At 42.0% G+C, this 244,956-nt stretch overlaps 3 protein-coding genes and 1 long non-coding RNA gene across 8 annotated transcripts; 2 read left to right on the forward strand and 2 right to left on the reverse strand.

Moving 5' to 3' along the window:
* Positions 1–106,765: 106,765 nt before the first annotated feature.
* Positions 106,766–184,073, forward strand: LOC137449223 (solute carrier family 35 member F3). Of its 3 annotated transcripts, none has more exons than XM_068154541.1 (7): positions 106,766–106,934; positions 120,821–121,145; positions 171,494–171,713; positions 177,138–177,263; positions 179,729–179,921; positions 181,386–181,475; positions 182,617–184,073. In XM_068154541.1, exons 1-7 carry the CDS (start codon positions 106,859–106,861, stop codon positions 182,859–182,861), a joined length of 1,275 nt encoding a protein of 424 aa, XP_068010642.1. In that variant the 5' UTR covers positions 106,766–106,858; the 3' UTR covers positions 182,862–184,073. The 3 variants fall into 3 exon arrangements, with proteins under 3 accessions (XP_068010642.1, XP_068010659.1, XP_068010651.1); XM_068154558.1 differs by lacking the exon at positions 106,766–106,934 and adding an exon at positions 107,028–107,059; XM_068154550.1 differs by lacking the exon at positions 106,766–106,934 and adding an exon at positions 118,665–118,720.
* A 3,048-nt stretch (positions 184,074–187,121) lies between these two features.
* Positions 187,122–196,190, reverse strand: LOC137449259 (uncharacterized). 3 transcript variants are annotated; one of them, XR_010989339.1, is made up of 4 exons: positions 196,004–196,190; positions 192,103–192,163; positions 189,715–189,806; positions 187,122–189,585 (listed from the first exon to the last, which is right to left on the reverse strand). It is a non-coding gene; the product is annotated as an uncharacterized lncRNA (long non-coding RNA). The 3 variants fall into 3 exon arrangements; XR_010989336.1 differs by having other exon boundaries at positions 189,681–189,806; XR_010989337.1 differs by having other exon boundaries at positions 187,122–189,599; positions 189,681–189,806.
* A 38-nt stretch (positions 196,191–196,228) lies between these two features.
* COA6 (cytochrome c oxidase assembly factor 6) lies at positions 196,229–199,832 on the forward strand. Its single transcript, XM_068154591.1, has 3 exons — positions 196,229–196,331; positions 196,442–196,598; positions 197,645–199,832. The coding sequence occupies exons 2-3, from the start codon at positions 196,455–196,457 to the stop codon at positions 197,738–197,740; spliced, it is 240 nt and encodes a 79-aa protein (XP_068010692.1). The 5' UTR covers positions 196,229–196,331; positions 196,442–196,454; the 3' UTR covers positions 197,741–199,832.
* TARBP1 (TAR (HIV-1) RNA binding protein 1) lies at positions 198,935–242,966 on the reverse strand. The gene is made up of 30 exons (XM_068154530.1): positions 242,141–242,966; positions 241,961–242,058; positions 241,314–241,383; positions 240,796–240,944; positions 239,710–239,762; positions 236,656–236,753; positions 235,231–235,366; positions 233,871–233,967; positions 233,011–233,100; positions 228,012–228,150; positions 226,289–226,385; positions 225,819–225,994; positions 222,376–222,473; positions 220,513–220,674; positions 218,816–219,009; positions 217,902–218,157; positions 217,634–217,822; positions 214,562–214,761; positions 214,346–214,417; positions 213,112–213,232; positions 211,638–211,748; positions 210,739–210,888; positions 208,409–208,495; positions 206,950–207,146; positions 206,363–206,444; positions 205,576–205,747; positions 203,911–204,102; positions 202,850–202,974; positions 200,188–200,324; positions 198,935–199,100 (listed from the first exon to the last, which is right to left on the reverse strand). The coding sequence occupies exons 1-30, from the start codon at positions 242,964–242,966 to the stop codon at positions 198,935–198,937; spliced, it is 4,740 nt and encodes a 1,579-aa protein (XP_068010631.1).
* Between the last annotated feature and the right edge of the window lie 1,990 nt (positions 242,967–244,956).

Raw genomic sequence — 244,956 nt, forward strand, 5'->3', positions numbered from 1 at the left:
CAACCCCTTCCTGGCTACAACCACCTTTCAGGTAGTTGTAGAGGGCAATGAGGTCACCCCTGAGCCTCCTCTTCTCCAAGCCTCTCAGTTTTGAAGAGGCTTTTGGACAATGCCCTCAATTATATGGTTCAACTTTTGATCAGCCCTGAAGTGGTCAGTCAATTGACTGATGATCATTATAGGTCTTTTGCAGCTATTTTATTTTATTATACTTTTCATCTCTCTCATAATTTTAATAATATTTTCTTGGAGCTACTGAGTTCCCAGGAAATGTCTCTGCAACTATTTGATACACAATTTTCGATCCTGTAAAATTGGAGATGAATAATTTAAGCTGTGCAACAACTGTGGAACTAAATTTAGTTGCTTGCAAATACTTGCCCTTAGGATGTTAATTACTTGTATTGCCACAAATACCTGGTTTCTCCTGGCTGAATGTAAAATTTTCCTGAAGATACTAATTTTATCTGCTACACAAAATACTGTTTTTTGTCTGTGCTGATTATCATAGTATCATAGTATCAGTCAGGGTTGGAAGGGACCACAAGGATCATCTAGTTCCAACCCCCCTGCCATGGGCAGGGACACCCCACACTACATCAGGCTGGCCAGAGCCTCATCCAGCCTGGTCTTAAACACCTCCAGGGATGGGGCCTCAACCACCTCCCTGGACAACCCATTCCAGGGCTTCACCACTCTCATGGGGAAGAACCTCCTCCTCACATCCAGCCTGAATCTCCCCACCTCCAGCTTCATTCCATTCCCCCTAGTCCTATCACTACCTGAGATCCTGAGAAGTCCCTCCCCAGCTTTCTTGTAGGCCCCCTTCAGATACTGGAAGGCCACAGTTAGGTCACCTTGGAGCCTTCTCTTCTCCAGACTGAACAGACCCAACTCTTTCAGTCTGTCCTCATAAGAGAGGTACTCCAATAATGATCTGGAAGATTTTGTCAATGCTATTCCATATACATTGTAAGTCAGTTTGTGTGTGAATAAAGCAAATAATTTTTCTGTGCAAGGAGAAATAATTCCACTCAGAGTCAAAATGCTTCAAGTCTCTTAGTAATGTTGTCCTTTCTAACATAATCCTTGATCTGTGTTTTTATTTTTTTCATCAATCTGATCTTGACAATTTTCAAGAATTTAATATAAACTGAAGTAATTAATGTGTGTTGAGCAATTAACTTTGACACAATGGCCTGTCTATAAAGAGAAAAATCCTTGTCACAAGGGTTTCCTTGCATTTTATTTAATGGAAATTTAAAACTGTTTTGATGGTTGTTCATTTGAGAAAAATATATTTCTCCTGGTAAGATTTCTGAGTGGGCAATTAAACTTTATAGCACAATGTTATGAAATTAAGCCTCTAGTGTCTTTGAAGTGCATTTTCAAATCTCAAATAAATAAATAAAAAATCAGATGTCTTGGATCCCAGATATGGCATGTGAAAGAAACTGTAGCTATCAAATGTTTGGTGATCAGATTTAACTCTGGATCAAGTCTTTGGAAAAAACCTTTTAGAGACTTGTAGGCTCCTACAACAGTCTCTTTTATAAAGCACAAATCTTCATGTTCACCTTCACCTAAGGGACTGTCATGTTTAACCACACTTTATTTGCAAGTGATTGTCTGTGATTTGAACAACTGGAATGGGAGAGAGAAATTCATCTTTGCTACAAGAAATTGAGTCATATGGGAAGCTGTACTATTGCTTTCTGTTTCAAATCACTGTCGTTTTTGCTGGGCTGCTAGATAAGGATGGGAGGGTTCTGTGATTAAAATTATGTAAAAGTTTGGGTACCCATCTAATGGCCTTCTCTGTGTAGACTTTGGCAAGAGGAGCAAATTGGCAAAGGCAAGAAAAGGAATGAGTGTTTAGGAGTGTTTCATATAAGTACCAGCCATCAGCATCAATTACATAGACTAATTTTCAAGTTCTGCATGGTTGGGCAAAAAGACTGTAATCTCCAAAAGTTTTGGTAAATCTAAATTCAATTAACTTCAGATTTGTACTGAAATACAAAGGTCTGCACATAAGGTTCAGCCTTGGTCTTAATTTTCTTGTAGTAGAGTTTCTCTAATGTATAGCCTGGGATCTGTCTGTTACTAACCATGTTATTCTCTGAGAGGGACTGTGTTGCCTGATTTGTCACCATGCTTGATCCCTACTTTGTAGGTCATTCTTCAACCCCCAGACCCTCAAATTCTCCTTCATCTCTCTTGTCTCTACCCCGTTAACCACTTCACCTGTCTTCTGTCTCAAGTACTGATACATTTTTTTCCATATCTGTTTAGGTTTTTCATGTCACATGCCTTTTTCTTTCTTTAAACAGCCAGCCAGCCAACTACAGCTAACTGTAGTACTAGCCATAGACAGATAAAGATCAGACCTAAAAGATAAAGAGACTTGGAAAGAGTAACAACACCCTGAGCACTGATAGGCTAAAAAGAAAAAATGCAAACATTCTAAATTTCCTATAGGAAACCCAGTGGGACAGGGTGGTTGGTGCCAGAAAAGCAGATCTCAAAGCAGTTTGGGGAAAATGGCAAAAGAGGAGGCTGGGAGATCAGTTGTACCAATTAATGTTAATATTTAAAATGAGGTTTGTAAATGACAAAAGAGGCTTTCAAGTTGGTATCAAGCTGAAAGTCAGATTTGTTTTTATGCTTATGACAGGATCTATACAACTCTTGGGCACTAATATAAATATTATGAGTATCTGTCTTGTTGAGAAATATATTTCCCAACCTGATTGTATGCAGTCAAACATTTCTAAGACTGACATATTAGTAAAGTATATTGAAACCCTCTGCCTCCTTTAAACCAGTCTTTTCTGGAGAGCCCAGGCATGCTGTTTGCCCTTCCCTCAGAGGACCTGCAGGTGAAATGAGAAATGTTAGTTCACAAAGCAAATGTCTGGTTCTGGTTTTGAGAGTTGTGATGTGCTGGAGTATCCAAATACATATATGACAGAACAATTAATGGAAAAGATTTTGGCAGTGACATAAAAACAGGGATAAATTATGGAAATACAAGGAAAACATTCTGAATCAATTTAGTAAATAAAAAGTACAAAGTAAAATAAAACACAAAGTAGAAAAGATTGTTATGGAAACATAAGTGTATGTGGGTGAGAATGCCATATGGAGTATTGGATTGCAGGCAGCCAAATTTGCATCTTATGTGAGCTCTGCGAAAACTTGTTAAGGAAATAAATAGTATAAGAGAGACACTGAAGAACAGCAAAGGCATGGGAGAGGTCATGAAACTTTCAAACAGGTCTGAAGAGCTGGAGCAAAAAAACTCGACTTCTGTCAAAGATCTAAGAAGTGTCAGCGTGTATGGTATCTTTATAGATTTCTCATGCTCTTATTTAAATAGATTATGAGCTCAAACATTAACACATGAACATGCTTTGCAAAGAGGTGAGTGCTAGCAGGGCTTACCTTGCAACTGTTGTATTGTTCTGTTTTGTACATAGGTAGAGAGGAGAAAGCAACTTTATCTGAAATAACCAACCACCCAAAAAAACCAGCTCAGTATCAGTCACAAGTTATCTTTGCCTTTAGCCATAAAAATGAAAAAAAAAAAATCAGGAAGATTCATTCAAATTAAACATTTCCTTCTGTCTGTGACATATGCTGAGCATCTGTTGTAAAGAAAAATATTGGCAAGATTTTGGCTGTGCATTTTGGTCACTTGATAATAATGGGCTTTGAATGGGGGCTTTTTGAGTATTCCCCTGACTTGCAGATTTTTTGGCCAGCAATTTGGGCCTTAAGGGTCAGAGAAGAGACAGCTCTTGCACAGAAAGTGGATTATGAGAACATGACAATTGGAAGATTTCTGTACAAGCAGCAAGTCTACATGTTATTTTCTATTGATGTTGTTTAGACTTGCCCAGTCCTGTATCCGGGATGAGAGGATGGAGTAATATACTAATGTGATCTATGCCACCTCCAGATGTGCTATGTACTGAGAATCTATCTGAGAAAAGTATCCTTTTTTAACCTTCTTTCTTTTCCAGATCAGCTGTTCTTGACAAGGTAATACTGGATTACACAATCCTTTCTCCTCCCGTTGCTTGGGGGCTGAGTGTATATGTGTGCAAAATCACGCATATCCAAATTGTGATTGTAATCCTGATGTTGCCATGCCCTCTACTTTTTCATTGTTTTAAATATAAACATAATTTAAACATATACAAATCAAATGCATGTGTGTGCAGTGTCAGTAAATGTTGTTGGAATTTCAATGTTACCTTGGTGAAAACTGTCCCTGAACAGAAACAGTCAAGTTTTCTCATAGCAAGTACCCTCAGAGAACATTATGTAATGATCTGCGCTGACATGTTTGGATGGTTTCTTTACACTGACTGATTGTTCTCACAGTTCATTTTCTCCCTCCTTTTCTAATAATTTAATTCATTCTCTTGTCTATAGCCCATTAGTTTTGCACCAATTGTATCATCTGTATCACTGCTGTGAATTTGTTCATCTAAAGCATTTTACAGAAGTCTCAATTTAGCCTTTTGTACAGTTGCAGCAATGACTATTGCAGTTTGACAACCGGTTATTTCAAACTGCATACAGCACTCCTTGAGTGGTGTTCATAGAGAAGTGGAAAAGTAAGTAAGAGAGTTTGATAGAAAAGTCAATGTACTATGCTTTTTTACTTGGTTAGAAGAACAAGGTACAACTGTCTAGGCAAAGATAGAAAGAAGGCATCATAAAAGAAATTAGTGCTGTTTTCCTATGACTAAACCTTATTCTGTTTTAGCTGCTGTGGTAAGGAGATTATAAGTATCCACAATGTAGTAGGGTCACTGACTTGGTGTAGTGGATGAGTATTTTAAATCACTTGTCATGGACTCCAGGTTTAGGATCCTGCCAGCTATGCCAATTCGTCATGGAAGAGAGATTTAGGGCTCTTAAAGAATCACCATCAGAGACATTAGCAAAAGTGACTTTTAATATGAATTTGTAAAAGCGTGTCTTAAGTGTTTGATGGCAGGGTTCACTGTTTCTTACCACAATGGAAGAAACATACAAAGGGAAATGAGTTAGAAAAGGGTTGGGATGATTTTACACAGAGGCTGGGGATGAAAAGGGTAAGGGAAGCCCTTCCATTGAGTCATAAAATTCAGAGTGGACCCTCTTGCTTTATAAACTCCTCAGACAGGAGTCTAGGTGCAGCTAGATCCAAACTTATTCCCATATAGACTGATGAAAGGTAGGAAGATGAAGAAAGTAATTTTTAATTTTCAAAATTATTAACAGAAGATAGATTTGGTTTGTTCTTGATCTGTGTCTCAAATTCTGTTACTTTTTCTGAAACCTAGAGGCCTGTACAAATGTATATAGTCCATCTGCATGGGTATTCATCCACATTAAGTAAAAACCAAAATGGTCACATACTTAAACTCTTGAAAAATGCAGATAGATCTTTGAATGAAAAATTAAGTAAAAATTTACTTACTCTCTTTCACAAAATCATCCTCTTACAAATCTGACTTGATCTTTAATGGAATTCAGATTTTCAATCACCTGTAAGTGTGCTTGAAATCCATTGTCTTGCAGGCTTGTTCCTAACCAGCGACACAGGATGTTGTAGGGTTTTGAAGAAGAGGAATGTGACACTGTTTCAAACTGCTTCAAAACCTAAGTTTCCACATCTGATGATGATATAAAAAAATGAGTTGTCTCACTTTAGCCTCACTGTTGTTTGCAGTGTAAGGAACTGAATAAATTGTTTAGATGGATTTAACAAGTTTAATAGACTTACAGTGTGCTTCAAGACTGTAGTAACTGAACAAAGGAAATAAATAAGAGCTAATTTCTGACAGACTGTTAGTTGTGATGATACTTGGTGGAATAAAAGTAGTAATGGAAAATGACATCTAAAAAGCAAGTGATTAATAAAGCAAGAAGATTTTTATTTAGAATGCCTGTAATATTAGTTCAAAATATTTTGAGGTATTTAATTCCAATAAAATTGGAATGCCTTTTTTAAGGTGAGGTCAAAACCAAGTAAGAATGAAGTATGAAGAAAATAGAATTACTACGGTTAACTGGAAACACTTTCCCCTATTAGAGCACCAGCAGGGTCCACTTGACAGTGTACTGTTTTGAATGACCCAGGATATGCTAATCTGCATCTTTCTGAAGAGTAACCACCCAACAGTAAGCAGTAAGGTGGGTTTTGGCTTATCCTGAGACTCATTCCTAGCCATGCCTTCCTGTCCCAGGATTTAGCACTGTGCAATGGCAAGAATTCCTTTGTCTTGGGAAAAAAATTGCTTTGGGATAGTGCAAGGAAATTTAAAATGCAATAATATATCTAGACAGGTAGATACTTTTTCATTGTATGTTAATATTAGTAATTTTATTGATATAAATTTAATCCATGAAAAATAGGTAATAACCACTGAATGTGTCATAGTAAAATCAACAACAACAACAAAATCTTTCAACCTTACTGATTCTCATATATTGGGATTTGATGCCTATTGAAGACAAAGGTTAAGTTGAGCATAAACTGCAATAAATTTTACCAGGTCAGTCATGTATTGGGAATGTGTTGTGAACATTTCTTAAAGCTGATTAAATAAAGGAGTCTAAATAAAAGCCTTTGCCCCAGTAAATTTCCTACTACAGGAAGAACTGAAGAGTTGTGTGATGAAAGGACAAAAAGGGTCTAATTATGCTAGCATCTACAGAGTTCTCTAGGTTTGATTAAGGCAACCTAGAGCTGCATTGGTTTTAAATGTATTTGTCCATTTGTGAATTTTCTTTTCAAATGGAAGTGTATCGTGTAAACTATACACTATAACCTAGTAATAGAAATGAGTTTTGAATATTACTCTCAGCTAGGCCATGAATTTGGTGTATTCTGTGACTTTTTTGCCATTGCATTTCCTGTTCCATCTGTTAGACTCTCCTTATGTCCTGTTTTGCTTGTATGTTGGCAGGGGAAAGTCATCTGAATAATAATGCTTTTACTATACGTAATACTGGTGATCCCATTTGAGCTGGGTTCTGAATGTTACCACACTAGAAATGTTAGTAAGTTATGCCCACTGTGCTGCCAAAGGTCAGTGTGGCTCTCTGACACCTGCAAAGTAGTCGAATGACATACATTGAGATAGGGCTGGGAAAGGTACTGTGTGTGAGGTCTGTGGTGACAGGTTGGACTTGATAATCTTTGAGGTCTCTTCCAACCTTGGTGATTCTGTGATTTAGTATTTAATGGGTGCTAGCTCACAGAGTCAGACAAAGCATTTTGGTTCTGATTTTGCTGGAAAAGAAACATCTGTAGTAGTTGCACAAATGTTTCTCTTTAACATAAAAAGGTAATTGAGAGAGCTTTCCTGTTTATAACATCTATAAATATGAGAGGAGGTGTTTGGATTTGCTGTAGAAGCTTGTTAGATAATGACTAGCAGAAGAATGCTGTTCACTTTTCAGCTGTGTCCTGCAGTGTAGTTTTGGGCCTTTACATGCCATCTTGGGGGAGATGTGATGATCACATTGTGATATGAGTTATCTTAACCTAGGGTGCAGCCTGTCTCCTTCACCTGCATGCTGCTCTGCAGCTTGGATCTTTTACAGATTTTTTCAAGTTTTTTTGATTCTGAGGTGTCTAGTGCATTGAGAGATTTAACACGATATAATCTACCAAGAAGTGTTTGACAAGCTGTGTTCTTTCCCAGGGTGGAAGTGTGAAGTGCATGAACATAAATCAATAATGTCAAGCCTTGTGAAGCACAGAATCTGAGATAAGAAGTGACTAGTCACAGGATAGACTAGAGTCATATTTTTTTAATAAACAAACAAAAATAGTCTCTGCATTCTCTATGAATGTAAGTTCAAGAGGAAGGTAACTGCATTCAATGATGTTCTTGGCAGAGTTTTTCATAACACCTGGTCTATGAACAGCTATGTGCAGGAAACAATGGCAGGTCAGTGAGGGAAGTAAACACCTTGAGTGATGGCCTCTTCCATCTCTGGTCATTGCTAATGATATCTTCCTCCTGTATGAATTTTCCCATGATTTAATTCTTTTATGCATTGCACAGGGAAGGGAGCACACTGTGCCAGGAATGAACTATTGGGAAGTGCTTCTGTTTGTGCTTCTGTAATATGATGGCATCTGCAAGGAAGGCATCTTTTTTTCTGTGTCAGGCTTAAATATCCAGAGTATGATGTAGTTGGGACAGGTTCCAGGATTTTGGTCTTCTTCAGGTACTGTTATGGTTGCTGAGGCAATTGATAAAGATCTCTGCAGTGATGAAGTTGTGCTTCAATTCAGAAGTGTTCTCATGAAACAGCTGAGGGTGGAAGATTCTGGAGGCCTGGACAAAGTGAACAGACTTCTTTGATTAGCAACATTACGTTGGATTTTCTTCCTTTTGCAGTAACATGAGATCTGCAAAACCTTGAGCAATCCTGGCATTTCCCATCATTTCTGTAGAGGGCTGAGTTACACATCTGGCTTCTGCCTTCGAAAGTTTATTGAATCAGTTCACTTTCTTAAACACAATTGAATCATTGCTCAACTTCCACACACTGTGTTCTTGGTTAAATATTAGGATTATTAGTGGTGGACATAGTAGGCTAAAGTAGATTTCCTTAGATAAATACATAAATAACTCGTGCAGCCATCCAATGGGATCTGGACAGGCTGGAGAGCTGGGTGCAGGCAAACCTCATGAAGTTCAATATGGACAAGTGCAGGGTCCTGCATCTGGAGAGGAATAACAACATGAAGCAGTACAGTTTAGGGGCTGCCCTGCTAGAATGCAGCTCTGTGGAGAAAGACCTTGGAGTCCTAGTGGACAGCAAGTTCTGCATGGGACAACAATGTGCCCTTGTGGCAAAGAGAGCCAATGGTATCCTGGGGTGCATCAAGAAAAGTATGTCCAGCCGGTCTAGGGAAATTCTCCCCCTCTACTCTGCCCTGGCAAGACCACACCTGGAATACACTGTGTCCATTTTGGGCTCCCTAGTTCAAGAGAGACAGGGACCTGCTGGAGAGAATCCAACAGAGAGCCACAAGGATGATTAGAACTTGAGCATCTCCCCTATGATGAGAGACTGAGAGACCTGGAGTTGTTTAGTCTTGAGAAGACTGAGAGGGGATGTCACCAATGTGTATAAATATCTGAGGGGTGGGTGTCAAGCCAATATCTTTTCAGAGGTGCACACTAATAAGAGAAGAAACAACGGCTTCAAGCTTGAACATAGAAGATTTCACCTCAACATGAGTAGAAATTTCTTTACAGTGAGGGTGACAGAGCACTGCAACAGGCTGCCCAGAGAGTTTGTGGGGTCTCCTTCTCTGGAGACTTTCAAGACCCACCTGGATGCATTCCTGTGCAGACTACCCTAAGTGATCCTGCTCTGACAGGGTGGTCAGACTCAATGATCTCTTGAGGTCCCTTCCAACATCTAATCCCTCTAATGCACTGTGATACTGTGAAGCAAATTGCTATGAAAAAAAATCTCACAAGTCTCATTAGGAAAATATATGGGGCATTAATTATGCCTAATTAAATGCATTGTAATCTATTCAGATAATTACAAATTAATTTTTAAAACCTATCAGTGTAGCAGCTCTGTTTGCTGCTGAAGTTTTAAGAAACATTAATCAAGAAAGAGGTGGAGATCCCTGGCTATTTAACCTGGACTGCATTTGTTTGAAACGCTGAGCCTACTTTTGATATTTCTTGTCTTTTCTATGGGAATGGAAAGAATTTTCTTGTTTTAATTTAAAATAATTTAAGAAAATATGTGTATGATCAGAACTGTGGTGCACTTTCATCTGAAGAATCACCAATTGGTTTGAGTTAATACAACATGAGAAAAATGGACCAATGTTAGAAGCCTATAAAGAAGCTATTCAATTTTATTATAGAAAAACAATTATTCATTAGGTGCTCAGTGAAATGATCAGGCAGCAATTCTTAAGCAGCCATTAAAAGATTGACTGGGCTTTTGAGTTTCTTTTCTCCACTCTTTTCTTAGATTATGGACCTCAATGACACAGAACATATGGAAGGCAAAAGGAACAGGGCATACTGGAGAAGGAACAGACATTTATGGAGGACAGCTATGTTTCTGGTGTCAGTTTAGATGCAGCCTCTAACTTATCAAGCCCATAGATGTCTGCTGTCTGAAACATGTGAGGAGAGTAGGCACACTGTGCTTGCTGATGCTGTTTCCTATACTTTTCAACAGACATCTGTTGGGAGGTAGTGATCATACTGGGTTTCCCCATTGGGATAGATGCCAGCTGTGCCTTGGCAAACAAATTACCTTTCTCTCCCTCTTTGTGTTTGATTAGCAAAAGCAAAAAGAGGAAGCTTGAAGATTAATTTCAGAGTGTAAGAAGAGGGAGCTGGGGAAGTAGGGGAAAGGACATTTGGACAGAGTACCACCAGAGCTCCCAGGAGGAATCAGAGGATCTGGCTGAACATTCCCTTGTAACACTCTCCCATGGACATGGCAAAAACATAGAATTATAGAATCATAGAATTGGTTAGGTTGGAAAAGACCTTTTAGAGTGAGTCCAACTGTAAACCTAGCACAGCCAAGTCCATCACTAAACTATGTCTCTGAGTGCCATATTTACCCATCTTTTAAACACCTCCAAGGATGGTGATTCCATCACTTCCTTGGTCATCCTGTTCAATGCTTGACAATCCCCTCAGCTGAGAATTTGTTGCTTGGGAGAAGAGACCAACACCCACCTTGCTACAATCTCCTTTCAGGTGACTATAAAGAGCAATAAAGTCTTCCCTGAGCCTCCTTTTCTCCAGGCTAAACAGTCTCAGTTCCTTCACCTGCTTTTCATAAGACTTTTACTCTGGACTCTTTGCTAACTTTGTTGCTCTTCTTTGTAGATGCTCCAGCATCTTCCTCCTTCAGCAGTTCTGGATAGTCCACAGTGTGATGGGGTGGGGATTTATAAAGGTATAAAGGGAAAAGTGCAGCCAGTGTGTTGAACAACTGTGGAGGAGCTGATAGAGAGGGGGCAGCCTGGTGCATTTGAAGTGGTGCACTGAATGCGTCCCAGAGCTTCCATCACCTGTGCTGTGAATATGTCAGGGCAACTGCCCCACTAAGGGACTCTTCAGTTCCCGTCCTCCATAGCTGTGGAGATAATTCGAAGTATGTGCTGGTCCACTCTACTGCCACGTGGTCTGCCTCCCATCATCAAGACATCAGTTTGTGTCAAGGTGGGACACAAGAAAAAGGAAATAGTGTGAGCTGAGCACAACCACAACGAGGTGTTTCCAAAGAGCTTTTTGGAGGGAGCTGTCTGGAGTTCATGCAGGCCATGAAGGAAGAGTGTGAGTGACATTTAGGCAGAGGTAGATGTTGCTACTAAGTTTAGATGTGGTGGTGACTGAGGGGACTTTGCCTGTCTTGAGATGTAGTAAATGGTTTCCAGTTCCAGAGCACCACTTGCCCTCTGGAACCATCAGTGGGAACATTGCAGGTGGTTTGCCTTGTCAACATCTGGACTAGGCCCCCTTTGACAGCCTTGATAATTTAAACCATAGTATTCTGTTCCCTGGTTAAACTAGATGTGGTTTAAAACTACCTTAAACTACCACACTAGAGTACAGCATCTCTGATTAAATGGGCAGAAGAATCACTGGAGCAAGTAATAACTGCTGGTACAGTTACACATTTAACACTAATTCTACAGAACATCAGCAGAGATAGTGAAGTAATATAACAGGACCAAAAAACATTTAGAAAAATGTGCAAAAAAAGAAGAAGGAAAAGCTCTAGGCTACATCCCTACTTGTGACAGTTTTGCTTGATGCAGGTTCATAAAAATTATTTTCAGCACCAATATTTGGTAGAGAAAGGAAAAACCTGAGACAGCCACACTGAGTGTGGTCTGAAAGTTGGAAAAATTCTGTAGACATGAATTTACAACTGGATATACTGATGGGACAAATTGTGGCGATTCATGCATGACCAGCCAATCCTGGGAAAAAAGGACAATACAATGATGGAATTGGACTGAATGTATGCTCAATTTTGTTCTTGACACTTTTTATTTGATCTATTACCAAACTTGAGTGATCCCAAAGGAAAAATCGTATTTGTGTTAGGTGGTCAGAAGGGACCAGCTTATAGGTGAAGACTAGCAAAAAATGAATATTTGATTAAACATTGTTTTGCTTAAGAAATAACGGAAGACAGGACAGAATTACAACACTGAAGATGTCTTAGTTTAGCATTCATGTATCTGGAAGTAGTAAAGTGACTGTGATTCTGCTATTATCCACATAGATTACCAGAATCAGTGTTGCCTGAGAGAAACATGTTCAGGAGCACAAATTTAAAGTGCTTTTCTGTTTTTGAAGCATCATACCTATTGGAAGGAAACGCTTCAGAAGATGTTGATGCCATTGAGTTGTACATCTTTGGTCTGCATGCAGACACCACATAATTTACCATGCAGTTACTGAGTCCTGAATTGTTCAGGAAACTACACTGAGGAGGAGCTGATGTATACTACCAATGGCATCTTAAAAGAAAATAGATCCTGTGCTGTTTGCAGACATATAAATAAGCTGTGTCCTTCTGCAGGGTCTTTTAAGTTATTAAGAGGCAGAGTAAGGAGTAGAAGCTAGAAGAGATTTATAGCCAGGTGCCATGGGCTGACACAGACAGATCAAGGACAATGAAAGCCTCCCTAGACATTTGCTGCAAATAGCTAAGCTTGCTTTGTTTTCCAGGCCATTTAATTCAATGAGTAATTACTTTTTACCCATAATCATGACTGATGTCATAACTCTTTCTTTGTCCTGATGTTGAGACTAGAAGAAGTTATTCTTACTGCAACCTTTGTTTCTTGTTACTTTAGTTCATTTCCTAACTAATAGTGAAGTCATTTTTGCAGTAAATGAGACCTGTAAATACTGCAGTATAATATGATAGAGCCTCTGCTGTGCAATGATCCAGCTTCAATGTCATGGAAAATGTAAAAGAAACTGTGATAGACCTAGAGACAGCATAGCTGACTTTTGTGTTTCATCTCAATGACCCTTCTTTGAAGGATCAGGGAAGAAGACTGGCATGATTTCTGCCATGTGGGACAGGACCTGGATAATTGACCTTATGAAAACCAGAAAACCTCCCTTCTGCCATTTCTGTCTAAGAGTTGGGCACCGCACACCAAAAGGCTTTTTCCTACCTAGCATGGTGAGAACTTGGAGAAGCATAGTGTTGTTGTAAGGAACTGAAAAATACAATCCAATTCCAGGATTAGGAGCTCTTCTTTTTGTTGCTTTCACCTCTTTTTGCAGCTGGAGACATGAAAGACAAAAGCTCCAGAGAGTCAGATTTTGTCTGATATTGCTTGTGTTTTACATCTGTCTCTATGCCATATATAAAATGTGTGGTAATCTTAGGCTGTGCCTAGAAAATTTTCCACCAAATCTTGAGTAGGAAAGCGGTAGAATGTAAATAAATCACCATTGGATGCAAAAGGAAAATGATAAGGCCTAGATAATCCCATTGCTCTGATATTGGTGGTGGAGTCACCATCATTGGAGGTGTTTAGGAGGAGACTTGATAGGATGCTAGTTTACATTGATTGGTGGTGGAGTCACCATCATTGGAGGTGTTTAGGAGGAGACTTGACAGGGTGCTTGGTTGCATGGTTTAGTTGATTAGGTGGTGTTGGATGACCGGTTGGATGCGATGATCTTGAAAGTCTCTTCCAACCTGGTCTGGTCTACTCCTATTCTATTCTATTCTATTCTATTCTATTCTATTCTATTCTATTCTATTCTATTCTATTCTATTCTATTCTATTCTATTCTATTCTATTCTATTCTATTCTATTCTATGAGTAGTGTCCTCTAACTCTCTTTTCAGTTTCCTTGCACTGGCAGATACTAGCTGGTGCTTCTGCTGGCTTGCTGACCTTTGATTGCGTTACTTTGTTGTGGTTCAGCACTAACAGCTGCTCTCTTCTTTCTTTTACCTTGTACAGGGAGAAGGGAGCAGAGAGGGGGAAGCTGTTGGTAACCCCTGGGTTTGCCCAGGGGTGTTCTTGAGTAGTTTATAAATTGTAAATACATGTAAATACTGTATATTTTGTACAAATTCATTGCATTCCATATTTCTAGATCATGGTTTTGCTTGTAAATGTAGTTTCATTTGCTTTCAACTGAGCTGGTCTGGCAATTTTATGTTGGGGTGTAATTTCAACCCACCACAAAATTATACAAAGGATTCCTGGGGTAAACAGGAGGAGAGTGTACTGGATACACTGAAATTATTTCAGAAGACAGCTCTGGGACATTTTTGTCTTTTCACTGGGCTTCACCTCAAACTGCCCTGACTAGCTTCCTAGTACATAAGACTCTAGTAGCAATGGTTGTCCCTGTTCCCAGCGTCCCCTAGAAGGATTGATACCTACCAGTAGCCTCATCTGTAAAGACTGTCCTCTGCTGCACTGTCACCAACCAATATATACATGTACAGGTAAATTAGACTAGTAACTTGTAAGATTTCATCTGCATTTAGCTTGACTTTGTTGCTTTTATTTTAGACTTAAAGAGCTATCAACATGGGTTTCTTATATCACCATTCTATATTACTTTGGAAACTGGTAAAGAAAAGGACAAAGAGAAGTATATAGTTATATTTACTAGGCAGCCCTGATACTGTAAGATATTAAAGTTTGCAATGGAAAAGGTCATAGTACCTGAGCTTGTGAGTTTCATCAGAAATCACTAGTTAGAAAAATCTATGTTGTATTTTTTTGCTGATGTGTTTGGTTTGGTTGGTTGTTGGTTGGTTTGGGTTGTTTGGGGTTTTTTTAAGGCAATCTGCTTCTAGGAGACTTTCCCCTTTCTCAATAATATTTCACATGCTCAGGTTTTATTTAAAATGTATTTTTAATCAATGGCTTTAGTTTCAATATAATTTCAAAGCTGTACTTGCAGTTATGTTTTTCAAATATCAGCTTTATTTTAAATAAGAATCCATTCTGGGTGGTTGTTATTAGAGTAAAATGCAATAGTGAAATGTTCTTAGATCAGCTGAGATAAAATTCCCACTTTTTAGTACAATCATTGCACGTGCCTATTTTTTATCTTCCTATTTGTTGGAGAAGTGCTGTTTTCTATTTTAAAAATCTATTTGGAAACAATTTTATGGAATGTTTTGCTTGAATCTTTCTCTGTTTGCCAGTAGCATAAATGTTACTTTGGTAAGGTTTTGGTGTACTAATATGTCATATAGGTTAATGAGATCAAAACCTGAAATCATATCTTTTTCCTTATCTAAGATGTTTTGAAATGTTTGCATTTTTGTGATATTTCTGTGGATCATCTGAATCTGACTTAATTGCGCATTAAAGTGGACTTGTATGAAGAAGGCCTGACATACAATACACAGGAAAATTTTAAAGGAGCTTTGGTGTCCTGCATCATCTTTAAAGACTTAAAAGGGAAAAATATTATTTCCTACAGCTTCTTGCCTTGACCTAGTTTTGCTCCCATAAATGTCAATGCTAGAATTCCCATAATTTGCAGAGCAGCCAACACCAAGAACTATGATTGTGCAAAAAGGGTTTTTCAAAAGCTCTAAATAAACACAAATTGATCATCTAAGTGCCCAGTTCCCCTGAGGAAAGTGGTGATGGCTTAAAGGTTTGGGTTTTTTAAACAACCAACCAACCCAGTACTTCCCTGTCTTCCATTCACCTTTTCAAACCACTGACTGTAGTAAGTTTCCTGAGCAGTCATGAGACATTTAGGGTATATCTTGGACACACTTTGTATAGAAGCTTTAGATTGTCACCCATACCCTTCTACCCTCCGTCAGACTTGGCAAGAGTTGTTAGTATGTACAGTACAGTCCTGTTTACGGTGTGCTGTCTTTGCTCAAAGTCAGCATTGCTGGCATTTTCAGCTCAGATGCTTAAAACCAAAGCTTTTCATGGGAGCAAGTGAGCCCTAAGTGTGAATTCTCTTCTACTTCTTGTGGTATGGCAGGCAGCACTGTAGAAAAAAGAACTAGAAAGAGTTAAATCTGTTACCACTGCCGCATGATTGCTACAAAACATCTGCCAGTACATTTAGGATGAGCTGTAGAAGAGCTGGATTATTTACTGTATTGTAGGTAAGAGTACTGATAGTGCATAGCACTGCCATTGGTCATATAATTGGTGGCCTTGTTGTAGTAGAAGTACACATCTACATGGTTGTTCATTTTAGACTTCTCTATGGTTTTCTTTGGGAGATGAAGGATGAGGAAAAGGCTGAATTACTCAATGCCTTCTTTGCCTCAGTCTTTAGTAGCAAGAGTAGTTATTCTGTATATACTCAGACCACTGAGATAGTAGACAGGGAAGGGGAAGGAAATTAGGCCCCCAAGCTCCAAGAAGAAATTATTTGCAACCTACTACAGCATGTAGACCTACAGCATGAGCACCTCCAGGGACGGCGACTCCACCACCTCCCTGGGCAGCACATTCCAATGGCAAATCACTCCTTCTGTGAAGAACTTTCTCCTCACCTTGAGCCTAAACTTCCCCTGGTGCAGCTTGAGACTGTGTCCTCTTGTTCTGGTACTGGTTGCCTGGGAGAAGAGCCCTTCCTGGCTGCAACCACCTTTCAGGTAGTTGTAGAGAGCAATGAGGTCACCCCTGAGCCTCCTCTTTTCCAGGCTAAACAATCCCAGCTCCCTCAGCCTCTCCTCATAGGGCTTGTGTTCAAGGCCTCTCACCAGCCTCGTTGCCCTTCTCTGGACACGTTCAAGTGTCTCAATGTCCTTCTTAAACTGAAGGGCCCAGAACTGGACACAGTACTCAAGGTGTAGCCTAACCAATGCAGAGTACAGGGTCACAATGACTTCCCTACTCCTGCTGGCCACACTATTCCTAATGCAGTCTCTTCTTACACGCAACAAATTGCCAGACAAGAGGAAACAGGTTCAAGTTGTGTCAAGGGAGGTTCAGGTTGGATATTAGGAAAAATTTATTCACAGAAAGGGTTACTGATCATTGGAACAGACTGCGCAGGGAGGTGGTGGAGACACCATCCCTGCAGGTATTTAAAATCCTGTGGATGTGGTACTTAAGGACATAGTTTAGTGGTACTATTTTAGAAGCAGTTGTGGGATTGTGAACTCTAGGTGAGTGGTTGGACATGATCTCAAAGGTCTCTTCCAACCTCAATAGTTCTATGATTCTACAACTCTTACACTGAGAGATGGTAAACAGAATTGAAATTATGCATAACCTGTACTGCCGATACATTTAGTTATGACTGTTACATCAGCCATGTAGCTTTCATGTTTCTTCATCTCATATACATGTTTTTCAGATAGAATTAGAATAGCTTAAGCATGCCAAAAAAAATAATGTGTATCTCTAAAGAATCCCATTCTGTGAAGTGCCAGGCATTGGGGTACAGGCCAGGTCCAGATGAGTGTGAAGAATGAGTAATGTGTCAGTCCTCTTTCAAATGATGCTCAACCTACTGTTACTTCATCTACTGTAATTTCAACCTACCAGCAACTCCAGGGCCTTATACTACAGTGCAAAGCTTAATTATACCATCTGAAGAAAACTGATGATGAATCAGCTCTTCAGCAGGCTGAATATTAAAATGGCTCAAAATAAAGTATTTGCTGCATTTACAGATGTAAAAGATTCTGTGGTTGCCTAGCAACCAAGGAAGAAAAAGCAAACAACGAATGCTGCTCTTCACTAGTGGTGAGGAGCACGGGTGGTAGTCTGAAATGGAAGATAATCTCTATTAATCTAGGTTTCTGCTCAGATGGGTATGTCCACCTCCTTCAGGACTTGTTGATCTTTGCAGAAGGCAGGCATCATTAGCTGAAAAGGTCAACTGGCTGGAGACACACATGCACAAATTGCTAGTTGTGTAGCCAGCCTTTCTAAGGAGAATGCATGGAAGGAATTGCCTCTAGAAAGTTTGTTGGACTTTAAGGACTGTTAGTGCCTCCAAACATTTAAATAAATCAAAATGAAACTTTCACTATCTAGGGAAATTCAGTAGTGAAAATATGAGTGTTTGCCTGTTTAATGCTCAGTGCATCTGCTGTAATTGTGTCAGGGTGAACCTTAGGTTTGTAATGAGTGCAGAAATGCTTTGGTTGACTAACGTACTTGCCATTAACCCTTCCTTCTTTACTTTTAAGGATCTATTAAGCTTATCTTTACCTTCTTATGCTAGAATTAGGCACCCAAAAAATACCACTGTGGTTTGGTTGGGGTTTTATGTTTGTTTGTTTTCTCAGGAGAGTTATTTTGCTGGTAAGAAGGAGAGATATACAGGGACAGTATAACTTCTATAATATCCTGGCTGATACTTAACAACCAGCTTCTCAATTGGGTACTTGTTGCTAGTCCCCCAGTACAGTCATTCTCATGAGTTTTTGCTTCATAATTGGCCTTTATATTTTCCCAGTGAATTCCTTCTACACACTTTCAAAGCATGGATAAAACTGCTTTGGGAAAAAAAAAAAAAGAGAGAGAATCTTGTAGGCTCATTATCTTCTGTGTTTTATAGACTGAAATGTATAATATCTCTCTGTTAACTTTACTAATTGTGAAAAACTCACATTGTATAGAGCTGTGTAAAGCTCTAGATCATGTCGAAGGGCTTCATTATAGTCCACATTAAAAGACAAATACAGAAAAAGCTGACAAGTGAATGGTGTGAACAGTATTTGTAGCTGCTATTGTGATGCAGTGTCATAGAATCACAGAATTGTCAGGACTGGAAGGGACCTCAAAGATCATACAGTTCCACCCCCACCTGCATTGGGCAGGAACATCTCACACTAGATCAGGTTGCTCAGAGCCCCATCCAGTATGGCCTTAAAAACTTCCAAGGATGGGGCTTTTACCACCTCCCTGGAAAATCTGTTCCAGTGTCTCACCACCCTCATGGTGAAGAACTTTTTCCTAACATCCAATATGAATCTACCCATTTCTAGTTTTGCTCCATTCCCCCTAGTCCTATCATTACCTGACACTCTAAAAAGTCCCTCACCAGCTTTCTTGTAGGCCCTCTTGAGATACTGGATGGCCACAATAAGGTTTCCTTGGAGCCTTCTCCTCTCCAGACTGATTAACCCCAACTCTTTCAGTCTGTCCTCATAGGAGAGGTGCTCCAGCCCTCTGATCATCCTTGTGGCCCTTCTCTGGACATGTTCCAGCATGTCCATATCTTTCTTGTAATAGAGTCTCCAGAACTGGATGCAGTATTCAAGGTGGGGTCTTGAGGCATGTCAGCAGGATTTGCAGCTCTCCAGCAGATCTGCCAGTGAGAGCTTTGGGTCTTGTGCTTCCATGTCACTCAAGTACTTTTGTAAATTTTCATTGATGTGTGTGAATTTTCATAGAAGTTTATGAATTCAGGAGCCTCTCAAAGGCCCTTAAACATAACTATTCTGTCTATATTTTGGAAGTTCATTATAACGCTACTAAAAGGCTGAAAAATCAAGATTACTTTACTTTCTTGAGGCCATGTTGGTTTGTTGTGATAGAACTAAATCTTCCAAAATTAAAAAACTTAGCTCTTGATGCTGCAGTAATTATACACATGCATATTTTAAAGTACAGGAACAGTTTGTGGAAGGCTTTGAGAATAACTATGTGAGGAACACTTCAGTATTGTCTATTTTGCCCAAAGAGTTGGGTTTTTTTGTGAGTTGAGGTTACATTATTCGTTACTAGCAACATTTAATAAACACAAACTTTTCAATTTCCTTCATTAGAGAAGTGTATCTGGAATTGGAGCAGTGCAATAGCTCATCAATTTAAGGCTTTGGAAAAATAATCAGATAAATTATTTTTTTAAAAGTGAAGTAATTTCAACAAAAGGGAGCTGGCTAGATACAATCACTACTCTGGCTTTTTTCAGTCATTTCCCTCCTCTGCCGCCTTTGCTTTATTTGCTGTTCGATTCCCTGATTGCTGTATTTTTCTTTGTCCACCCATTCCTTGTTTTCTGTATGCTTTCTTATCTTCATTTTACTGTCCTGTTGTGGACTGATGCAATATTGTCAGCTCCTTTGATTTAATTTAAAAAACTGCACTGCAAAAGCAGTATTGGGGGTTTGATTTGAAAGTATGGCACCTGTCAGAAGCCTCATTGTCCTTCAGCATTGAGGACAGGTAAATATTTTAAGGACATGCTGCTCAGCAGCCGTTACATGGTGTATCTGTTATGACTGGTCAGCAGGATTTTCCCTCTACACTTCAATCTGTAGGCTCATAAACTCTTTTATGAAGTGTGTAGCATCTGTTGTCAGGAAGGTGATTCAGGGATAAGCAAAACTGTATTGGTTAATGTGATTATTCATAGGTGGTTTTTAATAGGTGATCTTGTATATTAAATAGCAGATGTAATTAACTGTACTTTTCCCAACAGTGAAACTATTACAGCATCAGAGATAATAAATGCACATCCACAGTAGAACGGACATACCTGGGGTGCTGCTGCTAATTTTCAGTCCATAACATTGCCAGGAAGCTCATGGGAAGTTCATGGTGAACAAGCAGACCTGAAAAGAGCAGAAACTGCACCATCTTCCAGAGCAGCCCCTTTGCTTTGGCTCTGAGAGAAAGCAGGTCATATAGATCAGAGTAATCCATCACATGTCAGAGACTGGATGTTGCCTGGGACCTGTCTCTGCCCTTCAGGCCAGAGTGGTTCTGTGGATGTGTGACAAAGAGGAAAGCTGAGCAAAGCCATGCAGCCGAGGAGCATGTCTGCAAAGGATGTAAAGAGCCATGCAAGGTTCTCCTCTCCTCTGTTAGTCATGGTGTGCTGTCTGCTGTCTTTACACCAAGAGGTTTGAAGGTCTCCCAGGGAGGTGAGCCAGCAGGAGGGGCTGCGTAATGGAGTGAAAACATTTTTCTAGCATCCTGAATATAGATATTTATTCTGGTTAGCTCCCTCTTGCTGTGCCCTTTGCTTTCAGATTTAGTATTAATAATGACAGTAATATTGAAGCTGTCTACAATAGGGGATGCACTCATTCTTGGTGGCTTAAAGCATTTTGATTTAACAAAATTGTTTAGGCATTGGCAAAGTAATCCAAGTAGAATTGCCCTCTGATTTGTCAGTAGTCTGTGTAGCTCAATGATTCCTGCAGACCCGATTTTTGCTGCCAGAAATACCAAGCAATGGACGTTTGTCCAAAGGAGATTAGGGCTGTTTTGCAGAGGTAGCCACCTTGCAAGAACTAGTACAAGGAGGTTTTAGCAATTCTTTGGTTGGTACAGAAAAGCTGTACTGATTTATATATCTGAATACAAAGGTAATTGTGGACTAGCCCCGAGCACATAAAAGCAGCAGTCAGACAAAAATGCAAAATGCAGCTTGAGGCGGAAGCAACAAATCAGAAGAGAACTGGTGGGGATTTTATGGTCCAAAAAGCCAATTAAAGCTTTACAGAGCTTATAGAAAAGATTTACGCTTAAAGCTCCCATGAAAGCTTGCAGAACATATGCTGAAGTGGAAAACTAGCAACAGTTTGCAATAGCTAATTCTTTTATCCAAAGTGAGCTCTATCATTTTAAATGGTTACTGCTTATAATCTGACTTGGCTACACTCATTGGGAAAGGTAAAGCTGAAGTGAGGTAGATAAAGGGGAAACGTATAGGAAACGGCATGTTACCAAACAAAAATCCCAAAGTAATCCTGATCTATAGGTAGTGGCATAATGCCAAATACAAGGATGATACTGAATAATTTTACTTAAAACCACTTACTGTGTTGTGATTTGCCTGCTATGCTCACAAAGGCCTATAAGTCTAAGTCTTGTTAACAGTGCTTGTTTAGAAAGTTTCTGATAATGGGGTGGGGAGAGGAGGAAGAGTAGAGAGAGAGGTGAATTTGTGATCTGAGAATTAATAATCCTTCTTTTTTCCTCCTTTTTTTTTTTTTTTTTTTTCCCCCAAGGAGAAAATATTTGGAACCACAAAACATTTTGTAGCTTAAAAAAACCGATTGGTATGTGGTAAATAGGCTGTGCGTCTGTCAAATGCATTGTTGTGCTGCTACTGAATGTATAGAACTGGAAAAGCAATACAATTAGATGCTTCAGTGGAACCAGCTGTTCAATAGATGATCCTTCATCTTCTAAGTAAGTGATGGGAGCAGTTGCTAATGCAAACAAGCAAAAGTGTTTTCATCATTATCAAATGCTGGAGGCATCACCTACAGGCAGAGACGCTACTTCTAATCACTGTGTACAGAGCGCCTAACACAATGTTTTATTCCTCTTCAGACACAACAAAAGTATGATTAACAGCAATAACAATATCTGGCTAATAGTCTAGTGGGGGGGAAAAGTGTCTCAGAAATATTGTATCTCTGTGATATGTTGAAACTTTTCTAAAGGAAAATTCTTATCAACACAATTGAAATAACCCAAGAACAACTGTCCCTATGGATTCTGACAAAAAAAAGAACCCCAAACCAACAAAACCACAAACAGATTTATATTTATCTGGGTCAAATTAATGTCCTGGTCTTTCTTATGACTGCTGCTAGATTTGCTAAGATGGATCACTGATACAGGCTCTATGTTCATCCTCAGAGTGACTGGCATGATCTACATCAGTTTTGGGAAAAAAATAATCTGATATATTTTGTATTTATTCTTAACACTTTTTTTTTTTTGTCTACAGTTTTTACAGAAACTCCAAGGATTACCCCAGAATTATTACCTCAGTACTGTGTTATTTCATTTTCTCTGATTATTTCAGTAACCTCTATCTTTTTTGCTGTTAAAAATTCTTGGTTGTTCTCAGGAACTAAATGCTTAAAATTGGATGTGCTGTTAAACATTTGCTTCTATTTACCAGCTGATTTTTTTCTTTTAAATAATCTGTAAGGAAAAAAATATCCTGGATTCATACAAATTTTGTTGCTTTTGATGGGTGATGACAGACTCTGGAAACTTAATTTTCTAATAATTTCACTGATTTTTAGGACAAAAAGGAAATTCAGAAAATTAACTAGGAGAACTGTGACTGAGATAGCACAGTGAGGTGAGGAATGAGTCTGGGATATGGAGAGAATTATGAATGGCCCAGACTATGGAAAGTCAGACATGAAGGCAGTCCTTGTTAAAAACAGCAAAAAAGTCTGGTTCTGATAAAAGATTCCTTCTTTTAGAGCTGGAAATGTGTTCCAGGATTTATGAATCTCAGCATTACTCAGAGTTAGCAAATCACTACGAAATCCTGTGTGTGCCTCATGCCAATTAGCCTGTGCTAATTGTGTACCTGTTGTCAGTTCTTCCACTATTTCAAGTAACAGAAAGAGTGCATCCAGAAAATTTTCACTTGGCTTGGATGAGTAGCATTCATTTTTTCACTTCAGCAGTACCAAAATACAAAACGCTGCTCATGTAAATTGCAATCACTAAGATAGAAAAGTGGAGTAATTTGCAAATGCCAGAATTCAAGTTACTTGTACAACCTAGATGTGACCCAGTATGTGCAGGTGAATTCATCAGGATCCCTGAAAATCAAGGCCACTTACAGTCTAGATAGCTAGCCAGTCAGTATCTAGTTAGGTGCACCTTGCGTCTTCTCCATGTGCTTTTACTCATCACTGTCCGTAAAGTACTTTTGATCTTGTAGTTACCCTCCAATAAACTTTAAACCTATTGAAAAGGTCTAAAACATCTAAAAATGTTCAAGGAGAGCACAATACAAGAGGTGGAGGACTCTGTTCATGTTTTAGGTCCTGCGGTTGCTGAAAATGTGTTAAATTTCACCTAGACAGTACTACAGAGAAGGGTGAAACCAGTCTTGATATTCTGGACCCAGTGAGTAGCATATGAGAAGATGCATCAGCAAGACACATCAGAGACTCAAATGTTGCTGGGAACACCAATGTTATACTCAATTATATTTTTTTTCTTCCTTTTTTTTTTCCTGTCTGTAACCAATTTCAGAGAAAGTGGGAAAGAACCATATTAGACTTGACAAGAGAAGAAATCTGTCAATTAAGTAGGAGAAACTCAGAGAACTGATGAAGGCAACATGAATGTGATGTGAACAAATGTCAGCAATCTACAAAAGTGTTGCAGTTATCCACAGCAATCTAATCAGAGCTCTGTCTGCATCTATCATGCAACTGTTTACTACATTTGTCCGTTGTTCCAAGACAGGAATAAGCTGCAGCCACCATTGCATATGCTCCAGGAAGCAAGTACAACACCATTATACATACTGAAGAGGTGCTAGAGGTGCTAGATTTTCTCACCATCCTGCAGGATAGGAAGCTGAGCAACTCTCTAGAGCCTGTGTACCTATATTCAGAAGAACATAGCTCAGGGCATTTATACAGCATTGGATGCAGATTCATACCTCTGTCCAAGATGCTACTGCAACAGTGAGCTCTGGGAACTGATTACCACAGACATCCAGTAGCACCTTTCTACCTTCTAGTTCATATACTTCTGTTCACGCAGCACACAGATAGAAATGTTGCTGCAGGGTCATAGTAGCAAAATGTGGTCTTGGGCATGTAAATCAAAATCCTAATGCTGTATTTTTTTTGTATGTATGGAAAAAATTGGTGCACTTACCATATGCTGAATAATTACTTTTTTAGGGATATAGAATAAATGAGAACAAAACAAACTTCAAAAAATGTCTCCCTCTTTTGCAACTTACTCATTTCTCTTTGCAGACAAGTTTCTTAGCTATTCTTCTCAGAGAAGAAATGTTAAACAAAGATAATAAATAAATTGAAGAGATTTCTTAAGAGATAGAACTTCAATATCTGCTGAATAAGAAGAGAGTAAATACCTTGTCCATGGATCTTGTAGGTGATAGAGGAGAGGGAAGTGGATTGGAGTGGAGGAGTGGCAAAACAAAATCCTCTTTGAAGAATGAAGGCTGATACAGTGAGGAATTTGATAATGAATGAATGAGATGGAAGCTCTAGTTTACCAGGAGAGCTAAAGACATGTATTCTCATGAGGGCATCTGTAAATATGTTACATCACTCAGAATATGCCTGAAGCTTTTGCAACCTTTTTAGACACAGAAAATATTAAAACATATTTTTCTAGATTACAGGGATTTTGATGTTTTCTGATTAAATTATTATCACCATTTTTTTAAAACGTGTGAGTGATGAGTATAAAGAGTGGCTTACTGTAAATAGCAGAACTTGTGCTCCAGATTCTCTTTTTGTGGCCTAGGAATCAATCTGGAGTAAAGAGAATTTGGTGTGCTCATACTAGAATTCTCCAGGTCTCTTTTCATACTGCAAAGCCAGTACAGTCTACAACACATTTATGCTCTGTTTGCAGCCATCCTCTGGAAGGCACCCAGAACAGAACCAGAATTTATATCCACATTTTGACTATCACAGACAGCACTGTGAAGGTGCTGGGGTTTATGGCTCCAGTGTGTAACCTCTGTTTATGCAGTACCCCACCCACACTGGGTCTAACTCTTCCCTTGCATCTGCTTTCATAAACATCCCTCTTTACAAGATTCACCAACAAAATATTTTTTAAAAGATATGTATATTGTGCATGTCATCTCACCCTCCACTGAAACTTCCATTTAATACAAACATCAAGCAAGTATGACAGCCTTCTTCCTGTGAAGAGGGTGATGAATTCTGACTTCGGGGGGAACACAGCTCAAATACAGCAGATGGCAAAACTCCAACTAACTTGAGCGGAACTTGGATTTGGCCCTTCGTATTCATCTCATCTCATCTTTAGCTAGCTAAGGACAGAATAAAGCCTGGAAATCCATGTGTTTATACTTTGCATTCGTTAGGTAACTTTCTGTCAGGTCTTTTAAGCCATCTGTGTTTGGTTTTTTGGGGGGAGGAGGGCTGGTGGTTTTCTGGGGGCTCAGGAACTTGAATTGCTGCCACATTCGTGCTTGAAAAAAACCCAAGGCTTTCAGTGTAGTCCTACAATGAAAAATGAGTATGTGGCTCAAATAGGTGCAGCCAATTTTGTTACTCCTGCTTGTCTTGCAGAGTTTACATACAGCAGAGCAGGTATGCATTCTGTCCATCATCTTTTCATTTTCTTTTCTAAAACTTCCCCCTGAACTGTAGTTGTTATCTCAAAAACCCCTTTAAACTGCAAGAGGTAATGGCAAGGAAATTGTACAATGTCAGTGTGGTTGTACAATGCCAGTGTGGTTCAGACTTTGCCAGCAAAACAGAGCCTTGGAAGAGGGCCAGAGGCACAGTTTTCTCCTTGGCACCACTGCCTTCTATTCCAGCTCCCAGAGTGTGCCCATCTGAGCTAGGACAAGAGGAGGTTGTGTACACACCTTGGGGTTCTTGTTTCCCTCAGTGTACATCCATGACTCAGACAAAAACATGCCATGCATCTTGTCAGGCTAGGAAAATAGTTTCCAAGGAAATTTCAGTTTTGTTACAGGAATTCAGAAACTATGCCACTTAAACATGCCTCAAAGATTTAGAGGCCATTTTCTTTTGGTCTAGGTAGAGCTTTGGAGGCTAGCATCCTGAAGTTGCTTTGCATTAGCAAACCAAGTAGCCTTCATGCTATCTGTATAGACAGTGACTTGTCAGCTTTAACTTTTAAAACATATCCTAAATATTTTGGAAATGTTTGATAAATTATTTTCATAAACTCTTTGAATGGGAGCCTATGCTGGAATGCCATTAGAGATGGTTGCAAGGAATCCATTTTAATCTGAGTAAGAAGAAATTAAGGGGTTATTGGTTTTTTTTCTTCAAAAGATGTATTTTGTCACAAGATCAGCAAGTAAAATGCTTTGTGCAAACCATCTTTAAATTAAGAACTTCCCATTTAATCGTGCTTGGCTTCAGTTCTGTAGCTCTTGACTTGCAGTCTGAGTGAGCTATGGATGATGTTTCACTTTTTCTTTGGGTTGTTTTTTTTTTCTACCCTCAAGTTAGCAACCACAATCTGGCAGTATACATAAAAAAACCCCAAACCCAAACAAAACCAAAACGACCACCACACAAAACCCCACCAAAACAAACAAAACCACCAACAAACAAGGAAACAAACCACAAAAAAAATCCAAACAAAAAAAATCCAAACCCAAACAAAACCAAAACTACCACCACCAAAAACCCCACGAAAACACAAAACAAACAAAACCACCAACAAACAAGCAAACCAACCACAAAAAACCTCACCAACCAACAACAAAAACCAAGCACAAGGCCTCAGAACCTTTTCCTATCTGGGCATTGTCCATTTGCCTTCAGTTGTATAAAGTGTTTATAACCTGTTTTTTCTGATAATCAGAGCATCTGTGGTAGCATCATTTAAATTGTTGTACACATCATTGTGACCTCTGCTGAAAAGAGAGTAAACATGAGCTAGGGAAGGAAGAATATGGAAAGGAAAATTATTGTTTTGGATGTTGAAATGTTGCATATAAAAGAAATAATTCTTTTACATAAACTGACTCTGGAAAAGGGTTTTTGGAGAAGCTTGAGAGGAAGTGACCTTAATGAGACCTTGCCTTACATTGTCCTTGCCTGAAACACTTTCTGCCTTCAGTGCTCTATTTCCAAATCTTCCTGTTTCCTACTCCTTGATATTAATCCCCTAAACTACCAGCCACTCTTACTGTCAGAATACTGAAGAAAAAAAGGGCATCCTCCTGTATGGTGGATTTCTATGTCTCTTTGCTGTGCTTGTAACAGGGTGATAGAAGGAATTGAATGAAAGCATAACCAGGGCATTTTAGTGAGAAGTGCAACTGGGGCAAGTATGTATGAATGGGAACTTGTGTTTAGAAGTGAAAGGAGAATGGGAGGAGAATTGGATGGATGCGTAGCAGTGCAGCATAAAAACTTCTGAGTTAAAAATATAATAAATAATTCTATTTTACTTAAATTTCAGTTCAATAGGAGAGGGGCTGGGAATGGAGATGTCTTTTTTTTTTCAGGTATTCTTTCTATCCCCATATTCAGATTCATAGAATCAGTGCAGGTATTAAGAGGAAAGTCAGGAAAGAAAAGGATGCACAAGAAATTATTTGACTGCAGGCCATTACCTTAATCTAGCCTATCTTTAGTCTTGGATGATAATTTGGAATTCCTGAGGAAACGGCAGGAACATGGTTTGGTCTTCAAAGTAATACTCTGATTTAGTACCAGAAATCCAGAAGCTTTGTGAATTGTTAACCTGAAGATGGTAGACTTACAGATTAAGGGCTGAATTGAGGGAAGTTCACAGGTGAAGCAGACATATCGAAGTTTATTTGTAGAATCATAGAATTGTTTCAGTTGAAAAAGGCCTTTAAGGTCATTGAGTCCAACCATTATCTAACTCTATCAAGTCTGGTGCTAAACCATGTCCCTTAGCAGCACATCTATGCATCTTCTGGGATGGTGATTCAACCACCTCGCTGGGGAGCCAGTTTCGCTGTTTGATGACCCTTTCAGTGAAGTTTCTTCCAAAATCTAATCTAAACCTCCCCTGGTGCAACTTAAGCCATTTCATCTCATCCTCTCACTTGCTTCTTGGGAGAAGAAACAGACCCCCACCTGGCTACAAACTCAGGTAGAGAAAGTCTCCTCTCTGCCTTCTCTTCTTCAGTTAAAACAACCCCAGTGAAGGCCTCCAAACTAAGCATAATACTCAAGATGTGGCCTCACCAGTGCTAAATACAGAGGGATGATCGCTTACCTGTTCCTTGTATCTGGTGTATGAAGAGCATCTTTTTATCCATTCAAAAAATGGTGCTGCAATGGAGTAAAGTTTTTCCCTTGTAAAGACTTTTTACTTAAGAAACAGCAGCGAAATAATACCAGTGTTGTTGGAATATGACTAGATCAGTGATTTTAACCATTATAGTTGGATCAGCTTTCATTGGCAAACATCATTGGGCTAGTAGTCTTATTTTTGGTGTGTACTCCATCATGAATATCAGTGGGACAGGTGAATACCAGTAGGATAGGTTTACTGTCTTTAGCCATCCATCCATATATCCCTCACTGTATAGAGAAGCTAACTGGATTGCATAAGCAGGCAGTATAGATGAGTCAGCAGTGGGATGATGCACATGTTGTGGTGTAGCAGGTGTTACCACTCCAGAGTGATGTGAATACAGGACAGACATCCCTGAAAGTCTCTTTCTGTGCCTCAGAGCCTACCAGCAGCACAAGGCCTAGAAGTCTTGTCTTAGATGAAGAACGTGGTGTAAACACAGCATGTGCACTGGAGTTGCTGTATTGGAGTTTGGAACAGCAGCAGTGGCATACCACACGGCCAAGCCATCCCCAGTAATGAGCATCACACTGTAGTACTCAAGAACATGCAATCACCTTGTGATGGAAGACACAGACAGTGGCAGGGAAACAAAGTCTGAGTCCAGCTTGATTAGCCCCAAGGGTCTTAGTAAGATCTGGATTCTTTGATAGATAGGGTCAAATGTTTCAGACATTAATTCAGATTAGACCTTTGACAGAATTATTTTGAACGTGATTTATTAATCCGGGCAAACAATGTTTTATCTCTTGGATTGAAGTTTACATTATCTTTAATCTCAATACCTCTCTGAATGTTTCTTTCTCCACTGTCTCCATGAAGTTCAATAACTATTTCTCAGTGAGTAATTTGTCTGTGAAGCTAAGTAACATGTTTCTGTCAGGATTCTTAAGTGGTAGTCACCACTGTGCTTAATGAGATGTCTGTTCTGCCAGCTTGTCTCACATTTTAGAAATAAATCCTCTGTGCAAAGGGTAAGGATGAAAAAACACAAACTCTCTGTTAAAATTAAATTAAAGAAAATGTTCTTTACTTTGGGCATATTTCTGTATTTGTGATGAATACATAAGAAAAAAAACAACAACATTTTGTGATATTTGAATGAAATTCTGGGGGAAAATCTCAAGGTTTTGCTATTATATTTATGGTTGTAATGAGACTGACTTGAGATAACTACTATAATATGATTGAAATTAATTCACTGGTATTCAGAGAGACCTTACAATGTACTGTAAGATGACTTAAAGAAGGTTAAAAGGGCCAGAAATATCTGGATTTGTTTTAATATGTTTTTAGTGAATTCTTGTATGAGGAAAAACAACATGCTCTGTGAAGATAAAGTCTACTTCTCTGTTTTGATTAACAAGGGGAAAAAGTGTTTATGGATTATAGGGTTTTGATTTTTATTTTCATTCTAATATGATAGTTGATGTTAACATTTCACTGAAATCTTAAGGTGTTGGAATGGAAAATACAATTTGTTTGAGCAACTGAAGAAGTGTGGCATGGCAGCATGGATGGCTTCAGTCCTTTTGCATGCTACTGTATAAAATTGCTCAATTTCTGGTAAGGCTAAGTAAATGAGTTTCTTTCAAGACCTGATGGTGATAGATAGGTGTAAATCTGAGTATGGAGGAATGATAACAACAAACAGTGTTTTTCAATAGAGCTCTATCTTCTTCCTGATGAAGGTTTTTGGTTTTCCTCAGCCTTTGTAATCATCTTGATTATGTGATGTCTTTTGAGTGCTTTCATTTGAAAACTAACCCATCAAGATGCTCTGGCAATCTTTGTTCAGCCATTAGCTGCAACTCTGAAATTATGTCTCTAGAGCAATACAAAGGGGAATATTGTAGTCTGTCAAATCTATCAAATTTTTTCTGATCCAGTGTATGAACATTATAGGAAATTTTAGATCACAGATTCATCTAACCAAGTGTGTTGTTTCTTGAAGTGGCCATTATCAGGTATTTTGAGACCAAGGGGAGAACAGGGATTTCCTGGCATGGAATGATTTCCCTTATCATGCAATGAATTTTCTTATGGTCTTGGGATTTTGCAGTGAATAGTACAGCAGTATCCCAATGTCACAGCAGCCTAAGTGTGTGAAAAAGGAGAAATGGTAGTGGACAGCAGGTATTTGGTAACACATTATGAGAGCAGAACCCTTTTGAGTATAGGTCAGCCCCACAGACTGTTGAGTATTGTGGCTCTTCCCTGCTCACTTCCTGTGCTTGAGGTGTTTCAAGGATGAGGTTCAGCAGCTGTGCTAGTAAATGTAATCATAGGGCCAAGACAACCTGAGCACAAATTAACAGGGATTCCATTGCTAGCCATGCAAAATACGCTCTTTGGGCCCCTTTTGAAGCCAGGAAAAGCACTACCCCTGTGCCAACCTTGCCAGTTTGTGGACAGAGCTGCTGAGACAGCAAGAGTGGAACCAGCACCACCCACTGCTGATCAGCCTTCAGATTATAAGAAACCTGAGGCGGGCAAGTGGCAAGTGCTGCTCATAGAGCACCGGGTGAGCAGCCAGAGCTTGTGTGTGCCCAGGTGGTGCTGCAGCTGTCTGCAGCTTGTAGGTTACCTGGAACCGGTGAAGCCTGAGGAGAGGGCTCCCAGAAGAGGACCTGACATGGTTATAACCTGGCCAAAAGCCACTGCCAGGAGGAATGTGGCAACTCAGACTGAGCTCCTGTGCAGAAACACAGCAGTGCAGGTGTCCGGCTGCAGGGAGTGCCTTCCCCTGGTGCTTTTTCCAATGGGAGGCAGTGACATTGCCTGTTTGAGGTGTGAACGGGTCAGTGATTTGCTCAGCCAGGTGGTGGAGCTGAAGGAGGAGGTGGTAAGTGATGAAGGGGAAAGTAAATGTATGTTTTAAGGGAAAAGTTTAAGGGAAAAGTAAATGTATGTTTTAAGTCTAAGCACACAAGAATCCTATCCTTAGGTGATAAGATTCTCCCTACCCTCTGGGCCTCACAAGGCCAGGCAGGAATAATGACTGATAAAGACCAACAGTAAATGTTAGGCAAGCAGAACCACTGACCAGAAGGGATGGGATGAGATTGGGGGATTCCTATTCCCTGAAGGTGTGGTTCTGGTTTGTGAATTCCTGGCCAGGTTTGATTACATTCAAAGAATGGGAGGACACCTATGTTAATGAGGCTTTTAACATAAATAATGGCTTGTGCCCGCGGGTGTTATGTGAGATAGGTGGAGTGATCCCCCTCGCATCTGGCGCCATAATAAACATACCTCCTCATAACCCCTTGCGATTTGTGGGGTTCTTTTCCGTAGGTCAAGGTTGAGAAGAATCAGAGAATGCCAAAAGGAAATAGATTGGTAGAATCATACCATGCAAGGGCAGCAGATGGAGGCTCTTCTCAGAGAATCCTCTCCCCTCCTGTCACGAGGCAAACTCTTTCCCTGCCTCTCTCACCTTCCCAGTTACCCTTACATAACATGGGGCACTGGAAGTTGAGAGACAGGATCAAGAGGCCACTGTGTCTTACACCTGTCAGGTGGAAGGCAGAAGCTTAAATAAGGAGGCTCAGTGGTGTCATGTTCATGGCTGTGGCAGGAGTTGAGTGCACAGAGCATCTCTTCCACGAGGAAGAAAAGTTCTGGTTGTTGGAGACTCACTCCTGGCAGGAGCAGAGGGCCCAATATGCAGGGTTGACCCTCATCATAGGGAAGTCTGCAGTCTTCCTGGAGCCCAAACCAGGGATATCACTAGAGAGCTCCCCAACATGATGCAGTCACCAGACTATTATCCATTACTGATATTCCAGACAGGTGGGGAGGAAGTAGTCCTGTAGTCTGAGGGGAATGAAGGGAGATTTCAAGGCCTTGGGATGGTTGGTAAAAGAGTCTGGGCCACAAGTTATTTTTCTCTTCCCTGCTTCCAATACCCAGCCATGATATGGAAGGGAGTAGAAGAATCCAGTCCATAAATACCTGGCTCCAGGACTGGTGCTACAGAAACCCCAAAGTAGCGTGCTACCCCACTACCACCCGTATTCTGTCCCTGTACTCAGCACGGGTTAGGCCACACCTTGAGTACTGTGTCCAGTTCTGGGCCCCTCAGTTCAGAAAAGATGTTGAGTTGCTGGAATGTGTCCAGAGAGGGGCAACAAAGCTGAGGAGGGGTTTGGAGCACAAGCCCTATGAGGAGAGGCTGAGGAAGCTGGGGTTGCTTAGTCTGGAGAAGAGAAGGCTCAGCGGAGACCTTATTGCTGTCTTCAACTACCTGAAAGAGGTTGTAGCCAGGTGGGGGTTGGTCTCTTCTCCCAGGCAACCACCAACAGAACAAGAGGACATGTCTCAAGCTGCACCAGGGGAAGTTTAGGCTGTATGTTAGGAAGTTGTTCTTCACAGAAGGAGTGATTTGCCATTGGAATGGGCTGCCCAGGGAGGTGGTGGAGTCACCATCACTGGAAGTGTTTAAGAAGAGACTGGATGCCATGCCACTTGGTGCCATGGTTTAGTTGATTAGATGGTGTTGGGTCATAGGTTGGATTTGATGATCTTGAAGGTCTTTTCCAACCTGGTTAATTCTATTCTATTCTATTCTATTCTATTCTATTCTATTCTATTCTATTCTATTCTATTCTATTCTATTCTATTCTCCACCATCTCTGTGGAAAAAATACCCAACAAAACAACATCCCAAAACCTGGAACCCAGAAGCAGCAACCTGAACAGCAGTCCTCTCATGTTGCAATCCGAACTTCAAGCCCCATAACACTTCACCCCAGCCAGCACTTTCATTTTGAAGACAGTGTGTGGCAGGATGGTATGACTATCAGCTGATTAAACCTAACCCATGACAGTACTAAATGTAAATGATACTGTATATTCAATTTATACAAAGGGATAAACCAAAGTAACCCCAAAATTAGCTTCAGGTAAAAGCATTTGCTATTTCAGTGTATAAGATATGTCTGAATGTACAGTACTCAATAAAAGACTTGCTTCTTTAAATGTTGTACTTTCTCACCATTTTCCCCCCCCTAATGTTCAGTGGTCATGTTTCTGTACAGATCTGAAGGCGTTAAAGTGTATGTATGCAATGTGAAGTGCAATCCTCCTTGAGTATGTATTTTGTATGGAGGAAGAGCTCTACTAGGTCATATCCAAGGTTTACATCCTTCAATATCCTTCTCTATCAATGACTAAGCTGTTTCCTAAGGAGGAGTTCCTACAATCAGGATGAGACAACTCTGGTACTTCTTTCTAATGCGTTGTTAGCATCCAGTATCTGCATCTCAGCAGCTTCTGGGGCAAGATATTGTATATTATGCATAATAGCCTTCAATGGAAGCTTTACTGTGAGTTTGCCCAGTTTCTTCTCATATTCTCTTAAGTTTTGCACACCCCACAACATCATTTAGCAAGGATTTTCACAAACTATTATGTAGTATGTGAGAAACCTCTTCCTTTTTTGTTTGTTGGGTGCCTGGTTCCTGCTAGTTTTGTTTGATTCCTGTTAGTTCTTGCACAGGAAGAGGCTGTGGACACCAATCCCTGTTCAGTCTTTTCATGACTCTTACGATTTGGGTGCACCCTTTTCACATTCCTCACAGTCATTTCTATTCCTGGTTGAAGAGCTACAGCTTAGGCATTTATTCTTTCTATGGAAGCCATTCCATAGTTTTGATACCCCTTTTGCCCTTCTCTGATTTTTTTCCAGCTCTAACATTTCCTTTCTCAGATGGAGGAATGAAAATTATAAGCAGCATTTAAGATGCAGCAACCACAAATTTGCATAGTGGCATAGTGATGTGTTCATCTATTCCCTTGCTAATAATTCCAAATATTGAATTGCCTTTTTTGTCTGTTGCTGAGCACTGAGCTGTTTTCATGATTTACCATAATCTCAGGATCTCATTTCTGGGTGATAATGATCAGCACAGAGCCTTTCATTTTATGTGTGAGTCTAGGATTGTTTTTTGACATATGCATCACTTATGTGCATGAATACACATGAGCTGATAAAAGCAGAATCTCCTCTAGGTATCCTGTGGATTTGTCCAGACTACTGAAATAGGTCAAGATGAATTTGGAATTGACTAATATATTTAATCTTTTTTTATCCATCACTTTAGGATAGTTAAAAATGTATACTTTTAATGAAGTAGTGAGGATTCAGTGCAGAATCTTGCAAATCTGTGTCCCAGTGGGATAGGAGAAAGGTACTAATCTCTGTCTGCATGAGGAAGAAGATCAGGTGTGGTGGGGGCTAGATGTCTACCAAAGCAGCTCTATCACTCCCCTTCTTAGGTGGACGGGGAGAGGGAAAATATAACAAGAGGCCCATGGGTCAAGATAGAAGTAATTTAATAAGGTAAAATTGAAAGCAAAGGCTTCGTGCAGAAGCAAGAGCAAACAAAGGTGTTATTGTCTACTTCCCATCAGCAGACAATGTTCAGTCACTCCCTGGGAAGCAGGATTTCGATACATGTAGTGGTTGCTCTGGAGGACAGGCACCATCAACAAATCCCCTCACACATCCTTTTTTCCCTTAGCTTTTATATTTGAGCTGACATCATAGAATCAATAACGTTGGAAAAGACATCAGAGATCATAGTCCAACCTATTACCTAATACATAAACTAAATAATGGCTTCAAGCGCCACGTCCAGTCCTTTTTTTGAACATCTCCAGAGACGGTGACTCCACTACCTCCCTGGGCAGGACATTCTAATGGCAAATTACTCTCTCTGTGAAGAACTTTCTCCTTATTTTGAACCTGAACTTCCCCTGGTGCAGCTTGAGACTGTCCCCTCTTGTTCTGGTGCTGGTTGCCTGGGAGAAGAGACCAACCCCCACCTGTCTACAACCTCCTTTCAGGTAGTTGTAGACAGCAATAAGGTCTCCCCTGAGCCTCCTCTTCTCCAGGCTAAACAACCCCAGCTGCCTCAGCCTCTCCTCATAGGGCTTGTGCTCGAAGCCTCTCACCAGCCTTGTTGCCCTTCTCTGGACACATTCAAGAGTCTCAATGTCCTTCTTAAACTGAGGGGCCCAGAACTGGACACAGTACTCAAGGTGTGGCATAACCAGTGCTGAGTACAGGGGCACAATGACTTCCCTGCTCCTGCTGGCCACACTGTTCTTGATGCAGGCCAGGATGCCACTGGCCTTCTTGGCCACCGGGGCACACTGCTGGCTCATGTTCAGCCAGCTGTCAACCACTACCCCAGGTCCCTTTCTTTCTGGCTGCTCTCCAGCCACTCTGTCACCAGCCTGTAGTGCTGCATGGGGTTGTTGTGGCCAAAGTGCAGCACCCAGCACTTGGGTTAATGCCATCATGTTGGACTCCGCCCATCTGTCCAGTATGGTATGGAACACCTCTTTGGTCAGTTTGGGTCAGCTGGCACAGTCATGTCCCCTCCCAAGATCTTGCCCACTCCTCAGCCTACTGTTGTGTGAGGCGGGCAAATGTTGGAAAAGCACTGCCTTGGTGCTGTGTGAGCATTGCTCAGGGGTAGCCAGAACACTGGTTTGTTTATCAACACCCTTCGAGCTGCCTCTACAAAACACAGTGCTACGAAAGATTCTATAGGGAGAACTAACTCCATCTCAGCTAAACCTATATACATCAGGTAATTACTAGCAGGGAAAACAAGTTACCTAGCACTGACTTCTTCTGAGCCATTTGTCTGCATCTGGAGAGATCTACTGTCTGAGTATCTTCTGTAAGTCTCCACTGGTTGCTGTGGAATACCATGGATTAAGTATTTTGTTAATAATTTCAGATTCATTTGGGAAAAAGAACTGCTTCTTGTTTTTTTCTTTTAAATAAATATTTGACCTTAATTCTCATTTATTCAAAATACATGCTGCATCACTCAAACATTGTAATGAAGGTTTAAAATAAGCATAAATGTAATTTGAAGCCCATTTGCTTGCCATTGTTGTTTAAAATACAATTGATATGGGTGATAATTAAGAGTCCTTATTTTAAACATCAAAATAAGGAATATTATTTTATCCATGGCTGAGAAACAAAGAGCAAAAAGTATAATTGTGTTTTTAAGCACAATCTGCAGCCATTTGTAAATTGTGTGCATTACCATAAAAGAAAAAAAGTACTGCTATTCATTTGTCTAGTGGATACTCTTTTGTTAGATATCTCATTAGAAATGAAACACTCTGTGCATAAAAATCTTCTTCCTCTTTGAATGTATTTTAGCACAGCCTGTTTCACTTTCCCACTTTTTTTTTTTTTTGATGTATCTTCAGCAACATGTGTCCATTAGAGTGACGTACCTGGCCACATCTGCAAGTAATTTTCAAGCTTTTGAACTCTCCTAGATCTTTTTATTTATTGGATGCATTCAGATTTGCCATACTGGTTTTATTATATTGGTGCAGAATGTCCATTCAAATGAACAGCTGGGTTGTTGTGGGGGTTTTTTAAAACAAAAACAAAAAATGAATGAAGGAAAGCTATTAGCCTGTCCTGTTGAAGAGAAACAAACAACACACCATGGAGAATTACTTGTATGCCCAGGCATCTAGGCACATAAGTATGCCTTTTCATCTCAATTACTTCCTTAGGACTAATCATCAAAGTAGTTGCTTACCTCTGCTTCCAGGAAGCTTTGGTTGGAATCTTTGATATGTTTGGAAAGAAGAACAAAAACGTGGCTCTGAATACTCTCTGGAACCCATCTATCTGTCCTCCTATATGAATGCATTGCCTTCCCTAGCCTATGCTCATTTTTCTGTCTCTCAAAGAAATATGACTCTGTTTTCATAGAATCATAGAATGGTCCAGGCTGGAAGGGACCTCAAACGTCCTCTCGTCCAACCTCCCCACAGTCAGCTGGGATGTCCCCAACTAGACTAGGCTGCCACAGGGTCTTGTCAAACCTTACCTTGAATACCCCTCCAGGGAAGGGGCCTCAACCACCTCCCTGGGCAACCTGTTCCAGTGATCCACCACCCTCATAGTGAAGTACTTCTTAGAATGTCTTAGGTTGGAAAAGACCTTCAAGATCATTGAGTCCAACCATTCTTTATCAAGGCTGGTGCTAAACTATGTCCCTCAGTACTACATCTCTGCCTCTCTGAAACATCCCCAGGGATGGGGAATCAACAACCTCCCTGGGCAGCCTGTTCCAGTGTTTGATAAGGGAAAAGACAAAGGAGAAAGAAAAGAGAAATCACTTTCTCCAGAAAAACTATCTTTTTCATACATGCTCAGAATAGAGCCCTTTGTTTCTCTCTAGTCTGCCCTTCTCTAGTTTGAAACCATTGCCCCTCATCCTGTCACTGCAGGCCCTTGTAAACAGTCTCTCTCCATCCTTTCTGTAGGACCCCTTCAGGTACTGGAAGGCTGCTATAAGGTTTCCCTAGAGGTTCCTCTTTTCCAGGCTGAACAGCCCCAGCTCCCTCAGCCTGTCCTCATAGCAGAGGTGCTCCAACTTCCTGATCACTTTTGTGGCCCTCGTCTAAAACCTCTCCATCAGGTCCATGTTCTTCCTATACTGAGGGCTCCAGACCTGTCCACAGTACTCCAGGTGAGGTCTCCTCAAAGCAAAGTAGCAGAATCACCTCTCTGGATCCACTGACAACACATCTTTTGATGCAGCCAAGGATGTGATTTGCCTTCTGGGCTGCAAGCACACACTGCCTGCTCATGCCCAGCTTCTCATCCATCAGCACCCCCAAATCCTTCTCCACAGGGCTGCTTTCTGACAGCTCATCCCCCAGTCTGTACTGATAATGAGGACTATTCCAGCCCGGATGGATGCAGAACCTTGCACAGCATCGTAACATTTTATAAGTAGGAATGGAAAATCCTCACCTCAGTTCTAGTAGTCTGTAAGCCAAGGTCAGGGCAATCTTCTGGGTTGTGCACTGGGAAGCCATCTCTCTCTCTGCCTATGTGAAGTGCAATAAGGACTGAGCCACTGGGAGCCAACACCAGTTCTTACTGTGTTCCCTCCCCCCTTTCAGTTGCCTACCTACCTTATTTCAGGACCAGTGTTAAACTGCTTACCTTATTCTGTCACTCCTCCCCTCTCTATGGGTGTGGGCTGGATCCTACAATTCTACTCTAAAAAATCCAACATCATCATCTAGCATCCTTTTGAGAATCTGACTACATTTTAAACTCAGACAGCATATCAATGCAACTTAAAGGCATTTTCAAGCCTGCTTGCAATGTCAGACTTATGTGGTTATGATTAAGCAAGAGTATTTGTGGCAATATATGGTGTCTCATTGTACACCCATCCTGGGGTTGTGAGAGCCCTGCTTCCCCCAGGGGTCAAAAGAAATCTGATCCAGGTGGACTTGGCTTCCACCTCCCAGGAGGAGGGGTCCCCTGGGTCTAAGTTGGTTTGTTCCACTCCCCCTTCCTATCCAGCAAGACTATAAAGGGGAAGGTGTGGCAGCCATCTTGCTCTTTGCTCCTGCCTCGCCTATTCAAAAGGACCGATACTTGCTTGCTAGCCTCCTGGCTCTGCCACGTGGTCAGGCCTGGTTTTCTCCCTGCCATATCCAGGCCTCCCTGAAGGACTGAAATCCACATGCATCAAGGGAGATACAAGGCCAGCCAAATTTGGTTTTGTATATTTTCCTATTCAGCCTTATTCCTTACCATTGTAAACCCTTCCTGTTACTGATACATATATATATATATATATTTTGTTTAAAAACATTTACTTCTACTTCCAAACCAACTCCAGATTTATTTTTTTTTTTGGTAGATTTACCTCCAGTCTCTTCAAGGGGCAGGGGGAGGATTTCTCGGGGTTTTTGCTACCATCTGAGCTCTTAAACACCAGTTAAGGCTCAAACCACTACACTCATGAATCATTAAAATAGCTAATAATGCACAATTTGTATTCTGTAGACTGATCACAGGTGTTGTTTTTTTTGGTGTAATTCTTAGGGATGAAGGATGAACTCCACTGGTACAGAATATGTCTCAGCCTTCTAGATAATAAAGGAGCTAAAAAAGTTTCAGCCAACTCATTAAATCAAATTTCCAGGAATCTAAAATAAGATGAAGCCTTTTCTTTATGCATGAGGAAAACTCAGTAAGCATCCATTTCTTGTCCACATGACTGTCTTTTCTGTTATACTGTTTTTCTTGAGGGAGTGCTGCTACTCAAGGGTTGAAGTGGATGTGTTTATCATTTGAAACAATATACAATGTGGACCTCCAAATCATGAGCACTGTGGCAGCTATGCAGGCAGCAATGTGGAGAAATATTTGTTTGCCTCAAGGTATTTCCAGATGGGCTGAGAATAAAGTGTGGTCTTTGAAGACAGTGAACTAATGGCTGGGTAATAGTATTGCATATGGATGTGAGCTGGATTTGTCATCTCTACTATGCTTGTGTCTGGTAGGAGGAATGTAATGGAGGCTTTTGAAGACATCTTCCTCAGGGCAGAGGGCAACATGGTGCCCTGTTGAGATTTCTGAGCCATATTGCAGAGATTCTGGTGATGAAATTCTGACTCAGGTTCTAGACTTCCACTCCTATCCATTCTTCGTGGTGCCTCAACAGCACTGAAAAGGCCCCTAAGTGGTCTTAAGCCACTGTCATGGGTTGAGTTGAAATCTGCTGCTGTTATTCAAAACCATCCTGCCTCATGCCAGCATCAAAACAAAAATGCTGCCTGGAGGAAAGTATTATGGGGCTTGAAGTCCAGACTAGCATGAGTGGCTTCCCATTCTGGTTGCTGCTTTCAAGCTCCAGGTTTGGGCATTGGTTCTTTCATGTGGGGATGGTGACAGGACAGGTGGGAGTTGGTTAGCTTGCTGGTTTCTGCTTTATGCTGCTGCTTTCTACATTCTGCTGCGCTTGTTCTGCAAATAGGCTAAGGTAATTATGCATTGTATTATCTCATTTTCTCAGTAAAACTTTTTATCTCAACTCTTTTTCTCAACCTGGAGTGGTTTTTTGTGTTACTTTTCCCTCACTTCTATGTTGGGAGGGAAACAGGTGGGCAGTGTTACAGCCACTTAGTCCCCAATTTCTGGGCTGCATGCCATCCTGTGTCTCTGGAAGCATAGCACCAAAGGGTACCATTTAGGTAAGAGGTGTGCTCAGTATCACATTTAGTGTTTCAATACCAGTGAAAACAATGAAAATTAAGGTAAGATTATAACTAAGTAACTTTACATATCCTAGGCAGCATAATTAAAAAAAAGAAAAAAGTTTAAAAAAAAATCAATCTGAACAGTTTGCATTTGCTTAGAGACTTAAGTCAAAACTATGTGTGCAGTTACACACATGATTTAGTGCCTATCCCAGACATAGAATTCCCTCCCAAGGAACTAGAGGCCCTGGGAGATGCTGATTCAGTTTCAGTACAAATTCTCCTAGTGTCAGTTCCACACAAAATATTAAGTTACATCAGACTAATAACAGCAAGAACCTGTTCCACATATAACTTTATATATCATATAACTGCACTTCCTCCTAGCTGATACTGTGAAGTTCTTACTAAGCCTGGGTTCATTGCCTCCTTCATTTATGTCTACAGAACAGTTTCCCTGGGCAATCATCCTTAATGAAAGAAGACACATGATTTGCTTCTGACAGTGCCATAAAGCTGAATCAATTGTTTTATACTCACAGATGCATAATTTACAAGTGAGTGCCATCCATGTTAGAAAATTCCTTATGAGGTGCTTCTGAGTACCCTGAAAATTTTAATAGCTGAAGATTGTAGTGCAAAACTTAAGTACAAATTTGAGGTGTGAAAAAATAATGACCCTGTCTTCCCTGCATCTTTTCCCTCCATACATCTCTGACAATGTATAGTACCTGAGGGTCTATTGCATTAAGCTGTGTGTAAAACAGCCTCCAAAAGCCTTATTTCATAACATGCTGCAGTAGCAAAGAGCCATCTCTCAATTTATAATGTTATTTAACAGATATTAATTTTAAGGTTATAATAAAATTAATTTGTTAGTGAAATTAGTGTTCTGAAATGTGAGTCCAGGAGGTGCAACCTTCAAGTGAGCTAGTTTAACACCCAACAGAATAATTTTTTTAAGACATTATGGATAGTTAACTTTCAGCACCCAAACCAAAGTATTTAGTTAGCCACTTTGAGCCTGTTGGAACTAGATGTGTACATAAGTCATATGTCTTAGAATAAGCAATTGTGTAACTGGAGTTTTAATTTGTGTTAGAAAAATCAAATGCCAGCAGCTGCAGGAAATGCTCAACATTTTAATAATTTGAATTGTTCTTGGGCCAACAGAAAAGTTACTTTGCCAGAAAATGTAGTATCAGAGCTGCTCAAAGCTATAAGAAAACACAAAATAATTAATCATATTTTAAAACTTATCTTAAAATTTAGAATTTAGAATAAATCAGGTTGGAAGAGACCTTCAAGATCATTGTGTCCAACCCATCAACTAATCCAACCCACCTAAACAACTAAACCATGGCACCAAGCACCCCATCAAGTCTCCTCCTGAAAACCTCCAATGATGGCGACTCCACCACCTCCCCAGGCAGCCCATTCCAATGGGCAATCACTCTCTCTGTATAGAACTTCTTCCTAACATCCAACCTAAACCTCCCCTGGTGCAGCCTGAGACTGTGTCCTCTTGTTCTGGTACTGGCTGCCTGGGAGAAGAGACCATCATCCGCCTGTCTACAACCTCCCTTCAGGTAGTTGTAGAGAGTGATAAGGTCACCCCTGAGTCTCCTCTTCTCCAGGCTGAGCAACCCCAGCTCCCTCAGCCTCTCCTCATAGGGCTTGTGTTCCAAGCCCCTCACCAACTTCGTTGCCCTTCTCTGGACTCGTTCCAGCAAGTCAACATCCTTCCTAAACTGAGGGGCCCAGAACTGGACACAGGACTCGAGGTGTGGCCTAACCAGTGCAGTGTACAGGGGCAGAATGACCTCCCTGCTCCTGCTGGCCACACTGTTCCTGATGCAGGCCAGGATGCCATTGGCCCTCTTGGCTGCCTGGGCACACTGCAGGCTCATGTTCAGCCTACCATCAACCAGTACCCCCAGGTCCCTCTCTACCTGTCTGCTCTCCAGCCCCTCTGACCCCAGCTTGTATCTCTGCATGGGGTTGTTGTGGCCATTGTGCAGAACCCGGCACTTTTTCTTTGGACACACATACTTTGTTGCTTGTTGATAGATAATATTTGGAAATCAGCTTGACATACTGAAACATTTTTCTGGAGATTATTGAATGGTTAATGATAGTTACTGGTATGTTGATTGGTAATTTCAATCAGCCTTTACTTGAGTTTGCACTGCAAGATCACTTGGTGTTGGTGAAAGTTAATTTTTCACCTTGCTGTATTTTAGACACTACTTCCTGATGTTTAGAAAACAAACCATTAGCATATCTGGAGGACATAATGCAAGGTTTTCTACTGAAGTGCAAAATTTAAGTTAATGTATTTCAAGTGAGAGTGAATTTAAAAAAATTAACAATTCAAGTTAATCTTTTAAAGAATTTGCATACTTTAGAGGCCTTTCCATAAAAATTTACCTGTTCTAGATGAAATTAAAAACAACCAAAAAACCCCAAGATCTCTCATGATTAATTTTCATTTCCTCTGACCCAACAGTGGAAAAGTTACGTTAGCTTAATAACTGTATTTCTAACTAAAATATATTCCTGTATGTAGTGATTTCTTAAACTGAATGAGACCTAGAAGTAGAAATACACCTCAGCAGTCCCAGTTTGTCATGGTTTTATTAATTTGCTAATGTTACAAGTTACAACTAACAATGGGGTCACATAACCAAAGGTAGTGAAAGAGAAAATAAATGTACCTTTTATTCAAAATATGCTCACTTTGCATATAGGATTTATAAGGAGGTTACTCTGTGCATTCAATTATTTTCTGTTCTGGTTTATGGGAGATTTTTATGAAAGAAGTGAGGAAGAGAGAGAAAATGAGAAAATAAGTAGCACAAGGGCAGATACTGCCTTGAGGAATTTGATTTATTTTTTTATAAATATTAGCAAGATTTAAAATTCACCTTCCATTTAAAATTAGTCTGTATTTCAATATTTTTCTCTGTTCTACCAAAATCATCTGTCTTGTATATTGTACCAATTTTTAATTCATAAACTGGCCAGAATATGTTCATATATTTTGTGATCTTAGTAGTCTAGGAGTCTAATCAAACTAGACAGGTGTTTCTAGGTGTGTTCCAACCTTTGTCCAGTTGTTAGTTATGAAAATGAGGAATATGTCTTTCTAATGCATACAATAACTAGATCTGGCTTAAACTTGCTGTTTGGGTATTTTTTCACCTGGAGTTAGGTGAGGAGGAACTGGCTATCTCCTAACCTGGATGGTACTGATGATAATTCTAGTCTGTGGGTAACAAACAAAACCAATTGAAGTGACACTGTACCTGTTGAATGAAAAACTGAAGTAACTGATTTTTTCATCAAGTTGATGCTTTTCTAGTTTTCTTAATCTCAGTGAGCTCAAAAATCTGGTTTCTTTACTCGCCATGTGGCAACAGAAACATCTGGCCTTTGCAGTGGCCGGAATAGTGGTTTGTGGCGTATGAGTCTATACCTGTTCCAGGCTCAGCACTATACTTCCTTGCTTCAAGAGTAGGATTTATGTATGTGCTATTTTGAAGCTAGAAGAACAAAAGGGAGGGCTGAGTTAATCTTGATCAGCCATGTTGTGGATGGAGTGTTACTGACTTTACCAAGGCAGTGTCACTATACAGTCTCCTGTGGAACTTTCTGAAATGTTCATTGTTTAGGACTAATTTCCAAAACCCTATTTCTGCCTTTTTCTACCTGTGTTTGTTTTTTAACTTGATATCCACTGCAACAAATTCTGGTCTCTTTTCAAAAGATTGGCAGTGCTGAAACCAACTATAGCTGGGAAGAGGAATATTGCTTTGGTTTAAAACATCTTTTGAGAAGTCTGTTTTGAAATAAGGGTCCTAGAACATCCATACTACAACAGTCCTTGTCAAATTGAATTAGTAATCATGGAACCTCTGAAGCTGTCACAGGGCATTTGATTACAAGAATGGTCATTCCAGTTCAGAACAGAGGTCTCTCCAACCCAGTATCTTATCTCGAGCACTGCCAGTGGCAGACTGTGAGGGCAGAATCACAGGCAGGACAGGCATGCATCTGGACCTGCTAGAGTATTCTCCCCAGCTTCCAGGGTTTGTGACTGAAAGACCTTCTGAAATGTAGTGTGTCCTTGTGTTTGGCTGCCTTTGATAGGCATTGTAAATGTGTCACAAAGTCCTGTCTGTCTATTAAGACACAGCTGGTAAATGAACCCAGCCTGCCCTACAAGGAAACATGCATATGTATATAGGTTAGGAGACAGCAGGTCACTGAACCTAGTCAGTCACCGTGAAGCACTGTCTGTGTTTGTAGGCACTGGTGGGAAGATTCATGCTCATGTTGTATTTTCCAAGATTTTAAGAAAAAGATTCTTAAAAAAAAATAATAATTGTGTACATAGAAGTCACACCTTTGCTTCTAGAATTTGAATCCTGGACCATACATCCTTTCTTGGATTCTGGTCACTTGAACTTCAAATGTGTCCAATCAGCTTGCCCTTTAGTTTACAACATAAGACCCAGCAGTGGGACAGAGCATCGCAGGATACTTATCCCTATAACTGGCTGCAAACCTAGTGAAAAGGAAAGGTCTGTGGAAGCTGAGAATCCTACCAAGGTGAGATCCAGCTGGGTGGTTGGAAATAGCTGCAGCTTATTCTCTTATTAACATAAGTTATTGCGTCTGCATTGACTGCAAAGATGACCCACCTGGGCAGATAAGTTCCTATCTGGCTTTCTGCTTCCTTACCAGGGAGGATGTGAGAAGCTTTGCTTGTCTTTTCAACATAAATAGCAACATTTTATTGACTCTGTGAGACACTTTTAAGATACTAACCTTGCATTCCTTTTTCAACTAATTTCATACTCCCTGAATTGGTGGGAGAATGTATTTTGAGTCTTTTAGGGAATGTGGATAGAAAGATCCTACCCTAGTTTTCTTCTCTTCCTAACTTCTCTCTTAAACACAGAGGGATTCTACCGTGGAGGAAGTGGGAAGCCTTCTGGTCTTCACTAATATTGGAACACTGCCCCACTGGTGCAAACCCAGGAACCGTATCATCTCCCTTTGATTCTAGTTTAAAGCTCTATGAATGAGCTCTGCTAGTTCTTGTCCTAGAATCCTTTTCCCTGTGTGAGAGCACCTCAGTACAAGAGAGATGTGAGATGCTGGAGCCAGGGCAGAGGAGGGCAAGGAAGCTGTGAAGGGCCTGGAGAATAAATCTGATAAAGAGCAACTGAAGGAGCTGGGGAAAAGAGGAGGCTGAGGGGAGACCTCGTTGCTGTCTACAACTACCTGAAAGGAGGCTGTGGAGAGGTTGGTGCTGTTCTCTGCTCACAGGTAATTAGTGATAGAACAAGAGGGAATGGCCTCAAGCTGCTAATGGGGAGGTTTAGACTGGACATTAGGAAAACTTTCTTCCCAGCAAGAGTGGTCAGGCATTGGAATGTGCTGCCCAGGGAGGTGGTGGAGTCACCAAGCCTGGATATGTTCAGATGTGGTGCTTGGGGATATGGTTTAGGGGTGGCCCTTGTAGAGTAGAGCTCTGGGTTGGACTTAGTGATCCTGAGGGTCTTTTCCAACCTGAATGTTTCTGTGATTCTGCTTTCTGTGATAAGTCTTCCCCACATACTACCATCCACTAGGTCCTGGTGTCCTATAAAACCAGCCATTATCCAAGAACCCAAAGCCCTGCCTGTAGCACTAGTCCTGGAGCCAGGTATTTACGGACTGAGTTCTTCTACTCCCTTCCACATCATGGCTAGGTACTGGAAGTAGGGAAGAGAAAAATAACTTGTGGCCCAGACTCTTTCACCAACCATCCCAAAGCCTTGAAATCTCCCTTCATTCCCCTCAGACTACAGGATGCAGGTTCCTCCCCACCTGTCTGGAATATCAGTAATGGATAATAGTCTGGTGACTGCATCATGTTGGGGAGCTCTCTAGTGATATCCCTGGTTTGGGCTCCAGGATGACTGCAGCTTATGATATTGGGCCTGCATACTGGGCCCTCTGCTCCTGCCAAGAGTGAGCCTCCAACAACCAGAACTCTTTTCTTCCTCGTGGAAGAGATTGCTATATGCACTTGACCTCTGCCACAGCCATGAACCTGACACCACTCAGCCTCTTTATTTAAGCTTCTGTCTTGCACCTGACAGGTGTAGGACACAGTGGTCTCTCGATCCTGGCTCTCAACTTCTGTTGCTCCATATCTGTTGTGTAAGGGTAACTGAGAAGGTGAGGGAGGCAGGGAAGGGATTAACCTGCTTCCCCAAGCAGGAACCTGTATTCATTCACCCCCCTTTTCTTAGGCCACTTCAGCCTGGTGACGGGAGGGGAGTGGATTCTCTGCTTCTCAAAGAGCCTCTACCTACTGCACTTGCATGGTATGATTCCACCAATCTAGTTCATTCTCGTATTCTTTGATTCTTCTCAACTGTACCACCTCCTCCTTCAGTTCCACCACCTGGCTGAGCAAATCACTGATCTATTCACACCTCAGACAGGCACTGTCACTGCCTCCCAGCAGAAGAAGCGCCAGGGGAAGGCACTCCCTGCAGCCAGACACCTGCACTGCTGTGATTTTTTGCACAGGAGCTCAGTCTGAGTTGCCATATTTTTCCTGGCCGTAGCTTTTGGCCAGGTTATAACCATGTCAGGTCCTCTTCTGGGAGTTCTCTCCTCAGGCTTCACTGCTTCCAGGGAACTTACCAGCTGTAAACAGCTGTGTCACCACCCAGGCGCACACACAAGCCCTAGCTGCTCACTCTGTGCTGTGTGAGCAGCAACTTGTTGCTGGTCTGGCTGACCAGCAGTGGGTGGTGCTGGTTCCACCCTTGCTGTCTCAGAAGCCCCACCCACAAACTGGCAAGGTCGGCACGGGGATAGCGCTTTTCCTGGCTTCAAAAGTCCCCCCCCAAAGAGCTTTTCCTGGGCTGTTTTATCTTCAGATCCTTTCTCCAGTGCAGCCTTTCTTGCCCTGAAGCTCTTCTCTCCGGCAATGATTGAAAGAACTTATTGCTCAACCATATCATACCTCTAAAGTACATTATTTTATGGATTTTTTTAAAAAAATATTATTATTTCCCCACACACACCCCCCATTTTGGTGCTTATCACTGCAGCATCTGAAGCACAGCAACTTAATATATTGACAGGAAGCATTTAAGGCAGCATTTCAATACAGGGTCGTTCTGGCAGCAATTTTAAAAGAAAAAACCCAGCTCCAGTTGTGTAATAAAGGGCAATCAGGAGGATGTACAGAAAGGAGGAAGAGGAGGGAAGGGCACAGGAAAGGAGTCATTACTCACATGGACAAACAAAACAAAACAAACAGACAAAACCCACCACCAACAAGTAATTATTTACAAAGCTATGAGACTTTTCATACAGAGAATACTTGAATCAGGGAAGACTTAGGTGTGAAGTGGGAATGGTAAGTGAATTTTAAAGAACGGTGTCCAAAGTCATACATTCAAAAATACTAAGTTTGGAGGGTTCCTTAGTTTGATGCCTTTTGTTGTTGTTGTTGTTGTTTGTTTAAGACATAACGATAGCTCCGCCCCTCCCGCCCCCCCCCCCAGCATTTCCTTGATTTGTGCATTTATTTTATCTATTTTCATAGCTATATTTTATTTATCTCATTCTTTTAATCTGTCTAATAAAATGAATATTTTATATTTAATATTTCTGGCAGTGGTATTGCCAGACACTGCCATAACTTATTTACAAAGTATATTTGCAGGTTCTGTTAATCTGTTGTGGGCATTACATTCCACGTATGAAGACAGTTAAACAATTTAAGCACAAAACTGAGAATTTCCAATACAGCAGTTTAAATTGGAAATAAAGGTGCTGCAATCTGCAGTTTCCCACAGGGGGGATTCTGTAGCAAATTAGCCAGGTACTCATGGCTTGCTCCTTTGTCCGGTATCTTCCCAGACGCTGTAACTGTAATTGAAGTGGCTCTTGGCTTGGACGGGGCTAAGGGGCTTCTCTCCCCTCGTGCCCAGTTCAGAGGTTGTACCTTTCCTTGGCTTGGAGGGGGCTAAGGGGCCTCCCTCCTCTCGTGTGCAGTTCACGGGCTGTAGCAGTGCATCTCCTCTGGGATTCAGTTCTCTTGGGGCTTTTCCCCTTTCTGCTTCCAGCGCAGGGTGCTCGGAGTGTTGGTTGTCATGGTCCAGCTGCAAGGCCCGGGTGCAGTTTGCCTGCTAGGACAAGTTCTTTAGCTACAACTCTGGCAGCATGTGTTTCTTGTTGCTTCCTTGGTGAGAACATGGCAAATTGCCTACCATCTCGGTTGGACAATTAATGCCCGCTGGTAACAGAGAAACCTGATAGCTGAGCCCATAGAATGGGGCATAGCCAAACATGGCCGGGGCACACACAGTTCACAGGTGCATTACAAGGTTAATTACATGTGCTACACATTTACCTGCACCATCTGGACCCCAGGAAATGGCCAGGTTTGCACATTCACAGGTGCATAACCCATTGTCTGGGTTGGGGCATGTTTTGGGGTTTGTCCTTTCAGGACAATCTGTGGACAATTGTCTGAAATAATGAGGATAAATGTCCCATAATGTACATTACTTTTTGTGACATACATATATAATCTTGGATGTGAGCAAGAAACAAACTCATTGGTGGTACAAAATGCCCTGCATTCAGCAGTTCCACAGCTAAATCACAATTACAGGTTGCATACAAGGAGGAGGCCAGACAACAGACATGGCCACAAACCCGAGGAGGTGGTCTACAGCACCTTCATGCAAGTGTTTTCTATGATATGCATTGGGCTTTTCCATCATGTATTTTGCTAAAACTGTTTGCTAGATAAAAAGATCTTGGGCACTTCTGACAACGCATGCTAAAAGCGTTTTCAGCTAACCAAGAGGTTTAGCACATTTTCGATCTTTTGTGAAGGTACTGAAACCCATTTAGGGCCAGGGAAGCACCACTGGGATTTGAAAGTGTTTAAGCAAAGGCAGCCACCTCTCTCTCAAGTCCTTTTGTAAATTGCTCTGTGTTTTTATCCCATTCTTCATGCATCAGCTCCTTCTATATATCTCATCTTCTGCTCTCCTCAAAAGGCCATGAATCTGCAAATCACAGTCCTTTTTCAAGCTCTCCTGCACTCTGAGAGCTTGAATCTACTGTGGCAGTAATAAAAACAATGCATGTCATCCCTTGCAGACCCCTATTTGGAAAGTTGCATTGTTATACACTGTGAAGAATGATCAGTCTTCATCTGGAACCTCCAATGTTAATAACTCAGAAAACAAAAGTATTATTTTGTTATTTGAGCCTCAGAGAGATCAAGCAATTAAAAATGCCATCACACTAGTCCAGTAGAAGTCAAATATCTGCCTGTTTTCAATGCAGCAGGTATAAACTTCAAGGCTGCATTATACACGTATTTACTTTTTAACACAGTAACTTGAATTGCAAAGAGGAAACTAATTGTCTTGATTTTAGCAGGATTCCACTGAGAAAACATGCCTCTGTAGACTTGAAAATAAGCTGGTTTGACTTACTTTAATTTGTCTTTTCAGATTACATGGAGATGCTTTTGAGACCCAAGGAGTCTTGATAAGACAAAAACAACAAAAAAAAACCCAACACTAAGAATTGCATTAAATGCTTCAGGCCAGTCAATGGGAAATTCTTGCCCTCAGAATTTATTTACTAGTCTGCACTTTTCACGCAACTTCCAGATAAGCTAGTGATGGAGAAAATGATTAGGTTTATGCAAATTCTTGATGCCCAACTTTCTGAAAGATGGAGGTTAGGTTCTAAAAAATTTGAAAGGACAATCCCCGGCGAATCTGATAATAGAAATTGTCTATTTGGAAAATAAATTTATCTTTTCAATTCATGGTCAGTTTGGCCGTAATAGATGCAAGTTTATCAGACAGACTTCAGAAGAGCTTCCCTGGAGGTGAAATCACAGATATTTTTCTAGAAACTGCACTTCAGATTATCTTATTTGGTAAAGAAAAACCTACATCAGCACTTAGAAACCCCATTGCTGACCCTGTGATGTTGAAACTTACCCAAGAAGTCTTTAAAAGATTCATTATCTCTTAGCTTAGCAGATTTCAAGGGTCTCAGCAAGGTCAAGGGCCTCTCTAGACGGAAGAGTTCTCCAGAGTGAGTACATCCCATGACTGAAGGGCTCAATTGTAATGTTTGAGGTCAAATTTTGCACTGAAACTCAACTACTTCATGTATTGGATTTGGCTTCTTTTAAGAAAATTAATTGCCATAGCTGCCTTCCTTAAAATATTACTCTTTCAGATGCCAGTTTCCTTAAAGAAAATAGAAAAAAAAACACCAAACCAAACAAACAACTGAATTGGTTAAACCTCTCAGAGTTCCTGCAAAAACACAGAGCAGCCCAGTTCCTGGCCTGGGCTTGTGGGAGATTTGCGCAGCACATGAACACAGAAAGGATTTATTTATTAACTCAGCATAGCTTTTTTATGGTGAAATTAAAACCCCCAGAGTGTTAGTGGGTACAAGTAAAAATCCAAAAATCCAGCTGTATTTAATGTAATATCTATAGTCAAAACAGTGGTGGGGACTCTCTTGTTGATGGAGCATATGTATAAGGCTATTTGTTAAGAAAGAATGGTGGTAGTGAAGAAATAGACTTCCAAGTGCATCTCTATATTGGGTGTCTGTTTCTGTCCCCAGTCAGCTGCAGACATCAGCCATCTACCCACTGCTTTCATCTTTCAGACGAGCACATTGTTCTTTCCGTGCTTGAGAAGTACAAACTGTCTCATTATTACAATTCTCATCATCTTTCATGCACTCTTTTTTTTTTTTTTTTTTTTTTTGGTCATGTTTGCAAAAATAATTGGTGGCTAGTTTGTGTAGCTACTGCTCATCTTGCTGATCAGCTGTAGGTTACAGCGTGAACACTGCTGGCTTTGTCATGACCTTCTGTTACTTCTTGCCTCATAGCTAGATCTTAGTCCAGATTGACCGCAGCAAAGCTTTGGTTATTCTCAGGGACTCAAGGTAGCTGTTGACAGGATGTATTACTAATAAAAGGAGATTCAGGTAAATGTTTGGGTTTTGTGAACTTTTATTGGGCTGACTTCAGGAGAGATATCCAGCAATGTTGTTTGTGGTTCATGTGTCAAGCAGAGGGTACATTTTTTAGTATGAGTCATCATTTTTCTGTATTTCTTTAAAAACCTCTAACAAAAATTGTCTCTGGGTTGCAGCAGGAATATGTATGAATAAGCCTTGCAACCACTACCAGCCTTGAGACAAAGAGCTTGTGTCCAATGTGTGGATCAACAACCTGTGACAAAAATAAATACATAACATGATATGTCCTGCAGTTATGTTGCCTTTGAGGTACTTTGGCTTCTCTTAAGAATATCGTGAGTCTGCATCTTTTGGGAAAAGCTATAAATTGTTCCACTGAGAACAGTTTTTACATGTTTTGAATGTAACATGGTCTTCAAGTCTTGTCTGTATACTAAATGGTGTAGAACTGGATTCTGTAGCAGTGACAGCTCACAAGCAGAACTGTCTGCTTCCACAAGAAAAGCAGCAACGCTGTTAGAAAATGTGTAAGTCTTTTCAAGTGGCACCTCCATCCTGTGATGGTGATACATACTGTGACTAGCCTGTTGTTAAGAAGACAGATTCTGCATGGTTTGGAGATCAAATGAGAACTTACTTATCTGTACCCCTAAGCTCCTTTAGGAGTTTTCTATGAACTTCTCCATTCATGACATGAACAGGTAAAAATACATTTCTCTGTCTACAGAAATACTCTAAACACTCCTCTATATCCAGTGGACGTAAACACCTCTGCTGGGACCTTTTAACATCTGGTCGGAAACAACATCAGGAAAAATACTTCCTAGCAGAGCCTAGCAAAGCCTTAGGGTTTTTAATCTTTGCAGCCCCTTGCATGGGATGGCAAGAAGCTTTTTGTAGTAGTGTATGCCCTGAATTCTCCAATTGTATCCAAGCTGTTGGGGAGGGCTTCTTAAAAATTTTATTGAAAATAATCCCAACATACATTGAAAAAAACCCACTATATAAACTTGTGGCTTTGAGCAAACAGATGAATTTTAATCATCAAGGTCTTCAACATCCAACTTCTTTTCATTTCTACAGAATACCTGTCATTGAGGAAATGCTGTGTTCTGTACTGCATAAATATTCATCCTTGGAAAGATTTTTATACAAGGCTCTGAGTCTCCTTTGGGAGCCAAATTCACAGAAATCTATCAAGGAGTTCTAAATGGTTTCAAATTGCCACAAATGTCACCACTGTTAGAGGCTTCTTCTGGCAAGCTTGAATTATTTGCTTTATCAATTGCAAGTGAAAAGGGATTTTCCATCTTCTCAACCAATTTTGCTAACAAGTGTGGCTTGACAGCTCCATTCAAGATGCTGATATATTCCAGGCTTCAGAATGCAGTGCCCCAGGGAACATTCTGTGAACTACACCAATTACAACTTTTAGCTGTGCTTTCTTTGCCCCTTAGCTTTAAGCAGAGGGATTGAGGAGGGTCTTATTCTGTATCCTGGTTTCACCGTGACAAAATCCTAGGCCAGCCATATGCTGCAGGCCATCAACAGTTTCAAGTCAGCCAGGGCAGCTGACCTGCACTAGCTCACAGGTGTATCCTCTGAGGCCAGCAAGGAAACTCCCATTAAGTACCTCAGGGGAACCAAGGGAGCTTTGCTAAGAAAGTGGTGCAGCCAACTCCCCAGCTGATGTGCCTCTACATGAACACATGCATCATGGGCAACAAATAGGAGGAGCTGGAAGCTGCTATGCAGCTGGAAAACTATGACCTTTATTAGAATAAACCTTTATTAGAATAAACCAAACCAGGTTGGAAGAGACCTTCAAGATCATCGTGTCCAAACCATCAACCAATCCAACCCACCCAAACAGCTAACCCATGGCAGCAAGCACCCTGTCAAGTCTCCTTCTGAACACCTTCAATGACGGCGACTCCACCACCTCCTTGGGCAGCACATTCCAATGGGCAATCACTCTTTCTGTATAGAACTTCTTCCTAACATCCAACCTGAACCTCCCCTGGCGCAGCCTGAGACTGTGTCCTCTTGTTCTGGTACTGGGTGCCTGGGAGAAGAGACCATCATCCGCCTGTCTACACCCTCCCTTCAGGTAGTTGTAGAGAGTGATAAGGTCACCCCTGAGTCTCCTCTTCTCCAGGCTGAGCAACCCCAGCTCCCTCAGCCTCTCCTCATAGGGCTTGTGTTACAAACCCCTCACCAACTTTGTTGCTCTTCTCTGGACTCGTTCCAGCAAGTCAACCTCCTTCCTAAACTGAGGGGCCCAGAACTGGACACAGTACTCGAGGTGTGGCCTAACCAGTGCAGTATACAGGGGCAGAATGACCTCCCTGCTCCTGCTGGCCACACTGTTCCTGATGCAGGCCAGGATGCCATTGGCCCTCTTGGCTGCCTGGGCACAATGCAGGCTCATGTTTAGCCTACCATCGACCAGTACCCCCAGGTCCCTCTCTGCCTGGCTGCTCTCCAGCCACTCTGACCCCAGCCTGTAGCACTGCATGGGGTTGTTGTGGCCAATGTGCAGAACCCGGCACTTGGATGTGTTAAATCTCATGCCGTTGGACTCTGCCCATCTGTCCAGCCTGTCGAGGTCCCTCTGCAGAGCCTCTCTACCCTCCAGCAGATCAACTCTTGCCCCCAGCTTGGTGTCGTCAGCAAATTTACTGATGATAGACTCAATGCCCTCATCCAGATCATCAATAAAGATGTTAAAGAGCACAGGGCCCAGCACTGATCCTTGGGGCACACCACTAGTGACTGGCTGCCAGCTGGATGTGGCACCATTCACCACCACTCTCTGGGCTCGGCCCTCCAGCCAGTTCCTAACCCATCGCAGTGTGCTCCCGTCCAAGCCATGGGCTGACAGCTTGGCCAGCAGTTTGCTATGGGGGACGGTGTCAAAGGCCTTGCTGAGGTCCAGGTAGACTACATCAACAGGCCTCCCCACATCCACCAGGCAGGTCACCTGATCATAGAAGGAGATCAGGTTGGTCAGGCAGGACCTGCCCTTCCTAAATCCATGCTGGCTAGGCCTGATCCCTTGGCCATCCTGTAAGTGCTGTGTGATTGCACTCAGGATGACCTGTTCCGTGATCTTGCCTGGCACTGAGGTCAGGCTGACAGGCCTGTAATTCCCTGGCTCATCCAACCGGCCCTTCTTATGGATGGGCACCACGTTGGCCAGCTTCCAGTCCTCTGGGACCTCGCCAGTGAGCCAGGACTGCTGGAAAATTATGGAGAGTGGCTTGGCCAGCTCATCTGCCAGCTCTCTCAGCACTCTAGGATGAATCCCATCTGGTCCCATGGACTTGTGGGGATCCAAGCTGCTAAGGAGAGTTCCAACCACCGCCTCATGGAACATAGGGAAACTGTGCAGCTCCCTGGCTCCTTCTGCCAGCTCTGCAGGCCAGCTGTCAGGAAGACGTTCTGCCCTTCTAGTAAAACTTGAGGCAAAGAAGGTGTTAAGTATCTCTGCCTTTTCCTCATCCTTTGTTACAATGTTCCCCTCCGTGTCCACCAAGGAGTGGAGGTTGTCCTTCCCCTTCCTCTTACTATTAATGTATTTATAGAAGGACTTTTTGTTGTCCTTCACAGTAGAGGCCAGTTTAAGCTCCAAGTGTGCTTTTGCCTCCCTAATTCTCTTCCTACAAGACCTAGCAACATCCTTAAACATTCTGTGGGTTGCCTCCCCTCTCTTCCAAAGGTGATACACCCTCTTTTTTTCCCTCAGTTCCATTAAAAGTTCATGAACCATCCAGGCTGGCCGTCTGCCCCAGCAGCTCATCTTCTGGCACATTGGCACAGCCTGTCCCTGAGCCTTCAACAATTCTTCATTGAAGTAGGTACAGCTCTCCTGGACCCCTTTGTTTTTAAGGGTTTTATCCCAAGGAACCCTCTGAATTAGTTCCTGATAGCCATCACTTAGACATGGGATGAATCCTGTGACTGGACTGTGGCTGTTGATGGCTATAGACTGTTCAGAAGGGACAGGTGAGGAAGGAGGGATGGAGGCACTACCCTCTATGTTGGGAAATGGATAGAGTGTGAAGAACTATCCCTGAAGAACTGCCATGAATGGGTTGAAAACTTATGGATAAGAATTAGAGACAAATGCAGCAAAGGGAACATTTTGATTGGCATCTACTACAGTTGCCCTGATCAAATGAAACCTGCTGATAGAGCCTTGCTACTCCAGCTAGAGGAGGCTTTGTGCTCACAAGCTTTTGTCTTGCTGGGGGACTTCAGTTACCCTGACAACTGTGGGAAAAATAGCACAACAAGCAGTAGGCAGTTGAGGAGACTCCTGCAGTGCCTTGATGATAACTTTTTAAACCAAATAACAGACACCCCTACCCAAGAGAATGCAATATTGGACCTGATGGTTGCAAATGCAAGCAAACTCATCCGTGGGGGCAGCCTGGGCTGCAGTGATCTTGCACTGGTGAAATTTGCTGTCCTAACGGATATGGGATAGGCAAGAAGCAGAGTCAGGACTCTGGATTTTAGGAAGGCAAACTTTGAGCTCCTTAGGGAGTTAGTCAGGAGGACCCCATGGCAAAAGATCCTCAAGGACAGGAGAGCAGAGCAGAGCTGGCTGATCTTTAAGGACATTATCAGGCAAGGAAGGGAAGAGACTGGCATGGCTGAATAGAAACCTGCTGGTGAAAATAAACAAGAAGGAATTGCATAGACAATGGACGTAGGGACAGGTAACCTGTGAGGAACACAGGAATGCTGCGCAGTTGTGTAGAGCTGAAATAAGGAAGGCCAAGGCATAGCTGGACCTGAATCTGGCAAGGGACACAAAGAATGATAAAAATGCCTTCTATGGGTACATCAACTAGCAAAGAAAGGTTAAAGAATGTGTCCCCCCTCTGATGAGTGAGAATGGAGAGCTGGTGTCAACAGATGAGGAGATGGCTGAAGTACTCAATAAGATTTTTGCCTCATTTTTCACTGGCAGTCTTGCTCCATTCCCGTCCTGAGTCGATGCAGTGTGTGGACCAGTGGGGTAAAGTCCTGCACACTGTAAGGGAAGATCAAGTTCAGGACCACCTGAGGAACCTCAACATACATAAATCTATGGCACCTGATAAGATGCATCCCAGAGTTCTGAAGAAATTGGGTGATGTACTTGCAAGACCACTTTCCATGGTATTTGAAAAGTCCTGGCAGTCAGGTGAAGTCCATGGAGACTGGAGGAAGGGAAACATTGCACCTGTTTTGAAAGAGGGTAAAAAGAAGGACTGTAGAAATGACTGACCTGTCAACCTCACCTCTGTGACTAGGAAGATTGTGGAACAGATCCTCCTGGAAGCTATACTGGAACACACAGAGGACAGGGAGGTGCTTTGAGATAGCCAGAATAACTATCTTGCCAGCAAGTCCCGCCTGCCTGACCTAAGCTTTCAATGATTGTGTAACTATACATCAGTGGACAACAGGAGACCAACAAATGTCCTCTGTATGGACTTCTGTAAAGCCTTTGACACAGTCTTCCACAAAAATGTGTCTCTCTAAGCTGGAGAAACATGGATTTCAGCAGTGGACTGTCCAGTGAATTGATTGGATGATGTCAAGGGGTAGGAGTAAATGGCTCAGTGTCCAGATGGAAATAGGTGACAAGTGGTATCACTCAGGGGTCTGTACTAGGACCAGTGCTGTTTAATATCTTCATCGATGATATAGACAGCAAGATTGAGTGCACCCTTAGCAAGTTTGCAGATGATACCAAGCTAAGTAGTGCAGTTGATAAGACTGAAGGGCAAGATGCCATCCAGAGGAACCTGGACAGGCTGGAGAGGTGGACTGAGGAGAATCTCATGAGGCTCAATAAGGCAAAGTGTAAGGTCCTGCACCTAAATTACGGTAGCCCTTGATATCAATACAGACTTAAACAATGAAGTTAAAAGCAGTCCTGCAGAAAAGGACTTTAGGTTACTGGTGGATGAGGAGCTGGACATAAGCCAACAATGCACACTTTGCATCGTGGGCTGCATAAAAAGATGTGTTGCCAGCAGGTCATGAGAGGTGATTCTGCCCCTCTACTCTGCTCTGGTGAAAGTTCATCTGTAGTACTGTGTCCAGCTCTGGGGGAGACATGGACCTGCTGGAGTGGGCACAGAGGAGGGCCACTAAGATGATCAGAGGTTTGGAGCACCTATCCTGTGAAGATGGGCTGAAATAACTGGGGATATTCAGCCTGGAGAAGAGAAGGTTATGAAAAGACCTTATAGCTACATTTCAGTATCTGAAAGGGGCCTACAGGAAGGATGGGGAAGAACTGTTTAGAAGACCATATAACAATAAGACAAAGGGCAATGGTTTTAAACTGGACCAGCTTTCAGCTATAAAGCCCTTGGAAATAAACCCTGGGCAACATGGGCAATCCCTGAAAAAACAGACCTCCTAGCTCCTCCCCCATTGTCTGGTTCAGGGCATATTTGAGGCTTTTGTCCCTTCAGGATAGCACTGGCACACACATTGGATTTCATGGTGTCTGTGAATCAGATTGTATCTATTTGGCTATTAAAAAAATGGGCTCAGTGTAGTGTAGGCACTATCAGCCCTACAGCTATTTTTTTCAGGGTGCTCTATTTAGGCTCATTTACCCTGCCTCTCAGACTTTTTGTCTTAGGTGCCGTATTAAAGAGCCCATAACATGCTCAGGACTCAGTTTAGCTAATTAAGAATTAGTTCTTATGTTTACACTAAACTTCATCATGTGGAATACAAATTCTTTCAACTCCTGTATAGGTTTTGTGAGACAAAATTTAGTATTAAAATGATCCTGGGATTTTTCTTCTTATTGTTTCATATGAGCATACATCTGCAAGCCAATGAGTATGTCTGAGTTGAAAGTTTTCCACTGTGATGAGATATTGCATGAGTTGCTAAGTAACATGCTTTGTTCATATTTTTTACTTTGAGAGCATTAGAAGGTTTTGACTTCTGTGTTTCTTCCTGACGGCAAATGGATTTAGTAATAGCACTTGCATGGGAAGGAAGTTGTTCAGATTTGTTATTAGCTGCTGCTCTGAGGTTGGCAGGTTACATGTTCAGTTTAATTACCATTGCCCCTGTCTGGCTGGAGATTTTAATTGCTGATACAGACTAGGAGGGCCAAAGATTATGAATTATATGCTCACTGTGGAGTCCTGCATTTTACTTTTAAGCATACGTTCCTAGCCACAATGTAGAGTAGACAATCCTTTCAATGGACCTGAAAATAAATCACATTCTAGCACGAGGATGGCACTTTTATTTTTTTATCTGGAGATGAATATGCTGTACTTTCTGAGGACTCCTGAGAAATGTTGTCACACCCCAAATGAATAGCAGAGACTTTCCTACTAAGTGCAGCTGTTTCACAAGTGAAAATTATTGCATTTTCCTCTAGCAGCAGTTCTATTAAAGGCAAATACTCTGTGATTTTCATACTATGTGAAATCTCTCAAGCCTGCCTTTTGATGTCAGACAATAGTAATATTTTTTCCCCCACGATCCAATTCTGAATTGGGTAGTCTTGGTCTTCGGAAGTTCCTGTCATTGTTACAGAGTTACCAACCCACATGGGTATTACCAAAACAGTGCAAACCACTCTGTAGAGATATACCCACAGAGAGATTTCCAGTTGGTCATTTGCCATCCATGCAGCAAAGCAGTGCATAATGGGTAGTCTAATCCTTGTGATGTCCCACATTCATTAAGTTCACTGAAGACCTTCCTTTGAGTTCCCATGCAGTATTTGCAAGGAAGTAGCACACAATCTGCTAATAGGTAACTTGGAAGATGGGCAAAGAGCAAATGACAAGAGCACAAGTTTATAACAGTTGGAAAACTGCTGAAGTGATGGGATTTATATCTTTGATCTTGAATTTCCCTTTTACTATGTATTCTCACTGTATTATTCTCAAAATAAGTGATGTTACTGGTATGTGATGATGGTTTGGAAGATAAGAATTCACAGCAAAATTTATGATGTCCTATCAAAAGGCACTTAGAACATATTTTAGGCAACCTGTTTTTTTCATTTGCATTTAAATATTTTTCTGTAATTCTAGCAATATGAAGAAACATGAGAAAATATTTTTACATGTAATTTATACAGAAAGAAATACAGAGGGGCAAAGAGAGTTTCTGTGAATGTAATTATGACTGTTTTTAAACAGACAAATGATTCAGGCTCTTGTGAGCAGAGGGCTTCACAGACCAATGTAGAGCACTAGTACCAACATACTAGATTATCCCATCCTAAAGATATATTGAAGGCTCAAGCTGTGGGCCTGTTATGGGATGCTGCAAACCCCCCTTTCCCCATCTCCATCAGTGGAGGTTTGAATGGGTGAAGACAGAGGTGTGAAGTTGCCTTCCCTTCTTCCCTGGAGGCTTGGGGGAAAAGGTAAAATAGGCACCCATTCTTCCCGCCGGGAGCTGAAGCCCTCACACATACTCACCCGTGGGGGGAAGCCCGCACTGGGATTTGGAACTGCGATTGCCTGGGTTCTTCACGCCCAGTATATATTGGCACTGGGCACATTGTCTAGGGAAATATTAAATAGATTGACCAGAAAGTGGTCTGGGCTCTCATTTTGGCTGTCATTTTGGCACTCGTTGATTTGCTCTGCTCTCGCTCTGGATTCATGGCAAAATTGGAGAGATCAGCACCCGGACCTGGCTTGTCCCCAGACCTGCCTACGCTGGGGTCTTGCTCCCTGCCCTGTGCTGGAGTGAGCCTGCCTGCCGTAAAAAAGCTGTGGCTGTTCACTGGAACAAACCAGCAGTGCGGTTTTCCTTGCACTGCTCAGGCAGTGCTGCTCTACGAATTTTGCCTCGTGAGATCTGTGTCTAAGGACACTTTAGCTTTGGTGATCCTTTTGCCTTTGGATTTCTGCTGTATGATCTACAAAACTGGATTATAAGATTGCAGTTCTGAAGCCTGCCATGGAAGAGAGACCTAGGGACTATCTTCAAATTCCAAATCACACTCGTGAATAAAACCATCACTTTTGGATTTCCCTAAGGTCCTGGCATGCCTCCGATTTTATAAGTGGGGTAAAGCTATTTTGTGGTTTAGCCTTTTCCATTTTCTGAATTATCTAAATTATACTAAAGTTACCCATAAGCATCCTTGTAGAATTTGCAACCAATTTGGGACAGGGTTTTTTGGAAATAAAGATAACCATATTTTTTATAATTCCCACCTCATTAATTTAATCCCAATTGAAACAAGGCCCCAAAGAGGTGACAGTGAGGCAGCATGGAAGAAAAACCTACTTCTGTTTTCAAGCCTTCTACTTCTATGTTTCCTGTAAGGATTTTGGAAGCTGGTAAGGCAGCTGCAGGGGCTGTGAGGAGGCCACTGCTGCAAAACAGTGTGCAAAACTGCTGTGCTGAAGCTGTGAGAGGGAGAGATGGTGGCAGGAAGGACAAAGAATCAGCAGTAAGGAGGGTATAAGAGAGAAGCCAATAACAAGAGGCTTGATGATGTGCTTAAGAAGAACTAAAATGTTTAGTGTGTTTCTGTTACTCTATGTATTGAATTTCTTGCTTTATCATTGAAAGGTGGATAAACTCAACAGTCCCAGGATACAGACCATTGAGATTTATGCTAAGATGACTTTACAGCACCCTGCCAGTTTTTGATGGAAACATTGTTCTTGTTCATTGTTACGCTTTTTCACTGTACCAGTGCATTTGAAAATGCACTCAGTGTGATGTGATCAAGGATGTTTCTCTGTACTGGCTGACAGGCACATGGGTCATGCATATCTTGACACTGTGTAGGGTCCTGTTTCTATTCCTGGACACAGCTGGGGGAAAAGACATTTCTTCTGAAGACTGCAGCATTGAATACTGGTACAATGCAGCATTCGAGCAAAATATGCCCTTCAAAACCCCAAATCCTTTCTTTCATTCTCAGAAAACTGATAGTTAGTGCTGCTCTGAAACAGCGTGCTTACTGAGTCCTCAACACACCTTGCTATGGGATTGTTGCATGATTTCTTGTAATAATCACCTTCCCAGTCAAAGGTAGTGAAGAGGTGGACTAGTACTTATGTTGTGAGACTTACACACTTGGTTCAGGATTTGCAGCTGTTTTCCAGCTAACTTCTAGCTTTAAGACAGAATGAGCTGGTTGGGATGAAGGATGAGAAAATTAATGAAGGAGTGTGGAGGAATGGGATTCATTAGCACTGTCTTGAAGACTAAGACTTGGTTAGAAACTTTGCTATCCTGTTGTTCCATTTCCTGATACTGATTCTGATTCAGATTGGATGCTGGGAATGCCACTAATATGGCCCGTGTGATGCTTGGAGAATGTCTTTTCTTCCATTTCTGGCTGATTCACTCAGGAACTTGCCACCTTCTTTGCTTTGGTCTTACGATGAAAGAAGAGATGTAGATATTTTTTTTTCCCCCTTTACGCTTCCTCTCAGTTGGAGGGCAGAAGCCTCCCTGGCCAGCTGTTTCTCAAGGCCTAGATTTTTGGAAATATATATATCCAGACTTCCACTTCGCTTTGTACTGCCTTGTAAATCTGGTATCTGCATGTGCATTCCAATGGGCAGTGATTGCCCATTGGAATGGGGCCCAGGGAGGTGGTAGGGTCAATGCCCCTGGAGCTGTTTAAGAAGAGACTGGATGAGGCACTTAGTGCCATGGTCTAGTTGATTAGTTAGGGTTGGGTGATCAGTTGGACTTGATGATCTTTTCAAGTCCATGGGACCCGACGGGATACACCCACGGGTGCTGAGAGAACTGGCAGATGAGGTTGCTAAACCCCTCTCTATTATATTTCAAAAGTCATGGCAATCTAGTGAAGTCCCCACAGACTGGAAAAGGGGAAACATTGCCCCCATCTTCAAAAAGGGTAAGAAGGAGGAACCAGGGAACTACAGGCCAGTGAGTCTCACCTCTGTGCCTGGAAAGATCATGGAGCAGATCCTCCTGGAGTCACTACTCGCTCAGAAGAATAGTGAAGAGGTGATTGGGAACAGTCAGCATGGCTTTGCCAAGGGCAAATCCTGCCTGACCAACCTGGTGGCCTTCTATGAGCAGGTGACAAAATTAATAGATGAGGGGCGAGCAACTGATGTCATTTACCTGGACCTGAGCAAAGCCTTCGACACTGTCCCACACCACATCCTGGTCTCCAAACTGGTGACACATGGGTTTGATGGGTGGACCACTAGATGGATAAGGAACTGGCTTGATGGCCGCACCCAAAGAGTGGCTGTCAATGGCTCCATGTCCCAGTGGAGGCCAGTGACAAGCAGAGTCCCTCAGGGATCAGTCCTGGGACCTGTCTTATTCAACATCTTTGTGGGGGACATGGACAGTGGCATTGAGTGCACCCTCAGCAAGTTTGCTGGTGACACCAAGCTGTGTGGTGCAGCAGACACGCTGGAGGGAAGGGAGGCCATCCAGAGGGACCTTGACAGGCTGGAGAGGTGGGCACAAGCCAACCTCATGAAGTTCAACAAGAGCAAGTGCAGGGTCCTGCATCTGGGTCAAGGCAATCCCAGGCACAAATACAGGCTGGGCAGTGACTGGCTGGAAAGTAGCCCTGAAGAGAGAGACTTGGAGGTGCTGGTGGACAAAAAGCTCAACATGAGCTCTCAGTTTGCACTTGCAGCCCGCAAAGCCAATCAGATCCTGGGCTGCATCAGGAGAAGTGTGGCTAGCAGGTCGAGGGAGGTGATCCTCCCCCTCTACTCAGCCCTGGTGAGACCCCACCTGGAGTACTGTGTCCAGTTCTGGAGACCCTATTACAAGAGGGATGTGGAGGTGCTGGAACGTGTCCAGAGAAGGGCCACGAGGATGATCAGAGGGCTGGAGCACCTCTCCTATGAGGACAGACTGAAGGAGTTGGGGCTGTTCAGTCTGCAGAAGAGAAGGCTCCGAGGTGACCTAATTGTGGCCTTCCAGTATCTGAAGGGGGCCTACAGGAAGGCTGGGGAAGGATTTCTCAGGATCTCAGGTAGTGATAGGACTAGGGGGAATGGAATGAAGCTGGAGGTGGGGAGATTCAGGCTAGATGTGAGGAGGAAGTTCTTCCCCATGAGAGTGGTGAAACCCTGGAATGTGTTGTCCAGGGAGGTGGTCGAGGCCCCGTCCCTGGGGGTGTTTAAGAGCAGGCTGGATGAGGCTCTGGCCAGCCTGATCTAGTGTGGGGTGTCCCTGCCCATGGCAGGGGGGTTGGAACTAGATGATCCTTGTGGTCCCTTCCAACCCTGAATGAAACTATGAAACTATCTTGGATGTCTCTTCCAACCTCATTATGTGATTCTGTGAAAATAAAATAACATTTTATTGCTTTTTATTTTGCCTATTCATTTTTTTTTCATGTTGCAGCTGAATCCCAGTGCATGAAGTTTGCAACCATTTCCCCTCTAAATGACAACAGTAGGAATTTTTTTAAAGGTATTTCAAATTCTCAGAGTGGCAAATCTGCAATTCTGGTGGAAGCAGAATAGCAGGTGTCTTGAGAATCACCATGAAATTGGGAGCAGTTACAATGTTATAGATATCCCTCAATGTCTGAGCATAATGAAACTAATATGCTTCTTCACACAAAGATTTCATTGTATTTCTCACTGCACTGGGATTGTATTTGTTTATTCAGCCAAAACCATGTGCTTTTATAGTACTGGTTTACAGTACTCATAGATGCATTGATACTTCCTTCTCTTTTGTAAACCAGCCAGTGGGTAGTTCTTATGGTTAATTTTGCTTTAAGATTTCCAAACGAACATCTCAGAGGCCCTCAGGTATTGTAGACAAGAGCATCCCCATAAGACATTCTTGCTACAATACACTCTGCTTGTCTACTTTCAACCGAACAAGACAGTTTAATGCCTTACAATTGAGAAAATAGGGATTTGGGGGTGTGACAATAGAGAGGTAATCAAGCCTTCCAGATTACAGCAGCCCACAGCTATTCAAACAGCCTATGTAGCTGCTTTGCCTGGGCTGGGAGCCTAGCTAATGGAAGGTGATTTAATTTGTAAACTGTAACTTTGTCAGAGCTAAACTGAGCCCTGGGAAAGGATACATATGAATGCATGCATACCTATGTGTGTAGTTTACAGTGTCAAGTACTCCAGGATTTCTTTTGTTCAAGGACTGAAAGTCGTCATTTCAGGTTTGGGGGTTTTGTGTATGTGTTTCTTAAATGACCATAAATCCTGCCTGATTTTGATCTCTTTTTATTCATATTTCATGCATTGTGTGAGGAGTGTTCTGAGATTCAAAACAGCTTCCATAAATTATTTGGAACCGAACATGTAGTGTTAAAAATAATAATAATAATAAATTGACAGCATCTCTGAGGAGGTAGCCCTGAGAATGAGAGCAGAGGGGTTTGTGCTCCCTCTTCCGGCCATGGCCAGGCGATGCCGTTTGAAACATTATCCTGAACCTCACGGCAGATCCTGAATCTCACGGCGGCAAAATCTTTTGTGTGACTGAATGTTGAGATAGTCCACGTGTCAGGAGACTCTTCATACCGTAGGAAGAAAGCTTTTTTTTTTTTTTTTTAGCCACGATCCCCAGTTACAGAGAGAGAAGAGTTTGCAAAGAGTTTGCTGCCATTTGGATTGATCTGCCAAAGGAGTAGTCAAGTTATATGAATATTTAGTTCAACATGTCCCGGAAGGCGGCAAATATTAATGGAATTGCACCAGTTTCACCAGAAGCTCCAAGTAGCTGAAGCCTCTCAATCTTTTCTCTTGCATCTGGTATTCTTCTCATCTTGCTTTTTGAACTACATTTTTAAATCTCACAGTCCTTTGAAATAGCTGTGATGTTTGGTGAAGGAAGAGCTCATGCATTCATACTTGAAATCCTCTTAAAACTTAAACTAAGTTGCACTTACTACCAATTGTTGTGTGTTATCTCAACTGCTAGGGTTGGGAATGCAGACTTTGATTGCTTCAGGGTTCTGCTGGCCAAAGTACTGTGGAATGAAGCCCTAGAAAGAACAGGGGCTCAGGACAGCTGGTCCACATTAAAGGATCACCTTGTCTGTGTCCAGGAGCAAATTATACCAACAAAGATGAAGGCAGGAAAGAATGCTAGGAGACCTGTCTGGATGAGCAAGGAGCTCCTGGACACACTGTCACACAAAAAGAAACTCTACAGGGAGTGGAAGAAAGGACAGCTAGAATGGGAGGCATATAAGGAAGCTGCCCAAGCAGCAAGAGACCTGGTTAGAAAAGCTAAAGCTCAGTTACAATTAAATCTAGCCAGGGAGATCAAGGGAAACAGCAAAAATTTCTATAGGTATATTAATGGTAAAAAGAAGACTAGGGAAGGTGTGGGCGCCCTCAGAAAGGAAACAGGTGAACTGCTGATGAGTGGCATAGAGAAGGCTGAGGTTCTCAATGGCCTCTTTCCCTCAGTCTTCACTGTCAAGGGCTCCAGCCACATTGAAGATCACAGAAGATAATGGCAAGAGCTGGAAGAAAGAACTGCCCATGGTGAGTGAAGATCAGGTTTGTGACCATTTGATGAACCTGAAAGTGTTCAAGTCCATGGGACCCGTTGGGATACACCCACAGCAAAAATATGACTATGTTGTTCATGAGCCTGCTACCAGCTCCTAGGATAGCAACTCATGATGACTGCTGTCTCAAGCTTGACCTCCTGCTTGCTCTCCTGTCCTTCCTTATCCTCTCTAAACTGCGTCATGTCACAGTGAGATTGACAACGTCAGTGAGGAGGCTAACAGGCCATGGCAGTTGTTCCTGCATGTGCAATTTTGGAAGATCAGTGGCCAGAGAGGTGCTCATGAGTTGGACAAACTGCAGATTTTGGAAATCTCTGCCTCATATTACATGAGTTGCTCCCCAGACTTTGGCACCCTGGAAGGGATACTATTGTTAGGTCCTTTCTCTAGAGCTGTCTCACAAATCACTGAAGGAATGAGCACTGACTACTGATACTGCTTAGGAAGGGTATAGCAAAGACGTTAATTAACCATTTAAGATTCTCTAATCTTAGGTTAATGCTAAGTGGTGCTGCATGTTTGATATTCATACTACAAGGAGTGAAACAGAGCCCCCTGTCCAACTAAACTCCTGTGTTCACCCTCAACTTCCCAAAGCTACGTAGATTCTTGTAGTTCCGTAGTTCCGAGCTTCTCCTGTCCAAAAGCTCCAGTTTAGATGCACTGTTGATGTCTGCACTGCATGTGCAGTCAGGAGGTCCCTGAGCTGTGGTGATTAAATTTCTGTAAGTGTGTATCTAAATGTAAATAATGAATTTCTAAATAAAGAAATCTGCTACTTTCTGAATCTGAGAAGAGCATCTAGTTCCTTGTGATATTGATAAAATGACCATAACATGCTCAGATTTGGTGGAATTCTCTCCCTTGTGCCCCTAGTTCTTGGAAAATTTTAATAATTTCCTACACTTTCCCTACTGAGCTGCCCTGGAATTCTGCAAGTTTTCTGTTTGAGAGTGAAAGTGGCCTGTTTTAGTGTAGTACTACATAGATTGGCTGCTTGCCTTTTTCTCACTAGAGTTTTTGCAGGTAAAAAGTTACTTATGAATTCTAACACTCCTCTATGTCGAGAGAGGTAAAATCTGAATCTATACTTGTATATAAATGTTTGTGACCTCTTGTAATCAGATAAATGTAATTTGCTTAAATATTTTTTTCAATGTCCTTTTCTCAAAATTTCCAAAGTCCAGCAGCTTCATCCATTCTTCAGGGACTTTTCCCTTTTCCCAGTTTGTCATGGAGGGTCCTGACTGCCATGTACTGCTACAGTTTGAGGCATTTCCCACCTCTAGAAGACTCTTGGCTGTGAAATGAGGTCTATGGGACTCCAGGAGGTTTCAGGAAGAAGAGTAATGCTAAAACATGTGAGCAGCAGCTTCTTTATGTCTGAGGAGATGCCCAGTTGTTACACTAATCTTGAAGTGAATCTGTTTTTAGTGCTGGAAGTTGTCATTGGCACAAATAAAGAATGGCTGTGGGATTGTTTGGTTTAGGAGTTGTATCTGAACACAAGGTGGCACTGCAGGAGTTAATTTTATGCTGTTTGATTTTCTGAGTTAATGGTCTATGCCGTGCTCTTAATAGGCACACAGGGCATTTTGCTTTCACATCTATGTTTTCAGAAATTAGTTTGGACATAGTTAGTGTAAAACTAATAGAAATCAACCACAGCAGCATGGCTTATCTAATCACAAGCACTACAATTTTTGCTCTGAAAAAAACTCAACAAACACAATTCTTCCCCTCCTGTCCCTCAAGAACTCACTGTCTTTTGAAACTGAAGAGCAGCAGAGGGTGTTGACTAATTTACTGACTTATCATAGTATCAGTCAGGGTTGGAAGGGACCACAAGGATCATCTAGTTCCAACCCCTCTGCCATGGGCAGGGACACTCCACACACCCATTTGTGTTTCCTCTCTGGTTTGCTTTGCCCTCCACATAAAGTGTAAGGTGGTCAAGTGGTATTTTTTTTCACTGTACTTTTTATAATGCTTCACAAGGCTATCCAGTATGTGATAGGACTTTGAACATCCATTAAAACAGTCATCAGCTGCTAGTGGAAAATCCATGCTATTAGCCAGTTTCAAGTTTATCTCCAGGACGATATATGCAAGTCTATAATATCCAGTTACAGATTTGTAACTTGAGGATAAATTTACTTTATTACTGACTTGGGTGTAACAATCTCAGATTTTGTTAGAAATGTGTGTAACAAGATCTTCTATTGCCTTTGCAGTTGATTTTTCTGAAGAGCTTCTCATTCTTTTACTGCTGCATCATATGATGCTTATAAAAACACATCAAACACATCTGGTCACTGTTTGCCATGTTGGATGGCATAAAACGTGCCATGCACATGCAGCATTTGGGGTGAGGCAGGTGTCCACCATGGTTTTTTTCTCAAGGTTTACATGAAAACTACATTGATAGAGCTTGGAATCCTGTCACCAGCCACAAGCACTCAGAATCTGTTGATTGCCCTTTGCAGTCAATATATTATCTCATAAACATGACATGCTTATTTCTTCTTGCAGTCCTCAGCCTAAATGTTGTGACTATATTTTGAGCCTGGTTCCTAAGGACATAAAATTATACTTAGATTGTATTTTCAAGCATTTGATGGTGTTTGTTTGCTTTGGTTTGTTTTTTTCCTTAGTGTTATGATCTATTAACATTTTTGTCACAAAACCATGAAATCTCTTACTTTTAGTGACTGGACTGGTAGGGAGGTGCAGTATCTCCATGAGCACAACTGTGTGACCAAATGACCCTCTCACTTAGGTAATGCCCAAATCTGGAGCATTTCTAGTTATCAGTGACAGCAATATGTAATAAAGAAAATCAAAAGTGCATGAAGTTTGCTGATTATTCAGCTTTTCTTTCATACAGGTACAGAAGAATAGCATGAATTCATTTCACAGGAATGAAGACTTTTAAAAATAGTTACCTCTAAAAAGCCTTGTGAAAGCTTACATTGAGTAGCTGAGGGAGAAGGATTTTACTTGTTCATTATAGAGAACATACTTTGGATCAGGGGGTTTTGATTGTTTTGTTGGTGGTGGTTGGGTTGGGTTTGGTTTGGGTTTTTTTGTTTTGTTGGGTGTTTTTTTTTGGTAGATTGAATAAAGTCCACTAGTCTCTCTGTTGCTTTACACAAGAAGATGCTGTTAGCTCTTCTCTGAAATGCTCAGTGATATAAACGTTTCTTCATGTTAGTTTGTCAGTGAATGGGAGATGATCAAATATAAGCAAAATCTCATTCTTTTACTAGATTTCCTTTGCTTAGATATTTGAAAGCAGGAAGGTTTGAGCTGATTTGGAAGAAGTAGATCTCCAGCCTATAAACAGTAATTTCAATTGTTATGTACTATTTATCTGCTCATGTTATGTTACTTGTAATCATAGAATGGTTTGGTTTGTAAGGGATCTTCACAGCTCATTTAGTCCAACCCTCTTACAACAAGCAGCAATAGTTCAGGTTGCTCAGAGCCCCATCCAAAATGACCTCTAATGTTTCCAGGGATGGGGCACCTACCCTCTCTCTGAGCTACCTGCTCCAGTGTTTTACCACCCTCATCTCACTGGTGTGCAGGAAAAAATCGTAAGAAAGTGTTGCAATATCAGAGAACTAAATTCCAATTGGGGTATCTAGTGGTACCAAGAGAAGGACAGGAAAGGGAAAAAAAAAAAAAAAGAGGGGAAAAAAAAGAGAGAATGAACACATATAAAAGGAAACTTTGGTGAAAGAACAGGAAGCCCTTTCTTAAAGAAGAGTCTTAGATCAAGAGTCCACTACAGAGTGTGTTAATCCATCAACTGGAAATTATAAGACTGGTAAAACACACAACTTTTATATGTAGTGTAAGATGGCTGTAAAGCAAATAAACATCTGTGTTCTTATAGACAGAGAATCTGACCTTTTTTCCTATGACATGTTCACTGAGGCCTGAAGTTAGTTGTGTGCACTGAGCCTTCTCAATTTGACATGGCAGATTGGCACAGACTCCAATGTGGTGAATGAAGATGTTTTATTAACGCATCTGTGGGCCTTATATATCCCCAAAATGGCTGATGTAACATACGGGCAAAAATACAAAACCAGAGCTGTGCAATTAAATGATTTTAACCAACACACATTCTTTCACTTATCTACAAGGTCAGGGCAGCAACAGGACAGCTGCCTCCTTTAGACAGATGCCAGAAAGCTTTTATCACACAGTTTTGAACTTACAAGCATAACACTTCTTTGTTACCCGCCTGATCTCTTAAAGAGGACTTAGACCCTGCTAGTTCTATTTCCCACATCAGCTCTACCCAAATCCTGGCCCCTGCCTCTGGACCTCAAGGGGGAAAAAAAAAAGAAAGCTAAAAGAAAAAAAAAATTTATAAAAGTTCACACATATATGTTCTTATGAAGCCAGGAGATCAGTTATTATCTGTTGCACTGGAAAAAAAAAATCACCTGGAGACTCCTTTTGAGGTGGTTGGTTTGTTTTTCACAAGTTGCGCAAACGGCAAAGCATTCACAGAATCACAGAATCACCAAGGTTGAAAGAGACCTTAAAGATCATCAAGTCCAACCTGTCACCACAGACCTCATGACTAGACCATGGCACCAAGTGCCACATTCAATCCCCTCTTGAACACCTCCAGGGATGGTGACTCCACCACCTCCCTGGGCAGCCCATTCCAATGGATAATGACTCTCTCAGTGAAGAACTTTCTCCTCACTTCAAGCCTAAACTTCCCCTGGCTCAGCTTGAGACTGTGTCCTTTTGTTCTGGTGCTGGTTGCCTGGGAGAAGAGACCAACCCCCTCCTGTCTACAACCTCCCTTCAGGTAGTTGTAGACAGCAATAAGGTCTCCCCTGAGCCTCCTCTTCTCTAGGCTAAACAACCCCAACTCCCTCAGCCTCCTCACAGGGCTTGTGCTTGAGGCCTCTCGCCAGCCGTTGTTGATATCCATGTTATTCATCAGCTTCCTAATGTTATGGCACATTCATATTTTGTTTGAAGTGGAAAGCCTTTAAATTTAATTTAAAATAAAACCATTAAATTCTCACTTTAAATAGTTGAATTATTGCAAAATTTATTCAATTTTATTTCAATTACGATAAACTCCCCCAATCATTGCTCAGTAATAGCACTGTGGTTGTAATTTCTAATTGACTCCATGCCTGTGATGAGTAGTATACAGTGATGCTATTTCACTCTTTTAATGTGAGATGAGAGGTCTTAGTACTTATATTTTTCTTTATTAAGAAATATATTTTTTATATATATATTGAAAGAATTGTTTTCACTGGAATGACAAAAAGGATAACAACTTATTAATGGATTCCCATCACTTATTGAACTTATTAGTGAAGTCTCTGGCCATTTACAGTCTTACAGTAAAGAAATTGAGTATTTAAGATATTTCTAAAAAGTCTCACAGGAGAATACCTTACAGGAAGCTAATACAGGGCCATTTTGCAAGCAATTTGACAGGAGCAGGCACTGACAGAAGTCCCAGTTATGAAAAGTGATTGACATTAAGAGATTTTCTAATTATCATCCCTGGCACTGTTGAATTCCATCAGTGTTTGTGTAATTTGTGCCCCTTTCAAACTAAAGAGAACACAAATGTATGTAGGAGAGAGAGAGAGACTAAATGGCTTTAAACTTTTCACCTCATGTTTTTGCAGCCTGTTCCAGTTTCTCACCACCTTCACTGTAAAGAATTTCTTCCAAATATCCAGTATAAATCTACCCTCCTCAAGCTTAAAGCAATTCCCTTTCATCCTATCACTACAAGCCCTTGTAAAAGTCCCTTCCTGGCTTTCTTGTAGGTCCCTTTCTGATAATAGAAGTATGCTTCAAACCACATCATCCATCTACATTCAGTTGTCAAATGTCCCCCAATGGCTAATACATCTAAAACAGCGCACAAATACACTCAAGACAACCTGGGAAGAAAGCAAATGCAAAGTCAGCTTTCCTACCCACAGCCAAGTAAATCTCCTTTTAGGCAAATGATGGAGGAGGTGGTTCTGAGGATGTGAGTTCAGACTTCAGGTAAATTGCTGTCAGACTTTGCAAGTTTTGAATTAATAAGATACACATGTGTTTTTTAACAGTGCCAATTTCAAAGCATAAGGCTAGCTCCAAAGCAACAGAATTTGCAGCTGCTGTACCACCTCTTCCATGTATTGAAACAAATGGCCAATCTTGCTGACTACAGCTGTCATACAAGAGCTATCTCAGCTCCTTACCAACTTTTTCACTCTAAAATTCAGGAAAAGAGTGACAGAATTCCAACCAAGAGCTTGTTAGAGCCAGCACTGCTGAAAATGAGGCCACTTATTAGGGAGGGACAGGGGAGCAGTGACTCTACCTTGCCTTATCTGAGGCTCAGCATCCAAGTCTCGCAGTGCCTGTCGGTGTGGCTTTTTTGTTCTGCAGCACAGTGAAGCACAGCAGCTGCTGGATGAAATGGGGGTTCTTGAATGAATTTGTCAAATGCTTATTGGTCTTTAAGACAGGAACAGAGCAGAATGCATAAGCCAGAGCTGCACTGTTATCCCTGGGAGATGAGATCAAGATAAATTAGCTGGAGGAATCTCATGATATAAGCAGGAACTACCTAGCAAAACAAGCCAATACTCAGACCAAACTTCTAGAGCAATAGCCATTAGCTCATCTTTGCTGAGATGTCTACTAAATCTGTAGTTCTTGAATCTAAAATCAATTTGGGGAGGCTTTAGAGCATAGAAAGTAGTTAGAGGTGCTGCATTTGGGTAGTCTGTAGGCCTTTACAGCAATTTCTTATCATCCATACAGATAACAGTATAGAAACTGCTTGCATCTGAAGACTTCTAATGATGCTTCAGCTGGTTTGGTTTTGAACCAATTAGTCTTCAGGCTCTGAAAAGTGAGGAAAATCATCTTCCTATTTCTTTTACATAGTCATGCACCTCTCAGGTGCTTCTAAAAGTCTTAGAAACTTAGTTTTCTATTTTTTTGGTAGTAAGTAGCCTTTGACTTCGCTCTGAAAGTGTCACCATTTGTCATTGTTTGTTCAACAACTTTCCCAACAGCTGGAAGATCACACAGGATACAGAAGGTGATAGAGTTAGAAGCCAACTTCAGTAGCACCAGTCACATTGGGCATATCTTACTGGCAACAATAGAAATACGGATTTATGCAAACTGACTTTACAAAGGTAAAATCTTTGCCTTATTAGGAAAGTGGCAGATAAAATGCGTATGTCAGGCAGGTATCTAATGTGTCTACCTGGTAAAACCTACAAATTGCAACATCCAGTCACAGGAGTATCAGCCACAAATAGGTGTGGTGAATGAGCAAGGCAAAATTCTCCTAGAAACATCTATTTTTATTTACAGTATCACAGTATCACAGTATCACTTAGGTTGGAAAGGACCTCGAGGATCATCGAGTCCAACCTATCAACACAGACCTCATGACTAGACCATGGCACCAAGTGCCACGTCCAATCTCCTCTTGAACACCTCCAGGGATGGTGACTCCACCACCTCCCTGGGCAACCCATTCCAATGACGAATGACTCGCTCGGTGAAGAACTTCCTCCTCACCTCGAGTCTAAACCTCCACTGGCACAGCTTGAGACTGTGTCCCCTTGTTCTGGTGCTGGTTGCCTGGGAGAAGAGGCCAACCCCTTCCTGGCTACAACCACCATTTGGGTAGTTGTAGAGGGCAATGAGGTCACCCCTGAGCCTCCTCTTCTCCAGGCTAAACAATCCCAGCTCCCTCAGCCTCTCCTCATAGGGCTTGTAATTTAGTAACTTGTAATTTAGGAACTGGAGATCTCTTCATGAAGGTCTGACAGCTTCATGCTGGCAACGTTGTGTTTTTATAGTTACCCAGAGATATCTCTGTGGATGCAGTTAGAAACTTTTTCATTTTCTTGATTCTGGTAACCTCAGTGCAGCAGCTTTCATGCAAGAATCTTTCATTATTAAGGAGTTTGCATTTGCAGACTCAAGAGCGTTTTGGCATCCCTGCGTTATAAGATTATATTGTAATCATCCAACATATTTGCTTCCAAGAACTTGACATTCCTACTTTATTTTCACTTAAGGTATAAATGTTTTTTTCACCATTCATGGTGGTAGAAATACACAAATTGATACGTTTGTTTACCGGCTGTCTAGGCCAAATTGAATTGTAATGAATGATAATGTGCACAGATCTGATCCTTCCATCTTCAGTTGGCAGGGAGGAGTGGTTCTTAAAATGTGCTGGTCACTCAGGTTTTTGCAAAATACACAGAGAGCAATGCTATGATGTCTTTGCTGTTACTGATATGGAGCTGAAGATTGGGTATGAGGAACTGGCCCATAATAGGCAACTGAGAGAATAAAATAGGAGAGAAAAGAGAGAAAGGAAAAAATATTATGAGTGCCCAAAATCTGTGCAGCTTCAGCAGCTAGAGTGCAATGTTTGGAGTCTGGTTGATAATTTTAAAGAACAGTTGATCCATTATATTTGCTTTAATCTTCAAAGCACTGAGTTGAGAGGAGGTGTGGCAGAGTAAAAGAATGTGTATTAGAAACTCTTAAGAAGTCCATTAAAGAGGTTTACAAGATATATTTGAATTTCCCTGCCCTAGAATTCTCTTTTTGAGCTTCTTGTATTTGTTTTCTTTACTTTCACAATCTTCCTTAGAAGTGGTTTTGTAAATTAGGTAGAATGTTAACCTTTTTAGTGCTGTACTACTCTTGTACTTAAGAGTCATGACCCTTTCTAGAACACCTAATTTGCAGTGTTTAAATATTTTTGTCAATATTGATTCCCCCAAATACACAGATATTCCCTTTCCCACATCACATCAAATTTAGAAGGGGTGTCTAAGATCAAATTTTGCCCATTCTTTTACTTGTGTCTCCTGTGGAGCTGCCTTTCACAGCTCTTAAAAGCTTATTCTCTGGGCTTCAGGATCTCTGAAGGATAAGTCACTTGGATGTATTCATAAAGTATACTCAGTTAGGTGACTGTTATGGTAGCCAAACATTTCCCACCTGGGAGTGAGCATCTTGTACACATGCTCTTTCTTGCCCTCATCCAGGTGTGTTGGTTTATTTGCATGTGCAAAGACAGGTTTCATGCTCTGTTGCATACTTAGCAATGGATTTGTGTTGTTGACAGCCTAAGTGTTGTGACTCCTTGGGGTTTTGCTGATGGGGCCTGTGAGAGACTAATAAGTTTGTCTCTCTTGGTGTACTCAACAAAGATAAAATCACTTGCTGTTTGCCCAGACAATATGTATTGGGCAGAGCCACTAAGGACTCTTGGAAGGTGCAAAGGTAACATTGCTCACTGGGCCACAGCTGGCCTACAACAATGACCCAGCCATTCACGCCTTCAGGGCAAGACAATCTCCACCCATCAAGTACCCTGGGCAGGGTGATGTGTAAGGAATGAGGGGGGATTGTCTGAGTGGAGACGGGGGAGATGGAGATTCCCCGCCCCCCCCCCCTCCAAAATCTTGCCCAAACACACAGCAATACACAGAACCTAAGGATTATTTCCTGCCCCTGGAATTCCTGAGGGACAATATTTGAATACATACCTAAGGACTAAAAACTGTATAAAAGACTGGAGCAACTACTGGTTTGTAGTGAGAGAAACAGAGGAGAAAAACTGAGAGAAACAGAGGAGAAAAATGGGGAGAAAAATGGAGATGAAGGAAAACACAGGAGACGGGCCATGCCGCTGAGAAGGGAAGCTGGGACAATGCTGCTCTGGAGAAAAGAAGCTGCCCGGAGGACCACAGCTCCTGTCAAAGCCTCAGCACCCTTTCTCTACAGACTCAGGCTGCCCAGAGGAGCCTCAGCACCATTCCTGTACCAACCCAACTTCTCCCCAGAGGACCACAGCTCTTCTCCAGCAAAAGCCTCAGCACCGTTTCTCTACAGACCCAACATCTCCTGCAGCACCTTTCCTCCACAGACTCAAACTGTCTTGGGGGGGATGAGGGGTGTGGTAATATAATTCCTTTCCTCTTCTCTCCCTCTTCTCTATAATTCCTCTTCTCTCTCTCTTCTCTCTCTCCCTCTCTCTTTTCTCCCTCTCCCCTTCTTATGTCCACTTTATTTATGTAATAAATAGTCTAGCTGTTGATACTTTGGCCTCGTTTGTGCCTCTAATTTCACAACACGGGAATACTTAAAAGAACTGTGTCTCCGGACCGAGACATTTAATGTCTCCGGACCTTGACAGGGCCTCAGTTTTGTCAAAGCACTAGGAGAAGTGGAGGACCTTTGAAGCATCTCAAAAAACAAGGCAATGTCTGTGCTCTTCTGCAGTTTCCACTGCAAGTGTGTGAAGGGTTGCAAGATGCACAGAGCAAGTGCTGTCTTTGGACACCACAGCTCGGTGGGGAGCTTCTCTCAAAGCAAAAAAGGGAAATTACATAAAAATAAAATTACATGTGAATGTAGAATAACTCTTTGAAATGTAGATAGATTGATTACTTCCACAAAGCTAATTGCTTTCTAGAAAGTTCTTCCCATGTAGTTTAAGTTTCAAAATTTTACTGACAGTATTTTTTTTCCCCTGTGGTACAGTTTATGCCATATCTAAATGTTTAGCCTGTTTTTATGAGAGATAACCAGTAAATACTTTGTGTTTGAATATTGTGCCTTGGGAAAGTTGCTTTCAAAATGAGTAAGTGTAATAATATATGTTTCAGAAAAGACAGCAGGAATTAATTTAATTCCCAGAATATGCATTAATTTATGGTGAGTAATGCTTCATACTCAGAGTGATTAGTCATATTTTTACATCTCCCACAATTTGTCATCATTGAACTCACCACCAAGTGCCAAGCATACTCGGATGTATTCACAGCATAGCAGCTTTTTCTTGACAAAACTCTCTGCAAAGCACTATACACATTGACTCTAATCAATTGTTGTAAATAAGACTTTCAAGTACTTCTTTCCATTGCTTTGGAAGATGTTTCAGCAATCTACTACTTCATTTTGTTTGAAATCTTAAAGGCTTTTTTAACAGTATGAAACTATTTAATTGTCCTTTATAAGGATGCATAGCCCTTCTTTCTGTGACTCCATGAGCATAACCTCAGCATAAGTGCTCGGCATAGCATCTAAGAGAAATGGGGAAATGTGTGAAGTGAAGCCTCTTGTGATTTGAGGGGTGTGTTAGAACAATGCTGAGGAGCCTTAGTAGAACAAAGGCTAGCTGGGGTATATCAGGGCTCTGGAGAGTGGTCCAGTCATCTGCTACCATCTTAATAGCAACTGAAAACCTCTGATACAATAATTTCTTCTTGCAAATCCAAAACTTTTTATGCAACATGCAGACTGTATGTACTTTTATATTCAGGGAAAAAAAACCAAACAACCAAGATTGTTTTACTAACAATGAAACATTTCCTTTGATTTTGCTATTTTAGCTTTTAAGTTTAGTGTATTTTTTTACTCCAGCCATGTTATTTTATGTTTGAGTGATGTAACTGTTTCATCCAAAGTTTGTATCATTGAATTGCTTTCCAGTTTCAGCTTAAAATTAATGTTGTGCAATTGTTTCATTCTCCTTCTGAGCATTCATTCACTTGGACATTGATACTTCTTCACCTCCTTTTACTGGCTGTAGCTCCAGGATGAAATGGCCTCATTTCTTTGCTTGTACTGATCCAAATATAGCCCTGAATTCCAGACTCCAAAACTATTTTTTATCAAGCTCTTTTTCAAGTTGACAGCAACGCACAGTAATTTCCCTTACCTACTTGACATTTTAATGTTTAATAAATCATATAGAAATGCTAAAAATAGTTCAGGATTTTAATAGCCATATTTGAAGTCAGAAAGACAACTGGGAGAGAAATTTCACTTTATGGCCATTCTAGTTTCATAAAATGTTAATCACATCAGATAAAATCCAGCCTGCCTACTGAGTTTTCATCTAGGTATTGCAACTGCCTCTGACTGTCTAGCTTTAATCTAAATATTGAATATCTAGTGAAGAAAACCTCCTAAATGAACACCTGCATAAAGTGTTCCAGATTCTGTCTGATTGAATTCAAAGTCTAAGTATTTATTCTTCAGTAGCTGAATTAAAAAGATATATTTTACTTTCATAATTCAATATGTAATCTCTAATCAGGTGCAAAAAGGAAATGAGCAAATACAGATCTGCTTATACAACTGTCACACCATTGGTATGTATAGAAGAGAAGGTAGGGCTTGATCTGTCCATAATTCCACCTAGGAACATTCCTATTGACATTTTATTCTATGCCATTAATAGCATAGATCTTTCAAAAATGGTTATTTGTGAAAACTTGCTTTACCTGGAAGCTAGATAAACCAAGACAATGCATTGTCAGAAGACATATTTGTCTTACTTTAAAGGTATCTTTAAGTATTATTTATTATAAATTAATTATGATTTTCATGCTAGTTCAGCGCAATACCCATGCATGTGACCTTTACCTTAGTGTGGAGGGGGCTTTGTAGTCATCTGAAGGAAATACTGTCAACAATCGGAACTCCATCTGTACAACTTTCCAATCAACAGAAAAAGACTTTTGAGAGGAGAAGAGGGGAAAAAACAGGCTTGCTGAAGACGATTCTGGGACAATTGTGAGGTAGGGAACCAGTGCCACTGCTATGCCAGGGGCTTTAGGGTATGGTGGATTATGTATGGTAACAGATGCTCCTCTGCTATGTCTCTGAAGTGTCTGTATACCAAGACAAGAAGCGTGGGAAACAAGCAATATGAACTAGAGGTCTGGGTGCAGTCACAGGCCTATGATCTCATTGTGATTACAGAGCCATGGTGGGACAGCTCCCATGACTGGAATCTGGTCACGGACATCTGTGTGCTTTTCAGGAAGGACGGACTGACAAGGCGAGGTGGTGGAGTTGCTCTTTATGTGAATAAGCAGCTAGAATGCATTGAGCTTTACCCAGGGAGAGATGATGAAAGCATTGAAAGCTTATGGGTAGAGTGAAGGAACATACAAACATGGATGATATGGTTGTGGGTGTTTACTACAGACCACCAAACCAGGAAGAAGCTGTTGATGAGGCCTTCTACAGGCAACTGGAAGTAGCCTCAAGATAAGTACCCTGCTTATGGGTGACTTCAACCACTCTGATATTATTTGGAGAGATCACACAGCCAGGCATAAACAGTTCAAAAGGTTCCTGAAGTGCATTGATGACAACTTTCTTCTGCAGGTAGTTGAAGAAACAAGGAGGAGGGCAATACTGGACCTAGTATTGACAAAGCAGAACTGGTTGTAGATGTTAAGGTTGGAGGTAATCTTGGCTGCAGTGACCACGACATGTTAGAGTTTAACAAAAAAACCCAAAGAAGCAGGGTGATAAGTAAAATTTCAACCCTGGACATTAAGAGAGCAAACTTTGTCCTCTTCAACACTCTTCTTAGAAGTATCCAGTAGGTTAGGACTCTAGAAGGAAGGGGGGGCTGGTTAATACTCAAACATTGCCTCCTCCAAGCTTAATAAATATGTATTTCTCTTGGGAAAAAAAGAAAAATAAGTGAAGTCAAGTCAAGTAAGGATGGCAGAAGACCTGCATGGATAAATAAGGAGCTCTTAGAAAAACTGAAAAAGAAAAAGGTTTACAATATGTGGACAAAAGATCTGGTCAGTTGGGAGGATTATAGGAATACTGCCAGAGAATGTAGAGATGTGACAAGGAAGGCCAAGGCCCTCTTGGAACTGACTCCTGCCAAGTGGGTGAAAGAGAACAAGAAGAGTTTTTTCAAACACATCAGTGATAAAAGAAATATCAGGGCTTACTACTGAATGATATGGGAGATATGGTAGCAGAGGGTGCAGAGATAGCAGAGTTGCTGAATGCCTTCTTTGCCTCAGTCATTACTCCTAAGACCAGCCCTCAGGAACCTCAATCTCTGAAAGCAAGGAAGCAGAACTGGAGGTAGGAGGACACTCCACTAGTCAGTCAGGATTTGGGTTAGAGATCTCTTATGCTAATAGAAGACACACAAATCCATGGGTGCCAGTGGGGTGCATCAATGAGTGCTGAGAGAGCTGGCTGATGCTGTTGCTGAGCCTCTCTTCATCATTTTTGAAAAGTCCTAGAGAACAGGAGAGGTGCCTGATGACTGGAAGAAAGCCAATGTCACTTCAGTCTTCAAAAAAGGCAAGGAGGACCCAGGCAACTGCAGACCAGTCAAGCCTCACCTCCATCCCTGGAAAGATGATGGAACAGCTCATCCTGGAGGTCATCGCCAACCACATGGAAGACATGAGGGTGATCAGGCGTAGCCAGCATGGATTTACCAAGGGAAGCTCTTGCTTGACTAATCTGATAGCCTTCTATGAAATCATGACCAAATGGGTAAATGAGGGAAGAGCAGTGGATGTCATATATCTTGACTTCAGCAAGGCTTTTGATACTGTCTCCCATAACATCTTTGTAGAAAAGCTCAGGAAATGTGGCATAGAGGACTGGTCAGTGAGGTCGATTGAAAACTGGCTTGACAACAGAGTTCAGAAGGTTGTGATTGGTGGCACAGAGTCAGCTTGGAGGCCTTTAGCCATTGGTGTTCCCCAGGGATCAGTATCGGGTCCAGTTTTGTTCGGTATCTTTATCAATGACCTGGATGAGGGAATTGAGAGTACCCTCATCAAGTTCACTCATGATACAAAACTGGGGGTGGAGGGGTGACCAACACCCCATCAGACTGTGCTGCTATCCAACGAGATCTGGACAGGCTGGAGAGCCTGTCTGAGGCAGGCTGGGTGAAGGCAAACCTCATTAAGTTCAATAAGGACAAGTGCCGAGTCCTGCATCTGGGGAGGAATAACAGTAGGCACCAGTACAGGTTAGGGGCTGCCCCGCTGGAGAGCAGCTCCACAGAGAAAGACCTTGGAGTCCTAGTGGACAACAAGTTCTCAATAGGATAACAATGTGCCCTTGTGTCCAGGTCTCTCTGAAGTGTCTTCCTACCTTCCAGCAGGTCCACACTCCCCCCCCAACTTGGTGCCATCTGTGAATTTACTAACGGTAGACTTGACCCCCTCATCCAAGTCATCAATAAAGATGTTGAATAGAACTGGGCCCAGTACTGATCCCTGTGGGACACAACTGGTTACCGGAAACCAACTGGATGTGGCACCACTCACAACCACTCTCTGTGCCTGGTCATCCACCCAGTTTTAAACCCAGTGAAGGGTCTGAGAAGTAAAATAACATTTTTATGCTTTCTACTGTAAAACTGAATTTCATTTAGTGACTCATTTCTGTTGAATTATCCCCAAAACTCTGTCCCTCCTATAGGTTTGGAAGCTTAGTCTAATAATGGCTTGGTTAGACCTTCCATCTATAGGCTGCTTTCTTCCATTTCTCTCGTGGGCTTTAGTCATTTTCTATTACAAACTTAACAGCAAGCCCCTTTCAGCAGTTTGTTAGTCCAGCAGACAAATCAACCCTGACTCCAAATAAAGAGAAGGAACAGAAGGAAAGAAAATAAATTTCAATTATTCCTTTCACACAATTCTGTGAGATCAGAAAGAAAAGAAAAGAAAAGAAAAGAAAAGAAAAGAAAAGAAAAGAAAAGAAAAGAAAAGAAAAGAAAAGAAAAGAAAAGAAAAGAAAAGAAAAGAAAAGAAAAGAAAAGAAAAGAGAAAAAGAAAAGAAGCTATTTTAAATAATAGATTTCAAGCTTCAGAATAGTATTCTCATGACAGCTAAGAGATATGTCTACAAAATTGGACTGAATGAAAAGTAAGTAAAGGAAAGAAGAATGATTCCCTTTGGCAGACTGCCAGGAGTACCCCATTTAAAAAACAACACAAAACAAAACCCCCAGACCATACAACAACAACAAAACAACCAACCAACAAACAAAAAAAACCCCAACAAAACCCCAACCAACCAAAAACCAACCAAACACACCCCCTGCCAAGCCCCATAACAAAACCCCAAACAAAACAAACAAAAAAACACAAGCAAACAAATTTTGGCTGTCAGCTCTTAAGATGCAAACCAAAAGTAATCCAGTAAATAGGATTATTTCAACTCAGAAGTTACAGTAATGATCCTAACCCAACCTATTTGTGGCAATAAAATTATCTTGAAGCATCTGTGAGTCTTGAAACATGGTAACACTGAAAGTCATTGTATATGTTTAAAGATGTTGAGGATACATTGCACCTCAGGTGTTTGTCATTGATCATTGTCTAAAAGAGAGACCTGATAAGGCATCAGAGACATTTGCAAAAGTCAAAAACAGTAGATATGTCACCACCATGCTGCATTTGAAGTATCCTGGTATGGATTGTTGTCAGAAACTTCAGAAAGTAACATAACCAGTAGGTTCAGGTTGTGCAACTTCTCAGCACATTTGCTGAGTGAAGGATCTCTGTCATGGTTTAAGTACAGGCACAGGAGCCAGAAGGTCTGGATCTATTCATGGCCTTGTGCTGTGATCTTGAACAAGTCAGGTTAACATCTCTGGGCTGCTGCAGTATTATGCCTATGCTTAGATAAAAGTACTGTAAAGTATTACTATTGTAGTAATATACCATATTGTATGTTCTCTCTCTTGACTGTGGACACTAGAGGGCAATGCAGTAATATAGACTCCTATATCTCAATGGTCGTGCTTGCAGCTTGAAGATTGTAATAAGGATTGACATTTCTGGGTGCTTACCTGAATTATTAGCAATCCATCCACTGCTAGTCATACAAAACTGTGATATTAGCTATAAAGAACTCTCAGTCCTGGTTCTATCTTATGAAATGCATGACTAAGTTACATTATTTTGTCTGGACAAGGCCAAAAGAAGTGATCACACAATCATTTGTTCTTTTCATGATTCATCTTATTCTGGCCCCGTCCTTTTCCATACTGTGCTTTCAGATCAGTAGTGGAGAATAATTTGCACAGAGGTGGCTGCACCTTTCTCTTCTGGCTGCAGAGCAGGTGGAATCTCTTACTTTGCTTTGTTTCTAGCCATGCACTTTGATAGTATTAGTTATGTAGAAGATAAGAACCAAACCAAGCCAAAACCAACCAACCAGCCAAAAAACCCAAACCCAAACAACAACAACAATGAAGCCCCAAGGCAGGAAAACTGGATCACTGAAGCCACTGGAAGATGACAGTATTCGTTATGCAGCTTTGGAAGTGGCTTTTCTGCAGGAGTCAGTGGGTGGTTTTGATTTTCTTCTACTCCGTGACAATGGGAAAATAATAGTTGGAACATGAAAATTAAGAACTATATTCTTTACTGTCTGAGACAGGCAGCTGTGAAATTCTGTCAATATTAATATCAGAAAGGGTAGAGCATTGTTTTTATTAGGCTGTTCTGCTACAGGTTTTCTTTCCTGGAGCAGCTCTGGCAGAACAGCAGCAAGAGGGAGAAAAAAAAAAAAAGAATCAACCTGATTTTTTTACTGCAGGGTTTTCATCACAGTACAAGAGTGGAAGTGTGGAGCACACTGACATCAGGTAGAAAATTAATAATGTTGAAAACTGCATAAATCTCAAGCATTTGATGTCGCATGTTGTGTAATGGGGGTTTAGGTTTCCCTGGCACCAATAATTTTCAAAGAACATCTGAGAACAGACCTTAATGGCTGGAATGAACTCCGTTTTTTCAGCATGAAGCAAGTCTTGGAACTCCTTTATGAGTGCAAATTTGAGTGCATTTAGTTTGTGTTTGCATGAAATCCCTGGAATATTGAGATAAAAACATTTCACCTCAGAAAGCTTTCTTTTCTGGTTGTCTTGCCACCAGCCTCAATATATTTGCCCCCACCTCATTGTCATGTCAGACTGATCGTGGCTGGAGCCTTCAGTTGTTACAGTAATCCAAAGACTAAATCCTGTTCCCTGTAGCCATGCCTGCTACTGTTTCTGCTTTAGGAGGTTCAAATTCTGTGATCAGTGGGTTGAATAGACTTCTTGGAATTTAAAAATGGATCTCAATCCTTTTTCCTTTTGCAAGCACTGACAAACTCAGCCTTTGTTTCTGTTAAAGAAGGTTTTGTGGATGTGGCTGCACTGGCAGATTGCAACCCCCCTAAATTTGCTGTTTATCAGGAGGGATATTTTGCCTGCACAGCTTAACCTAGGAGCAAAGTAAAGTAGATCAGAAAAAGGGTTTGCTGCCAGTATGACAGCTATACTGGGCAGTTTTCAGGTGAAGTTTCATGCTTTATGGACAAGACATTTTTTCTCAGTCCTGACTGGTCCAACTGTTCCAGTGAAGCCTCTGGCCTGTAGGTGAGGTCTGATTAATGCCGGCGTAATACTGAGTTGTACCAACCTCTCCACTTCATTGGTCCCTGGAGATGAAAGGCAGGCAGTGGCTCCTGTTCCTTTTGGAAGGCAAATGTAGCAAGCTCCATATTTTTCTGATACTACAGTCTCTGCTGGAAGAAATAGGGGTCATATTGATTCACAAAAAGAAGGTGTAATATTAGCTTGGTTTTGTCAGCTTGCTTCATCTAGTTGTGAGGAGACAGATTCTAGTGCATAGTAGTGACCAACTTATGTAGCAGGTTCCCCGTAGGTTCCTGCTCCTCTCCCTAGCTCATCAGAAGTACCCACTGCTGCAGTCTGTTCCCTGCCATGGCTACCCAGTCTAGTGCAGCTGACCTGTCCCCAGAACCAGCTGAGCCTGCCCTTGCTTTGGGGTGCCGGCATGCCTTCAGGACCCTGCCCATTCTGCTCCACTACGATTTGTAAGTTCTGAGTCTTGCTTTAAAGATTTGAGAGCTCATACTGTCCCCCTGGATAGCTGGCTTTTTTTACCTTGCTTCACCTTGCTTTTCACTGTATCCAGGCACAGCTGCTCTACTTTACTTTTCTGTTCCTCACACACTGGGTGAAGTGGTGATAAGCTCCTTTGCACTTGCCTTGTCATCAAACTCTGCTAGTTATTTACCTACCCCTCAAATTAAGTGTTAAGCTTCAAACTGAAGCTTTTCCTTAGATGGCTTTGCAAATGTTATTTCAGTTACACACTGGTGTATTAGTGGCACTTCCAGTGGGGCAAAGTCACTTTCCAGAGGGTGGGAAAAAAGAAAAAAACTATTTACAATAAAGAGATGTTGGGGTATGTGGCTTCGTAATGTCGAATCTGCATGACTGCCAATAAAAGAGAAGATAAGCAGCAACAAAGGTTTCTTCCTACTTTGAATCTCCCACTAATTGCCAGGGGGGATCAGATAGCCTGTCTCGCAAATACTAAAATGATCACCTTCTATATTGCACAGAAGCAAGGGAATAAGGCTTTCAGCTGATGCATGCACTTGATGCTTATGTTTCAGCTGCTTGAGTACACGTTGGAAAAAGCCACAGTAACAGAAATTAGTTATGGATGAAACGCCATGGAGTGCATTTCCTGAAATTTTTTCTCAAGGTATTTTCCTTGAACTGTCCAAATAACTTCAATCCCACTTCTCTGTGGTGCTTTCATGAGATCATGACTGCGGTGTGGTTTCACTGCCACACATTATTTATTACTGATTTAGTTCCCAACACAAAAGAGGTACCAGGTCATTTCCAAAGATGCACAGGTACTTGTCTGAACTTGGACAAGAAAATTGAGGTAAAACCCCCAAATAAAGTAATATAGTTGTTAGCACATTTATAAATAAACTCTGATATGGTAAATTTTCTCCAGGCAAGCACAATATTGAGAACTTCAAATGCATAAAGTTTATTCCAGTCACTATCTCAAATTAATTTTACTCTAAAGAACTTCAGTTGCAAATAGGATGTATCTACACTAATACTGAGAGAGTGTGCCCCTCAGTGGATCATTCTTGTGCAACTTTCCAGTTTTTGGTCTTTATGCTGAACTAAAACAGAGTAGTAGTGGGCCATATGGAAACAGTTGTGATTTTAGGAACAACTGATAGGATACAAATGTCTTTTTTTGTCTCTTTCTCCAGTAAACACTTACAGAAAGAGTCCAGGTTCAAATCATGCACTTGCCTTGTGTTAGCAATAAACAGCCATTTGTTAACAATGGTCTGTTTTGAGAAAGCTGTTCTTTGACATTTCAGGGTTTCTTTCCTTGAAAATGTTCCTCTGTGCTGCCCAAACAGCAGTTAACTCTTCTCATGTCATTTACAAAACAGCTAGATGCTCACCTCTTCAAATTTTTTTGTGCCACTTCACATACAGAATATTAAATAATCTCAGTTTTAGCATCTGCTACCCTGGGGTACTTGCCAGCACATTCATCAGTGCCTTTTTATGGTTCAGGTATAAAGAAATGTGTCTTTTCAACCCTTTGTAACCTGGGAAGGATTGGAGGAAGAGAGGGTCAAGCTTGCAGTATCATTGACCTGAAAATAGGGGACAGAAATGTAATAGAAGAATGGGACAGAAATGTAATAGAAGAATGAGACAGGAATGCAGAATCATGTTTATCATAGGCTGAGGCAGAAAAGGATCCCCTAGCAGATACATAACACAGACCAGCTATGGGACCAGTATGTGGAAAAAGGGACTGACCTCTTGGGAAGATTACAAGAATTCTCTCAGAGTATGCAGGGATGAAACAAAGAAAGCCAAGGCCTCCTTGGAACTGAACCTGGCTGGGGACATTAAAGTCAACATGAAAACTTTCTTCAAATATGTAGGAAGCAAAGGAAAACTAGGGAAAATGCAGACCCACTGTTGAAGTAAGGCAGGTGTGATGATGATGGAGGATGCAGAGAATGCAGTCACTGATTGCTGCCTTTGCTTCAGTCCTTATTGCTCAGGTCAGCCCTAAGGAGTCCCTGACTTTGAAGATAACAGGAAAAAGCCTGGAGGAAGGAATACTTTCCCTTAGGTGAGGAAGATCAAGTTAGAGATCAATTAAATAAATGGATTTTCACAAGTCCATGAGTCCTGATAGGATGCATCCATGTGTGCTGAGGGAGCTGGCAGAAGTTATTGCTGGGAGATTCAGGCTAGATGTGAGGAGGAGGTTCTTCACCATGAGAGTGGTGAAACCCTGGAATGTGTTGTCCAGGGAGGTGGTCGAGGCCCCGTCCCTGGGGGTGTTCAAGAGCAGGCTGGATGAGGCTCTGTCCAGCCTGATCTAGTGTGGGGTGTCCCTGCCCGTGGCAGGGGGGTTGGAACTAGATGATCCTTGTGGTCCCTTCCAACCCTGAATGAAACTATGAAACTATGAAACATTTCAAAGATGATGAATCAGATGAGATGCCTGAGAGCTATAGGAAAGCCAATGTCACTCCAGCCTTCAAAAAGTAACTTTGTGAAGTTCAACTAGGGCAAGTGTAGGGTACTGCACCTAGGAAGGAATAACCTCATATATCAGTACAAATTGAGGGCTGACCTGCTGGAAAGCTGCTCTGTGAAAAAAGACCTGGGGGTCCTGGTGGACAACAGGATGACTGTGAGCCAGCAATCCAGTATTTTGGCCAGGAAGACCAATCTGGTATTTTGGCCAGGAAGACCACTGGTATCCCAGGATGCTCCAAGAAGGTTGAGGGAGATTCTCCTACCCATCTGTGAGACCTTATCTGGACTACTGTTTCCAGTTCTGGGCTCTCCAGTTCAAAGACAGGGAACTGCTTGAAATAGAACATCGGTCTTCTGAAGAAGGACTGGAAGACTTGGGGCTTTTTAGCCTGGAGAAGAGAAGACTGAAGGGGGATCTTGCCAATGCTTATAAATACTTTAAGGGTGAGTGTCAGGAGGATGGAGACAGTGTTTTTTCAGGGGTGTCCAGCAACAGGACTCAAGGCAGCAGCTGATTGTAGAAGATTGTTCACGATTTTACAGTCTCCAGTTTTAAGTACTTGCCTAGTAGTATTATAGAGAAAATCCAGAGATTCATTGGGGAACCTTTTGATACCTTTCTCACACTTACAAGGTGACTGAAAATGGCAGGGTCATCCAAGGACTCTGTGTTTTCAGGCTAAAGATGACACCACCAACTTTTAACAGTGCTTTGCACTTCTATGAACACTCACCTCATTCACAGTTTCATGAAACAGTTAAGGAATAAGGGGATTTATGTTTATTTCTAGTTGAAGGGTGAAATCATGAACAGAACAACATTTACTTCCTCTGTTTAAATTTCAGTTGCTTTGTTTGAAACAAGCCCAAGCCAGAAGGCTTTGAAGCTTACCTTTGGTTGGTTATTTTAAGCATTTGTGGGCTGCAGCAGAGTAGGAGGGTATCACTGGCAAATAAGCTTTATACTTTTAACAAGGAATCTTGTGACATTTTAGTGAGTTGGATCCTTATGCAGCAGAAAGATTGATAAGTGTAGCAGCATTTCTCATGTGTGAGTTTCTGCTTCTGAAAAAGAAACTCATTTGGTAGTAAAGCACTTTGTGCATCATTCCTGCAGAATGAGAGACACTTGCTAGTTCAGATCGTGTACATGCTAACATCATGTAGTATGTCCAAGAAACATCCCACTGATTCTGCCTGAGAATTCATTTGCAATCATAATAATTCAAGTCAGTGTAGGTCAATTGTTTAAAGACATTTTAAAATAAAAGCAGGACTGACACTGCTGGGCAGAAGGAGAATGGAAGTGCATTACTGCTGTCTGAAGCACTCACTGGGTGTAACCCTTTCACTGGATGTTCATTAGATGAAAACCTTTCCTAAATAATTCCATCACTTCAGCACAGACACAAATTTCACCTGAGAGTTTCTTTCCACTGATTCTAGTTACATACATCATATTCACTGCATAAAAAGATTGTCTTGGGAGATGGTTGAGAGGTAAGTTCCTCTGCTAACAGCTCTTCAGAACAGCTAAAACTCAAATCCCACTATACAGTATTTTCAGTATGATCTTTTCATCTGGTTTTAATCCTGTAAAAGATGGAAGATGTAAGACATGGAAGAGAGAAATCATGAGGCCTAGGGGACTTCAGCTCCACACTGGTTAGAAGTCACAGAATCACAGAATCAACCAGGTTGGAAGAGACCTCCAAGGTCATCAGGCCCAACCGATCGCCCAACCCTAACTAATCAACAAGACCATGGCACTAAGTGCCACATCCAGTCTCTTCTGACTGTCAGCAATGGATGTGTTTCTACCCTTTGCTGCCATGTAGCCTACTTGCAAACTAATTGATGTACCCTGTAAAAACTCAAAATAACAAAATTCTGTCTACTCTTGTAAAGAGAGATTGCTCATTTGTCTTCAGCCTTAACAAATGTTGTCTCCTTTTCTAGGTTTCTGGAATACAAGTATCTTTCCATGCAGAGAGAATTTTTTGATCTGAGGGTCACCCAAGATGGTCAATGATCTCTTCCTTGTGTACTGTGAGGCAGTAGATAATACTTGGCAGGACTGATTTCTCCCTAACACTTGGCAATAAGCACTGCAAGTGCCTGTGGGTCCCTTCTTAGATACTAGGCTGCAGACACAGGCAGCTTTTGTCTTGGTTTGGATTTCTGACTATCCAGGAACTAGGAAAACCAAGGGACATTAGGATGTCTCACATCAGTCTCAAACATAGCCTAAAATAAAAACAAAACAAAAAAAACCCTCTAGCTCCATGGCAGCCATGGCTTTGAGTGTTGACTTGGCTGTGACCGCCAAGATGTCCTTTAGGCAATAATTCCCTGCCCATGGAATGGGTCTCCAAATCTACCTAGCAGAATAGGCAGCTTATTTGGCTACTGATTTGCTTTAGGAGTTCTCCTGCAGTTTACAGTCTACTTTAGGTGAGGGATTAACTCCCATCAGAGCATCATAGCTGTTTCTTTGTCAATTCTCTGCTCATGTGGCTCTGCACAAACAACAGCCACACTTGACCACAGCAAACAACAAATGCACCTAGTAATGCTGCAAGCAGAACGTCTTGTCTCGGCTCTGAAAATCCTCATGGAGACAGCCAAATTAGAACAATCTCAATGTGATTGTAACAACCAGCTAAAATGGCTGAGTGAGGAGGACGAGCCCTTTCATGCTTTGTGGGGAAAATCTAATGCATTTTGGTGACTTAAGAGTCCATTTCCATTGCTTTGACAAAGAAATTTTATAAAAGGCAGAGCAGTAGTTTCTTGCCTTTAAGGTAAGGATCAAGGTGAATAGAAGTATATGAGATAGGCCAGGTCTTAAATGCAAAATAAGTCACTGTTCAGTATGTCACTAGTCCTAATAATGATTTTTCTATATTTGTTCATTATAGTGTATCAGGACATCATGAAGAGGCAAAGAAATCTGGAAGTTATATCAGTAGAATTACTTCAGTAAATTTTTCAGGATTTTTTCTCTCTTATCTTCTAGTTGAGCAAAATGACAGTGAGTTTTCACATAAAATCATCTATAAATAATGTGTCTTTATTTTACAATGCATTTTAAGATGTCCTATGTACAGGTTACAAGTATGATGCTCTGAATACCTAGACATTTTTCATATAGCTCACTTGTAATTATTTTATCTGAAGATCAGGTGTCAGATAGTTGTTCACAGATGAAGCAAGACTGAGCTCTTTAGTCCCTTTCTCTCATTCTCTCAGCCTCCACTGAAAACCTTCTGCACTTTCCAGCACTCACAGCATTCCAATTCACTGCTGAAAAAATAGTGGCCTTATCAAACACTTCCTGCTCTAAGACATTTTTTTCTTTTGCTACAATTCTACAGACTTCAGTAGGAATAGACCAACTGAGCATTTGGTGAGTTACCCAAAGTCACTTTGGCCAAGAGTGATATTTGCACAGGTATCAGCAGTAGCCTCTCTGTTGGCTGCTGTGGAATTTAGATACCACTCTTAAGACCAGATTGCAGATGCTGTAATCCTGAGTGTCAACATACATAGTCCACACAGTAGGCTTGTGCAGGCATGCTCAGGAAAGTCAAGATATCTCCTCATGCAAGTAACAAATTGATCTTCCAAAAGGGAAGAATGGAGCCCTTCAGCTCCACTGAAATTCTTTGATTTTGTTCACAGAAGCAGCAGAGAGAGAAGTACTTGCTCACAAATTCTGCTTGAAGTCACTGTTGTAGGAGTCTTGAGGTCTTCATTTAGGAGGGCTGAACAAGGGCTTGCGTTTACAAGAGTTCTCAGGTGCCTGAGCATGCACATGTCACTCCCCTAATAGGCATTAGAGGGCTTGCAGCTATGCCAGGTACCTGTGCATGGCCTGGAGAGCTGAGGGACACCTGTGCTCTGTCACAAAGGAGCTTTCTAAAGATGGTATAAGTTGTCTTTGCACATTATTTGTAGCTTTTCCCCACATGTAACAGTTCATCCACAGCAGTGCTCATTCTCCTCGCCTGCTGCTCGGATAGTCCAAGCCATATCTTAGTTTGCAGCTATCCAGAGTCTGACTGTATTTGAACCTCTTCCTTCTGAGGAAGAAATGCATCTCTCTCATGAGGTTTAAAGGATGGACAGGCATACAGTGAATGAAAACAAATGTTGCCTAGCAAATTAATAGGCTTCGTTTCTGATCATAAACCTGAAAACATAATTATAAATAAGAACTTTTACAAAGGAAGATGAGATAAAGCCAAAGATACATGTGCAATGTTCTCACCATCTTCTAAACATTTTCTGAGACATCTCTTAGCTGTTGTAACTGAGGGCTAATCAACATACCCAGGGTGCTGCATTGAAGATTATAATAAATAGTGGGCTCTCTGTACACAGTCTCAGTGTTGGAGTTGAATAATTAAGAGTTGTCAGGATGGCAATATGTATAAATTACATGTCAGAGCAATTCTAGGACTTTCTTAATAATCCATTTAGGGATGAAAAAAAGTCCATTATTTTATCTGCAGCCTGGGCTGGCTGCAAATGTGCTTGAGACATTGTAATGGACATAATGAATGTGCTTGTAATATTGTTTGAGTCTGTCTAGCTTGGACTGTGCAAAGCCTCTCTTCATAGGAGAGGTGACTTTTTGCAATAGCAGTATCCTCCTGCTAATTATATTGCAGTCTCTTTCTGTCTCAAACAGAATGACTTGTAATGTGAATATTTTCTCCTTTTTGTAGGCAAATGGGATTTACATATTATGAAAGGCAATACCTGTATATCATTTTGGTCTTACAAATGTACTTAGAATAAGGACACAAAGCCATCTCTCTCTATTGCCTGCAACATAAAAACCATTAAAATACAACTTAGTATTTTGAGTTTCTACTTTCTCTGACTTTTGTCACAGTTACTGGCAGCGCTAATCACATTAAGTTAGACCACTAAATTTAAAGGGTCTCCTAACAGTCTTTCTGTATTCTAAACTGAAGTGGCACATATCTCCCAAACTATACTTTCATAATTTATTTCATTAAATTTAGCTATTGTGGCTGGTTTGGGACAACCTGTTATGGACTACTTTCAGCAGCTTCAGCAGGGAAAAGACCAGAGTTATAGAGAAGCTCCAGAATGAAGAGAGTATGGAAAGGCAAAGTTGTTTCACTTGGAGAAGTGTTAAATAGGAGAAAGGAAGGTGAGTGCAAATGAAATTAAAAAATAGTTTAGAGACCATGTCTCAGACTTTTCCAATTTGAATTTTCTCAGGAAAAAAAAATCATGATTATTTACTCAGTAAAACAGATGGGCAGCAGCTATGAAACTGAGAATTGTATTTTTCACACGGGGCAAATTAATCTGAGGGACTCCTGCAGTGAAAAATATACTGAGATAGTAATTAATGTAGGACTTAGGAGATGATGAGACTTTGTGGGTGGAGTTACACTGCTGCTCCCAACAATGTCAGCTGACAGAATGGAAAACGTGCTCTAGGGTTATATGAAATAAATAATGGGGGAGGGAGGCTAATCAGTATGAGTAAAGTACTGATGTATATACTTAGCTTTAAATATCTACTTAAACCCACTCAGCAAATCACTTTGTAAGCAGATACAGAGCTCTGAAAATGTCAAGTCAGTTGAAATTGAAGCTTTGTTAGTTGGCATTTTGATTATGTGCTGGACACTTTTCGACAGCATGAGGCCTGGAATTGAAACATGCTGAGAACTAGTGTCAGCAGCAAGCGTACTATCCATGAAATTATAAGCCATACAACACAGCAGAAAAAAAACCCACATATAAGACACATATATATAAAGAGATGTAGGATTTTAAAGCAGTCTGCCCATTGCCATTTCCCTACCTTCACCTAATGAAACATCCAGCTTACTAACATGTCCAGCTGTTGTCAGGAATCAGGACATGTTACTGACATGGGAAATAAAAGTGGATCACTTACAGTATGCTCATTTGTGTAATTATAATAGAAATTCTTCTGTGCTATGCTTACTTTCCTTTATTCCCGTGAATCTGAGGCACAGTTTAAGTCATTCTTGGGAAACATGGCAAACCTCTAAGGTTCCTTCATATTGAAATACATACTGAAAAAAAGAATGAAAACACAATAAAATAGGCCCTTGTTTGAAATTAATAATAAACCATTCTGATGCATTGTTACACCTTATGTATTTTCCAGTTACTTCTCATTTAACATCCAGGTGTATTTTGACAAGTCCTTATTCAGCTTGTCTTAGGCTTTGAGTTCTCATAATCCTCCTTAGTGCTGAACAGCAAAAAAATTTCCTGCAAGCCCAGAGGATCTCTGTTCCCTTTCATCATCTGTATTATCTACAGCAGAAGTAGCAGTGATTCTAATTATAGAATTCCTGTGGTCATTAACATTTTATAAATAATCTGCTTCTCCTATGAGATGGTCCTGTTACAGCAGCAAATAGTCTCACATTCTCCTCTATTAGTAACAAATTTTGAAGAATTTGTCATTCTGTACCCAGTGGACTTGCAAAGAACCTCCCTTTCCCCATTTGGTACCTTCTGGTAACACAGAATCCTGATAACTGGACCTATAGGATAGGGCATATTCAAACATGGCCAGGGACACACACAGTTCACAGCTGTTAATCACACGTGGTACATGGACCCCCGGAACTGTCTGGGTTAAGCACATTTGCAGGTGCTTAGCCCATTGTCTGGGCTAGGGCATGTTTGGAAGTTTGACCCTTCAGGACACCCTGATTAGCCTGACAAAGTACCATTTGATAAGATAGAGGGGAGATAAGGATGCAGTGATATATAAAGAAATAGTTTGTCTTAATGCTAACATACTTGAGATGATCAGATTGAATGTCATTATCAAGACAATGTCATTGTCTTCACTGAGAAATAATACCTGTTGGAGCAGCTGTATGATCCTCTGCAAGATAAAGAAGACTGCTTTTTAAACAACAGTACTTAAACCAATCCTGATGCTTAGAGATTTAGACTTTTAGCAGTAAGACATTAACTTGCAGTTAAACTGAGTGAAGGTTAATGTAGGTGGTATAGATTGAAGTGCAGCTTATCTTTTTATCTTTATGTATATTATACACTCCCAGAGGATGGGGAGCAGGATTAGAACTCTTTAAAATACATAGCATTAACTTACCTAAAGTGCTAAGTAGTAGTATTATTCCTGGTTTACATAAACTGAAACATAGAAATTAAGGGCCATGTTAGAGCTGTTTTGTGGGGGATTTCTTTGTAGTACTTCTGCAGGTAATGGATAGATGTTGGCCCGAGGGATACTCACATGGATCCTGTCCAGAAAGCAAAAAACCATTCTTATTTTCAAAAGAAATTTCCATGTCAATCTTTGCACTCCTAAAATAATGAAATGGGTGCAGGGTATCTGTGACTGTCAGTTTGGATGCTCTTTTGGTCTATTGCATTTACTTCAGTAAAGCCAACCTGCACATCCGACATTTGCCTTGTTAGTATTTTGTGTACTCCATTTCTGTGGCCTTAATTGTGTCAATAAGCTCTGTATGCTTCTGCCTGTCTTCTGACCTCAGATTATCTTCAGCTGATACTTTGTTTGCTTTGTCAGACAGAAAAATATTCAAAAAATGTCTTTCACAGATACGCCTTCTATGACCTTATTTTACACAGTGATTATATGAGTAGTTGTTAAATGCTGGGATGTTGAATCTATTCTGGGCTCCTGGTTAAGAAAACCAAGTGTCTCCTCCTGCTTGATTGGCAAGAACTTATCTCCAGCTTAGTCACACAGTGGTTTTAGCTCTTTGTAGATTTAAAGCTGCGTTTTGATTCTTTCATCTGTCACAGGCAAGCCCTCTGGGCATGGTTCTGCACCTCTGCTTCCAACCTTCCTTGTTCATCCGAACGATCTGGAAAAGAGCACAAGATAAACTTTTGTATGGGAAAAATGAAACCAAGGAAAAAACTTGTCAATTCTCATATATAGTCTTGTGCCTGAGGAGTATATATAGTTTTTCAATTAGGATTTCTAAAGTTCCTTTAAAAGCACTAGCTATGTTGTATATAGTGATTAAAGGCATCAGCAAATAGGACCTTAGAGGCCCTAGAACCATCCAGCCTCCTGTAAATGCATTTGCTTAGTGATTTGCTCTTCTTATGTGTTTTTGTTGTCTTAATCCTCTCTAGAAAGTCAGTCCTGGAGAAGTGCTATTAATGGGGGAACGACTGAGCAAAAGTTTATGTTTACTTCTGATGAAGTGCTGACATATTCCTAGAGGTATCTGAAAGAGCTAAAGACCTTTGAGTCAGTCTAAAGCTTTGGGTTTTAGGTCTCAGTGAGCAATACTCAGTTTGACATTTTGCACTGGAAATGCTAATCTCCAAACCAGGCTTAAACTGACAATGAAGCATTCTTTCTTTCCAGTTTTTAACTACATGATACAGCTATTAGTTATTTACAAGATATTTTATATATAGCTAATCAGAAAACTATTGCTGGTGTTCATGCTATTTATTTCCCTTTGGTGTTTATGGAGCCTACACTTATGTTTGAGGGACTGTGTATTGCATTGCTGAAGGATTTAGACAGTTCTATGAAAGAAAAGCAGTTGATGAAATATATGCTGCTGCCTGAATTATTACACATATCTGAATAACAAGGTCACAACAATATTTGCCTCCTGCCTGTAACTGCAGTAAAATGTACTTGTAATTTTAATTACTTATAGTGATTTGTTGACATCAACAGAACTCTAGGAAAGAATTATATCAGTGTTTTAAATACTCTTGGAGGAACACTGGAGGAAATGATATGCAGAATATGAATCTGCTTTCCCACTGCTTGACAATTCAGTGGAAATTTAACCTGATAGTATAACCTACATCTGCTGGGAGTGGGAGAAGGAGGAGGACCTCAAACAGCCACCCCAGGGGGAAAGTTTAATTGTTCCAGATCTTGGGATCATGATTCTGCCATCATTGCGGCAGGTGGAGCCAGCCTAATGATATTCAGGGCAGCTGAGAGGGAGCTGGATAGGACTTGCTCTGAGGTCCCTTATCATCCAGGCATCTGTCCAGTTCCTAGAAAAGATCAGAACATGCCTCATCCTATTGTGAGTGACACGAGAAGCTGATGCTAAGACCATAGGGTACCAACTAGGGGAGCCTCAGATAAAGTGCCCACTATTCCTACTTCAAAGCCGTGCACCATCCAGTGAATACTCCTGTGGCTGTATCTGACAGGTTTGCTTGACATGACAGGAGAAATATAAATCAACTGGATTCTCCAAAGATTTTCTTCTGGTGGCCATGGTGATAAGAGTCAAACTGCAGCTAAAGAACAAGTTGGAATTCTCTTTGTACAATGATACATGTTAAGCCCAAACAACACGTTATAGGACAAGGAGCCTCACTGTAGTATGCTCTTGGTAGCCTGATTTTGCTGAAAGCAGGATCTGCTGAATTCCCACCCTCCATCTAAAGCACACAGGGACTTTCCTCATATTAGATGGGTGCTTCAGTTTTTCTGACTTAACCCAATATTCTTATTTCTTAATCCAAGTATGCTTTGTATTTGTGTTCTGATATTTGCTGAGCTATCATCCATCTGTCTTTGGCTCTTCCTGTCTGGTAATCCTTGCTTTCCTTCCCTATCTTGGATATTTCTGCCCAAAGCTTTACCTTCTTCTAGCTTTCCTATGGATTCACAGCTTAACACAACCCTCCCTCCTTCTACTCTATATGTTAATATTTTTAATTTCTCTATTTTTAAACTTTACTCTCGTTTTTAATTGTCTTGTTGTTACTGTTTTATCAGCAATCACAACTCCAGTGTGTAGTGTATTGGGTGCAATGGCAAAGTTCCCATTAGTTCAAAATAAAATCGACTGAGTCATAAGAATGTAAAACTTTGTGCATAATCTTATTACAGATGCCCCTGGTACAGTTAATTAATGATCCAGATTCATTTCCCAAAAGCATTAACCAAATCCTGCCTAGAAGTTGAGGGATTAGTGATAAGCAGCAGAAAGTCTTTATAAGGAGCTGTCTTGTTATTGTGTAAAATGCAGGGCTTATAATGTAGAATGACACATCATCAGTGCTCACAGCCATTGTCACATAAGCATGAAACTTAAGTTCCAGCTCCAGCATTTAAAAAAGGTTGTCAAGCCTATATTAAAAAAATCTGCACAGATTTACCAATTACTGACTAGCAAGAGATGGCAAGACACTGTTATACATACTTTCTTCTTGCACTGCAAGAGAGAACCAGACAAAATCCACCAAGGAAATCTCTGCTTTTTGCAATATGTAAATTGCAAACTCCTGAAAACTCCTGAAAATTGGCAAAAGATCAAAGTTGTGTATCATACAGAACCTCCACAAACAGCACATAGACCTTGTGCCTGAGTGGGTGGGTGGGAGGGAAAAGAAGGTATCTGTAGTAAATTTGTGTGCCATCATATAGTCCAAATGAAAATGGGGAGAAGCATGAGAGTGACTAAGAGAAACCATAATTTTCTCCTTGGTCCTTTCCTGACCTCCTTCAGTACTGAAATTATAGTATCATAGTATCAGTCAGGGTTGGAAGAGACCACAAGGATCATCTAGTTCCAACCCCCCTGCCATGGGCAGGGACACCCCACACTACATCAGGCTGGCCAGAGCCTCATCCAGCCTGCTCTTAAACACCTCCAGGGACGGCACCCCGACCACCTCCCTGGACAACCCGTTCCAGGGCTTCACCACTCTCATGGTGAAGAACTTCCTCCTCACATCCAGCCTGAATCTCCCCACCTCCAGCTTCATTCCATTCCCCCTAGTCCTGTCACTACCTGAGATCCTGAGAAGTCTCTCCCCAGCCTTCTTGTAGGCCCCCTTCAGATACTGGAAGGCCACAATTAGGTCACCTCGGAGCCTTCTCTTCTGCAGACTGAACAGCCCCAACTCCTTCAGTCTGTCCTCATAGGAGAGGTGCTCCAGCCCTCTGATCATCCTCATGGCCCTTCTCTGGACCCGCTCCAGCACGTCCACATCCCTCATGTAAGAGGGGCTCCAGAACTGGATGCAGAATTATTCTAGTTTTACACTGATAACAAATTTATTCACTACATCCATGGTCCATCATATTAAGCACCTCATTTCCAAAGGAGCAGAACAGCCCTCCTAACTTTTCAGCCACAACCTCAAACTCATTTCCGATATTTAACTCTGCTCTCTAAGCAAAACTCCCATGGCCTTGATGCAGCCCAAAAATCTTAAACTTTCTCTGTGGTGTTTGCCATGAATATGTATTCATCTTGACATTATATTGTTCTGGGGTGCACATGTGAAGTTAAAATCATTCATTCTATAAAGATATAAAAGATTACTAATCAATTTCTGAACACCTAGAATAATAAGAGATGTCCTTCTCGGTCTACAAAAATGATGTTTCACTGTAATTTCAAATACTTTGATTTAGGGCATGAGCCAAAGATTTTAATTCTTCACTAGTGACAAACAGCAGTAGCAATACATTCATCCTCTGTGCTAGTAATAAATTCATCCTCTTTATTAAGAAAGAGTGATAAATAGTAAACCTGCTATGTATACACAGTGTTTCATAATGATGCTTGACTGTTCTCAGGACTTTTCTGCACAAAATATCAAAAGCACATAAATTAAGTAGATAAGTTAGGTCCCAAGGTACTCATGAGTAACTTGTGACAGAAACTTAACTCCCTCCCTGCGTCACGGTAATGTCAGTGCCTGAAATGGAGTGTAAGTACTTCTGCTTGTAGCACACACCAGTAGGTACTTTTAGCTTTTATAACAGGCATTCCCACCCCATTCTCTTTTTGTTTTCCCAATATCTGAAGGCAGATACTCCTCCAGTTAGCAGTCTTATATTGCTGTCTCATATTATAATAAAATTGTTGGGCCACAATGTTATTAATATCTCTCTTAAGAGCAGCAGAAAGAAGCAAGAGCAGAGGCCTCTGAATAAGAGAGAAGTAGCCAGTGGGTTCAAGAAAATGCAATTAGCTTCTCCAAGAGTGGGATACTGGAATGATTAGGATTGTAGGGTAGGGAGGATATAATTAGAAAGCACTTGGTGCTAGTAGGTTCATCCGACATAATGCCTTTTAAATAACATCTGAGCTGGAAGGAGGATCTCAGTGTGCCAAGCAGAATGGTCTCTCTGAGGGCAATCAGCACAGCTACTCAATTTAAACGTTTCAGTGAGAGGTCCCAGCAGAATTAACCTGATGCTTCCAGCCTGCTGTGCTGGACTTCACTTGAAGCTCCTGTAAAGAAGTAGGACACTCTTGGAAAATCTGGGGAGAGGCTGGGCACAAGGCATTATTTTTCATCCTCATCTTGAATTCTGGACATTGCACCAAGAGTATGCATATACAGAAACTTAAATTGCAGAGCAAGGAGCTTGAGAGGTTCACAGCTTCTGAAGACCTACAGCAATTCTACTTTGAAGCTATAAATTATGAGGTTTAAGACAATAAAACTTAAATTTGACAGACGTGATTTTCATCCCAGAGCACTGTCCACAAAAAAAGGTGACTTGAAATACAGAGTATATTTCTTAGAAGTGTCTTTACTGTTATTTTCTGAAAGATCCTTGGATGTCCCTTTTTCATCTCATTTTCATTCTTTTCCTGCCTGATACTATTTGGGAGGGACGTGTAGAATTCTGCAAATATTCAGGTGAGAAGGAGGAAAAATGTTGATTCTCTCTTCAGTTCTCTTGGTCTCTGCTGGTGTGTTGGAGGCCCAGAGCATATGCTTATTTTCTCAGTCAATTCTGAAAGAACCTTTTCTTTAAGAACAAAAGCTTGCCTTTATGGTAGTTTTAGGCTATGCCCTTAAAATTTTTCACAGATCTTGAACAGAAAGTAGTAAAATGTAAATAAATCACTACTGGATGTGAAAAAGAAAGTAATGATAGTTCTAAACAATCCCATTGGAGAGTTATCTACCGTAAGAATTAGTTTGGTAAATAATTTCTCTCTCTTTTCGCTCCTTTGCTCTGGGAGAGATTAACTTGCTTCTGCTTGACCTTGGCGGCATTGTTTTGGCTAAGTTCTAATGTCTCTGCTTCTTTCACTTGTCCCTTTGTGTACAGTGGGGTAAGGAGGAGGCAAGGAGAGAGAAACTATTAGCAGTTCCCCTGATCTTTGACCAGGGGGGTCCTTGTGCTGTTCATTAATTGTAAATACCTGTAAATATTGTAAATACTGTATATTTTGTACATATTCATTGCATTCCATTGTAGACTGTAGTTTTGCTTGTAAATACAGCTTTGATTTGCTTCCAACTGAGGTAGTCTGGCAAATTTAATGTTGGGGGTGAATTGTCAACCCACTACAGCCTCACAGGTCAAACTGACTTCTTTTCTTTCTGAGCTAGAGTCCAAACAGCAGGGTGTTTATATCATGGTTTTAGATTTCTTAAATTATGTTTTCATAGGTTCCAACATAGTTTATTCCTGTTCAGTTTCTCCAGTGTTCCCACCACTAATACCACCAGGAAAAAAAAAAAAAAAAAGCAGCTATATATTAAGGTAGTCTGATAGCTGTATTTCATTATAGGTCACAGATCCTAAAGGCAACCTTGCAGGTGGCCTCACTGTACAATCACAGCCACCACATGATGGGTTGTTCTTGAGCCACCTGATCCAAAAGTGGTTGGTTCTCTTAAACCACGCCTGTATAGAGGCAAAGGTGTAGAGCCAGTCCACCAGATGAACTGCATGGGCATCCTGTAGTTGTGACAAGTCATGTGAATTTGTATTGTATTCATGGGCCACTCACCTCTTCTCAACCCTCAGAAAAATGAATAATATCTGTCGTATTTCTCCTGTGTGCCCATTTTTGAGAAACTATTGCCCTGAATTTGTACCAGTGCTCAGTTCCCTTGTGCTGCTGAAGACAGTAAGACTGAGACTGAGGCCCTTTAGCCCTGGCAGTATCAGACAGATTTGAAACAACTTGGCACACATCTGATTCCCTTGTAAATACAAGACTTCATTCATAAAACTCCACAATCCCATATCTGCATATGGGCACTGGATTAAATTTTCTTTAAAATGTAACAAAAACCTGACACAATGTTTCCCTTCACAAACATGGTTAAGACTTGAATGTTTTCTGTCAAAATCAGAAAGTACAAGGCTGAAAATTAAAGTTATGTAGTTAGATGTTGAAACTCTGAGACTTAAATTAGCTTTTTTTTCCTTTTTTCTTATATTTTGTGGAATTCACTAGTAGTATTTGAAATGCAGCTGTTCTGTATACTCAAACCCAGGAGCTTCCTAGAAAATATTTGAAACCGTTAATATTTTATGAGATTTGCAGCTAAAATTTGTCAGTATTGTCTCCTCCAGTAATGCTTACAGCTGTTATAAACAGCAGGTTAAAAGTAAGTATTCTCACCAGGACTCTGTATTCATGTCTAGGAACTGCTGACTATATGGTCATATACATAATTAGCAGCCTTTACAGACACCTCAGATTTTACTGTTTTCTGTAGCACTGTCCATCTGATCAAATTTGAAGCATGAGTATCAAATACAGCAGTAATTCTATAACAGGCTGTGTTAAGTGCAGTCTGGCAAATACCTCTAGCCTGACAGGTTTTAATCCTTCCCTCTTGCCTTCACTGCCTCGTTCTGTGAATTCAAGGCATGATACTGAAAGTAACTCTATGTTTTTTGAATGGGGATGATTGGAACGATGTCTTCCTTACAGCTAGGCTAATATCACAGAGAAAGACTTTATGTAAATTTGACAATAATGTGAATTTGTTCTAAGTGAAGGTTCTGAAAGTAGGAGGCGTGCAAACAGAATAGTGGTGGATGGTCACAAGACAGCACATCTAAATGTAGACTTCAGAATGATTACAGGACAGCAAATACCATTTTCAAAATAGCTATTATTTGTGTTGGAAACATGCTTTTGACATCTGTGTTTTTTTCATCTGGGAAATGAAAACAAATAAGAAAGCCATTAGATGGTAGCTAAATGAAACTATCACAGAATTCAAGTAGAACAAGCTCCTCACAAACAGACTAATAGTTATTTGTGGAGAATTTTCACCACATAACTTCAAACAAAAACAAACTAAAGGAAAGGATGATATGTTCCTGACAGATTGTAGGCAGTGTAGGTTTCATGCATATATTTGACTCCTGGCAGATGAATTAATTCTGGCATGAGATGGAGACTGTTAGGAAATTGACTGCCCAAGTTGAAGTCCACACTGCATTCCCTTTCGGGTTGCTAAGCACAACAATTATTGCCCTCAGTTGTACAGCAAGCATTTAAATTAATAAATGTCCTATTAATGAGTACACTAAACACAAAAATATCTGAACTGGTAAAATACCAACTATGCAGATTAGCAGCTGGGCGCATTTCACATTTGCTAAACAAACTACCTAATACAAGGTCATAGCACATGTAATTATGAGAATTTATTTTTCTCTGTCAATAAGAAATGTTTCAGAAAAGTGGTGATGATGCATTAGCTTAAAAGCAGTATGATGCTGGGAGTTACTGTAACAAAACTCATTCCATCAAACTGCAGGTTCTACAAGTACTTCAGGCTGGACAAATTCTAACATCTCATCATGGATCTTGAATCTAATCTTGCCTTTTTCACATGAAGCATCCTTGCTCTTGATTGGAAGTGAAAGTCTGCTTTCTCCAGTTCTCAAGCTTCAAGAATTTCCTCTTCACATTTGTAAGCTATCTTACAAGTGTATGCCCAGGCATCCACTAGCTTCTCCTCTGTTGCCTCATGAATACAGGAGTAGTGTTCTAAAGTGAAAAAGTAATAAATTTTACTTGAAATTTTACCCTGAGTGTGTCAGTTTGGTATTGCTTATACTGTAAAATGCTTACTGTAAAAGAAATGCAATCCAGCAGCAAATATGTCAGGGATTAGGGAGGTGAGGAAACTGCAGTATGATACAACTTTAAGTAATGAGGCTGCTGTCAACTCTAGCACTCAGTGTAGTACCCTTGGAATACAGTCCTCAGGCACCCTAATCTTCATTAAATAAACACAACTTTTTGTTATTATGATATGTGGCTGATACTTTTATGCACAGCGTAAAACAGGGGCATGGCATGGATCTCTGGTGTAAGTGTACGTGCCTGTAAGGGCAGCAAGAGAAAACAAAGGCTGACTAAATTCAAGCACTTTGGGGTCCGGCTTGAGCAGAGCTGTATCAGACTACATCAATTAGCTATCCTGCACACATGCACTGAGCAAAAAGGTTTCCAAAAACCCACTAGTAGTAGGATGTTTTATCCCCAATATGACACCGGTCTTAATTGAATACTAATTGTCCTTGGTGCCTTTGAAAGCTTCTCTAGGGTGACTAAACTGAACACATGAGGAAAAGGAAGCTTGAGTGCTGTGGGCATACAAGACAGAGGAGGAAGAAGGACAGGAGATTTGAAGGCTTAGATGACTCCTAGCTCTCTCCATAGCACCAGCTGGCATAGGTACACCAGTCGCTGCTAAGCAGGGCCCTTGGACACCACCTCATTAGGCAAGCAGTTGCAGGAGATAGTTACTGACATACAGTGCTTTGACATGTGGAGTTCCAGGCTTAAATAAAACATTTCAAATCTGACATGTGTTAACAACTCTGCAAATCCTACAATATTAAATATGTACAGAGTTAAAATAACATGCCATTTAAAAAAAAAAAAGGTCTTATTTTCAATGGGATTCTCTAAGGGAGCAACACCATCCTTCAAGTAAAATAATGTATATACTGTATGTTTCCTTTAAAAAAATAAAAGAGCATAAACCTTGCAGAAGAGGAGGAGTATAAGTGCCCAGCAACACAGACTTTTAAATAAAGATCCTTTTAATTCTCGTGAATGTCCCATTGATTACAAGATACAGCCAATAGAGAGTTCTGATTACCCTGCTGCACACAATCATTTACCTCTAGGAAAAGTATATGAAATCTGGATATGAAATGCTGATTTAGTAGTTTCCTGCTTACAAAGCAGAGGCTCAGATGATCCTGGAATGTAAGCTCAGAGCAGAATTATTCAGGTTCTATTCCTCACTGAGGTTATTTGGTCATCTGAATCTGAGGAAGTTACTTAAATTCTGTGGCTGCATTTTACCTACCAGTAAGCCTGAAGTTTCTTGACAGTGGCAATGTAAAATGAATTAATATTTTATAGCATGCTTTGAAATCTTCACATAAAAGGCACTGCAACAGTGCAAAATGTTTCATGGATAGAACCATCTGAGGTGAGATCTGCCTCTTTTTATGTAACTTCTTTCAAAGATCAGAAATTAACTGGACTCTGAGACTGAAACATGAAGGACCCACTGTTCCAAACATACGATCTGTAACATCACAGCTAAACAGATCAGAGAATTCTACTGAGAAGGTCTGGAAATAACCATGAAAGCCAGAGTTTTTTTCATTTGACCACACCAAGCTTTCATAGTCTTAGCACTGAGTGAGTACATGAATATACTCTCCAGGATGATCACTTTGAATGGAGCCTAGTGATTTTTATTTTATTTTATTTTTTATAAACCCCATCCCAAATGCTGACATGGAAGAGGCATAGGAAATGCAATATAACTCCTGAGCTTCATCAGACTGCAGATCACCAGATGAGACCTGTGCAAACTAACAGTCCAGGCCTGCCCCACCAGAAGACATTTGCCTCTTGAAGAGCTGTATGGCCAGCACGAGGAAGGTGGTGTTTTCCCACAGTTGGCTAAACAGTGTTGGGGCTGCTTTTCAATAGCCAGCATTTATATGATTAGCAAATACTTCGGAATGTTTGTGGAGTATTGATGGCTGCCTATTCTTGTTCACAAAGTACACTCATTTTAATTTGACCAAATCTTAAGAAACGTTAAGTATTTACGTCTGCTGACACATCTCATATCTGAATCTGGCAAATGGTATTTTCACATCCAGAGAAGAAATCATTGGGAGTTAAGGGTGCTGAGCTCACTGTTCTCAGCATCTTATGAAACCTGGTTCTTTACTCACAGTGATATAACTAATCTTTTTCACATTTCATGTTAATTCAGGAGGATGTCCTCTCTCCTGAATCAACTTGCATTAAGTCTTGTTAATTCATACCATTTAGACTTCTGCATATTGACAGAAGGGTAAATCTACAACTTGCTGTTGGTATTTCGTGACTGAAAATTATTGCTGGGAAAAAAACCACAAACAAATAAACAATGTTGCTTCATGTGAGCAACAGCCAATTGTGTAGTCCATTTTATTTCACTTGTGGCTAAGAATGGAGGTTTTTGTGTCATGCCTCATACAGGAGTTGGTAAGATGTGTTAAGATAGCTGTAGAGTATGCTACTGCAAGTATTGTAGTATTATTGATAAATTGCTGGTGTATCCTCATCCTGAATGCTGTGTGTAATTTTGTTCTCCCTCTTAAAAGACCACAGCAGGAATAGAAAAGCTGTGGAAAGGATAGTAGAAATCACTAAAGGCATGCGTGAAAATCGGCAGAGAACAGTGACTGGATTTGAGGGAGAATGAAGGAAAGATGCAATACAGGCAAATAATAACAATAAAAAATTCGTTCGAAAAGTGTATATTACTCTTTACTGTAAGAAAATAAGAACGGAACGAAGCAGACCATGAAAAGACAAGAGTCCTTTTCGTGCAGTGCAGTAGCCCAGCGCCAGCAGAAATCACCGGGGCCGGGAGCCTGGCCCGCTCCGGGAAACCCTGGCATAGCAGCGAGCGCCGGAGCGGTGTCCGCAGCCGCATTACGGTCCGGGCTCCCTGCCTGCTCTGCCGGAGCGGTGCCCGGGAAGGTGCTCCCGGCCCCGGAGCCGGCACCTAGGGGCTCCGCAACGCCCCACGCCGCGGGGTCCGGGCGCCACCCCGCAACCCGCGACCCGGGGGCGGCCCCGAGAGCCCGGGGGGCGGGCGGGGGGGTGGGGGGGCCGTGCCAGTGACGTCGGGTTTGCAGCAGCCCCGAGCGGCAGCGGGCGGGCGAGCCCCAGCCCCCGCCGCCGCCCGGTGCTGCGGCAGAGGGCGGCGGGCGGGAGCCGTACCGGAGCAGCGCCGCCGAGGAGGGCTCCGGCGACGCCAGGATGTAGGCGCGAGGCGGCGGGGAGCTGCCGCCGGCGACGGGCTCGCCATGAAGAAGCACTCGGCCAGGGTGGCCCCCCTCAGCGCCTGCAACAGCCCCGTCCTCACCCTCACCAAAGTGGAAGGTAAACGACGACGGCGCTGGGAACGGGACGGGAGTACAGGGTTATCCTTGGGGAGACCGCGTACGGCAGCCAGGAATGCGCCGGGGCCACTGGGTACCCGTGACGGGGGCTGTTCCAGAACCTAGGTACCGCGCCTGAGGATGCTCTGGGGCGACAGGGTGCGATGCCGGGCGATGCTTGGTGCCCACCCCTGTCTCCTGCTTTACTCTGCTCTGTCTCTTTCCTTTCCCACGTTCCAGAGGCAGAGCTCCATTACTGGAGTGTTCCTCGGGCCGACAGCTTCCCTCGAGCCTCTGGGCAAGTAAGTTTCTGCCAGGCAGGATCCCTGACAGGAGGATTTGACACGCCATGGGAGGAACACAGCCTTGTGTCCCAACCATCTGTCCTCACCTTTGTTTGCCAATCCAGCTTCATGGTAGCAGTAGGTTTGGGGCTCTGACCAAGTGGGTTGGCAGACCTTCAGGGACCAGAGGAACCTTTGGAGACTTTGAGGGATCATGGTTGAGGAACTTGAAAAGGGTAGTGATTTGATCAGGAGGGTTTTCCAGAGAACTCTGAAAGTCTAGGGATAGCTGGTGTGGAGGTCTAGGTTGAGGAGCTGTGATCTTGGGTAGAAACCCATAGGCCATGTCCTAGAGTGGCAGAGCGGGAAAGATGGAAGGAGTGGTGTGCAGGCAGGAGGAGCAGAGCAGAGGGCACAGGTCAGGAAGAGGAGCCCCATCTGAGGGATGAATGCAGAGCTCAATTCTTGAAGGGAGGGCAAAGAGTTGGTTTTGAGGATCCACTGAAGGATGTGGTAATTGGTTGGGAGAATGGTATGTCTGAAAGGAAGAAGGTTGGTTGAAAGGAATGGAAGGAGGAGAGGCAGAAAGGAATGAGCAAGATGAGGCAAAGAGGAGGAACAACTCAAAAAAGGGAATGATTGAACAGCAAAACATAAAATATGAATGCGAGACTGTAGAAAGCTTGTGAAAAAAGAATAAAGTATTACTGAAAGGCTGAGGAACAAAGACAGGCAAAGAAAAAAATGATAGAATTGACTCTGTGGAGGAGAAAGTGAACAAAGCCAAAATTATTGGAGATGGGGAAAGGAACTACACTCAGTGGAAAATCAGGAGTACCTGAAGGTGTTTATTTCAGTTCAGGGAGAACACAGCTGTTGCTTTCCTCTAACATAAAAACCACCTGCTGTACAGATAGGAAAAGGGATCTCAGTTTTCTGACCAAAAGAAGAACAGGCCTTGTCTTCAGTACACTATAATTGGAATTTTCAAAAGCCCTTGGAGTTAGCTCCATGCTCAGTAGGGCGTTTCTTCCCAGGTTTGCATTAGTCTACTCTGGGCAGGGAAACACATCTCCCTTTATTTTGGTGCACTGCACATGCTTTATGAATCATAAGTAATAATAACCCACCAGGTTCCAGCTTTGAAATATGGGTCATCTCACTCCTCTTCTACCAGTTCAAATACAGTTTATTACTTACCTTATATAGCAACAGAAGCAGTGCAATCCTTCCCTGTGCTATCAAATTGAATCCTTTCAAGCGCTTCCATGTCTGCTCTGCATACCAGCTCTCGGATACCCTACTGCCTCTCACCAGGGCCTTTGTTGACCTAGTTAGACTTTTCCTTTCTTACTTCAGATTAATTTTTATCACCAGTGGCAAAAATCTAAATTACCTTGATGGTGTAGGATAGGTTCCAGAGGCTGTACAGAGACAGGTAAGAGTTTCCTTTTAATGAAACAGACTGACTATGTTTGACAGCTTCTCTTTCTAAATCAATTGACAACATTTCCTTTCAGACTAACATTGACTGATTTTGCCAGCTGGTGTTTAGGGCCATAAGAAAAAGCTAAAATGTAGTTTGAGGGAAAAATAAAGTGAGGCAGTGGGCATACTGTGAACTGCTTGCTTCCATACTGCTGGCAAAGATTTGCCTTCCTAAATTTCTCTGGTAGCCCAAGTCCCTTGTGACAGTGTAGCCAATACTGCAAAAGCAAGACTGCAAATCTTTCTCTGCTTCATAGTTATGATTATTTTCTCCTGTATTGACTACTATCAAAGCATTTCAAGGATCTTTGGCAGAACCACTAGTAACAGGTTTTACTCTAGAAGAGTTATTCAAGAGGAGCCATTAATTGATATGCATTGCTGTAATGCCTTCCAGCATTCCCTCTGTTTTCCTGTTGGTGCAGTACTTTCTTTGCTTCAAAAGGGAGACAAGGACTTTGTGCGCCTTCGGAAGCGTGACTGCCATTTCGAATTATTTCAGAGATTGAATCATCAGTATGCTCTGAGCCTGCAGTACCAGCACTTTCCAAGACAAGTGATCTATGTGCATCACTCAGGCAGGCCATTACCATACCAGGTGTTTTCTGTGCTTGGTACCATTGCACACACTTTGTATTTTGAGAAATATAGGCTCAGTGCCTGGTTTGTGCTTGTTCCTCTTTCTGCTACTGTTTTTCTCACCAATTTGCATCCATACCAGAGTGGTCATTCCGCTCAGTACAACCAATTGGCTGTTTTCACCCCATTTGTACATGGAAGCATGGTGTACTTTGAGGACTGACTTTTCTCCCTTAGGAAGATAAAGATTTATATCCCTACTCTGCATCTTGGGATCTTCCAGGGATAAGTAGCATCAGCTTTCATGAGGAGCTGCAGACAATGACGTTGCCAGAGAAAAACTTATCCTTCATTTAATCAGTCCCTACTTAGGAGCTACTTATTCCCAGGCTTCTAGCACCAAGGAAACGGTATTGCAGCCTCCCCATATAGCACGTTTCCTTTACAGTGTTCTTTTGGCAATAGTGACTGGTGATATTCAGAGTCTCTTATAAAGCACATGATCCATCTCTGCTTTGAATTACTACATATAAATGTCTAAACTCAGTTGTTGTGGAACCAGATACTGCTACATGCTCAGCTGGAGTGACTTCAGGTTCCAACTAAAACTTCCTTTTTGGGAAATAAGCTTAAATATTGTATTAATATATATGTGGATAAATAAATGCAACTGTTTACGGTGTGCAGGTTTTGGCTGTCAGGCAATTCTTGTTTGTACTTTGAGCACTAGGGCAGACCTAGTAAAAATCTTACGCAGGAGTTAGCATCTGTAGAAGCAAGAATTGTGTTCACTATTCTGCTTAGTGCAAGAGGTGTACATAGTAGAAATATGCAGGGTTTGTGCATTGTAGAAAACAAGCATCTGGAGAGCAGGAGAGACTGGTGGTTCAGCTTAGCCGGGGCTGTGGGTCTGAGTGTGCTTCCCCACTGAAGCAGCCTTCACTAAGAATGCATGCTGGCTTCTGTGTGGAGTAAATAATTAACATGTACAATGTTCAGTTCACTTTTGTTCAAGCTGTCTTCCTGCACAGAAGACAGTCCTCAATGTGAACATTCATGATCAAAGCAGAGACCATCAAATCTGTGGATGGGGCAGTAGCTGTGACTCCTGACTGGAGCTGGGATGGAGTGAATGATCTAGGGATGAAGGCAATAGTTTATGTGCAGCTACAGGAATGATTTGGTATGTAAATTTGCCATGTATTTGCTTCTCCATGGTACCTTTGCGTGATAAAGTAGATGTGACTTACTCCCCCGATGGAAAAGTGGTACCCTCTTCCATGTTTACTGTGGGTTAAGTGCACATATGCAGTAATTCACTCTGGTTTTGCAACAGGACTAATTTTGTCCAATATTCCTGTTTCTTGGAGCATTTTTAGTTAACACAGCAGTATATTTAAGCAAGTATCCAAGATCCTGTTCCAAAGGTGTGGGGAGTTTCTTGTTGCATAACACCTGGCTCCCTTCCCAAGTGGCAGCATGCTTTTGTAGGCTTTAAACAGATGCAAAATGAGCCACTCTTAGCTGTGCTAGGCTTACTCACTGAGGATTCCTGCCAGCTCATCTTTGATCGTGTCCCACTTGTTATTTTATATACTGTCTTGCCTGTGCAAATGCATATAGGTCTGGAGGTGACTCATTACTTTTGCACTGTTCGTCCCCTCCCCAGATTACACTGGAATAAAATGAGACTGTTTTGGTGTTACTAAACTAATGCCAGAGCAGGAGTTTTAATGCATCATGAAGCAGGACGATAGGTTATTAAAGATTTATCCAAGCTTCCTTCCTTTAGTGACTGAAACAAGCCAATATGCACACACTCTGGACAAACAATGGTTTCATTTACAGTGACAGAACCTAAGAATAACAGTAATCATTGGATGTCTCCTCATACAACATGTATGCAACATGAAGCAAGATTCATTTTCTAGTCCTCTTGAACCAATTCAGGCATTTGCTCTTAAAAAAAAAAAAAATAAGCAGATTACTAATCCATTTAATTATAGATATATCCCATGAGAAGTTGGAACCAGAATCAGTAAGAAATAAATATTAAATCACTAGAACATGTCATTTGTTATCTCCTATTTTCATTTTATAATTCTTGTAAAAGAAGTTCTGTCCTTCTTTCCCAATTGATGATAATTGTAAGCAGTGGAATTTGTAGCATAGAAACAGTTCAGTATAAAAATCAAAGAATCATTTCAGTTGGAAAAGACCCTTAAGGTCATTGAGTCCAACCATTATCTAGCTCTACTCAGTCTAGTGTTAAACCATGTCCCTTAGCACCACACCTACATGTCTTTTAAACTCCTCCAGGGATGGCAATTCAACCACCTTCATGGGGAGCCTTTTCCAGTGTTTGATAACCCCTTCAGTGAATAAGTTTCTTCTAATATCCAATCTAAACCACACCTCATGCAATTTGAAGCCATATCCTCTCATTCTCTCGCTTGCTGCTTGGAAGAAGAGACCAACACCCACCCAACCTCCTTTTAGGCAGTTGTGGAGCATGAGAAGGTTTCTCCTCAGCCTTCTTTTCTCCAGTCTAAGCAAGTCCAGTTCCCTCAGCCTCTTGTCATAAGACTTGTTCTTCATACCCTTAACCAGCTTTGTTTCCCTTCCCTGAGCCTGCTCCAGGATCTCATTGTCTTTGTTGTACTGAAGGTCCACAAAGGAAACACAGCACTCAAAATGTGGCCTTGCCAGTGCTGAGTACAGAGGGACTCCTGGTGGCAGAGCCAGAGCTCAGAAAAGACCTGTAGTTGAATGTAAAATTCTGTGATAGCTCAACATACATTCTTCAGCAATTTCCTAGTTACAAGCCTCACACATAGCATTATCTATGTTGTAGCTTTCTCAGCCCGCTACACTCAGCATAGTACATTCACTTATATACTAAGTGTCTCCCTCCACTAGGCTGGAGTATCATTGCCAACCTTTAGTCCACAGCCCAATTCGTTAATTAGAAACTGTGACACACCACTGCAGACCTGGATAGCACACTGCAGAAGCAGGAGTTTAGCCAATGAAAGCATAGATTTACTTTGTAATCTTCACTGAGTTTTGCTGACAGCCACTGCAGTGTAAGCTGAAAGGCAAGAGGAAATGGTGGTTTTAGCAGTGCAGCGCTGTCTTACTTTTGGACAAAGCTGCGTACTGACTGTGCAGAGACCATGTATTGGAGAAGCAAGGTGTCACCTCAGTGTTAACTACCCAGTTCCAGGAACTTGGATCCACTCTACCTAGTCATAATTCAAAGGTGCCTAGCCTTGAAATGTTGTGAGTCCTACTTAAGGCATGAATTTTGCCATGGGATCCAGTACTTGTTGGTCATACAAAAGTTCTATGTTGACTCCTTTTTTAATAGCTATCAAGTTTTGCTCATTGTCACTATTTCTAGTTGAAACTTTCATCAAATAATAATGTTTAAAAAAAAAAAAAAGGTGAACCTTCTAATCCTTGCAATTCAATCATGGAAAAACAGAAGTGAGGAAGCACAATCTAGAAATGCCTTTTCAATGGTCATCTGCATTCCCTAAGTGCAAGTCTCAGCAAGGATAGTATATTTAAGAAAATAGAATTTTTGCAGGTAGTGTGTTTTTGCTTGGAGTTGTACTGAATGTGGTGGTGCCAACAATGGACCTAGGCAAACCTAGCTTTGTTATCAAAGGAGACCAAACATTTGCTGAGCTTGTTGATGAGAGGTGAGGAGCCATCTTCTTCTGGTCCATCTTTGAGCAGCAAATCATGTGGGGACTTCTCTAGATGTGTGTATATATATACATGTATATATATATATACATGTTACTCCAGTCACTGAAGCATGCTCAAGTCCATGTCAGGTCCATGCTACTCTCTGCCTATTGGTTGACAAAGAACAGATGCTCCAGCTATCATCTTGGTCTGAACGTAGCACCTAAAAAAACAGCATTGTATTTGAGGTTCAATAGCAGGTTAACCCTTTAGCTTCTGAGAGAACAATCAATTTGAGTTAGTGTATTTGTTTAAGCCAGTGATTTACATCAATACAGTTAGAATTTAGTATCAAAAAAACAAAGGCATTATAGTATAATATTCTATTTAAAACTGTACTTACTTGAAAGCCAGGCAGTTCTGGAAAGCCCAATAAGGGAGAAAGAACATAGTCTTGCTATAGATAAAATGCAGCTGACACAACCTCCACAGTTAGCATGAATTCACTTAACTCTTACAAAGTACTTGTATATATGTATTGATATAAATGTGTTATTTATGTTAGTACAACAAGTTGAATTCTCTTGGAGATAAAGCTATTACTCAAATGCCTGACTGATTAATACAGGAGTTTCCTGCAGAGAATCCAGACTTCTTTTTTTCACCAGAACAATCGCCTCTTAAACCCTTTTTTCAGGGTTAAATTTCCACAGACTCTGATCAAAATTTTTCCAAAATACAGTTTTGGTCATAGCTTATTTTTGTTGCAGTGGAAATTCTGCTTTCACATTGCTACTGTTCTCAAAGTAAATGGCAAAACTCCCAGTCATCTTGCTAGGTAACTCACTGTAAGATTAATTCCAATTTTTATTCAAGAAAGTAATACAGAATCATTTTTAAAATTTATTGGTTTTTTTTCATGCTATCAAGAATATATATCTTATGATCACAATTATTCTTTACATGTTTTTATGGTTGTTATATTCCAGTACCACAATGTTTATATTGTGGAAAGCACTCAATGTCTTCCATTTTGACTCTGGACTCCAGTCACGCATTCTGATTGGGAAATAAAAAGGACACTATTTAGGGAAAGTCCCTGCCCCACAAAACTCACAGCAGAATATTGTATTTTAATGAGGCCCATTTTTATAGCACTTTCATTAGAATTTCTGAGCAGTTGTCTCTGAAGATAAATTAAATTATGAAAGACCAAATTGCTGCAGTATGGAGTTGATAATTTTTCATCTCTCCCTGTATCACTAACAGGAATTAGAGTATATATTTTGCAGTAAGTCTTGCTGGAGTATTCGACAGAGGAAAAAAGGCACACGTATGATAAGGAGGAGAATTTAGCTTCTCTTCATCAAATACGTGCAGATTATTCAATTCTGATTATTAGTAAATCTAAGTGCAATATTCAGCACAAGCTAAAGAAGGAATTAATATGTGATAACTATTAGTGATAGAAAACTTTGTATCTGTGAGAATACTTTAGGAGTACCTAAGAGTACCTGTTACAAGAAACTTACACCTGTTCGGTAACTTATATGAATGATTTGTTGGTCTCAGTAATATGGGAGATTTCCACAAACAAGCAGGAAGGAGAATCATCTTTATTGCCAGTGAGCCAATAGATGTATTTCCTACCCTGATGACATTGGGTCAGATGATCAGATAAATTTGCATATTCCATATAGATTATCATAACACTTTACTTTGTATTATTAATTTACTTTGCATAAGTATTTAATTTCTATTATGAATTCCAATAGCAAAAGAGAGTCTGAACTTAGAATGCCTTTGCCTAGCTTTAAATCTGTGTTCATACATTTTCTCCCATTTCCAGATACCTACCATCTTTTATTCTGTAACGCCAAGCAAATTCAAACCCTCTGACCTAATAGGTTAATACCCCAGTTTTGCTCTTTGAAATAACCTCTACTGTGGATTTTAAAACTCTATTGATTTGTTCTTGCTTTAGTCATGCCATTCCATGATGAAATAAAGTGAAATTATTTGTATATGTTAGTGTAATAGCACAGTATTTAAAGACAGTGCTTTAACATTTCGGTTTTCCAAATAGCATTTAAAAATCCATATGTGCAATGTCATTTTGGCCAAATATTCTCCTTTTAAATGATTTCATAAAGGTTTGTGGGGTTCTGTAATTTTTCCATTGCAGTACATTAATTGGTATTCATTAAAAATATCGTACTGCTTTGTTAGGCCTTCAGCACCAGTTGGGGAAATGTGTGCAAACCTCAAGTTATTGCACACTAAGTGTTGCATTCCCACCTGCCAGCTACCCTGTGGAGACTCACAGCTTCCCTCTAGAAACTCCAGAGCAATTTCCTCAAAAATCTCATGAACAGCTGTCATATGGGATTTGACCAAAGGTCCATCTGTTCCTGTCTCCAGCTCCATGGAATTGATCAGGAAGGTGTATTTTCTGTCTTGAGGTGCCTCTCCTATAGTGTGGGTGTGCTGACAACTGCAGTTTACTCATGTGTAGGAAGCAACTATTTTCTGTCTTTTCTGCTTTTTTCCTAGTAATTTTTGGCAGTTATTTTGCCTTTTTTATTTTTTGGTTGCTTTTGAATACTGATGCCCTTTTTGAGGAGCAGTCTGTAAGGGGCAGTGGCATTGCCCTGGTGGCAATGACCAGAGCCCCATCTCTGAGTGTGCAGCATGTGGGTTGTTTACTCCCACCTGTATTTCTTTAATGGCACATTTCATCATCTGCTGATTTGTGACCCAATTACATAGCCTGTCATTCTTCACAGATGTCCCTGCCTAACTTTATGTCATTGGAAAACTTTGTCATTAGGAATCCCACCACTCTCCCCTTTGTTTACATTATCTGTGGTTACAGTAGAGAGTACAGGTTCCACAGCAGACCTCTGCAGAGCTTCAACTACTTCCCCCATTACTGTATTTACTTCTCACTGCTTGTTTTCTGTAAAGGCCTTCGAAGTGGGGTTTTGTCAGAAGCCTCTTAAAAAATGTAGAAAGAGAAACTGCATCACCTTTATCAATGTGTCTGTTGACCCCTGCCAAAGGACAGCAGTGAGTTTGCAGGATGAATCATCTAAGTTTCCCAGCAGGTAATGCCAAGCAGAGTCCTGTGCTTGGACTCAGGATGCCCATTGCTCTCTCTCTAGCATTTATCAGTGTTTTTCAGAATTGAGAGGGCAGCTAAGTGGATGAACAATTTACTTCAAAAAGTGGAGGTGGAGGGTGTCCTCCTCTTCAATAGCCCAGTGCATAGGGCAGCCTTCCACCCTGTGTCCTAGGAGCAGGGTTCCTGTCTGCCCAAGAGGGTGCCCTAATCCACAGACTGTCCAAAGCCAGGGAAACCCAGGCATCATCAAAGCTGGTCTGCTTAGAATAGAAAACATTCTTATATACTGGGAAGGCATGAAGTAAGGAGCCCATTTGCCCAGAGGAGAAAACTTGAGACTCTAGGACTTGTTATAAGCATATAATATTTTTGCAAGTTTTACAGACTTGATCTATGCAACAACCAAGCAGCTGCAAAGCATTTGGGAAGCTGGCAAAATGAGGATGCTCATTTGTAATTGTCACAGAGACCTGTAAGGATTTTTGCTTTTGTTAGATTTTTTTTCCAGAAGCCTGATTTAAAGAACTGTTTAAGAATATGCTTATATGGAAGCACACTCATAGCCTGGGGAGTTGTGCATTATCATTAGGAACATGTTTCAGTCCCTAATAGGCCAGACCTTAGTCTGTGAGGGTCATTTTCTCACTCTGAAGGGTTGGCAAAGGCATCCAGCACTTTTGTAACAGTTCTTTTGCTCATTTGCTTGATGAGATGGCAAGAGCTAAAGCAGTTCATTGATGACAGCTAAATATGTTTGTGTGGTGGGGCCCAGTGCTGTCTGCAGTGACTTTACTCTCTGTTCCTGACAGCAGCAGTGGAGAGGTGGGACTCATCTCACCCAGCCTTAGACACCTACACTAGAGACACCTACTTCTGAGCTTGTCGCCTCAGACTGTTTAGGGCTGGTGGAGAGAAACAAGCACTTGGAGGGTGATTCATCTGGCTTGTTCTAATTGTCTACTTTAGGAGATAAATTGTTCTAGGGAAATGTGTTGGGTTTTTTGGTTTTTTTTTTGGTCTAGTAACTATGCAGAAAGTGTAAATGTGACTGTCTCAGATACACAAACCTGCACAGCAGACGTCTCAAACTGAGGAGATACATGCCACCCTTGATTTTTCAACACATTTTTAACATATACAGTGAGTTACAGTGTGGTCCTGTGGTAAGCCTTTAGCTGGCTTGCTGTGCACTGAGTCTTAAGCCTTAAAGCACTTTTGAGATGGTCTGGACAGGATATTTCAAGATGTTCTCTCTGCTACCTACACAGTGCAAGCATCTGTACGTCATATAGTGCTTTCCAGTGCCTGTTTTTCTCCATGGCTTTGACAGGGAATGTGGAGTGAGTACCTCAGGTTTAAATGTCCCTGCCCCAAGTATGTGAAGTCAGCTGAGAGAAGACTTCGCCATCATGGAGGAAATACAAGGATGGCTGTTTGCTGGGGCTGGTGATCTCTGTAGGTGATGACATAGGCAGTAGCACTGGAGGTGATGTCCTTCTATTGCTTCTGAATGCCATGTGAGAGAGGTTGGCTGAAAAAGAGAGAAGAGAGGGGAAAAGAGTTGGGATTTATGAAACAGGAAAATGAATATAAGGGAAAATGAAAAGCCAAAATTAGTAAAAGGAAGCATTTTTCTTCTATCTCAGCATCTTCATTTTCTCTGATAGGGGTCACAGTATCACACAGAGCAGTCTCCTACAAGGGGTAAAGGAAGAATCCCATTAAAAGTCTGGAGAAGGATGTCCAGAAATAAAATTCTGTAGTGGCCTGCCTCATTGATTCGGAAAAGCCATTTTGCTATCTTTAGATTCGTGTGCATTCTGTTGCCAGCTGGCCCTTGAGCAATGTTAGAAAGAGAGTGATGAGCTTCTCATCCATATGCAGGCTTGATATCACCCGTTCAGTGCACCTGCAATTTGGGTGGCAAAAATTGTCCTTGTGGGGACATGGGGGCTGGGCAGGGAAAAGTACAGGTTGGGCTATTTTGAATGCCAGCTGACAGGCAAGTCCACAACATGGCAAATGGGAGGTTGGGACCACATGGGTGTATATCATCTGTAGCATCAACCATTTACAAACACAATCTAGTTTGGAGCATATTATGTCCTGTGTATCCTCAAGGACAGTATTGCATCCACTGGAAAAGGCTTTGTCCATTTGGCATCTATTCCTCTGGAAGTACAGGAAATTGTGAGGACATGATGTAGTTTCGCTGATCAATAGTTAAAGGAAGTTCCAGCTTGTAATGCAAATCACCAGGTCAGTGATCTTTTTACCCCAAGATGTAAGGCCCATCATAGAACCTAGTTAGAACATCTCCCTGCCATGGACACCTTCCACTAGACCAGGTTGCTCAAAGCCCCATCCAACCTGGCCTTGAAGACTTTCAGGGAGGGAGCAGCCACAGTTTCTCTGGGAAACCTGTTCCATTGTATTACCACCCTCACAGTAAAGAATTTCTTCCTTACATATCTAATCTAAATCTACTCTTTTTCAGTATAAAGCCTTGTCTTATCAATACATGCCCTTGTTCATCTTGAAACCCATCATGCTTAGGAAAGGTTTTTACTCCATCCACCATGTAAATGCATCCAAAGAATGAGCACCCCTACAAAGGTAAGCCTTGAGGTGCAAGATCGCTTTAAAAGTGGTACACGCAGTGTTGTCATTTGCTGAGAGTGAGAATTTCTGTGGTCTGTGGAAATGATGCTGGAATTCAGTAGGGTGTGTGAAGTTTTTGGTGTACAGTACCCCCAGCAGAAAAGCTTGAAAGGAAATGAAATATTCTGTAATCATTGCAGGACTTGTGTAGTGGACAGCAAAGAGAGTGGGGGCAGCTGCCCATTGTATGGTGAAGTTAAAAGAAATGAAGGTACTGTTGATAAACTGAACCTTGACTGGTCTGTGCCACAACTGAGGCAAGAAACATTAGTTGTAAGCAATGTATTACAAAGACAAGGTACTGAAATGATTTTGAATGAACCCAGAATTCACAGATGGCTTTTTAAAAATTCTAGCTTCTCGTAACATGTAACAGGTAGCTTGTAATCTTTCCACTAGGTGATTAATACAAAGCCGTGTTAACTCTGGATAATTCATTGGCCTGCTGGTGCATCTTCTGTAATGTGAGAGGCTGCCCACACAGTCTTCTGTTGAAAACTGACATAAGTAGAAATATCTGCAACACCCCCATCTCTCTTAAAGCCACTCAAAAAGACTACATGTTTATGTCACTGCTGCTGTACTAGCCTTTTAGATTTCAAATATCAAACAGAGGCCACAGACTTTTTTCTGTTATAAAATACAGCTTAGGTAGGCAAACTAGTGGTGCTGTTAGCTCAGATCACACATTTCTTACCGGTAAAAATGTAATTAAATAGTTCTTTCCATTGGAATATACCTTTTCTTTACTAATCTATTAGTCCATGTAAATGCAAATTTATCTAAACTTGAGAGGCTTGAAGAGATTCTCCATTCTGAATACTGATTCTCACCAGGATATGAAAGGAGTTTTTGTATGCACACATCTTGGTCTGTCTCAAATATACGGAAATGTTTGGCAACAGTACAGTCATGACTTCTCCTGATTGTACTTGTATCTCTCTTTTCACCTTTCAATATATGCAGTGACCTCTGGACACTTGAAGCTGTAGGTTCCTGTCTTTCAACATGAGTTGCTATTTCCTTCTTCAAGTGAATGGATCAACTAAACTGGTCAGCCTTTAACAGAAATCACTGATGAGTGTTGCATGTGGTTAACTGACAGCTTTAGCAGGTGTTAATTGGGGTGAATTTGAGGAAGACTTTAACTTAAGGCTTTTTACCTTAAGGTGAGAGCCCTAAAACCAGGGGCCTGACAGTGAGGTCTGCCAGCACTTTTTTATCTCCATAGGATCTGAAGCTCCTAACCTCACTTTGCTGGTGCATTGACAAGCTGGGTATAGTATCTGCCAGTAATGGCATGATAACAGAGATATAACAACTCATGTTTAAGGATGTAAAGAGGAAGATTTTTTAGGAGAAATTTCCAGCAGCATGCTAGGCTCAGTTATACCAGGGCAGAGTTCCAGCCCAGTCTCATTAGATGCAGGCCTCAAGCTAAACAAAATTAGGGCTGCCAAGTCTGTGGGGCAGCTTGTGGGTTGGTCTAGTTTTTGCCAGCTGAGGACAGCTGTTTTCCTAGGGATCACTGAAATGACTGTTGATCCAAGTTAATTTTTCTACATATATTGCAGTAATAGTGCTTAACTGCAAGGTTAAGTACATTGTCCCCCCTCTCCTTTTGAAAAAACGTATTTCATAAGCTGCCCATTTCTGCATTAGCCAAGAAAATAACAATTCAAAGTGTTGTTGTCATCCACTTTTGCTGCTTCATTAAACTCAATGCCGTATTTTTCATTCATTTGCACAGTCTAACAGCATCAGTTTAAGTGGCGTGTTAAGCCTTTCTGCGTACATCAGAGCAACATGTCATTTTCAATTCCTTTTTACCCAGTGGCTTCTAAATCTAGAGGTGATAATTACTATTTGCATTGTAATTAAGCCTCAGTTGAACCAGAGGCTCTGCAATGATCTAAAAATGAAGGGCATTTTGTGGCAGGATCTGATGGATTCTTTTGCTGGTAAAGCTCTACATGACTGCAGAAGGGCCTAGGATTTGAAAACTAAAATGCAGTCTGGCTTTCCTTAGTAAGCCTTGTGTTTTCTTCTCCCCAGGGGATGAACGCTCCCGAGAGTCTCCAGCCCCAGCAGAAGCACAGATGCAAGCTGGGGCTCAAGGTGGTGGAAGAGTGAACCGCTGTTGCTGGAAATGCTCTGTGACGCAACTCAAGAAGATTTTCTGGGGTGTGGCCATGGTCCTGGGTGTCTGCTCCTCTTGGTCAGGTTCAACACAGCTAGCAAAACTGACCTTTAAGAAATTTGATGCACCCTTCACTCTAACATGGTTTGCAACAAACTGGAACTTTTTGTTCTTTCCTTTGTACTATCTTGGACATGTTTTTAAGTCAGCTGAAAAGCAGTCTCCAAAGCAAAGATACAGGTATGGGAGCTTTTGTTTTTCATCTTGTGGCTCTTGCATGGTGCTGTACATCTAGTGGACATTTTTTCCCAACCAGTCAATTAAATCAAGCTTGTGATTGCTTTTCTCTTTGGGTTTGTTAAAGGACATTCTGAATTCATAGTGTGTCCTGTGCTAGGTGCTATGTTACTATTCTTAATGCAGTTTCCCCTCACCAATAGGAAATTCAAGTGTATTTCCAATACATAGAAGCATGTAATGAAAGTCCACATTTTCTGCAACTCCTTCTCAAGAGTTTTCCATACAAACCTCTCTGAACCTAATTTTTAAATTAATATCTTCTTCTTCTTCTATCCACAAGTGACTTTTATGGCAATCTCTGCATAACCTAAGTAAGCTTTTATTTTCCAAACTCAGGACAAGTGCAGTGCCTTGAACAGCCAAGTAAAAAGTATTGCAGTATTTTCCTGGCATTATGCCCCTGACATCAAGGGCCAAGCTCTGATCTCAGTAAACTTGAGCTGTTGTGTTTATTTCCGGGAGGAAGTGCAGTCATAACCAAAGGCAGCACTTTTTCTTCAGCACACTGTGTCTCGCAACAAGCCAAACCCACAAAGCCTGAAAACTTATGGAAAACCTTGAGTGCCTATCCTCTGTGGGGGGCTAAGGATGCTCTGGCTGCTTGAAGAAGAGTCTGACTCTTAGTGAGCAATCCTTCAGCTCATCTCATTTTGGCCTGAGAGGTGTCTGGGACAGATGGGATGACTCAGCCATCAAGATGTCCCATGTCAGGGAGCTTCCCTGATACATGGAAGGATGTGAACAACATTTTGCCCTTCTGTTACACAGTGGGGCTCACAGCCTTCTAATGAAGTAGCTCAGAAAGTAAACAGTAAGAAGTACACATTTCTCAGCTTCCAGCTGTGCAGCATTGAGGTGGAAACTTACTACAGAAAAAAAATCTAAAATAACAGTGGGCTGCAGATGAAGGAATTGTCACTGTTCACTGCAGATCCTAGAGCAGCATGCAGAAGTTTTAAATACATTTCCATAAGATGCCATTTTTCCTGGATTTCAGTCTTGTCAGTTTGTATTTGTTTACTCCAGAGCAAACACGATTCTTTCAGATGAGAGAAGTATGGAGGTTAGAGAAAGCAACAGTGTAATCTAAAACCAATTATGAATGCTAGCCCAAAGCAACTATCTTTTGGGGATGATTTTTTTTTTGTTGGTTTTTTGGTTTTTGGTTTTTTTTTTTTGTTTTTTAAGTATTTTATTTTCTAGCTGCCCTCAGATAATGTTTTAAATACAGCTGAATTCTGGAGTGAGCAGTTGTGGCTCATATCCATGGGCTTAAAACCAGAGCTTTATACTCTTTTTTGCTGCAGTTAATTTATATGGTTGGATGTTTTATGTCTTCCATTTCATTACATGATGACTCAGCCCTGAAGCCTGTTTGGGATGCAGAGGGACATCATTGCAAGCAAGCTTGTAGCAGACTTAGTAAAGAACACACATTTGTGTGTCTGACTGGCAGACTGAATAGGGTTAATCGACAAGAGTTTTTTCTTGGTGTCAGGGTAGACTTGGGCATTTGGGGATATAGCTTTGGTTGCTAGCTTTGCTGCAGATTTTGCTTGTGGTTTTGAGCAAGTCACTACAGACCTCTGATTTCCTTGTACTCTCTATTCATTTATATGAGACAGGGGAGAGGGAGGACTGTCCCTTACCATATGTTTAGTTACTGTCTGCCTCAGCACATCCACTATCTAAGCTGAGACCTTTCAGTGGTGCTGCACTGTTACTGTGAAAATAATTCCTGTTCTTCTGCTTGGTCCATTACATCTGAGATGTCACATGCATGTACATCAGAATACCCAAGCATTGCATTCCAGTGTCCCCTCTTAATTATTCTCCCTTTTTGCGTATTTTATATACATATATGCACAGAGAGAGAGAAGGATGTATATAGAGACTTTGCAGCTATATATATAAGACATTACCATCTTCAAGAAACTTGCACTCCAAGCAGAGTTGGACATGTTAGGGAGACATTTCATGGACTTATAGATAGTTAAATAAAACAATTCTGACCTGGAACTAACAAGAAACTTGCATTATTACTTTCTGGTTCTTTTATTCTTCATTTTTGCTGTATTTTGTACACTATCTGATCTCTCGGGCAGAAATTTGAAATTAAATAAATGAAAAGGTGGTAGTGGGAGAAGGTGGAAATATGACATCTAAGTCACCTTAGCAGATAGACAGTAAAGTATGGATTCTCAGACCTTGGCTACACAGATTGCTGCAATCCACAGGCACCTAGTGTTTTTTGGCAGCAAGGCACTCCAAGGACACTAGAACAGCTGCCTCCTCCTCAGCAGGGCTGGGCAGCTCAGCTTCCCCTCAGTGCATAGGCACAGACAGTCCCTTCACACCGCCCCTGCCTCAGTGGGCAGATTTGCAGGGCCTGAGCCAGCAGGTGTGCTTTGGGGTACCTCACTGTACAGCTAAAGAGCTTGTAAAGAACAGCAACCATTACTGTCCTGTAAATACTTGAAGTTGTATGTCCTGTATTCTCACAGAAGAGCGTATCTGTCATGGACACAAACCCCTTTAAAGCTGCAGGGATTATTGTGCCATTTTATAGCACATGCAATTGTAATAAACTTGTAGCTAACATTTTGTAGTAGCACATTAAATTTAAGCACAGCTTTAGTCAGTTTCTTTATAAGATTTTGTGTATTAGGCCATAATGTCAAGTATTAAGAATTTCCAATTGAGCCATGTTGCATGATAAGGAACTTCCTGTTTGAGCCGACATAGGCTATTGGTCTTGTCCACAGCATGGGGAGAGAGTCACTTTTCAAAGGAACCCAAAACTTCATGTCCAGATATCTCTAGCCTCCCCTTTCAGCTCCATCAGATGCAATAGTTGTGCCCAGATGTAGACTACTCAGGGAGAATTTTTCCCATGCTTGCTACCAAAGGTGCTACACACCTTTGGCACAGGACTGTGTGCTTGAGGAGTGATGCAGAGAGCTCTGGCAGGCCACAGAGGAGCATTCCATGGTCAGCATTGCTCTCATACTTCTTGTGCAAGTGCTCACTAGCTTAAAATAAAATTACAGTAACTGAATTATTGTTTATTTGAGCCATTGTCCAGTCCAGAAATGACACATGTAATGATTTATGTGCCTAATGGATCATTTAAGTGTACTTAATTTTTGGCTTCATATTTTTTGCTTCCAAAATGCTTTATATAGTGGCACATTTAATCTGATAAGCTACTCTCCATCATACCTACATTATTAATTTATGAGGTAACATAAATTAAAAGCACTAGAGCTTAAAGCTCCCTAGCTACATGAAAGATTAAATTAAAATGTCTGTAAGATATTGCCTAGCTTTGAGTATCTCTAGGCAGGACGAAACACACCTTTTATAAAGATTTGCTCTGTGTGTGCCAGCTGGGGAAATAATGGAGAGTTGTGCTCACATTTTAGGAGGACAGTATCTCAGAAAGCTTGTTTATTTGGATGATATGGTCTTACCTGATGATTTCTTGAGGGGGCATGATTGTTTATTTATTTGTACATTATTCAGATCTTGATTTTTATTTATTTTTATTTATTTATTTTTATAAAGCATTATAAAGCTGAAGAAAATGTCAGAAGCTGAAAACTCAGTCACTTCTACAATCTTCACTGCACCTGATGTGTTAGGTGAATGAAAGAATAATTGCACATACCCACACTGATCTGCAGCCACATTTGAACATGTGCTAACATGTTCTTTCTCACTGAATCAATTTTTCTCTATACTGTCTCCAAGTCACTTGCCACTAATCTTTCAGAATTTGAAGATTTTTCTTTGAAAATAAAGGAAAAAATTGCAGGTGATGCCAAAATATAGTTATTTCTTTGAAACTGAATGAAAATACTAAGGGCAACAATGGTTGAGGACTAATGCGTTAGATTTAACTCCGATTTACCAATATATTACTTTCACAAGAGCCACTTTTGATTTATATGCATATGGGCTCGGAATCTAGACCAAGATCTTCGGTGGCAAGACACTGTCAGTGCCATAGCTGCACAAGATGTTTGGGAGAGTGTGGACCCCAGTTTCTAAATGTGTTTCACGTGTATTTCTGCTAGTGTAGAGGAGATGGAACACTACCCCTGCATCCCCAGGAATTCTGGGAGTTGGGTCCTTCAGTATGATGCTGACTCAGGAAAGTGCTACTCACTGCACCATGGGCACTGCCCTCCTCTTCTCCAGCAGGCAGAGAACCTGGCCACATAGGACTGGTAACCAACCACCTGACCATGATAAAACTCTAAGTGGGAAGAAGGTCAGAGGCTTATTTGCCATGGCTGGATGCTTTTTTACTATCGATTTTCAGCATTCTGTATTCATGAATCTCTCTTACCCTGCAGCATTAAAATGTTGCAGTGTGGTTGACTTTTGGCATCCTATTGATTTATATTACTACTTATGTGGGAACTTCACCACCAAAGCATTAACAGAGTCATAAATATGCTAGGAAGGCCTAAGACATGATGAACACAAGTGTTTTTAGGTAATGTCAGACAATGAAGCATCTTTTCTTTCAAAAAATTTCAGTTCATAAGCTCTATTTGTCTAATTCAGTACATTAGCCTTAAAATAATTCCTATTTCTTTGTGCTCCTCCAAATAAAATCGCTTTACAGTTCCTATTAGCTTGTTAGGGGGAAAAAAACCAAACCAACCAACCAACCAAAACCCAAAACAAAACACCACAATCCCCTCCAAAAAACCACAACTAACAACCAAAGAACAAAAATAAACAGAAGAACCCTTGGAATTAGAAGATATAACATCTGATACTTACCAGAGTTAGATAAAAGCCAGGAGTAACTTCAAATTGGATCAGTTTGATCTCTGCCACAGTCTGTCAGGACTTGCCTTTGTGCTTGGTATTAAACCAATTAGTTTAAATTTTCTTGTACTCATAGTGATCTATAACTCTCCTGCAGATATCTGAAGTGTTGTGGGGATGTGTTATTGTTGGACCACTGTATCACTTCGCAGACTGTTTTCACTGAATCTGGATTTTTCTTCTGGTGGTTCTAGCTGAAGAGAAGGCCAAATTGTACTATGAGCAGGTAGCAGCAGCAGTGAGGCCTTCTGCTGGAACAGTGTGGTATTTGTGGTATGGGCAGTGCTGGTGGACATCTGTCTGACATTGTTTGCTGTGTATTTGGCATCAGGCTTGATCATGGATTGGGGTTTATCTCAGCTGAACCCCAAGCCACAGCACGCAGGGTGATGCTGCTGCTAACTTCTGTTTCTCAAAGTTAAATACTTAGCTTTTCCTGATGAAACCTGTGATAGCTGCTGTCTCTTTCGTTTCGAAAAGAAATTGTGTCCTCATGAGATGTCGGATAGGGGTGCATCATCCCCCAGGAGTTCTGGAAATATCTTCTCACTGTTGCCTTAACATAATACATCAGTGCTGCATTATTGCCAGATGATCATGTAAGTTGTCATTTCAGCTACTTCCTTGAGGAGGCTTGTTTTCTTAGGTGATTAAAGGCTAATGTCATCAGTTTTTGCTCTTTGTGGTTCCAGAAAACAAAAATTTCTCAGCCATCTGTCAAAAACATTCTGTACAGGCTGCCTATTCTTGAGAAAATAGATAGTCCTCCAGAGTAGCTTCCTGTTCACATTAAATCTTTTCTACATGCTGAAGGTAGTACTAGTACTTAAATTAGAAAGGAAGCTGGCCACAGATAGTTCCACGGTGCCACACTGCATAGTCCAGCACTGCCAGCTTGAAGCTGAATGTCCAGATCACTCACAAAATGCGTGGGGAGAGCAAATGTCTACAGAGGAGACATAGATGTGGGGCATGTAAACATCAAGAAAGGCTAAGGAGAAAGTCTGCTAGCCAAACTAGCTGTAAGTGAGAGCTCTCACCCTCCTAGAGTTAGTTGCATAGCAAGAGTTGAGGTGACACTGCTCTTAATGTTTTCAATTTAAAAGCTTGAAAAACTTCTCCTGAATCCCTGTTCAAGGTGGTAGTTTTTGTGTTCCTTAAATGCATGGTTGTGGGAGCTTGATACCTACATTGTACTCATGAGTGGCTGGAAGAACACCCTACCTCTCTGGAGGTAGCTCTCACAATGCAAAACCTGCACGGTAGTCTCAGGAACATGGATGGGGTCTTGAGGACATTCATCTATTTACCTCGCTTTCTAAACTTACCCCAGCTTTTTTACATCTCCTGGAAACACCTTTAAAATTCTTTTTGTCTTGTTTGCTAATTTATTCTATTCGGATAGCTAATACTGCCTTTGAAATCTTGTGTCTTAGCTTCTGTGAGAAAATGGTCATGGATCCTTCCTTAGAAAACCATTCCTTTCTAATTTAGCCTCCCAGTTTATATTAGAGATTGTGTTTGTATTTCAGACCATATTGTTCTGGAAAGAGCCTAACACCGATTTCCTGTAAAAAACTTTTCCTTAATCTGAAAGTCCTTCACCTGTTGAGAATCACCTCTTCTGGGCTTTTGGACATTTGTGGCATGCTAATCAAGAATAAAAAATAGGTACTGTATGATGAGGAGAAACATATATTCTTTAATCTTGAGCCTGGTTTGCAGAATCATTCCAAGGATGATTGAATTAAGTGGTGTCCTGTAATTTTGTGGTGTTGTTCCATTACTTTTGTCTTCTCTGCTGTGGTTTAAACAGATGCTCTAGAATAATTACATTATGTGACTCCTATGAGGTAATGGTGCTTGAGGCAAGGACTAGGAAGAGAAGTAATTCTTCATGTTACCTGCAGCCAGGACATGTGCTATGAAACAATGTGTTTATGTAATGGCTATTACTTGGAGAAAAAAAATACTGTGTCTTGCAGCACTGAATGATCTGTGGACAGTAGTTAAACTGCATTTCATTAACTGGCTCTTCTTTTGGGTAGTAAAGCTAGCTGTCAAGCTTGAATGCTGCTAGGGCTTTTCTCAGGACGCCTCAAGAGCAAATCCACTAATACCAATTTTACCCATACTGATCTCTCTGCACTGACTAAGACTGTGGAACCAAAGTAAGCCAGGCTGAAGTGACCCCAGGCGTCATCTCCTCCCTTTCCTGCACCCAGGCGTGACCTGAACACAAAACCAGAAAAGTAACTGCATTTTGTGTCTGGCAAAGGAAAAGTGGGACTGGTAAAGAAAAGAGTGTGTTATCATGTTTACTATGTGGAAAAGGAAGCAGAAAGTTGAGGTGGAAGACGACAGAATTCATAGGTGGTCTTTCTGCAGAAAGCATTTTAACTTTATCATCGTATCAAGTATCTTGACACCCAATGCACAAACTGATTGAATGGGGACTATCCTAGATAGGTTCTCCCATATTGTTTACAATAGCAACAAAACAGCAACAAAGCTCGGGAAGGAATAAGGAATTCTGTGGGTTTTTTCCAACCCAGATCTGTCAAAATATCTTGAAGGCAGCAACCTTTAAAGCTGATTTAAAAAAGGAAAGTGCCTGTATGGTAACAGACTTCGTAGCTATAATTAACAGCTCTCAATAAAGACGGATGATACATTGAGAAGTGTTGGAGGCTGGCAGTGCTACAGAAGTGGAAAAAACCTTTCTGTCCAGCTGCCTAGTGGTTATGGACTATGTCCAGATTTCCCAGGATTGTTTGTGTTTGCATGAAAAGGCAACTTCACATAAATGCACAATATGTGGCTGAAGATCCTGTGCAGTCCAGGTCTCTGGGACCTGGCTTCCCTCCTTGTTAGTCAAAGATATAGCTGGTGGAAAAAGATAAATAACCAAAGGTGAAGGTTGGCAGCAACATAGGTTTATGAGCAGGACATTGTAAATTGAAAAACCCTGTCAAGCAGCTACATAATACTGTCTATGAATACCCATAGGGTTTGTTGGAAGGAAACAATGGTAAGATATGAGCTGAGGGGCAGGCAGGTTCATATATGTCTTGCACACCCATATACAACCGTTTCTGTGTTTTTCAGTGCACAGACACTTTTCCAAATGGTAGCTTTCCACTAGAAAATATGATTCAAAATGGAGATGACAAATAAAATTGTTTTTATTACCTTGTTCATCTGCTTTGGGTGGGAGTTAGTGAATATCCCTTCTCTTCAGCTTAGCTGTGGAGAAGAAACAACCATCCCATTGGTCTGTTTGTCAGTTCTTGAGCTCAGGGCTAAAACTCAGAGAGCTTAAAGAAAATAGTCTCATTTACTTTATAGCCTTGAAGTCTCTGACATGTCATTTGGGTCTCTTGTCTTTAGCTAACCAAGTCCACTGTTTTTACCTTATCTGCTCCCTGTCTCTCGTATCTCTGACTGGCCATTTCCCCATGTGAAGCTGGTGTCTGTTGCTTTTGGTTTGTTAATTTATAAATTGTGTGTTCCTCCTCTTTGGAGATGAGAGGTTGTTTACTCATTTACTGAAGCTGCTTATTTCACAACCGCATGGAGACTGCTGCCATGTTTCATTTGTATCTCTGAAAACTTTCCACTGTCTCAGTGAAACATTCAATGTCCCACAGGTCTCTGGGACCCTTACATGAAGGATGGCATCTTCCATCTCTTTCAGCAGCTGCAAATGTTAAACCCCAGGACTCTCAAGTCATTGTGAATGTCCCTGCTGAGACACAGCGATATTAACCTTCAGGTAGCCTTACTAACACAAGATGTCCTTGGATAGTATTAAATCCAGGTCCGTTAGGTACAAGGGGACTCTGTACCTTTGTGTCATCTGTCTTTTGCTTTTGCACTGCACCTAAGAAATATTTTGCTTCACCAAAATACTTAAAAAAAACCAAACACAATTCTCTTTATTGTATCTATTTTAGAGGCCAGCTAGGCCAACTGAAAGTTGTATCCTGCTCTTTCTACGCTGAAACTACAGCTTTCTTCACTAGTCTTGCTTGTTATGCTTACAGCTGGAATACATACAGGTTTCCAAGTACAGAAAGGTATTTCTCAGCTATGAAAAGCTCTCCTATCAAACATTATACTAGAAAATGGTAAGAATTGAACCTCTACTTTCAGTATCTCATAATAGTACTTAGAATGAGGATTATGCTGCAGCTCTGTAATGCTGTCTGATAGTTTCACCGTTTAACGAATAGGGCTGTTGTCAGACCATCTCACCATGATATCCCAGATATCATGTCATAGAAACATGAATCACAGAGTCATAGAATGGCTTACGTTGGAAGGGACCTTAGACATTATCTACTCCAACTCCCCTGACATGGCCAGGGATGTCTCTCAATTAGACCCAGCTGCTCAAGGCCTCATATGCCCTGGCCTTGAACACCCCCAGAGGGGAGGCATCAACAACCTCCCTGAGCAGCCTCCTCCAGAGTTTCACCACCCTTGTACTGAAGAATTTGTTCCTAAGATCTAGTCTAAACCTATTCTCCCTCAGCTTAAAACCATTCTCCCTCAGCTTAAAACCATTCCCCCTTGTATTGTCATTAGACATCCTTATGGAAAGTCCCTCTTCAGCCTTCTTGTAGGATTCCTTCAGGTATCTGAAGTTATCTATAAGGTCCTTCCAGAGTCTTCTCTTCTCTAGGCTAAACAACCCCAGCTCCCTGAGACTATGCTTCTAGCAGAGGTGTTTCAGCCCTTGGATCATCTTTGTGGCCCTCCTCTGGACTCACTCCAACAATGTTATGTCCTTCTTATGATGGGGACACCAGAACTGGATGCAGTATCCAAATACATGAGATACATGGAATAATTTTGGCTGCAGGAGATCTGGAGAGGGACATCTGTTGTCCAACCTGCTCATCACAGAACTCCATAATATCTACTTTTTTAATTTGCTGTCAGCCCATGGCTTGGACGGGAGCACACTGCGATGGGTTAGGAACTGGCTGGAGGGCCGAGCCCAGAGAGTGGTGGTGAATGGTGCCACATCCAGCTGGCAGCCAGTCACTAGTAGTGTGCCCCAGGGATCAGTGCTGGGCCTCGTGCTCTTTAACATCTTTATTGATGATCTGGATGAGGGCATTGAGTCCATCATCAGTAAATTTGCTGACAACACCAAGCTGGGGGCAGGAGTTGATCTGCTGGAGGGTAGAGAGGCTCTGCAGAGGGACCTTGACAGGCTGGACAGATGGGCAGAATCCAATGGCATGAGATTTAACACATCCAAGTGCCGGGTTCTGCACATTGGCCACAGCATCCCCATGCAGTGCTACAGGCTGGGATCAGAGTGGCTGGAGAGAAGCCAGGTAGAGAGGGACCTGGGGGTACTGGTCCATGGTAGGCTGAACATGAGCCTGCAGCATGCCCAGGTGGCCAGGAGGGCCAATGGCATCCTGGCCTGCATCAGGAACAGTGTGGCCAGCAGGAGCAGGGAGGTCATTCTGCCCCTGTACACTGCACTGGTTAGGCCACACCTTGAGTACTGTGTCCAGTTCTGGGCCCCTCAGTTTAGGAAGGATGTTGACTTGCTGGAGCGTGTCCAGAGAAGGGCAACAAAGTTGGTGAGGGGTTTGGAACACAAGCCCTATGAGGAGAGGCTGAGGGAGCTGGGGTTGCTTAGCCTGGAGAAGAGGAGATTCAGGGGTGACCTTATTGCTCTCCATAACTACCTTAAGGGGAGTTGTAGACAGGCAGATGTTGGTCTCTTCTCCCAGGTACCCAGTACCAGAACAAGAGGACACAGTCTCAGGCTGCACCAGGGGAGGTTTAGGCTGGAGGTCATGAGGAAGTTCTATACAGAGAGAGTGATTGCCCATTGGAATGGGCTGCCCAAGGAGGTGGTGGAGTCACCATCACTGGAGGTGTTCAGGAGGAGACTTGATATTTGAATTTAATATCCTCAGGGCAATCAGGAGGAAGTATTCCAAGCTCACGACCCTAGACTTTAGGCGTGCAGATTTTGATCGCTTCAGGGATCTGCTAGCCAAAGTGTCGTGGGACAAAGCCCTGGAGGGAAGAGGGACCCAGGACAGCTGGTCAGTATTCAAGGACCACCTCCTCTGTGTCCAGGAGCTCTGTACACCAACAAAGAGAAAAGCAGGGAAGAATGCTAGGAGGCCTGCCTGGATGAGCAAGGAGCTACTGGACACACTATTACTTAAAAGGAAACTCTACAGGAAGTGGAGAGAAGGACAGGTAGAACAGGGGGAATATAAGGAAGCTGCCCGAGCAGCAAGAGTCCTGGTTAGGAAAGCCAAAGCAGAGTTTGAGTTGAATCTAGCCAGGGAGATTAAAGGGAACACTAAGAACTTTTACAGGTATATTAATGGGAAGAAGAAGACTAGGGAAGGTGTGGGCCCCCTCAGAAAGGAAACTGGTGACATGGTCACAAGTGATGAGGAAAAGGCTGAGGTACTTGATAACTTCTTTACCTCAGTCTTCACTGCAAGGGCCTCTAGCCACACTCCTGATGTTATGGAAGTCAAAGCCAGGGACGGGGAGGAAGAACTGCCCATTGTAAGTGCAGATCAGGTTCGTGATCACCCGAAGAACCTGAAAGTGTTCAAGTCCATGGGACCCGACGGGATACACCCATGGGTGCTGAGAGAACTGGCAGATGAGGTTGCTAAACCCCTCTCTATTATATTTCAAAAGTCATGGCAATCTGGTGAAGTCCCCACAGACTGGAAAAGAGGAAACATTGCCCCCATCTTCAAAAAGGGTAAGAAGGAGGAACCAGGGAACTACAGGCCAGTCAGTCTCACCTCTGTGCCTGGAAAGATCATGGAGCAGATCCTCCTGGAGTCACTACTCGCTCAGAAGAATAGTGAAGAGGTGATTGGGAACAGTCAGCATGGCTTTGCCAAGGGCAAATCCTTCCTGACCAACCTGGTGGCCTTCTATGAGCAGGTGACAAAATTAATAGATGAGGGGTGAGCAACTGATGTCATTTACCTGGATCTGAGCAAAGCCTTTGACACTGTCCCGCACCACATCCTGGTCTCCAAACTGGTGACACATGGGTTTGATGGGTGGGACCACCAGATGGATAAGGAACTGGCTTGATGGCCGCACCCAAAGAGTGGCTGTCAATGGCTCCATGTCCCAGTGGAGGCCAGTGACAAGCGGAGTCCCTCAGGGATCAGTCCTGGGACCTGTCTTATTCAACATCTTTGTGGGGGACATGGACAGTGGCATTGAGTGCACCCTCAGCAAGTTTGCTGATGACACCAAGCTGTGTGGTGCAGCAGACACGCTGGAGGGAAGGGAGGCCATCCAGAGGGACCTTGACAGGCTGGAGAGGTGGGCACAGGCCAACCTCATGAGGTTCAATAAGAGCAAGTGCAGGGTCCTGCATCTGGGTTGAGGCAATCCCAGGCACAAATACAGGCTGGGCAGTAACTGGCTGGAAAGTAGCCCTGAGGAGAGAGACTTGGGGGTGCTGGTGGACAAAAAGCTCAACAGGAGCTCTCAGTGTGCACTTGCAGCCTGCAAAGCCAATCAGCTCCTGGGCTGCATCAGGAGAAGTGTGGCTAGCAGGTCAAGGGAGGTGATCCTCCCCCTCTATTCAGCTCTGGTGAGACCCCACCTGGAGTACTGTGTCCAGTTCTGGAGCCCCTATTACAAGAGGGATGTGGAGGTGCTGGAACGTGTCCAGAGAAGGGCCACGAGGATGATCAGAGGGCTGGAGCACCTCTCCTATGAGGACAGACTGAAGGAGTTGGGGCTGTTCAGTCTGCAGAAGAGAAGGCTCTGAGGTGACCTAATTGTGGCCTTCCAGTATCTGAAGGGGGCCTACAGGAAGGCTGGGGAGGGACTTCTCAGCGTCTCAGGTAGTGATAGGACTAGGGGGAATGGAATGAAGCTGGAGGTGGGGAGATTCAGGCTGGATGTGAGGAGGAGGTTCTTCCCCATGAGAGTGGTGAAGCCCTGGAATGGGTTGTCCAGGGAGGTGGTCGGGGTGCCGTCCCTGGAGGTGTTTAAGAGCAGGCTGGATGAGGCTCTGGCCAGCCTGATCTAGTGTGAGGTGTCCCTGCCCATGGCAGGGGGGTTGGAACTAGATGATCCTTGTGGTCCCTTCCAACCCTGACTGATACTATGATACTATGATACTATGATAAGGTTGGTTTCATGGTTTAGTTGATTAGGTGGTGTTGGATGATATGTTGGACACGATGATCTTGAAGGTCTCTTCCAACCTGGTCTATTCTATTCTATTCTATTCTATTCTATTCTATTCTATTCTATTCTATTCTATTCTATTCTATTCATGAGGCATAGCTTTTATTATTCACATGTATGTACTTTATTACATCTTTTAATGTGTTTTCTCCAGCTACCCCAAATTTATGTGTAGCAGAATGGTTTGGCATAAATGGTACCCATCCTGCTGCTGCTTGCCCTTTTTTCCCAGAGCCACCTTAAATATTTGTCCTCAGGCAAGAGTATGTGTGTTCAAACCGTGAGGATTTTATTTGGTTTTTGTTAACCTTGAAGTTTAAAAACCAAAAGGCTATTAGCCCACAATCAAGTGTTTCTGCTTAACTTATTTTCAATAATCAAATTTTCAACCATCATTTTCAATATTTCATGTAGTTCTCTATATTAAATGTGATGAGTCCAATCAGCACTTGACCCTAAATAGAACAGCTTCACTGAGTCCCATGACAGAGTGCTGGTTTCTATCAGAAAAGACTCTGGCTTGGTGAATATTAAAAATATAAAGTTAATAACTATTTAGATGTCTTTCCTTCTTTCAGAGGAGAACTCAGTCTCTGAACTGACTGAAATTCACCCCAGTCATCAGTGTTGGGACCAATTCTATTCAATATCTTTATTGATGATCTGGACAGGGGGATTGAGTCCACCATTACTAAATTTGCAGACAACACCAAGTTTGGAGCAGGTGTTTATCTGTTAGAAGGTAGGAGGGCTCTGCAGAGGGACCTTGACTGGCTGGACAGATGGGCAGAGTCCAACACGATGACATTCAACAAGTCCAAGTGCTGGGTGCTGCACTTTGGCCACAACAACCCCATGCAGCACTACAGGCTGGGGTGGGAATGGCTGGAGAGCAGTCAGGCAGAAAGGGACCTGGGAGTAGTGGATGACAGCTGGCTGAACAAGAGCCAGCAGTGTGCCCAGGTGGCCAAGAAGGCAAATGGCATCCTGGCCTGCATCAGAAATAGTGTGGCCAGCAAGATCAGGGAAGTCATTCTGCCCCTGTACTCAGCACTGGTTAGGCCACACCTTGAGTACTGTGTCCAGTTCTGGGCTCCTCAATTTAAGAAGGACATTGAGACTTGTGTCCAGAGAAGGGCAACAAGGCTGGTGAGAGGCCTTGAGCACAAGCCCTATGAGGAGAGGCTGAGGGAGCTGGGGTTGTTTAGCCTGGAGAAGAGGAGGCTCCAGGGGGACCTTATTGCTCTGCACAACTACCTGAAAGGAGGTTATAGACAGGTGGGAGTTGGTCTCTTCTCCCAGGCAACCAGCACCAGAACAAGAGGACACAGTCTCAAGCTGTGCCAGGGTAAATTTAGGCTTGAGGTGAGGAGAAAGTTCTTCCCAGAAAGAGTAATTGGGCTTTGCTTCCAGGGAGGTGGTGGTGGAGTCACCGTCTGTGGAGGTGTTAAAAAAATGATTGGACGTGGCCCTTGAAGCCATGGTTTAATTAATCATGAGGTGTTGGGTGATAGGTTGGACTTGATGATCTCTCTTTTCCAACCTTATTGATTCTACTGTTCTATTATTCTATTCCCCCACATTTTTTTTTTTTTTTTTTTTTTTTTTTTACAGTGTCTTTTGATTCTGAAGAACTAAGGTAGAAAAACTTAATATAGAAAAATAGTATACCAGAGGCAGATCCAGTGACATACAGCCAAATGATCAGCTGTATTCCATTAATGTAGCTTCAGACCTGCACTTGCTCATGAATTTTTAGCAATTAAGGCCAACCCTCTGAAAGTCTCATAGCATTTAACACAGATCTCTTGATTTCATAGATTTTTCAAGCAGCTTAAACAACTGTGCTCTTCTGTAGTTCCAGGTAATTCCCAAAATGGCATTACTTTTCTGTCTTACTAAGTTCCACTTGGCTTTTCTGTAGACTTGGATTCTTGGTCATGTAAAAGGGATAACCATAGGGAGCTATGATAAAGGTCAGCTAAATCCTACATGGATTGCAGAAAGTGAGGACAGAGCTTGATAACATCAAACAGAATGAGTGAGGTGTTTGAAGCAGGGGAGGTGGTTTCTGTCAGTTTGCGACTGAGCTATCAGGCGTCTAAAACAAATGAAGAGCCCAGAGGAGCAGCTGGTGCATGCTTGGGAATCATGCACTAGATGGTGGGCCAAATATGTCCTGTTGTGGGAGCGGGTTTCATGAGGTCTGCTGAAGTGGAACACTCAGATGAGTGATAGTTACTGTAACTCTTGTACTAGCTAAGCTAAATCAGTAAATTCTACATGATTTCAATGGACAGCATACTTACTGTAGTATTGCTCATGTGCTGAGTCCTACGCCTGGTTTCAGGTTCTTAGCTCTGGCATATTCCAGTGCTTGTTTGGGCTTAGAAGCCATCCAAGTTACAGGAGACCAAACAAGTAATTCAGAAATCTCTAGGGAAGATTTAATCATACCAGCAAATTATTTCATAGAATCATAGAACTGTTTTGGTTGGAAAAGACCTCTAAGATCATCAAGTCCAACCATTGACCTAGCACCACCGTGGCTATTAAACTATGTCCCCAAGTGTCATGCCCACACATTTCTTGAACACTTCCAGTGTGTGACTCCACCACCTCCCTGGGCAACCTGTTCCAATGCCTGACCACTCTATGTAAAGAAATTTTTCCTAATATGCAATCTAACCACCACACCCCCAGCACAATTTCAGTTCATTTCCTTTCATCCTATCACCTGGTACTAAAGAGAAAAGACTGCCACCTCACTGCAACCTCTTTTCACGCAGCTGTAGAGAGCAATGAGATCTCCATTCAGCCTCCTCTTATCCAGATTAAACAATCGCAGTTCTCTCCACCATTCCTTGTGAGATTTGTTCTCTAGACCCTTCACCAGCTTTGTTGCTCTTCTCTAGGCATGCTCCAGCAACTTCATGTCTTTCTCATACTGAGGGGCCCAAAACTTAACAACAGCATTTAAGGTAGAGCCTCACCAGTGCTGAGTACAGGGGCACAATCACTTCCCTACTCATGCTGGTCACACTGTTCCTGATACAGGCCAGGATGCTGATGGCCTTCTTGGCCACCTGAGCACACTGCTGGCTCATGCTCAGAGGACTGTTAACCAACACTCCCAGGTGCTTTTCCACCAGGTAACTTTCCAGCCACTCTGCTCCAAGCCTGTAGTGTTGCATGGGTTGGTGTGACCCAAGTGCAGGACCTGGCACATAGCTTTTTTAAACCTCATATGGCTGACCTTGGCCCGTTGATCTAGCCTGTCCAGATCTCTTTGTAGAGCCTTCCTACCCTCAAGCAGATCAACACGCCCACCAAATTTAGTGTCATCTGCAAACTTACTGAGGGTGAGTGTGTTAACAGATACATATGTTAACAGACTTGGTTCTTTGAAGAATGAAGAATGAAGAATGAATGTACCAATAAAATTTACCAAACTGATATTTTCTTGGGATCTTTTAAAAAATGAACAATGAATTGACTTTATTTTTAGGTAGAGAGGAGTCATAATGAGGACATTCCTCTTGAAAATCATACCAGTTGTATGTGTAGTTAATTGCAAATCTTACTTTTGGCTGGCAAGTTGCAAACTGTTGTCCGCTGCTTTGTTTTTCTTGAACTTTGCTTTGTTTCAAGGATTAAAGAAAGGCCCAAACCAAACATCTGGATTCCTGGATATGGCTTCTTCAAGAAACCAGAAACATACCATTTCAAGAAACTGCAGACAAGTGTATTTGCTCCATAGCAATTATGTTAAAACCAAACTGTTTTCTTTTTCAGTTTGGCTTCAGATATTTTCCACTGTAGCGCTGCTCATATCTGGAGACTCATTACCCAAAAAGCCTTTTTCTATCACAGAACTGTAAATAATCACAGGTTTCAGGAACATGGAGAAACATCTCCTTAGGGAAATTTGGAATAGAGATGAAAAATAATGTCTTGATATCGGTCTAATGTCATTCTCTGAATGAGCAAAGGCAAGTCACGCTTCCTCACGTAACCTGGCTACCAAAGGCTACAGATGGGCTTGGCTTTTTCATGCCTTTGGGCTAACACCTATGACCATGCAACGCCTCCACATGAAGCATGTTGATGGTACCTACAAGATTTTGTACAGCTGACAGGAAAAAGCTGCAGTAGTTCATTTGTTTTGCCATTCTGTTTAATTCAGATGTTTTTAAAAGGAATGACACTGAAAGCTTTGTAGTACTGAAGGTGCATAATAATTGCATCAAAATTGCCCATCTGCAGCTAAAGTGAGATAATTGCCTAGGCGTATCCGCATTTGCAGAAGAGAGTTTGAATAATAAATGTTTATAAAGCCCTTCTGTCATCATGTTATCCAGTCCTTTCCCTGTGAGCCAAACTCTCAATTCATTTACATGCTTTTCAAACCAAAAATATCTCATGTCAGCGCAGCCCTGGTGATGAGAATTTGAACTAGTATATGCCACCTGAAATTGGTTTCCAGCTCCCCAGCAACATTTATGAAACCAAATTGAAAGACAGTAATCAGCAAACCCCACTCAATCCTTGCTAGTGTTATTTTCTGTCATTAATAGCTACTTTGACTAAATTACTGGAGTTTAGGGGCATTGGTACTGATTTTCAGTGATGCCCAATGGCACTCCTTCCTGAGGAGTGAGACTTGTCACAGGATTAGATCCACAAAAAGGCTGAGACACATGCCCATTCTGCTAACAGGCATGGACACCTTCATGTGGTTCCCAGCAGATGTTTCTTCCTCCTCTGGAGCCTCTCCTCTCTCTTAGAGGTACAGCCTGAGTGGATCCATCTTCACAAATAGACACGCTGAGGATATCGTGGGACTTGGCAGCAGGAGGTGAGATACAAGCCTGTCTTAACTAGGTTTATCATGGCTGATCTAGCTGCTCCTCCAGCTGAAGCTCATTAGCATGGACTCAGCTCACCCAAAGCTTTGAACACAATCCCTTCAAGCTTGACAAAATGCAGACAGCTGAAAGACATGTCCTGGTTTAAGTGCATGCTTACCTGGTCAATCCTTGCTCTGCAGGGACTCAGTTTAAAACTGCTCCCATGTTCTGGTGTGGTCTCTTTGTCTGGCAATAAAGAAAAAACTAGCTGACCAGACAAGATTTGGTGATGCAACATTGTTATGTTATGCTGCTCTGAGAATGAATTAATTGATTTTTCCATTAAACTTTATAAACATCATGCTGATGTCCTCAGTATGTCTGATTCCTAATAGCTGCCTGACACTGCAACCTATCACATGCCTCTCCCATGCTCTTGCACAGTGACTGGAGCTACTCATTCTAGCCCACCACTGCTAAATGGACAAGCATGGACTGTTTACAAAGGGATAGAAAACTTTTGTACTTAGACGACAGGAACACCTGCTTTCTGCCACTGTGTGGCACTGGTCTTTCTCCATGAAGGGAGGAGCTGCTTTTCCTGCTGTAGGATTCCTTCAGCCACCTGCCTTCCTCACAGCCAGCTCACCCTACAGATCTTCATAAATCCTTGGTGCTGTAGTGCAGGCTGTATGTCTTGGATAGCCCCAACATGGATGTGGCAAAAGTGACTGGCTCTCAAGCACTGGGACAGTAGATGGCAACCCTAGGAGATAACTAAGCTGACATTCTCAGCCACCCAGAATGTTGTACACTTCAGAGGTGCTTTGCACACCTGCATTGTTGAGGATATGGATCACAAACCCTGTGAGGAGTGGCTGAGGGTGCTGGGGTTGTTTAGCCTGGAGAAGAGGCGGCTCAGGGAAGACCTTATTGCTGTCTACAATTACCTGAAGAGTGGTTGCAGCCAGTCGGGGGGTCAGTCTCTTTGTCCAGGCAACCAGCACCAGAACAAGAGGACACAGTCTCAAGAGCCAGGGGAGGTTAGACTGGATGTTAGGAAGACATTCTTCACAGAAAGGGTGATTTGCCATTGGAATGGGCTTCCCAAGGAGATGATGGAGTCACCATGACTGGATGTGTTTCAAAAGAGACTAGATGAAGCACTTAGTGCCATAGTTTAATTGATTAGATGGTGTCGGGTGATAGGTTGGACTCGATGATCTCAAAAGTCTTTTCCAACCTGGTTAATTCTGTATTCTTCAGATCCCTTTACTATGCTAACATTGGTCTGCCAGAGGAGCAACATTCTTACTGCTAGGGATTCAGAAGAAAGTAGAGTAGCCAAATAGGCATTCTTTGCCAGATTTCTGGACAAAGAGTTTCACCTCAGAGGCTGCTCTTGTCACTCTTCCTGGGAAACAATCTAAAAAGAAATTCAGATGCAACACTAAAATTAGTAACAATATGAACTACCATTCAGTACAATTTTCTGTCTCTCAAGGGCTTAAGCTTACTGAGTAACCTCTCTCTCTTCCTCTCTCTCCTAGTCTCATCACAGAGCATTAAGTTATGAGAAAGGGCTGACCCCAGGCACTGAAGGTCTTTATTCTGGTTGTGTAGATATGACACTGACAGAGCCAAATTTCACACAGTTTCCCCAGTGCACAGGTACAGTAAAGGGGGCCAGATTTTGCCTTGTATTCATTTGGAGGGGCTGGACAGTGTAGCAAATGAAGATGCCCGAACCCTGCTGCTATTTGACTGAACTCCAGAATTGCAGAATTACAGAGTAGAATTGCATTAATTACAGAATTGCCAGAATCTCTCTATTGCTCAAAGTAGCTGATTATATATACTATATCTTATCTTGCACATTAACCCACTTAACCAATAGAATTCAGCCCTGTACACAAACTAAAAATAGCTCCCTATAAAGGCAGGTCCCAGCACATCTGAAGGTGCAGCTTTTGCAGAGTGGTTTTTTTTGTCATGCACACAATGCTTTGTTTTGTTCTTCATAAACAAGTTTGCAGCATGTAGTTCTTCAGTTAGCAATCTTGTGCCTTCTTCATTATCTTAGAAGTTTTTGTTGTTTGCAGAACAGCAGCTGCCACAGGACAGGGATATTACAGGATTCTGAATGATTTATCACTGAGACTCAGTGAGCTGTCAGGATAAACTAGATAACATTTTTCAAGGTCCTGCTACTGGATTCTCTTACTTAAGACTGTGATGAAACTGTAATGACTCAGTTGGAAGGAGTGGTGAACCAGTAACAAAAGCTGTTGGAAATGTCATGTACATACATATGTATTTGTACATGTACATATCTATGCTGAGCCCCTTTATCCTGCTCTTGCAGGAATGTGCCAGAAGAGTAACAGTCTGGTTTAATTTTGATGGTCTTTATACAGTGTCCTGTAGATCAGGAGCTCTTCTGTAAAATACACACTGTTGAAAAAGAAAGGAAAATAAAATCAGAAATTTTATGCTTTCCATCTCTAGGGTTAATATGGGGTTGACTGTAGTGGGAAAATCCTGTTGCACAGTGTGTATCTTTCCCTGTGGGTCTCAGTGAAAAAGCACAGTCTCTAGGATCAGGCTCCAGCTTGTTTGTTGTGGGACCTGACAGCCTTCTTGAAGTAGGAAGGCTGCTTATTCTCAAGCTTCTGTCTGCAAGGGCTGCCTAGTGCTGCCCCATCCTACCCCAAAAATCTCTTACCCCAAACAGAGCTGAAGCCCCATGAGAGGCTGAGGCACCTCTAGCACTTGCCTACCTGCAAACATGGTGGTGCCTGCAGCACAAGGTGCCCCAGCTGGCTTGTCACTGGCCCCCACTGCCATTCCTTGCTCGAAGCAGAGCCTCAGCTCTGTGGGACCATCAGACTTCAGAACGAGCTCTGGCCTCCATTTACACCACTTTCATTCCACTTGTGTTCAGTATAAAACAAATGCCCTCAACAACCCTCTTCATCCTCCATACACCTGAAAATTTTTTACAAACTCTGCTTTTGGATTCCTCAGCTCCTACCTCCACAGACATACGCAGATACTGTCCCCACTTCCAAAAGGCAAAACTCCCCCTGAATATGGTTTTTCAACTCTTTTGTGGGCTGGAATGACTCCATGGCTGATGCTGTGTGTGAGACAACATGCTTAACCTTCCTATTTTAAAATCCAGATTTGGTCACCCATAATTCCTTTTGAAATCAGTGGGTGGTGACAGTCTTCAGCCCACCAGAAAAGTCGGTGCATTATGTACCTGAGTATGAATTTATTTTTCTATGGTAAGATCCTCCTAGGATTTCTGTAGGAAAGTAGATAAATCCAGTAATTCCTTGCACCATGCTCATTTGTACTGTCTATGGACTATTTGTCAAATTCTTTTCATATTAACTTCATGAGAAATGTAATGAATCTCATCAACACCAAATCATTTGCCTCTGTTGGTTTACTTTCTAGAATGATTTATGTATACATTATATGTGATTGTGGATCATTTCCTAACAGATGTAAAACTCAATTTTCAAAGATCTTTGGGGATACTCTTTAAGTTTTATTAATAACTTCACATAAAACACAATTATTCCATTCTGGCAGTGAACATGAGTAAGCAGGGATATGTGCTATTAGTAAACTAATAGTTTCTTATTTTACAAATTACCTTTTATAATTAGGGAAAACTTTTAAGAATGTGTTGACCCTGTACCCTAAACTTGGTGTATTCATCCTTGTTGTTACATTAATATTATATTAATATTGTATTACATTATATATTACATTAATATTATATTAATCCTGAAGAAAAAAAGATGAAATACATTTTTATTGAACAAGCAAACCAAATTGCCAGGATTATTAGGTAGATATTTTTTCCAACTATCCTTAAGGTATTACTCCATGTTTTCATGCTGGGCAGCTGACATTGTTTTCTCCCTACTCCCATATGATCTTGAAGCTCAGCCTCTCCCACACGCTGGGAATATTTTGGTTTATGGCTCAGCCCACCTACCAACTATTTCAGCTACTGATATGCAATGAGCTAATTAATTCATCCATCATTTTATACATTCTTCAGATGCCATGGGCAATAAGGGAACTTAGCCTTCATCTTGTTTGTCTTACTCTTTCTCCCAGAGTTGGCAGTGGCTTAACTCAATACACATTTTCCTTGATGACCTGTTCATTCATGTACTTTTGTTTTCTATTTCTTGATTTCTAATTCCCTTCCTAGCACATGCTAGATTAAATCTCCATTATCTAAGACTGTGTCTGCATTATCCTAGCTTACACAGCCATGTAAGTGTCATTATTGCATATTATTAGTATGAAATTAACATCTGGCATATACTGATCCATACCAGCAGCTTGTGCTAGGTGCTTTTCCAACAGGAAAATTAATTGTGTGCCTGTTCCACAGAATCTGCAATCAAGGCTAAGGCACATACCTGCTTAAATCTGCTATTTTTCATTTAACTGGTGATTGGTGACTTCTGCAGCTGCTGTTTGGTACCATGTGGAGAAGGGCTGTGGTCCCACAGTACCTGCCACATGAAGGTCAGACAAAAGGATAAAGACACTGGGGGGCATGCTTTTCTCACCTCTTCATGGAGCTCACGATGAACCCAAGTAACACAGCATGTGAAGCAGTAGCATAACTTGGCGGAACAGGAAGGGAAATAATTGCCATAACACAAATGAGGACAAACCCAGGGTTTTCAAAAGGCCTGAATCCTCTTCTGCCTAAGGTCTGCTTTCTGCCAATGTAACACCTTCATGTGTCAGAGCATGATGTAAGATGTCCAGATCCTATTAATGATAATGGAAGAGGAAGCCTTATGTGAGAAGCAGGCAAATGCCAAGTCTGACTGTGAAGCTCCCCTAGGAAGCTTGCAATGCTGCACCCAGCATGGTTGGACTGACCTAATCAAAAGACTTTTATGAAAACCAAAGTCAAAGGAAATCTGAGAGTCTAAGGAAGATGTAAACTTTCTTTTCCAGATAATGCCAGAGTTATCTGAATTAGTTAATCTATGTCTGAACTTAAACTGAGATAAGTGCTTACAGAATATGTAGGCTGTGATACATCCCCAGCAGTAATTCTGTTAACTTTTTCAACACCCTCTGCTATGCATGTGTAAGGATTTGCAAGCACACCGAAACAGGCCAACTAAAGATGCTCCTCTTCTCAGCTTTTAACCACTCTCAGAACAGCACTGTGCTTCCTCCTCACCTGCTTTCTGCTATGAACCAAAACATTTTCATTTCCCAGGCAATAGGTTGTACATGGCTGCAATTCCTCTGACCACAACTCCAACCCAGTCTGAATTATGTAGCTCATTCTGATACTGGCCTCTGGAGCCACAGATCTGGGAGAGGGCCAGAAAAGACATTTTGTGATGATAATCTAAGTCACAGACTTTATAAGTCTGTTATTAAAACAAAGCAAGCATGCCCATAAGGCACGCATTACTCATGAATAAAGTCCACTTCTCTACAAGGTGGGAAGTTGCAAGATTTCATCAGGAATTGACTCCGGCTGCAAAGACACCCTGTGTTTTTTGCCCTAACAGCACACTTTTGCTCTGTAATCATAGAATCAATGAAGTTGGAAAAGACCTCAGAGATCATCAAGTCCAAACTATCACCCAACACCTCATGATTAATTAAACTATGGCTGCAAGTGCCACGTCCAATCCTTTTTTGAACACCTCGAGGGACAGTGACTCCATCACCTCCCTGGGCAGCAAATTCCAATGGCAAATCACTCTTTCGGTGAAGAACTTTCTCCTCACCTCGAGCCTAAACTTCCCCTGGTGCAGCTTGAGACTGTGTCCTCTTGTTCTGGTGCTGGTTGCCTGCGTTATCTCCTTTCAGGTAGTTGTAGAGAGCAATAAGGTCTCTGCTGAGCCCCCTCTTCTCCAGGCTAAACAATCCCAGCTCCCTCATCCTCTCCTCATAGGGCTTGTGCTTGAGACCTCTCTCCAGCCTTGTTGCCCTTCTCTGGACATGTTCAAGTGTCTCAATGTTCTTCTTAAATTGAGGAGCCCAGAACTGGACATAGTACTCAAGGTGTGCTGAGTACAGGGGCAGAATGACTTCCCTGCTCCTGCTGGCCACACTATTTCTGATGCAGTTAGCAGGGAGCAGGTCATTCACTGTTGTCTGTGCAGCTGCTCCAGAAGCAAAGTGTGATCCTGGAAATAAGGATCACAAGGTCATTTTCCAAAATGAAGGAAAGAATAAGCATGTCACAGGAATAAAAGGTGGAAGACAAATTAACTCAGTAATTCCCTGTCTGACAAATACTTGGATCTTCTTGCTGCAGCTCAGCTTTCAGAACCATCAAGCAGAAGGCAGGCTCACTGCACAGCCTTTACTGTTTCACTCAGAAAATCAGAGTCCCACCCTCTTGTAACTCCCTCTACTCATTAAATCCAGGACAATGCCATGAACTGCAGTTGTATGTCACAGGGCTATTTCATTTTAGCCAAAAGTGAGTGCTATACAAAAGGAATGTTCTACAGGCTTTGCTGATGTGAATTAGAAGGGCTTGATTCCTATAGTCAGAAATATTCAAAGAACGGAAATTACTTTTGTGACTTTAAATCAGGTTATTGTACAGGATGGTCTTTCCTGATATTCTTGTTTTCTTTTTAGAAGTCCTGTATCATAAACACATGTTCATCTGTGCTACAGTAAATTGCATGGTATCTGAAAGAAAACTCCTTAGCAGGCTCTATTCCAGCTACTTCATTAAAGCCATTACCAGAGGCACATCAAAATGGAATAAACACAGAACCAGACAATGGTCAGAACACTTCCATCATGAAATGCACAACCTACTCTGATTAAGTGAAATCTGGGTTTAAAGCTGCCATTTTCATTTGACAATTTTAAATGTCACATTCACTGTTCTGAGACAAATTCAGAGATCATGTTACCAAGGCACCTCAAGTTTACTGTCAGCCGTCAATCAGTCAGTCTCTGCCACTTAAACATCAAAGGGCTCTTTTCTTCTCACAAGTCTTCCAGGTGCTCTCACTAGGTAGTGTATACCCTGGATAATCCTGACATCTTACCTGCTACACTAATTCCTGGAATGCAGTGGTACTGCCTTCTCTCCAGTGATGTAGTTTTAGTGAATCCCAACCACCCCTTGGAGCAGCACTCACAGCACCTAGTATGGTTTCTTGTCATAGGAAGAAGTCCTAAATTTGGCAGACTAAGCACATGCAGTGTGTTGGGCTGGCAAGCTCCAAGCTGAGATAAGCAGATGATCATGAGCTTATCACAGTGGTTCATATCATTCCCTCAAAGACAATAGAACTGTACTTTAATTAAACAGTAATTAATTCTTACTTTTCCTGAACTGCAAGCAGCTACACTTGTCTTACAGGCTGAGTGACGGTATGTGGCTAATGCATCCAAGGTAGATGAAGTAGGAGAGCAGGAAGAGAAAGAAAAAAAGTGGCAGGTTGTCCTGGGGGGTGGGATTTCTCCACGTATGCCATGCCCCAGTGCTTCCATTTCCGGCAGCTGTCAGAGACAAGAAAAGCCTGGCTGGACCCAAGCTGGTAATTTCTGTGTGGTCCACGTCCATCCCTTCACAGGCATCTCTGAGTGAATCCCTCACTGATGCAGATCAGGCAGAGGGGAAGATTTGCACTGTATTAGTATTCCTATAATTTTTATGCTGAAAACACAAGTACAGCATCTGCACCAGCAGATGGGTTTTCCAAATCATTAACTCAGGAGTTCTGCATTGTGTTCTGCAAAGTTCCTGTGTTATTACTGTTGCAGATAAGAACTATTGTAGATAAGAACTTCATTCTGGTTTTCAGTCTTTCACAAAGTAAACCAGTACCTTCATTGATGACAGAGTTGAAATCCTGATTTGTGGATTCACAGCCGAAATCAGGATTGTGCATTAATTCCTGGCGAGGCACCAGCTCACTCCTCATCAGGGCAGTTTTCAAAATGCTTTTCTGAACAGAATTGTTTTCTTTACACTGAAGATCACACAAAGCAGAGCCAAATGAAACCATTTAGTAGGCAATAAAAATATAAAATAAATGAACAAGTGCATTAAAAATGTCACTAGGAAGGAGAGCAGTGTGTGCTGTAACAGCCTGATCCAAACCACACTGACATTCCGCCCACACATGGGCAGTAAAGACAAGACCCTACTGCTTTGTTTTCTCCTACTTCTGTGTCATTGGACTCTATCCAGAGACTTTTAATTCTCTACCATCTATTATCATGTAAGATTATTTATATTCCATATAAATAATATAGCATTTATAAAGCATGCAGATCAGGACTCTGAAGCATAGTACCCATGGAAGGCTTCAGTTATCTGAAGAAGGCTGCAGATTCAAAGCAAATTTCTTTCTGGCCTCTGAAGAACAGCTGTGTATTGCATCCAAACACATAAATGATAATGGCTAGCATCCCACTCAGAGAGGTGCTCACAGCTTTCAGCAGTTTTTAGTTGCAAGCACCATTTTGCTTCACCATCTCAACTTTGAGCCCATTTTTCTAAATTTGGCAAACCTGAAACCTCCTTAAGTTCTATTTCTGTCAAATTTCTGAGTATCCCTCACCACTGGTCTCATTTCTGGTCTTTGCAGGGACTTCGAATAGACTTCATTTTCTTATAACCTCTAAGCAGTGTAACCAGTGCCCTAATCTCTGTTTACTTGTAGAATGAATCCATTCCTATTTGATTTCTTTCTCTCCCCTTATATTTCTTCTGAATTCTTTTTAACATCATGCTTGCTTTATATTATTCTGAATGAAGCAATGACATTAGGTATTTACATTACAATTTTGTCTTTGAAAAGACCAGAGCAGGACATTGACAGCAGCTGGAAGAAAAGTCAACACCAAATGTGGCTGCTTTAAGAGCCAAGAGTGGAGGCACAAGGGCGACTCTCCAGACTTTCAGTAGAAACTAGGGAGGTAATAAAGCTGCACCATTCTGAAACTCTGGTGAGTGTAAGGCTCAATAGCCTTGGCAGCTGACACCTGGTTTAAAGACCTGATCCACACAGTACAATATGCATAACAGGGTCACTGTAGCTCTTTGAATCTGAAGTATTAGTTCACTACTTCTTCTGCTCCTGGACCCCAAGCTCATAACAGCATCATCAGGCAAGGCTCTGCTGGAGTTTGTCATTCCTCCATAGGTGGGGTTGTCTATATCTGTTGCTGTCTAATGGACTGCTTCATAGATCTCCACTGTCAGTGACCAGATCCCAGAGAAGATGCATATGAACAAATGGCTGCTAATGACAGATCTCTGGAGATATATTTCCCCCTTCTGTGCATACCCAGTCTATAGGCAGCCCTTTCTCCCAGACAAGTGATGCAGCTCTCAAAGACAGAATGGGCTGTAGCTCCTTTGGAAACAAGCTGCTGGCTTCAGCACAGGACAAGAGGCAAGTGCTACTGCATTCCAGAATTTTGAAACATCAGGGCAGTTGCAAGGAGCTAATGGAAGGAGCTTGAAATGTTCTGAGCTGCAAGAGCAGAGACAAATGTTCCTAGCACTGCTCTATGATAATTCACTTCCTTTCTGGAGGAAGGACCAACCATGAGATTCAGTAGTCCTCCTGGCTTCTTTGGAAGGAATAAAGGAGGAATCTCACGATGGAGCATGAGATTTGGCTTCATGTAAGAGCGAGTAGGCCATCAATCCACAGGCATAGAAAGAGCTTGAAATAACTACAAGGACTTAAACCCCTCAGGGTACAAGAAGACCGAAGGACAAATGTGGTTTGCATCCATCCTTTTGATCTGCCTCTGGTGCTCAGGAAGAAAATTAGGTTGATTCTCTGTCTTGAGAAGAGTCTTAAGAGAAAGTTTTTCTTTTACATAGGATCTTCATTTAATACTGCTTGTAATTTTAAAGACTCCTTTGTAACACTGAATAATAGGGAGGACAGAATTCCCTAGAAACAAAGCTCCTGACCTGGCACTAGCACAATCAGGTTTATGGTTTCTTTAAAATTTCCTTCTGTGAGTCCTATTTGTGGTAACTATAAACTATATTGTAAGGCTGTGGAAGGAAAACTCCCCTACTTCAACTTCTTTCTTGGCAATGAATTGGGTCAGCAGTGCCTTTTATGCAGTCACATTAAAAACTTTTTAAGGGATAATAGAAAGGATCATTGTTAGACTTTCTTTTTCCATTTTGAGTTTTCAAAAGAAACATTATTCCAGATGGATGAAAGGAAAAATCCAAGAGCACACTTAGATGGTAAATGGAAAGAAAATTGGCTTTCAACTACAACATGTCCCTGCCTATTCTTTTACAATATTTTCTGCAGATTTTGATCACTTCCATTGTTTTCCACTATAGATCTAATTAATATTATTTTTTTATTAAAAAGGCAGATTTTGCCTAAAATATCCAAATGGAACAATTTCTAAACCTCTTCTAGTACTTTTGTAAGTTGTTGTTTGTTTGTTTTTAACCTGTAGCCTTCAGAAACTTCTGTTTCAGTCAACGAGCATTTGCTTTTACTGAAAATTGAATTAATATTAAAATTTACAACTTTTCAAGCAACATTTGTAAAACATAGAATCATAGAATCAGTCAGGGTTGGAAGGGACCACAAGGATCATCTAGTTCCAACCCCCCTGCCATGGGCAGGGACACCCCACACTACATCAGGCTGGCCAGAGCCTCATCCAGCCTGGGCTTAAACACCTCCAGAGATGGGGCCTCAACCACCTCCCTGGACAACCCATTCCAGGGCTTCACCACCCTCATGGGGAAGAACCTCCTCCTCACATCCAGCCTGAATCTCCCCACCTCCAGCTTCATTCCATTCCCCCTAGTCCTATCACTACCTGAGATCCTGAGAAGTCCCTCCCCAGCCCTCCTGTAGGCCCCCTTCAGATACTGGAAGGCCACAATAAGGTCACCTCAGAGCCTTCTTTTCTCCCAACTGAACAGCCCCAACTCTTTCAGTCTGTCCTCATAGGAGAGGTGCTCCAGCCCTCTGATCATCCTTGTGGCCCTTCTCTGGACACGCTCCAGCACGTCCGTATCCCTCTTGTAATAGGGCTCCAGAACTGGATGCAGTATTTCTTTTGGTGCAATATGAATTTGCTTTCTCTGGCTTTTGATTTTTGTAATGGAGGAGAATTTAAACACAAAGCAGCACTTAGGGCCCAGTTTCTCTGTTTCTTACACCGTTAGATGTGTCACCTGAATTTAGGGAAGCTGTCACGGGGCCAGACTTTATATGTGAAATATATTTCCTCTTGGTGAAACAGAACATAAGGGAAACCTTTATGAATGTTTATCCTCCCTTTTGGGCTGGATACTCTATCTAGAAGACAGATTGGTGTTTGTATTCTAGGCTAGTAATGCCCACATTCATTAGGCCAATGAAATGCTCTCAGCCTTCAGCTGAAGGCACTGTAATTGTGAAGCAGTATCCTGGCCTGCTGCTCAAGTCTGGCTGCCTTCCTGTCCCTTTTTCCAGAGGGATCTGCAGTATATATTCTTAGCAAGGTATAGTAGAACCAATGATGTGTTTTCCAGTTTTGAAAGCTTCATGGGCTAACAAATCTGAGGTGAACCTTCTAGTAATCTAATCTGATGGCAGTGTGGACCCCATTGGCCCTTGCACAGAAAGGCAACTACAGAATATAAAAAAAAATGTTCCCTTTGGAGGTGGAAAACTAGTAGAAATAAAACACTTTGACAGGGATTCTAAGTCCCCCTGTTCTCTCCTGAGCGTTTAAACTTTCTTTGATTTCAAACATCCCTTCAGAGAAACAGACATCTCTTCTACGGATGTTTCATAACCCAACCCATTGATTACTGTGGAAGACCCACAGTGTTCCCAGGTGGCCAAGAAGGCCGATGGCATCCTGGCCTGCATCAAGAGCAGTGTGGCCAGCAGGAGCAGGGAAGTCATTCTGCCCCGGTACTCAGCACTGGTTAGGCCACACCTTGAGTACTCTGTCCAGTTCTGGGGCCCTCAATTTAAGAAGGACATTGAGACTCTTGAATGTGTCCAGAGAAGGGCAACGAGGCTGGGGAGAGGCCTTGAGCACAGCCCTACAAGGAGAGGCTGAGGGAGCTGGGGTTGTTTAGCCTGGAGAAGAGGAGGCTCAGGGGATACCTTATTGCTGTCTACAACTACCTGAAGGGTAGTTCTCCCAGGCAACCAGCACGAGAACAAGAGGACACAATCTCAAGCTGCACCAGGGGAAGTTTAGGCTTGAGGTGAGGAGAAAGTTCTTCACGGAGAGAGTAAGTGGCCATTGGAATGTGCTGCCCAGAGAGGTGGTGGAGTCACCATCCCTGGAGGTGTTCAAGAGGGGATTGGACGTGGCACTGGGTGCCATGGTTTAGTAGTCATGAGGTCTGTGGTAACAGGTTGGACTTGATGATCTTTGAGGTCTTTTCCAACCTTATTGATTCTATTCTATAAAACAGTACTCCAGGTGGGGTCTCACCAGAGCTGAGTAGAGGGGGAGGATCACCTCCATTACACTGCTGGCCACACTTCTCTTGATACAGCCCAGGATCTGATTGGCTTTGCGGGCTGCAAGTGCACATTGAGAGCTCATGTTGAGCTTCTCATCCACCAGCACCCCCAAGTCTCTCTCCTCTGGGCTGCTTTCCAGCCAGCCACTGCCCAGCCTGTATTTGTGCCTGGGATTGCCTCGACCCAGATGTTCTCAAAGATCCAAACCACATGAGTTCCCATGGCTCTTCACTGGAGCTACAACTACCTAGCTCTGCACAAGCACAGGCTCATGGAGTTTCAGCTGCTATGTCTACATTTCTCTGCTATCTTGTCAGTATTTTTTATTTTACCTGTGCTGTTCAAGCAAGAAAGTGCTAATATAGGGAGACAAAAACTGTGTATTTCTCTTGGAAAACAGCTAATTAATTTCCAAGCCTTTCTCAATTGTTGTACGCCACTTGAGAGACCTGAACATTCTAATAATGCAGAGAGAAGCCATTCAATTTATGTTACCTGTCACTCCGTTTTAACCATTTATACTAAGGTCTTGCACAAAATTGGGAGAAAGGACAGAGCTAGAAAAGTTGTTTAGAGATATGAGTCTCAGAAATGCTGTACATCATATTTTCTAACACCACTGTTTTGGCACCAAACTCATCAGAGGTACCAACCAGCACCAGAACAAGAGGACACAGTCTCAAGCTGCACCAGGGGAGGTTTAGGCTGGCTGTTAGGAAGAAGTTCTACACAGAGTGATTGCCCATTGGAATGGGCTGCCTGGAGAGGTGGTGGAGTCACCGTCATTGGAGTTGTTCAGGAGGAGACTTGATGGGGTGCTTGGTTGCATGGTTTAGTTGATTAGGTGGTGTTGGATGATAGGTTGGACACGATGATCTTGAAGGTCTCTCCCAACCTGGTCTATTCTATTCTATTCTATTCTATTTACTTCTTTCTGTAAGGTATGACTGCCAAGTTTCTCAATGTCTCACAGACTGCTCCTCAAAGCTCTCCATGCTCCAAAGGGTGCTGTTAAATCAGGCTCTGGGATGAGGGTAGTTGCTGTCACAGTCTCTTGGGACCTCCTCACATCGTTTCCATGGGTCGTTCAGGACTTGCTCCTCTCCCTGCTGTGCTGCAGTGTGTGCTGCAGGTTGGGAAAGCACTGTTGAAGGACAGAGAGTGAGGGAGTATGAGACAAAGAGTGCTCTGGGTTTGTGTTAGATGAACACCAGCAATGCAGTTAAAAAGGCAAACACTTCAAACAGGAAACAGTCACCTGTTCTTGATACAAGGTACTCTAAAAATGACCACAAATACAAGTATTTAGAAAAGTTTATTTCCTTTCTATATCCCAGTTTACTTAATGCATTAAGAGCAAGTTTTGTGTCGTAAATGTCGTCATCTCTGTTATGTCAGCTAGCTCTCAGCTTTCTATTTTGTATAATTTTTTTCTTTTCATTGACTAACTGCCAAGTTGATGGTGTCTGTTTTGGTATCTTGTGACTCAAATACCTTGCTGTTCCCAGCTGTCCCAGTATCCTGTCATGGTGCCTTCAATTATTATTTAAGCTATGAAATTGATTTATTTCCCTCATTTTCTGTATTACAGCGTGATGCTGCTATGGAATGAGGCTTTACAGACCCAATAGTTTATGCTTTGGCCCAAGGCTGGTATCACCAGTAAGAAAGGCCACATCCTGGCAGGGTTTTGTCTAGCTGGAACCACATCTCCATGCAGAGTCTTTCTGACAATCCACAGGCATAAAGCTCCAAAGTAAACATGCAAGTGTATGTATGTATGTGTGTATGTATGCATGTGTGTGTGTATTCTAGATACATGTTCCAACATGTGTGTGTGTGTGCTTCAGTAACAGCTATCTTAGGGTGATTGCATGGTCAGTGTTATCACCAAGACATTTCTGTCCTCCTTGTATTGCCTCCTGTCTTGTTCCTTCCCTGCCCCAAAACATGACATCACTGTTCCCCCTCCTGTCAACAATGTGCATCTGATTCATCAGAGCCAAGCCCCACCACTTCCAGAAGCCAGAACAGCAGCCATTAGAAAAGAATTTTATTCTTGCATACTTTTTTGTCTCCCTATACCAATCACTATGAATATTCAATTCACAGAAGACCAGCTGGCTGGCTTCTCCTAGAAGTTTCATTTGACTATTCCAAAAAGGTAGCAAGTGGTTCAGGTCGTAGCTGAAGAGTACAAGCTGGATATAAATCACATCAGGCCAAACTTGAGATATCCGCAAGCAATAGCTGCCCAGTTTCAGACTCTGCAGGCCCCTCACACCCAGGACATCCACTGACGTCAATGGAAATTTTGGATGATGACGGAGAGCAGTGACGATGTTGACTCCGGCAGTGAGAGCCTTGAGAGCCTAATGTTTAGGTTTTCTCTGTCTTAGTTTGTATATGCTGTCCCTCACCACACAGCGAGTGCCACACTAATGCTTCCCTGCATTTACCTCAACACAGCCCTGGGAAATAACATCAATCCTGTACCCTCACACCCCACTGCTGAGACCAGATGGGACAGGCTGGCTGGGTGAGCCAGCCATGGTCACACAAGGACTTTGGAACAGAACATCACCATGGACCTCAAATTCAGACTCCCAGTGCCTTTTCCAATGCTTTCCCTGGGAGAAGTACCATGTTTCCAGTAACTGAAGTGTTGTAAAATTGCTTGAGGTACCTCTCCAAACTGCAGGGAGTTGTCTAATCCACTACAGTAATATTGAAAGAGGTATGTGTGTGTGTGTGAGGGTGTTTTGTGGTTGTTTTTTGTTTTGTTTTGTTTTGTTTTGTTTTAATTCAGTTAACTTGTGTGACAGTCTGGGCCACTCAGGACATAAGTTACGTGTGATTTCAGTTCTGGCACATCTTGGCTGCCAAAGGTGAAGCACCCTGCTCCTCAGTGCAGTGCCTAGCCACACTGGGTGAGGAAAGGAGCCCTGAAGCAACTCCTCTAACTGCTGTGGTATCCTTCACAAAAGCTGGGGTGTGTCCCCTGGGCAACGCCAGGACGCTGTGGAGGCTGGGGTAGTGCTGCATTGCACTTCTCCCTGCCCAGGTTAAGGCTGTGCCCACAGAGATGAATGGATTTCTCTACAGACTAGCAGTGCTGCTAGCACCTGGCAGCAGCATCATAGAGCAGCTGTGGTGCTGAGCCCGGTGGACTGTTTTAATTTCAGCTATACATGATTAAAGTGAGGAGCAAGAGTCTCCAAGGAAGTGCTCACTCTGGAGACCCAGGAGCCCAGGGCCAATTCTACCTCACTGGTGCAAAGAGAGATCCTCAGAAATGTCTGAATTCATCAGCAGTCAGTTGCTCTGAGCTGTCAGTCCCCTTTTTGTGAAGACAGCAGTCATTAGGTGTGTGGTATAAGCAAGAGTGGTCCTGCTGGAGTGAGGCTTTAAGGGCACCTGCTCATCATCCAGTCTTCTGGGCTGAAAATACTTGCAGGCAGTAGAAACACTGCAGCTGCATCAGCATGCTTGTTGAATTGGACCTTCTTTGTCCTCATCACTCTGTGGTGAACCCTGGAGGAGGAAGCTCAATCTTTAACCAGTAAAGGTCACTTTCAAAATGGATGGCCAGCCACCATCACAACCCCCATTAAATTTAAAGAATCAATGTGATTCTTGCTTTGGGCAGTAAGGCAGTTTTAAGGGCAAAGTTAGGGCCGGGCTTTATTGAACTCTGGTGTAAATAGTCTGGCAACTGGTTGCTGCTCATTTTGTCAGTTTGCTGCATAATTCCCTAAGGATCATCATTAGCTTCAATACAGCTAGTGAGCTGCTCTTCACACTCTGCTTTGGCCTGATTGCCCATGGCTTTACGTGGTGCTATCTGAGCTGTCAGTCCTTTCTCTTTACTCCATTTGGGCATGATGTCAGGTCCCTATGTAACCTTCCTCCCGCACACCCCACTGTGAAACTGGTCAGTTCCCTCTCTCTTATCCTCCAGCCTTACCCCAAACACAGCAGGAACCATCTCTCTGTGTGTACCATGGACATGCCAGTATTCTCCAGGCACCTGTGAAGCTTTCATTCTCCTCACAGGCCCCACTAGCTTCAGCCATTGCTGCTTTGGACGGTAAATATCTGGTCTGAGTACATCCTGGCCACTGCTTTGGTAGGTTCTAAGACTTAAGACTGATCCTGTGTACTACACCAGATCAAGTTGAGGGTTGCATCTCCTTATGGGCTCAGTAACCAGCTGCTCCACAGAGCAGTCCTTAAGCATAGCTAAAAACTTACCTCTGTGTACAAGTGTGATGTCTGTCTGATCTGTGGGTGTTTGGAGCTTGCATATAGCAACTGTATTACATGCTACTGGTATAACACCAAATATTTAGAAGACTATAAAGCAATGCAGGCTCTGGGTATCTCTAAGGTGTAAAGGCAGAAAATATTTAATGTTGAAGTTATCACTATGTGATTACTTCATTTGCCAAAATATCACATCCCCTCTGGCCTGACGGATGACCCACAGGTGCCAGTCTGCCACATGCAGCAAGCTGAAGGGGAACTTTGGAGAGACCATCTGTCACTGTGATAACACACACTGGGGTTTGCTCAGCTCACTCTGGTGCTCATGAGCAGATGTGACTCTGTGAGGAATCTGTCACAATGTCTGCTTACACTGCTGCAGTCAGTGCTCTGCTTCTGCGCAGTGATGCTGCTGCTTGACTTTACTCTCTCCTTATGTCCCATCAGGGTGGCTCCCAGAAAACTTAGAAGCAAAATTCTGCAGTATGTTTAAGAGAAAAATTAAATGAAATATTTATCCTAATGCAGTCCACTTCCTGCAGCCTTTGCTGCAGTTATGTATTTAAAAGCTGTGTAGTGTATCCTAGAACTATTGCTCTTCACTTTAAATGTGCTCCAGATGCAGCAAACTGTGAGATGGAGGACAACCCACAGGGGAAGCTGCAGACTTTGCCCTGTGCTTCTGCAGCCCAAGACTCCCACCCTGGTGTTTTGCTAAGGCAGTGTGCAGTATGTGAATCTTCCCTGAGGTTTACTCTTGTTCTTTTAAACTCCTTTTTTTTTTTTTCTTATGTTAGTTTAAACAGTTTCTCATTAAGGCTTCTGAATGTGTGCAAAAACTTCTTCTGTAAATGTGTATTCAGGTGGTTTGTAAGATTTGTATTATTTGCCTCTTTTGGAGCCATTCTGGTGTGTATTATGTAAATCCATAGCTAAGCATTTCCTGGGACCATTTATTGTGCAAATGCTTCATTTGGCATGTGTACAGCGCTGAGCAAAACCGATTGCTTCTGTCTCTCTCTTCAGAGAAGAAAGATCAGCCTGGAGATCTTTTGTTTCATTTAAGAGAAGACAATTTTCTAGTTTCAGTTCTTATCAGAATGCACTTTCTGCAAATGAACTGGAAACTCCCAGAACAGATAAAAGTTTAAAGGCAGAACACTGGTGACAAATTTCACGTAGAAACAAGTATCAGTAAACATCAGACACAGACATTTACAAGTGGCAGCTGGACACTGGACTATATAATTTCTTGCATTTCATAACACATTCACAGAAGAACATCTGCATGGGACAGTGGGCATTAACAAGCCATTAGACTATTTTTGATAATGTCCACTTCTGAGAAACTGCTTAATTCCTGAAACAGTTATTTTTCAGTTCATGCAATCAGCTAGGTTTGGTGAGAAGCCCCAGATGTACCTGTTGCTTTAAGCTTCAGTTTGGACTTTTTTCTGCATACTGACTCTGCACAAATTCATCCCCAGAGCTGAGGAAGGCAGGCACCTGGCACCAGGCATTTTTCAATCCTATCATAGTTTCAAGGCCTGGCATTCCCCACCCAGGTCCTTACTTCTTTTCCCCCTTGTAAGCTTGGGAATGGGCTATGGGTTGCAGTTTGGCTCTGTTCTATATGGGGCTCTCTAGGGACACAGGTAATGAGTGTGATTTTCATGGCCCCCCTCAGCTCAAGCTTCCAGAGTCTCTCCCCGAGTTGCTGCCAGCCTGGAAGGTCAGAAAAGGCACACATCTCCTTGCAGGCACCATGAGCTGCAGCTCACAGGTCTTAGCAGGGTTGGGATGAGCTGTTGAGCCCAGGTCATGGCAGGACCTGTCACTCTGCAATCCCACTGAAGGAAGCCCCCAGTTGCTTGGAGATGACAGTGGGTAGTGCTGCCCCATCTCCCACCTCTCTCCTCCATGGTTCAGTGTCCTTGGGTCTTGTGTTACCTTAGGCAGCAAAGTCCTGGGACACATCACTATCACTTGAGTTTACATGAATGTGGGAAGAATGATTTTGAGTTAGACATTGTGGTGGAGCGTCATGTCCTACCACCGGACAGCACTAAAGGAAGGGAATGTAGATGTGGTACTTCAGGATACAGCTTAGTAGTCATGGTAGTTGGGCTACAGTTGAACTTGATCTTATTTCCAACCTTTATGATTCTATGCCTCAGTAGGCAGAATAGGCAGTGGAACAGGCAAGGGGCACCAGCACACCCAGGGCAGGTCTTGGAAGCTGAGGAAGCAATAGTAAAGCTGGAGGCAGAGATACATGGGTTTTGTTGTAGGATCCTCAGACCAGCAGGAAAATAAAAGCCACAGCAGGAATCTTGAGCACCTCTTTTCAAAGTGCTGAGGCTAGCAGATTTATTTGCAGCATTGCATGATCTGGGACACACCACAGGAGCCTCTGTGCAACTGTTCTGCTGGCATGTGAACCTGTGGTGAGTCAGGGAAAAGGTGCTCAGGGGCTGTCTTGGTAAGTAACAGGAGTTGGCTCTGAAATAAACATGCAGGAAAAGCAAATCCCCAGCTTCCTGAAGGTGTAACCAGCCCTACAAGCAGCCCCCATCATGTCTCTTTCATGCACCCAGCACCTCTCTGTGCACTAGCTTGCACATCTGTAAAATGGGTTTCATGAGCTCACCCTTCACTTGCACTGCTTTTGAAATCTAGCCACTTGAGAGGTTGATTTTGTCATGACTGCCTTTCAGGTCAGTGCTGGCTCAAGGGGGAAGGAAGAGGAGCTGTAAGTATGATCCTGTTTTCTGGGAAACATGTCATGTACATTTCTGGAGACCATTTTTGGAGAATATTTTGGCTTAGCTTGCATCTTTTATCTGTGCAGCAGCCTTCTACCTACCTCCACTTCTGAGCATAATGCATGATGTCTGCTGTGGCCCTAAAGGGCCAAACTATGAAACAAAGACCTAGGATTTTATTTTTATTTTTTCATTGGGAGAAATTAAGCTTGGTTTGTTTCCTTCCATCCTGTTAACAGCCAGGACACCTCATCTGTCTTCTTTGGTTTTGCTTACAGCAACTGGCTTGTGAGTGCCCCTAGGAGACACAGCGTGGCATTTTAGTTCATGTCTCCTTTTTCATGCATTGAATGGAAAATGTGTGACTGTTAACAGCACATCTGCCCATTATTTATCCATGCAGGCCTAATCTGTGCAGGGATTAGCAAAACATGCTTTGCCTGCCAATCTCTAATCAAAAGGGCAGATTCACTGGTGTGGAGGTGGCTTTGCTGCGCTCCAGGGAGGCAACGCTCTCTCTACTGAAAATCAGGACCAATTTATCCAAATTTAATTTTCAGGTACATACCTTGCAAGGTCAAAGTAAGACCTGCAGTCTACAAAGGAAAAGTATCACCCACCAGGAACAAAAGCAGATCCAAACCTGCTGTGAAGGAGAAGGCTCTATTATGCACACCAAGGCAATGAGAATATTGTAATAAAACTTAACAGTCTTTAAAGGAGAAATTACTAGCTTGTGCAAAGTATTCCCTTAGGACATATATTTCTTCCAGATATTTTCTACTTTTCCTCATCTTCCCTAAAGATGCAATGGCTGCTTCAATGGTTTACTAACATTTCTGGTATAGGTTTGTACTGCAGTGAGTATCAAGAGACCAAACTTCTGCCCTAAGGGAACATGTTGTGTGTGCTTTTTCTGGTCCTTGTCTACTTTTCCTCTTCATAAATGGGATTTTTTTTTGCAAAACGGGGGCAAAAAATATTCCTTACATCCTTGGCAGATTTTTATACATTCAGTTTCATTCAGTTTCATGAAGTTCAAAGCAGTGGGGAATCATCCCAACTACCTAGCAATGGTTAAAGATAAAATAAACCTTTATTAGAATAAACCAAACCAGGTTGGAAGAGACCTTCAAGATCATCGTGTCCAACCCATCAACCAATCCAACCCACCCAAACAGCTAACCCATGGCACCAAGCACCCCATCAAGTCTCCTCCTGAACACCTTCAATGACGGCGACTCCACCACCTCCTTGGGCAGCCTATTCCATAGCGCAATCACTCTTTCTGTATAGAACTTCTTCCTAACATCCAACCTGAACCTCCCCTGGTGCAGCCTGAGACTGTGTCCTCTTGTTCTGGTACTGGGTACCTGGGAGAAGAGACCATCATCCGCCTGTCTACAACCTCCCTTCAGGTAGTTGTAGAGAGTGATAAGGTCACCCCTGAGTCTCCTCTTCTCCAGGCTGAGCAACCCCAGCTCCCTCAGTCTTTCCTCATAGGGCTTGTGTTCCAAACCCCTCACCAACTTTGTTGCTCTTCTCTGGACTCGTTCCAGCAAGTCAACCTCCTTCCTAAACTGAGGGGCCCAGAACTGGACACAGTACTCGAGGTGTGGCCTAACCAGTGCAGTATACAGGGGCAGAATGACCTCCCTGCTCCTGCTGGCCACACTGTTCCTGATGCAGGCCAGGATGCCATTGGCCCTCTTGGCTGCCTGGGCACACTGCAGGCTCATGTTCAGCCTACCATCGACCAGTACCCCCAGGTCCCTCTCTGCCTGGCTGCTCTCCAGCCACTCTGACCCCAGCCTGTAGCACTGCCAATGTGCAGAACCTGGCACTTGGATGTGTTAAATCTCATGCCGTTGGACTCTGACCATCTGTCCAGCCGGTCAAGGTCCCTCTGCAGAGCCTCTCTACCCTCCAGCAGATCAACTCCTGCCCCAAGCTTGGTGTTGTCAGCAAATTTACTGATGATGGACTCAATGCCCTCATCCAGATCATCAATAAAGATGTTAAAGAGGATGGGGCCCAGCACTGATCCTTGGGGGACACCACTAGTGACTGGCTTCCAGCTGGATGTGGCACCATGCACCACCACTCTCTGGGCTCGGCCATCCAGCCAGTTCCTAACCGATTGCAGTGTGCTCCCGTCCAAGCCATGGGCTGACAGCTTGGCCAGCAGTTTGCTATGGGGGGACGGTGTCAAAGGCCTTTCTGAGGTCCAGGTAGACTACATCAACAGGCCTCCCCACATCCGCCAGGTGGGTCACCTGATCATAGAAGGAGATCAGGTTGGTCAGGCAGGACCTGCCCTTCCTAAATCCATGCTGGCTGGGCCTGATCAGTGAGTCAGGACTGCTGGAAAATTATGGAGAGTGGCTTGGCCAGCTCGTCTGTCAGCTCTCTCAGCACCCTAGGATGAATCCCATCTGGTCCCATGGACTTGTGGGGATCCAAGCTGCTAAGGAGAGTTCCAACCACCGCCTCATGGAACATAGGGAAACTGTGCAGCTCCCTGGCTCCTTCTGCCAGCTCTGCAGGCCAGCTGTCAGGAAGACGTTCTGTCCTTCTAGTAAAAATTGAGGCAAAGAAGGTGTTAAGTATCTCTGCCTTTTCCTCATCCTTTGTTACAATGTTCCCCTCCGTGTCCACCAAGGAGTGGAGGTTGTCCTTTCCCTTCCTCCGTGTATTTATAGAAGGACTTTTTGTTGTCCTTCACAGTAGAGGCCAGTTTAAGCTCCAAGTGTGCTTTTGCCTCCCTAATTCTCTTCCTACAAGACCTAGCAACATCCTTAAACATTCTGTGGGTTGCCTCCCCTCTCTTCCAAAGGTGATACACCCTCTTTTTTTCCCTCAGTTCCATTAAAAGCTCATGAACCATCCAGGCTGGCCGTCTGCCCTGGCGGCTCATCTTCTGGCACATTGGCACAGCCTGTCCCTGAGCCTTCAACAATTCTTCATTGAAGTAGGCCCAGCTTTCCTGGACCCCTTTGTTTTTAAGGGCTTTATCCCAAGGAACCCTCTGAATTAGTTCCTTGAGTAACCCGAAGTCTGCCCTCCGGAAGTCCAGAGTGGAGGTCTTCTTGCTGCCCCTCTTGGCTTGACCAAAAACCGAGAATTCAATTATCTCGTGGTCACTGGACCCCAAACACCCTCCGACCACCACATCACCCACCAGTCCTTCCCTGTTGGTGAAGAGGAGGTCAAGCATAGCCTTACCCCTGGTAGGCTTGCTCAGCACCTGGGATAAGAAGCTGTCCTCCATGCATTCTAAGAACCTCCTAGACTGTCTCCTCTCTGCTGTGTTGAGTTCCCAGCAGATGTCAGGCAGGTTGAAGTCGCCCATGAGAACAAGGTCCGGAGATCTTGAGACAGCCCTAAGCTGCCTATAGAATGCTTCATCAACATCTTCCTCCTGGTTGGGTGGTCTATAACAGACTCCAACCAGGGTGTCTGCCCTGCTGGTCTTCCCTCTAATTCTTATCCACAAGCATTCAACCCGATTGTCCCTAGTCTCCGTCTCAATGGCACCTAGTGCCTTCCTGATGTACAGGGCCACCCCTCCACCCCTTCTTCCTCGCCTGTCTCTCCTGAAGAGCTTGTAACCGTCAATTGCAGCGCTCCAGTCATGTGAGTCATCCCACCACGTCTCTGTGATGGCAACTACATCATCATTTTCCTGCTGCATCAAGGCTTCCAGCTCCTCCTGTTTGTTACCCATGCTTTGTGCATTAGTGTACATGCACTTCAGCTGGGCTGCTGGTTTCACCTCCGACTCTAGCTTGTTGCCCCCAGACTCTTGTCTGAGAGGACTATTTTCAGCCCCTTCCCCCTTTGAAACTAGTTTAAAGCCCTGTCGATGAGACCTGCCAATTCCCTTCCCAGGATCTTTTTACCTTTGGGGGACAGTCCGTTCTCATATACAGTGATCTTTCCCCTTCTCTGGGACAGATGTACTCTATCTGTTGCCAGCTGGCCTGGTGCAGTAGAAAGTTTCCCAATATCAAAAAACCCAAAATTCTTTTGACTGCACCAGCCTCTAAGCCACTTGTTAACTATAGCTGCTGACCTGTTCCTTACTGTATTCCCTCCTGCAGTTAAGGGTATTGATGAAAAAATTATTTGTGCCCCTGACCCCTCAACCAGGTCTCCCAGGGCCCTGAAGTCATCTTTGATAGCCCTGGGAGTTCTGGTTGCAACATCATCATTCCCTAACTGCATAACTAGTAAAGGGTAGTAGTCAGAGGGCTGCACCAGTCTAGGCAGCCTACTGGTAACATCATTAACTTGGGCTCCTGGCAGACAACAGAGTTCCCTATGAGATGGGTCAGGCCGACATATAGGGCCCTCCATTCCCCTCAGAAGGGAATCACCAATAACAATTACCCTCCTCTTTTTTTTGAGGGAACAGGTCCTGATGCCAGCGGAAGGCTGTTTAACCTTAGGCTGCTTTGCCTTAGGCTGTTTAACCTTAGGCTGCTTAGCCTTAGGGAGAACTCCAGATGGTGTGTCCTCCGGTATCAGTGGAAGGTGGATAGTGTTCAACATATAGTTCTGGGCTTAGTGAGGGGGAAATGGTGCTTTACTGTCATATTTTATTTGTAAGTTTTCTTTGACTGCAACACCTGCTTTCAATATCATTAATTCTTACTTAGCATGCAATCTTGGCACTGAAGACTTCTGATTAATGGAGATGCTTGGTTCCAGTGTTAGAGACCTCTGGGGCAGAGCTAATTTGCTATTTACTTGTTTAATAAAGATACACATTTAAAAGATCATGAGAATAAACAAGAACTAGTACATGAAAGATTAAGAAATTGACAAACAATTTCAAGTAAAAATACAGGCAGTAACATCTTCTTTGTTAACAGAAATTGGGACACCCATCTGATAGTACCCAGGGTCAGAGTGCCCCTGTATCCTGCCCCCATCAGACTAGAGGCAGTGACCCAGGCAAGAGGCATCATGCTCACAGGCTCTTGTCCTGCTGGGGGGACTTCAACCACCCTAACATCTGCTCAAAAAGTAGTGCAGCAAGCAGTAGGCAATCCAGGAGGCTTCTGGAGAGCCTTGATGATAACTTCCTGAGACAGAAAATAGACAACCCTACCCGAGGGGATGTGGGATGTGTTATTGTACCTGATGGTCACTAATGCAAGTGAACTTATTGGGGATGTCAAAGCTGAAGGCAGGCTGGGCTGCAGTGATCATGTGATAGTGCAGTTCTCTGTCCTAAAGGGACTCCTATCAGAAGCATAGTCAGTACTCTAAATTTTAGGAAAGCAAAATTCCAGCTCTTCAAGGAGTTAGTAAATAGGACCCTGTGGGAAATGGCCCTCAGGGACAAGAGAGCAGAACAAAACTGGCAGATCTGTACAGGCAGTGGAAGCAGGAACCTGGAGGTATTCAAAGTGTGGCTCGACAGGGCTATGAGCAACCTGGTGTAGTTGACGATGTCCCTGCTTACTGCAGAGTGGGGGTTGGACTAGATGACCTTTGGAGGTCCCTTCCAACCCAGTCCATTCTATGATTCTGTGATTTTGCCACTCTGGTCTGGTAAGACTGCACCTGGAGTACTGCATCCATCTCTGTTGCCCTCAACACAGGAAGGACATGGACCTGACTGAGAAGGTCCAGAGGAGTGCCACAAAAATGATCAGGGGGCTGGAGCATCTCTGATCTGAGGACAGGCTGAGGGAGCTGGGGTTGTTCAGCCCGGAGAAGAGGAGGCTCTGGGGAGACCTAATTGCCACCTTCTGGTGCCTGAAGTGGGAGTAAGGCTGGAGAGGGACTGTTTATGAAGGTCTGCAGTGATAGGACAAGGGTCAATGGTTTGCAATTAAAGAGCAGATTTATACTGGATATTAGGAAAAAGGAGGGTGGCTGAGCACTGAAACAGGTTGCCCAGAAAGGTGGTTGAGGCCCCATCTCTGGAGATATTCAAAGTAAGGCTTGACAGAGATCTGGGTGACCTGATCTAGTTGAAAATGCCCCTGCTCACTGCAGGGGGGTTGGACTAGATGACCTTTAGAGGTCCTTTCCAACCCAGGTGATTCTATGATTCTAATATCTCTATGCCTTAATTTTTTCTGTATTATCTTTTATCCCAGCAGTTCCTGTAGTACTGTAGTGGCTATAGGCTGTTCCCAGCTAGCATTACTTATTTCCATCAGGCCACACTAAGTTGTCAGGGCATCCTGTGACAATCAGTAGAGGACCAGAAGCCCCATTTGGGAAAGAGGACCACCAGTACATGCAACCCAGCCTGTGCTGGTCAGGACTTGCTAAGCTCTACTTGGGGACTGTTACTACAAGGAGATTGTGCTATAGTGGCGGCAAGATGGTTTCAGTTGTGTCATGTGGTGGCTACTGCTTCATTTTGTACCTATAAGCAGGTTTCTCTGTCCCCATCACTGTCTTTCCATGCAGAGGATGCCAGGCAGCCACTTCTGTTCCCAGATGGGCTTTCTGGTCTTTACACCCCCCATTCCAGTTGGCATCCTGAGGAAAAGGAAAGCAACCAGGTCAAGCATGTGCCCCTCTTTCTCAGGTTTGTCATCCCATTATCTCAACACACACCAGAGATGCCGTTGCAGCAGCCCTCTCAGCAATATCCCTCTGCAGTATATCCACGGTGTAACATCTCTCTCGAAACATTTCCCAAAGGCCATGGGTAACCAGGATGCAGTTCTCTCGGTTTTCATGTAGACTCCCTCCCAGCAGTGTAATCTCGCCTTTTACTTCAGTCATGAGCCTTCTGATTGTCTCTGAACATGGATACGACACTTCTGCGTGGGAGTAAGCCTTTTTTATTACTGCTGCAGCAATTAAGCCAGTACCTTTGCCTTCCAGTACCCTTGCTTTGACAGTTCCAGTCCAGTCTTACACAGGCCTTTGCTGCTGGCTTGGCTAAAGTCTTGCATTTATTTTTCAGACCACCTGTTGTGATTACAATGGATCTGTAGCTCCTGATGGCAGAACCCAGGGAAATGATGCATGAAACGAGTTTATCTCCAAAATGCAGCATTACACTTTGCAGCACCAAAGCTCCTTGCTGTCTGCAGCCACCTTACCTGGAAGCAGCCCAACAGTTGTAGGAATTTAGCCCTCACACAGCTGCTTACACAGAGTTGAGGAGATCATCCCAGCATTTTGGTTCTACAGAGTGCCTGCAAGAGTGGCTTCCCTGTTCATTGTGGCCTGGGGATGAACAAGGCTAAGACACCACTGAGCTTTGCATCAGCATTTACCTATGGCTTCTCTGGCCGTTGTCCATGTGCAAAGTCCCACTTCTACCTGGGCAAAAGACCATCAAATAAACTGTATCAGCAAGTGAGCACTAAGGATGCTCCTGGGCTGAGGTGACAGGTGAGACCAGCAGGTTCAGGATTTCTGGTAACATAAGCAGAAGTAGGTTTGGTCAATCTCTGATAACAACTTCTCTTGTAATACAGGGGCTAGTATTTTCTTCTAGAGGTGCATTGGAGGTGCGCTTGTCTGTGCTTCTTGCCCTGGGGTCCCTTTTGGAGCTGAAGGAGAGAAACAAATGTAGCATCTTCCTGAGCTCAGCACCTCCCAAGGTGCAGCTCAGGGACATCTTTGTCACTGCCCATATCCAGCACCTATGAAAAGAGCCTGGAGTCCTGGTTCAAGTACAAAAGTTTCTTGTACATACCAGTGGGCAGAAGCTCCCCACTACCACTCTGCATCCCTGGGACTCAGAGCTCTGACAGGTTATTAGAGTCACATGCACACACATTAGTCTCACCGCAAACTACCAGAGCATTTTCAGGGTCTCCTCCAGCTGGGTGTCTTGGAGGTGCATACTATAAGCAAATCAGGTTTCTTGCTGTTGATGGTGCCTTTATTTAAGATAAGCCAGGGGCTCTCACTCAGTAGGTGTACAGCCCGGGAGATCTTTGAAAGCTTTCCAGTGAATCTAAGGGATGATGAGCAGCAGTGCACATTCTGCCTGAGCAGGGAGAGGGAACTTGCAGAGGACTGTGACAAACACAGGCTGTGTGCAGATCATGACAACCCTGCTCACCTCCACTTCCAGGAAAACCCACTCCAGTGTCATGGTACCTAGGCAGAGGGCTGACCATCAGCCATTGTAGGCATTTGTAGTGATGCTGCACTGAGCAAATGCTGTATGCCTATACCAGCTATTTGCAAACACTGCCTACTGCTAAAAATCACTGCTCCTCTTGGACGTGGCCTCTCCTCACAGCTGGGGTACCACTCTGCTAGCACACAGCCCACACCTGCCACATGCCAGCAGCACCATGCTGCCCAGCACTTAGGGCAAGGATAAGCACCAGGAGCACAGAGGAGTACCTGATTACAGGATCTCTGCTTGCTTTCTTTGCAAAGCACACTTCTGACACTTTAGCAAACAGCAGGGCTTTAGTCCCAGAGTTTAAACCAACAAAATCTGGAACTTCCAGGTGTTTGGTAACCCTTCCTCTTCACCTCAGGTGAGACAGAGCTAGCTGTGTAGCAAGACTGGCTCACCAGAGCCTGTATAAATTGAAGCAGAAAATGTATTTTATCCTGTAAATTATATGGCCCCAGCAGTCAAAGCCAGAGGAGGCTAGCAGTCTCCTTGTCAGAATGGAGCACTTCCCTAGCAGCTCTTCCACCACCACTGCACACCTCTCCCAAGAGGAGATAGCTACACTATTTCCCCACTTGCCCACAGGCAGCTTGCTGTGGTGCTAGTAGAAGATGCCATCTGTGTCCTGCCCTATGCATGTAGATCTGCAAGACTCTATCCTGGAAAACATCAAGGAACTGACCCCAACTACCCATCTGTCCTGCGGTATTGGGAGACTTGGGGTCAGACCTTACTTGAGAGTCCTCAGTGCTGAGCTGGGCTCCAAAGAATGTTAAATACTTACACACTGCCCTCTAGGTAGGGTGGTGGTTATCTTTCTTTAAAGTAACACTTTATTAGCAGATTAATTTGATAAAATATTGATAGGCAGGCTCTCCTGGTGCAGTCATGCCTGGAACACCACAAGCTCTGTTTTTGCTAAGGAGCATCCATAAAATATCAGGATATTCACTGGATACAATGTTCCCTTGTGGGCAAAACTGAAATTACTGGACAGCAGAAGCAACTGTGTCCAAAATGTTCTTCCAAAATTTTTAACATTGAATGTTGATTTTTCTGGAGTGACTTCATCCCCCAACTGTTTTGGGATTACAATGTAGTCCTGTCTTGCTTCCCATAGCTATTTATTTACTGTTACTTACTGACAACTCTCTTCTGCAAATGCTTCCTCATACAGCTTCACAAGCTCTGTTATGGCACCAAGGAAAAAAACAACTCATCCAGGTGCATGAAACATACCACATTTCCCCTAATGTTCCTCAGACTTCACTGAAGTTACCAGGTCCAAGAAAGTCATCTAACTCATCTGCTACCCCCGCCAAGAGCCTGCAGTTCAGCATTTTGGACAATGGGGCTTCCTGTGCATGTGGGTGCATGTTTGGTAGCACCCTCCACATCACTGGGTGTCCTCTGGGACAATCTTCTTTACAACCTCTTGCTGAATGGGAAAACCTCTGCCATGAGCAGGTCTCCTGGTCTAGTTGAGGATACCCCTGCTGACTGCAGGGGGAGTTGTACTCGATGACCTTTGGAGGTCCCTTCTAATTCAAACCATTCTATGATTCCTCTGGAAATGGAAGCCAGCCTACAGGAAGCAATTCATGCTTGCTGAAACCAGCTGAAACAATAAAAGAAAGCTTTATTGTATTGGTCAGTGAGAGGAGTCTCCAAAGAGGGAGATGAGGATCAGGCTCCTGATGTGTGCTAGGGCAAGGCTGTCCTTTGGGACATTATGACACTACACTGGGTGATTCAGAGGTGGGGGTGAATGGCAGGCTCTGCTACTGTATGGGTCCAGTGATATCTGCTGAGCAAGAATCAGGCCTGCAGTACTGTAAAAGCATATTTCTTCTGTATATAAAATAGTGATACCACATCCGATACATGGGGAACAGATTTTTGGCAGGAGGAACTTTTCCCCCCAAAACGAACCCCAAGATAAGTTCCATTTTAGTCCTTTCATTTGCCTATGGCCTTCCTCTCTCTCTCATACTAATAATGTTTAATGAAATTTAGGAAGGATGTTGACTTGCTGGAACAAGTCCAGAGAAAGGCAACGAAGTTGGTGAGGGGTTTGGAACACAAGCCCTATGAGGAGAGACTGAGGGATCTGGGGCTGCTTAGCCTGGGGAAGAGGAGACTCAGGGGAGACCTTATTGCTCTCTACCTGAAGGGAGGTTGTAGACAGGCAGATGTTGGTCTCTTCTCCCAGGCAGCCAGCACCAGAACAAGAGGACACAGTCTCAGGCTGCACCAGGGGAGGTTTAGATTGGAGGTTAGGAAGAAGTTCTATACAGAGAGAGTGATTGCCCATTGGAATGGGCTGCCTGGGGAGGTGGTGGAGTCACCATCATTGGAGGTGTTCAGGAGGAGACTTGATGGCAGGTTGGATCGGCTTAGTTGATTAGGTGGGTTGGATTGGTTGATGGGTTGAACGTGATAATCTTGAAGGTCTCTTCCAACCTGGTTTATTCTATATATTCTATGTATTCTAAATTTAATGTAAACCATCTGTGTTTTTTATCTTCAGAGCGTTAGACCACTTGCCTATGACACCCTAATAGTCAAACCCTCCCTGGTGCATTGGGAAGCAGATTCTGCATCTCCTGTAGCAAGTGGCTGGTACAGGATGGTGCTTCACAGGGCTGAAAGCCAGGTGACAAGTGGGTATAGTGTTGTGGAAGCAGGGAATGGATACAGGCCATGTGCTGAGCACAGGCAGCATCTGTTGAAGCTGCGTTCATCCCTGAATGGCCCTGGTGGCACGGGCAAGTGGAAAGTCAGGCTGTGGTTTCTGGTGCAGAGGGCTAGCTCATTTACTGACACAAAGAGGCAGTTTAGAGGTTTGGCAGATAGGCTGCTGGAAGCAAGTAATTTTGTAGAAGACAAAGGATACTGATGTGCTTGCCCACGTTAGTGGGCAAGAGAAAAGCCATGTGTGTCATCTGTCAGGACTTCTGTAAAGCTTTTGACATGGTCCCCTACAATATCTTTCCCTCTAAATTGAGAGAGATGTATTTGATGGATGGACTATTCTGTGGATAACAGATTAGTTGAATGGTCATAACCAGAAGGTAGTGGTCAACAGCTCAATGTCCAAATGGAAATCAGTGAAGAGTTGTGTCTCTCAGGGATCTGTACTGGGACCAGGATTGTTTAATATCTTCATCAGTGGCATAGACAGTGGGATCAAGTGCACTCTCAGCAGGTTTGCAGATGACACCAAGCTGAGTGGTGCAGTTGACACACCAGAGGGACTGGATGTCATCCAGAGGGACCTAGATAAGCTTGAAAAGTGTACCTGTGTGACCCTCTTGAGGTTCAACAAGACCAAGTGCAAGGTCCTACACCTGGGTCAGGACAATCCCCATTATCAATACAGGCTGGGGGATGATGGGATTGAGTAAAGCCCTGCAGAGAAAGACTTGGAGGTACTAGTGGATAACATGAGCCAACTTTGTGCACTCACAGCCCAGAAAGCAACTAATATCCTAGGCTGCATCAAAAGAAGCACAACCAGGAAGTTGTGGGAGATGGTTCTGATGCTCTACTCTCCTCTGGTGAGACCTTACCTGGAGTACTGTGTCCAGCTCAGGAGCCCTCAGCGCAAGCAGGACAAGGCGCAAATCCAGAGGAGGGCTACAAAAATGATTCAAGGGCTGGAACACCTCTCCTACTAGGACAGGCTGAGACAGTTGGCATTGTTCAGTCTGGAGAAGAGGAGAAGGCTCGGAGTGGACCTTATTGCAGGCTTCACCCTCCATCTCAGAGTGTGCATTGTTGAAGTTCTGTTCAGACACCTCAACCTGCAGTTCCCAGCAGAAACAGGTTGCATGCAGGCTTCCCTTGCAGCACCTCCACAGAGGTGACACATGCATCCCCATCCCAGCCTTTGCCTGCTGCCTCCCCAGAGCCCTGGCAGCAGGGCCAGACTGCACCCATCATCTCCTATGCATTTTGGCCTGCCAAACCCCTTTGGGACACAAATGAACTGCCAGCATTTCATTTTCCTATCTCAGAACTGTACCTGCTCTGGCTGCCTCCCGCTTGGGAATTCACATCATTCACAGCCTTCACTGTACATGTGAACTCCGAACTCCACACTGTTGCTCTAATTGACCCAGCATGTCCCCGGATGCCACCATGTCATGTGTCTGTGCATGTCCTTACCCCTGGAGTGAGCAGCTGCACTGCCAGCCACCTCCTCCTGCTCCTGCTCTTACCACTTCCTGTGGGCTTGGGTGGAGAAGCCCCAGACTGGGCTCCTGCAAGCTTCATTCCAGGCCCTGCATAGCAGATCACAGATGGGCAGTAGGGTCCTGTGGGTGCCATGAGGAGCAAGGGGCTTTGCTGCCAGCCCTGGTCCCTCAGCATCTCAATGCCCCCAGGAGTGAAAGGAGGAGGATGAGCTCACATTTTTTTTCAAGATGCCTACTGTGAAGATGCTCCTGGCTTCACTTCTCCCCTCACTCTTTCCTTGCTGCCCTGCACCTTTGCAAACCCTGCATGTTTGTACTCTTTGCAGGTGATGGCTGTTGCAGCAGATGAAGAAACTTGGGTTTCTTCTCCTCTAAGATGTATGCCCCTCTTTCCCCAAAGGAAGAGAAGAGGAGCCAAGAAAGAAAAGAAACCTGTGTATTTACTGCAGATGGTGGCTGGCTTGTATAATAATGGTGCCTTTCTCTCCTTGTTTCAGGGAGTGCTGCCGATTTTTTGGAGACAATGGCTTGACTTTGAAGGTGTTTTTTACCAAGGCAGCACCTTTTGGTGTTCTTTGGACTCTCACAAACTACCTTTACTTACATGCAATAAAGAAAATAAACACTACGGATGTCTCCGTGTTGTTCTGCTGCAACAAAGCTTTTGTGTTCTTGCTTTCATGGATCGTTCTGAGGGACAGGTTCATGGGAGTGAGGGTAAGTGACTCATCTCTGTCTCCCTTCTCCCCTTCACCCTTCTGCCTTTTCTTTCCCCCTTCCCTCCCTCTGGCCAAGTTGAGCAGCACCCCACACAGACAGCTGAGCAGGTGCAGAAATCCTTGTGGAGCAGGGACACTCTGATACCAAACCTAGCTGGTGCTGAGCACACATCCCTCCAAGTGTCTCTGGTCCCAGTCTGTAATGGGGCCCTTGGCTCTCGTACCTATGACTGCATGCTTTCATGGTGGCTTAGCTATCCTTTGCACCCATGCCAGGAGCTGGAGTGGGAGCACAGGAGAGGTTTGGAGAGGAGAAATTTGGAGAGATTCAGAGAGGAGAATTTCAGAGAGGTTAGGAGAGGAGAGGTTCAGAGAGAAGAGAGGAGAGGAGAGATTCAGAGAGGTTAGGAGAGGAGAGGTTCAGAGAGAAGAGAGGAGAGGAGAGGAGAGATTCAGAGAGGAGAGGTTTGGAAAGGTTCAGATCACTGTAAACCCTGGTGCATGAGGATTTGTATAATGCAGGTGCATGGGGATGTGCATCTGGCCAGCAGCTTATAAGCACCAGGGAAGCCAGTGGGGCAGTACTCCTACTTGCCCAGGGCTCTCCCAGTGGCATTCCAAATGTTTGCTTATGTCCTTAGTCCTACACACTGCATGGACACTTTTGCTGCAACACCAACAGAGCTGTGTGTGGAAGATTTATTGGAAACCCAAATGGCTCCCTGCTGACTCTGCTGCCATTTTGGCAGCCATCAGCACACAGTGGCCTCTGGCAGATGAACCAGCTGGATAGGTGCCTGGCATCCATTCCAGTGACCTGCAACCCTGGAGTTAAGGGAGGGGGCTATGCCAAGGCTGTGAGCCACTGCAAGGAAAAAGCACCCTCACTCATTGCACCAGCAGTCATTTACTAATATTAACAGCAATAATGGTAACAATACCTGTTTTACACCCACTATTTGAGGAGCTCTCTGCTCACCTACTCAGGCAGTGCTTTCAGTGCTCAGAAGAGGTTGTTAGCCCTTGCTTCCTGGAGCAACCGAGAGTTAATTTTTCAGGGAGCACTCCTCTCCAGCAGGAGACCTTGGCCAGCCTTGTGGCGGTGGCAGGCAGGAGGCTGCTCTGGGAATCATTGCAGAATGTACCTGCCAAAAGCCTGCCGACCTTGTGTCTGCATTTGGCCACCCTCCTTGCCCAGGTAGCCATACCTGAATACAGATTAACTGGGGGTTTGAGTACAGAACCAAGAATATCCTGAAAGGATCCTGGAACCAGGGAAATGTCACTGTTATCCTGGATGGATGTGCTGGCCATTTTGATAAAAATGGAGAAGAAAATAATAAAATGCACATTTTGGGGGCCTTCAGCTGCCTTGTGGCACTGTCATGGTGGTGGTATGTGCGTAGAGGGTGTGGGGGAGAGCTTCCTGAGAAGCCACCTCCATGCCCAAGGAGAAGCATGGCCATATCCCACCCTGATGATAGGCCAGCAAGGGGCCTGGGCACAGAGGGAAGGATCTTGCAGGACAACTGAGCTCTGTGCTACTGGGTGGATGTGGCATCCTGATGAGTGGCAAAATGTGAGAGAGTAGGTGCTTGTCCCTAGGGACTGTCAGAGCATGGGGCAGCACAGCAGTCCTGCCGCCCAGCTTCCCATGGCACAGTGGGAGTGCTGGAGGCAATCCTGTCTGCAGAAGGTTATAGTGTGAAGTGTTTTGGTGAGATGCATTTTATTCCCTTTCCTCCTTTTTCTGTACAGTCCATGTGAAAATCAACTGGCAGTGAGGGTGGCACTACCTCGCATGCTGGGGGTTGCCTTGCAATGAACCCCAAAACAAAACCTTCTTCCTGGGAATGGCAACCAGAAGGAGGGACAGCTGCTGGGGTTTCTCTGGGAACAACCTAAGGACTGCAAACCAGCACACAGCACAGACCCAAAGCTCATGGTCCTCCAGGGCCATGCTGTGTGAGAGCTGCTCAGCCCTTTAGAAACACCCTTTGAGATGGTATTTGGCAGATGAGGCTGAAATGGGGACAGTGCCTCTCTCTGCAATGAGCAGAAGCTCTCCCATGCTCCCTCTCTATCCCCATGGCAGTGCAGCAGGATGCACACTGCCACAGCAAAGCTCTTCCTGTCTGTTTTGGATATCTCTGTTAATATTCACTGGAGAAGAGGCTAGGTGAGAAAGACAGCAGCTCAGTGGGGTTCAAACACATACAAGTATCCTGCTTGACCTTCAGAAGTGCAACTTCTAGCTCTACAAGCAATTCAATCCCAATTTGGCTGGAATATAAATGTAAGAGCAAGCTACAAAATCCCATCCTCCCCACTCAGGCACCTGTAAGTGTCTACATCTCCTGTAATGAAGTTGCGCTTCTCCTCTCCTTTCACCCTGCCCAGGGCACAGTGTGTCCAACTGAGCTGTGAGCCGTCATATTGCTTTCAGAGAAGACACACATGAAATGAAGCTGTGAGTGCCTGAAGCATTGCCTCTGCAAGTAACCTCAGGCTGGTAGTGGTGCAAGCAGCCTGTCAGGGCTGCTAACGACATGCTTGTTAGGCAGGCTGGAATGATTCCAGAGAAACCCTACATGACATACCTGGTGTGTCGACAGGTGAGACCAAGGCTCATCTGACGCTCGAGACATGCATGGTAGAAGGCTGTTTGCAGCCTGCATTTATTTGCTTTGACCTTGGACTTTGGTGTTTTCTCTGTGCATCAGTAAATAAAGTGAGCTCAGGATCCAAGAGACCCATTGCTTGCAAGTACCTCCTGTGTACCTGAGGTACAGACAAGCACATCTGCCAGCTGGATTTGGAAATAAATATGCTATTGAATCCCAAATTGTACTCTTCCTTTTCAATGAAGCAGAGACCCAGCCTCCTGGGAGGTGCTCTGGAGTCAGCCAGCCTCTGACATTGAAAGCAAAACTGGATGCTTTTTATTCTGCAGTTCATTAATGCACCCTCCAAGTATCCACCACAGCAGAGTTGCAGCTGTCAGTGGCTCAAGCTGACTCCCTTCACCACTATGCATGGTGATACTCACCTCACCACTGCAACACCCAGGTACATGGTTGTGGTCTCCATCTGGCTCTTCAGTGAAGGCTGGAGAAGCCCCGTGCCTTCCAGACAGGAGATGCCACTCCTGGAGCAGACACTACAGGAAATGCATCTTCCACTCTTTGTCACATGGGCTGTAGCACAGGTGATGTTGATGGAATTGCCATTTTTCAAACAAGCCATGTATCTTGCAGATCGAGAAAGAGCCATACTGAGTCAGACCAAAGGTGCGTCTGCCCAGAAGCCTGGCTGCCTGTAGTGGACGTCTAGAAAAATATGTTTAAAGAGGAAAAGCTTATAATGAAATTTCCTCATGAGACTTTCCAGCCTTCAGCAATTTGAGGCTCAAGGACTTCCTGAGGTGGAAGCAATGTTCCTATAGTTAATAGTCCTTTTTCTTCCATGAGTTTATCCTTTTAAACTTTTCACATCCACAATGTGCAACAGGAAAGCTTCCTTTCGCTAAGTGATATATTGGGTGCAGAAAACTCTGGTTTTCATTGTTCTGCACCTGTCCCATGCTAGTCTCATTCAATGGCCTTTTTTTTTTTCATGCCTCTGAAGAGTTTCTGAGTTTTTATTTGATGAGCACCAGCATGCTAAGATGCGAGAACTGCTGAGGGATGCCGAGCTCCTTCAGTTCTGCCTATCTGAAGCAGTCCCACATTGCTGTAGAGCCATACATTAGGGGGGTTTCTCTCCTTGCCTTAGAAAGAAACCTGTCTAAGACTGTACAGCCCAGTTACACCACTGCCTAGCTTTGCTTTAGAAATGACATTCCACAGCTATGCATGGAGAGAGCTGATGCCAGCAGGGCTGTGAGCCAAGATGCTGTATCTGCACCTCACCAAATATTCAATGTGCATATCCAGCCTTTACAGCTTGCACTGGACTCCCTCTGAACAGGTCATAAATCATCATCTTCAGAACCTCCTGCCCTTCATCTGGGCTTTGCAACGGGCTGAGCAGCTGGGGAAAACCCTATGCCTCCATAGCCTGTCAAAGCTGTGCTCATGCATCATCTTCAACTGCAGTACTGCAGAGACTCAAGTCCCTTCTTGTTGAGATGCTATTAGCTGTACTTTCCATGCAATGTCAGTTTCTGCTGATATGGGCTCTTTTCTATCCTTAGGCTGCCCTGACATTCTACAGCAGTGGCTTTGGAGAAATCGCCCCCTCCTGTTTGCAAAACCGGGGCAGTCTTCTGCTAGGTAAAATTGGAGGTGCTGATGTCAGTATGCAGGAGAGATCTACTGGGTGATTGTGTATGGAAGCTTTATAGGTGCCCCCTGGCACTGGCACCAGCCCCAGCTCAGCTCAGGGAAGAGATTACTGATGCTGCTGGGATGGGGACCTGCAGCTGTTAAAGGGGTCCCTCCCATTGCAGATTACTCGTTATGCAGTAGCAGAGCTTGGTACAGAGGCTTTTCCCCTGCATCTTCTCAACAGTCCCAGCATCTCTGGTGAGCTGGAAAGGTGAGAGGAGGCCATTGCTGATGGATGTGTGGGCAGCTGCAGCCTGTGGATGGAGCTTAAAACACCGGCCTGGCTCCAGGAGTGGGGACAGCTGGCTGGCACTGACCCAGCTGTGGGTCAAAATAAAGACATTTATCCCAATAATATTAGAAGCATCACCATGACTGTGCAGCCAAAGGGGATGTGGGCTAAGCAGGACATCATTCACACTACTGCAGAGCTAGGAAGTACAGAGCATGCAGAAAGCCCTTTTCCCCCAGAATTACCACCTAGGGAGGCTCAAGACATCCGGCAGGACAGTCTCAGAGAAGCCAAGGGCCTTACTGACCCTTCTGAATCAGGGGCAGCCTGTCCCCTGCCTTCATGAAGGCTACTTCCCTTTGAATGACCACCCTCAGGTGTTGCTGCGGGCCCGAATGGCTGACTAAACCTTCCTACACTCAACTGGAAAGTAGTTGCATGAGTTTTACTCTGCTGTTTATTTTAAAACCCCCTTTCCTCAAAAATATCCAAAGGATTCAAAGCCCTTCCTGCAGGTGCCAGAGAACTACTGCTTGTGTATTACTGTCATGCACAGGACTGCAGGGATGCACTGGTGGGGAGGCTCAGTGACAGAGATGAAACCCCTACTTCAGCTCAGTGCAAGACATTGGGCCCTGTGGTCTGGACTGCTGCACGCAGCTGCTCCTTCACATCTCTGCTTGCATCTTCTTTGCAGCCAGGGAAACACAAGGCAGGGCAGCATCAACTCCACCAGTATCAGCCTGGGCTTGCTGCTAGTTTTCTGCGTAAGCAAATGGTGCAGAAGGTTTTTCCATGCTGGGAGCTGTCCAGTAATACTTTCTTTCTTTCTTTCTTTCTTTCTTTCTTTCTCTCCAATCAGATCGTGGCTGCTATATTTGCCATTGCAGGTATAGTTATGATGACATACGCTGATGGGTTTCACAGCCACTCTGTTATTGGGATAACCCTGGTGGTGGGCTCTGCCTCAATGTCTGCTCTCTACAAGGTAAGTATGTCTGGTTCTTTACCCTCAGAAGGATGACAATCACCCCTGTCACTCACTCACTCACTCACTCACTCACTCACTCACTCACTCACTCACTCACTCACTCACTCACTCACTCACTCAAATTTCCCTTTTCTTACTTGTAACCCTTCATTGCCATGTTGACCCATTCATTTTAGGGGTCAACCATAAACACACTGACTCTGAAACACTGCATTTAGGTGTTCACTTGCTTTGGTGGCTGCCCTCACTTACTATGAAAACTGCTATTTCCTGGGAAGTGTCTTCTCCAGTGCCCAGGGGAGGACTTACACCTTCTTGAAAAACAAGGCTGCTTTTGCATTAGTGCTGGATTTAATCATTCACTCTGGAAGTGCCTTGCAAAGATTGAGCTTCTTTTTCAAGTCACTTTGTTATGTCCCCCAGCCAATCTTCCTTCAGTGTCAGGCATAGGCTACATTAGGCTTAGCATGGAAATGATCCTGTGCTTAAAACCTCTCCCTGACCAGTTTGGGTAAGCTGCACTATGTGAAACCTGACATGCAGCCTTCTCTGCTGGGCAGAGAGCCATTTTACTTACCCTGAGGCATGTATGTGCATTTGCTTCTGTGTTGCTCTTGCTCAGAGTCATGGTCCACAGGGAGGAAAAAGCATTTGTAGAGTGTGGTTCCCCCACCCATTAGGACATGGAGACTGGGATGTGGTGCAGACATCTCCATGACAGAAACTGGCCAGGCAAGTCCTCCAGCCTTCACACAAGCAATCTAGGGAGACTTGCCAAACTGAGAAGCAGCTGTCTGTGTCCCTCAGCACTGTGCTGCAATGATTTCTGCTCACTTTTTCAGATCAGCTCATGCCTTAAATAAGGGAATTCATGAAATTTCATACAGCTCTTTCCTCTGAAAAAACATTCTCTTGCAAGACCAGAGAAATGCTCTGCAGACCTGGGGAAATGCCATGGCTTTGAAGTTATCTGCAGGCAGGCAGCTAGCTCTGGCTCCTCTCCCATGCTGCTCCTCCCAGGATAAAGGTCTCAGGGCTGCTCCGACGGAGCCTGTTTTGGTGGCAGTTTTGGTGGCAGTGCCAGCAGGATGTTACTCTGCAATGCACCCTGCATACAGGGTCATGTTCTGCAACAAAGGCCACTCTGCTGCTGCTGACACTGGGCTCTTGCTTTCTGCAGTCTGGCTTAGTTTCCATGAGCTGCACATACCAAAGGGGAGAGCAGATCTGTAGGCAGAAAAGCTGTGCCACATGCAGCAGAGCTGCCTTAATCTGCCCTCCTATGCCAGACACAGACACTTTGGTCTGCCTCAGCAGACCAAGGGCAACATGCTGTCCTCAGGTGGCAAATGAGGAGTAAGTGGCTTTTGGGACATTTTACTCCATTACACAGAATGGCAATGCAGCTGCGCTGGCCAGTGATCAGTGTGAGCTGGTGGGAGTAAGCACTGCAGCCTGCAGACTTGCCTTTGGTGCTCTGCATAGGCAATGGGATGAGACAACTAACACTGGTGAGGGGACACGCAAACTAGCAAGTCAGAATCCATCAGCATTCCTGATTTGCAGCCCTATGGCATGGGAAAGATGTAGCCAGAGAACATAGGATCCATTGCATCCTCTACAGTTCTGTCTTGGAAAACTGATGCAAACCCCAGACCAGATGTGTTCACAGGGGCTCCCAGGATGGACTGCTCACATCTGTAATTTCTTCTCTTATTATCCCTTCTCCCACTGACAGACCACAGCTTTTAACCCCCACTGCTGCAGTCTCATTAGACTGCAGCTGGGCTGTGGGCTGCAGGCTGCTGCTGTAGTATCTGCCTTCTGAGGATAAGTTCCCAGGAGAAAGCAGTCTGGCACTGTGAGCATGTGTTGTGAGACGAGGGTAGCAGTGTCCATGGCAGGCCATGATGCACAGATGGGAGTACAGCCAGGCAGCATGGACTGTACTTGCTCACCACTTCAGCACTCCTCAAGTAGCATCTCAAAGCCTGAAATCAGTGATGTCTCATGCAGGGAGATTATACATGTTGCTCATTCTTCTCCTGCCCTGCTTCACCAAGTCATCTAGTTTTAATGCCAATTTTCTGCAAGTTTCTCTGCAGAAAAAAGACCAAAGGGTCTAGGCTAGGGTGAGTGACCTCTAGTTTTGGGAGGTGCATTGCCCAAAAGCCCTGAGTCCACTTCACACATGGGCTCATTTGCCCCTGTCTGTGTTCCAGGGTGATGTCAGGAGGGAGAAGGCTGGGACACACAAGCTGGTCTCCACAGCTTCACAACAATTATCTCAAGTATCTGCCAAGAATAACCACATAGGTGCTGACTGACACTGTTCAGCACCCATCCCCTCAGCCCAAAGCGCTGGCCAGTGGGACAGGTTGCAAAGCCACTAGAGGCAGGACGCCAGCCCTCCAGAGGAGCAATGCAAGAGAGTTAAACCCACATGTTTTCATATTTTGTAGGTTTTATTCAAACTTCTTTTGGGCAGTGCTAAATTTGGAGAAGCTGCCTTATTCCTGTCTGTGTTAGCTGTCTTCAACGTCCTCTTCGTTACCTGTATTCCTGTGATCCTTTATTTTACCAAAGTGGAGTACTGGAGCTCTTTTGACGTCATTCCTTGGGGAAACCTCTGCGGATTTTCCATTCTCTTATTGAGTGAGTAGACAGGGGGCTCCTGCACTGCTTGGGCTGGAGGAGAGTGCCAGAAACTGGCTGCTGATGGAAGCTGCAGACCTCTGACATACAAGAACTGTTTTCTCTTCTCCCAATCTAATTATTAGCTTGAGAAATCAAGCAGAGGGCCCATTCCTAGGTGGCAACATAGAGCTTGCTCCTGCTATTATTACAAAGCCAAAATACTGTGGCCATCATTAGAAGGTACTGTGGGACTAAACTCTGAAGCTTGTCTTAACTCCTGCTCATGAACTCTGCTTCACAGAGATGAGCAACATTTGCTTGGTCTGTGATGGCAAGCAGATCTGCCAGCAGGGTTCATCAGCATCCCCTGAGCAAGCAGGTTAGGCCAGGCCAGTCAAGGCCAGCCTCTGGTGATTTCAGTAATAGCTAATTGCTATTCCTAAAGAGCAGGGAATTTTTGAAATTGCACTGTCACATAGCACTGGTGGGAATTTGGTAGGTGTCACTCTTCTGCTGCCATTGCTGTGCCACCAAGGAAACCCAGCTTGGGAGGGCTGCCAAATGTAAATTTTGGTCATCAGAAATATGATGCTGTTCCCTGTTAAAGCAGATGTGTTGACTGAGCTGCCACTGTTGGTTCTAAAATGTTCCTTTCATTTCCACTGGAAATAGTCCTTATCCATCCCCATGTTGAATCCCAGATTCTCTTACTCTGGACAGTCACAGTATCTGACTTGAGAAGTACCTCCAGTTTACTTATCAGTGGACCTGAACTTGGCAAGTGATCACTGGAGTGGGCAATGTAAAAGTAGTGCCAGAAGACAGTCTGAGCTCCAGCTCCTGTCAATTTCAGTACTGGCAAGGCTCTCCTGACTTTGCTAAAGCTACTCACCTCAAAACAAGGATGAATTTAGTCCATAACAATTATTAATTTGTCATGAGACACTCCATGAACAGTGTATGGTATTAAAATTGAGTGATATTATAATAATTCCATTGTAATGATAGTATAATGATATTACAATTTCATTGTATGAAATTACATTTAGCAAGTTCCTGTCTGGTAGAAGGTTAAATTTTCAGCATCTTCCACCTGCAGCTGGAGGCAGCTTTTCTGAAAAAAAGGTATCCAGACAGAAGTAACTGAAATCTCCCAGATGAAGAGTGTTTATTCTTTCAGCAGGACACAGTGGATTGGTATAAAGTGGCAATCACTGCACATTACACTGAGAGACAGGTTGCAACCAAACCTGGACCTGGACCCCAGTGGGATATAGAGTTCATCAAAAATGGCAATATCTCAGGCAGACAGACATGCAGCAGACAGACATCTGTGCACAGACATCTTCCAGGAATAACAACAGAAGTTAATATGCTTCCTATTTGAACAATACACAGAGGGGGTAACACAGCACAAATGTTTCAAGTGACATTCCTTCTGCCTACTTTCACTAGAGTAAAAGGTGTTTTCCTTTCCTTCAGCATTCAATATTCTACTAAATTTTGGGATTGCTATTACCTACCCCACCTTGATTTCTCTTGGCATTGTACTGAGTGTCCCAGTAAATGCAGGTAAGAATTTCTGCTTTTTGCATGTCAATGAATACATTCAATCTGTGGCCTTTCAAGTACACACCAGCAAATATCTGTATTAAACATGTTTTGCAGCTTCTCTCAAAGACTTACAGAGAAGACTGATGAAAAATGTATACTTTATGGGTTAAATATGTATTGTATAAATTCACATGAATGGTCATAACCCCTAGAACTGCTTTTTAAATTACTGTCTGAAGAAGCCTGCATACTGAAAAACAAAGCAAATTTGAAGTCATCCAGCTCTGGGCTGGGATTAAAATTCATGGATGAAGTAGAAATCAATTTGTAGTGATTTCTTGAAGGCACACTTAACATTAACGTTGAAACAAATAGAACTGCTCACATTTCAGAGCAAATATATACTAGTAATCCTGCTCACCGTGGTAAATAACATTGCAGGTGTTTATTGAGAGCAATGGACAGGTCAATTTTGGGCATGGCCTGGTACATTTCTATGACAGCTTTCCAAAATGTAGCAGAAGCCATAAGACTTCAGAGATCAAGAGGGCTGGGAAGGCAGGGAGTGCAGAGACAAGCCTAGTCTAATTTAGAGCCACCTTTCCCAAACCAGGCTTCTAAAACCCTGTGAACTGGCACTTTGTGCTGACCACACACACACAGGTGGGGACTACTGTCTGACCTGTCAGACTTTGATACCAAATGGTGTGATCCCCACCACAGGGTGTGCGTGGCTCAGCATATGCAGGGATTTTTTTCTCAGTGGGACAGTCACCATGAGAAGAAAAAAATTGCACAAAGGAGCTGCTGTGCTAGAGAACACAAATGTCCCTTTCTCTGTATAGCCATGCCTCAGTGGGAGTTCCTGTGCTGTTGGTGAGCAGGAGAGAAGATGCTGCTGCAGACAACAATTGCATCTCCAGGGATCATGCCCTTTTGCACTGTTAGCCCACAGGCCAGCTTTGCCTGCTTCAAAGGGGGCCATCCCCTGTTGTGTGCTAAACCAGCAGGAAGGCTGGTCAACCTGCCACCATCACATCCATGGCCATGTTCTTCTGCCACCAACCACCTTCCATGCTGAGGAGGCAAGGGGGAGGGAAGGGGATACTGCCCTAATGCTTTGTCCCATGTAGTAACACCCATTCAATGTCCCACACAGTTGTCGATCACTACACGAGTGAAATTGTCTTCAACAGTGTTCGAGTAATTGCCATCATCATTATTGGCCTGGGCTTCCTCCTGTTGCTCTTGCCAGAGGAATGGGATGTCTGGGTAATTAAGCTCCTCACGCGTCTCAAAGTCCGGAAGAAGGAAGAAATCCCCGAGGGGAATGGAGACATTGCTTCAGGACTGCCTAACAAAAGCCGGAGAACTCGCCCTTCCATGTCATCCTTTGCTCATTAAATGCTCTTTTTACCAAAACTTTGTGGTCAACATTATCTATGATGATGAAAAGGTCTTTTCTTGGGAAGAAGCACACCTGTCCAACACGGTGTACATACCTGTATAGTTTTGATATGATCACCATCTGAGGCATCAAGTCTTGGCATGTCCAATTTGCTTGTACTTTTTTCACATCAGACCTTTCACTTAAGTTGTACACTGAACAGAACTGCAAACCAAGAACCTCTCTTCTCTTTTTAAATGAATGTAATATATAGTCAAAATATATTTGCATAGGCTATTTTCAAGAATGATTTTCATGAAAAGCAGGGCAGACATTTTGAACATTAGGTACCGAATGATGCATTGCACACTGTGATTTAAAAGAAACAAATGCTATGCTACATCACGTTTATTTTTGACCAGAGCAGTACTCTGAAAGCTTTCAAGGAATGAAAAGGGAATCTTTCCAGGGATGGGAAGATGGGGTGAAGGGTGGAAGGAAGGCGGTTGGGAAATCACTCTATGTAGATGAGTGCAAGTTGCGCTGCAACCAGGAGAAAATTCAAGCACTAAAACTGCTTGCACTAAAGCACTAGAGAGAAAGCAGTCTAGAGCCCAAATCTCCTTACTCTGTACATGACTGTAGTCCACACAAAATCATGCAAGAGAAATCCAGTGCCTTCTACAGAACTCTTGTCTTTATCCACACAGAACCAGGTCCTGCCATGGGGCGCTTGCAATGACAGTGCTCGGGCTTGTAGCCACAGGGGGACCCCGAATTCCCAACAATATGAGGCCATGCCCCCCATACACACTGTGGCTTCAGTGAGAATGTAGGGCCCAGGAGACTTCAAGCTTGTGCACAGGAGACCTGGTTCTCTTCTCACTTACACAGGTTTTAACCCCTGTGTGGAGCTCTGCTTGATTAACACCAGTGTGAGGAAGGGGCAGTCTTGTCATATGTGGGACAATCAGACCAAATGTGACCAATGGGGCTGGCAAGAGCATGGTTGCTGATGTACAGTCTGAGAGCACAGACTAAGGGGGTGAATCGCCAGTTGCTTTTACTCCATAATTGTGAGTGTTAAGAGTTAAAAATGTAAGATATTTACATGAAATGTAACACTTTTTATGAAACTTGTAAGCACCAGGATGTTTACTTACGCGATTTTGGTTCGCCATTGAATTTCTATCTGTGATAGATCACATGCTATGTAAAAAAAGGGAGGGGCGGGGGGGGGGGGGGGGGGGAAGGTTATAGTTTACTATTTTTGAAGTTTACATTGTTGCATACAAAACTGAAAGTGTTCTTTTGAACTGCTGCCATAGCCTAAGTGTCCCTGCTGCCACTGTGGTCCTCTTTGTCCCAAGGCAGTGGTGGCATCCACTTTAAAACATTTTAGCAATCAATTCCAGATTCCATTATCTGTTTGGCAAAGCTAAATAATAAAAAAAATTAAACTCAGCCTTGGTCAGTGCTGTTTCCTTCTCTTGCCTGCACCTTTATTGTACTTTACTGTGAGTAGTATTTGGCCAAAGTGATCAGAAAGGAGCGACACAGTTATCAAAGCAACTCGATGCACTGCTTGCCAGTCTGTCTTTGACATCAGTCTGCTGTAGTCTGCCTGGACAAATCCATCTGGAGGGCTAATGTTGGGCATCAGTTAGGAAAAGAGTGTCCAGCAGAAGTAGACCAAATGCAAAGCTGACCTTCCTTGGAAACCACTGGTGAACAGCCATACATCCATACTTTTTTCCCTGTTCTTCTGTCTAAGATGGTTGTATTCGTATCAGTAGTCTTCAGAAACACATGCTTATTTAGGGGCTGTGGGTAGGACAGGAGTTTGTACATTATTAAGCCCTAGTCCAGGTTGTTTTCTACTTCCCTTTTCACACAGGCAAAAATCTGAGGCTGTGGAAAGCTGCTCACAACCACTGTCTCTGTCAGCGTTACTGTGGTGGGTTGAAATTAGGCCCCAAAATAAAATTGCCAGACCAGCTCAGTTGGAAGCAAATGAAGCTACATTTACAAGCAAAACTACAATCTAAAATGTGAAATGCAATGAATATGTACAAAATATAGAATATTTACATACATTTACAATTTATAAACAAAAGAACCACCCTGGACAAAATCAGGGGGTTAACAACAGCTTCCCCATCTCTGCTCCCTTCCCCCCACCCTGTGTGGTGAAGGCACATTATGCCCAAATATTGAATCTTGTCCCAGCATGTGGACAAGTTCCCCCTCCTTCAGGAGGAAGACAAAAGCCAAGGCATTAGTAGGCCAGCACGCACCCAGTGCATGCAGTGCTCGTGCTGACACCAAGTATGGGCATAACTCTAGCTTCACACTTTCTATAGGCTGAAGCCAGTTGTTTATGAGAGTGCCCACTGGTCAAGCCCAGCCTCGAGGAATCTATAAGTATCACCCCAGTCAGTGAGCAACTCTCGAGCTGCAGCCTCTGCCATTGAGCTTATTGTTGTTAGCTTCTGTCATACATGCACACATACTGAAAGCCTCTGCATCGTGAGAAGCAATCGTGAGGATCATCTCCAGAGGGGGGACCTTTGCTGCACCCAAGGAGCCCAGCGTCGTCACAGCCAGTCATACTGACCGGGAGAGCCCACCGTGACACCAGAGGACTTGACCAACCCCCGAGGGTAAGATCTGCCCAGTTGCCGGGAAGAAGGGACTTGATCGATACCAAGCCCATGTATGCCTAGTCCTGCCGTAGCGGGAAAGGAGCTGCCACATGTGCTGCTCTGAGCCCTGTGAATCTCAGGGAAGACTAAAGCATTGTTCGTGCCTATATTGCACCGAACCCGGGACCACTCCGAGAGTCCCGCTGCTCCTTTAAGCTCAGTAAATGAGAATCTGCCGCCTAACACAGCCGCATTCTCTCCCCGAGGCTGTTTGCATCAGCCCCGAGAATCACCATGGTTGGGCCTACCCCATAGCTTTGCCTGCTGCCATGTTCTCCGAGCCCACCTACTGGCAACCATCGCCCCGTCCTGTCGTGCAAGCCGACTCCGAGGGCCGACCCCACGGGCCGACCCTGACCAGGACCGATCCCTGTTGTCTAGAGGGAATCAACTGAGTCCTGAAGGGAACCTGCTTCTGAGCTAAGCCCAGGTTCCATTATTCCCGCTCCACTGCTGCGGAGACAGGAGACAGTATTCCAACACTGCCATCCAACTCGACTAGGAACCAGTCCAGCGACAGTCGTCTGCCGGACCTCCGCCTTGCTACAAACAACAGCTACAGAGTATCTTCCACGTGCTTTCCATCCACTAGCACTTAGTTCAAAGTATCCGCGTCTAGCAGAGTAAGCCCTGACGCATAAAAAGATTATAATACTGCTGTATATAGGCAGAAGCCAGCCGCGTCCCGCCGAGTCGCCATCTAGTGGCCACGCGGCGGAACTGCACCCTTTGTTATGGAAACATAGAAATGGTCTGTAACTAGTTCAATTAAGTTCTAATCATAACACAAAGCCACTTGTGGAATGTATTTCACGAACGTGCACTAGAACATGTATATAAGTTAGTGATTCATTGGTTATTAATAATTTGATAATTAAGAAAATAATATTTTCGTAATTCATATTCATATTCATAAATGTAATAACCTCTTCACAACACCCTGTACAAGGGAAGAGAGAGAAGAATACAGAGTAGCTTGTTAGTACTTAGCCACAACAAGAACACAGCCAAGGTCAGCAACAGCCAAGCAAAAGCACCAGCTACTATCTGCTAGAGCAAGGAGCCAAGAAAGAGAAAAAGCTAGTGTACACAACTAACTAAGGCTGGATATCAGGACGAAGTTCTTCACAGAGAGAGCTGTTAGCTGTTGGAATGGGCTGCCCAGGGAGGTGGTGGAGTCACCATCCCTGGTGGTGTTCAAGAGGGGATTGGACGTGGCACTTGGTGCCATGGTTTAGTAGTCATGAGGTCTTGGGTGACAGGTTTGACAGGTTGAACTTGATGATCTTTGGGGTCTCTTCCAACCTTATTGATTCTATGATTCTAACTTTATGTTAGTTGTCTGACCAATGGGATTATTTAGACCTTATCATTATTTTCCCTTTATATCCAATGGTAATTTATTTATGTTCTACCACTTTCTACTCAATCTGTAGAAAATTCCCTAGGCATCGGCCTGAAACTGCCACAGCTACACATCTGGATTTTAAAATCTATTTCAGGGAGGGCAAGGCACAGGACAGAAGCACAGGTACAACTCTAATAACAGGTTTGAAGGGCACACACACAGACTTTATCTCAAAACTCTCAGATGAAAGTTTATTCCATCTTCAGGCATACAATTTTGTCACCCTTGAAAGTACCCTGGCAGCTCTCCTCAAGTCTCCTGTCTGAGGCAAAGCCAGAAAAGGATGTACAAACAGTCCTTCCATTTTCCACAGTCCCAATAAGTGGTGTCTTCTATCATCTCTGCACTCCATGTCACTGTGTGTTTGATGCAGCCTGGTAGCTATCCAAATGGCTCTAAATATCACTGTAAAAACTGCAACTAATGTGTTTTATATTAAAACAGCAGCAGAATTTTTCAATATTCAGCTTAGGTTTTGTGGGAATTTATGCACCAGAATGGACAGTGACATTAGTACAACTCAGATTTACCAGATGCAGCTGTCATTGTTTCTGTTGGCTCACCCTTTCTAAGAACAGGCTAAACATAGCAAGGGCTGGGATATCAAACAGTGTTTTATTACAGTTTCTCTCCTGAGTGGGAGCCGAGCAAGCTGGATTTACCCATGTTAAACAATTCTAAACTGCACATAAGTAAATTAATCTGAACAGCAGCTCTCCCTTGCATGTCTTTCTCCTTGGCCTGCTGTCTGTGGTTGTTTCCGGCTGCTACTTTTATCACAATTTTTAATTGCAGCTCTCCACAGTGATTTCATGAGCCTTTTATCAGCACATGAGTCAGAGCTGGGCTTCTTTTTTAAAGTTTTTCATGTTTTTTCTGTCTAGAATGGTTGTATTCATATCTTCAGAAAATAGCTATGAAAGGCAGAAATCCAGCCACAATACTCGACAGATGGAAGACACTGAAACCAACATGTTGCTTAACTGTTCTGGCAGTTGAGGGTAGACTAGCAGGATGTGTAGAGCACTAAATTCTGGGGCTGAATTAATGTATCCTGTAAGCTCAGGGACAAGTCACTCCCCCTCAGCTCTCTAGAATGCTCTGTAACAGAGCTAGTGAAATACTGAGTTGGTCAAGGTTAGTACAGAAAGTATCTTCAGCCTAGAGAAGGTAACATCACCAGGTTGACATAATTTCTGGTCAAGAACCTTTTGGCTACTGTGCCTGCAGGCCTGGAAACCCACTGGAAAGGGAAGCTTTCCCTGGGCAGTGAAAACAGAAGTCTGAACTGACTTGTGTAGCTCTTAGTCATATTATAAATGAACTCACAAATCTGCACAACAGAAACACATGTGAAACAGTCCTCCTCCTTACTAAAAAGGTATCATAGGTCTCCAGCATTTCAGAAGTCCTATAAATAGTATGAATCACCCACCTGGGCCACATGGACTCAGAAAGCAGGCTGGGAATAGGGGAGCTACACAGACTCAGAAACCAGTCTGGGACTGGGGGTTTCTTCAAGGAAAGGGGGAAGAACAGAAGCCAGAAATGATGCAGCTGGTGTGAAGCAGGAGCACAAGAGAGCTGTTGACTGGATCAGGACAGAAATTACTTTTGAGAAACACTTTCCAGGGGAAGATGCCCACCTGTTCCTTGCTACAATTCCAATTTGAGTCTGTGCACATGCTCTAAAATTATAAACTATGGGGGTTTTGGCTCTATATCTTTGATCATGTACTGCACAAAGGACAGAGTTCTCCAAGGCCTCCAAAAATAAGCCGATCCTTGGCAAAGGCCAAGGCTGAGAAACCTCTTTTGCAGCCCTTGTACAAGCTGTTTTTGCAGAAACTGCCAGCAGTAATGGATTTTGATGGATGAGTTTAATTACCTCATCATATAAAAAATAAAAGCAATTAGATTTTTCTTCTTTAGCTGGCATGTTCTAGGGCATTTCCATAATAATCTGCACTTCATCTGAAAGTTCTGGACATTAAAAAAATAAAAAAAGGGGGGGGGGGGGGGGGGCAAGGGAGAGAGAGAGAGAAATGGAGTTGAAAGATATTGTGAAAGACAAAAGACAGTCAAATTAACAGATGCCCACCTGCAGTCTGAAAGTCTTTTAAGAGGAAATCACATTCATAAGGATAGGACCAGTAACTCCAACTACTGTTTCTGAAAACAATAAGCATCATATTTCTTTCTTCTACCTGAAACTGTTAGAGGGATCTTACATAATCACAAGATCATTCTAAAGAAGACAGCAATCAGCACTTATCCATGAACAGTATAGACACACCACGTTGCAACCAACTTACTTCTCAGTAATGAAGAGTGGAACTTACAAAGGAAGTTACAATTCTGGAAAAGGCTTTAAAAAGGGAGGCTGTGGACCTCACATTAGTAGTGTATTTACAATCCTGTTAGATGCAATGTCTCTGCAATGATCTTCAGACATTTCTTTAATCTACTGCTGACCTAGATGATTGCTTCAGAGGAGAACTCAGAAGAATTTTCCATCTCTTCAGCTCGAGGTTTCCCTCCACTTCTACATGCCGTCCACCTAAGGTTTCGCAATAGTCATCAGTGCGTTGATTTGGAACAGCAATAAAGCCACAGAGCATCCTTCACCTAAATGAAGAAAACTGAGGTAGCTTTAATAGAGTTGTCCACTATGAACTGAGAATCTTTCTGATGAGTGCAACTGCAAATTCAGAGCCACTCACCTTGTATTTTAGACTGTTTCACTGTTTCAGTTACCTTGTGTGTATTAATGCTGAATGCCACCAGCTATTTTACTGCCTGGCCTCATGACAGCATGAGATCTGCTCTCAGTTTCAGTCTTCCCTTTCCTGAATCAGTAAAAAAGTATCATCAGTAAATGAAGGGGTTTGACCAATCCCTTATAAGTACACACATGAAGCACAGCTCCTTTGGTAGGCTCTCTGGTTTGAACAGCAATAATTTACTCCTGCTCTGTGTTTTCCAACTCACTAAACAGTTATTTGTTCACAAGAAAACCCTCTCATTTGATCCACAGAAGCTTAATTTCTTTGGTAAGAAGCATCATTAGAAATTGTTCAGAAATCCAAGTGCAGTGCTTCCTATTGTCTCTCTCAAAAAAAGGGCCGAGGTGAGTCTATGGAAAGTCACCCACCCCTCAAACTCCTTTTAACATGAAAAGGCAAGACTCAGAGATTGAGACCTCTCCTTTGCCTTTCCCTAGGGGATGGCTGTCTTGGCTAAATTCTGCAGGTTATTTATACCAAACTCCAGCTTTTGAACATATCCATGACTGACCCAGATGCTTAAAAGACTCTTATAAATGCAGTTCCTCAGAGATCTTTACTCAGTCTTGTGCTGTTTAACATGTTTGTCAGTGACATGGACAGTGGCATCAAGTGCACCCTAAGCAAGTTTGCTGATAACACCAAGCTGTGTGGTGTGGTGGACACGCTTGAGGGAAAGGATGTCATCCAGAAGGATCTTGACAGGCTTGAGAAGAGGGCCAGTGACAACTGCATGAGGTCCAACAAGTCCCTGCATCTGCGTCAGGCCAATCCCAGGCATAAATACAGGCTGGATGAAGAGCAGGTTGAGAGTAGTTCTGAAGGAGACTTGGTTATATTGATTGGTGAGAAGCTCAATATGGGCTAGCAGTGCACCAATGCAGCCCAGAAGGCAAACTCTGTCCTGGGCTGCATCAAGAGGAATGTGACCAGGAGGTCAAGAGAGATGAGTCTTGTCCTTTACTCTGCTCTTGAGAGACCCCAACCTCAAATATTGTGTCTGGTTCTGGTGTCCCCATCATAAAAAGGACACAGAGAAAGTCCAGAGGAGGGCCACAGAGATGATCCAAGGGCTGGAACATCTCTGCTATGAGGGAGCTGGGGTTTTTCAGCTCAAAGAAGACAAGTCTGTGGGCAGACCTTATAGCTGCCTTCCAACACCTGAAGGGATCCTACAGGAAGGCTGGACAGGGACTTTCCATAAGGATGTCTAGTGACAGGAAAAGGGGGATTGGTTTTAGGCTGAGGGAGAGTAGGTTTAGATTGGATCTTAGGAAGAAGTTCTTCAGTACAAGGGTGGTGAGACTCTGGAACAGGGAGGTTGTGGATGCCTCCTCTCTGGAGATGTGCAAGGCCAGGACGGATGAGGCCTTGAGCAGCCAGTAGAGAGGCATCCCTGCCCATGCTGGGGAAGTTAGAGTAGATGATCTCTATGGTCCCTTCTGACCTAAGCCATTCTATCATTATAAGACACGTAAAAGATTGTTATTCCTGAAAGAATCCTAAATGCTGGATTCCAGCAAGGTCCAAGCAACAGGATTTATAAGAACTTATAAAATGTGAACTTCAGTTTTAATTTCCTGCCCTGCTGGATATGAGTATGCATGATGGACCAGTGAACACAGATTTGCTGTCTCACTGCAGTAGGTCTTGCTATCCCTCTGGCTTCTGATGCTGCCAAGTCTTTAATGACTGCAGCCTAGGCAGAGTAAGTTGCAAAATACTCTCCTTCTGATTTTTGGCCAATTGTGTATTTTGAATTCCTTCCTAACTTGTAAAGAAAACCCTGTCTCTTTCATTCTGTGATTTTGGTTTTGGTCAAAGGAATTGCTAGCTTGGATGCTAAGAAATTGATATTGATCTAGGGAACAAATACTCACCATGTCTGAGGGGGATGTTGCCTTTGTGCATGTGTATGCAATCCCACCTGGTAAAGTACACCTACACTTCACAGACAATACTTACAGTGAACAGAAGGTAATCAGTGCATTGGAAGGATTATTAAACAGAATACCTGACTGCAAGCATGCAGATGGATTTTTTGTAAAGTATTTTTGGATGTGTTTCAGTTTCAGGGAGAACTAGGAACAACTCCTCTGCTTTTAGCATATAACATGCCACAGAACACTGAAGGCACCCAAATGAAACTCAGAAGATTAATTTTCTTTTTCCATTTACATAGCTTTGAAAATTGGAGTCTGCTTGTAAAACAGGCAGACTACCAGTTTCCCATCTAGCTTTCTTGCAAAAAGCTAAGCATCAACACTGCTGCAAAGCAACCTTATCTCATCCTTCCTAGGCTTACAGAATTGCTAATGAAGAGCAACAGAAGAGTAAGAATTAGTCAGTGTCACCTTACCTGCTCCCATTGCCTGCTTTTCCCAAAATAAGAATTATTCTGTTTTCTTCCTTCATAACAACTGAACAAAAATAGAACAATGGCATTAAAAATAATTGCCTATAATTAATATCAATTCCTTCATCACTATAAAAGAATCCTTAGCCTCCATTGTTGTGGTGGTTTGTTTTTTTTTTCATCATAATCACCACTACTCTAGGTAGCACTTTGAGACTGCATTCCACAGAGTACTCCCTTGATGTCGACAAGAGGTCATAAAGACAAGCAAGCCTTTTCTCCACAGGGTTCAGATCAGTAAACAGAGGTCTGGAGAAGGCAAAAAATCATTGTTCTGTCTATTCGGTCTCCAGTCTCCATATCAGCCTGCACAAACATCTTAGTGCTTCTTAGACAAGTCCCCTCCAGTGCTACTGATGAACTCACACACCCAGCCCTCTGATACATGCAGAGCTAACACAGAAAGCTGTGGCAGCCTTTACATCTGTCCCTCCCTCTGTGTCACAAAACATATGCTTAATTCTCATGTCTGTGCACACTAGCACTCCCTAGTGCACCACAACACCCAACAAAGACAACATTATAAGGAAATCAGCATCAGAGCTCCAATGCACCTTCAGATGAAAAAAACCAGTGATAAAGCACACTTTCTTAGGGATTCAGAAAACTAATTTGCTAAGGCCATGCCTTGAGTATTGTGTTCAATTCTGGGCCCCTCAGTTTAGGAAAGATGTTGAGTTGCTGGAACTTGTCCAGAGAAGGGCAAGAAAGCTGGTGAGGGGTTTGGAGCACAAGCCTTGTGAGGAGAGACTGAGGGAGCTGGGCTTGCTTAGCCTGGAGAAGAGGAGGCTCAGGGGAGACCTTGTTGCTGTCTACAGCTACCTGAAGGGAGGTTGCAGACAGGTGGGGGCTGCTCTCTTCTCCCAGGCAGCCAGCACCAGAACAAGAGGACACAGTCTCAAGCTGTGCCAGGGTAGGTTTAGATTGGATGTTAGGAAGAAATTCTTCATAGAGAGAGTGATTGGCCATTGGAATGGGCTGCATGGGGAGGTGGTGGAGTCACCATCACTGGAGGTGTTTAAGAAGAGACTGGCTGGGGCACTTGGTGCCATGGTTTAGTTGATTAGATAGTGTTGGATGATAGGTTGGATGCGATGATCTTGAAGGTCTCTTCCAACCTGGTTTATTCTAGTCTAGTCTAGTCTAATATATGGTTTTCTTGTAATATATATTATTTTTAATTTTTATTTTTAAAACTTCTTAGTACTCAACAAAGGAAGAGAAAGTCCCAGGCTACCTTAGGCAAGATTTTGTTATAACTTCCAGCAAAAGAAATAGCTGAACAAAAGAAATTGCTTAAACAACTTGCTTTTAAATTCAGTTTCCAAAAAAACTATTATGGATAAGGATCATGTATCAAAATCTTTGAAAGCAAGAAAACCAAATTAATTGAGCCCCTGGTATGAGTACAAAGCTGAAAACAGCTATAGTACATTGAGGAGTGCTTGCATTATTAGGCTTCCAAAGCAAAAGGAGAAATCCTTACATTTGCCAATCCAGAATCTGCTGGGCAAATTTAAATTAAATGTGGTATAAGTGAGGCTGTAGGTTAGTAGAGACCTGTAAGATGTTAACTGGGGGCAAAGAACACAACAGTGCTGTATCCCCATTAGCAAGTACAGGCAAAAAACAGTCTGAGAACTGAACCACTGTATAAACTCCACCATTGACTTCAATGTATTGCTGGCAAGTGTTTCAGTGGGAGACAGGCACCTTTAACATGTCTCACTAAATGGAAATGTAATTCAAAGGCTTCAAATGTGGCACCCAGCACACCTAAGAAATCTGGAATTTTTTCAGTCTCTCATCTTTCTAGATCATTTGCCTCAGCCTGGCTATTACAAATATCCCGTTTATTACTTACTGGGCACCTTTCCCAAAAGTAAAAGACTAAAGATAGGTACTAAAACAGGCTAACTAACAAAACAAAACAAACAAAAATCTAGCTCTTCATGATAGCAGTTTAACCAAATGGAAACATTTCCATTAAGATGTATTATATACATTTTAATTTTTTTCTATTTATGCACTTTCTAAAACCAAATCACTGATTTCCATAATATCCATCACAGAGAGTTATTTACAACTGCACCCAGTGAGTATTTTGTGTGATCTAGGCCATTAAATAACAAACTATTCATCAAAAATATCTCAGAAGTGCTATATGGGTTTTGTGATTAATTATACATAACCACATTATTCCCTCTGTTTTGTGAATGTGGTAACTAATCAACACTACACACACCATACATTTTGAAATCTAAAACACAACTGACATTTCCTATTATCACATTTCAGTCTTGAGATGCAACATAAATTTTCCTTTCAGTAGTATGCTTGTAAAAGCTTCCTTTGCAAAAGCTTGAGCACAAAAGGGTCATAAATAAACTGCTATATAAATTTACTTCTATATTAATTCAACAGGACAACATAATTGAAATTCTCCTTTTGCTGTGACTTCTAACGCAACTTAAAAGTCCTGCTCTATTAGAAATTAAATTGCTGCATTTCTATCTCTTACCTATCATAGTCTAGCAAACTGAAGGTGTTTAAGCAAATAGGCAAGGATGAGAACAGAATACATAGAATACACCAGGTTGGAAGAGACCTTCAAAATCATCGCGTCCAACCCATCAACCAATCCAACCCACCTAATCAACTAAACCATGGCACCAAGCACCCCATCAAGTCTCCTCCTGAACACCTCCAATGATGGTGACTCCACCACCTCCCCAGGCAGCCCATTCCAATGGGCAATCACTCTCTCTGTATAGAACTTCTTCCTAACATCCAATCTAAACCTCCCCTGGCGCAGCCTGAGACTGTGTCCTCTTGTTCTGGTACTAGCTGCCTGGGATCCAGCCATCCGCCTGTCTACAACCTCCCTTCAGGTAGTTGTAGAGAGCAGTAAGGAAGGCAAAGCAGGCAAAACATGGATGGTGTTATAAACTATATAGTGTACACATCGGTTGTGTTCATTTTGCCCCAAAAAATCAATCCATTCAAGGAGTGGGTTAGGTGTTTCAACAAACCCCCGCCTCATCTGCCTAACTTGCAGGTTGCTCTGTGGAAGAAGTGCAAATCTTTGGTCTTCTATTAAAATATCTTTTCTTTTATCGAGACAAGTGAGCAACCTACAAGAAGAGCTAGGAAGGCATGCCCACCGCCAGCAGCAAGAATGTGGTAGTCCACATGCTGAGGAAGAAACCTTGCTCATTGTAGCTCAGCAGATATACCTGCTCCCCAACCTGGCTGCTAAGTAGCCTCATGCACCAGAAGGAGCACTAGTTATTGACAAGCTCCTTCCTGGTAAAGCCACTGGTCTGAGGAGTGCCAAAGGCTCGGCACCCTGCAGACTTTGGCTCTTCCTGGGTGCCAGAATGTCACCCTCCCAAAATTGCAGTGTGTTACTTCGGCGATACATGCCGCAGCTTTTACAACTGCTCTGTACTTCCAGCTGACCCGTGAGCAACAGGAAGACTATCAGCTCCTCAACCCACAGGGACTGCCTGCCACAAGGAAATATCACCAAATCCCAAATAAAGTAACGAAACAGTGTTTGCTCCTGGATGCTATTTGCAAGCACTTCAGATTTCATGCCTGCTGTTGCTGCTAGACTGAGCTCACCAGGCAGCCACCTAGCTAGCCTCCAGGTATCATTTATTAATTTTTGCTATAGGGTAATTTTTAATTCATGAGGGTACATCAATCCTTCCTAGCTTTTACTATCAGACTGACTTACTGACCAAGTCTATCATATGAAACCTTTTCAACGTGTTTTTATAAACGCACAGCGTTGTCTGCAAGCCAGCGAAACCAATTATCCCTGGGGTCTTAAACATACCTCCCCCGACCTGAGGGAAAAGGCTTCCTCCACGCCGGAACCGCCTGCGGGAGGAACCGCTGCGGACAGGAGCCTTTACAGAGCTCCGTGAGCAGGAGCAGTGTGACCCGGCCGGCTGGGAGAAAGGGACTGCTCCCTGACTACAGCCCCCAACCCCAGCTCCGGCCAAGCTCCCCTCCTGACAGCCTCGTCCCGGCGGCGGGGCTGCGCCTGCGCACTAGGAGAAGCGGCGCTCCCCTCCTCTCCAGCGCGGCCGTTTCCGGCACCGGGGCCGTGACCTTCGCCGCGGGAGGCTGAACGTGCCGTGGGGCCTGGAGCCTTCCCTCTGGTGAGCGGTGCTGGTCGGGCACACCCTATCCGCGGCGCTTTAGGGCCGCAGGCAAGGCGGTGAGGGCTTGCAGCCGGCTCGGCCCTTGGACAGCCACCGTTTGTGTTCAGGTTGGTAGCGAAGATGGCGGCGCCAACGATGGAGGAGAGGAAGGCCTGCTGGGGGGCCCGGGACGAGTTCTGGCAGTGCTTGGATAGGCACGCGGACGATGTATCCAAGTGCGAGAAGCTGCGGTTGGCCTTCGAGTCACGGTGTCCGCAGCAGTGGGTGAGCAGCCGCCGCTCAGTACTCGGCCTCTCAAAGCCCGTGCTAAACGAGCAGGGCGTTTCGTTGCACAAGTAGTTACATGTACCCTGTTAATGGTGGCAACTGCCGCTTCTTGGATCGCAGAACCTGTGCGGCCTTACACTTCGGGATCAGCCCTGCACTTGGTGTCATTTGATGTGCATGCTTTTGGTATTCCTGAAAAAGGAAGGCTCCTAAGCGGGCCTGTGGAATGTAGGGGAAAATACATAGTGTAAAGGGAAAGGATGCAGGCTTATTAATTGATGTTCTGAAAGATACTCTGAAGCTTTTAGAATTACTGGAGAAGGAAGATTCACACAGAAGGGAGAAGATATGCAGGGCTTACAGGTGCAAGACTCACATCTCATGCTTTCCTGCGCATAGAAATTATTTTATAGATGCAGTACAATTTCACAGTAAACCTTCTGCTTGCATTCATGTGCTTTGTGGTTTCCTAAGCTCAGCTGTAACTTTAAACTTTTTTTCGCAGGCATTGGCCTTTAGTTGCAGTAGCTTCTGAGGGCAGAACAGTTCCTGTTTGAGCTAGTGGACTGAAGTTAAGAAAAAAACAAATACACTGACAGTTGCTGTATTGCTTGTACTTTAAACATTGCAGTTGTATGTCATCTCTAGCAATGATGTATGTGTATTGGTGGCTCTAGGTGATGAGTTCAGAGGTCATGTAGTCTAATACTACAAAAAAACCAGCTAGATCCATCTTTGCATTATATATAATATTTGTTCCTAGCAGTGAAAACAGCAAAGCAAGTAGACTGTTTTTATTAGGTGTTCATAGATGTAAGGGAATTGTTATGACAAACCAAGTCCACTTTCAATGTGGTAAAACTTAGAAGATCCAAACATGCTCCACTCCTTAGTCTTCAGCAGAGCAAGAAACTCTTAACTAGTTTATTGTTAAAATCCTCAAGTTCAGTGATCAAAGACCATTTTATTCTTTAGCCTTCTGAACAAAGCCTCTTCCTCCACTATTTTTTTTTTTCATGAACATATCTTCTCTTTTTGAACAGGTTAAATATTTTGACAAAAGAAGAGACTTTTTGAAATATAAAAGGAAGCTTGAAACAGAAGGGTATCATCCTCCAGAAGCTGCTGGAAAGTCTTAGGTACTTTGCTTTCAAAATAAATCTGGTGAGAATAACTGGGAGGAAGAAACATGAGAAAGCAACAGAAGGTGCCTGAGCTCAAGAACTGGTCACCTGACTCTCTCCCTGAAATGCAGGTTGCTGTTGTTGCAAGGTCTCATGTCTCTACTGCAAAAGATGATCACGGACAACTTTGTCATGAGTGTAAGTCAAAGATGAAAGAAATATGCTGCAGGGCTGTTCATGATCTAAGGTTTTGAATGTATAATTAGTCAATTTGACATGAAGAAATCATTATTTAATAGTGCAATGTACATATTCTAATGAGAACAATAAATTTTTTTTTTAATAAGAGAACCAGCTTTTCATTAAAAACACACAGTCCATTCCCACTTCCCTTCCTTGCCAAAAGGAGGTGGTGGTAATGTCATTTACAAAGTATTTTAAAGTACAATTATAAACCACCAGGCCCTCAAAAGACCTAATGCATCCTGTGCATGTGATACATAATTATATATTTTGAATATGCTAATTTTTTGTAGGAACTTCTTGTTATGTAGGAATTGTTACATTTGCAGTAACTGGTTTTGGTCAGCATATCTGCTAGAAGTATGGCAGGTATTGAACATGATGCCCACATTATGACCTTTTATTGAGTATTTCTGATTGCCTTACTGGGGCAACTCCTTTTAAAGATACAGACTGGTTAGAGCAGGATTAGTACACTTGACTGTGAAAGGCATTTAAACAAGGGGCAGAATTTAATGTAATATAAGTACATAATTTTTGCAAGTCAATTCAATATGTTATATCTAGGTGCTGGAGGCATTGAATACTTTGGCTACTGTAAATTTTTATTGTCCTTCTAGGAAGGCACCGCTTCGTTGTCAGGTATGATCATCACAATTTAAGTAACTGCAGTAGTAATCCTATGCTTTGAGTTCAGGATTGCTCACAATACTACGCTTATGTCCTAATAGTAGAAAAATCACACACGCCATATACAATATAAATAGTATTTATTTCCAATGCAACAGTTTTATTTAAGGAGGTAAAGTATTAAGGCATTTAAAAGTCAGTCCTAACGCTATAGAGAAGAAAACATGCAAAACTTAAGAATCCTCATTCACCCTGAGTTTGCATCTCATGTATTCAGAATTTCATGTTGTAGCACCATAGGAAGGCACATACTATAAGGCACAAAGCTCTTGGCAGTTACTTTTGTTGGTTTTGCTTGATCACTTGTTGCCTTGTGTACTCCCAGATCAGCAGAGCTCCACTTACATGAACATTCAGTGACCGTATAATACCCTGTTGAGGTATTTCCACACAGACATCCAGATGGTGGATGAGGTTTGCTGGAATTCCTTCATGTTCATTTCTAGTAAAGAAGAAAGAGTCACTTGTATCTGAGAAAAGACAGGTGTTCCAGCAAGCAGGAGATGCAAAAAATCACATCAGCATCCAAATGCCATTTGACAAATGGTCTGCCTTTCATATAACTAACTGATGAGGGCAAGAAATGATGATATGTTTTAAAAACAGTAATACAGATACAAATAAACACTTGATATAGGAAAACTGCTAGAGCACTTCACGTTCAGTTCACTGGTCCAGCAGTAGCTGAATATGCAATACAAGGACTCCCTCTTGGCCTTTATTTTGAAACTCCCTGTACAGAAAAATAAACCACAGCACGAAGCTGCTGTCAGGCAGGGAAGCTCAACTGCCAAGCACTTAAAATTCTATGAGGTATGAGGGAATATCAAGACTAATCAAAGCCTTGGAACTGCAAGTGTTTCACCTCTTCAGAATGAGCACACCAGAAGATACTAAATGTAATTAGTAATTGAAGCTATGATTATGAGAACTAAATTCTGAAAATAAGCTACATGTGAAAAGGTTGCAACGCGGGTATTTCTGCCTGCTTTGTCATAAAAGGATAGGGAGGCCATCCCTCCTGGTCTCACTCAGTGGCTCTGCAATTCCAGTAGTTTTCTGACTTCAGGCACTTCTAGGTTTTAGGGGAGGCCCTTTGTCACACCTGAAGCAATTATAGGACTGATTATTGCTTTTCTCTGAAATCATTCCAGCCTATAATTGTACTGCAAAATTTAGTAGCTTCATCCTGTGTGTCATTCTTAATTTTTAAAGCATCTCCCAGCTTTGCATGCTCCCACTCCAGTCCTCCTCACCAAATTAAGCAGGACCAACAGGCAGACCTCCTTGCTGAGCTCACCATGGCCTACATGACTACACATACAGGGCCCCATACTAAAGTGAACAGATGATGATCTATCACACCTGAAAAACTGTAATTCATACTGTTGCTATCTTCACCCATTAAAAAAGAATCATAGTGTAATCACTTCCTATTCCAGTGTCACTTGGTCATCCTATGACTAAACTTGGACTGGCAGAAGATGATGGGCTGCAAGAGGTAGATTTACAAAAAGGTGTATTCTTACCCCAGCAATAATAGTGACTTCTCTGGAAAGCAATATTCTGTAAGATCAAAACTTTTAGCTGTCTGCTCCACACCAATAATAGTGTAGCCTTCTGTTTTTTTCTGCTGTAAATAATCAACAAGCTGAGATGGTTTTACCTGTCCACCAGAAGTAGAAATAAATATTTGAGTATCACCATTTGTAAGCTTCTGAAGTTACTCTAAAAATACTGAGTTTACTTGGGCAGTTTTTAAGATTAATTACTTTTATCCCCCAAAACTCGGTCCATATACATTGGTTAGCATTTTCAAAGCTCTTCAGCAATTGTACAAAAGGTTAAGTAATGCCACAAAAATGTACTCCATGAATACAACGTACAGTGGCTTTTAAGCTTCTGAACAGCTACAAGCCTTACATCTGAATGTGAAAGAATCACTTTGCCAGGGACAAGGTACATGGTTCTTGTAGGGTGTTCCAAAACGATCCTTTCCCCCACCTCCATCTGCAGAGGTTTGAATTCCTTTCCCCTCCCCATGCAGGCTTGAGTGGGAAAAGGTTAAAAAGGCCTTTCCTCCAGCTGGGAGCTGAAGTCCCTCACGTGTATTCACTCGTGGGGAAGCCCACGCTGGGATCTGGATCTTCACGCCCGGTATATATTGGCACTGGACACGCTGTCTAGGGAAATCTTAAATACAGTGACCAGAAAGTGGTCTTGGACTCATCTTTGGGACTTGTTTTGGGACTTGTTTTGGACTCACTAGATTCACGGTGAAATTGGAGAGATTAGCCTGCAGCACCTGGACCTGGCTTCTCCCTAGACTTACACACCCTGGGTTCCTGCTCCCTAGAATAAAAAACTTTATTTATTTAGAATAAACCAAACCAGGTTGGAAAAGACCTTCAAGATCATCGTGTCCAACCCATCAACCAATCCAACCCACCTAAACAACTAACGCATGGCACCAAGCACCCCATCAAGTCTCCTCCTGAACACCTCCAATGACGGCGACTCCACCACCTCCCCGGGCAGCCCATTCCAACAGGCAATCACTCTTTCTGTACAGAACTTCTTCCTAACATCCAGCCTGAACCTCCCCTGGCGCAGCCTGAGACTGTGTCCTCTTGTTCTGGTACTGGCTGCCTGGGAGAAGAGACCAACCTCTGCCTGTCTACAACCTCCCTTCAGGTAGTTGTAGAGAGCAGTGATAAGGTCACCCCTGAGTCTCCTCTTCTCCAGGCTGAGCAATCCCAGCTCCCTCAGTCTCTCCTCATAGGGCTTGTGTTCCAAGCCCCTCACCAACTTCGTTGCCCTTCTCGGGACTCGTTCCAGCAAGTCAACATCCTTCCTAAACTGAGGGGCCCTACCTCATGCTGGGGCGACCCTGCCTGCCATAAACTGTGGCTGTTCACTGGAAACACTTCAGCAGTGCGGCTTCTCTTGCGCTGCTAAGGCAGTGGTGCTCCAAGGGACTTGTCTCACAGGAGCTGTGTCTAAGGACACTAACTTTGGCAGGTCCCTCTTCTTTGGATTTATTCTATGTGATTCATAAGTTGGATTATAAAGCTTGCAGTTCTGGAGGCTGCAATCAAGGAGAGATCTAGGGACCCTCTCCAAGTTCCTACTCCGCCCTCATGAGTAAAATCTGGCACTCTTGCCTTTTCCCTAGGGATCTCTCTTGCCTCTGATTTTATAAGGGGGTAGAGCTATTTGTGGCTTAGCCTTTTCCATTTTCTTAATTCTCTAAATAGAACTAAAGTTGCCCATAAGCATCCTTGTGAAATTCCTGACTGAATAGAACCTGTAAATAAAATCTAGCCACTTTTGTACATAATTTTGGGACAGGGTTTTTGGGAAAATAAAGGTAACTGTATTTTTATAATTCCTTTCTTGCTAAGTTATTCCCAATCAAAACAATGGGTTTTATTTAACCTGGAATACTTTTCCAAGGAAAATAACAGCCAGTACTGAACCTGAGCTGGCTTAAGTGCCTGCCTTACAACTTGTGACACCTTGCAGTGAAGAATTTCTTAGTTGCTTTCATCCTGTTCTCTAAACTGCTTATTTGTAGTCAATGGAAATTTCTCTCTGCAACAGAAGTTCCATCACCAGTACACTTCTGTACAGAGATTAGGCACATACACATGTGCCCATCAGCATTCTGTTTAAGGCAAAGCATACTAGAGCTATCCAGAGGAAGATTTTGATTTGGGGAGAAAAAAAAATTAAACTTGTACTGATTCTTCAGGTGACTTAAAGCTGATCTTGAAAAATTGATCATTATAAAATACTACAAACATTTTCTACCAATTACTAAACAGAGATCGAAAACTCATTTTTATAAACTAGATAATAGGTTCTAAAAGCTTAGCACAAGTTGGCTTCAGGCAAACTCAAAGATCATCCCTGCAAAGTTACCAAAGGCAATGGATTGAGCAAGACAAATGTTCAACTTCTGTAAATAAACATTTGATTCCAACACACCACTCTGAAACAAATTAAGATGTAACTATGACAGCTTAAAAGCATTTTGAAGTTCTTTTTTACAAGACTTGACTCAAACTTTCTATCAAACCACTCAAGATCAAATCTCAAGAGATAACAGTGGGAGTCTGTTGAATTAAAAGTTCATTTTTGCAAGCTAAAAAAAGACTGAACTATGCATCTGACGAACTCATGATTTACCTCAACAAGGGGGAGCCACTGCTCTGCAGAAACACTAAGATGCTGAAATTGCTTGTCCTGTATGTAATGAAGACTACCAACAACTAGTGCAGATGCCCCAAATATTTCACTTGTACGACATAAACCTACAAAAAGATGAATGAAAGTTACTTTTGTGGAGAAAATAAAACCAGAATATTTTGGCAAGTGAAAAGGACAAGAGTAATGGTTACTTTAATCCTCTATTTTTTATCAGTTTCACGTGCTTCTTAGATGTGTTTGAAGCCACCCTTGTTTGATATAATTTACCAGAGGAAAAAACAATGTTTTGTAAAAGAGTAAAATTAGAAAAGCACTGTCTTTGGCAACATGTTTCTACAATACTAATTACACAAACTAATGGTTCAGTGTATGAGCCTCAGCAGGGGTGGATGGAGAAACATGGTTAAGTACTAAATCCAGTACCTGTTAAATGAAAGCCTCGAGAGAATGACACAGCACTATGGGGCAGACAGCACCAGCTTGTGGGCTTATTTTTCATTAAGTCTCACCACAGTTATTTAGATTGCTGCCAACAGCAAGCACAATGCAATGAAGTATTTGCAGGATTTATTGAATCACAGCTTGCTTGACATTGTGAATGAAGTACTTAATCAGCAACAGGCACTTTCCTGTTCAACAGTCATGAGTGAGTCTACAACATTTGGTTTAATTCTTAGAGGAAAAAAAAAGTAACAGTGAAATGTTTCCTTTAACTGTATACATGGCTGAAAAACTCAACTGTAACAAAGAATATAAAAATAGTAACAAACTGAGCATGATTTACAGTAAAGTTATATTTAATTAACATCTGCTACATGCAAATACTTCTTTTTCCCCTTAAAATGCAACTATAAAAGACTCTCCTGAAGCAGGTAGTATTTCTTTTGGTTATCAGGTTTTTTTCAGGAGAACGATGTATTTATTGGAGTAATACTTAAGTAATTTTCAAATTATTAACACAAGATGAAATTCATTCCTATTATCAAAGTGGGCTCAAAGGCCACCTTACAAAAAGTTTAAAAATGTGCCATCAAACTTACCTCCTAAATTGGTAGGTTTATCAATAAGTGAAGCCACCACAATCAGTCTGCTGTTTGATTTACCAAGTTTAGTAGCACGATCCTGAAATACCATTTCCAGGTCCAAACCAGGAGTGCTGTTTTTCCATGGTATAATCTTTTTCTGAACATCAGTCCATTCTGTCTGGCTATCTATTTCAGCTGAATTTGAACCTGTAAAAATAAGCTGCAGTCATATGGATATGCTAGCAGTAGTAAAAACTACTGCTTCAGTAAAGAAGATTATCTAAATGGAAATACTGTAGACACCATTATATGGATTGAGAGCAGAGCTGCAGAGAAGGCCTTTGGGGTGCTGGTAGATGAAAAACTGCATATGAACCTGCAAGGTGCACTCAGAGACCAAAAAAAACAATACATCCTAGGATGCATCAAAAGAAGAGTAAACAACAGATCACGGGAGGTGGTTTTCCCTGTCTGCTCTGCTCTCACAAGACCCTACCTGGAGTGCTGCATACAGCTCTGGAGTCCTCAGCACAAGACAGACATGGACCCGCTTGAGGGGGTCCAGAAGAGGGCAACAAAGATATCAGCAGGCTAAAACACCTCCCTTATGAGGACAAGCTGAGAGACTTGGGGTTGTTCAGCCATGAGAAAAAAGGGCTCTGGGGCTACCTCATAGTGGCTCTCCAGTACTTAAAGGAGACCTACAGGAAAGATGGACAAGGTCTCTATCAGGGAATTTAGCGATAGGACAAGGGCTAGCAGTTTTGAACTACGAGAGGCTTTACTTAGATTAGATACCAGGAAGAAATTCTTTGCTGCGGGTGTGGCAAGACACTGGAAAGTGTTGCCCAGAGAATCTGCAGATGCCTGCTGCCTGGACCTGTTCAAGGCCAGTGTTACAGTTTGTTACTTAGCCTAGATCCTGACTGTAAATACTAGAAGTAAAATAAATTACAATTGGATATAAAAGGAAAAATAATGATAAGGTCTGTATATTTCATTGGGTTACTAATGGGGATATAAAGATGCATAAACAGTTCTTTCCCTTTTTTTCTTTCATCACCTCTGCTTGCAACTTCGCTCTCCCTCTGCTTCATCCCTGCTGGGGTATCTCTCTTTTGACTACTGTGTGAGGTAACAGGAAAGAGGAAGGGAGTGTGGGACGAGGTGAATGGTCTCCCTGGATCCACCCAGGGGGGTCTGAGGAGTTTCTGTGTTGTTTAGAAATTGTAAATATGTATTTTATTTTTTTTTTTTTTTTGAGAGAGAGAGAGAGAGTGAGTGTACATATATTGTATATTTTGTACATATTCATTGTATTTCATATTTATAGATTTTAGTTTGGTTGTAAATACAGCTTCATTTGCTGAGCTAGTCTGGTGATTTTATTTTTGGGGGGCAATTTCAACCCACCACAGCCAGGTAGGATAGAGTTTTAAGCAGCTTGTTCTAGAGGAAAGTGTCCATGCCCATGGCATGGGGATTTGAATGAGATGATCTTTAAGGTCCCTTCCAACACGAACCGTTCCATGATTAGTCATCTACTAGTATTTTACAGTATATACTCTGCTCACATAAATACAAGTCTACTTCAGATGAAAAATGCAGAGACCAGATTGAATACAGAAGCATACATCTACAATAAATAATTATATTTAATATAGACTAGATATATTTTACCCATGTCTTGCTGAGACCAATCACTTGGTTTCAGATCACGAAGTTCTGTTGGAGAATGATACCACTGAAATGCTGGTGGAAAAGGAACATCAGTGAACCTGTCAAATTTAGAGAGTGAGATCCATTCATCTTCAGCAAGTTCCGAAAGGCGGGGTAGAGTGTAAAATATTGTCTGCAATATAACACCATGTTATTAGAAGAACACCTCTTAAAGCAAGCAAAACAGACAATAAGTTAATCTCTGGTAGTTTTACCCGATATGTTTTATCTAGCATTCAATGATTTTAATGCTAGGTTTCTTCCATCTGGAGGTATTCTGTGATTCTGTGTGTTTATTCAGCTGTTATTTAAGCTACAGCAAAAAGGATAGCTGAAAAAGATACTCTAGAAGTTACGCCATCTGAATCCTGGTCACATCAAACAATCCAGTTAATCAACCTCAAGTTAATTCCAAAAATAGGAGTTATTTTCAAAAATCCTAACAAACTATATGCAATTAAGTTAGATACTCTTCAGTTATTGTAAGTAACATTCCCAGCCGCAAATATCACACCTGATGAACTCCCTCATAGATGGGCATATTCATCATATGCACCTCTTTATATAAGACCTATGTTTTTAACACAGTGTTAATTAGAGAATCAAGCTGCAGTCTTAGCTTGAAAGCGAAACAATTCTTCAGTTTTCAATGAGTAATAGTTGATCATTCATCCTGCATTAGAATACAGAAAGATAAAAATACAGTTGCCAAAACAAATGCAATGATGAGTGACAGTCTTGGACTTACCTCTAGACTATAATCCTGAAGTGGATGAAATGTTGCAAAGAAGAAGTGATCCTGGATTCGCTGCCAGTTCCTTTTAGCATTCCTGCAATTACAGAAAGTAAGGCAACATGCACAAAAAAGGCAACATATTGTTTTGTTTTTTTCATTGTCAAACTGGCATAAGGCAACCTGATTGTATTTAATACATGCTTTATGGTAGAGAAAATACTTCAGCAATTAAGGAGCCATTGAAAAAAACCCAATCTAAACCCAAACAAAACCCCCACAAACAACCAAATACCAGCACTCAGGAAGTAAGTTTTATTTGTGTTTTAGGAAAGACCATAACATGTGTCCAAATTCTATTACTGAGAGAAGCAAGTTTGTCAAAAACAACTATCTCATCTAGGCCTCTGAAAGAAACTGAATACTAGCCTATGGTTCAGTGACACCTTTCAGCTGTCAAAATCTGCCCCTTGAAGAACAGCAGTTAAAAAAAACCCACAAACCCTCACAAAAATTATCAAGCACTGTTTTCAAAAATTGGACTTGCTGCAAATGGCTCAGAAGGACAATACTAAGCTGCATATCAGAAGAATGTTACAAACCCCGTGCCATGCATATTTTCCACTTGTTGAAGGCTAGATTCAATAACTGGTGTCAGAGCTTCAAATTCTTCCACATGCAACATTCTGCACATACTCCAAATTTTTTTAAGGGCAATTAATGCATAAAGTCGAACACTGAAATTATGGTTAAAGCACCATTGAAGAACAACTATAAGGGCTTTCTTCAAAGCTGGCTTCTAAAAAACAAAGAATAAAAAAAAGTTTCTTTATGAGAAGAAACAGTGGGCTCCTCAAATAGCAGCTTTTCATGAAGTCCAAAGCTTTAACAATACACGTATGCGCAAATACAGGCATTGGAACATGGTCCTGCTTTCCTTCCTTCTTTCCTATCAGGCTGCAAGCCTGCAGCCCCAGCTGTGTTTTGAAAATGTACTACTTTGCTTTACAAATCATTATTCTGCATACACAGATACCTCTAACTACTTCTGATTTTCTAGCACTTAGGTCTTTGATCTAGCAAATGCATGCAAACAGTAAAATTAACAGAAATGCCTGGATTGCTATAGATGTGAAGTAGTTGCTCTAATCACGTCCAGAGAAGAGAAATGAAGCCAAGATGGTGATGGGACAGGGACCATGTCTTATGAGGAAACTGGGATTGTTTAGACTGGAGAAAATGAGACTGAAGTGAGACCTCATTGCTCTCCAAAACTACCTGAAAGGAGGCTATAGTGCGGTGAGTGTTGGAAAAGTCTCCCTAGTATCAAGTGACAGAATGAGAGATGGCCTCAAACTGCACCAGGGGAGGTTTAAATTGGGTATTAGGAAAAATTTCTTTACTGAAAGAGTGGTCAGGCATTGGAATAGGCTGCCCAGGGAGGTGATGGGGTAACCATCCCTGGAGGTGTTCAAAAACACAGGTAGATGTGGTACTTCAGGACATAGTTTAATGGCAACAGTGGTGTTAGGTCAACAGTTGGACTTGATGATCTTAGAGCTCTTTTCCAAATGAAGCAATTCTGTGATTCTGTGTAACATCTGACTGTGCTTTGAAGTTCAATAAAACATGAGAATTCCAAATGAAGAATTCTAAATGTAATATGGACTAGCTATTGTTGAATAACTCCACATTTGAGTATCATTATTCTACAGAAAGATTCCCTTCTTCCAGATTATGTCTGGACACCTTCATGAAATGAAACTGAAGCAACAAGAGAAACAAAACCATGTGCATCTAGGTGTTTAGTTAAAACTGGAGTAGCTATTCTAGAAAAGCTCACAGGTAATCAGGCACTATGTATCCAGAACAGCTACTATTCAGCTAATTTTTCTAAGTTCAATGTTACAAGGATAACAGGAAGAGTTAGTGTTTCCTTGGATACCTCAGTTGGAAGAAGGTACTAAAACCTTTTTTTAAATAGACTGCAAAAATTGTTTTTACTTCAGAAATCCATACACAGTGAAAATGAACAAAGAATGAACACTAAGTCAAACTCACCTTCTCTGAGGTATTTTGAAGAATGATGTCAAAGTGTGATAACACTGATAAAAACGTGCAGATGCTTGTTTTAAGCTTTTCTTCATTCTAAAGCAAAAGAGCATACAGTAAGAAATATGCATATATAAAACATTTTATACCCTTTTTCACAGCATATTCTGCAAATGCATTATGAACACTACTTTAAAAGCCCTGTATTTCCACAGCAAAACTTACTAAAATATGAAGTTTGTATTACTAAGATTTCATTTTTCTAACACGTTATTTGATTTTTACTAACACATAAATCCAAACAAAGAATACAGCAGTGTAAATAAGTTCAAACTCAACCCAAACTCACCCAAATAAAAAACCATGAGGATTCTTTTCAGTGCTTGCACTTTTCCCTTTCATCACAAACATGGCTATCTGACACAGACTAAGTAGACTATCATCACCCTTAAGCACATACTGCACTACAAGAAATTAGTTTCCTCATTCTGATTACACCATTTCTGTTTACAGATATAGTTCCTATTCATCCATTTTGTCACAGCACTGCACTAGGTGTTCAGCTTCATATTATTTTTCAATACAGAATGTCAATCATAGAATCCCTTAGGCTGGGAAAGTTTAAGATCATAGTGTCCAACCATTAACACGGCATTATTAAGTCCACTGCTAAACCACGTCCCTAAGGCACTGGAGTCCACAGGTCTTTCAAATACCTTCAGGAAGGATGATTCAACCACTTCCTAGGACAGCCTGTTCTTTTTAGTGAAGAAAGTTTTCCCAATGCTCAGTCTAAACCTCCTCTAGTGCAGCCTAAAACCATTTCCTCTTGTCCTGTCACTTGCTACTTGGAAGACCAGACTGACCCCCACCTCACTATAACCTCCTTCCCAGTTCCCTCAGCTGTTCCTCGTAAGACTTGTTCTGTAGACCCTTCAACCAGATTCATTGCCTTTCTCTGTGGACATGCTCCAGCACCTAAATGTCAACCTTGTAATGTCATCTTAGTGGTGAGAGGCCTCAAAACTGAACACATATTTGGGATAAGGCCCCATCAGTGGGGGCATAATCACTTCCCTACGTCTGCTCACCACACTGTTCCTAGTAGGGGCCAGAATGCTCTCGGCCTCATTCTGAAAATCCTTTAGAGTCACCATTTTCCAAAATACCCTCTGAAATTAGCATCTGTATTTCTATTTCATAAATCTATGTATTTTCTACTTGCTCTGTTTGCCTGCTGTGGTTCAGTACATTTGCTATCAGCATCAGATCATTTTGATCGAACAGGTTATCATTTACTAAGACAATGGTAATTTCATCTGTCTGAGCTTTTGGAAGGAACCCTGAAAAAGGAAAAGGTTATATCTCTTCCAGCACTTTTCATCAGTTCAGATAAGCCATGATGACACACCTTTATGCACTTCAAAAAGCATAAATTGTAAACAGAAAGAAAATTCTTTTACCCAGTACAGGAAAAAAAACCAACTCTACTCAAACAAAAAAAACCCACCCAAACCCACAGCATGCATCAATAAAATGTACAGTTGTCTCCAAGCAGTACTTAAAATCTGCCTGGTTTGGGGCACAAACTATATATAAGCATATATATATATGTTTTTCCAATTTTTTTATTTAAATTTTTATTTTTATTGCACTATTTTGCTTTTTAAAAAACTACTATACAAGAGGAGATGCAAATACACACATTTCCTGCTCAGCCATAATGTACAATGTTAACAAATTGATGACTACCAAAACAGACAATTACTATTTCTACAAGCCAGCTCTATGGGTAATTACTTAAATTACCTTTTCCTGACTTTTGGGTACAATAATTCAAACACTGCCTCCAGTCTGGGAACCACATTATGCAACTCCACTGTGAGTCGGTATTACAAAGTGAACACTGAATGTATTAAAGACAGGTCATGTTCCCATCTTGCTGACAAGCAAGATGCAGAAGACAAAAGTTGGATGTGGAAACCACAAATGAGTTTGCAGTATCCTCCCAAACTCAGAATCTACAGCGAGATCCTAGTCTGTGTTCCTGATGGCTCTTGTATTGGTATTCTAACTCACTATGCCAGCTCTACTCTGCCCAGAGTAGTACATTACAAAAGGAAATCTCTCAACTGGAAGAATTTACTTGTCTTCAGTCACTTCTATCACACATTTTCAAATGTCTCTGACTATATTTCATTTCTGAGTTAACTGATCTGCTCAACAACCCACTGCTTCTAAAGGAAAACTGGAATACAGAGGATGTGAGATATGACAAGACAAACTGTACCCTCTTTGTTAAAATTACTCTTCAAGTGAATGCCCAAGTTCTTACTTACATAGCAAAAGCAATCCCAGAATTTGTTAAGGAATTGGGGGTATTTATGTAGACTCAAGATAACAATCCATTCTAGTAAGTATTTCACAGATGCCTGATTGTTACTAAATCCAGCCTGAAAAACTCTGTCAAGTGTTCCACACAAAAAATTCTGTGAAAAAAAAAAAATCAGATAATAATTTAGTATATTGTTAGTTATTTCTATGAAGAAAACTATTCTAAATAAACCATTCTCTATCACTAAATTAGAAATGCTTTATACTCAAATGACAGTATTTTAAAATGATCAAATTTACAGTATCACAGTATCACTAAGATTGGAAGAGACCTCAAGGATCATCGAGTCCAACCTGCCACCACAGACCTCATGACTAGACCATGGCACCAAGTGCCATGTCCAATCCCCTCTTGAACACCTCCAGGGATGGTGACTCCACCACCTCCCTGGGCAGCACATTCCAATGACGAATGACTCTCTTGGTGAAGAACTTTCTCCTCACCTTGAGCCTAAACTTCCCCTGGCACAGCTTGAGACTTTTTATTACAGTTCTAAAATATTTTATTACAAAGAAGCGTTAGATGAAACTCACATTTCTCAATTTTCTGAGTGCTCATAAATTAGTAGTGGTTTTACTAAATGAAAAGCTTTAAATCAGATAGTCATTAGTTTTAGCTGACTTTAACAGCAACAATCTAGTTACCTGCAATTCACAAATCCAAGAACCAGTTTTCAGTGACCTCTAGAAATGCATCATCAATTCAACTGAAAGACTACACAAGGGTTTCATGCCTTTTATACCCTGCTGTAATTTAGCATACATAGTTTGCATGACACCAAATTATTCTTGAAAGTACCTTTATTTGTTTATCTATTTAAGAAGTCATACTGAAGAGCAATACCTGGTCAAGCTTTGGAAGAAGAAGTAAGAGTGTCTGCCAGACCCGGTTCTTAATTCTATGCTGTAAAGAGTTTGCGTAATAGCGTGTTCTGGATCTGGATACCAATTCATCCTAAAAGCAAATTAAAAGTTTCACTGTCTAGTCTTCCTTTAAAATTGTATACATGAAAATATAATTGACTGGACTGAGAAAGCAGCATCTACTGCACATCCAGTATCAACATTAATCATGAAGCCAGGAAAAATGTATTAATTTCATTTATTTAGAATCAAATACAAGTTTGGAAAGCTGGGAAAACAAAACCAAACAAAAAAAAACAAAAAAAAACCCAACCCCAAACAAATCAAAATCAGTTCCACTCAGTATTTTTACCTAAGAGCACAAAAAGTGTTAGGTATTAAGACTCTTCAAACAGTAGAAAGTCAAAAGAATTGACAACACCTACCTTACACAAACAAGTAAAGCAATACTACATACAATGGAGCATACAGACCCAAACTTTCAGTCAATTATTTAAGCACTAAAGATCCTATGTAAATAAATGAATATATAAATGAAACCATTGCTACTTTGCTGTCTACATGTAAAAAATGGGCTTTGTCATGCTATCTATTAGATAAGCTTCTAAATACAGCTCTACTTTTGAGACAGACATTGGTATTCTGCAAACAGATGCCTTAGGTAAAGAAAAGAGATAAGATAAATGGACCTTCAAAAAGGTTTTAAGTTCATATATAGTGTAGATTCCTTTTCTGGTTTTGCCTTCAAATTACATGACACTATTTCCTTAACTTTTTAAGAATAAAATAATTTGGTGACCCAAGAGCTATATTAATATTACAATGCAAAGCCACTTTATTTTTTAATCTTTAAACTTCAGATTTAAGAAAATAACTTTTAGAGTTCACATTTTCCACTTGATTAATCTTACAATACAAGTATTATCCAGTTTTCTCCACTAGCTGACAGGAATGAAGTCCACTCATTTCTTGTTCTTCAGACGAAAGCATAATTCTATAGTACCTGAATGCACAGGTGGTGTTCTATTAGCAGCTGCACTAATACACCATTGACTTTACTGGCATTGAATAAGCAGTAAAATCAGACCCCAGCCTTCTCCATTAATTCTAATTACAAAGGTCTTCTAAAGAGACAGTAGCACTCTCAATTCAAAATATAGTCTGCTGTTGTTTAAAGTGAAAATGCGTTGCTTCAAATTGCAGCCTAAAGGAACATTCTTAATGGAACAATAGTTACAATTTGGGTAATGTCTCATGAAGTCAGGAAACTCACTAAAAAGAGAAAAATAAACCCAAAATACAATTTTTACTATTTTGATTTGTATGAATTAACTTATAAGAAGAACAAGTCGTATTACTGGGCAAATCTAGAATGGCTATACAAATAACTGTAACTGTCTGTTTTAGTAATTGTACTAACATTACATTTATATACCAAAAGAAATGAAGTTTACTTTATCAAGCAGTTTGATGAAAATGTCTTCCATAAACGTCTTATGCGAGATATTTGATCCATCCAACAAGCACAGAAATTTAATAGCACAAATCCGAACGTAGTGATCATCTCGATTTGTACTGTAAAATATTAATGAAAAAAATAAATAAATCAAACTCTACTTGTGCAGAGATAATTCCCAAATTACAGAAAAGCACCAAGCATCACCTGGATATTGCAACAATATGCAAATATCCAGAACCAGAATTTTAAAGTTTGCTCATCATCGCTTATGAAGAAAACTGTATCTGTCCCTGCTTCTATCTATGTCTTTAATAGCATGCAAATGTTTAAAATAATTTTCTACAGAAACAGTTGTATCATTAAAAGTTTCTGATGTTCTGTGCCTGTAAACTGTATCCTTAAAATAATTCATTTATGCCAACAGTTTTGGTCAAAAATTCTAGTCCGAAACGACACTTGATTCCTTATTAGCAACTCGGGGACACCTGAAATAATTGACACCAAGAGGAGAATTAATGATAACAGGTAACAAAGCATTATACAGTTGCAGACTGCCACCATCAAGTGTTTGAAACCCAAGAAACACTTGGCAGAATATACAGTAGTAGTAGTGAACTTTGGCAGTCAATCTTTTAAAAGCTCATGTTTTACCTCAAAAGACTATGTTAGAAATGTTTCTCTGACTTTCTTCCACTGAGTAAAGGTGGGAGTGAAACCACAAAAACTTTCTAATAACACAGTAGCCAGCATCCCTGTTTCACAAATTGGAGGCAGTGCCCACTGCCAGTATTCAAGCTAAAAAGGCCCACAAGCAGCATTTAAAAGCCAAGCTCCAAAAATGCCTGCAATAAGCTCGTTTCCTAACTGCTTTGCCTACAGTGGTGAGATACACACCAGCTCTGCATCCCAAAGAGTATTACTTTTATGAAATGAAACAATGAGGAAGTAGTTATTTCAGTCCCATTTGGTTAACAAGTGTGATATATTTTCCTGATAATCCTTGGCATTTGTCTGTTATGTATTTGAATTATGAATATAATGTAATGTATATCCCTTTTACCAATATTTTTAAAGCCAATAAATATACTCTTTATAGGTCCATTCCAAGTCAAGATATTCCGTAATTCTACTATAGGAAACTGACAACAAATCTAGCATCCTCCCTGTTGTAGCATCAATTGTAATGAAGACACACCAAATATTCTAAGATGTATCCTAGAAATCATTACCTTTCTGTAACAACATTTGCTGCACATTTTTCTCCAAGATTTTCTATGAAGGCATGCACATCCTGAATAAGCCTTCACAGAAGAAAGAAGACAAAAGCACAAAATTATCAGGATAGTATACAAAAACCTGCTTTCAATAGTTATATCAAGGTTTAAAAGCAAACAAAGCACACAAAACTGTAACAAATATAACCACGAAGAGATTTTTTTTTATACCTTTGATCTCTCCTAAATACAGTTCCAAAGACACAAGCCTCAGTGATAAGTTCAGAATAATTTCCAGCATTTAAGAAAGCGTTTGTCAAGGCACTTCTCTCATCAACAGTCGGAAGTATCCATGATCGACAACAATGAGTAAGGACTACATTGAAGACTCCAGTCTTTGTTGTGGACATATCTATGAGCTTGAAAATTATCTGAAAAGGAGAAGAAAGATACAGAATCTAGTTTTCAGAGGTGCTAGAATTATTAGTATGATATTGCAGTAATGTCTATTTTAGCAGTTCTGATCCTCTTCTACATCCTATCTCTGCTAAGGGTAATGCTGTCTTCAATCCATTGGCAAAAAGGGCAGGTGAATAGGCAACAACTGGCCCAGTAAATGCTTATGCTAACACAAGACTGAGCTGGTCTTTGCTTAAACTGATGTAATACCAAATGCTTTACACAAATCTTTTAACTGCATCTGAGCTTACTTCAAAAGTACAAACCTTACCAATTTAGAAAAAAAAAGATATATTGAACAGTGGTTTGGCTTTTTCCAGAGGTAACCCTATCACCAATTGTCATCTTTAATGATGATGACCTTAAAATTCAACTATGAGTTAAAGCAGAAAAATGTCTTTGTACCATTTACTTCTTAATTTTGAGGTCATATTTAACCTTTCAGAAGATGTGACAGCTCTTCCAAGACAAAGCTTCTTCTGTTCCCTTCTCCAAAATTATTATACTTCTGATAATGTGACAATTCTTTGACAGTAACTCCCTTTTATAGAGAAAGCTGTTCTGACTTACTAAGGATTAAAGCACAAAGAAGCTCATAAAGAGATTAAATTGAAATACTGGAATGTACTCTGAAGAAACCTTTTCTGGAAAAAAATCTCCACCTTAGAAACTTGGTCTCTTTACAAAGAATTCAAGGTTTCCTTTTAGTGTAAAGACAGGCATTGTAACTTTCCTAATAACACAAAAACGGACTACTGTGTTTCACCTGTAGGAAAGCATCGTGACATTTACTACATACGTCTCAATCCTGGGATGTTTTAAAATTGTTTCATTAACACACTAAAAGTCCAGCACACACAAAAGACATTTAAGTTTTAGTACAATTAGCATTTGAATAATCACAAAGGAAAAGGAGAAGTGCAGCGAAATAAATGATATCTAAGAACACAGCGCTCCAGGCACCTCTGCGGAAGCCCTTCAGGATTTTACCATAAGCGTATTCCCTTTTTGGGCTCAAAACCACCACTTTGTTCCACCCTTTCTAACTATTATTAAAAAAAGACAGAGTGTACTGTAGCAGGAAAAACTAAAACTATGCTCCTGTGACAAATCATTATCAGGCAGTTCCATGTTTGTTCTCTTTAGCTTAAACTAAAACAGCCATGGCAACAGAGACTGCTGAGGGTTGGGATAAGAATATACATAAGTAGGCACTTGCTTGGGAACTTTATCTTCATTTTCATAGGAAGGGGCAGAAGGTGGGTCGACCAGATGCCCTTTGTTGAGTACAGGAGACCTTCATTAGCTCCTTGATGCCTGCTGTCATGGTATGTTCCACTGCAGACAATGGGACAGCTGTCACACAGACTCAAGACTCTCAACATTGCCAAAGCACACCTTACATAATGCTAGAAATACTAATGCTGAAGTTAAGACAATAATTCTTAGAATTTAAACCAATTTTAAGATTCAGAAAAAGTAGCTACAGCTCATCAGTTACTAGAACAGTGAGCATACAATTATTCACTACAGATACTCATTAAAAGAGAAAGCTCACTGATTCCTGGAACTGAAGAGATACTTCACCATTTTTGCACACGTATGTTATTTCAGCTTGGGTTCACATGAACAAATGCAAGGATTTATTTACTGTTTAAACCAGATGACAGGAACACCCACTTGAAGTAAGTTTTCAAAAAGAATGAAGAGAAAATAAATGGGATTATTTTAAAATATGTAAGGGTGACAGAAATAGCACAGCAATTTTTATGTAGCTAGGAAGTGTCCATTTTTTCTGTATTTTATTAAGCATACTTTTGGAGTGTCTACACTGAAAATAGACATTTCGTATTATTTACATTTAAGAGTGTGACATCAGGACAGATCTACTTAGGATGATTGTAAAGCTAAACCACAACATCTCCCAGTATGTGCTAAATGCAATGCAGCGTATCAGACCTAAGCCTAAGCATACATACACATACATATGCATAGATATAAACACATATACACACTGGAAACTACTGCTCTGATAAAAACCTTGTGGTCACTGTAAACTTTTCTGCATAAGCATGTACTTGATGCTCAGGTGGGAAAACAGCAATAGTAAACATCTTTCCAGTGTATAAAGGTGAACCAATATTCCACTGTACTGAATATGGTTTCAGCAACTTCAATTGAAGAAAGAACACCATGCCATATGCAAGAACTTTTGGACTACAGGAAGCTGTATATATCTTAGGAAAAAAGAAATCCTGTTCTTAACTATGGAGGCAGCTCTACCACACAGCATTAAATTGGACTGTAAGACAACTAGGATTTTTGATGTTTTCTACACCCAGAATCTCAGAGAAAAGAAAAATCCTTTAAAGAAGCAGTGAAAGTTTGCTTATTAAATAGCATCTACAAAAGTTTTTAGCACTTTTAATTTAAAAAAGGCATTTTCATAAAGACTAAATTATAGAAAGAGTCATAACTTTTCCAGGATACTAGGAGCTTGTAACAGTCTAGGGGGCAAATTCCAAACAAGAAATTTCAAAAGGAAGTACATAGTGTAAAAATAAAATACAAAACCCTTCACATTTTACTGAATGCAAAAGATATTGAACAGTCAAAAAGTCAACAAAATAGTACTTCTTATTTTCTGTGCTACAAAAACAAACAGTAGTATTGGTTTATCCTCAGTCTAATTCTCAGACATTTTGACTTACCATTCTCAACTACTACCTTTCTGGAAATGAAAAATTCACAACAACAGCTGAAGGGAAAGTAAAAAGTACAATACATTTTTAGATCTAGATATCATTTATGCTCCCCTCCCCAAAAAAAACTCTTAAAACTGACCTCCTTTATTTTGTCATAGGCTTCACCCTTTGAACTTGCAGCAGCAGCTAGAACCTCAGTATCAAAGATGAACCGAACAAAAGCTTTTAAATTGGACCAAAATATTAACTGTGTGTTGCTCAAAGAGGATATAATTTTCCAAACCAAATCAAATGCTTCTATGCAGAGAGACTTTGAGGAGTCCAGAAGCTGAGAAGACAGACAAGAACAAAGAGTTACATTTGACAGTAAACACCCCTAAAGCTATAAATATTGTTTTAGCTTTTACCTTGGGAACAAGGACTTTCATGCAGGTGAACACAGGTAGAACTTGGTCTGAAGGAAGAATAGACAGAGCTTTTAATGCTGACTGCAGAATGTTTCTTGACCTTTCAGCTGCAGATACTGACATTTCTGAAGTGCCTTCATGATCTTGAGCCAATGTTGGAAATGAATTTAAAATGAAACTAAGGCACATCCACTGGTCATGAACGTAGCGTGCAACAATTCTACCCCATCCCTGAGATGTTGTTTCTTCACATAAGCTATAAAAAAAAAAAAAAAATTATTAAATATACACACTGCTTTAATTTATCCTGCACATTTCTACTCCACCAAGAACACCTTAACTATACAAATTCACTATATTTCAAGATGCTAAAATTTAAACAGGTTCAAGAGGAGGTTGGACAATCTACAAATAAAGGTTTTTTAATCAGAGAAAAACCAGGTGGCTCAGGCAATCTCAGTCATAAACATCTGGGAGATCAGTCAATAGAAACATCAGTACATGCTGGTTCCCTTTTTTTTTTATAACCAAAGTATTTGGGTTTTGGCCCTCAGGATTGCTCTGGGCTTCCCTTCCCCAGCAGTAAATAATTTCCATTCAAACTCCTGTGTGTGTACATGCTATGGCTTTGTGCACTGTATACACATTTAAGCCAGCAAAAGGATAAACAATATTCAAAACTAGCTCTGGCTTCATAGCACCAGAGGACTGAGAAAAAGAACCTTTGGTCTGATCAGTTATGGCTGATTTAACATTCTAAAACTTGAATGCTAAGACAAAAGAGCAAGTCCTGTTCAGAATTCTCCATTGTTACCTTGGCCAAAAGTCAAAGGAAAAGTCAGCATCTTTCTCGCAGCTCCATGCTAATCAAATTTATCCAGAGGATTACTGATGCTATATAAACACAGACATACCTATTTTTCTCTTCAATAACAGTTGGCTTTTTTAATACTTCATTGAATGGAGAAAGGGCAATAAATCTCTTCAAAGCATCCACGGAAGGCAGAGATTCAAGGTGTGCTTCACGTTTCCGGTCCATTAACTCACAAACTGCTGTAAGTGAAGCCATGCTAGCTACCTTTTGAATTTGTTGTTTAAGTTTTGGCTCCTAATTAAAAGCAAATCACACATGAACAACATGGACCAATTTCTTCCAATATGATACAAATAACCTAATTGATACATTTGATAATCCTCCTACTTGCATTACTTCAGACATCATAAGGTAGACACTCTGCATTCTTCTACTTCCTTAATTTCTTACCCTATGCATAACACAGCTTTGCTTGGCTGGGTCATTGCAATCAATCACAAATTGCAACCATTATAAAAGTATAAATCTTGCTCATTAAGGGCAGGTGCCTAGATCAACTATGATAGAACATTTCTATCTTGCCAGGTAGCCATTTATATACTTCTGAATAGTAATCAGAAAACAAGATGCAGGTTCACATAGTCTAAACCAAACATAACAAGACAGCTGAAATTCAGAATATCACATGCTACCTGCTCTGAAAGGCTGAAAGGTCACAAACCCCACTGTCATTGTTTTGTATGATAATGCAAAATACAAAGAAACATGAAATTAAAAGTTTCAATAAAAAATATCAACAAGCATATAGTTCCCTAAGAGTATTAAAAGCTCAATGTTCCTTATCTTAAAGTTACTTTAAGCTATCTAGATCACAGAAAAGATTCTTCTCATCTGTAATTACTCAGCATTTTCTGTCTCCTTAAGCTGACTGAAGAAATCATCATGACAACGTAATTCCACTGAATGAAAAACATCAACTGATAAGGACCCTCAGCGTACATTAAGTTTGAATCAAAATAGTTACTTTCAAACTACTGTAAGAAGTACATAACTCATATAACCAAAGGAGAAAAAAAGCAAAGCAAAATTAAAAAATCCTCTTCCTCTGTTTCCTTAGAGAACCATTATGCTGAGAACCCAGAAAATACCAAAGATTTTGCTACCCAACAAACCTTAATTTAAATCTCCTCCTTTTACAGAAGTTATTGTTTCTTTCCCTTTTCAGATATACTAGCTGAATACATACAACTATGGCAAAATGAATGAAACTATATGAAAAAGCCAAAGGATTCCTGGGTTCTCGAATTTCCTTCTCTCTTTTTCAGCTTGGAAATTCAACAGATTGTTAACAAAAAATATTTTCATTTATCAGTAACTTCCTTGGTAAGATTGGTTCCTATCTGAGGAAAAAGATTTTGAGTACATTACATCTAAAGTTTTACTGTAGCTATATGGCCTTCCAAAAAAAAGGTAATATAGGAAAACAAAAGTAGTTAAAAATTCTTATCTACAAATATCTTACATTAACATTACACTGTCAACTAAAGAAGTGGATGTTAGGGAATATATTCACACATACATGTTCACATGAACTCATGAACTTTTTATTGTATACTACACGCAACAGATGCATAGCGAAATGTATGCATAATCAAAGTGTGTACATTAAATGTGTAGTATGTTTATAATTGGATAAAATCCAATCTTATACAAGCAGCACAAATAAGCTTTATTTTAATTAATCTTTTCTGGTTTGTTTCATATAAAAATTTACTGTTGTAAATAACATTCAGTTACCTCTTCGCAGTTTCTGTCCTGAAGATTACGAATAGATGCATTTGTCAGGGACAAAATGAAATTCTTGATACATGGTACTTTCTTCCAGCTGACTTGCAAGCACAAATTTGTTATCTCTGGAATTAAAGCTAAGTATAGATCACAACGATCCAGATCCCCAACCTTAAAATGAGGAAACAGAAGCAAACCGAAGCTTTAAAAGGAAGATATTTAAACTGAAGGAAAACTAATAGTAACAATGACAACAGAAAGAAAATAACAGCACTTATGGTGGTTGAACATCCTTTTGTTTAATTTGGATCTGGTTTTGTTTGCTTGGTTAATTATTTGTTAGATCTTTTCATCTTATAGGTTCTTCCAGTTTTAAGGCTCTGGGGTATGCTTTAGAAGAGGCTGTGAATTTCTCCCAAAAATTCCCCAGCCCTTCCTAAAGGAATGTGATGTTAAAACACCTGAGCTAGCCTGAGTATCAGAAGCAGTGTTCAAAGTCACCTCGGTTGTCAGATGATGGCACAGCACTGAACCCTACACATACAACACTGCACCTTGCACAATTCTTCAACTACATTGTCATGGCTGTATCTTACTTTTTTGGGGGCTTTTTATACTCATCTTTTCTTTCTCATATTGTAAAACACACCTCTGCATAAAGTCATGCACTCAAGGAACTGCATGAAGAAAGAACTTTTCCTTCTTTAGTTTGAATTTTTACTGACTTGCAGATGCTGTTCTCTCAACTTTTGTTTCAACACAGGACTGCTTTTCACATTGATCTTCCATCACACTCATGTTTTGGGGACTGCCCTTCTTTGCATTTTCCCTTTAATTTGTACTTTCCATACTGCTTCTGAGAAAGTACCCAAGACCCCCTTGCTCCTCTCCAAGTTGCAGAAGCACATGCTTTCCTTTCCCCTCCAACTTACAGAATTTTTTCCACTCTCCCAAACACATGATGCAAATCTGACCTCTGTTCATCATAATTTCTGCACATCTGCCCATATAACTTTCTCCATGAAGCCTAAACTAGTTTCCTTTCCTAACCTCACTCTTAAATTGTGAAGATCTTAAAACCTTGCATTTTCTCTTACTTCATATTCTTCTCTTGAAACTCATCTATTTGTACCTCACTTTCGAAGTTCCTACTTCTGAAAATTCAAAATCTCAACAAAATGTGAATTACCTTCCTTTTTACTTTCCACCAACCCCTCTTTTTCAAACCTATTTTATTTCAAGAATATCACCATTCCTCTCATCAATTAATATTCTAATTCCTCTTTATCCATCTGAAAGTTCTGTAAATGTTTTGCTTTACATGTCTTGGGTCTTTTAATTTCTATGTAACTTGAAAGCTATTTACAGGGCAAAGACGTACCTCTGCTTTCTAAAAGTACTGTAGCTCTTTAATATATTCAATAGGGTATTTTTAAAGAAGTCAGACTATTCTTCCATCAAGTCATTTTGCTTTAGAAGTCGCAGGTGTAGCTGAGGTACAAGCTTAAATACTGGCCACAGCAACAAACAGCAGAAGACAGTCAATAAAGTCAAGTACTAAAAGTGTCTAAACGCCAAACATCTTAGGTCCACAACAGTATTAGTAGCTACAATACAGTATGATATGAAACTCATGATTTCTTACTGCATGATTTCTTTATATTTAGATAGAAATAAGCAGTATGGACTACCTACACTAAACACCGCTTGGCAAGACAACTTTTCCATTTCCTGTATTATTACTATGCTCATTCACAAAAAGTTAACAGTTACTTTATAGGTGTTTAAAGATTTGATAAGAAAATTAGGAACACTGGTGAAACAATTAACAAACAAAACACCACCAAAGTATGCATCATACCAATTACTTACAGTGCTTAACTCATTTGTAGTAAGTTGTCGGAGAATAAATTCAAGAACACTCTCCACGGGCGTCACAAGAGTCTTCCAAATAAAAACCAGCACCCCATCTGTGTGAAGAGGGGAGGGGGAGGAAATGACATACAGAAAATGAATTTTCTTAAGAAATGATATTACATCATGCAGATTTAATTAAGTTACAAAGTCAGATTTATACAGTAATAAGTATTCAAAGGTCTAAGAATATTTTAAAACAGCCCTGTACTCTTTAGCAGCGTAAGACACAGGGCTGAAATAATCAAACTCTAGGTGATATTCTTTCCTGAGATTTATCATGGACTAGTGAACCAGGACAACAACACAGTAGATCAGAGGCTCAAAGCATAATTTTCCAATTTTTAATGCATGCTTTTGTCCTATTCCCAACCTTCTGCACAAACAGCTTATTAATGAACTTATTCTCTAATAATGAACATAAGTTTCCATATGCAGCAATTAATGGAACATGAAAAAATGTAGTGAACAATTTCTAATATGTACAGAAGTGAAAAATGTTTTCTGGTTGGCTTTTATTGTTTAGAGGTAACTCAGTTTTGGATAGAGAGTAATCATGTATTTCGGTGGGGTAGCTTTCAGGCTTAACATTGTAAACAAAGATGCAAGACTGTACCCTGAAATGCAGCACTTTCTCTAAGAAAAGGCTAAGCTACAAAGCTACAAAGTATACTACATGTGCACAGCATTTCACAGGTGAAAACACACAAGTTTATTACACAGGGAAGGTGACATCACTTGGGTAAAGCATCTAACCACAAACAGATTTCAATCTGTGCTTCCATACACTGCACAGCCATCCTGAGCTACAAGTATTGGTCCCTAGTTTCAGTATTTAGAAGAGTTAGTTAGTTAGTTAGTCAAAAGTTGGATTTGCTGGAGTTTTCCCTAAAGTTTATCCTTATTATAAAATGGAATAACTTCAAAAGGTAAAAATATAAAGGGATATATTTCTAGAAGTTCAAATCTAAAATTTAGAAACTCTTCAGATAAACATTTTGGACATAAAATCCAATTCATACCAATGGCTCCAACACTATTAAAAAAAGTAAATAGCAAAAACTTACTGTTCAAAATAGCGAAGCCTACCCACAGAACAGACAGCAAGACTTGTAGAAAAATGTTGCCCATTTCAGTGCGCTTTTCAGATGTGTATCCCCACTGAAGTATTCTTAAATAAAACACTTCGCAATTGGTTTTTCATTTACAAGCTTCAATTCTTTTACTCTTCTCTCCCATTTGCTATTTGACAAACAGAATTTTTCACCCTCATTTAATCAACAGAAGTAGAACCTTTTTGCTTCACAGAATTACTCTTCCAGCCCCTCAACACAGCTAATTCATAGCTGCAGAAATAAGATTTACAACTTGTCTCTCCTGTGCAGGTGGAAAAAGCATAAAATACTGTAGGAAAAAATGTAAAAGAAGTAATTCTTGTTTAGTTGAGCACAAAAGACATAATATTAGAAGTCCAATTCTGAAAGCATCTTGAGTTTACTGACAATGAGCTGTACAGGAGTACCTACAAGGGCATTCAAAAGGACAGAGATACTGCAATGCTTAGCCTTACCATGCCTTAAGAACTCTCAGTCAGATGTCACGATTCCTAAAGCAGGAGCAATCCATTACATCTACATTAGCAGGTGCATAAGGAAATAATTTAGAGTTGAGTTCTTGATATTAGAAACTTAGTGTGCACTTGCATGCATTTCATAGGTTTCTGCTTCAGGCTTGTGCTAGCCCTGTGATGTAGACTGAATGTACACTGCCAACTGGGGCACATCTTCCAGCTTAGTTTCATTTGAAGAAACCCACTTCAGCAGTTAGAGACCATCCCACAACTTTAACAGCCTGCATAATTACTACTTACTATTTCAGTCAAACAGCTAAAATTCAAGAGGAGGCTGAATGTATAAAGCACTTTTTTAAATGAAAGCATTTACTTCAGGAATGCATTTAGACATTACAGTGGTTTGAAGCACACTAACATTACCCGCTATCAGGAATCGTGAATTTACAACATTTTACACTGTAGGGCATCACCATCGTGGACAGGGCATTCTGGGTCACTCTCTCACTTTCTGGGTCTCAAGCGTGCGGGTGCGTGTTTCACTTGTTTTGGGGATTCCAGATGGTATTTTTCCTTTCCCTTTCTTTCTGTTTTATATATATATACTGATGTAATCTGATACTTTTGTAGTGGAGGAGTAAAATATTCTGTGTAAATCAACTAAGAAAACTCTCCCTGCCTTTTTTTTTTTCCCCCTTTCCTGTCTTATCTTTTGGTAAGAGGGGAGGGAGAAGGGAGGAAGGGGCGGGGAGGGCAGGCACAACAGACATGAGTGTATTTAGACATCCTTATGAAACCTGGATGCATAACATGATTTTTTTTTTTTCACATGAGAATCTAAATATGTAGCCTCCACTCCAAACTTACTCCTTTATTCCATATTACAAAAACACTGGGGGAAAAAAATACAAAAAATATCTAGGGTATCAGAAACCAAATGCAAAGAACCCTCTTGAACCAATTCCAGATGCCAGTTCATGAAAATAGGCACCTTTTAACTTCCTTGCTTCTAGCCAAGGTCAAACTAAAGCAAGTCAGTCAGAATAAACTTCGAATAAACCAAACCAGGTTGGAAGAGACCTTCAAGATCATCACGTCCAACCCATCAACCAATCCAACCCACCTAAACAACTAACCCATGGCACCAAGCACCCCATCAAGTCTCCTCCTGAACACCTCTAATGACGGCGACTCCACCACCTCCTTGGGCAGCCCATTCCAACAGGCAATCACTCTTTCTGTATAGAACTTCTTCCTAACATCCAGCCTGAACCTTAAGCATACCAACTGAAATCCTACCTAATACTGAAATAATCAGAGGCATCCTGTATTTGCAGTCTGAACAGCATTAGTTGATACAAAATTACCTACCAGTCAACTCAGAAAACAGCATGTCCAGGAGAAAAACTTTCTGTACTGAATAAAGACTTAGCTTAGCTGATCTTTGTGGCAACTAAGCAGGGTTAGGCTAGGTTTGTCTACTAACTTGTTTCTGAAGTGTCTGAATGATTTATGGAATCCATTTGTTGATGAAGTATAGACCTACAAATATTTAATACAGTCATGCCCTCCAAATTTTAACCAACTGCTAATCTAATCCTGATGGGTGACAATTGCTTTCTCCAAAGACTTCTACATCTTCAATTTCCAGTCCTTGGGATACCTCCCTGCATGACTGTACCCACAGCTAAATTTCATGTATGCCAGATTGTCAACTTTTACCTCTTCTAGGCTAGAATTATTTTGAAAATATAGCCCAAACCAGCAAGCACCTTACTTTCAGTTAGATTACAATTAACACAAAACAGAGTATACTGAAGATGTCACTAACCATCTTGCGTATTGGAACATTTTAACGAACAGGTCTGCAATAACTTCAAGAGAAGCTGTAGGCTTTTATCTGTTTTCAGTGTTGGTATGTAAGCATTACTGCCAAGTTTCATCAAGACATCCAGAAGAGGGTTCAAGAAAGTCTCTAGTTCAATCCATTCTATGTTGCTTTTTCCACTACACAAAAACAAAAATTAAAAAGAAAGTCTTCTTCTGAATACCTGCCTTAAGGGCTGAAGTCACTTATGGAAATAAATAGGACACATTACCAAGACACTTAAATATCTTTTAAAATGTTGCTCAGTATGTTTGCAGCAACAGTTGGACAAGATCTAAAGGAACAACCAGGCTGACAGAAAGTCTATAGAGAAAAATAGACAGCTTCCTGACTTGATCAGGATTCCAACAGATCCTTCAGGAGAGAGGGGGTTGAAAAAGACAGAAATGTACAGTAAGGTATTTCATACTTACCTGTACTTATTCCTCATCTGCTCCACATCTGCAGCCAACAGAATCATTGTTGCAACAAGCTTAGCTTCAAACCAGTCAGGCATAAAGCAATTTTCTCCTGATTAAAGATATTTTAATGTTTTCCACAGTACTTAAAAAAACCTTCCTATTAACTATTAACTTAACTATTAAAAAATTTGAGGTTTATAACTTAAAAATAAATTAGTAGTGTAACAACAATTAATGTTAACAAGAATATTACTACTATCTTCCTTCAATCTGGATACAAACTGAATTCAAACATGTCATTCATCTGTGCTTCAGAAGCCAATCTCATTGGCCTCTATATTGAAACAAATTTTAGGTAATATGTTGTATTATGCATTTGCATATATTATGTAGTAGCTCCAACAGACTTTTCTATTCCTTTTAAAAATACATTAACATATTCAAATGAAGTTAGCAAAATTGTAATTCCACTATGCTTTGACAGAAACATCAGATGTGATTTTGACCAATTATGTGACAAACTAGAACTATTCTGTCAAAAGGAAACAAAAAACCCTGACATTGCTTTTTTCACCAATCTTTTATGCAAAACAACATCATCATACTTAAACTGTAGTACAGAAGTTGGTTTTAGGTTTTTTTTGACTGATACATTTTCAGCTCTGGGAATTCAGAAAGCCAAACACACTTTGGAGCTCCAGTTCAATCAACTGGACATGGTTTATTTATTAATCTCCTCAGACCTGCTTCTAAGCTAAGATTTATATCCAACCTGGAAATCGCAAACATCAGAAATATTTGCCATGGAATTACAGATAATAAAGATGAAGGACCAAACAAACATTTCAGGAAGGAGTGACAATGTGCCAAAATGTTTAGAAAAGCATTTACCTTGGAACATCAACAGATAAAATTTGCTTCCAACTTCTGTACCAGTGACACAATCAAATGAAGGTTCCTTGGCTGCAGTAAGCTCCTGAAGCTATTTATCATTAGCAAACCCTGACCTACCTTTTTTATCTCCTATAGGCGTACTATTTAAAGTGTTCAGTTTTGATGTTTGGCTTCATACAACTATGTAACATTTTCTACAGTTGCAGTACTTGAGCAGCAAAGAAGTGAATGCCACACAAAAGTTATAGTCTAAAAATATCAATTTGCCATTCCTTTCAACGTATCTGAAAAATTCTAACCTGAAGTTATACTAATTTAAAGAATTACCTTCAGAGTTTATTTGCACAAAATGAGCCTTCCTTTGTTACAATGTGTGGCAGCTCATCTGCTGCAAGCAGCTGTGTAATGAGCCGCTAGGCCACCAAACTATACAGCCTCTCTCTGTCTCCACAGAAACAGCTGTTTCACAAATCTCTGCTGGGAAAGGCTACAGAACCTGTATCTATTCACATTCCCTTGTGCTTTATTCTGTCTCTGTAACTTCAGCATTTTCTGGTAACTTAAAAAAAAAGTAACAAAAGAAATCTAAAGGATAAGCATTAGTGCAACATTACAACTCAATATTAGGGCTTAACTTCTCATTAATACTATGGGACTGTATTTTATGAGGGAAAACTGGAATTAGAAGATAAAGTTCAAACTTAAGAATTGTGAATACAACAAATTAGGTTGAATTTGAGTGGGCACAATATAAACAAAAAACTCATCTAAAACCCAAAGGACTGTCATGATTTTGACTAAATTTTCTTCAAAATCTTTTATTAATGAACATTTAACTTACTTTCAGATGCTGAGGTCTTAAGGTACTCTTTCACAAGACTTTGTACATACTGACATAATGATGATGTCTCTTGATGTTCAGTATCAGAGATTATAGACTTTCTGAAGCATCCATCATTCACTTGTAACCAGCTGCAAAGCTAAATTAAAACCAGTATGTTACTACTTAACCACATTTGCCATCTTGGTACTGACATTACCAATCCAGCTGAAAGCAAATCCATGCTGTAAGAGGTCATCACTAGAGCTACCCTGAAGCTTAACAGGCTATTCTTTTCTAACTAACACATAAAAAGTTTCTTCTGGACAGTAATTCAGAGCACCTAATAAAAAGATCATTGGTACCAATATAAGAAAACAGAACAAAACAAAACCAACAAAAAATAATAATAATAAAAAACAAACAACCCACAGCTCTTTAAAATAAGCAAGACTAATACAAAATCTCAAAAGAGCTTCCCAAAGTAAAATTTTATCTAGTAAGACTAGCAGCTTTAACTTTTATGCCAAAAATCAATGGAATAAAATTAAATGCATGGTATACATAACAGCAGGACATTTAAAAAAATTAACCTTTTTTGATGAGGACTGGGTTAAAGAAAAGTTAAGCAATCTGGATATTCATAAATCCATGGGTCCTGATGGCATGCACCCACAAGTGCTGAGGGAGCTGGTGGAGGTCATTGCCAGACCACTCTCGACTAGCTTTGGTAAGTTGTAGCAGACTGGAGAGGTGCCTGAGGACTGGAGGAAGGCAAATGTCACTCCAATATTCAAAAAGGTTAAGGAGGACCCAGGTAACTATAGACCTGTCTGCCTCACCTCCATCCCTGGAAAGGTGATGGAACAACTTATCCTCAGTGCTGTCCTTAGGCATATCAAGAACAAGAGGGTCATTATGAGCAGTCAACATTGTTTTACCATGGGGAAGTCATGTTTGACCAACCTGATAGCCTTTTATGAGGACATAACCAGGTGGATAGATCATGGGAGCAGAGGATGTGGTTTATCTTGATTTCAATAAAACATTTTACACTGTCTCCCACAGCGTCCACAGATAAACTCAGAAGTGTGGTCTGGATGATCAGGTAGTGAAGTGGATTTGGAACTAGTAGAAGGAGAGAAATCAGAGTTGTGGTCAATGGGACAGAGTCTAGTTGGAGGCCTGTGTCTAGTGAAGTCCCTCAGGGGTCAGTACCGAGACCAGTACTATTCAGTACATTTCTCAACAATCTGGATGAGAGAAGAGAGTGCACTGTCACAAAGTTTGCTGAGGACACAAAACTGAGTGGAGTGGCTGACACAACAGAGGGTTGTGCTGCCATTCTGTGAGACTTGGACAGGCTGGAGAGTTGGGCAGGGAGAAATTTAATGAAATTCAAAAAGGGCAAGTGTAGAGTCTCGTATCTGGGAAAGAACAACCCCATGGGTCAGTATAGGCCGGGGACTGACATGCTGGACAACAGCGAAGGCGAAAAGGACCTGGGGGTCTCAGTGGACAGAAGGGTGATGACAAGTCAGCAATGTGCGCTTGTGGCCAAGAAGGCCAATGTCATTCTGGGGTGTATTAGAAGGGGTGCAGTTAGTAGACTGAGAGAGGTTCTCCTCCTCCTCTAATCTGCCCTGGTGAGGCCACATCTGGAATATTGTGTCCAGTTCTGGGCCCCTCAGTTCAGGAAGGACAGGGAGGTGACTGGAAGAGTCCAGTGAAGAGCCACAAAAATGATTAAGGGAGTGGAACATCTTCCTTATGAGGAGAGACTGAGGGAGCTGGGGCTCTTCAGCTTGGAGAAGAGGAGATTAAGGGGTGACCTCATTAATGTTTATAAATATGTAAAAGATGAGTGCCAAAAGGATGGAGTCAGGAGTGATGCCCAATGACAGAACAAGGGGCAATGGGTGGAAATTGAAGCACAGGAAGTTCCATAGAAACATGAGGAACCATTTTTTCACCATAAGGGTGAAAAAAACAGGCTGCCCAGGGGTGTTGTGGAGTCTCCCTCTCTGGAGATATTCAAAACCCACCTGGATGCATTCCTGTATGATCTGGTATAGGTGATCCTGTTCTGGCAGGGAGGTTGGACTAGATGATCTTTTGAGGTCCCTTCCAGCCCCTAACATTCTGTAGTTCTGTGATTATATTGCTATAAAACTAAACAAAAGTTATGGCTATATATTCAGTTGGCTTCACTCTATCCTCTATATAAAATTATTTCTTCTTTGGATTATTTCCCTACACACAGAGTATTTTGTATCTTGAAAAGACATAAAACATACATCCTGTGAACATTCAGAATTTACAATCTTGTTCTATATGGTAGGCACATTTTTCCCTTTGAGATTACCCTGTGTGGCAGTTTTAGGCTGATGCCTAGGAAATTTTTCCACAGATTGAGTAGAAAGTGGTAGATTGTAAATAAATTAGCATTGGATGCAAGAAAAAAATAATTGTAAGGTCTAAATAATCCCATTGGTCTGATAACTAACAAAGTTAGTTGCATAAACTAACTTTCTCTCTTTCATGTTTTCTTTGCTCTGGCAGATACTAGCTGGTGGCTTCTGCTGTCCTGCTGACCTTGGCTGTATTTCTTTATTGTGGCTATGTACTAACAAGCTACTCTGCTCTTCTCTCTCTTTTCCCTTGTACAGCAGGGGGAGAAGGGAGTTGAGGTGGGGAAGCTGTTGGTAACCCCCTGGTTTTGTCCAGGGGGGTTCTTGTGTTGTTCATAAATTGTAAATACATGTAAATATTGTATATTTTGTACATATTCGTTGCATTTCATGTTTCTAGATTTTAGTTTTGCTTGTAAATATAGCTTCATTTGCTTTCAGCTGAGCTGGTCTGACAAATCTTATTTTGGGGGGTAATTCCCCCAAATTAGTTTGGTGTAATTTCACCCCAGAACACCCTATCATTTCTGCCAGTGCTGGGTTCATCCAAATAACATGCAAGTCAGAGGCAAGTCTTACACAATTTCTTTTGGCCTATATACTGGTTAATTTAGTCAGGATCCGTATTATCTTGAGCAGTACTTTCAAAACTAAAAGAAGGGAAAATGTGAGCCATACTAGGCGACTAATCCTCTAAAGATAAAGTAAACTTACAAAATAATGCTCTTTTCCATCAAACTAAATTTTACAACAGATAGCTAAGGGGAAATGAGGCTGAAGTAGCCATTAAAGGAATATAATGTACAGAAATAACTGCCTGTAAAATCTGATGAACAAAAGCAGCTCTATTTGAGAAAAACCCAAGTCATGACTGTCAGGGTTCCATAACGTGCCTTGCTTCCCACTCTCCCATGGAGCTATCATGTAGAGGAGTGAGCACAGATCCCTGATGGGAGAGATTAAAGGCACTAACACAGGGTTAGCAATAGTAATTTTTGTTCTGACAAGCACATAGAAGACTTGGACTGTGATAGGGACACAGAAGTATCTCAAAGGACAAGTATTCAGAGACCAAAAGACTAAGTAAGACCAGATTCTAATCCATGTTTCAGTATGGTTACATGCAGCACCTGCAAAACCAGGAAACACAATAAACTGGGGCATACAAGCTCTGAGTTACAAAAAGCTTCTGCCTTTAGAAAGCACATTTTCTTCTGCAGATTCAGAATTTCTGCATGAAGAAAGTCATATTTTTGCCCTTCATCCACCTTAAAATCCTTCCAATTCCAATCTGCTCAATAGCTTCTGCTCAATATGTTAACCATAGCTTTATGGTTAACATTAGCATCTCCGTGACTTTAGTAATCACAGCTTTCAAGTGAAACATAAATCCATCAGGATGCCACATTTGGAAATTACCAATGCAAAAGTAGCAAACTATTCAAATATTAATTTAGTAATAATAGTTTCATAGTTTCATAGTTTCATTCAGGGTTGGAAGGGACCACAAGGATCATCCAGTTCCAACCCCCCTGCCATGGGCAGGGACACCCCACACCAGATCAGGCTGGACAGAGCCCCATCCAGCCTGCTCTTAAACACCCGATAATAAAATATGTATTTTTAAAGGTGGGGAACAATTGTCCTGGAAGAGGTAAAAACAAGTCAAACCTGTTTTGCCACTACCCCCTCTTCTCCTCCCCAGTTACAGGGTCCAGGGTGAGGTGGAGCAGCAGACTATAGGCAGATGCCTCCAAGTCTGGGGGGTGAGAGCTAAGTCCTGTGTTTCACGTGTTTCACACAGCCTGAAACGTGCAACTGCCTATTGAGAATGTGTGTGCAGTTTGCATGCTGTATAGCAGTTTGAATTGATTGGCTAAACTTAGGCTGATCTACCATTTAGTTTTCAGAAGGGGAATTTATAGGGGATGATTTGAAAAGTCCACACCTTTCATTGGTGGATTCCTGTCTGCTGCAAGGAGCTGTGTATTCCTATCCTGTATTCAGGGTAAATAGCTCTTTGTTCCAGCAGCCATGCGTTCCAGCTACAAAACTCTTCTGCAGTAGCAGCTCACTCTCTCACCTAGCAGCTCCCTCTCTCACATTTCTTCTGTTTTGGGATTTACCATCTTGGATTTTTATTGCCCTTGGATTACAAATCACAGCTCCGGGTAGCACATTATCCAGCAAAAGTTCTGCTGAATAACAGCCCAGCGGTTTTGTGAGTAATTTCAGCCAATTTCTCAAATAATTTCTAAAAGGTTTTGAAGCTTGGCATTACCACTAGCTTGGCTCCGTTTCTAAGCCAAGGGGTCCATCTTGTGACCTAAGGTGGCATTGCAGTTCCTTATTGCATATGTATAACTTTTCCTCTTTGTTCCTCTTAATTTCCAAGCTTCTGATTTTTCTAGACTGTATTCTACTGTTATTAATACCTTTCGTATGTAAATACCTGACAATGACTGGGAAAACAAACCTAAGTAATTTGTTTGGGATATTTTAAAAATATTTTATAAATAATAATTAATATTTTTATTATATTCCCAGCTTATTCGTTTTCATAAAGCATAACAACGTTTGATGAACATAAAACTAGCTTCAGTTCTCACCTCCATCCACAACATAGTATCTCTCCTTAGGGACTCCTCTGGTCTAAGTGACAGAAGAAAGCTTGCGAATTCTGGAAGGGAGACTTTGTCCTGCAGAAATTAATCAAGACACAATAACTGCCAATGTAATATGCAGCAGACGACATCTGTAGAACATAAGAAGTTTGCTGTCATCTGGAAAAAGTTTCAGGAAAAGGAATTTTTTTCCTTTCCATGACAGACTCATTTTTGCCTCTTCAACTTACCTTAACCAAGGAATGTAATTTTATTTTACCAAGTATTAAAATATGCTTTAAAGTAGTGCTATTCAGTGATGACACCTTTCACATGAATGTACATGGATGGTTAGGAGTCACTGATATTCACTATCTCTGTATTTCCAAAAGGAAATTCTGCTCAGATAAGTTTATAGCAGTCTTCTCATCTAGAAAGCGTGTTGTGAAATTACCAAACATCAATATTTCAACTACTTGTTATTTCAACATTAATGGTGGCTTCATCATTCTAGTATTACTGAATACTTTTGTTCTTTTAGGTATTTCAGGAAAGTCCATTTAGTTTCTACCTGTTAAAGCTCAAGTTTATACAGTGAGTATAATAAGAAGATACTATTACATAACTACTGCATGAAAACCACACAAGAAAAGACCAATTAATAAAATGTAATGAAAAAAAAAAATCTCTTAGGAAAACCCAATGGAAGCATACCCATACTTACATAGCATAATTTTTAAAGCAGTCACTATAAAATTTCAAATTCAACAAAATCCGTTTTTCCCGTGTTGTATTTAGCAATGTATTTCTATTACACCAGGAAGAAAAAAAGGCAAAACCAAAAGACCCACAAAAATCAAACTCACCACATCTGTCAAATGCATAGCTGTTTGAAGGAGATAGCACTGAGCAGCTCCACGCAGCAAAATCTGATGTGTAATCATAGTACACTGGAGGACATCCCTGAAAAGAGGTAAAATATTCACTGTAGAGGGCATACACTTAGGAAGTTTACACATCTTTATGCATTAGCAACCATTTTCAATATGTTAAGACAGTATTTAGCACGTTTTTACTATATATAACACAATCATTGACCGATCAGAGACCATACAACCCAGAAGCAAGACTACTGCTACACGTACTTTCAAAAACTGGTATTAAAACATGGATAAACATATACCTGACAAAGTAAGAGCATGATGGGACAGGAAGCAAAACAAACTCAAAACTAAAGGAACAATACCCATAATACATTCGTTCAAACTAGTAATAACTGTAGCATATACAGAGATAAAATGTTTGTCAGCACAAAATTGAAAGAAATCTCCAATGATCTTTTATCAGAAGTATATTTGAATGTGTATTTATCTGATATTCCTTCAACTACCAGTAAACCTGAGTAATGACTGATTTTTCATGATTCTAGCAAGTAAAAGCAGGCACTAAGGAAACATCAGTGTGATTACGGACAATGAACATGCCAATAAGTTTTACCTAACCTTTTATTCACAAGCCTTTCAGCTCTCAGATTTGTATGCTTTCCCCTTGACACAACGTTATCTGGAAAATATTAGGAAATACTTCTTCACAGAGAGGGTTATCAAACACTGGAATGGTCTGCCCAGTGCAGCGGTGGAGTCACCATCCCTGGGGGTGTTCAAGCAGGTTGTGGATCTGGCCCTTAGGGACATGGTTTAGTGTGGACCCTTCAGTGTTAGGTCAAGGCTTGGACTGGATGATCTTTGAGGTCTCTTCCAACCAGAAATATTCTGTGATTCTGTGAACTGTCATTAAACAGGGCTTTAATGCAATTACATGAAAAGGAAGAAGTCTGGTATGTATCAATTAGGAAATATGGAACACCAGGGAAAAATGATTATAGAATCATTTAAGTTGGAAAAGACCTTAAAATCAAGTCCAAGCATTAACTCTATTCTACCAAGTCCACCACTAAGCTATAAAGAGTATTCTGGCATGATGTCAAAAAAGACAAATGTCAGAAATGTGAAACACTCATTTTTTAAGTCATGCAGAGCTAATAAATAAATTGGTTCTTGAATTGCTTTCTTCTGTAAATGACAAAAGGGAGAACTTTCCATTCCCATACACAAGCATCACATCCTCCCAGAAGTAAAAAAAGTGAGTTAAATCCTGGATCTCCAATTATTCAGCACATTTCTTCAGAAAAAAGTCTGTAAGGACACAACACAGTGTGCATTTTACCTTAAAGCTTGAAGTCCTTCAACACCCAGTACTTTACATGCAGGGATATGGGCCAGAGCCATAGAAAGAAACAAAATGGGAACAGCACACCAATGTCTAGTAGTCATCTTCTGAATGAATTTTAACAGGAAACTACCTTAAAGTAAACAAAACAAACTGTAAAATTAAAGCAAATAAACAATCCAGAGTGATTTCTTGTTCTCCAATGCATGTAAATAACAGACTCAAATAAAAGAAGTGTTATAATCACTTCTGAAAATTAAATGAAAGACAACAGAATTATTTCCCAATTATCTCAAGCAAAAAAGTGCATTGCAAAGCAGTCTGTCAGTAAGGTTAATATGGTAAGGGGATAACCAGAAATAAACCTAACTGTGGCTTTGGTGATCTGACCTGACCACATTGTTTTGAGTACTAGACAATAGCTTTAAGCAATTACTCAGTTTGTGTGAAGGCAGACCAAAGTACGCGACGGTTCAACCAGTTTACCATGGATGCTGGCATAGGCAAAGCAATCTTCAATAAGACACCACAGTTACAATTTGTATAAATTAGTTACCCTGTCTCGGGGTTGCCAATCACAGAGCCTCTATTTTGTGATAAAATACATGCCTTGTGATAGAGCAGAGAAATAGGACATCTATGGCATTACAAATATGTAAGGTATTTCCCACAGGAGTATGTACCCATATATAGAGGGTACTGAACAGAACTGGTTTCCAACCTTATTTAATCCAGATATGCCACATATTAAATTCTGGTCTATCAAATGCTGCTCCTCCTTTTCAGCCTACACTAGCACCAAAATCTGGAACAATATCAGAAATCTTCTTCCATCCAGCCTCACAGTAAAAGAACTCTTTTTCAGCTTCTGCTGAAGCACTTGGTCTGACTTACCTTAATGCCTAACAACACAGGCTGTGACTATTAAAATGTCTGGCAGATAGCTTGGATTTGTTTGGGGTATTTTAACCAAAAAAACCCAACACACACAAAACAAGACGACCTCCAAAAACACCCAAAAGGAAACAAACAAATGAACAGTTCTAAAGGTTTTGCCCAGCACAGCATTATTGACACTGACATGTAAAGAAAAAAGAATCAGCAAATACTGTTCACCTTCAGAACTTAGGAGGTGTGTTTTGGTTTGGTTTTGTTTGTTTGCTTTTGTTTTGTAAAATAATACAAGCCTGCTTGTTTGCCCCTAAAACAAATCTGCAATTTAATAGTGCAGCATCTCTCAAATATTCTGAAGACCTCTCTCTTTTGTGGAAATTGCACTGCCAGAAGAACTGCTCCCTTTTTCTCGCAAGTAATGTATTGAAATAGTGGTGAAGGTTCAGGCAAGATATAGAAAATGTGTCTATAGTTTTTATTTGCTTTTTTTATTATTTTATAAAAGCTAACAGCAAAACAGAAATATACCTTTTTCTTCCTCTGGAAGACGCGTGAGATAAGTAGCCAAAAACTTCTGTAGTCTCGTTCCCAAGGGCGGACAGGCTCCAATTAACTGACCTGGCACCCTGTTGGGTTTTAAAACATCAAATACACAATTGACATGTGAAGACCTACAAGTAGGATATCCCCTAAACAAAACAAAATTGCAGCTCAATGGTTAATTCATTGCAGAGACTGCTCAAACAGACCACAGAGATGGAGTGCGTCAGCTTGTGCGTCCTCCACTTATCACAACATTCCAACAGCACCCAGAAACACAGCATCCGGAAAACACAGAGAAGATGGGCACAGTCATAACAGCATGACTCTCCCTGGCCACCTACAAGGACATGGTGGCAGCACACTTTGGCATTCAAGTGCAGCCTCAAGTCAGGTTAGTAAGCACCTTGCATTGAGCCCATGGTAAGAAACAGCATTGTCAGTTCAGCCCTGTGCCCACACCCACAGAATGACATGGGCCTCCAAGAGAAGGTGGCAAAGGCCCCCCAGACAAGATTAGTATGCAGTGCAGGGATGGGACCAGTCAGATCTGTAGACAAATTACCTACGTAAGTGTGCTAGGGAGCAAGGATTTCTCCCTGCTAAAAGTCTGTAGTAACAAAACCACTAACCAGCACAGAAGGTTGTGGCAGTTTAGGCTGTCTCCTATTCCTGTCACATACAACTCCAGTGTCCCAAGTATCCAGCCCAGTAGGTGGACACAGGAAGCTGCGTATTTCATACCTATAATATCCTGCAACCTGTAAATCCATCTGCAAAGTCATTCTCTTCTTCTTTCTTCCCTCTCTGCCCCATAGGAGATGCTCCCTATTGGGTAACGGTGCGGGAGTACCTCAAGTCCTCTTCAGCCTGGCTAGGCCTAATGCCAGGAGAGGAAGCCAGGAGGGGCAGTCTCAGGCTAGGCCAGCCTGAGGCTAGCCTAGCAGTGCAGGGGTGAGGAAGAAAGAGCCCTGGGTGTTTTGGGTGAACCCTCAGGTGGGGAGGTGGGAAATGGCAGGGACCTTTGGGTGTGCCGGAAGGGACTCTGCATGTTTTGGGATTCCTTGCCACTATGCTAGTAGTTTTCTGTAAAACACTAATTGCTTTTCCATTTAAACTTTCCATTGCTTCCGCAATCCATTTGTGTGTCTGTATAAGTTTGAGTAAGAGGATCTTCCTGGCCTCAAACCGGGACAAAGGATTTAAGTGAAGACAGGAAATTCTCCAGGAAACCAACAGAGACAGCCTATGTCCTATTAGAAGTGTCAGAATTCTGGCTATCAAGGATTAGCATTGGTCATAAGATTGTACAGTTTTCTCTCATACAGCCTGACAAGAACTATGACAACTTTGTATATTCTTGGTATACTCAAACATGCATATGCTAACACATTGTACCAGAAATACAGAAGCTAAGAGAAAACGTTACGAAGTATCAACCCAACACAGCTCTAATATACACATTGAGAGACCACTGTCATCTGTTGACATCTTGTAAAAAGGTATTATTTTCCCAAAGTGTAATAGAATAGAATAGAATAGAATAAACCAGGTTGGAAGAGACCTTCAAGATCATCGCGTCCAACCTATCATCCAACACCACCTAATCAACTAACCCATGGAACCAAGCACCCTGTCAAGTCTCCTCCTGAACATCTCCAGTGACGGCGACTCCACCACCTCCCCGGGCAGTCCATTCCAATGGGCAATCACTCTCTCTGTGTAAAACTTCCTCCTGACCTCCAGCCTGAACTTCCCCTGGTGCAGCCTGAGACTGTGTCCTCTTGTTCTGGTACTGGCTGCCTGGGAGAAGAGACCAACCTCTGCCTGTTTACAACCCCCCTTCAGGTAGTTGTAGAGAGTGATAAGGTCACCCCTGAGTCTCCTCCTCTCCAGGCTAAGCAGCCCCAGCTCCCTCAGTTTCTCCTCATAGGGCTTGTGTTCCAAGCCCCTCACCAATTTTGTTGCCCTTCTCTGGACTCGTTCCAGCAAGTCAACATCCTTCCTAAACTGAGGGGCCCGGAACTGGACACAGTACTCGAGGTGGTGTACAGTGCAGTGTACAGGGGCAGAATGACCTCCCTGCACCCCCAGGTCCCTCTCTGCCTGGCTGCTCTCCAGCCACTCTGACCCCAGCCTGTACCTCTGCATGGGGTTGTTGGGGCCAATGTGCAGAACTCGGCACTTGGATGTGTTAAATCTCATGCCATTGGACTCTGCCCATCTGTCCAGCCTGTTGAGGTCTCTCTGCAAAGCCTCTCTACCCTCTAGCAGATCAACTCCTGTCCCCAGCTTGGTGTCATCAGCAAATTTACTGATGACAGACTCAATGCCCTCATCCAGATCATCAATAAAGATGTTAAAGAGGATGGGGCCCAGCACTGATCCCTGGGGGACTCCACTACTGACTGGCCGCCAGCTGGATGTGGCACCATTCACCACCACTCTCTGGGCTTGGCCATCCAGCCAGTTCCTAACCCAGCTCAGAGTGCTGCTGTCCAAGCCATGGGCTGACAGCTTGGCCAGGAGTTTGCTATGGGGGACAGTGTCAAAGGCCTTGCTGAAGTCCAGGCAAACTACATCCACAGGCCTCCCCACATCCACCAGGCGGGTCACCTGCTCGTAGATCAGGCACAGCTGAAAAAACACTTCAGTCAGTTATGAATTTGCAACAGTTAAGACTAGCCATTTCTTTCTGTGCAGCAAGAAAATGAGAAAATTTTAAAAAATTACTTCACTAAGTTATTCATTTATCATTATCTCATTTAATCTTTAAATCAGTATTACAGCACTACGTATAAAATAGGAGCTTGAGGGATCCCTTATGTTGCAATCACTAGGATTAAATTGAACCTGCTTCATCTTCCTCACAGCCAACCACCCTTACTGAACAACTCCTTACCTGTCAGTGAGTTTAGAAGCACCACCTACTTAATGTAGTTTCCTTTACCCAAGATTTTACCCATGTACTTAAACCACTATTATCAGAATACATTTTCAATAACCAATTAATTTTAAAAAAATTAAAAATCAGTGGCTTACCTGCTATAGAAGGCACTTTCTGAGAGGGCATCCATTAATGATCCAATAACAAACTGATCAAAGCAAATAGAAGTTAAATGTACATTTGCACAGCACTGTTATGTTGCAACAAACTAGATTTATTCTACCAAACTTTAAAAGGACAGAGTCAGAAATTAGAGAATGCTCTTGTTACTAGTAGAAGCAAAGTGAGGAGAAAACAAGGGAAAGCAGGAAAGTAAACATCAAAGCAATTTTTCCACTAGGTACACTGTGAAATGTACCTACTGACATCCACCTTTCGCATAGAACCTAGGAAAGGTGCAGACAAGTAAGAAAGCATTTTGGGAATCAGATGGAGAGAAGATATTTGAACGTGAAATAAAAGACTAGTGGCCAAAACATGTAGAAAGAGTTAGGGAGTGTTTTAAGGTAGCTGGATTTCAAGTTAACTATCAAGAGGCCGATAATGCATACAAATCAGAAATGTTAACTGGAGGGCAATGAAGGAGCGAGGAAGAAATAATTCTATAATGTAGATCATTCCCTACTAAGGTGTAGGCTTGTAGGGGAGTCAACCAACATATGATTTCTTCCCACATATAGAGCATTTTAGTGTTGTTTTTAAAGAGATACAGTAATATACTGATTATACCACAGAGCCATTCACCTCCTCACAGAGTTATCTAGCATGCAGACAGCCTTGAAGTCTATTGACCAGTTTTATACAAAACTCTGTTCAACTGGTTAATGAATAATTCTGAAGAGGTTTGTGGGGCTCTGAATACCTGGACTATCAATCACCCCTCTAAGAATTTCACTTCTGGTAACAGATCTTAATAAATTAGAAGCTAACTTTTTAACTAGAGAGCATTATATTGAAATACGAGCATAAATGACTGCACTCAAAAATGCACTGCCTCTAGCCTGGCCATTTTTCAAGTAATTATGTATTTGACACCACTTATAATACTGCCATCACTTGCACCACTAAATAAGAGTGCATTTATACAGGAAGTGTTTAATTACACGCTACCAAGACAAATAGTCTTAAGATGTAATACAAATCAGAATCTCTGTTCTGGTAGGTAATAGTAACATCCTTACCTCAGAAATATCAAGTGAATTTGGAAGATGCTTTGCCTCATAAAGTTCCAGAAAATGAAGAATGCCTTCCTTTGTCAGTGTTTTATTCTCACTCTCAAACATTCGTTTATAAATGCATAGGTGCCATGAGGGGTGAAACAACCAACGACCTGTTACAAAAACAAATTCTTCTAAACTGACAGAGAAATCACAGTTACTCAGTACTCATTTCTTTTATTCTCTCCCTGCTTCAAATGAGTTGGTGTGCTTTTTTCCACCTGTACAAGTGTCTTGGCTACTATGAGCCACCCCAAGATTCTCTGGCTTTGTTTTGTTTTCACATTATTAAAAGTAAAGTGAAGTAGTAGAGCAAAACATGATGGGAAAATACTATTTAATTGCATTTGCTGTCAGGAATAATATTTCCAGAACACACAGCAAGCAGTAACCATATGCTAAGACTTCTTTTTCTTGGAGTAAGCCTTATGCATGACTTAACTGCTGAATATTTAGATGTTTCAGGAAAAGTGACATCTTACCTTTCTCCCCAGAGACAGCATGCTCATATAAACTGTTTAGTTTTGGGAGTACTGGCTTTATGACATGGATCTGAAACACAAGTAGCATAAGTAGTTGGTTTGTATCTCAAACTTAGGAACTGGCATTTATTCATGGGAATTCATTATCAATAAGAAGGTGAATTTATTATCAATAGCACTAATATACTATTATGACAAAATATGTAAATAAAACCATGATACAAAACAATTATGGAAGCCTCAGCTCTACAGGAATCTTTCTGATGAGTACACTGGACACTCAAACTGAAAAATGCCCATCCAAGGCCATCAGTGCTGTAACACAGCAATGTCATTCCCTCTACCGAGGGCAGGTTATTAAGCTCCAAGAGCCCAACTCCGATTAAGAAACAGGTCACCACAGTTTCTCTTTCTTATTCCAATCCACTGCTTTAACCAGAATCGCTCCAAAGGTTGAGAGGTCTGAATTTATTCTGAATTAATTACACATCCTGTGTTTTAAATATTGAAACTTCCTGTGAATCCTAAATTCAGTATCATCAATCGTCAACACGAGAATTTTATTTGCCTGATAAAAACATTTGCAGTGTATATGCCAGAAGCACAAGTTATGACAGATCCCTACGATCAATATACGGTGATCCTACCTGGTTTCCCTCCAAAGTTTCCATTATCAAAATATAAGTTTCCCAAAACTGCAGGAGTTTCTCAGTCTTCTCATCGGACCACCAAAAGAGACTCGATTCTAACAAAAAGAAGAGTAAGTTTCCTCCGCTGTCCAGCCTGGTCAAAGCCACTCCCCGCTCTCGCACCCCGCCCCACCGTACCGTCTCCGCCGTCCGTGGGGCAGCGCAGCTCGGCGCGCTGGCCGCCGCTGAGATCCAGGGCTCGCATCAACAGGTATCGAGCCCGCTTCCGGCACAGCGCGTCCCGCTCGGTCAGGCCCTCCTGCACCACCCGCCAGAACTGCGGACAGAGCCGCGCATCCAGCGCTGACGGGACACGCGGCAGCAGCGCATCGGCCAGGGCACTCAAAGCCAGCAGCACTCGCCCGGTCTGAGGCGCCTCGCCGCCGCTCAACAGCCCCTCCCAAACGCGCCGCAGGGCAACCTCATTGCCTCCCAGCGCCGGCAGCAGCCGTCCGGCCACCAAAGCGGCCACAGCCTCCTCACCCTCCTCCCGCACCAGCGCCAGCGCCGCCGCCACGCACCGCGCTACCAGCTCTGGCTCCTCCAGCCGCGGCACCGCCGCGACCAGCGCCTCCACCGCTGCCTCCGCGCCCGCCCCGCTGCCCGCCACCAGCTCCGTCAGGGCGTCGCGCGCCAGCCGCGCCGCCAGCGGCGCCCCGCACAGCTGCACGCAGTGCCGCAGCGCCCCCCGCGCCGCCCGCGCCAGCTGCAGCCGCTCCACGCAAGACCCCGCCGCCCCTTCCCCGCCGAGCAGCAGCGGCCGGCACCGCTGCAGCGCCACCTCCCAGGCGACCAGATGCAGAGCTTCGGCCTCGCCCGGCGGCAGGCCGCCTGTGGCCAGGCGCTGGAGCAAGAGGCGCAGCGCCTCCGCGCGCTCGGGGGAGAGCGGCGCGCAGAGGGCCCGCAACAAAGCGCAGAGATCTCCGCAGCGTTCCAGCAACGCGTCGGCCAGCACCACCTCCATCCTACGGGGAGGGGGGGGAAGGGAGGAGAAGGAGGAGCGCCGCGCCTGCGCCTGCGCAGGCGGCGACGGCCGGAGCCCGGACGGCTCGCGCCTGGCCCGCGGTGTCGCCCGCGTTCCTGAGGTGGGGGGAAGTTGGATGACTGCGGTGTGGCCCTGTTAAGCCGTGGGCTGTGTTATGGGTAGATAGGTCATAGAAGTCGTGCGAGTTTTGTGGCTGTTGTGCAAAGGCTGAGAAGAAAGCAGCTGGAAAGTTCCGGTTTCTGGGGTCCTGTAGTGCCGTGTACCTTCCACAGGCACGGCTGTGTGCATCCATATGCGTGATTGCAGTTCGCTTTGCTGCTAAGCGAAGCCTGACCCCTTGTGGTCTGTCACAAGCCGAACACGGGAAGGCCTAACTGAGGCGTCCCAAGTGCTAGCGCCGTGTTTGAGAGAGTACAGTGTAAAAACGCTTTCTAAGTCTCGTGCGCGTTACAGTGCAAGATCAAGCAGCAGCCATACGCAAAATGCCCCATTTTCTTACCTGCCATGCTTGTTGTTACCGTTTACGGTAAGAAAAATTTTTGAAACTAGCCTACGTTGTCATCACAGTGCCTCAGAGGTCCACCCGAATGCCCTGCATCTGCCTCAGAATATCACACGTGTTCCTGGGCATTGGCTCCATGCTGTTATCTTGTTATAAGGGTCCAGCCCACCGGCCTGAGGGCTAGAGAACAGCTCCAAAGCCGTTTAATATATTAGAGAAGCCAAAGCATAACTAAGGTAACAATCTGATTTCCTGGAAGTGTAAATTCACTGTACAAGATTGCAATTCCCTTGAGAAAAAATTTACGATCAGCACATCAAAAAAATGATTGCAAACCACTCTCCTACAAGACATAATCATAGGAAAGGGAAATCCTAGTACCTTCTGTTCATGTGAAAGGCATGAACAACAAATTCCCTGTGCAGCAGCCTGGATACAGCATGGTTTCCAATGGCTGTGGGAGTTACTTTGGCTAAACCATAGTTGTTTATGCATCTAATGAAGAAAGACACAGACTCACAGAGTTACAGAATATCTTTGGTTGGAAGAGACCTTCAAGATCATATAGTCCAACGTTTGACCCAGCACTGCAAGATCACCACTAAACCATGTCCCTAAGCACCAGGTCTGCACGCCATTTAAATACCTCCAAGGATGGTGACTCCATCACTGCCCTGGGCAGACCATTCCAATGTTTGATAACCCTCTCTGTGAAGAAGTATTTTCTAATATCTATCCTAAACCTCATCTGGCACAGCTTGCATCTGTTTCCTCTGTCACTTGCCACTAGGGAGAAGAGGCTGTCCTCCTCCTTGCTTCAGCCTCCTTTTAGGTAGTCATAGAGACTAATAAGGTCTCATCCAAGCCTTCTTTTCTCCAGGATGACCAACCCCAGCTCCCTCAGCTGCTCCTCACAGGACTTGTGCTCTAGACCCTTCATTTATTGAAAGTTTTCAGTGTGAGCTACCACTTGGTCACTCTCTCCAAATCACATGAGTACAGTCTTTCCTTTTCCTGGGAACTGATTTTCCCAAAACTTTTATCAGACATTTGTTATCTGTGAGAGTCTACCAACTACTATATGGCTGAAGCTCCTTATTAGAAATGGACCTGCAGTTTGATTGTATTTGTGATATGTTCTAGAAAAAGAAGGTAGAAAAGAATTATTTCAAACCTGCTGGCTAACACATTACTATATATGTGATATATTCTAGAAAAAGAAAGTGGAAAGGCATTTTAAACCTGCTAACTAACACAGTTTCAGTATGCCTTACCACTCTGTACACCATCTGTTGCGTATAAAATACAGAATCTAGAAAAAGGTCAAGAAAACACTTCAAACTGATACATTTACCAAAATATAATGTAAAACCAGGTTCTCTGTTTCACATGCAGAAAAATGTTTTTCTGAGGAGGAATGAGTACAATGTATGTTAGTAAATAGGATGCTTACAGTGAAATCTTTCA

The sequence above is a fragment of the Melanerpes formicivorus genome, unplaced genomic scaffold (genome assembly GCF_026170545.1).
Source record: "Melanerpes formicivorus ecotype bairdi unplaced genomic scaffold, bMelFor1.0.p_v2 SCAF_2, whole genome shotgun sequence".
NCBI lineage: Eukaryota > Metazoa > Chordata > Aves > Piciformes > Picidae > Melanerpes > Melanerpes formicivorus.

What these genes read in the sequence shown, in the direction of transcription:
- LOC137449223 (XM_068154541.1), top strand. Translation starts at nt 106,859, where the DNA reads ATGAAGAAGCACTCGGCCAGGGTGGCCCCCCTCAGCGCCTGCAACAGC. An exon ending in CACCCTCACCAAAGTGGAAG is followed by an intron (nt 106,935 to 120,820) that starts GTAAACGACGAC and finishes TCTTCTCCCCAG; the next exon opens with GGGATGAACGCTCCCGAGAG. An exon ending in GAGTGTCCCAGTAAATGCAG is followed by an intron (nt 181,476 to 182,616) that starts GTAAGAATTTCT and finishes TGTCCCACACAG; the next exon opens with TTGTCGATCACTACACGAGT.
- COA6 (XM_068154591.1), top strand. Translation starts at nt 196,455, where the DNA reads ATGGCGGCGCCAACGATGGAGGAGAGGAAGGCCTGCTGGGGGGCCCGG. An exon ending in CACGGTGTCCGCAGCAGTGG is followed by an intron (nt 196,599 to 197,644) that starts GTGAGCAGCCGC and finishes CTTTTTGAACAG; the next exon opens with GTTAAATATTTTGACAAAAG.
- TARBP1 (XM_068154530.1), bottom strand. Translation starts at nt 242,966, where the DNA reads ATGGAGGTGGTGCTGGCCGACGCGTTGCTGGAACGCTGCGGAGATCTC. An exon ending in TGCTGTCTCTGGGGAGAAAG is followed by an intron (nt 240,945 to 241,313) that starts GTAAGATGTCAC and finishes TTTTTGTAACAG; the next exon opens with GTCGTTGGTTGTTTCACCCC. An exon ending in AAGTCACTATTATTGCTGGG is followed by an intron (nt 199,101 to 200,187) that starts GTAAGAATACAC and finishes CTTCTTTACTAG; the next exon opens with AAATGAACATGAAGGAATTC.